Source organism: Macrotis lagotis, chromosome 1, assembly GCF_037893015.1.
Source record: "Macrotis lagotis isolate mMagLag1 chromosome 1, bilby.v1.9.chrom.fasta, whole genome shotgun sequence".
Classification (NCBI taxonomy): Eukaryota; Metazoa; Chordata; class Mammalia; order Peramelemorphia; family Peramelidae; genus Macrotis; species Macrotis lagotis.
Window position 1 is genome coordinate 177,687,968 of NC_133658.1, and position 288,358 is coordinate 177,976,325.

Genomic DNA, 288,358 nt, shown 5'->3' on the forward strand with positions numbered 1-288,358 from the left:
CCCAACTGCTAGCACTCTTCCTCCTAGGAAATTTTGTATATATTTGGTATTCAGTTTTCAATGAAATTGTTTTATCTTCCAATAAAATTAAGTTCTTGGTGGGTAAATACTGTCTCATTTTTGGTTTTGTGTTCTCAGGACTTGGAACATAGAAGTCTTAATGATTATTGAAATGAATGAACTGATTTTCTTAGAGGATATGGTATTATGTTTATATGGTATTTTTCTATTTACAAAGCATTTTCCTTACAATAACCTTGTTAGGTAATATTACAAATATTATTTGTTCCATTTTACAGATGAACCAGTTGAAGCTCAGTGGGTTTAAAGGACTTATACATGGCCATGTGGCTTCTTCATCTATATTCAGATGTTGTCATCTTTTTTCTAGAGGTGGATAGCATTTTTTATTATAAGGCCTTGAAATTGTCTTGGATCATGTATTGCTGAAAATAGCAGTCATTCGCAGCTCCTCAATATAGAATATTGCTGGTACTGTGCACAATGTTTTCCTCATTTTCCTCACTTTACATTAATTCATATAAATCTTTAGAGGTTTTCCTGAAATTATCCTGCTTGTCATTTCTTATAGCAAAATAATATTCTATTATAATCATATCCCATACCTTGTTTAGTCATTCTCCAATTGATGGGCATTCCTGAAATGTCCAATTCTTAGTCATCACAAAAAGAGCTGCTATAAATATTTTTCTACAAACAGTTCTTTTCCCTTTTTTGTAGATCTTTTGAGAATACAGATTTAAGTAGTGGGATTACTGGATCAAAGGGTATGCACAGTTTTATAAGTCTTTGGGGATAGCTACAAATTACTTTCTAGAATGGTTGATTCACTTTGTAATTCCTCCAACATTGCATTACAGTCTCCGAATTTTCCCAATTTTCCCAAGTTCCCTCCAATATTTATCATTTCCATTTCTGTCAGATTAACCAAACTGATAGGTGTGAGGTAGTACCTCAGTTTTAATGCGATTTTCTTTAATCAGTCTGAAAATTGACTATTCATAGCCTTATGTCTTTTATTGACTGGGGAATGACTCATATAATTATAAATTTAACTATATATTTGAGAAATAAGTCCTTTAAACTGAAATATAATAGATTCTGCTTCAGTGTCTCTGTGCTTCATATGTGTTTCTTGTAAATGACATAATATAGGATTTTTTTAAACCAAATAATTAATTGTATTTAATATTTATTCTCATTTTGTACAAATAATTTTTTTATACATTAATAAAATATACTTGTTTAAGAGTAAACGAAATACCCCCTCCTCCCCATAAATATAGACTTGCTTGAGTGATAAAGTAAAGGGGAGAGAAAAAAATTAAAAAAAAATAATAGTAATAATTGTAGGTATGGCCAGGTGGTGCAATGGACAGAGCACCAGCCCTGGAAACATGAGCACCTGAGCCCACATCCGGCCCCATACACCCAACAATCACCCAGCCATGTAATATGCAAGCCACCCAAACCCCACTGCCCTGAAAAAAACCAAAAATGAAAAAAAAGACCCAAACTAAAATAAAATAGTAATAATAGTAGGGGTGGCTGGGTGGCAGACAGAGCGTTGGCCCTTGAGCCAGGAGCACCTGGGTCCAAATCCAGCCCCAGACACCCAACGATCACCCTGCTATGTGGCCCCAGGCAGGCCACCCAGCCCCATTTGCCCTGCACCCCTCCCCCCAAACAATAATAATGAAAAATGTTCTTGAGTCTTTGTTCCAACACCAACAACTCTGTCGTGGGTGGATCACATTCTTTATGATAAGTCCATCACAAAAGTTACTTCCATATTTTTCTACCGTTGCCATTGCTGATCACAACTCCCTCGTTTCGTATTTCTCCACTACCATGTACTATATTTTCTCTGTCCTTTCACTCTGACTCTGCTGTAGGGTAGCTGAGTGGCGCAGCAGACAGATCCCCGGCTCTGGGGCCAAGAGGCCCTGAGCCCCCATACCACCCCTTAGGCCCAGCATCCAACTGGCCCTATAGTTGTGGACAGGCATTCTAATCCCAGCACCTTGCAAGAAGTAAAAAAGAAAATGTGTTATATCTGACTACTCTCCCCCCATGGTCCATCCTCTCCTCCATCACTCACATCACCGCCCTCCCCCTGTGTCCCCCTCCTTCTTACTCCAGATGCCTATACCCCATTGAGTATATATGCTGTTTCCTCTCCTAGCCACTTCTGATGAGAGCGAAGATTCCCTCATTCCCCCTCGCCTTCCCTCCTTCCATATCATTGCAATAGCTCATTGTAATAAAGAAAAATCTTATTATATGAAATATCCTGGCCTTTTCCCCCCTCTCCTTTTTCTTTCTCCCATTACATTTCCCTTTTTTCTATTGACTCCATTTTTACACCATATTTTATCTTCAAATTCAGCTTTCTCCTGTGCTTCAACTATAAAAGCTCCTTCTACCTGCTCTATTAACTGAGAAGGTTCATATGAGTATTATCAGTGTCATTTTTCTATGCAAGAATACATTCAATTCATCTTCATTAAGTCCCTCATATTTCCCTCCTCTCCTTCAATCTCCATGCTTCACCTGAGTCCTGTATCTGAAGATCAAACCTTCTGTTCAGTTCTGGCCATTCCAACAGGAACATTTGAAATTCCCATGGTTCATTGAAAGTCCATCTTTTTCCCTGGAAGAGGACATTCAGCCTTGCTGGGTAGTTGATTCTTGGCTGCATTCCAAGCTCTTCTGCCTTCCGGTATATTATATTCCAAGCCCTGTGAGCTTTTAATGTAGTTGCTCCTAAGTCCTGTGTGATCCTGGCTGCATCTCCATGATATTTGAACTGTGTCCTTCTGGCTGCTTGTAATATTTTCTCTTTGACTTGATAGTTCTGGAACTTGGCTATAATATTCCTGGGGGTTGGTTTTTTGGGATCTCTTTCTCGGGGGGATCGGTGGATTCTCTCCATTTCTATTTTGCCCTCTGCTTCTAGAATATCAGGCCAATTTTCCTGTAGTAATTCTTTGAAAATGATGTCAAGGCTCTTTTCCTGATCATGACTTTCAGGTATTCCAATTCCAATAATTTTTAAATTATCTTTCCTAAGTCTGTTTTCCACATCAGTTGTTTTTTCAATGAGATGTTTCACATTTTCTTCTAATTTTTATTTTTTTGGTTTTGAAATATTGAGTCCTGGTTTCTTGTAAATTCATCAGTCTCCCTGAGTTCTATTCTTTCAAGGATTTGTTCTCTTCAGAGAGTTTTCTTATCTTTTTTTCCATCTGGCCAATTTTGCTTTTTTAAAGCATTCTTCTCCTCAATAACTTTTTGAACTCTTTTGTCCATTTGACCTAAGCTGGTTTTTAGCATGGTATTTTCTTCAGCATTTTTTTTTTTTTGGATTTCCTTGACTAGGCTGCTGACTTCATTTTCATGTTTTTCCTGCAGCTCTCTCATTTCTTTTCTCAGTTTTTCCTTCTAACTCCCTCATTTGATTTTCAAAGTCTTTTTTGAGCTCTGTCATAGACTGAGCCCAATTTCTGTTTTTCTTGGAGTCTTTAGATGCAGAAGCTTTTGCTTCCTCATCTTCAGACTGAGTATTTTGATCCTTCTTGGGCTGATATGCAAAATATTTCTCAATGGTCTTCCTCTTATTTCTCTGTTTGCTCATTTTCCCAGCCTAAGCCTGTTTTGGGGGGGTGCTTCCTGTGCTTTTGGGACACTCCCACAAGGGTCTCAGTGTGTGAGGCTCTGTCCTTCATCCTGGTCTGTGAATGACCATAAGTTCCCCCCTCTGCCACGGGGTTGAGGTGGGGGGGTCCTGCTGCTCTATTGGGGGGGGCCTAGACTGCGATCAGGATCTGAATGTGTTCAGAACCCCAGAGTCCTGTTCCAGGGTCAGAGGACAGAGATGGGCAGTCTCTCTCTCTTCACTTCCTCCCTAGGTTCAATGGGCTCATGCCCTGGGGGCTCCTGCTTACTGGCTCTGCCTGCTTATGTTTCCTGGAACTGGGCTGTGCTGGCCATGCTGCTCTCTGTGTACCCTGAGGGCTGGTCTTCATGTGCTCACTCTGGCAGAGGTCCCCTGCTGTTCCCCCAATTTGTTCCTGGTGCTCCCCAGGGGGCTTAGCTCAGGAGACTCCCCTGCTGCTGTGAGCTGCTGGCTCCCAGTGCCCTGGGGCTGCCTCCAGGAGGCTCAAGTTCTTTTGCTCTGGTGGGCCACCCCTCTGGCTGGCCGCCCCTCCGACCCCGGGGAGCAGAGTCTTTCTGCTCTTTTCCAGGTTACCTTGAGTAGGAGAACTGCCTCACTGGGTCCCTCTGTGGATTCTGTCTCTCGAAAATTTAGTTAGAGTCCTTAGCTTTATGAGTTTTATGAGAGAGCGCCTAAGTCACGATCCATTCTTGTCGCTATCTTGGCTCTGCCCCCCCAGGATTTTGTTTTTAATCCTTTCTGCTGTCCACTTTTGTTTCATGGGTGAATTTATTTTTTATTTTTTATTTTTTTTTTGCAAGGCAAATGGGGTTAAGTGGCTTGCCCAAGGCCACCTAGCTAGGTAATTATTAAGTATCTGAGACTGGATTTGAACCCAAGTACTCCTGACTCCAGGGCCAGTGCTTTATCCACTGTGCCAACTAGCCACCCCTCCCATTCACCTTTACAGTTTTGATAACTAATGTATTTCCTCCATCCTATTTTTTCCTGGTTATTCTTGTCTCTCTCACTTTTCAACCTGTCCCTCCTCACAAATGAAATGTTTTACTTTTGATCATTGCTTCCTCCAAACCTCCCTCCATTCTATCACTCTCTCTGTTTCTGTTTTCTCTCTCTCTTTTTTTTTTTGCAAGGCAATGGGGTTAAGTGGCTTGCCCAATGCCACACAGCTAGGTACTTATTAAGTGTCTTAGTCAGAATTTGAACTCAGGCCCTCCTGACTCCAGGGCTGGTGCTCTATCCACTGTGCCACCTAGCCACCCTTCTGCTTTCTCTTATCCTCATTTTTTTCATGTTGTAGCTGTCTAATCTATACAACTGCAGACCCCTTGTTCATCATTCTTCCATGTGGCTGCTTCTAATAGACATAGGTAGTTCTGAGGCCTAAAGAGCTTCAGGTATACAATCAGTTTGCCAGGTATTTGCTCCTGTGGTGACACACCAATCGAGGAACTGAGTCTGTGGATCTCCTCTAGGGTTTTGGTACCTTGGCCTCTTCTCACTCCACTTCAGCCATGGCATAGTCAAAGTCTTCAGTGTCCAGGTCCAGAGTGAGGGTCTCTTCCTGGTTACTGGCTCCAGAGTGAGCCTGCTTCCAGACACTGAGCTCCATCACAGAATGGGCCACTTCCAGCAGCTTCAGTCACCCCAGCACCTCGGAGACACTGTTGGTGTCCAATCCTGACCCAGGTGGGCTGCTCTGGCAGCTTTGGCCATGAGCTCCACGGACTTGGTGTGGAGGCTGGCATTGCCACCCACTCCCATCTGCTGCCCTCCTGATGCCCGAGTCAGTGGTCTGTCTTCATCAGGGCAAGCTCTGGGGTGTCCCACAGTCTTTCTTTTTTATTTCCCAATAGAATGACAGATTTCTATATTCAACTGAGTGTGTATGTTATTACCTCTCTGAGCCAATTTTAATGAGTACAAGGGATGCCTGTCATCCCCCTCTCCTATTGTTGCCTCTACTATAATAGCTCTTTCACACCTCTTTTATGTGAGGTAATTTACCCCATTCTACTCCCTTCTCTCTTTTCTCAGTGCAATCTTCTTTCTCACCCCTTAATTTTTTTATATCATTACATCAAAGTCAACTCACACCTGTACTTTTTATATATACCTCCTCTAAATTTCCATAATAGTGATAAAGTTAAGAGTTACAAATATCATCTTCTCATGTAGAAATAAACTTATGGAATCTCTTATGTTTTCTCTTTCCTGTTTAAATTTTTATGCTTCTTTTTAATCTTGTATTTGAAATTATTTTGTTCAACTTTGGTCCTTAAATTAGAAAAGCTTGAAAATTCTCCATTTCTTTAAAAATTCATTTTTTTTACACTGAAGGATCATATTTATTTTTGCTGGGTAGGTGATTCTTGGTTGTAATCCAAGCTTCTTTTCCTTTCAGAATGTCATGTTCTGAGCCCTCTGAAATATTGAAACTGCTCAATCCTATGTAATCCTGTCTATGTGTTTCCAGAATATTTGAATGTTTTCTTTCTGGCTGCTTGTGGTATTTTCTCCTTAGGCTAGGGGGCTCTAGAATTTGACTATAAAATTCCTGGGAGTTTTCATTTTGGGACCTCCTTCAGGAGGTCCCAAATCAGTGGATTCTTTCAATTTCTGTTTTATCCTTTGGTTCTAGAATATCAGGGCATTTTTCCTTGATAATTTCTTGAGATAAGATGTCCAAGCATTCTTAAATTAGTTCTCAATCTATTTTTCAGTTCAGTTTTTGCTAATGAGAAATTTCACATTTTCTGCAATCTTAAAGATTTTTTATATTTATTTTTCCATTTTTGGGTTTCTTTTATGAAGTGGTTAACTTTTTTCATGATTTTCTTGCTTTATTTTCTTCTACTTCATTTATTTGGTTTTTAAAGTCTTTTTTTGAAATCTTCCAGGACTTCTTTTTGTTTTCTTTTTTCTTAACAATTTTTTTTGTTTTAATTTATGAACTAAAATTGCATTTCCAAAGTATAATATAATAAAAAGATGATTTTCCATGAAGCTGCATATCTATTATTGCTATTCCTTTTAAATCCTTAATAAAATTGTTATATTTTTCTTTTTTTCTTCCTTTCTCCCCTCCCCAACAGATGACTACCATTGAACACAAAAGGGTGACTGTGTTTTTATATATGTACAAAGATACAAATATATACATATATATATATATATATATATATATATATATATAATTCTTCTATACATTTATTAGTAGTTCTTTTTCTGGATGCAGATAGCATCTTTCTTCATATGTTTTTTATTGTTAGTTTGGATATTTATAATAGTCAAAATGATTTATTTACTCAAAGCTGTTCTTAAAATAGTATTGCTGTTATTGTGCACAATGTTCTGTTGTTTCTGATCATTATACTCTTCAATATTTTATGAACCCTTCCATGTTTTTCTAATATCATTGAGCTTAGCATTTCTTATAGCACAATACTATTCTATCACAATTATATATCTTAATTTGTTTAGCCACTCCCCAATTGATGGGCATTCCTGTAATTTCTAGTTCTTTGCCACCTAAAAGAAAGCTACAATAAGCATTTAAGAACATATAGGTTTTTTTTTTCCTCAATCACCTTTGAAAATAGACCAGTTGTGGTAGACCATTATAGACATAGGTAGATCAACATCTTATACCATTCACTAAGATGAAGTCAAAATGGACATATAACTTATATATAAAGATAAATATTACAAGAAAATTAGAAGGCCATGGAATATATTATTTATCAGATTTATAGATGAGTGAACAACTTGTGAATAGATAAGAGATAGAGATTAAAGTTGGGTATAAAGTGGATAATTTCAATTACATTGAATTAAAAAGTTTTGCACAAATAAACAAAGGTCAATAAGATCAGAAGGAAAACAGAAAAATTTATAGAGAGTTTCTCAGAAAAAGATTTCATATCTCAACTATAAAAAGCATTTTATCAAATCTATAAGAAAATTACTTATTCCCCAATTGACAAATGGTCAAAAGATATGAGTAGGGTATTTTTCAAAGAAGAAATCAAAACAATTTTTAGATATATCAAAAGCTGCTCTTAATCATTATTGATTAGAGCCATGCAAACTAAAACAATCTTGAGATATCATTTTACACCTACCCGATTAACTAAAATGATTGAAGGAGAAAGAGATAAATGTTGGTGGTGATGTAGAAAAATTGGAATGCGAATACATTGTTGGTAAAACTGTGAACTGATCCAACCATTTTGGAAAGCAAGCTGAAATTAAATATAAAGAGCTATTAAACTGCCTATACCCTTTGACCCAACAATAGAAACAAAGGAATATTAATAGTTCTCAGAAGAATTTTCAACTATTAACTAGCAGATTTAACATTGTTCCAAATTATTAATAATAATTAAAAATTGTTGTTGAATCATTTGCCAGTTATATCCAACTTTCATGATGTAAATTGGGGTCTTCTTTGCTAAGATTTTGGAATGATTTGCCATTTCCTCTGCCAGTTCATTTTACAGATGAGGAATGAAGGCAAACAGAAGTTAAGTGTCTTGACCAGGGTCACATAGCTAGTAAGTTTCTGAGGCATGATTTGGACTCAGGTCTTTTTTACTTCAGGCCCAGCACTGTATCCACCATGCCATAGAAATAAAGACCAAAAAATTCTAAAGTTTCAACTGGCACTTAGAATATTTGGCAAAGAAAATAAAAGATGGAAACAGCTGATCTTGGTCAGAGGTGTTTTGGACCACTAATGCATTGTTGGCACACTTTAAATTGGTTGGATCATTCTGCAAAACCATATGGAATGATGTAAAGAAAGCTCAAAGTATCTGAAAGTTGATATCCAAAGGTTAGGACGAGAATGGCTGAGAGCATCTGGTAGATACCAAAATATTTCTAGAGTTTCTTTCTGTCTTAGCAAAGAACTGCAAAGTGGATGAGTGACACATGAATGTGACAGAATATCTAATTAAGAATATCTATTAAGTGTGCTATATAGGAAATGGTAACTATTGGCAGTGTGATTAGAGTTAGGTGAACTTATCAGAAAGAAAGTCAGCAAAGGAGTCCAACAATCCCAGATCTCAAACTATACAGAAAAAGGCAGCAATCACTTGATACTGGACCTTGATGATTCTCAACTCCTGGGCCAACTGACTGTATCTCCAAAGGAGGGTTGGGTGTTTTTCTGGAAAGTCTTTTCCAAGGCACTGGCTTGTTTGATAGAAAAAAAAACTGATTCTGGTGTAGCTTTGGCCTAAGCCTGGATCTCCCCCAAGCTGTTGAAGTTTTGACTGCAACTGTTCTTTGCTCTAGGCTGCCCCCCCCCCAATGCCATCTGAAGCTCTGACTCCAGGATTGTCTCTGCCTTAATCTTTGGCTTGCATTCCAGATAGCCTCGGACTTCAGAGCCATTCCACCTCGTGATCTGAAGAGAACCTGGTATGTGTTGACTGCCCTTGGGTCTCCAACGCTGGAATCCCAACAGATGATGCCTTCTGTGGCAGTGATGGCACTAGCATTGACTGCTTCTTTGGAATCTAGGACCCAGTTTGTAGCACAATGGGGGCCCAAGGAATCAGTAAAGGACTATGGAACTCCTGGGTCTGGTAGACTGGGGAAAGCATGCAGGGTAGATACAGGTCAATAGAGCAGCTTGTACCTCTACTACGGGTTCTTATTCGGCTTGAGACCAATTCACATTTTTCTTTGAAGCTTCACATATATCTATTTTAACATTGTTGCCCTTTCTATGCTTGTGCATTGATTATTCCTCTCATTATAGTACCTTTTCTGTCATTTTTTTGCTTATTTTTCCTGCCTATTTTGTGCATTTTTATTTTATGTATAAGGACTCAACTCCTGGAGTATAAAGGACATAGTCCCAAACTTCTTGTGTTGGGGGCTTGGGGCCTTGCTGTTGGCTTGCATTGGTAGAAGGGTCTTGCTACTAGCTTGCACTGGGCCTTGGGGCTATGGTCCACTCTGGGGTGGGTAGGGTGGGTTCTTGCTATTTACTAATGTGAGGGGTGGTGCCCACTCCAAGGAGCAGGGTCACATTAGTGGTCTGCCCTGGGGGATGGGACCTCATTGACTGACAGGCCCTTGTTTGTGGCTTGAGCTGGGGCTTGGGCCTGCCTATCAGCTTATACCCTTGCTGCTGACCAGCACTACAGGTAGAGTCTTGTTCATGGCATATACTGGCTGCTGACTTGTCTTTGGGTTTGGGGCTTCTCTGAAGGTTTGTACTTGGGGCAGGGCCTTGCTGGTGGCTTACTCAGCAGCACTCACTGCTGGCCCCCTGGCCTATATCTGGTTTGCTCATTGAATCACACTCCCCGAATTCTAGTAAGAACATTTTTCTGGCTGACCCTCTAAGTCAGGGCTGACACCTTTTAGCTTTTCTAGGCCCATCACCCAACAAAAATTTTTCACAAATTGCACATAGGGCTAGAAAACTACTTTACTGGTTGAAAACTGAATCTGTTTTACTCTATGTTATTGAAAGTTGTTTGGAGTGGAATTTGGGAAAGCTCAAGTGAGCTCAGGTGAGTTCCTGCCTCACTCTCAACTTGGCACCAAAAGGGACACTGAAATAATTTTGAGGGTCCCAGCATGGGTGCACTTTAATTTTACCTTTACATAGTGCAATACTCATAATAATGACTCAGTAAATATTTGTTGAATTTAACCAAACCACAGGAAATTCCTTGACTGGTACAGTTCATGATATTGTGAGAATAACATGGTTTGGACATTTTTCTACTTGGAGTAATTCTATCTTCTTTTTGGATGATTCTATCTTCTTTTTTATTTTATACTGTGTAATGTTTATTATAATAGCATACTGTGACTCATGAAGCAGGGAATTAACTTCAGGAAATGATTTACTCTTCAAATCTTTTCTTAGATTCTTTTTATAAGTGCATTTTTGAGTCACAAGTGATTTCATGAAAGCAGAATGCAGAATGGGATGGAGAAAACTAAATATTAAGGTTAAAATGGTTGATGATAAAAAACAAGAAAAGGGTCAAGTACCACACCCTAACTATGGGAACAATAGCCAATTCTTAGATGTGGTGCCCCTTTGGAACAGGAAAGAGGAAAAGGATGAGGCTTAGGAGGGTGGACATAGGGGAGGGAGACAGGCAATGTGTATGATTAATAAGCATGTGATAGAGTCATTGTTGCTCATCTTACAACTTGTCTTGTAATACAAGATGCAATCCAACTCCTCTGCAGTGAAAGTCATTGGTATAGCCCCTGGGTATACCATTGATTTATTGAACTTCTCTGTTAATTTCTGTAGGTAGACACAAATCATTGGGTTGTCATTTCTGAAGTTTATTATGATAGATAATATGGCATGGTAAGAAACTCAAGAATTTGGTGAGTTTTAGTTCCTCCAGAAGCTCAGATAAAATTCCTGGTTAAGATAATATTAATTTTTGATAAAATTTATGATTTGTGTACCCATTTCCTCAAAATATCATCTTAAATCTCTCCTTTTCTTAGTCAAATTCTAGGAAAAGCGGTCTACATTGTCTCTACTGCTCCTCTTATTCATTCTTCAATCTTTTGCAGTATTAGTTTTTCACTTCTTAACCCAACTGACATTAATCTCTTGAAAGTAATCAATGATCTCTTATTTGTCAGATCTGATGCTCTTTTTAAAATCCTAATTGTTTTTGACCCCTTTGCTATATTGGTCTCATTGACTACTATTTACCACACTTTGGATATTCTCTTCTCTATGGGTTTACATGACTTTAACTCTCCTGGTTTTCTTCCTACACATTTTCCTATATCTTACACTCCCATATCATGCCCCTATATTGTGAATATTCTCTAAGATCCTGTTTGGGGCTTTCTTCTCTGTCTACCCTATCTCAGCAGCTCCCATGGGTTAAGCTATCATCCCTATGTGGATCTCCCTTTAACTTCATTCTTGTAACACAAGCTATTTCAAACAGGATGTACTAAAGATATATCAAACTCATCTGTCTAAAACAGAGCAAATTGATTTTTTTCTTCAAATACATTTTCCTTCTAAACAACTCCCCTCACTATTGAAAGAATATGTGTGCATTATCCTTGACTCTTCACTTTTACTCCACAAATCTATTCAATTATCTAATCTTTCCTTTTCTGCCTGAACAGCATTTCTTTTATCTAACCCCTGTCTCTACTCAAAAAGTAGACATAATCACCTTAAAACTAGATTATTGCAAAAAACTCTAAATTGGTTTACCTATATCATCTATCCATATTTCAACTCATTCTCATCATAGTTGCCAAAGAAACTCCCTTAAGCATTGATTTGATTGTTTCATGATCCTGCTTAGTCAAGTCCACTGTCTCTGCCTCTGAAATAATAAATAATAAACTCCTCAGTTTCTTTTAAAATCCTTGCTATCTGACTGCAACCTGGTTTTCCAAACTTATTATGTGTTATTCTCCTACCCTTATTCTGATCCAGTCAAACTGATCTACTCTATAATCTTCATTCACCACACTGTATCTCTTCTCTTAGGGACAATGCAGTGGTCATCCCCCATGCTTGGAATATACTCCCTTCTCACCTCTGTTTTGTAGAATCCCTTTCTTTCTTTAATATACAACTCAGCCATTTTCTCTTGCATGAAACTTGTCCTGATTTTCTTGACTCCTTGTTCCATCCCTCTTTAACTACCTTATATTTTATTATTTGTTTGATCATTATACACACACACACACATATACTGCTTGTTCCCTCATTAGAAAGTAAGCTCCCTGTGAGTGAGTAAATATTTTTTCAGTAATTGCATTTCCTCATCCTGTAATGCTATGCCTGGTATGTGGTTAGTATTTAATAAATGTGTTTTGATTATTTGATTGAGCTCAACCACACACAGAAAGGCCATTCATAAGTGTTCCATTTCCATGATCATGGAGGGTGATGTGACAAAGGAGAATGATGGAAAGCCACAAGATACTATATGATCTGAATGATATTTATTGTGCTTCTGGCAGAAGGTAGGTTCTGAGTTCAGAGTAATACCTGGTAAATTATAAATACTGGAGAGTTTGAAGAAATTTCTTCCTGTATGTCTTCCTGATTGTCTGCAGGGTATATCATAGGACTTTTTGGAACTGTGGCTTGGTTAACCTTACTGCTCCTCCAAGAAGTGACAGTATACATGATATCTTTCTAGTGAATTTAACTCCCTAATTTAAGCTCATCCTAATAACCTAGCATTATGTGGGTTGGCCAGTCATGTTAAGTGAGTGTCATCCAACTCTAACTGATTTGTGAATCCTTGCTTGGGTTAATATGGACCCAGTACTAGCTTGTGTGGAGTAATATCTTTCAAATTTTATTGTTTTATATTAAGGGCAGTTAGGTTGCATAGTGAATAAAGTATCAGGACTTGGTGTCAGGAAGAGTTAAAGTTTTATGATTCTGGGTAAGTCACTTAACCCTGTTTGCCTCAGTTTCCTCATATGAAGAAGAAAAATAGGAAACCATGCCCAGTATCTTAGCCAAGAAAACCCCAAATGTGGTCACAGAGGTGGACGTGACTGAGACTGAAATGACTGAACAACAACAAAAGTCAAACAGTTCATATGTGCTTTCTTTTAGTATATCAGTTTTTGCAGGCTGTAAGTGGCAGTGAGAATACAGTTATAAGCAGATGGCTACATGCATTTTTGAAGCAGTTCATGATACATTCTAGTTTCCTTTTTTTAAATACAAAGAGGAAAGGCAGGAGTGCAATTGCCGAGTTCTTTCTGTTCCTCTAGTGTTTGTCTTTCCCCCTCTTTTAATTGTCACTAAAGAGTAGCTTTGACCCGTTTGCAAAATGCTGAAAGACACATAGAAATGTATATTGGGGGGAGAGAGCATGAATAGGTCAATAAAATCTTAGTGTTTTCTCTGTTGTAACATTTCACTAAAGAACTGACCTCAGGTTGGTATGCTGTAGAAGTAAAAGGGAGAATAAAAAAGCAGTTCCCGATTGGTCCACTTATTCCATTTCCACTGAAACTCAGGAGGGTACTGAAAGGAGGTGTGACAATTTGAAAGGCAGAAAGGAGATCACAGAAGTGTGAAACTTGTCACCTTTCCTTTAATATCCCTCTGTGGCATATGGACAGGAAGCAAGTGCCAAGGGCTCTCAAGAGAGGGGGAGAGTTGCTACTGTGCTGTTAGCTCACACGTACCCAGGGGCTTGCCTGGTCTGATGGGTAACCCACTAGTACATATATATAAGCTGATTACTTGCAAGGGATTGACTTAACCAGGATTTGGACACCTAAAGCATTAAATGGCAAACAGTCCATCATCTTGTCAACTGATACATTTCATGAGTGTTGTAGGACTGAATTAGAAAGGATTTTAGAGATATCTAATCAAATCCAATCCCCTAATTTTACAACTGTGGAAATAGGCTTAAATATAGGCACATTCAGATAATTAAAGTTGATTAAAAGATGGTATATAATTTCTTAAATGTTGCTTATGGTATCCCAGAGAAAGTTCATAAAGAGTCATTCCATGCCAGAACTAATCTATTAATCCAGGCTCTTTGGTATCAAATTCAATACTATTTCCACTATGACATGTTTCAACCTTAAAATTATCTAGATTCAGCAAACATTCATTAAGCACCTTTGCTTAATGAATAAAAATGCTTGGAAATTTGAGGAATCACAAATCTATAGTCTGTTATTTATTCTTGGGTTTAGCTGGTAGGGAATGACGGAATAATCACCTGAACATAACTTTTGTTTTATACCTGTCAAAATGTGGGTGACATTTAAAATTTGAGGATGTAAATGAATAATAGAAAGTAACTTCTCTGAAGACTGGGTGAGTAAAAGATGAAGGCAGTTGTGTGAATTATCAGAAATTTTCTTATTGAAAGTTGATTATTACAATTTACTTGTCATTCCCATTAATATTAACACACCAATGTGAGAAGGTCATTTCTATGTTTTTGCTTTGTAACTCATTCTAGTGAGGTTTTAATGAAATTGGAATTGAGTAATATGGCTTGGACTGTGGTAGAAAAATCAAATTGTTGCTACAGAAGCCAAGTTAACTTTTAATAAGATAGCTAAGATGATCTAAAAACATGAACTCAATTTTAGCTTTTTAACAGCATCAGTAGTTAATATTTATAATGTACTTTAAGGTTTGCAAATTGCTTTCCATATTTATCTCATTTGATTCTCTCACAACAACCCTGTAAGGCTGGTGTTATTATCTCCATTTTGCAGATGAGAAAACTGAGATAGAGAAGTTAAGTGACTTGTCCAGGTTCATATAACTAAGTGTCTGAGGCAGTAATTGAACTTAGGTCTTCCTGTGTCTGAGTCCAGATCCCTTGTTTTCTATGCTATCTTTTTTTTTTATTAATATTAATAGGTTAATAAAATATGCTATCTTTTCTTACTAATATTGCTGTCCCTGACTAGTGACCTATTTTATCCCTTCCTTACTTAATCCTTTACAGGTTTTAGCTTCTTAACTTTGACATCCTTTATTTTGAATGAGAATGTGAAGATTTGAATTGATTGGAGTATATGGATAAGTCTCTGAGGACAATATCGAGATGCTAATTTTAGGTGATGACTGCTAATTTTAGGTGTTACTGAGGTAACAGAAGGGTGTGTGTTCATGAACTAGCATGGGCATAGAGATAGGGCAGAGGGTTTGCTCTATTTGTTTTTGATGGATTGATGTTACTTTGTTGTGACCATTAGACCATGAGCTTTCTTCCAGTGGGCATGTTTTTGCCTTTCTTTGTATTTCCAGCACTTATTACAGTGCCAGCTACTTGGTTAATGGGCTACTCTCTGGGTCTATATGTGAGGAATATTTTGGTCTCTCAAAATAGTTTACTTGAGTATACTTTTGATACCAACATATCATGATACTGGACGTTAAGGGAAGGCTAGTAAAATTTAAGCCTGGTGGCATTCTTTTGGATTTGAACATTTTAAAAATTTACCAAGGCCATAAAAAAAACAACACTTCCAAAAAAGTCATTTACTACACTAGTAGAAACTAATAATTTTTAGCAATAATACAGTGTGTTACACATCTATTCTATATTTAATGTCAGTATAGTGAAACTTTTAAACATAGCACATAAAATTTTCCCTGATTGTCAATTCACAGTTTTTCTTTTTAATAAGTTTTTGTTTTTGTTTAGTTCATGAATAAAAATTTATGAGAAGTCTATCCTGTTAAGATTTTTTACTAGTTGGTTATCTGAAAAGGACTTAAAAAGCTTTTTGTGTTCTTTGTTCCCCCCAAAATTATTTCATGAACAAAAGAAAGCAGCATTTATTGTAAAGATATCCAAAATTATAACTTGGATTTAATGTTACCCATAGGCAGTTGCAAAAATACCAGATTGAAAGGAGGCAACATATATCTTAATCATGTTTATAGCTCCCAAAATAGATATATTATTGGAAAACATGTATTTTAGGAGTCAAATGTATTTTCCTTACTTTTGAAAAGTATATCATTATTTGTATTAGGCCATTTAAAAATCCTCTTTTAAATGCTAATAAATTTACTTTTTTTTTCATCTAGGTTCTGGTATCATAGTCAAGATCTTTCTAACTTGTTCCCTGAATGAAATATATCCCTAAAGAATTGACTTATTTCAACTATTCCCCACAAATTTTGTTCAGTGTCTGTTTTATAGCTAAACAACAGTCCAGAGTTGAAAAGAAGGAATGAAGCAATGTGATTTGACTTGTTTTCCCTTGGTTCTTAGTGAATTTTGGGGAATGTTGAAGTAGGAATTTAGGACCATGACTTGAGTCAGGACTACTTCAGTCATAGGCAACTCAAAAGCTTCTAAGAGCTATTTCCTTCCATGTCAACTCTGCTCTTAGAAGTGAATTCAGTCAGTGCAGTTTATAGAAATTTAATTAAGAAAATTTCTGAACTACCCTGTGTGAGTGCAAATAATCATTATGCTTTTATGTTTGTTTGTTTGTTTTTGTTTGATTTTTTTGCAAGGCAGTGGGGTTAAGAGACTTGCCCAAGGTCATACAGCTAGGTAATTAATAAGCATCTGAGACCTCATTTGAACTCAGGTCCTCTTGACTCCAAATCCAGTGCTCTATCTACTGTACCATCCAGCTGCTGCATCAATATGCTTTTTAATCAGTATTTAAGAAGCAAAAATTAGTTTCTGTCCTAAAGGGAAGAAATACTATTTTCATGCTTTAGAGCAATAAAAATTCTCATTCACACCTAATTTGACTTGTTATTGGTCATTTTATTAATTAACTGGGGAATAATTTCTAGGAGAAGCTGACATGCAGATCAAAATTAAGCCTTTCATTTAGGTCAGTGGTTGTCTCCATTTAAGAAGAATTCCACTCAGCCTGGGCATGAGCCCTGCCAAATGGAATAATATAAAGACTGTACTATTCCTCTGTCATGACACATTTTTGTCTGACTCCATGGGGTACAAGATAAGAAATACAATTATGGAACCTAGTAGAAAGGAAGAAGAAAAAAAAAGATAAGATACTCAAAGTGGTTGCACAAAGCAAAAAAATAAAAATGGGGGGGCATCTAAGAGCCACAAAAAAAGGAAAAAGACAATGAGTACAATTTAGTACTGATTGTGTGTCTATATGGATAAATGGAATAATAGAAACAGCTAATATTTTGAAAGGTTTTAAAGATTATATAGCACTAAACTAACACACTCGTATTACTTTACTTTATCATCTCCATAAATCTGTAAAATAGGTGCTATTTTCCCCATTTTACGGGTGCTATTTTCCCCATTTAACTGAGAATGAAAGTGAACAGCTGAGGGTCTCAACTAATGTACCCTAGACCATTTCAGACTCCAGTCTTAACTTCTAAGTCTAATGTTATATAATGTTACAGTGTGCTTATCTATTATGTTACCTAGCATTCAAATGACAGTACAACAGTTCAGGCAAAATATCTTGAAAATTGAGGGAAAAAGGGCCTTCCTTGTATTGTAGTGGACTAATGTGCTTCATTTAACCCATATAAGTATCTTCAATTTTCATAGGTGAAATGATCCAATTGTCACAGGAAATTCCATCATTATAAAATGTCAATAAAGTCTCTCCTAAAATGTGAAATGAAATACATGAAAACTGAAATATTAACCAAACCTAGAGAACACTGGAAGATATTTAGAAACTGTGGCTATAAGCTACAAGATTATTTGTTAAAACAAATAGGAATTAATATTTAGTGGGGCATGATGGCAAACACTTGAATCCCAACCACTAGAACACTGAGGCTGACATCAATTGAACTTTTTGAAGTTTTAAGCTGTAGTAGGCTAAGACAGTTGGAAATTCACAGCAAATTTAGCATCAGAGGAAAGATGCAAGAATATAACAGGAAAGTCAAAAATATATAGCATTGTGGGAATATACTTGCCTTGTAGATTCAGCCAAACAAGCACCTTTTTATTTAGTTCTATTGTGAGGTCTCTACTAAATCCTTGAAAATTTTGTAATTAACAGCAAGGCCCTAGAAGCCAAATGCTGATTTTTTTTTATTCTTATCAAAACTAAAAATTCACTTTTATACTCAAATTATCTTTGTCATTATTTACTAAAGGCAGCTAGGTGGCACAGTGTTTAGAGAACTGGTCCCTAGAGTCAGGAGGACCAGAGTACAAATATAACCTCAGATACTTGATACCTATGAGCTAGCTGTGTGACCCCTGGACAAGTCACTTTTTGTGACTAACCCAACTGCCTTACCATCCTTCCCACCCCCCTAATATTATATTACTAATAATTTTTTTAAAAAAGTATGTTTTCTGTTACATTTCCTTTTTATGTGTTCAAAGAGCACTTCACTTGACTTATGTGTTTCCTCATTAAGCTTATGGAGAACAGAGAGCCTCCCAAAAAGAGGTGTCTTTTGTCTTTATACAGGAGTATGATAACTTGTGTCCCCAAACCCTTGGACTCTGATGAAGAGGTAGCACCCTCCCCCCACAGGAGGAAAAGTCATAATTTTCCAACACAAAGTATAGTTTTGGCTCATTAGTAAAAATTAGTGACTTCACTTGGGTGAGTATACAAGATGACTATGTCCAAAAGAATTCATCAGGAATTAAAAATAGATTGCACAGGTTTGGAGTACAGGCACAGATCTAGAATTAAAAGTACCTTATTTACCCCCCCCCCCCAATTTCCCTTATAGAATCGAAGACTCATCTATTTTGGACCCTTTACTAGGAATAATTCCATTGAAATTGATCTGTCTAAAAAATAAAAGAATTTTCATTTTATACAGTAAGTTTGCTTTCATGTATAAAAGCTACTGCTTCAGTACCTGAAGTAGTCTGAATTAGTTATGAATTATGTTATGAATTAGTATATTATGGAATTTTCAGCACTGACACCTTTCCCACAACAAAACAAAACCTTTAAATATCCTTAAATATTATATAGTAATCCACTTTAAAAAAATTTAATTAGGATTTACTTTCCCAATTAAAAAAACTTCCTTTAATTAGTAATGAACATTAATGAATGAATTGTCTTGCCTTTCAGCTCCCACATTTACTAGGTGTTTGAGTCTCTAATCCCTACCTTTTCAGGGACTCGAGTATCTATAGTCCTTCAACTCCCACTTTTTGTTAAATCTAGTATTGTAAACATGTAAAATTAAAAAAAACATGAAAATTTGGATACATCTTTACAGCAGAAAGTCAAGTATCTCCTGGTCTGATTTATTTATAATGTCATTTGAGAAAATGAAATGTTGTGTAGCTCATTCTTACAGTTAGGGAAGTTTTAGCTAAAAGATCACTCTATTTGTCCTGTCCAACTCTGCTTGAATATCAACTGGATGTTTATCTTATAGCTAAGATTTTCCCAGCAGATCTCTGCTTGTGAATCAGATATAATTAATATAGGTCATTGACTAGTCTTTTTTCATAATCATTGTGCCAAAAGTTCAAACGCTTCAGCTATAGTCAATTGTGTTCACATATTAAAAAAAGAGCTCACTGAGTAATAATCTCTACTTTTATCTCAGTTAAGAAGCTGTGACAAGACTTCTTGATAGACTTGGTTGTAGCTGTCAACAGGCTTGATAAAGTGCATTATAATTGTATTTTAAATATTTTGAATTGATGAGATTTTTAAAAGTGTAGTCCTGAGATAGCAGCAAAAGAACATGAATTGACTCAGCATTTTCTCCTAAGGTAAAAAAGAAAAATTAGAATGACTGTTCATTCACAAGATTTATAGTGTACATGCTAAACAGAAATTTTGAGTGGCACTACCAATATTTAGGTTATTATAAGTTTTAGAGTCAGCCATTCGAGGGAAAAAGAGTTTATTTGTAACCACACTCACATCCAGCCCTAAATTTGGCTTGTGCCCTCAAAAAGGAAAACTCAGAAAATTGGAATAAACCATGTAGGATCAGTATGAGGAAAAGAATATTTTTCTTCAAAGACTTTCCCTAGTACTTGCTGATCAGCTCTACTTCTTCCCTCAAAGCATTAATTTTTTCTCAGCACCTGTCCTTTGAGAAATTCAAAAATATGGGTGAATAGAAATTCATGTCTCTTTTCCTTTCTGAAACATTCCAAAATGATGATGGGTGCTTTTAGAGTTGGTATGAATAAAAACATCCCACAAGTCTGCAGATGAAATACGCTTTAACTAAAACACAATAAAACCTGCTAAATTAAAATTTTAAACCTCCTTTTCCCCATTGCCCTGAAAGGCACTGAACCAATGAGACTGCACAGTAGCAAATGAGACCCAGGCTCTTTGCCATCAAAAATACACTAAAAAGTGTGTTTTTCTTTGGGAAGTCTTAGGAGAGGAGAAACTTAAATCTGGACCATATTTCAGCCTCTATAGGCACAAGTTGGAGACAGTAAAACTTCAACAGCATTGCTTTCCTCAATTGAGTTGGCTATTCAAGAAACAAAAACTGTGCTAAGAAAGATGAGAAATACATTTATATTCCTTTTGAGGCAAAGAGGGAGGTCTTTTTGGCAAAGTCTCTATGTTCTCTTCAAGTTTGGAAACTTAATCTTCAAGTTCAAACCTTTTTTCATCTATTGGTTCAGGGTGAGCTGATTTTTTGTGCCGTGAGTATTTCAGTCTCAGAATATTACCTATTTCATCAACCTCTTTCAAGACCTGCAATGAGAATATTAGAAAACATTCTTTAAGTCATGATCACATTGATTTAGATTGGTCTCCCCTGAGAAGACCACAAAAATAGTAAAAACCACATTAGAATTTTCTTACAGTATTGTTTTATGGAAATCCAATTTTAATTTTTAAATTTAATTTTATATTTAATTTATTTATTTTTCCAACTACATGCAATGGTAATTTTCACCAATCATTTTTTTTTGCAAGTTTTTGAGTTTTACATTTTCTCCCTCCCCTCTCCTCCTATCAGAAAGCAATCTAATATAGGCCAAACATATACAACCCAACCATGCTAAACATAGATTATGGTAATCTGTTTTAAACAAAAAAGAGTAAGGTTTTGTAATTATTTTTCTGAACTTTAAGCCTTATTAGCTTTTAAGTTGTTGATTTGATCTCTTCACATCCTCAAAATTCTACTTATCCTTCATAACTTACCTTATATGTTCTTTTTCACAAATCCTTTCTTTGACCTCCTCACCCTTCCCTACACCTACCAACTAGAAATGATTAATTGATTTGTCCTTCTTCTGAATCTGAGTGATGTGGTGCAGTGGGGAGTAATGGAATTGAAGGCAAACTTTTTTTGCATTTTCCATTTTCTTCTTTAAAGCGATTGGATAATATTATCCTATTCTAATTATATAGTATCTATACCATTTTCTACAAAACAAGTATGACATCTTAACTTAATGATTAGTAGGTTTATGATCACATATATTAAGTGTTTTATTGGAAATGTTAAGGTTTTCCTCCATGATAGATAATTTTCAAGCTATTAACCTCTTAATTGGCTGTCAGTGGATCAAGCTATCAATATCTTGGCCTTATCTTTAAGACTGCAGTTTTTCAAAGAACTTCTGCAAAGAAGTGCCCATTTCTTCTCTAATAAATTATTATTAGTAGTAGAGACAAATTTATATGGCATTTATTTGGTGTTTTTTATCTGAAGAATCTGTTTTCGCTGAAACTTGGTTTTCTTATATATCAAATATATCAAATAGTACCTGTGTCTTAGCAACTTCAAATGACTACAATTACCATTTTAATGAGGCAAAAGTTGAGAAAGTGTTTTGAAAAGTCAAAAGTGTGATATAACTATAAAGGTGACATTAACAATTTCATTTGTTAGTGCTTTCCCTCCTCAAATTATCTTGTGTTTATTTTTTCTTTTCATGTTACATTTTTGCACTGATGGAAGGGACTATTTTTTGTTTGTTTGTTTGTTTTGAGGGGATATCTCCAGTGTTTAATACAGTTGCTTTGTAGGCAAACCTAGTATGCTTACTAAATGCTTGCTGAATTTAAATGAATCTGGAAAGTGGGTTAGAAATAGTGGCACTTGTACCCATCTGACGGTTTTTGTGAGTAAAGTGGGTAAGCAGAAATAGGTCTAATCTATTTCAGGAAGGATTTAGTTTAGGCTAAATATAGAATTGTGAATAATAAGAGTGATTAAATATTAGAATGGATCAGGGGAAACCTTGACTAGGTTTTGGTCATGGAATCTTTTTCTTGGAGACTTTTACAATTGACAGAGTTTTATATGTGATCTTAGCCTTAGGTAAAGGGATAGGCTAGATGCCTTAGGCACCTTTGCTTCTCTTTAAAGTAATCAAAGCTATCTATGTGATAATCACAAGATTTGATAGTCTCAATTAACAACCATTTTAAAAGAGTCTTCTATGTGTGCTAACAGTTCATCTTTAAGGAAATAAAGATTTTTAATCAGAACTGGCATTTCAATTAAGGGAGGTATATGTGTGTGTGTGTGTGTGTGTGTGTGTGTGTGTGTGTGTGTGTGAATTACATACATCTTAAATTACAATATTCAGTTTAACAAGAATTTATTAATTTGCTGCTATGTGCATGATACTATTTTAAGGCATTGGGAATATAAATACATAAATTAAAAAGGCCTACAATAGGGGAGGGAGTTTAAAATTAGTTTTACGAAGTGAAAAGAATTCAAAGGGGTGGAAGTGAGGTATGACCTGTGAAACTGAATTTTGTATAGGCCAGTTTGGCTTCAGCCAAATTGGATAGAGAAAATGAAGGATGATAATGTAAAAATCAGTCAGGAAAGATTGGTTAGTGCTAGATTACAAAGGTATTTAAATAGCATTATTCTTTTTGCATGGGAATTGAAAGTGGTCAGATTTGTGCTTCAGGAATATTAGTTTGATAATAGTATCGAAGATGGTTTGGAGAGGGGAAAACGAGAAGCAGACAAATTGAGAAGCTTTTTATTAGACCGGGTAAGAGGTGATGAGACCCTTATTGAAGGAGGTGGGGGTATCTATAAGTGAAAACAAGATATGTTGTAGTGGAAAATTCCATAAATATTGGTAATTGATTGGATATGGTCCCATAAAGGAGAATAAAATTGTTAAGCTGATTTTTAGATTGTGAAGATGGGTAACTGGAAAGGGGAAAATAATGAATTCGGTTATGAACATATTGAGGTTGAGATGCTTAGGCAATATCCAGATGGAAATAGGGCAGGCAATTTGTGATATGGCCCTGGAACTCAGGAGAGAAATAAGGGTTGGGTTTATAGATTTTGGAGTTGAATACATAGAGATGAGTAATTTAACCTGTAGAGAGCTGATGAGAGAGAGAGAGAGAGGAGAGAGAGAGAGAGAGGAGAGAGAGAGAGAGAGAGAGAGAGAGAGAGAGAGAGAGAGAGAGAGAAGAGAGCCCAGGATAGTTATAAGGTATAAATTTCAGTTTTATTTCTTCAATTTGGGTGAGGCATTATAGTCTTCTACTCTTACTCACATAGGAAAGACTGAAATAAAAGGGTCAGAAAAAGCAAGTCTAATTTGTGATTATTTTCACATCACTTAAGACAAGATTGCTTTGTTGAATCTGGACAAGTGGGTTCTTGGTCTATTGGGTCTAGTATATGTATTAAGATAAGTTGTTTGTAAGGCATACCTAGTTGTTATTTTTTAAAAAGAAAGAAAAAATCTTAAACCTCAGAATTTGAAGGTACTTTAAAATATCATCTTTAACAACTTGTGCCTGACCAAGAATCTGGTTTTCAAACTTCCAGTCTTCAGCTGAAGATGTCCTGGGGAGTTGGCGGTATAGGATAAGAATTCTTTGGTCATCTCATTACACTTTTTAGGTTTTCCTTACATTGAACATAAATCTACCCTTCTTTAGAACCAAGTAGAACAAGTCTAATCTGTTTTTGTGACAACTTAAAGATTATCATAATGGTCCTGCCCATTTCACACCTCTGGTTAAATAATTCCAATTCCTTCAATGAATCATTAATTCAAGAATATGAAAAATATTAATCATCTAGTTTTGTATTATGACAAAATACTGGTTTAAGCTAATTGACTGAGTTTTTCACTGAATTGGCTGTTCCTCTCATTCCCCCACCCCATCCTATTGAATTTATTAAATGGGTGGACATCTTGTTGTCATAGGCTTAGTTTTTGTTTACTATTTTAATTTATATGTTTTCAAGTCACCCAGAAGAGATCTAGAAAACCACAAATGTTAAACAAGTTAATATTTTTCAAAATTAAAGTAACAGAACTTTCTGGGCTATAGGACCCACAAAGAATCCAGTAAAACACTTCTTGATACTTACCATGTCTAGCATTTCACAAGTATGTGAAGATGACATACAAAACCGAGCTCGAGCTTCTACTAATGGAGTGGCTGGAAAACCCACTACTACTACACCAATTTTTCTTTGTAACAGCATTCTTGAAAATGCACTGTGAAGATAGGGGTGGGGTGAGGAGCAAAACAAAAAAGAGAAAATTAGAAATAATCTAACATTATCCACAAAAGAAAAAGAATGTAAGGAGTTAGAAATTATTTGTGTCAGTGCTTTAAAATTTCTTTAAAATATTTCTTGTGGCTTCATAGCTCTATTTCTTATTAGTGTAGGTTTTTCTTCAATGAATACATTTTTTTCTTTTGTTTTTGCAAGGTAATGGGGTTCAGTGACTTGCCCAAGGTCATACAGCTAGGTAATTATTGAGTGTCTGAGGTGGGATTTAAACTTAGGTCCTCCTGACTCCAGGGCCAGTGTTCTAATCCACTGGGTCACCTAGCTGCCCCCTCCATGAATACAAATTACAAACGTCTTTAAAATTAATAGATGTTCTTTGGGATTTTCTAGGAAAAAATTAATTGCTCTTTGGTAAGCATGAAGATTACTATCTTCAGATATAGTTATAGTGATATTTGGATATATTTAGTAGTCAGCAAATGCTACAATAATTTGAAACACATAGGTTATTCTGTATAAAATGTCACTCAATTCAATTTCCATTCTATGCCCAGGGATCTTATTTCCTTTACTAGAATGATTACTAGAATAGAATAGTCTTCAATAGCCCCAGGGTTACCTATATACCTTCAATGAGAGATTTTGCTATCTCAGTAGTGAAAGAAAGGTCTTATAGATTTGCAACAATTCCTTTTATGCTTATAATATCAGATCCTTGGCAGAAAATTTAATATAAATATTTTTCTTCCCTTTTGATAAATTCTCTTATTCTCTTTAACTTTGGTCATGCTTTCAAGTTTTATATAATTTAAGTTATCTGTTTTTGATTAAGAATTTTCCTACTAATGATAGTTGTGAAATGTGAAAGCAGCTTTCTTCTATTCTTTTCTATTAAAATAAATTAACTTTTTACATTTAGGTTACATATTTACTTGAAACTTGATTAAGATGGTTTGTCTCAATCCAATTTATACCAAACTAAGAGTTTCCCAACCATTCCTTTAGTCTAGACTATTCTTCCATTACTAGTTTGTATTATTTTGATTTAATGAATAATGTACTCATATTCATTTGCTTCTGAATGTTGCTTATTTAGTTTATTCCACTATTTTACATTTTCATCCATTAACCAAAAAATAGTTTTGAAGATTGATGTTTTATAATATAGACTGAAATATGGTAATGCACATTTAGTTATTTTTTTTCCATTATTTCTCTTGAGTTCCTAGACGATTTGTTTCTCTAAATAAATTTTGTATTTTTTTTTTTTTTGTCTAGTTCTATAGAGTAATTCCATGCTGGTTTGGTAGAGCACTAAATGTGTAAATTAATTTTTGTAGTTATCATTTTTGTTATATTTGCAGCAACCTAACCATTAACAATGAACTTCTTTATTTGAGTACTTTCAAGTTTTCTTTGTAATAAACTTCAAATCTGTTGCCCAGCTGTGGGTTAACTCAGAACTATTTTATGAATTTTGTAATTATTTCAAATGAACTCTTTTTTAGAACTTTCTGCTTTTTTCATTTTGGGGGGGTATTGTGTAGAAATGCTAATAGTTTTGTGGATTTATGATTTATTCTACTGCTTTGCTGAAGAGACTAATTTTTTTTAGTGCCAATTCTTTGGGATTTTCTGAGTCAATTAACATCCGATTTTGTCTTCTCTTTCTTAATTTTTAAACCTTTGATTTTGTTCTCTTACTTTGTTTCCATACATATATTTTTTAGAATTATATCAAAAAGTAGCACAAGCAGCATAAGTCTAGTATTTCATCATTTCAGATAATACTGACTTTCAGTTGAGTTTTATACTCTTCAGTATATTACAAAAGAAACCTTTCCATGCTTGTGATTTTTAGTGTTTTTTTTCCTTTAAATATAAGTGTTGGTACATTTCTCTTCTCATATATCACCTGGTTATCTTTTATAATATTTTGTGTAATAGCTTATTATAAAATATATTTATTTAGGATGTTTATACCTACTCTTTCTATTGCTTTTTGGATCACCTACAGTTTTGATTTTTATGTTATGAAATGTTATGTTAGAAAATGTTTGATCAGAAAAGGAAGTGTGGACTGTTTAAGTTAAACTTAATTCAGTTTAGTAAACATTTGTCAAGTACTTTCTCTTTCCAGGTACCATGTTTGGTGGACTATAAAGACAGAAATGAAATAACCTTGCCCTCAAACTTTTCTCTTGCAATTACAACATGTTAATACAAAATAATTAAGAACTGAGAAGATCTGAGGGAGACACCTGAGCTGCCAGTGCATTTTGGATGGGGGGGGGTATTTTGTAATGTAGCTTTGTTAGTCATTCAAAGACCATTGTATATCAGATACTGGGTATGGAGTACTGGGGAGAAAAAGGTTAAAGCAGTCCTTTAGCAATAGTGAAAACATAAGAGATGGAAAGCCTTGAATGTCCTGTGAAATCTCTGTGATGTTAGAATAGCTAAAGGAAGACCTTCAGGAAAGAGCATCTAAGGAAGACATGGACAAAAATATTAAACGATGTGAAGGGGTGGGTAGATTGTGAACTGCACAGAAGCAAGAAAGTCAACAGATCCATTGAATTATAAAAAATTATCAATAACTAGAAATAACTAATTCAAAGCACTTATAATAATGATGATGATGATAATGATAGCTGTCATTTATATAGTGACTACGGTGTGCCAGACATTATGCTGCATACTTTACCAGTCTTTCATTTGATCCTAACAACAATCCTGGGAGGTATGTACAATTATCATCCCCACTTTACAAAAGTAAAGACTGACAGAAGTCTAATAACTTGTCCAGGGTCACAGACCTCATCAGTGTGGTAGGCTAAATTTGAACCCAAGTCATACCAATTGCAAGTCCAGTGCTCTGTTAGTTCTACCACTCAGCTGTCCATATATTAAAACTACCTAACACATCTTTGTGTATTTGCTTCTCCATGATATCTTTAGTAGTCAGCAAATGCTACAATAGTTTGAAACACATAGATTATGCAGTTTAAAGTGTCACTCAATTCAATTTCCATTCTATGTTCAGGGATCTTATTTCCTTTACTAGAAACATAACCAACCAAGTATATATATATATATATATACACACATATATATATATATACATACATATATACACACATGCATACACATATATAAACACATGTATATACATATATGTATATACACACATGTATATGCCCATGCGCATCCATGTATATACATATGTGCACACATGTCTAAACTTATACATATGTTTATCATGGGTGGACTGTAATATAAGAGAGAGTTCTTGAAGCCCACTTAGATAATCCCTACTTGTTTTCATTCAAAGACATAATGTGTAGGGTTTTGTACTTTGTGATGATAAAAATCTTCTGATTAGCTACAAATCTGGAAAACCTCACAATTCAGGTTATTAGTCTAGAAATGAGTACACAGTTAAAGAGATGACTCCTTCATTGCTCTCTGATTTTTGGCTTTGAAAAATTGAGTTGCCTTCCAAGGAAGAGCAGTTGCTCAGTCTCCTGGCTGGCTACTTGGTTGCCTTGAAAATATGTTTTGCCTTTGCAAGTTTATATCTGGGATAAGGACATCTCCCTTTTATGTCTCCTTTCCTGAGCAGTAAATTGGAGACAGCTAGGACCAGGCAGTGATCTTGCGAATTTGGAGAGGGACTTTTATAGGTTTCACTGGTAACAGTTAACTGTAGTCTTCAATAGTAGAAACATCTGCAGATAGATGGAGAAAGACGTTTTGAGGGCAGTGACAGACTCAGAGATTGGGACCCTTCATGACTGAGGAATGTAGAAAGTTACTAATCTTCAAAGCCCAGCAAAGGGTTAGACATAAGAACTGCAGGAGGACTCCATGAAGGAAGAAAAGAACTTGCCATATACATTCTCTAAATACATACATCACTACTCTTGTATTTTAAGTGTGATTCCACTCTTCTCTCAAATGTTGTATATATTTAGGGAAGAAAATGCCTAAGGTATTCTTATTATACCAGTTTAATAAATATATTTTGTAAAAACTGAGTCATTAGCTAAAATTTATCAATGAGAAGTATGCTGATAGAAGTTTATGAATAACTATTTTTTTTTTTTTTAGTTTTTGCAAGGCTAAAAGATCCCACAGTTAGGTAATAAGTGTCTGAGTCTGGATTTGAACTCAGGTTCTCCTCTGTGACACCCAGCTGCCCTATGAATAATAGTATTATTAAAACCCCTAGCATTCTGTGAGGAGTAGTCAGTCTCCTTTTAAGGACTTTAAGAATGCCTAATTAGTGGGAAGTTTCCAAAAGTAATTAATACACTTAGAAGAGTAAATCAATAAAGATACTTCAGGGACAAGTTAACCAAATGAGATAAGGTGGAATTATTCACACATATGCACAAAATAACCAAAAAAAGTTTGTCTGTGGGGGGGAAGGTCAATTTGATAATGATCACAAAGGCTAGACAAATTCTTTTTATAGCAGCTCTCATTTAAATAGTATTTTTTTTAAATGTATAAAACACTAGTCTTTTGATATAGGAAGCACAAATGTTTCCATTTTTATAGATGAGGAAGCTGAGATTAGGTGAAATTACTAGTTTATAAGCAATACAAAACCAAAATCCCAAGTCATTTCATGTTTCTAAGACAAATCCCCTTTCTAATAGAACTTGTTATGGGTTTTTTTTTTTATATTTCCATGTGGGTCAGATTATCAGACTTTATCCTTTTTAGCAGCAACAGAGATTCTGGAATGAAAAGCCTTAAAATTTGGACAGATTCCTGCATATTTATATACAAATGACAGACATTAGACTATAGGATATAAACTTGAAAAGTGAATCTTTTCTTGTTAGGCCTAGTAAATCCCATTTGGCACCTTTAATACCTGAATGAATCCACCCAGATGAGAGAAAAATGCTTCAGACCTGTTCTTAGCATTAAAAAGTTGCTAAGTCTGTTTTTTTAGGCTTGGAGCCTGACAGCTCTACAGAAACCTTTGTCATAATTCAGAAAGAAGGCTTGAACCAGATGGAAGAGGAATGCCACAAATTCATTCTTTTTTTTCCCCAGAATTTTAGTGTTTTGTACTGCAAATTTCAAATAGGGATTTATCAAGCAAAGTAACAAAGAGCATTTTTAAGGTCAACAAAAATTTCACAGCCATGCTATTGAAGTAAGAACAGAGAATTAATCTTTATATTTGGAATGAAGCTGTAATAAAAAGTTATTGATACTTTTTCTGAATTGCATAGAAGGGTGACCCACAGAATTATACAGGATGAGAGCTCAATAATTATACATGAAATAAAATGATTTTAATTCTATAGTATAAATGACTTCGCTAATTATCTCAGGCCACCTATCTTTGATAATCAAAGGTCATTTACAATGTCTTCATGTCATTTATTTTCACCAAAGGAATGAAACTCTGTCCTGGTATTCAGCAAACATATGACTGTATTGATTCATTATGTAAGTAGGAACTTTTTTGAAGTTTTCTCAAAAAAATTTCAGGTGAGAAAAGGATCAATGCTGAGATAAGGGGCTGGTTGGATCAACTGAAGTTTTATTTTTAAGGGTGGGGAGGTAGCAGGGAAATAAATAGCCATTAGGTAGGAAGAGATAAAAGATTAGTGAGAGTAGGACTGATAGAGAGTATAGTACTTTGGACAAGAAGGGATGAAATGGGATTAAAGGTGCATGAGGCAGGTAATCATGTTACATGTAGGACTACATCTTCATGTGAGACTAAGTTGAAGGAGATGGTAAGGGAAGACATCTGAGTTATTTGGAAGATAGCCTCAATTTTTTGTTGAAATTTGAGAGCTTCATTTGAGAGGACAGGGGAGGGGAATACATAGTAGTCTTTTTTTTTTTTAGATTTTTGCAAGGCAATGGGTTTAAGTGGCTTGCCCAAGGTCACACAGCTAGGTAATTATTAAGTGTCTGAGGCCGGATTTGAACTCAGGTACTCCTGACTCCAGGGTTGGTGCTCTAGCCACTATGGAACCTAGCTGCCCCCATAGTAGTCTTGATGAAGGAGGAAATGGTTTGGAATAGTTACCTTGGTTAGTGGAATAGTGAATTGATTAGGGAGTTATAAAACATTGCCTTCCAATGAGAGCCTACTTGAGAGTTCACAAAACAATATAAGAGTAGTTGGGTTTTTTCCCCCCTAACTACATTCAGTAACTTGCGAATAGGAGTAAAGAAGGTGAATCGTGGGAGTAATACTTCAGCAAAAGGAAAAGGGAATAACAGACTCAAATTTAGTGAATACTGTAGAGATGTGAAATTCAAGGTTTCCAGGGCTATGATACTCCTTATTGTAGCCCCGACCAATTAAAATGTAATTGGCAAATATTTAATACACACACACACACACACACACACACAGGCACACACACACACACACTAGAACATAATGTTACTTTATTACTTCATGGTTTTCTGAGTGTTGCTCCTTGCACAGTTAGTGGTTTTTATTTCTCTTTGAGTTTGATGCTACTGATGGGAATATAACCAATTTATCAGAATGGAAAAGAATATAGCCCATGTATCAGTGGTATCCTCGGAAGAATGGAGAATTAGAAGTTTGGTGAAGCTAAAGAATAGGTCTAGGAATTGTAAAGCATAGGGAAGGGTGAAATGACATGATTATGATCAATATAACCTTAAGTGTATAAATTAATTTTGTTAGTTTTTTTGTTATTTTGTTGAAGTCTATGAACCATGACTCTCCAATTGGCTTCCTTTATTTCTTTATTGCTTTTATCAGTTTATATAAGTAAATAAGTCTTGGGTGCATTTTTTGTAGATTATCTCAGAGGTATTTCACGCATTTTGACTCCTTTTTATCCTCTAAATATTTATCCAATTAGCATTGGACAAATGGAAATGAATGACTCTGTGAGACACCAAGATTCCATGAAATAAAACCAAAAGGCTGAAAAAACAGAAGAAACTAAGAAATGCCTTTTAGGAAGAATGACTGACCTGGTAAATAGAGTCAGAAGAAATAATTTTCAAATTATTAGTCTACCTGAAATACAGAATCAAAAAAAGAGCCTGGACAATATCATGCAGAAAATTATCATGGAAAACTGCCCTAATGTCCCAGAGGAAGAAGGTAAAATAATCCTTGAAAGAATCCATTGATAAAGAGATTCCCAAGATGAAAGTATGGGGAAAGTCTCAGATTTGGTTTCTGGATTACTGCTGTGGAAAGAGTATTAGACTTCATCTTATTCAAAATGTGCTAAAGAAGGGTTAGAATAATTGATATTTGTGGGTACTGTGAGGTTGAGAGAATGATAGAATAGAAGGTTAATTGTTAGAAATTTTTTCCATCATTTTTTCTTCTTGCTGCAATATTAATAAGTATACATGTAATACAATGCTTATTGCTATGAGGGTAGTAGGTTCTGGAAAATATGGTGAGACAGGGTTAGCTGTGTAATCTTTTGTCATTTGACCTTCTTAGAACATTTATATGACTCTGATTCCTTTTTCTTATTCCATTTGTGTGTGTGTGCGCATGTGTGTGTGTGTGTGTGTGTGTGTGTGTGTGTGTATATGTATAACATATATACATATATATACACATCCTCCCCCTAATAATAGATTTTCAGCTATTTAAGGTTTGGGACTGTGCATAGTGCTTTGCCCATAGGAAATTTGTAATTTCTAGAACTGAATTGGAATTAATTCTCTTTTTTTTATTTTTAGGGTTTTTTTTTTTTTGCAAGACAATGGGGTTAAGTGGCTTGCCCAAGGCCACACAGCTAGGTAATTATTAAGTGTCTGAGACTGGATTTGAACCTAGGGACTCCTGACTCCAAGGCCAGTGCTTTATCAAGAATGAATTCTTCCTTTGTTTTGGAAACTGTGCTTCTAGTAATGCAGACTAAGATTACTTTTACTTCTTCCAGTAGTCATGTCATGCTTTTGGCTCTTAATGAGTCAACCTTTAGGTTAATGTATCTTTTTCATGTGAATTATTGTGAAATCAGGTTTCCTTCTTCCTATACATCATGCCAATGATTTATTAAGACCAAAGTTGTATTTTTTCCCTATGAAATTTTATCTTTTAAGTTAAGGTCCATTGTTCTAATCAGACAACATATTTTTGATATTTGATATTTAATCTACTCCTCCTTCCTGTTTTGTGCCATCTCCTAATTTGGTAAACATTTCTCTTTTTTAATCTTCATATTCCAAATCTTACTTATATCCCAAATACCTATAATAGTACATTGCACATGGTAAACACTTAGTAAATATTAGGTGAATTGAACTTATTAATTAAATATCTGTCTTAAGACAGAGAATTATAGTATAGAAACGATAGGCCTATCTCCAATTTGATCTGTTAATCAATACTCTTCAGATACAAACATTTAATCAGTTGTGAATTCATATAGTTGTGCTATCAATCAGGACCATGCTTCTTTGATATTTATGACAATTCTCAGCTAAAATATTCTTGATGAGAATTCTACTTTTGACTAACTCTAAATTTTTAGAAGTTGCTTTTTTTCACCTCCTTTTTTCCATTCTGAATGGTTTTTAAGGGGTGGCTAGGTGGTGCAGTGTATAAAGCACTGGCCCTGGAGTCAGGAGAACCTGGGTTCAAATCCGGTCTCATACACTTAATAATTACCTAGCTGTGTTGCCTTGAGCAAGCCACTTGACCCCATTTGCCTTGCAAAAACATTAAAAAAGAATGGTTTTTATATTTTTAAATTTTATTGTATTTAAAAAATATAAAAATCATTCATTCTTAGCTCCTGGGCTGGATAGTTTGCTGACCCTAATCCAGTGATAGGTGACTGAATTTAGATTCAAGGAGATCTGAATTCTAATTATGATTCAGTTACCTGGCCTTACTTTCAGGAAATCATAGGTTTTAGTTCTGTTTCTGATACATACTGTGCTGCTATGTCATTTATGTCTCTTTATACTCCTAAGAAATTCTTTTTTAATTATTTAATTTTTAAGTTTTTGCAAGGCAATGGGGTCAAGTGGCTTGCCCAAGGCCACACAGCTAGTTAATTATTAAGTGTCTGAAGTCAAATTTGAACTCGGGTACTCCTGACTCCAGGGCTTGTGCTCTATCCACTGCATCCCTAGATGCCCCATCCCCCTAGGTAATTCTTAAAAAAAAATCTGTTTCAGTATAAATATGTATCTATCATAGATACATCTGTATCTATGTATCTATCGATGGAGGGAATTTCTGTTTTATGAATACCCTATATCTTTTCAGATAAAGAAATTAAAGCTATCTATAAGCTATCTATAGTCATATGAAAATTGCTCTAAATGATTGATGATTAGAGAAATGCAAATTAAAATAAGTTTGAGGTACCTATAGATGGCTAAATGGCTAAAATGACAAAAAAGGAAAATGATCAGTTTTGGAGATGATGTGAGAAAACCAAGACACTAAAACACAATTGCTAGAGTTATGAACTGATCTAAACATACTGGAGAGCAATTTGGAACACTGCCTAAAGGAAAAAAAAAAGATTAATGCTTTGATTGAGCAACAACATTACTAGGTCTATATCTAAAAAGATCATTAAAAGGGTGAAAAGACTCATATGTATAAAAAATCTTTATTGTAGTTCTTTTTGTGGTAGCAGAGAGTTGGAAATTGATGCCCATCAATTGGGGAATGACTGAACAAATTATGATATAATTCAATCAGATAAAATCAACCTCTCACAATGTTCCCTGAGCCCCCTCCCCAGTTGAGAACTAAAAAAAAAACCAAATAAGTTTGAATAGTCTAGCAAAACAAATGTGCACATTAGCTATGTCCAAAAAATAATACTTGATTCTTTGCTGAATGCTTTACCTCTTTCATCATTAGTCCTTTGGCATTATGTTAATATTTTGCTAATAAGAGTTCTCATTTTTTCAAAGTTGTTTGCCTTTAGTATATTGCTTTCATTGCATAAATTATTCTTCTGACTCTATTCACTCTATGTCAGTTCACATGTTTATCCAGGTTTCTCTGAAACCATCCTCCCTTTATCATAGCCTGATTTTATCCTGGTGTCCATCTGGGCTGAATAAATGAGTCATTGTGACTTTTTTAAAATTTCTTTATCAGGATTCAGTTTATTGCACTTTCTGTGGGGGGGAGCTCAGTTATATCAGTTCCTGCTACTCTCCTATTTTAGCTGGACTCCCTATCACTAATCTTATTACTTCTCTCCCTACCCCACCCCCAATTCCTACTTCATCATCTGTTTTGCGTATTTTCATTTGTGCCTTTATCCAAGACTTTGAGAAAAGTGTAAAGTATAATAGGGTTATACATATATGTTTGTATGTATGCATTAATACATATAAATTAATTTATAAATGAAGACTGTTGGAGCATTCCTCTAGACACCTTCTTCACAACTAACATAAAAAAGCAAAAAAAAAATTCTTCTTTGGGTCCAACAATTCATATGGTTTTTAAACATAGTCACAATGTCATATATATATATATATATATATATATATATATATATATATATATATATATATATATTATACATATTTCCATCTATTGCACAAAAGTAGCAGATTGCACAAACAATAACAGATCAAACATTTGGGGCTAAAATTTTTTCTTAACTTATTTAAGGCAATGGGGTTAAGTGACTTGCCTAAGGTCACACAGCTAGGCAATTATTGTGTCTAAGGTCACATTTGAACTCAGGTCCTCCTGACTCCAGGGCCAGTACTCTATCCACTGTGCCACCTAGCTGCCCTTATTTGAGGTTAAAATTAAGAGACAAACAGAAAATTTCATAAAAATTCAAATATATCCAAAATATACAAAAAATGATTGTTGAAAATTTATGAGAATTAGATCCTTTCCTTCATGGATAAATGGTTAAATGATTATAGGCAATTACATAGAAAGAAATCCAAACTATGAACAATCACATAAAAAAAGTGGTTCAAATCACTGGTAGTTAAAAAAATGAAAATAGGTACACATACTATTGGTAGAGCTGTGAATTGATTCAGCCATTCTGGAAAGCAATTTGAAATAATTTTTAAAAGTAACTAAACTGTGACTTTTGACCCAATTTGACCACCAGTAGTCATAAATTCCAAATATTACAAGAGAAGAGGAAAAGGACCCATATCTATGAAAATATAGTAACAGTTTTTGTAGAAGTCAAACACTGAATACTAATGGGTTACCATTGATCTGGTAATGGGTAAATAAATTAGAGTATATGGATGTAATAGAATACTATTATGCCATAATAACTCATGACATGGAGGAAACTGAAAAGCCCTGTAGGAAATGTTACAGGAAGATGTGAGTAGTGTCAGGAGAATAATTTATAAATAGGCAAAAACTTTGTAACTTTAAAAGTCCAAAGAATTTTAAAAACTCTTTGTAACAGGTCTCGGTTTCAGCCTTATGAGTTTCTGAAGTTCTATCTTTCTTCTTCTTTTAGTCCAGGTAGTCTATAGTATGCTTCCATGCTAATATTATTCCTGTTTCTATCTGTAGATATTCATCTCAATGTTCTTAATCACACTTGTCTAATTGGCTTCATAGATTAGCTCACAATAATTCATTCTTAATATATGTTACGTCTTAAAATACTTAATCAAGGTTACATAGGTTTTAAAATTGTAGACAGATGGATATTAGAGCTTTTGGCAAAGACCTCCAGTGTAGTGTTACTTCTCTTTTTGGAATGACTGGTATTGAACAGATTATCAGGAATTAATCATTGACTTTTGGTTGTTTTTACATAGAGTAACATGAATTTATATGATTTCATTTAAGTACTATAGAGGCAAAGCATTATTTTATGATATTTCAGCATTTACATATTATCTTGAAAGAAACTCATACTTACGCTACTTTACTTGGTAAATAAAGGAGTAGGGGAATAACAGGTGAATCTTGATTGCCATAAAGAATGAAACCCATTTCATTCAGTTTATTTCTGAAGTATTTTGTGTTTTTTGCAAGTTGCTGGATTCTTTGTATTCCTAGAAATAGAAAGGTATGAAATCAGTTTATTGAATTAACATTGATAGGGTTTGTTGTCAGGAAAAGGAAACAAAAATCTCATTAGTTTGGAATATATCAGTATTTTGTGGGCTTAGCCTATCATTAGGAGTGAGGCAAAATTTGGTTTTACTATCCCTAGGGCTAGGGCATAATTTTGGCTAGCCTGTCATGGAGGCACTCTTGGAAGGAAAGTATACTTGCCACCACAGGGGCTTCTTCTGTTTCATCTGGATGAAGATGCAGTAAGAAAGAGATGCCTGCTCACCTCAGCATGTGAAGGAGAATCTATGGGTAAGGGCAGGGAACCTCTGGACAGCCTGTATTGGTGTGGTGTTGCCAAGGCCTGATTCAAAATTCAATAAATCTAGCAGCTTTTTAGGGGTGAATTAAATGTTTGACCAAATATAGCCCACAAATGATGTTACCTTGTCAGAAAAAAGTTTCCCCACTCCTGTTCTAGAACAAAATAATGCTATTAGCAAGTTCTACATTGTTCATTAGATTATGAAACCATAGCAAGAGGACTTATCGATGAATCTGGCTAATGTACCAAAAATCTCTAGATTAATTCTTTTTTTCATCCATTTCTGATTCTAACAGGACCCCAAAGAAGCTTCTTACTCATCAATATTCAAAAAATATAGGATATGACTAAGAGTGTGTTGGGTCATGTTGAAGGAAGGCTAGATTTGTGGGTGGTTTGAAGGGGGGAGCTTTGGTCTGTCTTAGCAAGAAGGGGTGATATCAGAGTTTAAAGAATGAAGAATGCAATTTATACCTTGGTAAGGACTCTGTGTGTGTGTGTGTGTGTGTGTGTGTGTGTGTGTGTGTGTGTGTGTGTTCTAAGGCATTAGTCTATTCTTTATTCTGAAAATATTAACTAGTGATAGCTCCATTGATTGCTCATGGGAGTAGAGAACAGAAATCAAAGAAAATTTTAAGTTATCTGTCAAGTCAGGATCTTTCCTTAGAGTAGATGAATTGTAGACTTTTATAACTGGAAGGTATTTTAGAGCTTATCTCAACTCATTTCACAGCAGAGGCCCAGAGAAGAATGAATGTTTGTTATTTTTAAAGCACATCAATTCAGAAGTAAAAATTTGGTATCTTCTTTGAGTGTCTTGTGACAATGCATTATTCTCTTAATCATGAAATTAACATTGTGAAATACTAAATTATTAAATTCAATGACACACATGCAATGCTCTATAGATTTTCCTCTACTTCTTTGTCTATAGTTGATGAGGGCAAATGATAACAATGTTTCTATTTACCTCAATGGTGAGGTCACTCCAAGAAAATGTTTAATAAAAGTACTTTGGATTGAATTTTACTTGTATAAGCTTCTGATAAGTGACAAAAGTGATTTGCATTATTATGGGGTTGAATTTATTTGAGTCTACTGGATTAGGGAGGAAAAAAAACTTGCTTGACTCTTTGGCTAGGGTGAATCATAATTTGAGTAATTAGAAGGCAAGTGAATGAAGAGGGAACTCATAAACACATTAGTGCTTTGTTGGTGGAGTTGTGCATTAGTACAACTATTCTGGAAAACTATTAGGAATTAAATAAGTGAATAAGATATCCATATTCTTTGATCCAGATATTCTGCTGTTAGGCATATACTGCAAAGAGGGCACTGACAAAAATAAAAGTTCCATATACTAAAAACTATTTATGGCAGCACTCCTTTTGGTAGAAAAGAACTGGAAAAAGAATAGTTATCTATCAATTGAGGAATGACTAAATAAATTGTGGTACAGAATTATAGTGCAATATTATATTGCTGTAGGATATGACAAACATGATGAATAAAAAAACAGAACTGCACCAATACAAAGTAAAGTAATCAGAGCAAAAAAACCACAAGTGACTATAACAATGTAAATGGATAGAACAAGAATTATGGGGGAAGCTAGGTGGCACAGTGGATAGAGCACTGGCCCTGGAGTCAGGAGGACCTGAGTTCAAATTTGACCCCAGACACTTAATAATTACCTAGCTGTGTGGCCTTGGGCAAGCCACTTAACCTCATTGCCTTGCAAAAACTAAAAAAATATGAAACAATTGAAAGTAAATTTTGTAAAATTATAAAGAATAAGTTTGGTACCAAAGAAGATACCTTCTTATTTCTAAACACTAATTCTATGTAAGGATAGGGTCCACAGCTTTTGAAATTTGTATATTGACAGATATTTTGTCAGTGTTCTGGCATATTATGCTGAATTTTCTTCTGCTTTCTTTTTTAAAGAAAATTTTAAAGAAATATCATTATAATTGTTAAATAAATGATGACTTTTGAGGTGAGAAGAAGAAAGCAAGGAACTCTAGGTAGTATACAAACAAAAGACAGAAATACATTTTTTTTAATAAAAGGGGAAACTTAACTATGTCCTTGAATATTTCCACCAGAGTAGAGGAATATAAACAGAATCACAGAGTGGACGTGTATCTAACTAAATATTAATTCTGAAAGAAGCTGATTATAAATATCATCGTTTTGGAAGAGATACAGGAACTTATCTTGATGATAGTGATTCTTCCCCCCTTTTCCTCCAATCTTATGCTTGTGAGAATTTATCTATAGTAGATTCTATTTAATGCTTCTTCTAGAGTCAACTGGGTGATAACAGTGAAAAGAATGTTAGGTCTGGAGTTGGGAAGATCTGAATTCAAATGTGGCTTCACTAGCTGTGTGCCCCTGGATAAATTACTTAACCTCTGTCTTCTTCGGTTTCCTTAAATGTACAATGGGAATAGAAGCTGCCTTCTAAGGATTAGTATTTGTTACCCTTAGCCAGCACCTGACACATAGCCATTTGATAAATGCTTGGTTGTTTCCTCTTATTTCTTTCTCCTGGGATGGAACATTGTTAACTCTCTATATCCTACTCTTAATTTTGTTTTTCCTTTTATTTAGCTGTTTTTTGTGTTTATCAGTGGGCATGAGATAAAAGTCTTCACAAGCTGCATCTTCAGGGTAATGAATGTTGGACTGATAACTGCTTAGGTGATTAAATGATCTGTGATTAAATACCCGCTGATCCACTTTCTGATTACCTAGATGCCACAGCATGCTCACATCTAGAATTCTCTTCCCAGACCCTAGCTCTTTAGATTTTCAGCCTTCTAATTTTTTCCTCATATTGGGGGACTTTACTCCTTCAAACATCCAAACTGCTAGTTTCTTACTCCACTCATTTTGCATACCCACCACACAGAGATGGTCTTGTTCTTGATCTTGCTATCCACCCTCAAATGCTCAACTTCTGTGTCTGAAATTCCTTTATCTGATCACATTTTGTTGACATTCCACCTTTCCCTCTGCCTTGTTCTTTATAATCAGTATGACCTCTACCCTTCAGATCTTTCCCAGGATATCACCCCTGTACTAGCTACATTTTCCTCTTTCTCATCTTAACCTAGTGGTGAATCAGATCAGCTCTTCACTGTCCTCTTTTTGAATCTCTTTCTCCCTTGTCCTATCAAAAATAAACTGTATTGTCAAGCTTCAACCCTAGGATTATTCCCACCATCTTTTGCTGCTTTTGCTCTTATTTCAATGCTAAAAAAGATAAAGAAAATTATAAAACCATGCTGACTGGACCCACAACAACTCTATGTTATACAATGTCACCTTCATCCTCATTGTGACAAGGCAGTCCTTTTATGCCTAATAGAATTGTTATCCCACCTACTATACCTGCTTTTCTATTTTTCTAAACTATTTTCATCCCTTCCATTTACATCAAATTCTATCATTCCTTAACTCTTTATGTTCTCAGTGATGATGCTTGCTTCATATTTCACTAAAAAAATTGAGGTCATTTGCTCAGAGCTTCCTCTTTTCCTCTCCTCTTCATTTCACATCATTAATATGCCTTATCCTATTATCTCTTTCACCCTTAGTTTGCAAGAAGAGGTACTAAGGAAGACTTTTCTACATGTACAAGTGATCCCATTTTGTCTCTTCCTTTCTGGAAGATTACCTTCATCACTCTCTTGCTTATTTTTATTCTTTCATTGTCTACTGACTGCTTTCCTTTTACCTGCCAACATGCCCATGTCTCTCTTATCCTCAAAAAAGTCCTCACTTGATTCATCTATCCCTATTAGCTGTCATCCCCTATCTTTTCTTTTTCTGGCTAAACTCAGCACTGTTGATCATCCTCTTTTGTTTGATACAGACTTCTCTTCTCTCTGGATTTTCATTTTATTGCTCTCTATTGGGTCTGTTCCTCAGCAGACTTTTGGATGATGCCACTTAATTGTGAGTTTTCCCCCCAATGCTTTGTGCTGGAATCTCTTTTCCCTCTTATATTTTTTCACATAGTGATCTAATCTAATCCTATGGAGCCTGGAATTTTTTCCCTTTTCATCTCCTCCTCCTCCTGGTTTCCTTCAAATCCCAGTCAAAATTCCACATCCTACAAGAAGTCTTTTCCACTGCCGCTTAATCATAGTGTTTCTCCTCTATTGATAAGGTCTAATGTATTCTGTTTATAGTTTGTTTGTACTCATGTTTGCATATTCTCTCCTGTATTATACCATGAGCTCCTTGAGAGCAGGGAGAGTCTTTTGTCTTTCTTTCTCCAGAATTTGTCACAGTATTAGGTGGATAGTATGTACTTAATAATTACTTACTGATTCTTTGCAGATGACTGATTTATTTTTCTAGTTTTAACTACTTTTCTGATCTCCAGTCTCTCACCTGCAACCTTGTAAATCTTTCACTGAATGTTTTGCAGATATCTTAAATAAACAAACAGAAACTGAACTCATGGTCTCCCTCCCCAAAAAAACCAAAACCTTCTCCTCTTCCTAATGTCCCTGTTACTGTGGAGGTTACTACCATCCTTCCAGCCTCCCAGGCTCACAACATAGGTAACAACCTCAAATTCTTAGTCTGTCACCACCTTCCCCCATATCTAAACATTTGCCAAGTCTTGTAATTTCTATTTTCATAACATCTCATATATATATATATACATACATATATATGTGTATATATATATATATATATATATATATACATACATACATACATATATCTTCTTTTCTCTGACACTGAAGATGCAGGTCCTCATCACCTCACACCTGGACTTGCAGTAGTCTTGTTGGTTTGTCTCCCTGTCTTGCATCTTTCCCCACTCTAGTCCATCCTCCACTCAATTGCCAAATTGATTATCTTAATCCCCAGGTTTTATTATGGTGCTGATCTGTTTAGTAAACTCCAATGACTCTTCTTAGTTTAGAACCAAATAGAACATACTCCAGTCTTTAAAGTCTTCCATCACCTGAATTCTTCCTCTTTCCAGGCTTATTATACCTTATACTCCCTGACTTACTCTATACTCTATACTCTTCAATGCAGAGACATCGACTTCCTTCCCATTTATTCCAAGCCTAATACTCCATCTCTGGACTTTGGTATTTTCAATGATTGTCTCACATGTCTGAAACTTTCTCACTTTCTCTCTTTACTTTGTATCTTTCTTTAGTTCCCAGCTAAAATCTCTTCTTTTTGCAGGGAGTCTTTCTGCTATCAAGGAGCCTATAGTTTAATGAGAGAAACAGTCTGAAAATAACTAGCTTGTACATAGTTGTTTTTGTGTTGTTTCTCACATTAGACTATAGGCTTTTTGAGAGAATCTTTTGTCTCTTTTTTCTTCAGCACTTAGCATTATGAACTAGGCACTTAAATGTTACTAGACTGACTTGGCCATGCACTAAAGGAAGCTCAATCAGTAGTGATTGCTCTGTAGTGGGATTTGAATAAAGATTTCAAGACTCTGTTTTGTCTTCAAGTGGATTATAGCTATACTGATTTTCTGGAGAGAGGCCCTGAATCTGTCTATAGTAGAAGTGGATCTGAAAAATATATGACAATCTAATACCAACAGAAATGAACAGTTACAAAAGTCAAAACTTGCTCTCTATGTCTTTTTTTTTTTTGGTAATGTGTGGACATATTTCTTCTCTTTTTTATGTCAAAAGAATTGGAATGATCATAAAAGAAGTAAACCATATCTTAGAATTGATACAATGTAGTTTGAATCATTTGAGAAAATTAGATCTCTACCCAAGTAAAATTCATGAAATTGCCATTTTAGACCAGATCAAATACAGAAGAATCAATTTAATTCATAGTTAAGTATTCAAATGGGCCTCTGACTTGATTATACATAGCACTGAAAACTTGGAATGAAATATTGCAAACTGATTTCTAATGTTTATCTAAGTATTCCCCCTTACTCTCTTTTTTTCCTATAATAAAATCTAAAACATGTGTTTTCTTAGGAAATATCCACCATCTGTCTATTAGTCCAAATAACCATAAGGATCACATCCACATAAACATCAAATCATTTAATATTTTTTTTGTTTGTTGTATTTCAAGGCAATGGGTTAAGTGACTTGTCCAAGGTCACACAGCTAGGTAATTATTGAGTATCTGAGGTCAAATTTGAACTCACGTCCTCCTGACTCCTGGGCCATTGTTTTATCTACTACGCCACCTAGCCGCCCCCAAATCATTTAATCTTACCTGATTCTTAATCAAGACCCCCCTGATTTCTTTCAAATCCAGGGATTATTTTCATAGATGAAACAGTTAAATGGATCCATACTTGATCCTGTATTGTATAATATTTTTGAGTGACTAGAATAAATGCACATAAGGTATTCATGCTTATTTGATCTGAAGGTAGTACAAAACTGGAAATGACATTTAACATATTGAATGACATCTAAAAAAGATCTTGAGAGACTAAGATATGGAGAAGAACACAGCAAAATATAATTTAGTGATTATAAATTTCAGATAATAATAATTTTCTACCCTTGGGTTTAGAAATCATTTTCATAAGTATAACATGGAAAGGTATGGCTAGATAGCAGTTTATTTGAAAAAAATTGGGTGTTTCAGTGAACTGAAAATTCTATATGAATCAGCAGTGTGGCCTGACAGTCGCAAAAGTTAATATGATCTTAAGTTGCTTTAAGAGAGACATACTGTCCTGAGAAAGATAATAGTTTTATTGTACCTGCCCTAGGCAAACAACACTTTAAATGTTGTGTCTAATTTTTGTTTCCACTCAACACATTCCACTCAAATACACATTTTTAAACCACCTATCAAATACCAGTACAGTTAGGATATAAATGCAAAGAATTAAGTAATCCTTATTCTTGAGGAACTTTTCTACTGGGGATACAATTCATATTTACATAATACAGAATAAACACAAAATAACTGAAGCATAGTTAAATATGTGGTAATTAGGATGGGAAGGAAGGAAAAACTTTATATAAAGGATGGTAATTGAGCAGCATATTAAAGGAAGAGGTTTGTTTAATCAGACAGAGGGGAAGAGGGTGAAATTTATGCTTTGAAAATCATTGCAAAGATATGGTGATTGAAAGCTGAAGTGCCATGTATGAGGAACAGAGAGAACATCAATTCAGTTGGCCTGAGAGTTTTGGAAAGGATTATTAAAGTTTATTAATATTCAAAAGGTAGGTTGGCCTAGGTAGTAAAAGAAGAATACTGTCAAGTTGAAGAACATTCATAGAAAAGTGACTAGGATGAGGGACCCCAAGACCATTGTTAATGGAAAATTGGTTGAAACAACTAGAGATATTTAACTTTGAGAAGGTAAGGCTATTTAAAGGGATTTCACTAGGCAGAACAAGGTATATTGAGAAGTTGGATAAGACAGACTTTGAAGTAATGAAAAATTTCTTTTCATTGGAGATAGAGTTCCTTTTCTTTCTTTTTTTTTAAGGTTTTTGCAAGGCAGTGGGGTTAAGTGGCTTGCCCAAGGCCACTCAGCTAGGTAATTATTTAGTGTCTGAGGATGGATTTGAACCCAGGTACTCCTGACTCCAGGGTCGGTGCTCTATCTACTGCACCACCTAGCCACCCCCTAGAGTTCCTTTTCAATGAAAGTCTTCAAATAAAAATTAGATGATCATTTGTTGGCTATGTGGATAATATTCATATATGAGTATAATTTGGCCTGTGATATCTTTTGTTTTTATGAGACTTTAATGACATTAGAGTGCTGAATTTGAGATTGAGGAAGACCTAAGTTTAAATTCTATCAGTTAGCCTCTCTAAATTGTACTGCTTATTGATAAAAGGAACAATAGTGTGTGTGTGTGTGTGTGTGTGTGTGTGTGTGTGTGTGTGTGGGCTCTGCAAATTTTGAAGTGCTATCTAATACCCTCTAGAACTGTTAAAAACAAAATTAATATCTTTTTCTAGTACTCTTTAAGTATTTGAAGATAGTTATCATGGTCCTTGTGAGACCTCTTTTCTTGATGTTAAACATACCAGTTTTCTTTATCTAGTTCTCATATGACTTAGCTTAAAAGTTTCCTTGCCATATTTGTTTTGCTTCTCTGGGTGTTCTAAAGTTGAGTGATATCTCTTGTAGAATAAAATGCTGAGAGTTTAGAACAATATTATTATATATGGATTATAGACCATACACAAGAGTGAGACTTTCCCTTGTTATGAATCTTATGTTCTGCTGGAACACTACTACTACATGGTCTCCTGATCCACTGAGCATAGTACTTTGCAAATAGTAGGTAATTACCATCTTATTATTTTTAAAGGAATGAAAAGTTTGTGGTCAGGTGTTTCAACTACCAGCATAATAATAATAATAATAATAATAATAATAATAATAATAATAATGATGATGATGATGATGATGATGATGATGATGATGATGATGATGATGATAACAGTTGTCCTTAGATTTTGAAGATGACCACACCAATCAAATTAATGGTGGTGTGACTTGCACAATTATGTTTATTTATAGTGAAGTACATACTGTGCAAGACAATTTTATCACTATAGCCTTTTCTAGAACCATTCCAACCCATGACCTGATTTTATAGGAAACAGGACTATTGATAATGGTGTTGATACTGCAAGAGTTTCTTGGTCTTTGAATTGGTTTCTCTTCTTCCCATATCAGCAATCCCATATCCCATATTGGCTCGCCATCAATGCTGGGCAAGCACCAGCAATGATTTCTGGTAATAGAATGTGATGACCCAGTATATCCAAACCTGTCTTTTAATGGACTAATTGTCAGTATAGCCTTTCCTCTCAGACCTTCTACCTTCAACCATGCTGCTTCTGGAATTCAAAGACTTGATTTTCTAGTGGGTCATGGGAATAAAGCTGCTGGATTACTAGTCAGCATCATTTATATATAGAACTATGATGGTATTTGATCATCTTCAAACCGCTAATTTCCATTCTTGATTAATGAAAACATTCTTGGCAAATGCTTTCCAGCATTGTTATCTAGATAACTGGATATGGTTTATTCTGGAATCTTAAAAATTCACACATACACATATAGGTTTAGTTACAGAGTGACAAAAACAAAGTGAAGCTAATTGGTACTGGTCAAAGAAATGGGAAAAATATATTTTTAGGAGTGACTATCTGCTAATCAATATTCTTATTTTTTTTCATTATCTAGCACCTATCCAGGTACATATAATTTGAATGGTTTCTGAAGTGTAAGATAGGAATTTGCTTTGAACCAGAAAGTAAAAATATTGTGATCCAGAACCACCTTATTGGCACAATTCTATACTCACAGAATTTTCCTTTTCTTAATGGGTTTGCATTTAGACAAGAATTAAAAAAAAAAGAGCGTTTTGGTCATTGTCAAAACCAATTTGCATTTGTCATAGGACTTACATTTTGCCCACCATGCAAGACTTTTCTTTGAAAGAAAGAGACTGATTCAGTTGTAGTTCCCCTTAAAATATACATTTCTTTTTCTATCCCATCCCACTTCCCCATGGGAAAAAATAGATTCAGACAAATTAAAAAAAACATTCCAGATGTGCAGGGTGGACAGAAGTAAAGAATCTGGAGAGTGCAGAAACATCTGGATGAATTTTGGTATGTGGATGTAACTTCAGTGGTTCTTGAAAAAGAACTCATTTGCAACATGTTGTGACTCTAGAAACTTGCACATGTTGTGAAGGGCAGTGCATTTGAAAAAGAGGAAGTCCAAAAGTGGCAATAATGTTCTTTTCTGCTTTTTGGTAAAATATTTGATGATAAAAATTCTATACACACAACATACACACATACACATATACATATTGGATAATGAAGGACTAAGGAGGTAAGGAGAGTGAAGACCATAAACAGGATAAGATTTGAATGAAGATGTGTGGGGAGATAAGTATTTTGTATATAATAATTGAAACTAATACACTGAGTTAATCACAGGATTAACAATGAGATATTTGCCATATGGGTCAGTTGCCTTCACTATTTATGCTTTTTGTTGATTACCCTTGCACAATGAGCAGATGATTCATCAAGCTTTTCCTAATGATTCCTCAATGTTTCCCCCTGAAAGGCTACAATGAATTCATGGGATGGAAGTATTAGGAATAATCTAAATTTTTTTCTCAGGGGTATCATTTTTGCACTTTCATCTTTCAATTATGTTGTTCTACTACTACTTAATAGCATCATTATGTCCATTCCATTCTTAAACTAAATATAACTGTGTCATTGACTAATTTCCCTTTTTTTTAAACTTCCTATCATTCAATAATGGCCAAACAGATCATAATACTAACCTCTAGTGTGATTTTCTTTTAAGGAATGTATGTTTTGTTATTGTCCTTTGTTTCTTAACCTTGAACCAGTCAGCCTAGTACAGCAGGCAGGGTTTTATAACACTTTGTGGTTATTATGTTTTCTTATGTAGGTTACTACAAATGACTCCTATGAAAGATTTTTCAGGAAGTTGGATAAGTTACAGTTCTTTTCAATCATTATATTGCTCACTCTTTAAAATTGAAAACATATTTCCAGACTTGGAGAGCTAGGGAAGACATCTAGTCCTATTAAAGTTTCCTCATCTAGATTGAATGGAGATCACCATACTTATATAGTACTTTGAGGTACATGATTAAATGGTGCTATGTATTATCAGCACTGATCATTCTTGATGCTTGGGTAAACATTTAGGTCAAAGAAAGTCTTTTTAGTGGCATGAGATCTTCCTGATGTTGCCATGTCCTATTCCCTATCACTTCTGAGAACTTCCATTTTAGTAGATTCTGTTTCCTTTTTTTCTCATGATATCACCATTAAGATCATATTTAATTGGAGATGTGGTTTTTATGGCTGAGTAAACTATAGGCAGAAGAAGGCAAGTGTGTACTTGGTCATAGGACTGGGCTCTTAGGGATGGTGGTTTAGGCTAGGGAGAAGTTGGGGATGAAAAGGCATCTATGGAGTACATTTATACCATAGACTTTCAGAAACTTATCATCATCATACTGCTACCACCATCTCCACCATCACTAAGCATATAATTAACATTTTAAAGAGCACTACATTTTGAGTTAAGAGGATGTGGGTTATATGATCTCAGCTCAGATATTTAGACTTGAGCTGATCACTAAGTAACTGAGAGGAACCTTAGTTTCCTTATCTGTAAAGTGAAGGTTTTTGGATTAGATGATCTCTAAGATTACTTTCAGTTCTAAAATCTATGATCTTAAGTGTTTAATTGCATTTTGTCTTCTGATAGATGCTGTAGCCTGAGAGTAAATATCTTGGGATCTGCCTGTTTCAAAAGGATCTGTTATTTGAATAAGTCTCACCTATCTCTGCCTTGTTACAGAAAGCAGGAGATATCCTTTGCTAACCAATCTGTGAAGACAGTCTGTATATTGCTATCATATCAGTTCAATTTCCAAACTTTTCCTTCTACTGGGTTAAAAAAAGGCCACAAACACTTTAACCATCTCTTCAGTGCTATTAAAACAAAACCAGCTGGGCTAGGAGAAGGAAAACAAAACACAAAGCATCCTACTACAAAGCTTTTTGGTTGCTAATAAAAACAATGGTTTGTGCTATTTCCAAAAGTGTTTGGTACAAGTCAATTTCTGAAGGTCTAGGAGGAAATATTAACAGTGGAAGCTCCAAGATCTGTCAAAAGTTAAAGAACATTTCCTCTCAATTTAACATTCAATGATAATGAAAAGCATTTTAATAAAAAAATTAAATGAAAAGGATGGCTTTTGGTAATCAATCTGGTGCCACATTCATTTTTCTGTAGCTTTAAAAATAATGGTTGTCTATTAGAGGAAACATGAATATACCCAGATTGCCTTGAGTTGACTTTTTTATTTGTTTTCTTGAAATATATGCAGAAGTCTACTATATTGCCTATTCTCTCCTTAAATTATTTATCATACTACTGGACACAGATTTGGTTATTTAAAATACATGATGAGATAGCTTTGCTTGGAAAATAAGAGTTCTTTCTCTGATACTTGAGGGGTATTTTTTACAAATTGTATTTACAATTTTAAAAATCCAGTATTCTAAAAAAGGAAACATTTAGTATAAAAATCAAATAGGAGATCAAAATGTCTGTGAAATACTATATAATCTTTCTTCCCCTTCTTTTTCTGCCTATCTCCTATTTCCATGGGGATTCCTTAGAAAAAAATTCCTCCCCAGATCATTATAAAGGTCTAAGGCAGGAGAAGGGGAGAGGATGTAGAGAAAAGTTTGAACATGGGGACAGAAATTTGATTTGTGTTATTTTAAACAGACATCAGACAGAACATATTTAACACTTTCAGGGGCAAATGAATCCTGTTAGAATATTAAGGATTATTTAATAAGTGAGAAATTTATTTAGCAGACTGGGAAAAAAACACAACAAAACAAAACTTAAAAATTTTAAGAGTGATTTTCTTGGAGACACAGTTCATTTTTGATGTTAAAGTTCTAGGGTTAAGAGATAGTCTGGTCAGTCTCTTACTTTCACAGACCTTGGTTAAAACTTAAGTAATTCAGGGACAGCCAGGTTGCACAGTGGATAGAGCACTGGCCCTGGAGTGAGGAGGACCTAAATTCAAATTTGACCTCCGATATTTAATAATCTCCTAGCTATGTGACCTTGGGAAAGTCATTTAATCCCATTGTCTTAAATAGATAAAATAAAAAAAAAAACTTCAAATAATTCTCCACAGTGCTCCATCACTGTGCAAGAATGGGGTTGCCTCACTGAATGAAAAAAAAAACCATTTATTAAGCACTTACTGTATGCAAAAGGATGTGCTCAACACTAGGAGTATAAATAGAGGAAAAAACAGAGAGTTCTTGCTCTCAAACTCATATTCCAGTGGGGCATTGAAAGCAAAACTGGTGAAAGAATAGTGCATTTCCCACACTTTTCATTCATGATCTTGCATTGTACCCATCCAGATCTCAGGAGTAATGGTTGAAGTGGCAGTGGTGATTTGACTTGCCTGTCATGAGCTACCTCTTGCCTTTCTCTTCACATACTGTTAGATATTGAGGAATGACCCTTAAGAACTTCTCTCCAACCTTTCTCTGCTTTTGAATTGTCTATTTCCAAATGCTTGAGAGAGAGAGAGAGAGAGAGAGAGAGAGAGAGAGAGAGAGAGAGAGAGTATTTTAGAGTGACAATAGAGAGATAAGAAGACTGTGTTGAAGTGGTGCTGCTTCTTCGATGTGGCATACTGGCTGTGGGACTAAGACACAGATCCTTTTAGTGTCCTAAAATCTATTATAAATTGGAGAGCAGTTGGTAAACTGAATTGGTAGAGGGAGTTTCCTTTTAGGAAATTATAGCTTCGAACAAGAAAATGAAAACCTCAACAAAAAATATTTTGGGGTCCCTGAAATTCTATTAGAAAGCAATTCCATTTTGATTGACATGTCTATTATTAAAATATTGGTAGAAGATCTAAACCTTTTTTGTTTATCTGTTGATCCCTCAAAAGGGGAGCAGTTCAATTCTCTTTCCAAATCTAACTGCCAGTCAAAAGTAAGGTTTTGTGGGCATGGCATATGGAGAAATTTGTCAGTGATGGGTTGGTGGTCCTGAGAGTTAGTTGAATTGTTAATGCTTTTCCTTCATTTCCAACAAAGATCATGACATCAGGGAAGTGATGCCATGAGAAACACATGAATTGGATTTGAGTGAAGGGTGCTGTGCTAAGTCACCAGCCTCACTTTCTCCTCCAGAACCATCTGGATCCAGGAGCCAGATATGAATCAGGATGATTGCAGAAGGCTCTGGATGCCAGGCAATCAGGGTTTCTCCTTATACAAGGTCACATAGCTAGTAAGTGTCAGCAGCTGGATTTGAACTCCCATCCTCTTGATATCCAGGTCAGTGTTCTATCCACATGCCATATAGTTGCCCCAGTGTCAAGTTGTTAAGTAATTGCAGGGTGACAGATTGTTAGCATAAAAAGAAAAGCAAAAAACCAATTCCTACCCTTGGAGCTTACAATTTAATGAGAGAGACAAAATGTAAGCGATTATGTACAAATAAGATAAATACAGGATAAATTTTGGGTAGTCTCAGAGGGAAGGCACCAAGATTAAGAGAACTAAGAAATCTTTCTTGTAGAAGATGAGACTTTAGCAAATTCTTGAAGGAAGCCAGGGAAATTATGAGGTATGGAGAAGGAGGGAAAGAATTATAAGTATGTGGGATCAACCCAGAGACAGGTAATAGAGTGGAGTGTGCAAGGAATAGCAAGGAGGACTATGTGGAGGGAAATAAATAAAGTATGAGAAGATTATAAAGGTAGGAAGGAACTGTATTAGGAATGGTTTTGAAAACCAGAGAGCTGTCTATATTTGACTGTGGAGGTAATAGGAAGCCAGTGAAAATTATTGAATGGAGAGGTCATATCTATATTTCAGGAAGATCAATTTATAACTGTTCAGATTGCAGTGGGGAGAGACTTAAGGCAGGGAAAACAACTAGGAGTTCTGTTGTAATAGTTTATAGAGAGGAAAAAAAGTTTACTTAAGACAAAGTTACAATTTCAGACAAAGCTAGCTTTGTAAAAGAGCCTTCAGGAGAGTTTGGTGACACTTCCAAATACCACATCAGAAAGGGAACAGCTGTGGTATAAAGGCAATGGAACAAGATTTGGATTCTAGTTTGAATTCCAGCTGTACCCCTAAACCACTTGCATGACCTTGGACAACTTACAGTTGTCCCTTCCACATCATGACTTTTGCCATCATGGTTTTGATATATCGAGAGCTGGCATAAAAAAATTAAATGGAAATTTGGGGGGGAATTTTGTGGAAGCCACAGATGACATGTGAAGGTCAGCAGATGACATAGAGTCTATGACCAAACACTTATCCCAAATTTTACAATAAGATACTGTAAATACCCCATAAAAGAAAAAAATTAAACTTTTCCTCTGCTACAAAGGGAGGGCCAAAAAATTTTACATGAATTTTTCCAGCTTGCAGGGGCATCACCAGCCCACAATGTGGAAGGAATAACTGTTATCTCTTTGAGTTCCAGTTTCTTCAGCTGTAAGTATTTGATACTTTATGTTTTCCACTGGAACATTCTGCTTGATTTTCTTCTTTAGGTATTTTGAAGGCCCAGTGCGCTAAGTAGAGGGAAGAGAAAAGGAAGGGCTACATCCTGATTTTACCTGTTTTGGCAAGGATTTAGTCTTTGAGCCCAGTTTCTTCATTCGGCAAATGGGTAGAATTTGAGTTTTATGGATAGGGAGAGATTTCATTTATATTGTGAAGTGGAGAAATGCTCTAGAATTATATCTAGTATTTAATATAACACTTTATAATATAATATAAAAATCTAGGGTCTAGAAATCTCTTTGCATCATAAATTCTTTTACTTTGCTAATAATATAGGGTTTCAGAAAGTTAGCCAGTAGCATTAGCTTTAAACTAGCCTGTTCCTGAGATTCTAGGGAATTGTTGTTAATACTCCACAGTTTTCTCTAAGCTGCAATCAGGGGACCAGTGGTGTTTTCCTCTTTGATGGGTACACCACTCAGATGTATTTACACTCTTGAGCTAGGCTCCATTGAATTCAGAGCACATGTTGAATTCTTTAATACACAAATCCACCTGCCTTAATATTCACCAGCTGCATCTTCTAAGGGCCTGCTGAGATAGCAAGTTACCTAACCAGACTTCTCCAAACCAGGGCCAGATTTTATTTTTGCTCAGCCAGGGTTTGGAGCACAACTGCACTTTTGCCCTTTACTGCTTTGCTAATGAACTAATGATGGAGAAAATATTCTTATTGTCTTCAAAAACTACTGTGGAATATTGACTTCCCTTTCATTCTATAGGAAGTTGTTGATGGAATAATTTTTATCTATTCTCTGAGCTTAACTAACGTGTAATTCCAAATACTTTATATCCCAGCTTATGATATGGGAGAAAGAATGCTTTATTTGAAGAGCTGAATTTTAATTATAGGACCAAGGTCTCTTGCCACCTCCTAACTCTGATTTTGGGCAAAGTAACTTAACCTTTCTGAGCCACAGTTTTCTAATCTGTAAGTGAAGATTAGATGGTCCCTTCTACTTCAAGATATGATTCTGTGAATTATTCCATTTTTGTAACCTATACACCTAGAGGAATTATGCTTGAAAAAGAAAAAAAAATCTATCACTTATGCTGTAAAATGGCATATTAGCTTTAGGAGAAAGGAGAGAGTGAAGGCTTTTTTTTTAACTCCATAAAGTCAATGATGTGCTAATATTTGAGTTCTTTGAGCTCTTAAAGACAAAATCAGGTGAATTTTTCTCTGAATTAATATAAAACTATGCCTTGAATTGATATGAAGCAACAGTGATTTTAAGTAGAGGGGCAAAAGAAGGAAGGTAGAAGTGACTGCTGTTGTTTTATGAATGTCAGGCAAAGCCAGTTATCTATACCCTTGTCACTACATTTTAGCTCATTAACTGTTTGTTTGCCAAATAATCTGAATCTGTGCTGCAGGGAAATGGGCATAAGGTAGTGAGGCCATACGTTCACTGCTGGCCTCCCAATCAAAACACAGCACCGTGGAGGACATATTTACTACACACAACAGGTTATTAATCACAGTGCATGTCAGTCTCTCAGGCCAGCAGTGCATATCTCACTCCATCTGTTACATATTAGGTATTGCTGAAATGCCAATGATCTGAAACCATTTAGGAAAGGGCAATATATGCCCTCCCTTCCTATCTTTCCCTCCTCCTCCCTTCCCCTCCTTCTTTTTCTTTTGCTTAGTTGTCTGTCTCTGTAGTTGGCAACTGATTGCTGACTGGATTTATGAAACATCAAGCTGGTTCTTCCCTATTTTGCTAGAAGGTTAGAATGCATGTTGAGCTATGCAGACAATGCATGAAGGAGATAATATATACTAATGGACTAAAGGACCCATTCACTAAAGGGTTTCAGACTAAAACTAATGTTTGCATAGTACTTTATAATTTACACAATACTTAAAATTTTTTTAAATTGTGGCAATCTTGGGATTTTATTGGGAATTTATTCTTCTGTAGAAACTTTATGCAGATCAGCTCTTGTGCCACAATTTATATAGTCAGAACAGGGGTTCTTAACTTTTTTGGGGGGAAGGTCATAGTCCCCTTTCACAGTCTATCGGCACCTATGGGCCTTTCCTTAGAATACTGTTTTTAAATGCATAAAATAAAAATATATAAAGTTATAAAGGAAGTCAGTTACACTGAAATATAGCTATCTGAATATTTTTTAAAAGTTCACAGATTTTCAGTGAAGAAGGATTAAATGCCTTGCCCAGGGACATATAGCACGGTGTATCATTTAGCAAATTTCATTTTAAAGCTGCTAAATGAGATTTATGGTTCTCTGAAATCCACATCTTAGAAATTGTCTCATTTGAGCCTCTTATGGCATGGCCAGTATTCTTGTTTAACAGATGACTGAAGATCAGAGAAATGAAGGGTTTGTATGATGCCCTGGAATGAAATGGCAGAGGTACAATTTTCTGTTCATAGGGTTTCTCCTTGGGGTTCTGGCTATTTTGGGGGCCCCACTTCCAATCTGTATGTAGGAAAAATGTAGTTGGGTAAATTTGTGTTTGTATCCTGACTGCAGTGGAAAGAGTTCATATTCTGCTCTTTCCTATTGGAAGAAATCACTTGACTTCTTTGGGCTTTAGTTTCTTCATCAATGCCATAAGAGGCTTGTATTTAATGACCTCTGAGGTCTCTTCCAACTCTAAATCTAAGATGGATATGTGTACCACCTAAAATGGATTTACATATTTCACTTATGAATATATGTGAGCATACAGAGTGATCTCCTTTAAAGCAAGGAAGTAGACATACAAGGTATAATTAGCACCTAAACTTCTTTTGTCTTGGTTTTTTCACTTTTCTTTCTATAAGTAGGGATAATTATATATGATATAACAGGTATATGCTAACTTTTAAAGAGATTAAATAATAATTAATGAATTATATAATGATTATAGTAATTATATTTTATATATTTGATTATATAATATAAATAATTGAATAATTAAAATATATTTGCCATTAATATGAATAAAATGTTTTCCAATTCTGAAATCCAAAGTTAATGCTGCATCAGAGGTAAGAAATATTTTGCTTGAGAAATTTGTGACTTTATTCCATGCAAAGAAGAAAAGAGAAGAAAAAATTATTTTTAAAAGCTAATTGTTGGGGCGGCTAGGTGGTGTAGTGGATAAAGCACCCGCCTTGGAGTCAGGAGTACCTGGGTTCAAATCCGGTCTCAGACACTTAATAATTACCTAGCTGTGTGGTCTTGGGCAAGCCACTTAACCCCATTTGCCTTGCAAAAACTAAAAAAAAAAAAAAGCTAATTGTTATCACCCAAATTACTGTTTTTTTTTTTTTTCTGGAACCCTAAATCTCCTTACTTAGTAGCTCCGGTTTTTAAACCCATCAAATCCAAGAATAAAAATGTTTTCCCTGTTCTAACTAATAGAGAAGAGGTTCAAGGTCACACCTGGAAAATGCTAGTGCCACTTTTTTTTAAATCAGTCTTGGACCAGAAGCCATTTCAATATCTCACCTGCTAATTTCTGGAGAAAAATTTTAAACTCACTCATTCAGCAAATATTTATTGCATGCCTAATATGCATTAGGTCCTCTAGTCAGAGCTGAGAAGTCTAACAATATTCCATGCCCTAAAGAGTTCCTATATCATTGAAGTTACAGATTCAGTCTCTATTTTTATTCCTATACACAAATGCACTCAAACACATAAATAACTCTAAAATGAAATGAAAGAAATATGAAGAAGACAGTTAATATATAATTTAAAGATCAGCAGATTATTCTGTCCCAATATATTTTACGTTTTATAATTTTCTTTATCTTTTTTTTTTAAGGTTTTTGCAAAGCAATGGGGTTAAGTAGCTTGCCCAAGGCTACACAGGTAATTCTTAAATGTGAGGCTGTATTTGAACTCAGGTACTCCTGACTCCAGGGAGGGTACTCTATCCACTGCACCAGTTTTCTTTATCTTAATCCATTTTGACAACTGGCAAAGAGAGAAAACATACTGGATCATTAAATAATTAATAGATTTAGTGAAGACCCTTTAGAGTTTTCTAAACTCCTCATAATAAGTGTTTTTTTTCTTTGAAGGGGAGAATATGAGGACCCATATTCTCATTACTGAATTTCTGGGAACTATGGCTGCCAATGCAGAAGTAATTCAGGAACTCTTGGTAAATTTTAATTTGAGAGAATTGCCTGGGGCAATGGGACATTAATATGACTCTTCTTGATACAGCTAATGTTTTTTAGAAGAAAAACTTGAATCCAGGGTTTCTGACTGATAGCTCTTTAGCCATTATGCCATGTTGGCAATTCAATAAAGAATTAAATTAAGTTAAAAATCCACAAGTCAATCTAAGGTGTAAGACTCCATTAAGACTTTTGGGAAACCGTATTTTGAAAACAAACAATATGTCTTATTTTGTTTTGTTTGGGTTTTGCAAGGCAATGAGGTTAAGTGATTTGCCCAAGATCACACAGCTAGGTCATTATTAATTGTCTGAGGTCAAATCTGAACTCAGGGCCTCCTGACTCCAGGACCAAGTACTCTAGCCACTGTGCCATCTAACTGCCCCTTCCAACAATATGTCTTAAAATGAATGATAGAGGGCAAGCCACTTAACCCCATTGCCTTGCAAAAAAACCCCTAAAAATGAATCAATCAAACAATTTAAAGAATTGAAAATTAGATTAGCTACCTGTAGAAATATTAAGTCAGAAACATATATAGTGATCCAGAAACATAGTTTCTAATTTTACTTCTGTAGTCTGGGATCCTGGGCTCAGAATTATTTAGTTTAAGAGAACAGTGCTGAGAGAAAATTCAGTTTTGATTTCTATGTGGGCCTGTTTAGATATTTGCTTATGGATTGCACTCTTAATTCTAACCAACTGCTTGGTAAATGATCATAAATAACTAAGAGATTATGGATGGCATAAGTCAAGAGTGCATAATATAAAAACCATGGATAGTGTAAACTCATTCCATTCTACTGGGAAAACAGTTCAAAATACATGTCCTACCAATGACTGGTGAAAGAAAATCATATTTTTACTCCAAAGACAATGTCTTCCTTCTATTTCTTCTAAGATTAAATTTGAATTTAAACATCTCCTCTTTGAAACAAGAATGGGAGAGACCATAAGGAAACTGGTGACTACTATTAAGACCAGGAGTAGTTATCCCAAAGAGACCTTAAAAAGAGGTGACAAATTTGCCTTAAGTCATAATGAATTTATCTTCTTTATCTTCTTATGTTCTCTTTCATCCTCTTCCAGGTTAACTATTTATCAAATTATAAGGGAACAGTTTAAAATAAAGTGCCCAAATTCTGACCCAAACAGGCTATTTTTGTTTGCTGGAGTTTATTGCTTGTTTCTGACAGAAAGTCTGCATCATTGACAGAGACTTGGTACCATAGGCAGTGAAAACAAGGAGTCAAGTCTATTGAATTTTAATTTCCTTCTACTTTTCATTCATTGTATTATATTAGGAAATCCCTTCTTTCCAAGGTTTCAACCTTTTGAAAACATTGTTTTTAGATTGTGTTTCTCAATGCAAAAGGACTATCTTTTGCTGTTATTTTTATCTCCAGCACTTAATAATGACTTTAATAAATATTTGACTGACTGTAATTGTTTGTTGCTAAGTAATATCTAGAATGCATGTGAAGTTTTTTGCTTTAGAATCATAAATGCAAAGTGTCATGAAATGGAAGAAAAATCTAAAATTCCATTTGAATAAACATTTCACTATTCTTTGGTTAGAAACAGCATAGTATGAGCTATTAAGATTAGCTGGTATCCATTAACATTTAGAAAACAGTTCAGATACACGGTATAGTGTCTAGTCCAGACAAATAAAGAACTGAAACAAATAAATTGACTGTTAATTCAAATAAATAATTTATTTTCCTTATCTAACTAGACTTTGTCAAGGGAAGATATCATCTTGCATTATCTGAATTGTTTTATTCCTTAATTGATTGGATAGGACTCTAGTTTGAAATGCAGTGTTCTTGTGATGTCAATGTCTAGTCAAAAAATAAAGTAATTATAAATGTTAGTGTAATTTTACACCATGAAGGTGTATTTTTGTTCCCAGATTGATTATGTAAGAAATTTATTTTTAATTCCTATTAATTCATTCATTTATGCATGTATGCAATTATTTATTAACCAAACACCTTACTAGATTCCATGTAACATTTTCAATCAGTACTTCTTAATAATATTAACCTATAATTGTCCTTGTTTTATCTTTCTAGAGTTTAGCTTTTAGGACTATATTTGTCTTATAAAAGGATTCTGGTAAGGTGCTTTATTTCTGAGTTTTTGAGAACAATTTGCTAGATATGGGTATTAATTGCTCTTCAAAAATTTGATAGAATTATGCTGTGAATATATTAGAATAGGAGCTTTTCTTTGGTATTTGCCTTTCAGTTGATTTATTTTATTTTCTGATTTGGATTATTTGAACTATCTTATATTCTTGAAGTATATTTTTGTGTTCTCAGTTTTGTTAGCATGTAAGTGCATAATATGTTCCTAATTAATTTCTTCTTGTTTTGTTGTGATTTTACCTTGCATATTTGCTATTTGATTGATTTGATTTTTCCCCTTTATATAAAATCAGGCTAATTAAAAGTTTTATCAATTTTATTAGTCTTTTTCAAAGAACCAACTTTTAGTTTTACTAATCATTTTTATTTTTGTTTTCAATTTATTTTGCTTTCAATATTTAATCATTTAGAGCTTATTTTAGGTTTATTTTTTGCCTTAATAATTTTCAAAAATACAAATTCTGTTCATTAATCCTTTCTTTTTCATCTTTTTGATATGTGTTTGAAGGGATGTAATTTTTTTTTACCTGAGGACTGCTTTAGGTGCATCCCAGAAATTTTAGTATGTTGTTTTATCATTATTGCTTGTTTCACAGAATTTCTGACCCATTCATTATTTATGATATCAATGTTAGTTATCCATTTGTATCTGAGCCTTTTGTTTGTGGTCCTAAAACAATTGTTGTCTTTCTTGTGGTATGACAAATTCAGATTTGTAGGATAAATCACTCTGGGATGCATCCTGAGCTTCAGTGATTTTCAGAACATATTATTTCATTTTTTGGTGCATTTAGATGTTCTTGAATTACTCCTATTTCCTTTCCTTTGAACCTGAACATCTTATTCATGTTACTTGGATATTTTTTTTCTCTAAATTGAATTTTTAAATTTAACCACTGTGTGTCTTGGAATTTGTTATCATGAGTTTTTTCCTGGAGATAAATTCTTTCAACTGATTTTTCATTTTCAGAGTTCAGAATTCTGGGTATATATCTTGTAATTATTTTTTGTATTATGTGTTTAGGTTTTTTTTTTTTACTTTTGTTTTTCTGGAAGAACTATAATCCTTAGATTGTCTCTGTCCTCTATGATTTTGATATCAATGCATTTTATGTGAAAAGAACTTATTTTATTTTGTTATTGTTTTACACTTCTCTTCTAGATTGGTCCTCATTTTTGTATTTGCATTTTGAATCTCTTTTGTTTCTTTGGTGAGACATTATCAGCACAGATTCCAGTTTCTTTATCCTATCAGTTATTTTGGTTCAGGTTGAAATTTTCAAAATTTCAAAATTTTTTTTCCTCAAATCCACTCAGGATTAGTGTGTAAAGGTTCCACATTCTCCTCAAAATCCACAGGGTCCTCTGTCTCATCAAATATTGAATGTACTTGTTTACTAGATTTGGAGAACCTATTTCCTTCTACTTTTAGGGGTTTTCCCCATTGATTAATCAGTTTATGCTCAAGGTTTTTGAGTTTTCTTTCTCCTGAGATCAGTTCCATTTGTTTCCCCTTATTTTCTATTTTTGCTCACTTTTCACTGACTCCCTCTCCCTGATAATAGTTTCCTTGGGAGTTAGATCTCATAGTGTCTCAGCCTTCTCCCACACTGGCAAATTCATTATTCATTAGCCTAGGTCTCTGTTCCTAGTGATTTTTTGCAGGGTGGGAGTATATAATTGGCCATAGCACCTACATACACGCTCTCCTTTTCTTTCTGTTCCTCAGTTCTCTGACCTGGGAGTTCAGAGTGCTGCCACTCTGGCTCTGTTAAATCCAGGAGTGATTTCTTTCATTTGGAGTTTGCATCTTCAAAGCTCTAGGTTGTTAGGATGTGGGGCTGAGCTATGGTTCAAATATATATATATATGTATGTATTTAGTTCAAATCCAGACATGTGTCCTACCCCCTTTCCTTTTGTTTCTCAGCTCTTTTGTGAAATTTTTTGCAGCACAGAATGCTGCACTGAATACTGCCATAGGCTGATCAAAACCTCAGAAAAATTCTGCAGCCCGGAGCCCAGATCTCTAAAGGAAAGAGGGATGGTAAGACTGAGGTTTGAGGTTATTGTAAGCCCACTTCTAATTGACTAGTGCAACCTTACTATCAGGTTGTGTGATGAGAGATGATGCTGAGTGAGCTTAAGTTAGGCAATCATTAAATTTTTTCAATCTTCTTTACCTCTAGGTGTTCTAGACTAGTGGTATTAAATCCATATAGAAACAGGAGTCACTAAACTATACATAAAGATCTTTGTAGGTCACATACTTAGAAGACATATCAACATCATCTATGTTGTATAAAAAATTTTTATTGTTAAATATTTCCCAATTACATTTTAATCTGGTTCTGGATAGGCTATGTGTTTGGTGCCTCTGGTCTTAGAGACAGCAGAAATAGCTTTATCTCTGATGTATGATTTCTATGTTTGAGAAGTTTGAGAAGTTATGGAGATAGGAGAAAATGTGTAGACCATCATATTGTCAATCATGGGATCTCTATTCAACAAGCATTTATTAATACCTATTTGTCAAACTCTATATTAGAGAAGATATATAGTTTAGACAAGATAGTACTGCTGTCCTTATGTATCTCATTTCTTAAGGAATAAGAGGAAAAAACACAGATAATTGTATTTCTGCAGATGTGATTTCATAAATTTAAATACCTTCTTTAAGAATGTTGTTCAGGGTTCATTTTTGCCTGTTTTTCCTTTGTGGTTCTTATTGATGTTTTCCCATAACTCCTCTTTGCATCATTTACCTACTATATGGAAGATATATCTTTAGATCTTTTTAAATTTCATGGTTACCAATACAGCACTCAATTTGTCTATCCACTTTTTATTTCTTGTACCTGCTATATGTTTAATAGAAATTACAGGAAGGCATTTAGTCTGCCTGGCAAAGAACTTCCTAATGAGCTCTGTCCAAAAGTAAAATGATTTGCCTTACAATATGTCCCATCACAGAAAGTCTTCAAGCAGAGTCTTAAAGACCAAGTGTACTATAGATGAGACTCATTTTTAGAGGTTTTACCATTAACATTCATTCCTATTCTGAAATTCTATGATTCTATGTTAGTTTTATGGCAAATTTAAACTGGATGGTGTTTTATCTGTTTTATGTTGTCTTTATATTTAAAAGATAATTTGGGAAATTATTTCCTAAGAGATGTGGATGTGTTTTTTCACTCAATTCTAGTTGAATACTGAAAAAAAATTAATTTTAGAAAATAAATTCTCTTTGAAAAGAAACAAGGAAAAAAGCTAATAGTCTCTAAGAATATGAGGAGAGTAAATCAAGGAAGGATTACATATTAATTTTATCCAAATATCATATTTTATATGATGCAGCTTTATCATTAATGATAGCTCTATAAATTAATCAAAGGTAGATGAAAAAATTAGTATAACCATACATCTTTATTGAGCTATGTGATGTTGCCAAGAGGATCAATAATCAAAAATGAAAATAGTGAAGTGGATTAAGAGCTTTCATTGTTAAATTTAATAGTACTTGGTCAAGTAGGGTCCTTCCTGTCAGTCTACTAAGATCATGTGGTTCATAAGCAGTATTGAAAGATAGAGCTTAACAAGCTCACCACAGATGAAACAGTTTGCATACTACTTAAGTCATTCAGTAAATAAAAACCAGAAAGGCTAAGTCTAAGGAGGACCTCTGTTGGTGAACATTTTTATTATATATTTCAGAGCACAAACTAGCATCATTTGATTCTATCTGAAGAAAAAAAGAAAGCCTGCTCCACAGTGTTCTTTTTTGTCTGAGGAATGATTAAACTGCCCCATCATTTTCCTATAAGTCATATTCTGGCTAACTTCTCCAAAACACTTTTTTACTTCCTCACATTTATAGGTTACTTGGCTAATCTGTATAAATAATTTAATTCAGTGTACAGAATCACAACAGCTATAGCTACTTAGTCTGATTGTATTCTCAATGAAAGGGGATCCAACATTTTAGAAGGAATCCCATTATCCTTATGAATAACTCTTATATTAGGAATTTTTTGCTTACAGTAAGCTTAAACTTACCATTTTTGAACTATTAGTCCTTGTTCTGTCATTCAACACCAAGCAGAATAAATCGAATCCCTCTTACATTTGACAGCCCTTCAAGTTCTTAGGGATTTTGATGTTCCTTTAAGTCTTTCTCCATTTTCTTCAACCATCCTCATATGGCATGAGTTTTGAATCCTTTCATCGTGCTAGTTCCCCTGTGAATACTTCCTAACCAATATGTTCTTAAAATGTGTACCCCCCAAACAGAATATAGTATTCCAGAGGTCCTGTTTACTATCTGGGTCAACCTAGACACAAGTGTCTTAGCTTCTCAGAACCTCAGTTTCTATATTTGTAAAGTGAGAGTGTAAATGATTTCTGCAGTTCCTTCTGGCTCTAATTTTAAGATCTTGTAGTCTATCTGGGGACAGAGGGACCATCATCACATATTAAGGGTACATTCTAGGTTCATATCATAATACATGAAATATTGAGAGAAAAAGAGAATACCAACAATTGAGGTGATCAAGGAAGATTTTATTAAGGAAGTGACACCTAATTTAATCTTCTAAGGAAAATAATAGTAAGAGAGATGGTGATAAGGTGGGAAAGTTTTTGAGGTATGGGATCAGCTTGTGGGAATGAATCAAGTTTGAAGTTGAAGTATCCAGTTCTAGAACTAGAAGGTAGTAGAGATTGGTTATAATATAGTTTCCATGAAGGAGAGAGAAAAAACAAGACTAGAAAAGAAGATAGGAGAGGAGCATGGAAAAGTTAGAAATTAGTTTGTTGTATAGAGAATGGGGAGCTGCTGCATAGTTTTGAACATGAAAGTGATGTAATAAGTGATGTGCTTTAAGAGAATTATTTTGGAAGTTGTATGGAAAATGGTTGGGGAAAGGAAAGATAGAAAGCAAGAAGACCAATTAAGAAGCTATATCAGAATAATTTCTTAAGAAAGAAGGGATACGAACTCAGGATAGAGGCTACTTGAAGACAAGCATTCAGTTGTGAAAGCTTTTGAATTAGCATTGAGAAAATTTGGCAACTGACCGGACATGAGAAGTGAAGGAGAAGAAAGATTAACGGTTTATTTTGAAGTGGATGGAAACTTCTGTTGACTGATAGGATAATGAGCTATTGAGAGGAACATGAGTTTGAACTGACAGTTTTAATGAGGGTGAGGGGGAAGGATATTAATTCTTTTCAGTGCTTAATGCCATGCTGGCCAATAGAAAGTGCTTCATAAATGATTTGAGTTGTTTGGAGCATGTTCAGTTTGAAATGTATATACTGCATTCTGGTGGAGATATTCATCAAGCTATTGATGATTATAATTACAACTTAGGAGAGAAATTGGGGTTGAATATTTGGATACATACATATATACATATATACATATATATATATATATATATATATATATATATATATATATATATATATATATATACATACATCTATTATACCACAAGTGATCATTAGATTCACTTTAGTGAAGTGGAGAGGGTCCAAGAAAGAGCTCTAGGCATCACCTTTGCTGTAGGATTAAGAGGTGGATAAAGAGGCAGCAAGGGAAACTGAAGAGTAGGCAGACAGGAGATAAAGTGTGTGTGTGTGTGTGTAAAGAGTATCTGGAAAGATGGGTGGTCAATAGTACCAAAATGTATAGAAAGATCAGTGGAGGAAATGGAGGATGCAACCCCAAATTTCATCAGATTTAGGAGTTAAGAGTTCATTGATAACTTTAGAGGAAAGGTTTCTTAAAAAGAAAGATGATAATAAAACTTGACTTTGGCAGGGACAAGAAATAAGGCAAAGAGGATAAGTGATAGTATAGACAAATTTAAATGGTAGAGTGGGTCAGAAAAGGTATGTTATGGCACAGGATGTATATTTTCTCAGTTATTTAGGAATTGAAGACATCTGATGACTGTGGGTAGTGGAAATTTGCAGAGACTGAAGAGAAAAGAAAAGGTTTTGAATACCCAATGATGAGAATGGGAGTGATGGTCAACTGGAAGATCTAGGGCAATTAAAGTTTTACTTGAATGTACACAATTGAGGCAAAATTATATATTTTTGCCTATGCCTTAATTCTCATGTTGTTTTAAGGATGGAGAAATAAAGCTTTCATATCCAGCTTCCTACTTTTAGTTTATTTATTCATTTGTTTATTTGCTTGCTTATTTATTTATTTATTTTCAGGGCAATGGGGTTAAGTGGCTTGCCCAAGGCCACACGGCTAGGTAATTATTAAGTGTCTGAGGTCACATTTGAACTCTCTAGGACTGGTGCTCTATCCACTATGCCACCTAGTCACCCCCAGTTTCCTACTTTTAGAGGTAGGTCACATTTTGAATAAATATTAACTTCATACCTCAGCCTTGGTGAAAAATGAAGTAGTTGATGACTGCTTAGGACTTATATGAATAGTTCAGTCTTTTCAGTTCTTCAGGACAAAGGAGGGACTATATTTACTCTGATCTATTACATGGACCTAGAGATGTTTCAGAAAACACAGTAGAATTAGGAGAAACGGGACAGAATGGGGATAGAGACTAGGTTATCTGATAGTAAGAATGAGAAGTTCAAATAATATATATTTATTAAGTGCCTGCTACATGCTAGTCATTGGCAATTAAAAAAATACAAAGAATGAAATAATCTCTTTAAAAAGAGCTTACCTTTTGATGGGGAAATGATACAGAGATGGGAGATAAGCATTAATAAAGTACCATTTGCGATGGACATTAGTACTAATTGTGAGCAAAAGGTCAGTTTGATTGAATAAGAGAGTCTAGGAATTAGAAAATAGCATACAATGAATCTGCAAAAACTGGTTGAGTTCAGGTTGTGAATTGCTTTAGGAAAAGTTTATATATTTTCCTAGAGGCAATAGGATAACATAGAGACAACATAGAGTTGAGGGGAGTAATAGTGACAGATCTATATTTAAGAAAAATCCTTTTGGGAATTGTGTGAAGGATAAGCTAGGGTTTGGAGATACTCGAGTCAGGGAGAACAATTAAGAAACCATAATAATAATCTAGAGATGACGGGGCCTAGTCTAAAGTGGTAATTATATGGAGAGGTCAAATGTGAGAGATCCTGATGAATTAGAAATAGCAAGATTTGCTAATTGACCAAATAGGAGGATGAGGAAGAATGAAGAGTTTATGAATAAAAAAGACTTGAAGAATGGTGGTACCTTAGACAGAAACAGGGAGGTTTGGAAGAAAGTTGGATTTTGGGAGATAGTTAATTTTATTTTGAATGTTTTGACTTTGATATATCTGGGAAATCCAGTTTGAGTTAGTGTGAAGGATTGACTAACTGAATCATGGTGACTATACAAGGTTTGATCTTTATTCTATTTATCTTTCATTCATTTAGACCAGCTGGTATGAAAAGTTACAATTTATGAGATTTCATTGGAGAAAAAAATAATTTTTGTTTATATGTAATGAATATATATTTATTAACTTCTCAACACATGCTTAACCTGAGATGGGGAAGTGAGAAGAACCCAAAATAGATATGAGACAAGGGTCCTATCCTCAAAGAATTATTTGCATGCTCTTAGAGGCCACCCAACATTTGTTAGGATGAAAAATCAAGTCTTCTCTCTGAGTTCATTTAACTCTGTAAAGTATTATACACAGGAGATGAAAAAGAGAGTACAGTGCATATGTTCTCCATTGTTTGTCTGCAGTCCCTCAGTCTATGCATTAACCTCCTCGCAGTCTAGCTTTGGAGTGAAGGGTGGCTGTTTTTGCATAAACACTGTCATTTTAGTGGCACTGCTATTTCATCTTTGAACCATGGCATCAAAGAAACATTGACCTTATTCTTGTTGCTTGCCTGTCTTTGAAGCGGATGGCTTTGCATTGCAGATTAAAGTAAAGACATTCATCAAGAAACAGATCTGGCAAATCACTCCCCAAACTCAGGATGAAACAAAGCTTTTCAGGCTTCGATTACAGTTGTACAACAGAGTGAGCCAAAGATGAAGGCTTTAATGCTAGTCTCCTCAGATCCCCTAAGATAGCAATAGCAGAGCAATAGTTGTGGACTTTTTAGGTTTGGGTAACTTTACCCTGTAAGGTAGTTAGTAAGTTAGCTTTCTAGACAGAAAAGAGAAAGTAATGGAGGGATTCCCAACCTGTTTTCTCATTCCTCACTTCAATTTAAATAAAACAGATATTTGGAAAAATGAGGTCATCATGATAAAGAACTATGGATGTTTGGTTACTTTGGGGAAAAAAAAGACTTAGTAGAGCAGTAGCTGCAATAGATTGAACAAATTGCAAACTTCATGGTAAATATGTCATTGTGCTTTTCTCTGGTGATAATGATCATTATTTTTAAAGGAAGTAGTAAATCTTCCTTTTACTATCTTCTTCCCTAGGGCTTAATAGAACAGGCAACATGGAGCTGCATCTTAAGAGATAAAAAGTAACCAACAAGTATACCATACCTTTAACAAAAGAAATATAAAAACTAGTATGAAAATAAAAATAAACACTGAACCCCTGAATTTGTATAGCAAATTCAAATGTAATTCTTTGCACTAGATTTATTCAGTTCATTTTAAACAATTCGATTTATAGAAACTCATTTTATGTAAGATATTTCCTAACAAAATACAAGTAAAAACAGATATATATTCTGCATGATTGAATTTTTTCTAGGCACAAAAATGTCAGAAACATCCTTGGGAGGAAGAGTAAATATTATTTATGTACATTTGTTGTTTTACCTTCTGTTGTTCCATCAAGTCCCATGATAGATTTCATAGACCTGATTATTTGCTCTGCTATAGGTACAGACATGGATGTAGCATAAACAGCACTTTGTGAATGAACTCTTAAATAATCCACCAGGTCCTGAAACAAAGTAAAAACAAAATACAAATCAAATAAATGTGTTTGTGTGTGTGTGTGTGTGTGTGTGTGTGTGTGTGTGTGTGTTGCCAGAAGTAGTAATCTTCCCCAAGAACAACTTTAGGTATGTTCAATGCCAAAAGAAGAGTATGCTGGTTTGACTGAAATGTAGACTGCCTGGGAGGAGTAATGTAAAACACACTGGAAAAATAGTAGGTAATATTGTTAGTTTTGCCTATATGAATTGTTCTTGTTTTTTCAATCAAACTGAAAACTCCTTGAAGTCAAGGGCTCATTTATTTTCCTTGGCAGCATTATATAATTGGTTATCAGTACATTACTGACATTGTATCCCCAGTAATATCTCCCCCCTTCCCCAAATAATTAGCATGGAATAGACACTATAGATTTAATGCAATGTCTAGGCCAATGTTTATTTGGTTGAGCCATTCAGTTGTGCCCTACTTTCATGACCCTATGGACCAAGATGTCCATGGAATTTTCTTGGCAAAGATATTGGAGTGGTTTACTATTTCATTCTCCAGTAAATTAAGGTAAACAGAAGTTAAACGTCTCATTGAGGATCTCACATCTACTAAGTTTCTAACTCACACTTGAACTCAGGTCTTCCTTATTCCTAGTGCTTGACTCTATCCATTGAGTCATCTAGCTGCCTCCTAAGTCAGTAAGAGGAGACAAGGTGAGAAAGATAAGTAAAGACTAGATTATAAAAGGGTTGTAATTCCAGGTTGATTTAGGCATTTGATTTTTATACAGAAGCAGTGGGAAATATTGAAAATTCTTAATCAATATTACTTTAGGGACCTGATTGATAATAAAATGGTGGTCTTCATTAGTAGGAAAAAATCATTACCTTTTTTCTTCCTCCTGATTCTAAAATAAGAAGTTAGGATAAAACTAATTAATTATGACTCCACTCAGAATTTTTAATAATTTAAATAAAGATTAATCTGAATCTTACTTTTAAAAAACTGCATTTATTCCTAGATGGTGCCATTTGAGTACTTTTTTCAAGAATCTTCTTGTAGAATACAATGATGAAAAAAATTATATTACCCATATTCAAGGAAGCTATTTCTATTGGGAAATGAAAAGAAAGACTCTCTCTCTCTCTCTCTCTCTCTCTCTCTCTCTCTCTCTCTCTCTCTCCATACATGTATATATAATTAGTAGAGATCTGGAGGAAATATTCCAGGAAAATTAGGAGGAGAAAATGGAGAACAGAACATTCTAGGGAGGATATGCCTGATGGTAGGAAAAGGAGTGAGTTTGTAGAACACCCAGCAGCCCAGTTTCTTTCTCTCTCTCTCTCTCTCTCTCTCTCTCTCTCTCTCTCTCTCTCTCTCTCTTTCTTTTTGGCAAGGCAATGGGGTTAAGTGACTTGCCCAATATCACACAGCTAAGTATTATTAAGTGTGTGAGGTTAGATTTGAACTTAGGTTCTCCCTGACTCCAAGGCTGGTGCTCTATCCATTCTGCCATTTAACTTCCCCCAGTAGCCCAGTTTCAGTGGAATACATAGCACACCCAAAACAAAAACAAAAATTCCTTATCCTATCATTTGAGATCAGTTTGATCCAACTCATCTTTCCAGTTTTGTTTCCCACTACCTCTGTATTGGAATGCTGTAGCCAAATTAAACAGGATATTCCCCAAACACCTCTTACACTTTGCTGTTCCAAATATTTGTTCAAACTATTCTCTTTTCTTGGCATGCCCTTCATCTATCTATCTATCTATCTATCTATCTATCTATCTATCTATCTATCTATCTGTCTATCTATCTATCTATCTATCTAAATTTAAACATTCATAAAGACCCAGCTCAAAGGGCACTTCTTACGTGAAGCCTTACTTGATATCTCTCCCTGATACTTCCATGATATTTTGGAAGCACTCTCCTTTCCCTGGATTCTCACTGCACATTTTATCAGTCATATGATATTTATTATATCTAGCTCTGTTTGATGTGCTTGGGATATTTGTAATTTAGTTATTTATATGAATTTCACTGCACTTGCATATCTTATACTTCTTTGTGTTCCCAACAATGTAACTTGCACTGGGACTTGCACAGAAGAGTTGGTCAGAAATATTTACTGAAGGAATGAAGTGTTGGTGTCTTTAGAAAGCCCTAGATGACTTAATAAAATAGTCCATAAATTTAGAAATTAGGATGATAAAAATGCAACAGACATGATATTACACACACACACACACACACACACACACACACACATATGTATAAAGGATCACCCCAATCCAATGTGATTAGGTTTGTTGCCTTATTGGAATGGGAGCAAGTCTAACAATGCATGAGATGTCTTGTAAAAGGGATTAAAGGTTTCATGACAGATTTCTATATAAGTAACAATATCTGCAATAACAAACAAATAAGTAAATTTTTGAGATTAAAAAGAGCACTTTGAAGTTTTCTTTCATATGTGGACAATGATGATCATTTTCTAATGTAGGTTCCTAGAGGTAATTTATAATACTCTGTGCCAGACAGGAGACCAGTGATGGCACCAGGACAAGAATGGGGAGTCAAAAGCTCAGGGCGGATTGAGAAATATTATTTTTTATTCTTTAGTTGGAATCCACTTTTCATGTCAGATCCACTTTTTTTTCTATCAAAGTTATTTTGGCATTTTCACCTCTGTTTCTGCTGCTTCTTTTTTTCCTGCTAACTATAGTAACTTGCCAGCTCAGTATCAGTGATAAAGTAAGTTCTTGAAAAATATTTGTTGATTGATTATGCTTTCAATTTTTTCTTTTACATAGTAATTAATTCATTTAAAGTTTATTGATACATCCATGGGTGTGGACTGACTTCCAAAGAATATATAAGAAGTATATGATACACATCCTACTTTCTAGAATTTTACAATTTAATTGAGAAGAAAAGATATATACTAATGAACATTATGATACAGATACATTATATTTATACCATATTAAAAAAATACAAAGTAGAATGCAGTTAAGAACCAGATTATAAATGGAATAGTTGTGCAAAGAATGGGGATCAGGGAAAACTTTATGAAGGTTCCAATACTTGAATTGAGTCATATGGGATAGATAACATTTGGGAAGGCAGAGAAGAGAGAGGTTATTTCAAGAGAAAAGGGTCAGGAAATAGTATAGAGATTAGGAGATTATTATATATATATATATATATATATATATGCATACATTATACATATGATATATAGGCATCTTGCAATGGAAGACCTTTGAATTGGGGAATAGTGAGAGATGAAATTGGACAGAGATATGGGCTGAGGTTGTGTAGTTTTTAATATTTGACTGAGAAGTTTGGACTTTATTTTGTAGGCAGTGCAGAACCATTGGAGATCTGTGATCAAGAGAGAGATATGATGAAATTGGAATTTTGGGGAAAGATTAGCTGCCAGTTTTAGCTATCAGTGAGGGAGAGGTTTAGAGGAAGGTAATATTTAGAAACCAGGGACCCATTTGATAAGAGGCTATTGCAGTAGATCTGGAGAGGATGATAGGATTGATAAGATAAAGGCAATGGAAATGGGAGGAAAGAATGAATTAAAAACAGACCAGATAACAGATGAAGGAGTAAAAATGACTCAAACTTCAAGCCTGAGTTATTGTAAAAACAGTGGTATCATTAAGAAAGGAAAACCGGGAAAGAAAATTGTTTAAAGAGCAAAATGATCAATCTGAATCTCAGATCTCATTCTCTTTTGTGATGCTTTCCCTGTTTACTAATCCACAATGATTTCTTTCTCTTTTGAATTCCTATAGCACTTAAATCTATAGTAGTCAATTTAACTTATAAGAGCCAGTGAAAATGTTTAGTGTAAAAAAATGACTGAATGATTTCAGAGTCAATCTATGATGAGATCATTTTTAGGGGTTGTATATATGGGAAAATGAGACAATCAGTGATTTGGCATTTGACAAGGTAAGCACATAGCTGAGAAACCCTGGACAGATGCACTTGAAGGGAGTAGTATGGTAAAATGTCATTCTGTTTTACCAGTCTCACTCCATGTATTAGACATGTTAGTTGAATAATCCATTCCTTAGGATCATATTGTACATGTGAGTCATGAGTTTCCGAACCCTTCCTAATTTTGTTTTGTGAAGAAATTTCTGGAAGGGTGAGGAAGGGATGGTGAAAGGGGTAGAATGAATGATCATGTATTGGGTTTGTATGATAGTTTGTATCTAGTGTGAGCACGTAAGTATTGCATCAGTGTTTTTTGATAGCTTGATTAACTATGGGTGGCAGAGAGTCCTTGTTTGTTCTGGGGAAGTAAACCAAATTTACTAGACCATGTGTACAGAAAGCTCTGGGATGGGAGTGGAAGTAAGGAAGAAAAGTTAAAGTCTTTAAGAGGTTGAAAAACCCTCTTTAAAATTATTCCAAACTTCTTCTTACTTATTAATTTCCTAGCTCTTTATATGTCTAGATCTTTTATGGAATCATTGTTTCTCTGATGGCAGTGAGAATACTTCAAAAAAAAAGAGTTATAATTTAAATGTAAGGTTAATTGGTCTTTTTTTCCTTTTTTTTCTTTTGTTCTGGTTTATTTTTTTCCAAGATTGTATTTGTGGATTCACACTGTTTAGGATGGGTAGTCAGAAAGTGGAACTATGGATTGAGCTCTGGGGAGCATCAAGGATGGATAGAATTCTTGCTTATTGATTTCTCTTTTCTTCTGTCCATTCAAGCATTATGAAAATCAATTAATAGTTGACTTTGCCTTTTGCAATTTGGGTCTGTGTTGTGTCTTGCTTCAGAGTAGGCTGTAGATCTAGTTATGCAGAGGTTATAGTGTACAAATGTAGGTTCAAAATTCTGATTATTTTCTCTACCCTCAGGTCCACAGTTCAAGGACAGGGGTAGCCTTACTAAAGGAATTCAGACAAGAGGATTGTTTGAATAAACATTTTAGTGCTCATTTCATGACCCCCATTTACTTCAAAGGGTTGTTAAACACAGCCATATCAAAGAACTTGGGCCAGAGCTGAGCTGAGTAAGGGAGTCAGATTTAACCAGCCTTGCTGTGGATGAATGCAAAATTTCACCAAGCTGAAAGAACCAAGCCAAACTTGCTTGACTGAACCTTCAGCAAAGTGATCTGTTTTAGTATATGACAGTCTCTCCTGTTTCATACTACTCTTTCCACCTTGCAGTTTTGAATCATGATGGCTAACATCATTAAAAGAAAATTTATACTCTATTGTTTTTCATTTACAGACTGAAATGACCAGGAGTTTGTTCAGTGCATACAAAAACACTCATGTTATGAAACAAAACCTTCTTATGCATCTAAGAAAATCTGGATCCTTCTAACTTCATCAAAGTTTACAGAATCTCCTCAGTGACTAGACAAATGGAAAGAAACAAACAATTCTCATCAGCTATTCTCTTTCTCTAAGCAAAACATTTTTAAGAAAAAAATTCATGATAGGTAGAGAGAAGGAATTCTCTGAATTGTTTTTCAAAAGTCCTGTAAAGCAAATTGGATCTGTTTAATAGAGGATGATCACATATAATCTCAAATTGGGCAAGAAGCAAAGTTTGACTTGAAAGAAAGAATTTTAGCAGATTGTAGGGAGTGGGGAGAGGAGAAGACAACTCAATTATTATTTTTTTGGTCTATATGTGATGGTAGACTATGAGAGGGAAAATAAGCATTTTATATTTTGTCAGGGAAAAATGAATGGCTTTGAGTATGTGTCTGTGGCAACATCATAATGCTTAAAACATCTCTTTTATATCTTTGATTCCAAATATTTGTTTTTTCTTCAGGTAGAGTTTTTTAGATAAAATATTTTTGGCGGCTGCTAATGAATGAGATTACTATCTTATCTTATTTATGGTGTTTGGTAGACAAAGAATAAAGAATGCTATGTGGCCACTTGCATAGGGGAAGGGTTGTTGAGAGGGGGAAACATTTGAAAATGCTCCATACTTTGTACTGTACAAAAGTCAGAGTAAACTATAATTTGGTCAGTTTATTTTTCTGGCCCTTCCTCAATGTTTGTCACTAAACCATTTGTAATTTGATTTTCCTGGTCATCTCAGATGATTTAATCATCTTCCTTACTATACATTGGCTTAGAATGTTATAGCAGGAAGCTTAACCTCCCAAGGATTTATCTAGTTGCTAATATAAAGCTTTGGCATCCATAGAGAAACTTTCTATAGAAATGCAAGATGAATTTACTATGCAGGATTATATTATAATTGCATTTAATATTTCAAGGATTTGTGATTTTATTGTTCCTCTCTTTGTTGATAGAGATCATAACTCTCTTATCTAAAGTAGCAATTATTGTGAGTTGCTGTGACTTAAATTTATCACTCCTGTAATGAGGATGCTTTTCAGAACTTGATTGGTTTGGCCTTTCAGGAACAATATTCTTGAAGGCTTTCATGCTTGATAGGATCTACCAAAGTTGGCATTAACCTTTGTGAATCCAGAGTTACTTCATTCCATAATAAGATGACAATCCCACAATACATTCTAATTTTAATACTATCACTTATAGTTAAAGTTAAGAGACATGAGGTTTTGATTTGTCAAATTTGAACCTGATTGATAGGTAAAAATTCTGAGGTTAAATGAACATTCATTTGAATTTTCTTAGACTTAAAAAATTAAATCTTTTGAATTGCTACATTAAAAATAATTTTAAAAATTCCATTAGTACCAATTTTGATTGGGGGGGGGTGAGAAGTTCCCCCAGTAATTTTAGAGAATTTCCTTTTGTTATACTTTTAACCTCTGAAAAATACAAAATATTCTGTTTTTTGAGGAGTATAGAGTAGAAAGGTAAGAAATTATTTCAAATCAAGAATTCTTTTGATTATACAATGTATTTTTTTAGTAAAATCAAGAGAATTAAACTCAAAAGAGAAACTCTATGCAAACACATTCAGAGGAAAATATGCAGTGGAAACCTGAAGAAAATAAAATGAAGCTTTAATGCTTCTTAAAATTTCAAAATATAACTTTCTTAATTGGAAATATACATTGGTTCATTTTCATTTAAAGACATTAGAAACTGAGGCTGTAGACCATGAAGAACAAACAGGATATCGAGTAACACATGAACTTTTAAATGTGCTTTACGTCCTTATAGGGACCAACCTAATTAGAATGGGTAGACTGGTTATATAGTCAAATCCTGGAATAATAACTGAAATAGTATTTTTAATGCTTTAAGGCTTATAAATTTATTTGTCTATATTATCTTATTTGATGTTCATAATAACTATTGAAGTAGCTATTACATGTAACTTGCCTATGGTCACATAATTAGTGTCTGACAAGGGGATTAGCCCCAGGTTTTTTCTGATTCAAAGTCCAGTACAATACCAAGCTGTGTACCTATTACTCCCTATTAAAAACTCTTGTTTTTTGAATTTTGCTTCCTAGAGCTACAAGGCATTTTTTTTAACTATACCAGATGATTTTTTGAGGTCTGTTTTCCCTCAGAAATTCTTATAACCGCTTTGGTGGCTTTTATTTCATTTTCTATTTCTTTCTACCATCTAGTGGTGGAATAAAAAAACTACAGTGAGACATATAAGAGGAGGAGCAACAGCAGTATAAATTCTTGATTTAGAACTGGAAGGGATCTTTGATGCAATCTAGGTCTGCCCTCTCTTGGTACATACAGAAAACTGAGGCCCAATACAGAAATCACAGTTATAGAAAAAATATGAATATCACTATAGGTATCTTGTTTTTTCTAAAAGTTGACTATTATAGTAAACTTCATTGTACTACAATACAATGTACAGTACAATGTTATTAGAATTGATGAGATAAAGAGCAGTGTTATTGGATTCTCTGCATTAAAAAGGGGAAAATAATTTGTTATAGCTTATACATAATATATGTACTTATCAAAGGCAATAGTATATGCATAAATACTTTGTAAATTGTAATACATATAAACACAAATTATTATTCATGAAATAAAAGGTATATTTATATGGTAATATTAATTTGTGGTATTCAATTAATCTAAAAAATAATAGGGCATCTATTGAATATCAAGCACTGGGGCTACGAAGACAAAAAAAATTCTTGACCTTGGGAAGCTTATATTGTGCTCATTTTTTCTATGATTGGAAACAGAATCAGTTTTGCGATAAGAGTATATCAGATCATACTTGACTAGAAAGAGGAAACAGATCGGAGGTTCTGCAAACATATTCTTAGCATGATGGGTAATTTTAGCTATCTACACATGCTTAGAGTGGTCTCTGTCAAAAATAGAGCAGCTAATAACTTGTTGACTTATCTTAATGATAATTTTAGCTTTCAAAAGGTAGAGGAACCTTAATCTGATTTACAGTGAGGCATTTGGTGATTGGGCTGTAGTAATATTGAGGGTTGCACCTTCCTTAGAGTTTATGATAGAGAAGAGAAAAAACAGTTATGGTCAAATTGTACCCTTGATTGGGAAAAAACTGATTTCCATGGGTTCAAAGACATTACAGGAGAGATGCCATGGACTGAAATTCTACAAGGGAAATTGTAATAGGAGGGTTTGGAAACCCTCAAGAATGAAATCTAAATCCAGAAAGGGAGACACTTCTGATGAGGAGAAAAACATGAAAATTGTTTTAAGAGCCAACACGTTGCACAGAGAATTCCCCAACAAACTGAATTTTGTTGTTGTTTTTTTTTGCCTTTGCAAGGCAATGGGGTCAAGTGACTTGCCCAAGGTCACACAGCTAGGTAGTTATTAAGTGTCTGAGGCAGGATTTGAATTCGGGTCCTCCTGATTCCAGGGCTGGTGCTCTATCCACTGTGCCAAGCTGTCCCCAAATTGAAATTTTTTTAAAAAAATTCAGTAGTTTTGTTGAAAGGTAACTTTCTTAGTAGCAGTACATAATGGTATTTTTGTTAGGTTACTTCAAGTAACTTAACTTTTCATTGACGAATTAGAAAGGAATTTCTTCAATAAATCAGATGTTTAGGAGTAATTAAAAAGATCATCTGTAAAATGCCTTACAAAGTGGATTATAAGAATATGAGACATAGAGTGGTTCTTTGATTTAACTTTAAAAGGAAGTTCCCCCCACCACAACATGATGCCAAAGGGAAACTACCCTTAAGTACTCTACTGAATAATTCATCAATTAAATTGCTGTTTACTTGAATCTGGATAGAAAATTCACTTTAGTCTCTTTAAGTAAAATTGTTTTTTAAATGATATACTAATGGATTAACTTCATACCAATAGTAATCCTTATTTAAAAGCTCTAGAGAGTTAGCATTAACATATAATACAGATTGACAGATTATGTGAGTTGTTCTATGATTTTTTCCCCCAAGGGGTTAGATATCAAGATAAAAAAAATCACTTTGTATAAAGTTTTGTATACTGTATCACTTGTTCCTTAAGATAATGTTGAAGATGACTTAAATTTAACATTAATAACTTTAATAGGATATTATAATCAAATTTAAATGAAACACAAGCTAAACAAAAATAAATGTTTAGAATTATTGAATTATCTAGTTGTATAAGGTTTCAACAAGATTGTTTATACTGCCTCAAAGACTAGTAACCCTAGTTAAAGTATATTATGACATTTTTAAAGTTGATATATTTTGATGTACACTTTCATCATAATGAAGTAACATCAATTAGTTAACTACCCCTTGCAATCAATACTACCTATAATCATTATACACATCCAAATGATACTAGACTGGATCAATATTAATATCAATTCCTTGAATAGTCTCCATTCTTATTCTACAATAGGGTTTCACATTTGAGTTTGAGTTTTTGCAGATATACTTCAAAGAGGATCATAATTAGTCTTGAACATACTTCCAAATAAAGCACACATAATCATTTTCCTCTTTCCTCTCAAATTTGAAAGCATCAATACTAACCTGATAGCTATATTTCAGATTTCATACTTTAAATACATTCTAATATTAGAACCCACAGTTTTAATGTGAAAAGGAACCTTCAAAATAGTTGAATTATTCACTATAAAAAATCCTATTAAGACCCAGTTTCAGGGATTGTTGGAGGATGAGTGTTTTTGTAATAACTCTGCCTTAACTGACGTGCAGTACACTCAGACACAATCCACTTCAACTTCTGAACAGTTGGCTTAGAACATTTGTTTGATGAATATTCAGTTAGGCACTTTACTACAAGTTCCTGCCAGAAGGTCAGATCTCTGCAATTTATTTTGGAATGTTTCTGAAGACATTCTACTCCTTTTGTCAGTTCTATAAATTTCTGTGCTTGAATATTCAGTGCAGTTATAGAGATTGCCAATACAGTAGTCTTTCTTCTAGAAAACATAATCCTACAGTGGCATTCCTTAACCTGATCTTCCAGTCTTTCAAAACTCAGGTTCTTTCTCCTGTAAAATGATAAGTTTTCATGAATGAATGAATAATAGAACTGTAGAAACTGAAAGGCAGTAGAAGTTTTGACTTTTCCTAATACTGTCTTTTCCATGCTTATCAGGTCAGAAGTTGTGAAATTGTATTGGCTTATTCGTATATCAGTGCCAAATGGGACATTTCTCTCTTCTGTTGATTTCATAGCCAGTTAGAAACAGCTTAATTCCAAACATATAAGATGTTTGAGCTGTACCTTCATTTTGAATGGAAATATGTCCAGTCAGTTCACAGCTAGAGAAAATTTTCTGTGTCAAAACCAAAGAACTGTATTAGGCTAAGAAAGTCTTTTACTTCAAAGTCCCTGAGTCTCACAATCATCCAAAGGCCATTATTACAGGCAGTTTCATTTATTCTCAAGCTACAGACTGACCTTTAGCTGACATCTGGATTCCTATTACAACAGAACATTCAGCTGGTAAAGAGGTTGTTACCAGTGACTCTCTCTTCTAGAGCTCCTGGAAGTGGCTCTTCTTTGGTAGCAAGGCTGCCACCTTCTTCCACAACTGTGGAGCCCATCCTTTCCTTACCCAGAAAAAAAAATGATCCAAACAAATTGAAAGGGTTTCTGGGACAGTGGCTCTAGTGAGCTGAAAATGATGCCAGTTCCAGGTTGCACAGTGTTGAGAACAAACTTAGATTTAAAATTGCACTTGGTGGAGTCAAGATGGCAGCGTGAAGGCAGGAATTCCTGGAAACCTGTTCCCCCCCAAACTCCAAAAGCCATCAAATTATGATTCTAGCCAAAATTTAGCGGGGGCAGAACCCACAGAAAGATGAATGATACAATTTCCCAGTCCAAGACAACTTAGAGGTTCCACAGAAAAGGTATGTTTCACTGAGACTGGGGGTTGGAAAAAGCTGCTGCGAATGCAGCCACAGCATAGCACAGCCAGTCCTGGTGCCTAGATCCCTGGTGGCACCTGGGTCCCTGGCAGAGGGGGTGATTTCCAGACCTCCTGGCTCAGGGAGCACCAGGAGCAGCTTGAAGGGGTGGTGAGAGAACTTTGCCACTTGTGTAGTGATCACTGGCCTCAGAGTAGCCTTGCAGTAAGAATTGGGGAAGGCAGCCTGCACCTCCAGATTGCAGCCCACAGATGGTAAGGGAGTTAGGGGAGACTGTAGAGCTCTCTCTGCTCTCCATGAGGCAGGAGTCAGCTGTTTGCCCACATTCAGATCCAGTTGCAGAATGGGCTCCCATACCACCATAGCCAAGCAGGGACTCTCCTCATAGCTTCAGGGCAGAGGGGAGGCTCTGTAGTCATCTACATCCCAGAGCACAGGCAAAAGAGCAGCTAAAGTCTCTCATAAGACCTTGGAGGAATTAAGGTCCCAGTGGGGTGTCCCCCAAACCCCCCAAGGCCTTGGAAGTGCAGTAAATCAGTCATAACCTGAGGAAAAGAGCAAACAAACAAAAAAGAAGAATCTGACAATAGAAAATTACTTTGATCCCATGGAAGATTCATAAGATGACAAAATCAAAGCTTTTGTATCCAAAACCTCCAAGAGAAATAGAAAATAGCCTCAGGCTATGGATGAGTTCAAAAGAGACTTTGAAAAGCAATTAAGGGAGGTAGAGAAAAAAATTGGGAGGAGAAATGAGAGCAATGCAGATAAATCATGAAAACCAAATCAGCAGCTTGGTGAAAGAAATGCAAAAAATACTGAAGAAAATAATATGTTAAAAAACCAGTTTATACCAAATGGAAAAAGCAATACAAAAGGCAAATGAAGAGTATATCTTAAAAAGAATAATTGCCCAGCTGGAAAAGGAGATATAAAAGCTCTCTGAATAAAACAACTCCTTCAAATACAGAATGGAACTAAAGGAAGCTGATGAATTTGTGAGAAATCAGGAAGAAATAAAACTTTCCAAAAAACCCCCAAATTAGAAGAAAATGTGAAGTATCTCATTGGAAAAACAACCAACCTCAAAAATAGATCCAGAGGGGATAATTTAAAAATTAATGGGCTACCTGAAAGTCATGAAAAGGAAAAGAGCCTAGACTTCATTTAATACAAGATTGCCCTGAGATCCTAAAAGCAGAGAGTAAAATAGAAATTGAGGGAATTCACTGGTCACCTCCTGAAAGAAAAACTTCCAGGAATATTATAGTCAAATTCCAAAACTCCCAAGTCAAAGAGAAAATACTAAAAACTGCCAGAAACAAACAGTTCAACTACCATGGCTTTATAGTCAGGATTACACAGAATCTGGCAGCATCTAATTAAGGGATTGTAAAACTTGGAATATGATATTCTGGAAGGGAAAAGATCTTGGTTTACAACTGAGAATCAACTAACCAGTAAAACTGAATATACTCTTTCAGGGGAACAAATAGACTTTCAATGAAACCTGGGACTTTCAAACTTTCCTATTGAAACAACCAGAGCTTAACAGAAAGTTTGATCTCAAGTAAAGGACTCAGATGAACCATAGAAAGGGCGGATGAGAAGAACTAATTATGATGAACTTAATGATGTTGAACTATTTGTATTCCTACATGGGAAGAAACTGATAACTCATATGAATTTTCTCCTTTATAAGAGCAGTTAGAAGGAGCATATATAGACAAGGCACAGGAAGGAGCTGAATATAATGGTATAATACAGCAAAAAGATGAGGACAATGGGTGATATAGGAAAGTACTGGGAGGAAGAGAAAGGAGAGGAAGAAGGGACTAAGATATTTCACATAAGAATGAAAAAGTTTTTGAAATGGGGTGGAAGGGGGGAAAGTGAGGGGGAATGAGTGAGCCTTCTTCATTCTCATCAGAAATGGCTCAGAGAGGAAATAACATACACACATAATATCTTACCCTAGAGAAAAATGAGAGGAAAGGGATCGGATAAGGGGGAATGGGGGGAGGGAAGGGGGGAGTAGGTGATAGAGGAGAGGAAAGATAGTGGGAGAGGGTACTCAGATACAACACACTTTTGAACAGGGACAGGGTGAAAGCAGAGAAAGAGAGAATAGAATAAATGAGAGTGGGAAGGTATATAATGGAGGAAAATACAGCTAGTGATAGCAACTGTGGGAAAAAATATTGAAGCAACTTCTTTGGTGGACTCATGATGAGGAAGGCAACTCATATCAGAGACAGAACTATTGGAATCTGAACATAGACTGAAGTACATTTTCTTTTCTCTCTCACTACTCTTGAGGTTTCTCATCTTTTTTGGGGGGGGGTTATGACTACTCTCACAAGATTATTATAATAATATAGAATAAATAAACCCCCCAACTAAAATTACACTTAACAGCTGATGGAAGTAAGGGCAAGTAACAGGATAATTATAAAGTTCTGTAAAAATAGTATCAGAAAGGCTAAAGCTTGAATGGATCGAATTTAATGTAGTATAAGTGAATATTAAGGAAACTATGAGGACTGAAGATGGAAAAGGTCTGATTTCTTCTTTAAGACAAACAGCTCTTCACTTTTTTTTGACTTTTGTTTTCTCTGTCAAGGAGAATGACCTTTATGATGGAAATGACAGAAAAATTGTCCAAAAGGAGACAGAACCCAAGATAAGTTAATAGATAATAAAAGAATATCTATCCCTCGAAGAATTTAGGACTAGGATAGATTAATTATATACTTGAGTCCTCAAGGAACTAGTGGATGTGATTTCTGAGTCACTGTCAGTGATATTTAGAAAATTAGAGAATTTCCCTGATATTGGGAAAAATTGAAGGCAAAACGAGGTGAGGATGACTGAGGATAAGATGAATAGATAATGTCATGGAAGCGATGAAGATGACCTTGGCATACTTTAGGAAGTAGTGGAGGATAAAAGGGTCTGGTGTGCTATATAGTCCATGGAGTCAAAAAGAGTTGGGTATCACTAAAAGTCTGAACAACAACAACAACAACAACATATTTGAATATGAATCTAAGCGGTAGGATGCTCCATAGTATATGTGGCAGGTTGATTTATATTATGTCTTATGCCTAGGAAATCTTGCCCTCTTAAATTTACCCTGACAGAATTAGGCTTAATGCAAGAGATTATTTTCAAGATGTACAAAGTTTTTTGTTTTACCTTTCTTCCAGCTATGTATCCTCCAGCAGCTGCAAAACTTTTGGTGAATGTTCCCATGAGCACATCAACATCAAAAGGATCCATTCCAAAGTAATCCACGACCCCTCGGCCTCTTGAGCCTACACATCCAATGCTATGAGCTTCATCCAAGTAGAGGTAAGCTTTGTACTTCTTCTTCAAGGCAATGATCTCAGGCAGGCGCACAATAGAACCTTCCATGCTAGATTATAGAAAGAAATGCTAATATTGTAATTTATCCTCTAAGAAACATTTCTTTCTTTTCCTTTTTTGAATAAAGATATTACAATAAGCCTCTACCCTCTCTCTAAAGATAGGTACTTGCCATTTCTTTCCCCTAAGATACATTTCAAAAACAAGAGGGTACTTGTGCTTATAAAAGTAATTTAGGGAAGAGTCTAAGTGTTTCGAAAATGAAGGCTGTGCCTCTATATCACATTTTCTTAAGAATTAAAATCAATTATTTGTTAATTTGGCATGTTAAGTGTGGAGTCAGGTTGAGCAAATAATTGCATTGTCATTTTTAATTTTAATTGATAATATTTTTAAAATAACATTCTTTTTAATAAATGGAATTGTTTCAATCATGTAATGCTTGAACTGACTGATAGGTCCATAAATACTCATTTGACCAATTAGACCCTATCAGTCCTCTCTTTTGAGTTACTGAAAAGTGAAGCTTACAGTGATATAACCATAAAATAATTTTATGTGAGATTAAGAAGAGTTAAATATAGCAATATAACCATGTATATAGAGTCATATTTATTATTTCATTGCAGTAAGTGGTTTATTTCATATGTATAATAGTTTTCTTATAGATGGAAACTTTTTTTTTAATTCCCTGTCTTATGTTTCTTTGCATTGTGAGTTATAAACACCTTCTCCTTTTGGAATTAGGGAGGATATAAATCTTATTTAAATAAAAATAATGTTGAATCTGTGTAATAAATGCAATTAAGTAAGAAATGGAATTTTAAGTTTTTAATAAGTTCTCAAAATACCTTAATTGCAATACATCTGTACAGTTATGATTGAATCAAATGATTATCACAATTAAAAAATAAATGAGTTAAGTCAATACTATTTTAATGTGTTCTTTCCCTCTACTGAATTTAACTATAAATAAAATTAAACTTAAAGCTTTTGTTTTTCCCCTTTAAACACTTCTTTCAGGTTAGTTTAGATAGCAAAATGGTAAAATTGGTTGGACATGTTTCCCTAACTTAATAGATGATAGGTAAAGAATCAAATTAAAAAAAAATCTTTTCACAGGATTGTTTGTGTGTATGTGTGTTTATATATACACACTATTTGTATTTAGGCCAGGATTTGAGTCAACTTAAGGCTAATTAAGTCTTATTCCTTTAACTGCAGCACTTTAATATTTGAAATTGAGCTACATTTAGAAATATACTAATGTTCTTTATATTCATTTTAGAATATTTTAGAACATTTTTTCCTTTGAAATGAAAGTCTTCTCTTATTTGTTTCAATGTTATTTAAAGAAATACTGTTTAAATGTATCTATGAATACAGAAAATTCTACCACCTAATTTAAAGCAGTATTCAAGGCTTTTAATTATACTAAAATTAATAATGTATAGTATATATATATGTATATTGTCTATTAGATAATATATTAACTAAGTGTTTAAAATTCTTTCTGAAATTTCCTTTCTCCATATATATATATATAAATCTGAGTTACTAAATGACAGCAGTGGAGACAAATGTTATTGTTTGCCAATTTACATTGTGGAAATATCTTCCTTGTGGACTCAAGTCATATTCTGAGATCAGAAAGGAAATAATAAAACTACCATTTTAAAATTAAGTAACTACTGTTCTTTTTCTTTTCTTGTTCTTTTTGGTTTTCACTTACTGCAACTGATTTAGAGCTTGACTTTTGAATTTCAGAAGATCTCAACTACTTTTTTGGGGAGGATAGGAAATCTCAGGCATTTTTCGAATAAATAATGTTTTGATAGAGAACTTGACTGTTTTTGGAAGTATTGAATTTTCTAAGGTTAGGTGGTTGATCATCAAATTATTTCTTAGGAACAGGAAAATCTTAGTTCATTTCAGGTTGATGGATGATTATTTACTTTATTATAAATTTCCTCTTTATGAAAAATTCATATTGCATCAATGTAACATTTATTGCATATTAAAGAACTCAAATGCCATCAGATATACCTTTTATTCAAGTGGATATAGAGTATTATGGTTTGTTTTCTTTAGCAGATAATTGAAATAATTTGAAAACTTTTCTATGGTCCTACCCCCTCTCCCTTTGAATCAGGAGGTTTCATCTGTAGTTTTGTGACTTTGATCAGTACTGGCTATAGACCTTGGACTTACTATACCAAGCAGGTATAATAAGACAAGATACTGAGAAAGAAAACAGCTTCTACTTTGGTATCAGGGTCTCTTTTTAGTATCATGTACTTATAGATGCTGCTTGTTTTGTCTACTATGATCTTGTAGGCTTTACCTTGCTTAGTTGAACCTAGTTAAAAGTAATTAAAATGATGTTGTAAAGCATTTAGCACAATGCCCATCAGATAGGTACTTAATAAAAGCTTATTCTTTTCCTTCTTTCCCCTATGTTATTTACTGCATTAGTCAATTCTCCTGGAATTCACTTCATGCTTAGTTGACCTGCCATGAACTTGACCTCTGTTTACCTGACTGTGATAATGTCCTGATCTTCTGGGCCCTTCTCTTCCTCTGGTTTTCAACTTATTTCTAGACTAAGTTTTAGTATTTTTCAGATTCTTTATAGCTAGCTGAGATCTGGTCCTGATTTTATATATTTTAGATCATCCTGTTGGGTTTATATACTTATCATGTATTATTGTACAGTATGGTTATCAATTATCTAATTATCTATGATATTCCCTGCTAGACTATAAGTTTCATGACAGCACAGATTTTATTTATGTGTACCTTGTATCTCTTCCATTGCTTTGTCCAGAGTAGGTGCTTAGTAAACATTTAGTTGAATTGAGTTATACTCTAGTGTGAAATACATTATTCATTTAGACATTCAATAATTTAGCAAATTAAAAAGATACATGCCAGACACTATGCTGTCTCATAAAAAAATTATAGAATTTGTTCCCTTAAGGAGTTTTTAATCTAATGCAACATATATATATATATATATATATATATATATATATATATATATGAGGTATCCTAAAGTAAGTATGACACACAAAATAGAATTTCATAAGGATAAAATAGGTCCAGACAAAATGCTGAGGAGATCACAGAGGACTTTATAGAAGAGGTATGCTGAGGTGGATCTTGAAGGAAGAGAATTTCTTTAAGTACAGTTCAGGAGGGAAGATACTATAGGAATAATTCATGATCTTTGCAAATGCATGGAAATGGGCAATTGCAGAATGAGTTGAAGAACATAGAATAAAAAGTTTTAATTGTCAGCTAACAAAGTTATTTTTTATTTAGGAATCAAAGTGTTTTTGAGTAGGAAGTAATATGGTCACACCTGTGTGGTAGGAAGATTATATTTCTCATTATATAAATAAAAGACCAGTGTTGGAGAAATATTGAAGGCAGAAGTTATTACAATTAATCATATAACTAGTGATGAAACACTGTATTAGGGTGATGGTAGTATAAGAATGGAGATGAAGAAACAAAAGCGAGAAGTCTTGTGGAGTTGTTGGCTGAGATTAACAACTATATTAGTGTGAAAGATAAGGAAAAAGAAAATCAAAGATGACTCTGTGGATTTGCATTTAGATAACTGGGAAAAAAAAAGAGAAAGCCCTTGGAGAAGTAAATACATTGAGAAACAAGATTAAGTTTGGTGATCATGAAGAAAGAAATTTGATGCATTCCATTGATTTATAAGATCATGAAGGCAGGAATAATTTGGAGCATTTTTGTTTTTGTATTCACATTGCACCATGTAAACCAAGTCAAGTCAAATATAATATAGCATATATGAATAGCATGATCATCTTGCATTGATTAGGCTATGACTGAATGGGGAGAAAACCAAACATGACATGATCTATGATTAGGCTAATATGAGACTGTCATCTCCATTGTCTTAAACACTGTTTTTCTATTAATGAATCTTTTTTTAATTTTTTTTTTTAGCTTTTTGCAAGGCAAATGGGGTTAAGTGGCTTGCCCAAGGTCTATTAATGAATCTTGAATTAACTTTTTTTTTAGCAGCACTGATAACTCATATTGAATATTCAGCTAACTAAAAAGCCTTTTTTTTTTAATATGAGCTACTATAAAGCTAGGTCTCTCTTATCCTGGGTATTGGAGGTTAATACTTTTTCATTTAAATGTAGAAATTGGAGATGATTCTGGGAAGATACTGGAGATCAGAAAACTTTCTGCTCTATAAATTTCCTCCATAGTAAAAGACAGAACATTGCCTCAGAGGGAATGCAGAATAATAAAATAAACAATACTCAGGGTAAAGCAGTTGTTTTAAGACAACCTAAAGAAGATCCTGGAAGTCAGGGGCAAGTTTTGGCTTTAGTAAAGTACTTCCTGGTCAACTCTTTAGAATCAATAAGCATCAAGCCCTGGGGCCTGCTGGGGTTGGAAAGGCAGCCTCAATCTTAGAAACTTTCATGTCCTGGACAGTGTTCAGATTTGAAGTCTGTATAGGAGAATAATAATAATAAGGGATGTTTGATGTCATGGACAACTGCGATGACCAGATATGTCTTAGGTAGTATAACATACATCTTATGAGTGGAGGAGCAGAGGCAGTGACTTTGCTGTCTGTGGGTACCTGCAGGAGAGCAGAGTCCCTGTTCCAGGGAAGAAAGAACAGCTGTAGTTTGCAGCCAACAGAGGGACTTCATTTTGGGGACAGCAACCAGAGGGATCTAACCATGGCTTAAGAGTGGAGATGAGACTCCAAGGTTGAGTCACAAGACAGATCTCAGAAAATAATAGTAAAAAGGACCTGAGACTTGGGACATTATTTCCTCAAGACTAGGACTTGATTACACTAATAGCTGCTAAAAACAAAATAAAACAAAAAAATAAATAAAAATTGAGCAATTAAAGGAGAAAAGGAGAAAGAATTCAACCATAGACATACTATGGGAATAAAGAAGATTGGGGTTCACAATCAAAGGAAAATAGGAGTTAAAAAAGGTCTATGCCTTTTTCAATGAGAAATATCACATGGTCCCAAGAACAAAAAGATAAAATCCTTTAAAAGAATTTTAAAAGTCAAGAAAGATTCTAGAAAAATTAGAAAAAAAAAGAACAATCCAAAAAAAAATAAATTATAAAATGACAGTCAATCAACCTGAAACAGATAATCAAAAAATTCAATGAAGAAAATACTTCCCTCGGGTGTCTAGGTGGCTTAGTGGATAAAGCACTGGCCTTGGAGTCAGGAGTACCTGGGTTCAAATCCGGTCTCAGACACTTAATAATTACCTAGCTGTGTAGCCTTGGGCAAGCCACTTAACCCCATTTGCCTTGCCAAAACATAAAAAACAAAGAAGAAGAAAATAATTCCTTGAAAACTAGAATTGGGAAAATTGTAGCTAATGACATTCTAAGACAAAAAATAACAAAAAAAATCAAAAGATTGAAAAAATAGAAGATAATGTGAAACATTTCATCAGAAAAACAATTGACCTGGAGAACAGATCAAGGAGAAATAATATAAGAATAGTCAGACTACTGGAAAATTATGATTAAACAAAATCTTGATAGGATATTACAAGCAATTACTGAGGAAGTTGCCCTGAAGTTTAAGAACAAGAAGGCAAAGTGGAAGTAAAATAAAATCCACCAATCACCCTGAGAGAGATCCAGGAGGAAAATTACAGGAATAGGTTAGCCAAGTAAAACTCCGAGATTAGGAAAAAAAAAATGGAAGTAACAAGAAAAAAACAATTTAAATATTATGAACCTACAATATGGATTGTACAAGACCTAGCAGTTCATAGAGCAAAAAAGAGCTGATGTTCTGACTAAGGATAACCTATCCATCAAAGTTAAATGTTATCCTGAACGGAAAAAAATAGACATTTAATGAGCTGAAAGGCTTTCAGGTATTTGTGGCAGAAATAGCAAAAGTTAAGGTAAATTTGACATATAACATCCAGAAGAAATATAAAGTAAATATTAATAAAGGATTTACTAAGGTCCAATCATTTAATTCTTATATACAGAAATAATATCATTTCTTTATGATTTTAATTTTGGGCGGTATTTTGAAAGAAAGATGGTCTGAGATGAGTATGATGGGATGATTTTAAAAAAATAAAACTATGTAGGGAGAGAAAAAGAAGCAATTATCTCATATATCTCATATAAATCAGCTTTAAAAAAGGAAAAATTGATACAGAAGAAACTAATAGGGGGAGAACAGGTAATGGAATCTAACTCTCAAAGCTACTGAGTTAATGAGGGAATAATGGATATCCAATGTATAAAAATCTTCTAAATTTAACAGGAAACAATAGGGCAAGGGATACAATGTGAGGAGGGAAGATAAGGGAGGGATTTTTGGAGGATTGGGTAGTTTAAGGAATAGGAGAGCAAGGTAATGATTAGAAGTAAAGGAAGCAGTGAAGGGGGATAGGAATAGATTGAGGACAATTGGGAATATAGGAAGGAGAAAAATATACAAATAATTGTAACATAGGATGTGAATGGAATGAAATGTGAATGAAATAAAATTGAAATTGATGGAAAATTAAAAATTTAAATTTAACAATATGATGCTTTCAGGAAATACTATAAAATGATAAATATACACAAAGAAAATAAAGGTCAGGAATAGAATTTATTATGTAAAAAGATAGGGGAAATATTCATGATCTTAAAGTTAGAACTAAAATAGTCAAAAGAGGAAAATAGAGAAACTATTCTGTGTCAACAGTTTAGTATTATTTTAGATGATTTAAAATAACTAGAAAGCATAAAATAACTGGCAATTTACCTGCCAAAACAGGCACAGGAATTAAATGAATATATTAAAAAGTATATATTTTATGCAAATAAAATTTTATTCAAATAATTGAATTCATATTTCTTTTTCTAGGTATGTAAATCCATTATAATTAAAGTGGTGTTTTTACCTAATGAATTTGTATTTTAGGAATGCTATCCCAATTCAGTCACTAAAAATTATCTTAGGTAAAAATAATAACAAACTTCATTTGGAAGCGGAAAAGGTCAGGAATTTCAAAGAAACCTGGGGGAAAATGTAAAAGAAGCAGATTGAATACTATTATATTATATTATATTATATTATATTATATTATATTATATGGTAAGAGCACTGTTGAAGTATAAAGTGATAATTCTGATTATTTTAAATAAAAATTTCTTGTAAAAAATAAAGCAAGAATAGAAGGAATACAGAAAATTGGGGAAACTTTCATAGACAATCTCTCAGAATGTGATTGAGTTAGAATGTTGCATTGCTATGGAATAGGAAATGATGAGATGCTTAATTTAGATAAACAGAGAAGACTTGGACTTTATTATAAAGGAAGATTCCACCTTCAGAGAAACAGGTGACTGGAAATAAACATAGTATGGTCTTACATATATGTATATTGGAGCATATGTATATATGTGTTTATGCTTATAGAGATCTATGTATGTATAAGCATATAGTTGGTTAGTTGGTTCTTGTCCTTCATTATTGAAGACTAAAATGACATCACTATGTAAGAGAACAGTTAAAGTGTGTCTGACTGTGGTTGATCAGACCAATACAAGCTTGGAATGCTTTATTACAAGTTGGGCACAAATATCCATGTGAAACTTGGGGCAAATTCTCTAAACTTGCACATCTAACATTTCTTTTGAGCTATACATAGTACCTTCCCTGATGAGGGCACACCATGCTAGATGTGCCAGTGTTTCCCATGTTGACCAATCAATTCCAAAGTTCTTAAGAGAGACCTTCAGAGTGTCCTTATATTGCTTCTTTTGACATCCCTGTGAGCACTTGCCCTCTGTGAGTTCTCTGTAAAATAGTCTTTTTGGAAAGTGTATGTTTAGCATTTGAACAACATGACTGGTCCATTGGAATTACACACTTTGTTGTAAACTTCGAATGCTTTCCAGTTTAGCTCAAGAAAGGACGTCAGTGTTTTATATCCTCTTCAAGTGATTTTCAGAACCTTACTAAGACAATTTAAATGGATGCGAGTGCATGTGTGCACACATATGAATATGTGTATAAATATATGTATATATATGTGAACATACATGCATGTGTGCATGCATATGTATATACACACATGTGTGTATATGTATATATGTTAGGGCTGAGTGAAGGAGAGGAAAAAAAAGTAAAAAGTGCAAGCAGAGAAAGAAGAAAACCTAAGGAAACAAAGTTGAACAGCCTTGAAAATACTGTATAGTATTTATTATACAGGTTTTCTTGAAATGGAAATTTATTGCTTTATATTATCTTTTTATGTTCTCTTGTAAACATGGCAATTTTTCCCTTTCCTTTAAGATTAAAACAAATTTTAAAACTTTAAAAATTAAAAATATAGAGTTTTATATTTATCCCTTTTAAATTTCAATGCAGTACAATAGAAAAGAAAGTACTGTCTTTGTAGTCATAGGTTCAGATGCTACCTCTACCATTTATTGTATGACCTCAGACAAATCACTTAACTTCTCAGTTTCCTCCTTTATTAATGAGAGGTTTGGACTAGATGATGTCTAGCATCTTTCCCAGCTCTCAATCTATGATTGAAGATATTACTCAGACCTGTGTAGACCTTTTTTGAATCTTGATTTTATCTTTTTTTTTTTTTTTTTTGCAAGGCACAGCTAGGTAAATATTAAGTATCTGAGGTCAGATTTAAACTCAGGTACTCCTGAATCCAGGACTGGTGCTCTAACCACGGTGCAATCTAGCTGCCCCCTTGATTTATCTTCTGGTGTAAAAATTTTACTTTAGAGTTTTGTGCCATTCACATAGTCAATGAATATACCTGTCACCCTGCATTTATGAGAGGTGGTCTCCCATTATATATAACCTTGAAAACCAGAAAGACATAGGTTGAAGTCCCAATTGTTACATACTGCTTCTGTGACCCTGAGCAAGTCACTTAATCTATCAAAGTTCCTGGCAACTCTCCAAGACTATAAATTCAAAGAAGGCTCTGATTATTAGAAGGTATTTTTTCATCTAAGCATTTGTGATAATAATGAAATCACAAGTATAGTCCCTATCCTTAACCTATAGAATAATATCAAATTGATTGATCAACAAATCTTATACAGAACATGTCTAAGAATTGAATCCTATTTCATACCTCTAGAAATTTTCTCATTTGATTTTATATATATATATAGATATAGATATAAATTAAGATTATTTATGGTCATCATACACCTAGGATTTCATTGAAATGTATCCAACTTAGATTTCTTTTATCTCTTGAAAAGGAGATTATGACTTTATCATATGTCTTGCAGAAAGTCATATATATGTAATCACACACATATATGAATATATATGTCTAGAATAGTTTATTGATTTACAAGTCTAAAATCCTTTCATAAATGGAAATGAGGTAGGCTATTATTATTCTTACTTTTTTGTGACTACTTCTTAGTGAATACTTCCTGTGACTCATAGGGACCACAGTTTCCCTTTTTAGGTGCTCACAAGCTTCTTTGTTTTGTATTATACAGTTCCTTATTTTCCTTGCATGCATATATTGTAATTTTTAAATGTTTGTTTCCACTAGAATTTAGCACATAGATAGAAGAAGAGAATCCTTTTGTGTGGACTACCAGAGTTCTTTTTCAAGTATATGTAGAATTCTGGGTAGAAGAATAATTAGACATTTTCCTGGATTCCTCTAGATCTCTGTATAATTTATTTCATTTACAAAGTTACAGTAGGATCTATTTTTTATTATTTCTTGATAACTGTCATAAATACAAGAAGATCACTTTTCTCTGCCAGTATTTTGAAAGCTTTAACTCTTCTGTTAGATTTTTCCTTTGAGTGTTATATCTGGTTATGTTGTATTAGTTTTACATCACAGCCTCATCATTTGGTGCATTTAGCAGATAAACATACTGTATACACTTTTCTTTTCTAAGTTAATGTCATTTTCTTTTTGTTTATGGATCATTGAGCCACCTTTTAAATACATAAACTACTTAGTGACTAAAATAGTGCTATAAAAATGTGGTTCAAGGCATATGAGTGACTTGACACTGGATTCTGATATTCCTTAACCTTGCCTTGACTTTTTCTGCTGAGTACTTTTGTACTTGATCAAAGATGTTGAAAGGAACAGGAAAGAGAAAAAAAAACAATCATGATATTGAAACTCTAAAGGCAGTGCAATGATACAATCTGTATGGATATCCACAAATTAAATACCAAAAAAATTTTTTGAATTGAAAATTCTGACATTATTCTTAAGAAAAATGGAGATTACATTCAATGTTAAATTATGGAAATGACAGAAGAAAGTCACATAAAATCATAGAATTATAGAATGATTGAGTTGGAAGTACAAATAATCTAGTCTGACCTTTTCATCTTAAAAATGAAGAAACCAAAATACAGGAAGATTATGACCTATTCATAAAAAAATAGTTTGAGTTGGAGACTTTTCACTGAAAGTTTCATATACTGATTTTTTGGGGAAAAAAGAAAAACATTGTGCTCCACTAAAAAGTCCCTGAAAGTCCTATTCCAGATCTCTTTGACAAGAGGACATAAGAAAAATGACCACATAAACCACAGATTAAGTTTAAAATATTAAAGATGTTTAAACTTGAAATCTGGTTTAGTTTTTCAATTTCTGCAAGTAATCCTTAACTTTTAAGTTAGTATTGCTGATACTGTGGCAGAAGAAAGATAGAATTTATGAAGTGAACAAAATCCAGCCTTTGCAGTGGTTTCTGTAGGCTGGGTCACTGACAAGAATATTTGACAGTAAAATGCTGGTGGTCCTTTTAATTTCAGCCATGATCAAAGTGTTTAAAACTTAACTTTCCTTTAGTTGTGCCAAGTTGCGTTTATTTGCAGTTTAGTTCTGTTTATTCTGTTTAAAAGGAGATGTCCAGCCTGCTCTGGCTCAGCTGATCAGCTTTTAAGCTGTTCCAATCCTGAATGACAGGTGTTTAGATAAGAGCTGGTTTGTTCTGTCACCCCAGTTTTATGGTTCACTGCAGCTGGCACAAATTACACAGAAGGAAGAACGAGGCTTGAAGTTATGACAGCATAAAGTCAATATGGCAATATTATTTTTTTAAAGTAGCAAGTTCAGGACCAATGAGTAGTCAATTATTCTAGTGTACTCTCACAGACTTTATGCATAGGACACACTCCTAGTTTTCACCATTTTATATTTTGATACATCATAAATAAAATCAGTTACTGACAATAAACTATAAATACCAACTTCATAGTTCTGTAGGAGCACGTGCAGCTACCAGCCCTCTTAGATGAGGTATGGAGAAGACCTATATGGGGACATTTGAAGGTTTAACCCTGATCAACAGCCAGAACAATAAATTCTGCAGGCAGTTGTTATTTTTTAAAGAAAAACAAATTTTAAAGTTTGAATTTGTGAAAATGTATTTTTTACAGGAAACATTTCTCTCCTTTTCTGCTTGTTACTGTTCTTTTAACTAAAATTGTTACTTTAAGGGAACTTTAGATTAAGAGAAAAAACATGTTGTCTCTACTTTTCCTACAGTTGCAGCAAAACTGTTATTTTTCAAATGTAGGAATTACTATTTCATTAATTTTTTTCACTTTTCTATAATTATCCCATAGGAACATCCTTTCTAATTATTTGAGATTAGGATTCATTAAAATTTCTCTTAGGAAATATTCTGCTGAGCTAACAGCTTCTCTGCATATAGAGTAATAGCAAAGGGAATCTTTGGGGAATCTTCCTCCTCCATTAGGAACAAAAATATAAAAATTTTGATTGAAGAGAATTGAATTTTTGACATAAAATCTTTCTAAGACAAACTATGAAGGGGTTAGTAGCCTCTCTGGCATTATAGTTTAAATGTGTTAGGAATATTCTATATGTTAGTGGACCCTTTAGCTATTGATAATCTTTTGTGGTTTTTAGTAAAAATGACAAATCAGATGATATGTCAGGTACCCCTCAATATATTCTATGATTAGATATGAAATGTCAGAAGAATTCAAGTCAAAGACCATTAAAGGGTAAAAAAAAATCCCTGTGACCAGAGATCTTCAGTATATGACAAGTAAAATTTATAAAGAGCCAATTCAAGTTAACTCTTTTTCCATATACATAAACATGCATTCATATATAAGCAAAGCAGGTTGAAAAAATTTCCATAATATCAAACCATATCAAGAGAGGTAGACATGAGTTATGGAAAAGATCCTTAATAGTTAGACCTATTCAATAATTGAATAGGTTGTCTCTAGTGGAAAAGGGCTCTCCCTTGCTAGAGTTTTTAAAGTGAAGACTGAATACTATGTTTTGAGAAGTATAGGAGGGATTCTTGTTCAGATAACGATTGTATTAGATGACTCTAATGTCAATAAATTCACTTTAAATATTAAGCACTTAATATGTTGAAGATTATTGTGCTCTGTCCATAAAAATATTATATGATATCTCTTTTAACTTTGAGGTTCTGTGTGATTATGTGTTTCCAGTTATTTGATAATAAAGATTACCCTGTAGATAACCAGATCAAAGCTTGATGGCTTACTTGTGTTTGACTCTCAGTAGGTCTTTTCTGATCTGTTAAATTTATTTTTTATTGTTGCTCAGTTGTTTCAATCATGTCTGATTCTGTGACTCAATTTGGGTATTTTTGGGCAAAGATAGTAGTGGGGTTTACCTTTTCCTTCTCCAGCTCTTTTTACATTTTAGGAACTGAGACCCCAGGGTTAAGTGACTTGCCCAGGGTCACACAGCTAGTAAATATCTGAGGCTGGATTTGAACTCAGAAAGATCACTCTTCCTGATTTCAGACCTATCACTCTATGCACTGTGCCACCTAGCTATCCCAAATATGTGAAATACATTTCTTCATCCCTCTGCCTTTTTATTGTTTATTTATTTATTTGTTTGTTTGTTTACTTATTTATTTTTAGGTTTTTGCAAGGCAGTGGGATTAAGTGGTTTGCTCAAGGACACACAGGTAATTATTAAGTGTCTGAGACCAGATTTGAAATCAGGTACTCCTGACTGCAGGGCCGCCCCACCTCTGACTTTTGAAAGACTGTTTTAGATAGTAACAGCTAGCATCCTCTAAAAATACCCTGATCATTCACATACCTATAGACGCCTTCTACTAGAATGAGGATTTTTTTCCATGCTCTTCGACTTCGAGGCTGGCCATAGATCACAGCTTCTCTGAGTAGGTTCTCTAGACTTTGCATGTCTTTAAATAACAAGCAAAAAAGAAAGTGACTTATGAGAGTGAGATGGATTTTTTTGGTTATTTTAGTTTTTAAGCATTCTTCATTATTTTAGGTTCAAGCTTCAAAATATCTTTCTGATACCAATGTTAAAGTCAGAATTAAAAAGACACATTTCCCCCATCCCCTTTTAAATAAAAATAAGCACAAGGAACTAACAACAGTTTTCTATCAAATTCTTCCTTCTAAAAATGGTGATATTTATGAAAAAAACCCCCTAGCATTATCGAATTGTTGAAGATTTCCAAATTATTATATATATGTGTATATATTATCTCATTTGGTTAAATTTGTATTTTAAGGGAACTAGGAAAGCTTCTCCTCAGCTAACATCTCCTTGTCCCATTGATTTGTGCTAGATAGCATATAATAAGGGATTTATTGCATTATCTTTCTAGCTTTCATCTCTCTCTCTTAAATACTAGTCCTACCTTATCAGGTACCCATTGGACATTCCCACCTGGATTTCCTAACTGAAACTCAAACTCAACATGTTCATTATCTTCCCCATCTAATCCCATATACTCTTCAAACAATTATGCCTTTTGAAACTACAGCCATCTTCCTATTCACTACTATCATACTTTAACTTTTAAGATTATCCTTGACTCTTTTCTCTCTTTCCCCCAGTGTAATCTGAACAACATTGCTCCCTTCCTAGTCACTACCACTTTATTAACCTTGGGATCATTCTTGACATTTTTTTCTCTTTTTCCCCTCTTCCACCCAACTCAGTCAGGTACCAAATGTTGTTATTTCTGTTCTACAGCATCTTCTATATCTTTTCCATTTTTCTTCACTTATAAGACCAGGACTTTATGAACCCTATCCCATTCATTTATATTATGTGCTCTTTAAATTGGTCTGCTAGATATACTTTTTTCCCACCTTTGTGTCTTTGCATAGGTTGGTGTCCAGACCTGGAATATATTTCCTCATCTGCTCTACCTTTTATATTTGTTTTTGATAATAATGTTTAGCTTCCTCTAAACTCTCCTCTGCTGTCTAATTTTTTTACCCTTGTGTTGTCTTGTTTACCACACCTTGTCAAGTACCAATTTTAGTTTCTCACTATCTACCTTCTTTGCAATTTTTGTGAGCTGTTGAATAGAACTGGGAAAAAAAATCACAAACATATGCAGATATGGCCCATTATAAATTTGTTAGGTAATAACAATTAAGTTCTTCCTTACAGCAACAAGGTAGTACTTTTCAACAATTTTGTCAATTCACTGTCTCTTTCATGTGAGTGACATTTCCAAGCATTCTCATTTATTTTCAATCTCTTCATAGAGCTTCTTCCTCTGAGTACCTTTTCTCTTTTGTCACCAAAAAAAATTGAGGTCATTTGCTAAAAAGTTCTGTTTTCTCCTCTATTCTACCTACCCACATCCCTCTGACATCTCCTCTATCTCCTTCCTCTCCATTGTCTCACAAGAAAAGGTGACCTTTTGCCTTACCAACAGAAACCCTTTTATTTTCCAATTAGATCTCATCCCCTCCCATTTTCTCAAACAGAATATCCATTCTCTTAATCTTATTCTCTTATCTTTGATCTCTCCTTATCTACTGACTCCTTTCCTGCTGCTTGTATAAAGCACTTCAACCTAAAAAAAAAACCCCAACAAAACCCTTCATTTCATCTGATCAACTCCTTTTTACTGAACTTCTTAAGGAAACTCTCTTCACTAAGTACCACTTCCATTTCTTTGTTTCCTTAAACCTTTGTACCTCTCTACTTTATGGATTTTCATGACTTCTCCTGGTCCCCCCACCTTTGTTTGATGCTCTTTTTTCACTTGTCTTTCCTGGATTTAAAAATGAGATGGAGAAGGAAATGGCAAGTAACTCTAGTATCTTTGCCAAAAAAAATCCCAAATCTAGTCAAGAAAGGACTGGACAACAATTCAAGCAACAAACTCAGGAACTATTAGCTGTATCCCCCCCCCCCCCCAGGGTAAAATGAATAGTGTCCTTCCACATGATCTCATGTCTGAACTATTGCTGTAGCCTTCTGGTTTGGTTCTACTTCCTCAACTTCTTTCCACTCTAAGAAGTGATTTTTCTAATATCAAGATCTTGCCATTTATCCATTTCAGTTATATATTGTACCTTAGTCTCATATAATCTACCACCCAGAGACATTGACCTGTTTGCTTTCCCTTATTTACGGCAGTTCAACTTCCAACTCTATGCCTTTTCACTGGCTTTCTCTTATGCCTAAAACTCTCATTCAAAATTGTCTTTTATCTTGGTGTCACAACAGATAGAGCACTAGACTTGGATTCAGGAAGACCTGAATTCAAATCTAAGCTCAGATACTTGCTAGTCAAGCAAGTCAACAAACCTCTGTCAACCTCAGTTTCCTCAACTTTAAAATGGGGATAAATAGCATATATATCCCAGAGCCATTGTGAAGATTAAATGGTACATTATTTGTAAAATAACACATTGCATGACACAATGCTTTCCACTTCTCCCTTCTGGTTTTCAACCCTCAGTCCAGGTCTCACCTTCTGCAAGAAATCTTTGCCTCTCTTATATCTTCATACTTTCTCTCACCTCATATTCCTCAATTAGTACTTTCCTTTTGAGATTACCTTCTGTTTTCACTTTATATTTGTAGTAGCTATATGTGCATGTTGTCTCTTCCAGAAGTATAAGTCCTTATGGGTGGGGATCTGTTTTGGTCTTTTTAATTTTTCTTTTAATCCCCAAGGTTTAGCAATTCCTAGGATAATAGTAAGTGTTTAATAGATTCCTCTGGACTGAGTTGTTATCTGTCAGTTTCTGAGTGTGAGGATTTCAGAGTTTTTATTTGCTGTTTTTTTTAATTGATCATTTTGTGTAATTGCTCACTGGAAACCACCAACTGAATTTCCTAACAGTAACTCAAATTCAACATGTCCATTATTGTCCACATCTAATCCCGTACGCTCTCCAAACAACTATTCCTTTTGAAACCATTGCCATTTTCCTATTCATCGTACTTTAAGTACTATAAACTTGAGAATATTTTTTGAAGATCTTCTCTCTTTCCCCTAATCTCATTTTAACACCATTGCCATCTTCCTGGTCATTACCACCTTTTTTAATCTTGGAATTATCCTTAACGCTTCTTTCTTTTTCCCTCCTAATCCAGTAGTTGTTACTAATTTGTAATTATTTTGAGAACTTTTTGTTCATATCTTTTGACTCCTCCATTTGAGAATAACTCTTGGTCTTTAATATATATTTATGCACTATATGTCTTGAATATCAGATCCTTATCAAAGATATCTGTTGCAAATAATTTTTGTCTCTCAATTAGCTGCTTCCCATCTTATCCTATCTTTTCATTATTTTGTTTTGTGGAAAAGTGTTCCAATTTTATGTATTCATAGTTAAACTTTATTCAGTTAATTCTAGGGCCTTCTTATCATCCTTCATATAAAATATAGACTTCTTTGTTTAGCTTTTAAGTTCTACATAACCTGGTTCCAAATGATCTTTCCAGCTTCATCATACATTATTCCCCCCTAATATTCAGTTACCTAGTTAGACTGATGTTCTCTCTCTTCCTCGAATACAACAATCCAATCGATCTTCTTTCTCAATGCCTGAACTGTACTCAGTCTTCAACTCTGCCTTACAGAATCTTTTTCTTCTTTCAAGATGCATCTCTAGCACCACCTTCTATAAAGAATCTTTTCTGATCTTCGCAAACTACCTGTATTTAACTACTTTCTATTTATTTGCATTTGTTATTTTTATATTTATTCTTTACATATTTATGAATACTTTATGCTCTAAAATAGAATACAAACTCCTTTTGAATAGCTATTTTTTTTCATTCTTTTTGTTTGAATCCCTAGCACTGAACCAGGCATATATTATTAGGTGCTTAACAGATACCTATTGATTGATTGTTAACATGGGAAAGCAAGGAGAGACAAAGGAAAATTCACCAAGGAATACTAGATTCCCATAGCTGTGCTGCTACGGCTACAAAAAGATTCCATTTAGCTCATTTTCTCTCCCCTTTTTTAGTCAGTCAGTTTTTCATGTCAGTCTCATGAACAAGGCTTAATCTACCAAATTTTATATTTCATTAGCAGTATGGGAGATTAATGCAGTCTTCAGGAACTGCTGACTTACTGCCTTCCACAGCTCAGCTTTCTTGACCATTTATGGTGAAAACCTTCCTACCCTAAAATTTTATGAGCCTGTATTAACAAGGAGTATAAAATGATGGCAAATTATCAATGATATAAGCTAAAGTCAAAAAAATTTTAAATGAAAAAAACAAATTAGTTGGTTTGTTTTTTAGTTCTGGTACTTTTTTGTAATTCTTAAGAAAAACTCTGGGAGATGTGGGATTCACTTGTCCTTTACCTCTACATTTTTTTTTTTGGCTGTAAGTATTAAATAAAGGATAAAAGCAACAAGGTCACTATATATTTTCATTTCCAAAGTGTCCTCTACTTGCAAAATTTAAAACTCCTGGCTCTTTTGTTTCAAGACCTTGATCATATTTTAAAAGGCAGAAATATTACTCCATTGGCAAAATGTTCAAGAGCTCTAACATCATTGTTTCAGTGATGAGGTGAGAGAGAGGTATTTAAAGTGCTAGAAGGAGGAAGCATCTGATCATAATCTGCCATAAGATTTTAGAGGTCACATTTTAAATGGCTGTAAAAGGAGACACCCAATAAGAGTAAAACAGAAACATTGAGGCTAATTTTCATTATGATCAAGGCAGACAATCACCTTCTGAGATTAATGTTTATTGTCTCATATCAGCTGAGGCAAGGAGTACATTTATTGCTTTTTATGATGAGACTAAATGATGTCTTTCTTTTTAGTGAACATTACCAGATTTGGTCTTTCTTTTTCCTTAATTACAGCTGGTCCCTGGAATAATGCCCAGTTTTTAAAAATGGTCCTGAAAAGCTGACTGATAGATGAGCCAGCTCCCTTAGGAAGGAACTAGGCAGAATTCTCCTTCCTTGTTCCCATCATCCTCGCACTTCCAACTTAAATGTTACGTTTTGCCTCTCTACTCATCTTTTCTCTCTTGTAGCTGTGACTTTTTAAAGATATTTTAGACATGGAGGTTTTAATATATAAAATATTCTCTCTGTTTCCTCTTTTTCACATGCTCACAGTTAGGTTTCTTAAATTGTCATATGCATTTCTGTAAATAATATTCAAATAAAGATATTCTCACTGAAAAATTTTATTGGCTAATACTAAATTCTCTTCAAGTGAGAGATTTTTTAGTCATTCTAGGATGACTTTTTAACTTGAGCAACTATCAAATCTATCATTCATAAGTTTCTTAGCTTTTCATTTCTTTCTTGTCATAAGATGTGTACTGTGAGTCTAGAAAAAGTAAATGCAACTTCAAGGGTCTTAATATTTTCTTATAATAGTCATTCATAAATCTTTTTTTTATAACAGTTCAAGTTGTTTAGCACTTTTGCAAACACCTTTGTGAGTTAGGTAGTTTAAATAGCAGCATCCCTATATTATGAAGGAAAAAATAAAGCATTGCTCTCAAAGGGAAAATGATTTATCCAAATTCATAGCACTAAGAGTTGTCAGAGACAGAATTGGAGCCCATATCTTCCTTCTAGTTTTTTTTTTTCACCATTCTATGCTTCTTCAGTATGGTGCAGAAAAAAAAAAATAATATAATGCTAAGAAACAATAATAGAGTAGATGGACTTTTATTTTAGCAAATTCAGAAACAGACTTTAAATCTAATTTGATCCTTCAGATACTCAAAACAGGCAATCTTTTCTCAAAGACCTGGGAGTACATGGGAAGTAAATATGAAGCAAGCTACCAGCTTTTATAAAATAAATTGATGTAAGTTAGTGTGGACGTCTTCTCTCAAATTCAACTTAATTTAAGATTATTTCACAACATGGCTATTTGAACATAAAACATTGTTTTTTATAGTAAAAATTCTGGGTAGATGCTTTGAGTTTATGCCTTTTCTCTGAAGATATTTTTTTCTGAGCCAAAACCTCATGCAAATGAATCTATCTTGGGGCAAAAGACCACCCAAGTAAAGGATTTCTGCTACCCATATTTTATGGTTACATCTTAATAGTGCACATGTCTATATATGGTGCACATGCTACTAAAGAAAAACAGCCTGAGAGAAGAGAATCTTTGCCCCAAACTTATTAGCCCTTTAGTATAAGGGATAATTTCTTTAATATGCTAGTAATAGAACTTGGCATGCTCCTGTAGATTTATTATTTAAAAGAGAAAGCTTTCTTTTAGGAGATGAATGATAGTGCATAATAACTGGCAGTTCCTTACTTAGAAGTGCCTATTCATGCTGACATAGTGACTCAAATAACTTCTTTTCCCTTCCTTCCCATAAATTGGGATATTATTCTTTTCCTTTCTATTCATCTTCTTTAGTCTATTGCTTGCTGGGACCAACTATTCCTCTTTGTACATCATTCCTGGGTGAATCTAGAATATGTCTGAGAAGGACATTCTGTAACTTCAATCACAATCTGATCATTTGATCTGCTGAAGAAGACAGCAGCAACAGCTGCTAGCAATTACTCTACGGGTAGCTATCTCTCTCCTACTCTGAGGCTGCCTGTAGTCTATAAAACAGAATAGCCTGGAATTGGGCTAGTGTATTTTAAACTAGCCCTCATATGGACTATATGATTGTGCTGTGAGGCTGTAGAGACAGAAAGTCAGATTAGATCTCTGTGTTTCAGAGCAATGATACCCTGGGAAGTCTGGTTATCTGTGTGACTTTCCTTGTATATACCTTATCCATGTCTACATTTTTCTACGCGGTGTTTCCCCAGGGAGAGACTTGTGTGGTGCCCCACAATGTGAACTTCTAAAGGACTTAAGGCATTGCAGAAGCTGAAAACTTTGGGCAATTGATGTTGTATCACAAAGATATTGATGATTGCAGTTGACATTTTCTTCTAAGCCCTTCCCTGTTGAGCCTGTACCAGGGGCTAGAGCTGGCAATTAACCTTCTCTTTCCTCTTCACTAGTAAGGGCTCTAGCACCGCAGTTTCTCTTTCCTCTTCAGATTTCCTTTTATTCCTTTGTACCCCAAGTCTTTCAATCAATTTTTTTTATTCTAAAACCTCTCCCTCTTTCCTAATTCCTGTGATGAAATGTCCAAACCAGATAGAATCTAATTTTCCTCTGAAATGTATATGAATCTTCAGTTTTTTATTCTATGATCTAGGTTAAAAAAAAAAGATGAGGAAAGCGAAAATATAAAAGGACTTTTAACTCCTAACCATGGAAAAGGAAGATCCATAGGTGTGGTAATGAGGTGCTTGGTTGAAGAGAAAATATCTCTGAGTTTGTTTGTTTTTTTTTTTTTTTTACCATAGGAAACCCTATTGTTATAGCTCTTATGAGAATAGCTTACATTTATGTCTTTAGAATGACAAAAATTTTTTACATCATTTGATCCTCAGAATAAATCTATGGTCATGGTAGCTCAAGACAAGGAAACTAAAGTTCAAGAGATTGCAACTTGTCCAGATATAAGCATAGGTCATTGCTACTTATCACAATGTCATCATTCCTTTTCATTATATGCTATCTGGAACACCACATTTTATGAAGAAATTAATAAGGTAGAGTGTACCAAAGGAGTGTACCAGGATAGCGAAGGGCCTTCAGATTGTGATAAAACGAGTGCTCCAAAACACTGAGTTTAGCCTGGATGAGATTTAGTGGGGAATATAACTTTCTTTAAGTACTTGGAGGTTGTCATATAGGAAATGGAATAGACTGGTTTTGCTTGGCCCTAAAGGGCAGAACTAGGGACAATGAATGGAAATTATGAAGAGATATACAGTTTTGATATAAGGAAAATCTTCCAATAATTTGAGCTTTTTAAAAGAGGAGGTTTGTTTCAGGAAGTAATGAATTTTCTATTATTGTATATCTTCAAGTAAAGTTTAAATACTACTTGAAAGGATCTTTTTGAGGTGTGACTTGGATTAGATGAATGAATGAGAAAGTATTTGTTAAACTCTTAATTAGGAAATAGTTTAAAATGCTAATTGCTGAGAATACAAATAGAAAAGTAAGAAAGTCCTTGATCTCAAATAGCTCATGTTTTCTTGGGGGAACAATGCAAATGGAAAACTACTATAAATTCACACAGAAAGATCCCATGATCCTTTGGGTACTGAGGGAAAACAGATGATAATGTCTCTTCAATAAGATCACTTCCATTGATATCAGTATTCCATATCAGTTTCTAATGTTGAACTATTTGACAGTGACAAGTACTTGGGTGATAGGGAGCTTTCTTTTCTGTGTCTTCAGGAGCTATAACACTAGGGTCTGCAAGAGTAGGAGCCAAACCATATTTTCCCAGGGATTGTTTCCTAAAATGATAGTTGAGGGCACTGTGCTATAAGCAATCTAAAGTTATTCTAAAGATTCTTTGGTTGAAGGTCATCAGGGTCTGAGAGAAGATAGTGTTGAAGGCAGAGATACGTGGTTCATATTGCCTCTTACTTCCCCCTTGGGGCACCCTGCTGCTCCCCAAGATTGGACTACCTGCCCTATAAGTGGAAGTTGTTTGGAAGTTAGTGAAAATGGCTGTGAAAGCTGAGTTGAATGGATAATGAGGTTTCTTCTAATCTTTGCATTCTGGCCCCTAATTTATTCTGAGGTTCTCAATATTCCAATCAAAGGTGTTCAACTCCAGGGTTGATGTCCTTTATGGTATATTTATTATTACCCCCTGAAAACTTCTCCCTTAATTCCTCAGATTTGAGCCTAATCCTTACTCCCAAAGTCTGCAATAGGGAAGGAGTATGAAGCAGGGAACGTATCTAGACAGGGGGCATGATGGAGAGAGAGTTCCAAACAAGTCCAAAAAGCAGTGTAGCTAAGGGGGAAATGAAGAATTATGCCATAGAATTATAGATTATAGATTTGAGTTAGAAGACACCTTAATAATGCATTCTTCCCCTTGCCCCATTTATATTCCAGATGAAGAAACTGAGCCCCAGAGATATCAAGATCACATAGTTTAGGGGCAGAGTCAGGATTTGACTCTTCTCTTTTGCATCACAAGGACAGTGTGTTTTCATAAAGTTTTTTTTTCTTTAACTCAATAGACTTTGGAGACAGTAACTAGATTTTTATCTAGATATAATTTTGCCTCAAGCAAATTAAGTAGATGATGCAAGTTACATTTACACAATGTATATTCTTCATTTTGTGAAAGAATTGACAATAGTGACATGGCAATTGTATGATGGAAAGATTATTGGTTTTGGAGTCAGAATACTTAACCTTTCTTGGTCTTTGTTTCTTCATCAATAAAATGAGGAGGTTAAAAAATCTGGTTTGAGAAGTCTAGTCCAACTCTTAAGTTTTTAATTCTTATTCTAATGTTCCCTTAAATATCAGTCTTTTTTCTAGGAAATTTAAAATATACCTAGATTTAAAAAACACATATAATAATTTTAGAAATATACATGCTATGTAAGATGAAATTCTCTAAGTTATTAATCACCTCCCCAGATCACAAGTAATTGGGGCAGTTCTGGGATACAGATCTAGTATCAGGTTTTCCTCTTTTTAGTTGTTTTGTATTCTACTGCATTTTGATCATAGTTTTTTGTCTCTCCTCCTAAAAGATTCCTTCTAAGCAGGGAATCATAATCATGATTGCTCCCTTCATTCACCACAGGATGTTACAACCACAGATGGGGTACTATGTTCACTTGTTGTAACCTTTAAGAAATATATTAACAAAATGATAAAGGTCTTTGAGCTCATGCTTCTTGATGGTCAGGGGGAAATATGATAGCTGTCTTTAAATGTTAAAGGCTATCATGTAAGAGTGGGATTAAACTTGTTTGCTTCACCCTCCCACTAGGAGAAATACTGGATGTTGCAAAAAAATAGATTTAGACTAGATGTAAGGCAAAAACTTTTTAACAATTAAAGTAAAAAATGTTCCTCACTGAAAGGAGGTCATGGTTTCTCTCTCACTGGAGGTTTTTTACACAGAAGCTAGATTACTGAACATTTGTCTGGATGTTGTAGAGGCAATTCTGGTTCGGATAAGAAAATGCTTTATGGTGTCTGTGAGCCCTTCCAATTCAGGTTCTGTGATTATGACCTAGGAAATTGTCTATTGATAACTACATTCCTTCTTTTTTTTTATTTTCTTTTTTAGGTTTTTGCAAGACAAATGGGGTTAAGTGGCTTGCCCAAGGCCACACAGCTAGGTAATTATTAAGTATCTGAGGTCGGATTTGAACTCAGTTATTCCTGACTCTAGGGCCAGTGCTCTATCCACTGTGCCACCTAGCCACCCAACATTCATTCTTAAACACATCTTACATTCTTCTTCTCCTCTTCTTTATCTACTACCACCATCCTAAACAGCCTTCATTATTCCTTACCTTATGGAAAATTATGTAAAGGTCAGACTAGCTTGAAGACAATATCAAATTGCCATGGGGTGTTTCAATCATGTCTATGGTTCCCAGCTTCTGCAAAATAATATTCCTATAATGACCAATTCAAAAACCTCAGCACAGGCTAGTTATACAAGAAATAGGAAAGTGTTTAAATTGAAATTTTTACCACTTGAAGCAGAATTCCTAACAGCTTAAGGGATTTTAAAAAGGATACCAGAAATGGGTAAAGCCCTTTTCTTCATTTGTACTACCTAGAAAGGGCTGATTCTATCCAGTAGATGTCAGCAACCCATATCAAAGAAAAAGTATAATGATTCTAAAGAGGGCAAACAAAAACAAGAAATACCTGCTTTTGAAAATGGGTGTACATGGATATTTAGAGAAATAATCAATGAATTTCATTAAGTTAAGAATGCCAACAATTTTCATATGTACTCAGGAAAGAGGCAAGTTAAAGTTAAGGAAATTTAACTCTTTATTCTCTTAAGTCCTTGTTGAAAGAAAGAAATCAAAGAAAATCATTGGTTTGTTTGTTTTTGATTGCCTTAGGAAAGGTTCAGAGCCTATTAAAGCTAAAGAGTAAACACAAACTTTCACCCATTTTTATAGAACTCTTGAATTGACATTAAAGAAACAGAATGTCTTGAGAGGTATAGCCTAGATGGCTGGGCAGTCAGATACCCAGTAAAGTTCTCCCAACATTCCCCTCCAAACAACTTCAAATAATACATCAATTTGAATTTTGGAGAAGTACAGTCAATGAAAGGCCAGTGTGAAACATTTTTCCAGCCCAAGATAATTTAAGATGTTGGAAGGAAAGTTCATGTATAGACAGTACCATTAGTGGGCCTTTGAGACAACAAGAATTCCTGAACAAACTAAAGAAGAAAATTAAGGAAAAGGTTTGAATGATCCAAGAAAAAAAGGGAAATTATAAAGGACTTAATGATGTTGGACTGATTATAATCTTACATGGTAAAATAATACTGGTAACTCCTGAGAACTTTTTTATGAGAGCAGTTAGGAGGATACCACAATTGACTGAAAGAGGGAATAACATGCATACTGAATTGAATATAAGAATCTATCTTACACTAAAGAAAAGTAGGAGGGCAAGGTGATAAGAGAAGGCAGGGGGGTGATAGGGGGAAGATTGGGGGAGCAGGTGATCAGAAGCAAAACATGTTTGAGGAGGGACTCCCAACATAGAAGGAAATACAGTTAGCAAAAGTAATTGTGAAAAAATTTTGAAGTCACTTCTCAAACACAGAAAACTGAGTCAAATTTATAAAAAATAAGAGTCATTCTCTAATTATTGATGACTGATCAAGGGATATGAATGGTTTTCAGAAAAGGTTTATCATTTCTATCTATAACCATGTAAAAATGTTCTAATTCACTATGCAAATTTAAACAATTCTGAGACACTATCTTAGATCTATTATGTTGGCTAACAGGGAAGAAAAGGAAAATGACAAATAGAAGAATGTAGGGAAAATGAGACATTAATGCAGTATTGGTAGAGTTGTGAGCATATTCAACCATTCTGTAGTGAAATTTGGAGCTATGTCATACATACCCTTTGACTTAGCAATATACTAGATCTGTATCCCAAAAGAGATGAAAAAAAAAGAAAAAGACCTATTTGTATAAGGATATTTATTGTAGTTCTTTATTATTCACAAGGCATTGGAAATTGAGATGATGCCCATCAGTTGGGAAATGGCTGAATACATTGTGGTATGTGGTTATGATAGAAGGCTATTCAGCCATAAGTAATGATGAATGAGATTCTCTCAGAAAAACTTGTAAAGATTTATATGAGCTGATCCAAAATGAAATGTACTTGTACAAAAGAATAGCAATTATTGTAGGATGATCTGCTGTGAATGACTTAGTTTTTCTTAGCAATACAATGAATGATCCAAGACAACTCTGAAGGACTTATGATGAAAAGTGCTATCCATACCCAGAGAAAGAACAGATGATATCTGAATACAGATTGAAACATACTTTCTTTTTACTTTATTTTTCTTGTAGTTTTTATTTTTATCTGTTTTCTTTCACAACATGACTATTATGGAGTGTTTTGCTTGACTACATATCTATATAACTATATAGATATGTATAAACTCTATCAAATTACTTTCTCAATGAGGGGCTCTGGGAAAGAATAAGGGAGAGAATTTAGAACCCAAAGTTTTAAAAACAAACATCAAAAATTGTTTTTACATGTAACTGGAGGAAGAAAAATAATAAATTAATTAATTAATTAAAAATAAGAATTGGGCAAGTAGAAGCTAATGTCTCTATGAAAATTTAAGAAACAAGGAAACCAAAACAAAAGATTGAAAAATAGAAGAAAATGTGAAATACCTCATTGGAAAAACAACTGATCTGGAAAATAGACCTAGAAGAGATAATTTAATAATTATTGGATTGCCTGAAAACAGTTTAAAAAAATGAACTTGCACATATATTTCAAGAAATTTTAATGGTAAACTGACCTGAAATCTTAGAACCAGAGAACAAAATAAAAATGGTAAGAATCCACCAATCATCTCCTGAAAGAGATCTAAAATGAAAACTCCTTGGGGTGGCTAGGTGGCACAGTGGATATAGCACCGGCCCTGGAGTCAGGAGTACCTTGGTTCAAATCCGGTCTCAGACACATATTCCCTAGCTGTGTGGCCTTGGGCAAGCCACTTAACCCCATGTGCCTTGCAAAAACTTAAAAAATAAAAATGAAAACTCCTAGCCAATTTCAGAACCCCCAGGTCACAGAAAAAATATTGCAAGTGGTCAGTAAAAAAACACTTCAGATATGCTGAAGCTGAAGTCAGGATCAAAAAAATTATAGTAGCTTCTATGTTAGATAAACAGAAGACTTTGGAATATGATGTCCCACAAGGTAAAGGCACTAAGAAGAAGCTACAGCCAAGAAGCAATCTAGCAAAATGGAGTATAATTCTTGTATGAGAAGATAAATACATATATACATACCCATCTTAAATTTATCATTGACAGAGAAGTTGGAAGGCATCTACATAGAGGTGTAAGTTTCTTATGTTGGAATGGTATATATAAAAAAAGGAAGAGGTGAGAAAGGGAGACAGAGAGAGAATGTAAAAGAGAAAATAGGGAAATGATCTCACTTATAAAAGAGATACATAAACAGGAACTTTTGACTGGAGGGAAAAATGGTTGGTGGTGGCAGGCAATGTGTGAACCTCATTCTAATCTGAATTGGTTTAAAAAAAGTAGATTATAGTCACTCAGAATATACATATTTTAGTGTTTGAGAGACTCCCAGGAAAAGTGTGGTAGGGAAGATTAGACTGACTATTAAACTGAAGGTCTACAAGAACCATTGTACTGACACGATTGCTATACACCTGTGAAATCTGGATGTTCTACCAGTGCCATGCCAGGAATCTGAATCACTTCCATTTAAATTATTTTAGGAAGATTCTGAAGATTACCTGGCAGGAGAAGATACCAGAGACAGGTCCTTTCTAAACTGTCAAGCATTTAAACTCTACTACAGAGATGAAACTTTGATGGATGGACTCCATAGTTTAAATTCTAAATATATATATATATATATATATATATATATATATATATATATATATATATATATTTGCCAAAAAGACTTTATTTAATGGAGAATTCATGCAGGGCAAGTTCTCACAGAGAGGTCATAAAAAGTGATACATGGATACTCTAAAGGTCTCTTAAGAATTTTGGAATTCACCGTACAACAAGGGAAATACTGGCATAGGAATGCCCAGCATGCTGTGTTCTCATCAGAGAGGGTGCTGTTATCTCCAAGCAAAGCTGAATGGAATTGAAAAAAGCTCAAAAGAAATGTGATATAGGGGCAGAGTCAAGATGGCAACAGAAGAGCCTCTCTCAGGTGCACTCTCCATAATATTTCAAAAATCATAAAATTATGATTCTAACTAAATTTTCCAGAGACAGAATCCACAGAGGCATCTAGTAAGGCAATTCTCCAGAACAAGGTAACCTGGAAAATAGTGGAAAGACTCTGCTTCATGGAGTTAGAGGGGCAGCCCACCAGAGTGAAGGAACTTCAGCCTCCCAGAGGCAGCCTCAGGCTGCCTGGGAACTGCGGCTCACAGCAGCGGGGCAGTTTCCTGCCCTACAACCTGGGGAGCACTGGGCACAACTTGGAAGATTGCAGCCCAGATCCAGGAAAGGGAAGCAGGTGGAGCCTGTAAGCAGGGGCCCCCAGGCAACTGAGCCTACCAAAGGTAGGGGAGTGGAGAGAGACTTCCGAGATATGTCCTCTGTCCCTGGAACAGGACTCTGGGGCTCTTACTGCATTCAGATCCTGATCACCGTCTAGGCCCCCATAAAACAGCAGCCCCCCCCACCTCAGCCCTGTGGCAGAGGGGTATGCTTGTGGTCATTCACAGACCAGGAGGGAAGACAGAGCTTCACACACTATTCCTTTCAAATATTTATTAAAGTTATCATGAAACTTTTTTCCCCCCCTGTTTCCTTCCTTCCACTTACCTTCTGCTCTAGAGATGGCTACCATTACACAAAAATGTGTATTCATGTATATGTGTATGTATATGTATATATGCAAATGTATGTGGAAAGTCATTCTACATGTAGTTATATTTAACAGTTCTCTCATTGTATAGCATCTTTCTTCATAGGTCTTTTGAAGTTAATTTGGGTATTTATCAAAGTCAAAAAGACAAAATTCTTAAAGCAATATTACTGTTACTATATACAAAGTTCTCTTGATTCTGCTCATTTTTCTCTTTATTATTATTTTTTCATGAAATTTTGTCCCATGTTTTTTGAAGATCATCAAGCTCATGATTTCTTAGAGCCCAATAGTATTTCATCACAATCATATGCCACAACTTTTTCAGCCATTTCCTAAATGATTGGCATCTCCATGATGTTCAGAAAGAGAGCTAATATATATATATATATATATATATATATATATACATATATATATATATACATATATACATACAAGCATATAGGTTATTTTCCTTTTTTTCCTAATAATCTTTGGAAAGAGACCTATTAGTAATTTAGCTAGGTCAAAAGGCAGTTTAATAACTCTTAAAATAATTCCAGACTGCTTTCCAAAATAACTACACAGTTCTACCAAGAGTGAATCAGTATCTCAATTTTTACACATTTCCTCTAAGTTTTGTCACTCCCCCCCTTCAACCATTTTAGCCAATCTGATAGGTGTAAAATAATATGTCAAGGTTGCTTTAATTTACAGTTCACTAATCAATGATGATTTAAAGCATTTTTATATGACTACAAAACACTTATGAACAAAACCCCAAAGTGAAATGGGAAATAGTCTGAAGTTCACAAGGAACTCATGGAAGAGCTCAAAAAGTAGCTTAAAAATCATAGGGGAGAGAAAAAAATATTGGGAAAACAAAGGAGAATGTTGGAAGAGAATTATGAAAAAGAGAGTCAACAGATTGTAAAAAGAAAACAACTACTTAAAAAATAAATGGAAAAGGAAGTACAAAAACAACAACTTAAAAGATAGAATTGTGCAAGTGGAAGCTGACTATGTGACATCAAGGATCAATCAAACAACTTCAAAGGAATGGAAATATAAAAGTCCTCACTGGAAAAACAACTGACCTTGAAAATAGATCCAGAGAGAGTGTTAGAATCATTGGAACACCTGAAAGTTATAATCAAGAGGTAGACCTGGACTACATCTTTCAACAAATTATCAAGGAAAACTAGCCTGATGAAATGGAACCAAAGGGCAAAATAGTTACAGAAAGAATTCACTGATCACCTCAGGAAAGAGATCACAAAATAAAAAATTCCAAGGAACATTATAGTCAAATTTCAGAACTATTATATAATGGGAAAAAAATACAGCTGGTCAGAAGAAACAATTTAAACTTCAGGGAGCTAGTGTAAGGATTACATAAAACTTAGCAACTGTAACATTAAAAGATCTGAGGTCTATGAACATGAAATTCTGGATGGTAAAAGAGCTAGGAAAGAATCAGTTATATAGTAAAATAAAGCATAATATATCAAGGGGAAAAAATGGTCATTCAGTGAAATAGAAGGATTTTAAGCTTTCATAAGGAGAAGACCAGAACTAAACCAAATTTGATCTCCAATATGAAGAACCAAGAGAAGCATAAACAAAAAGGGGACAGAAAATGTAAAAAGTTCAAAAGAGCTAAATTGTTTATATATCTACATGTGATTGTAGCACTAATAGAAGAAATATACAAATATAAGGTGAATTTGAGGGAATGGCACAAAAGTATTAAGGATGATAGATGGAGTGGAGATGGAAGGGAGAGGTAGAATGGAATAAATTACTTCACATGAAATACTTATTACAGTGGAGGGGAAGATCTTAGGATGGATAAAGGGCATTGCTTGAACCTTATTCTCATCAATATTGGCTCAAAGAGGGAATAATATACACAATCAGTTGAATATCAAAATCTAACTTACCTGACAAAGAAATAGGAGAGAAGGAGATTAAGTAAAGAGGGGTGGTGGGGTGGAGAATTAACAGAAAGGAAGGTAGATCAAGGCAAGTGGCTGAAAGAGTCAAAACACTGGTGAGGAAGGAAAGGAGAAAGGAGAGATGACAAACAGGAAAAAGAATAGGATGGAGGTATGTGAATATGAGTATGATTATAAAATGGAATGGATAGCAGAGTGGATAAAAAAAACCAAAATCACGTAATATGCTGATTACAAGAAACACACTTGAAATAGACACACACACACACACACACACACACACACACACACACACACAGAGTAAAGGTAAGGGTTGGAGCAGATTCTATTATACTACAAATGAAGTTAAAAAAAAAACCCAATAGGAGTAGCAGTCCTGATCTCAGATAAAGTAAAAGCAAAAATAATAGACAATAAATCAATATCAATAATGTGTCTTTGACAAAGGCTTCATTTCTCAAATATGTTGGGAACTGAGTAAAAAATTATAAGAATGCAAATCAATCCCCAACTGATAAATGATTAAAGAATATTAACAATTTTCAGATGAAGAAATTAAAGTTATCAAAGGGCACAGGAAGAAGTGCTTTAAATTGCTTTCAATTAGAGAAATGCAAATTAAAACAACTGAGTTACCATGCCACACCTTTCAGATGGGCTAAGATGACAAAAATGGAAAATGATAAATGTTGAAGAAGATATGGGAAAATTGGGAAACTAATGAACTGAAGTGCTGAAATGATTTGATCATTCTCAAAAACAGTTGGGAACTATGCTTAAATAGCAACTAAATCATGTACATCCTTTGATCCAGTAATATCACTGCTAGGGCTATATCCCAGAGATCATTAGAAGGAAAAGTACCCACAAAAATATTTATATATGTCCTTTTCATAGTGACAAAATATCCGAAATTGAGGGATGTCCATCAATTGGAGAATGACCAAGCTGTGGTATCTAAATGTAATGGAATACTATTGTGTTATAAGAAATAATGAATAAGCATATTTCAGAAAAATCTGGAAAGACAAGTATGAACTGATGCAAAGCAAAATGATCAGTATTAGGAAAATATTAAGCATAGGATTAGCAACATTATATGATCAACCATGAATGATTCAACTCTTTTCAATAACACAGCAAACTAAGAAATATGAAGGACTCAAGAAGGAAAATGCTATCAATGCCCTGAAAAAGAACTGATGAATTCTGAATGCAGTTTGAAGCATACTTTTTTCATTTTCTTTATTCTCTTTTGTGATTGTTTTCCTTTTGATCTTGTTTCCTCTTTTACAACTGTGACCAATATGGAAAAATAGTTTATGTGTTATCACAGGTGTAACCTATATAGTTGTTTTTCTTTATAGGAAAAGGGGAGGGAAGGGAGGAAGGAAGAAAAATTTGGAACTTAAAATCATATAAAACTGAATGCTAAAAATTGTTTTGACATGTAATTGGGTAAAAATAAAATATTATTAAAATAAAAAATGAAATTGTGAAGACATTACTAGTGAAGATTACTTTAGAGCAATTATTAGGAGCTATTTTATCTGAGTATATGCCAACAAAACTAATAAAGTAAAAAGGATGAATTTTTAAAATAATATAATCTGCTCAGATTTACAGAAGAAATAGAATATTTAAATAATCTTATATTAGAAAAGGCAACAAAAATGTACATACCCTTTGATCCATCTGTGTCTATACCCTGAAGAGATCATGAAAAAGGGTAAAATCATCACTTGTACAAAAATATTCATAGCAGCTCTGTTTGTGGTGGCAAAGAATTGGAAATTGAGGGGATGTCCATCAATTCGGAATGGCTTAATAAACTGTGGTGTGTATATATATATATATATATATATATATATATATATATATACATATATATATGATGGAACACTATTGTTCTATTAGAAGCCAGGAGGGATGGGAATTCAGGGAAGCCTGGAAGGATTTGCACGAACTGATGCTGAGAGAGATGAGCAGAACCAGAAGAACATTGTACACCCTAACAGCAACATGGGGGTGATGTTCAACCTTGATGGACTTGCTCATTCCATCAGTGCAAAAATGAAGCACAATTTTGGGGTATCAATACCATCTATATCTAGAGAAAGAATTGCAGAGTTTGAACAAAGATCAAAGACTATTACCTTTAATTTAAAAAAAAACCCAGCTATCTTACTATGTAATTTTGCCATCTCTTATACTTTATTCTTCTTCCTTAAGGATACGATTTCTCTCTCATCACATTTAACTTAGATCAATATATACCATGGAAACAATGTAAAGACTAACAGACTGTCCTCTGTGGGGGGTGGGGGGAGGGACACAAGCTTAGGGGGAAAATTGTAAAATTCAAAATAAATAAATAACTTTTTTAAAAAAAAAGAAAAGGAAATTCAACTATTTATTTAATAAACTCTCAAAGGTGGGGGGAACTTGAGGTCCAGATGGATTAAGAAGAAAAGTCTTCTAAACATTTAAGGAATAATTATTTCTAATCTTATATAAATTATTTGGAAAAAAGAGGTAGAAAAGGAGTCCTACATAAATATGGTTTTGATACCTAAACCAGAAAGTACAAAAAAAGGAAACTACAGACCAATTTCTCTTATGAATATTGAAGTAACCATTTGAACTAAAATACCATGAAAATGACTAAAGCAGTATATCACAAAGTAGGATTTAACCAAGTAGGATTTAAAAAAGGTAGGTAGACCTATTCAATATTAGAAAAACTATAAACATAATTGATCATATCAATAAAATGACAAAAATTATAGATTATATAATAGATTCAGGAAAAGATTTTGTCAGAATAAAATATCTATCCCTATCAAAAATACTAGAAAGCAGAAGAGTAAATGGAGTTAAAAAAAGTAGTATTTATCAAAAGCCATGAGCAACCATTATCTGTAATGGAATCAACTAGAAGCTTTCCCAGAAAGATCAGGGGTGAAACAAGGATATCCATTATCACTACTGCTATTTAATACTGTTCTAGAAATGCTAGCTATAGCAGTAAGAAAAGAAAAAGCAATTAAAAGAACAAGAATAGGCAAATTCCTTTTATAACACAATTATGGTACAAATATCTAAACCTGGAAGAACCAAAACAGAGAAAAAAAATCATAGACCAATTCCCCTAACTGATGCAAAATTTTTAAATAAAATATTAACAAAGAGATTACAGCAAGTTTTCCCTCAGAATATTATACTATGACCAGTTGGGATTTATACCAAGGATGCAGAACTGATTCAGCAATATAATACTTTCAGCATAATTGACAATGTCAATAACAAAACTAATAAATCATATGATTAGCTCAATAGATGCTGAGAAAACTTTTAACAAAATATAGCACCCATTCCTATTAAAAACATAAGAAAAACATAGAAATAAATTTTCCTCAACATGATCTCTCCAAAACTATCAGTAAATATTATATGTAATGGGGATAATCTAGAAGCATTCCCAATGAGTTACAGGTTGAAACAAGGTTGCCTGTTATCTCCACTATTATTCAATATTGAACAAGAAATGCTAACTATAGCAATACAAGAAAAAAGAAAGTGAATTAAAAAGAATAGCCAATGAGGAAATAAAACCATCACTCCTTGTAGATGATATAATTATAGGGAACCTTTGATAACTTTTAAAAATGTTGAAAAAAATAATTTTAGCAAAAATTGCAAGATTTAAAATAAAGACATAAAACTCATCAGCATTTTTATATATTACCAGCAAAATCCAGCAGAAATGGTAGAGAATTTCCATTTAAAATAACAGAAAATAATATCATATACTTGGAAGTATACCTGTCAAGACAAACTAAGGACATATATGAAGACAATTACAAAACACTTTTTACATAAATAAAGACATATTTAAATAACTGGGAATATTAATTTCTCATTGCTAGATCAAGAAAAATAATAATAAAAATGACAGTTATACCTAAATTAATTTACTTATTTAGTGCCCTACCAATGAACCTGCCAAAGAATTATACTTTAGAGCTAGAAAAAATAATAAAATTTATCTTGAAGAACAAAAAGTCAAGATTATCAAGTAATTAATGACAAAAATGTGAAGGAAAATGGCCTAGCCATATAAGTTTTCAAACTGTATTTCAAAGCAGTAATCATCAAAATTAGTATAGAAAGATATAGAGCTGTAGGTCATTAGAACAGATTAGCTACTATAGTCAGTAAATGACTATAGTAATCTTATACTTGATAGACACAAAGATTTAGGCCTTTGTGGTAAGAACTCTGTATTTGACAAAAAATGTTAGGAAAATATGAAATGAATTTGGTAGAAACTATGAATAGACTAATATCTCATAATGTATTCTAAGATAAGGAAAGCAGGCATATGATTTAGACATAAATACATAAAAAAGACATAGAAGGAAATTAGAGTAGTATGACAATTTTTCACCATTAAGATCCATAGATAAAGGAAGAGGTTATGACTAACCAAATGATAGAATGGATCACAAGAGGTAAAATGAATAATTTTGATTATATCTAATTACAACTAAACCTTATGCAGCAGCCAAACTTGGAAGGAAAATAGAAAAGTTGGAAAGTATTTTTAAAGCAAGTTTCTCTGATAATGGACTCATTTCCCAAATATGTATTGAATGGAGTCAAATTCAAACAAATAAGAGCTATTCTCCAGATGATAAGTGGTAAAGGCATATGAAGAGAAAGTTTTCAGAAGAAATCAAAGCTATCAATGATCATGTGAAAAATTCTCTAAATCGATAATAATTTGAGAAATAAAAATTAAAATGATTCTGAGGTATTACCTCAAACTTAACAGATTAGCTAACATGACAGAAAAAAGAAAAGATTGAATACTAGAGGGAATGTGGAAAAATTGGACCTTTATTATGCTGTTAGTAGAAGTGAGAACTGGTCCATTCATTTTGGATTATAATTTGGAACTATTCCCAAATAACTATTAACCTAGGACTTTGACTCACCATTACCATTACTAGATCTGAATCTAAGGAAAAGGACCTATGTGTACAAAATTTTTATAGCTGTTCTTTTTGTAATGGCAAAGAATTGGAAATTGTGGGTGTGTCCATCAGTTGGGACTGATTAAATTTTAATATTTGATTTCATGGAATAATGTTAGGGATTGTTGTCTGTGGGAGTACTGTAAACCTTCATCACCTGGTGTCCTTGAGCACAAGAATGTGTTTTACTAAGTGCAACAGGAGTGGGAGTGGATCAGGGACTAGGGAGGATATTTAAGCACTTGTATTCTGGCAAATAAATGGAGATCTAGGAGATCTTGGAGAACTTGGAGAAATTTCCATACTTGCCTCCTGCCCCTTCGACGTTTGCCTGGGTAAGGATAAGCAAGTCCAGAAAGGAACTCAACAGAATTCTATTGTATTATAAACAAATAATGAGGAGATAGTATGAGAGAAACCTGTGAAAACTTCTTTGAACTGATGCAAAGTGAAATGAGAAGAATCATGAGAACATTGTACCCAGTAACAGTAGTCTTGTAATAAAAATCAATTGTGAAATATTTAGCTACTCTAATGAAGACAGTGATCCAAGATGATTTTAAAGGCTCATGAAGAAACTATCAACCTCTAGGGAGGGAGAGAGAGAAATTGGGAACTGTTGAATTCTAAATGTAAAACAAGGTATACTTTTTTGGAAGGTAACATGGCTAATCTGGAACCATGGTTTGTTTAATTTCACATATATACTGATTATCTTATTGCTTGCATTCTTAATGGGTGAGTAAGTAGTTAGATGGAAGGAGATAATTTGAGCTCAAATTACAAAGGAAAAAGAATGGTAAAAATAAATAATTAAAATAAAAGAAATAGTTTCCTATGATGGGTAGTTCCTTCATGTGACTTAATAATTGATTCTTAGGCCTAAAAGTACTCAGAATGACTGACAAAGTGATAAAATTCACATTCAAAGGAAGGTTTCTATAAAAATATAGAACTAAAGAAACAAATGAAAGCTTTAAGAAGTTAAATGTATTCCATATAAAGAAAAGTTTTAATTTTTGCTTCTCTCAGTGTCTAAGATTTGTTATTTTGAAATGGATCATCACATGAGTAATATGCCTTTGAATCAATGTTGGAAGCTCTTGGGTTTGAGGTGTTACTTTTGTTATCCATAGCTTACTGATATTGAAAGTCTTATTACATGATGAATTTAGTTAGGAAAATCTGGTTATAATAGTGTCAATATTAAGTTTATTTTATGACCCAAACTGCTCATTTTAAATAAGGACTCTGGTTTTGTAAACTATAAGCTAAATCTCTGATAGGAAATGTTTTCCTTTCTTAACTCCAATAATAAATAAATATATATATATATATATATATATACATATAAATATTCTTACATGTATTTTGTGTATACATATATAGACATATAATTTCTCTGTCCCAGTATCTTGAGTTGACCTGAGCAGATAAAATATCTTTTCAATGAGATTTACACTTTTGTTCCATTCTGTCTCTCATCTTCTCCCTAGTTCCCCATACCATTAAATTGGTAGGAATTCATGACAATTCTTATGGGATGTATAGGCTTAAATAGATTTTAATATTCATCACTGGAAATCATATCTTCTTTGTTGAGATCAGATCCCTTGAAATATGAGATCAAGCAATTAGAAGAGATAGAAAAGAGGAAAGTGACTGCATTTATTTACAATATGAATTTTAGGGAATTATCTGTGACATGGTGAAATGAAGTTATTTAGATGAAAACACAAGTGATATGTGCCAGAGGCAGTTCTTTCTGTTTCAGAGGCCACCCCCTTTATCCATAAGACTTTATTGCTTCTATAACATTTTCAAGTTTTCAAAGTTCTTTCAACCCATTACTTCATTTTATTCTCACAACTCAGAGAGGCAGGTGCTAGAAATAATATCAGACTTTAGATTTTCCAGCTCATCAAACTCTAAACTCAGAGAAGGGTCAGAGATGGAATCTGCACCCATGGTTGTTTTCTTTCTTTTCTTTCTTTTTAACTTCAGTACTACATATAATTTATCATGTTTTTTTCTTACTTTATTTCCATAGAAGTTAGAGATAATAATTTGTTGCCTTGTTCCTTAAACTTTTCCATGGTGGTATAAACCTTAATAGACTGCTGGGTGGTCCAATGGATAGAAACCTTGGCCTGGAGTCAGAAAGTCCTGAGTTCAAACGCAGATTCAGATACTAACTAGCTGTGTGACTATGGGTGAGTCATATAACCTCCTTCATCTCAGGTTCCTTAACTATAAAATGATCTGCAGAAGGAAATGTCAAACTATCCCAGTATCTTTATTAAAACCCCAAATGGGATCACAATGAGTCCACATGACTGAAAGGACTCACCACCAACAACATAAACTTTCAATAAATAAATTATTGACAGAAACTTTGTGGTAACATCCTCTAAAATTATTATTTGAAATCCCCTTTAGGGTCAGCTAGGTGGTGCAGTGGATTAGAGCACTGGCCCTGAAATCAGGAGAACCCGAGTTCAAATCTGACCTCAGATACTTAACAATTATCTAGCTGTGTGAGCCTGAGCAAGTCACTTAACCCACTGCCTTGTAAAAACAAACAACAAAAAGTTCATTAATGTAACAATAATTATTCTAGCAAACTTCTGTCAATTAGTTCTCCTCACTACAGGGATGGTATTCTATTTATTGTACAAAATAGATGCCCCAAAATACTGGTGTAATGGAAAAAAATTTTGCATTAGTGCTGTCAATCTCCCACCTTGTTCTCATAACTCAAGATCATTAAAATGGTTGGTACCTCATCTTACTGCAACATATCCCATCTCTTAGTCAACTCACAGACCTTAGTTGGAGGTAATTTTAAGACATTTAGCAGGTATTCAGAAATTTTTCTTGATTTATTCAGTAGTGATATATTCCTTTCAAAATTTCCTTTATGGGGATGGGATGGCTAGGTGGCACAGTGGATAAAGTACCAGCACTGAAATCAGGACAACCTGAGTTCAACCTGAGTTCAAATCCAACCTCAGACACTTAATAATTACTTGGCTGTATGGCCTTGGGCAAGCCACTTAACCACATTTCGTTGCAAAAACCTAAAAAAAAATTCCTTTATGAGATTAATTTTATTTGTTAGGATGAAATTTGTTGAGGGCAAGTAGTAGTGTTCAGTTGCTTTAGACTACCCATGGCTATTCTTTTTGGAAGGTATTTGGTCTTGTGACCCCTTCACACCCTGGTAATTTTCTTATTGGAGATCCATGAGAATGTAATATAATCTGTCCCACATCTATTAATTAGTTTCTCTTAAGTTCAAAGTAATAATAATAGACTGTAATATTTGAAAAGTCTGTATTTCAGATCACAAGTGAACATAGGTTTTCCCTGGATAGGATAATTTGGTCTTTTCTTTAGAAGATGGATTTATTTAACTGGAAGAAGATATAGTGGGTTTTAGACATAGCAAATGCCTTTTCCCCCGCAAGGATACTCTTTGATGATTATTTGATCATCTTGCCTGGACCAGCCTGGTCTGGTAGGACTATATATTGGTTTAGTTTTAATCTAGCCATCAGTCTACAACTCTTTCTGGGGGTCAGACAAAAGGACTGAGGTGAGAACAAGTGAGGTTCTTTCACAAAGAGCCATCTGCCACAAAGCAATCCTGGGAATTTGCCAGTGAGAGATTCCTGGTAGCTTTTTTCCTTGTGACCAGCCAATTCTGTGCATATTAAAGGAATTTCTCTGGGCACCCAGTCTGCTGGACTTTCTCCATCTACTGCTGGAATAGCATGATGTGTTGAAGACAAGTATGTTTTAACTCTGAATTCACAATCCAGCTGCTTCTCTTTGGTTCATCAGTGGTTCTTTGAAGGGGACAGCAAGTGTTAGGAATGATTTTGCAACAATTTATATAATGTCTTATTTAAATGGAAAGGACCAGACATTAAAATCTTAGAAATTTTGGAATGAACAGTATGTTAGTGACTAAGAGAACTTAACAGGGATATAGAATATGTTTCAGCTGTGAGCTCTGAAAAGGAGACCAGATATTCTTATGTCCCCCACTCCTATGGTTTCTTTCTCAATTTAATGATTATCATAATTTAGATTTTGGAAAATTTCTTCATTTAATTCAATGAGAATTAATTCTTCTAGTTAAGTCTATTAATTTATTGGCTTCATCAATTGATAGCTGATAGGGAGCAGAGTTCAAGAACAATGGAAACAAAGAAGTGAAGGAAACTGTCTTAATAATGGTATTATTGATAGTAATACTTCTTAATGTAGCCAGGAAAAAATTGTTGAGTTCCTACTATGTACCCAGCAGAATGTGGAAAGAAATTAGAAAATGTGGTCCCCTCCACTCATTGAATCTGTAATCCTGGATTGGAAAACAAAGCACACATATATATGGAGGCAAAGATATCTCCTTAGGTTCCCCCCCGCCCACCCCGCCAACCCCGGCTCTTCTCTCTAAGAAAAGGACCATTCATTTTTTTTTCTTTTAGTCTTCATTTAATTTCAGTCTATGAATTTTATATCACCTTCTCTTCTAAATATATTCCTTCTCCCTCCTTTCCCCTGTCTTATTAAAATAAAGGATCAAAGGAGAAAAAGTAGTTCAGAAAAACTAACCAATAAATCATTAATAACTATATTGTTGGAATCCAGTGGAATCTACTTTTACACCTATTAAGTTCCTACATCTATAAGAATGGGAGAGGTGAATTTTCTCAACTTTAAAATGAAGTTTGGTTATCATTGCAACGTTCAATTTTCTCTTTGGTTCTGAGCATTTATATTATTGTAGTCAATTTTCCTTATTGTCCTACTTCATTTGATAGTAATTCATCAGTCTTCCTGTGCTTCTCTGTATTCTGATGGCATAGTAACATTCTATTGTTTTTACATACCATTTTATTTGCCAATTCCTAGTTAATTCACTAGAACTTTATTTCCTGTTCTCTACTATAAAAATTCACTATTTTAAATAATTTGGTGTATGTAGAATTACCTTGAGTTAAATGTCTGACTGAGATTTCTGAACAAAAAAGAGGAATTACGTTTTTATTTTTTTTAATATAACACAATCTTTCCACAGCCCCTTTTCTCATTGACTAGTTCCATCTTTTTTTTTTTATCCTGCTGGATATTACATACCAATCAAAACAGACCTGAAACAGCCATATTTTTTTCTTATTCATTTGCAGCAATCTTTCATGACCATTAATAGTTTGAAATTCTTTTGAGAATTGTTTGTTCATATCCTTGGAGCACATAATCATGAAACAAAGGTTCTTGATTTTGCATGGATGTAGGCATTTCTAAATGTCTTGATTATCAGAAGTTTATCAGACATATTTGATACAAATTAACAGTTGCTCTTCTTAAGTTAGCTATTTTGAATTTACTCCTTCAAAGAAATGAATCAGCTGGTTTTAGAGCAAGGCTTATTTTTTTCCCCCTAGTAGAATGTAAAATCCTTAAGGGCCGGGCTGTTTCATTTTTGTTTTTGTCTCTCACTATAGACAGTGTACTTTCAATAAATACCTGTTGAGTTAAATTTAAATGCCCTGGAAGAAGGTCTGCAATCATTCTGGGGAAGGAAGACTTTACCACATTAATTATAGATTTCAAGTTTAATTTTAAAATAAAATAAATAACAATATAATAATAATAATAATAATAATAATATTTTCCCCCAATCACATGTAAAATAATTTAAACTTTTTTAACATACTGAATTCCAAATTCTCTCACTTTCTCCCCTACTGTCCAAATGAGAAGGGAGGCAATTTGATATAGGTTACACATGTATAGTCATGCAAAACAGATTTCTATATGTCATTCTATGAAAGAAAACACATTAAAAAAAGAACCAAAGCAAAAGTTCTTTCTCTGGAGATGGACAGCACCTTTCATTATAAATCCTTCAGAATTGTCTTGAGGTAATTCATCCACAATTGATCACCATACAATATTGCTGTTACATTGTACAGCATTTAACTTTGTGCTCATTCATGTGTTAGTATTTTTAGATTTTTCTGAGAGCATCCTGTTCATTTCTTATAGCACAATCACATATAACACTTTGCCCAGTCATTTCCCACTTGATGGACATCCCTTCCATTTCCAATTCTTTGCCAATGCTAAAAGAACTGCTATAAATATTTAGATCCTTTTACTTTTTTTCCTTTTGGGGTACAGATCTAGTAGTGGTATTGCTTGGTCAAAAGATATGCATGGTTTTATAGCCCTTTGGGCACAGACCCAAATCAACATCCAGAGTGAATAAATAGAAGAAAACTTTACCAACAGTACTACAGTGTTTTAATTTTCCCACATCTCCTCTAGCATTTGTCATTTTCTGTAGTATTGTTCTATAAGAAATCATGAGTTGATGGACTTTAGAAAAGCCTGGAACAACTTGCATGAACTACTGCTGAGTGAAGTGAGCAGAACCAAGAGAATGTTGTATACATTAACAGCAACATTGTGAGATGATCAACTGCAATGGATGGACTCCTCTCAGCAGTTCACTGATCAAGGACAGTCCTGAGAGACCTGTTATGGAAAATGTCATCCAAGAGAAAAAACTATGGGGTCTGAATCCAGAGCAAAGCATACTGTTTTCACTTTTTAAAACTTATTTTGTTTTTTCTTTCTCATACTGATTTTTTTTTCCTTGGTTCTAATTCCTCTTTCACAATATGACTAATTTAGCCTTCTTCAATAACGAAGGACAAGAAACAACCAACCAATCATGTTAAACATGATTGTATATGTACAACCTATATCAGATTACTTGCTGCCATGGAATTCAAAAGCTTACAAAAAGATGAATGTTGAAAACTATCTTTATATGAAAAAGTAAAGTAAAATAAAATAACATTAAAAAAAAGAAAACTTGTAGTGTTCTCCAGCAATTCATAGTTCCAACGACACGGCTATCATTGAAACATCCCTATTCATCCTCCTCAATCTGCCTCTTCTCTAAGATTTGACTTTAAAGCAGTTCACCCTTTCCAATGTGCTCTATGCAATGTCTGTTCAATAACTGACATAACTTTATGTCCTCTTAAACCTTTCCTTTCTCAGTTCTTCAATCTTATTGTATTCCCTGAGACCTGATTTTCTCCTTGATGACAGTTCCCTTGGCCACCCTTTCCAACCCTCCCTTCACTTTTACTCACTTCTCTCCTCTTGTACCCCAAATTACTTGTTGTGGGGGCTGTAATATTGCCAACTTCTAGGCTCTCCCTTTCTTACCATCACACAGTACCCTCTCCTCCTTCAAAGTTCTTTCAATTTATATTTATCTTCCAGTCAAGATTATGGTATAGTTGTTTATTTACCAGCCTCCAGGATCATCTTCTTTCCTCATTGAGTTCAATGTTAGACTCATAATTTTTCTTTTCTCCTCAACTCCTGCCCTCATATACAAAGTGATGCTCCATTAACCACCATAATTGTCAAAATTTTCTCATTTCCTTGGATTTAATTTTCCTCCCCATCTTAGCTACACAGAGTTAGTTTTACCCCTTGACTTTGCTTCCATATGTTTCAATCTCATGTTCATGAACTCTGAAATCCCCTCATTTGATAACAATCGATTGTCAATCTATCTCTCTACTTCCGTGAAAACCTTAACCCTGTCCTTGATCCTCACCATGGTCTTCAGCCTCTTCACCTCTCCGTTCCTTCCCAGATCATCCTTTCTGCACCTATTCAGATCTACACTGTCATCCTGAATATCTTGGTCCTTTATGCTATGGAAGATCTTGCCCTGCCAAATTTCAATCTTGCATTATTCCTGCCATCTATTGTCTTTGTCTCTACTTATGTGTTACTGAATGATGAAATTATACTGTGTGAGTACACTACAATAATCTCAATGGGGCTCTCACTATATTGAGGTAATCCTTTTATACCCCACCCCCAACCATCTCATGATCCTCCCACTCACTAGAGCAACTTTCCCGTTCTTTTTTATTCCTCCTCAAGCCTCCTCCACTTTCAAAAACTTTCATGTTCTTGTGAGCACTAAAAATCAATATGTAGAACTGCAGCTTTTCCTTCAACAAGGTTGAGATTCTTGCCAACTAATCAAGAATTAGATAGCTAATAGATTCTGTCTGCTTTTTCTGTTTCTAATCTCTTCCAACAGTTCAGAAATATCTGATTTTTTAATTCACTACTATTTCCTTCATCTATATGACTTAATTTTTTCCACCCTAGACTCAACTCTCCTATCTCCTATATCAATGACTTAAATGAGTCTTATAGCACTCAGGATCTTATATTACAATAACAATTGCTTCTTCCCTCCCTATTGAATCTTAGTTCTGCTAACTATATGTGCCTACAAAGAAAAAAACAAATTTCTTCTAATAATGTACTTTCTATTCAAGAGTATAGCATTTTTATCTGAAATCAGTGATTATGAGATTGATCAATAACTCTATCCCTGAAATTCATGTCATTTAATTTCAAAGTACTCATTTGTATTGTATTTGTATTGCCTTGATTGCCATCTAATGAATAATAATGTCCTTTTATGAATTAAACTTGGAGTTTAAATGAGATTTTACTTCTCTTACACTGATCTTATAAAAATAAACACTGAACCTAGAGGGTGTACACTGGGTCCGAATTCATGTTCAAATATTTACTAGCTTTTTAAAAAAAAATTTCTATATCCAGTCAATTTTCAATATTTTTGCATTTAACTTTTACAAGTTCAAACATTTGTGTAATTTTATTAGTAACATCATTTTCACTTTCACATTGGCAACTGTTGAGCAGAGAAAAAAATGAGAGGCATGATGTGTGCCAGTTTGTGGAGTAGTTGGTAAAGAACCCCTCTCTCCATGATTTGTTGCATATTTTCATTGTTTAGTATACAGTACAATGCCTTCACATCACCATCTGACACAGCGGAAGGTAAGATTTATGTTAAAAAGTTTTCATTTTAATAATGTTATTTGTTGTACAGCATTTGTAGTGCTACAGATTTCATGTATTATAAAAAGTGAATATTGTCAGAAATAAATTTTTATTGATATATTTGCATAAAAGGTCTTGGCAACTCCTACTGTAAAGGAAAGATGGTATTGGAATTCTATATTTCAGAAAGCAAACAATAAAGGCTTACAGCCAAGGATAACTTAGCTTGTAAAATTGAATATAATCCTACATAAGGAAAAGACTTTAATAGATGACTTAATTCTAATAAAATAAATGGAGCTCAGGAGACACTTTGAAATACAACACATGGTTTGTTATTATTTTGATTAAAAATGATGTTAATAGATGACATTTAAACTCTGAGATTTCCAAAGTTCTTAACATTATCTCAACTGATCCTCAGAATAATTTTGTTGGGCACTGTTATTCTTTTTTTATACATGAAGAAATCTCTAGTGAGAATTTAAAGGATTGGCTAAGAATCACAAAACTAAATCACTGAAGCAGGATTTGAATTAGGACTTCCTAACTTCATGCTATCTCTCTGACTCATGTGAATGTTGCTTAATTTGACCTCCAAGAGACCTGATCAAGAGGTACATAGAATTTGTATAGCCTATATTACATTGCATTCTTTCAAGGAGAGGGAGGAGGGAACAGGAAAAAATGTCAAACTCAAAACCTTGCAAAAAAAAAAGATTGTTGAAAACTACTGTTGCACATAATTGGAAAAATAAATAAAAATATTTTTTCAAGAAGAGGTACATAGAAAGGGTATTATGTTTGAGTATTTGAAAGACAGTCCATTGATGAAATATTCATTTTTTAATATGAGAGAAGAAACAAGTTTTCCTTCAGAACCCTAATATTTCAAAGGGTCACGGAAGGAGTTAAATAAATAAAGACAAAGGGACTTAGGATGGCTTTTTGCTCTGTTCTGATGATTTTAAGAGAAGAAAGAAACGGAAGGGAAAAGGAAAACACTACAGAAGAATGAAAAGGAAGCTAAAATAATGTACTATTTCACATTATAGGGATAAAGAATATGTTTGCTTATTTTGTTTGTAATAAGAAGGAAGCAAGTGTATCAGATGCATATGGTTATACAAATTGGTATAATAATTGGTAAAACTATTGGTGTAACTGGGAGAATTAAAAGAAAAAGATATAGATCAGTGTCTAGTGAATATCATTATAGAACAATGCTAAATAAAATAATAGTAAGGAAGTCATATGGAAAAGATTATAATGTATTCTAGGAATGCAGATTTGCTCAGTTAAAGGAATATTTAGGGGCGGCTAGGTGGCGCAGTGGATAAAGCACTGGCCTTGGAGTCAGGAGTACCTGGGTTCAAGGTCTCAGACACTTAATAATTACCTAGCTGTGTGGCCTTGGGCAAGCCACTTAACCCCATTTGCCTTGCAAAAAAAAAAAACCTTAAAGGAATATTTAAATATGAGTGAATGGATGAATGACTATTTGTTAAATGCTTACTATTTGTAAAGTATTCTATGAAATACAAGGGATACAAAAGAATAATGTAATGAGAAGACAACATATATGAAATGCTTATGGTTCAAGTTTATTATCCTTTCTACTGATAAAATCATATAAGTTTTTTACATTGAACCATTTAACAGAGGCAAAAACTTTTATTTTCTTAGGCTACTATGAAATTTTTCAGGCAGCTTTTCTACAGTTTGTTTCCCAGTATGATGTCTGGGGACACTTGTTTTAAAAGCTTTGTATAGCAGACTTGGGTTTGTCCCCCATCAGGGTCTGAGCTGATGGACAAGGTAGATGGTATTTGACTTTTTTGGCTTATTTCTTTCTATCACTCGCTTTCACAAAGATATGCATATGTATGTATGTTTGTATATACATATGTATAGACATAGACATACATATACACAAATATTATATATGTGGGAATTGGTCACATACATACATCCACACATACACAGGTAGTTTTGTATATATATGTATAAAGTCATGTTCCATGCATGTATATATATGTACATATGTACATATGTACATATTTCAAGGGATATGAAAAGGAAGCTCTCAAAGGAAGAAATTCAAACTACTAGATGTCAGTTTAAAAAAATGCTCTGAATTAATAATATTTAGAAAAATACAGATTAAAATGCCATTTAGATTCTACTTCATATCTATCAGATTGGAAAAGTTGACAGTAAAAAAGAATATATTAATTATTGGATTGCATGAAGAAAAAGATATTCTAATAAACTGTTGTAAATTGGTCCAACCATTCTGGAAAGCAGTTTGAAAGTGTGCTTCAGAATGTCCTTGATCTATTTATTCATTTATCTAGATATACTACAACTAGTTTATACATCTCAAAGACTTATAATATGGGTAATCATACCATTATTTATGGCAATTCTATTTATAGGGAGAAAAAAACTAGAAACTAAAGTGAAACATCAAAACACCAATTGGGGAACATCTGAACAAATTATGTTATATGAATGTAATGTAATTTTATTATGCCATAATGAAGTATTTTAGAGAAGTCTATGTAAGAAGATTTGTATAAATTGAAGAAAAAAGAAGAAAAGAGGGTCATTGAAATATTTTTGAAATATGCATAGAAGTGAACAGAAGGAAGGATGGAAGGAAACAGTAAAACAGTGTTTTGATGTATGACAGTTATATAAAGGAGAGCAAAGGATTCATAATCTTTTTCTGTTTTAATTTGAACATGAAAATGGTTATTTTATTTTTAACTTTTTAAAATTCAGAATTAAAAAAGTAAAATAACCTGACATATTATAGGCTTTTTAAAATTTTTTTTGCTGAAGAAAATCTGTCCAAATAAAGAAGTTTTGGTATTGGTCAAAAAAATTACTAAATTTTAAAAAATGTACTAATCTTATACAAATACAAATCTTATAAAATAAGGTTTTGAATCACTCTTCTGTTCTTTATGTATATTTAAGAGGGGAGAGAGGAATTTCAACCCCTTAAATTGTAGGGGAAGTGACTGTATTTAACCTGGAATTCAAGTTTCAAGGTGAGAACCTTTTTAATTGAATATTACCCTTCCCTCCCCCCCCCAAAATCCCCATCCCAATCAAAAAAACTTTGTATTCACAGTGTTCCCAGGTAGAGGAAAAAAAAATGAATACATTTTCCCCTCTTAAGAGGATGAGTTCTTTAAATAATAGAAGTCAGAGATGGAGATTAGAATCTATAATGTCTTCACAGGGTTTGGATACTGCAACCAAAATCGGTCTCTGGGCAGTTTCATATCTGGTTCTTGGCACTCTTCAGTGTTTGAGTTAGAGATTCCTAGTAATTCAGTTTATATATTTGAGGCTTTATGTTCTCCTATAGTTTCGATAAACCACATGCTAACATCTGCAAGGGATTTTTAATAATAATCCTTATTAAAGCACTTATATTAATCCTCATGATACCTATGAGAAGGTTGATTATCTTAGAGTTTTTCTGGCCAACAAACACAAAGATTAAAAGCCAAAATGTTGATTTCTTGTTATTAATTAGAAGAAAAAGTAAAATGTGGAAAAGGAATAGTTCTAATACTACAGATTATGAATAGTGTTCTGTTGTACAGTGCTGTTTTATAAAGTTATGACATCATAAAGCTGGTCAGTTCTGTCAATAATTAAAAAAACCCTACAGTATCAGCAATACATTTATTCATTTCTCCAGGCATCATGGTAGATGCATGAATTTGCTTTTCATAGTATGATGGGCTAAAATACTTTTCTGTTTGTACTGTGATTTAGGAAGGATTTAGATTACATGAGGGTCATTTAGTCTATTTGGAAATGGTGAACTCCAACAGTAGTTAGATCACACATTTTACAAAATATAATTTTGTTCAAGCCATTCCTATTTATTTCATGAGTTTGGACCATCTGAATCATTGGCAACTAAATACACGGAATATTTCAAATATTGCTAATAACCTCAAATATCCACTGGTGCCAAGTACTCTTTAAGGTCCTGATTCACTAAGAGGCTCATTTTCAAATTTTCTCAAAATTCTTTATGACATCAGTGGAAATTCTTAGCCAATGGAAAGCCCTGAATTAGCTATTATGAAAAGAAAAAGACAAAGAAACATATATATTTATCATCATCATCATTATCATCATCATCATCATATAACTAGAATTGATATAGCACTTTAAGTTTTACAAAGCACTTTACAAATATTATATACTTTGATTCTTATAACATCCTACAAATTCAGTACTTTTTAAAAGGGGAAACTCAGATAGACAAAGGTTAGGTGATTTGCCCAGAGTCACATAACTAGTATCTATCTGAGGTTGAATTTGAACTTAGGTTTAGGTGTTCCTCATTCTAGATCCAGTACATTACTTACTATGCTAACTGCTTCAGGCAAAATGAGATAGAACAAAATAAAAAACAGCTTCCTCAAGATAAGAATCTGTCCTTAATCTTTCTACTAATCTATGGAGTATTATAATATTCTTTTATCCACATTGTAATATTTTCTACCTTCTTTCCACTTGTCATATTCTTTTAGATACTGAAAGAGGTGGAAAGGATCTTAAAGTCATATAATCTACCCCTTATTTTACAAAAGAAGAAACTGAGACCCAGAGTTATAAAGTAATCTACCTAAGTTCCCATGAGTCATAAACAGAAGAGCTAGGATTAAAAACTAAGTCCTTTGACTCTAACTTGAATCCTCCTTATCTATATCATCTGACTCAAATACTATAATCTCTTCTAATTATTTGTGATTATACCAGCTTTCAATGATCTTTTTTTCTCCTTTCTTCCTATACCTTCCCTCTGAGCTTGTAGCATTTATTGTTTATAAACCTCATTTATCATTCTTCTTGCTGTTTTATTTTTAGCCACTCTTTATGCATATATCCTGTCACTCAAGAGTTTGGACTATATCTTATTGTGGCATTTTGCCCTCATGTCAAAAGTTGTAGCCATACAATAAATAGAAATTGTTAATGATGCAGATTGATAATAATATAAACCAAAAGTTAAATAGGAAGATGCATTTGACAATTTTAAATTCATGAAGTTTGATAGAACATGAAGGAATCTAATATGGCTCTTTATCATAAATGTTTTCTTTTAAACATAGATATTATCCTGAAAATACTAGATTGACTATCAATTATAGAATGATATGATTACAGAAGAAACAAAATTTCAGATGACCCCTAAAAAATGGAAAAGATGTATACTTAACATAAGGAGGCTGCTAGCTGTTACCAGTGATGACTTTTGTTTGAGGAATGGTATAAAAGACCTTATCAGATAGGACTATAGAGCGACAATTTTACAAGTAGATGGCTTGAGTATAATGAGTATCCCTGAAATATTAAGAGACCTTAGAGGACAAGTTTTGAGTTCCTCTGTAGGGGAACTAGAAAATATGAACAGAAATCACCTAGAATAACAAGGTACAGGTGGATATCATTCAACATTGGTGAAGGGAGGACTCTGATAATAAGATCATGGATTTTTAAAATATTGATGATGTTAAAATTTTTTTTACTTATAAAATTTTGAAGAAATGTTCTTTTATTTCTTCTTGTGGAACAACAAAGCAATCAGTGCAGTTGATAAAATTAAACAATCAGTGAATTGAAACTCAATCTTTCATTTTGTTTTGTAGGTAGCAATTGAATTTCCTTATGGATCATATTTATGGGCAGTTTCCCCCTGTTAGACTGTTGTGAATACTGAGAGTTGATTGATATTAATATTTTACTGTCTTAAAATGTACAACATTTCTGAGCAAAGTGTAAATAGAGGTGAATTTAATGTTAATAACTATCATTTACATAGAACTTTAAGGTTCGAAAAAATACATTATAAATATCTCATTTTATTCTCTAAACTGTCTTAGGAGGTAGATGCTGTGATTATTCTCAGTTTATGGTTGATAAACCTGAAACGATATTCCAATTGTTACGTTTCCAAAGTCATACAACTAGTAAGAGAGGTCTTTTTGACCCATGGTCTATTCTTTATACACTGTGACTGCTTCTTGGTAGTTTGGCAGGTATGGAGCAACCTTTGCATTTACAAGAAATTAATTTGATTCATAAACCATACTGACTTTCTATTTAGACAACAATCTATCAGCTATTTCATGATCAAGGATTATGTTAATAGCAATATAATAATTATAATAATATATAACAATTATGATAATGATCAAGGACTTATTGACACTATCTCTAGTTGTGTGTAATTTGTCTTCTTTTCAAATGACTAAATGTTTTTAGGAAAAATTTTGGTCTTTTTTTTCCTTTGTGTTTTAATCTTTCAATTATCTACACACTTCTCTCAAGAATCTTGCTTTTCGAGGTAATAGATTTAGAAAGAGGTCAAGAAGATTAGAAGATGGAAAAGGATGAAGGAAACAGAAGAAGAGGAAATATCAGGAAGGGAAGTTCAGAAGTATGTATTGGTTGGGAGGATTATTGGAACTGGATACATGTGCAGAAAAATTAAAATTTCATAGAGCCTCATTTTGAAATAAACCTCAGAGCACATTTAGTGAGCTCTCCCTTTACATATAAGGAAGCAAAGACCCAGAGAGATGGAGCAATATCCTGGAGGCTGATCAGATAGGTTAAAGACAGAACCAGGACTAATAGGGCATTTAGCTCCTAGGATAATGCTATTTCTGCTTTACAACATTCTCTACTTACTATAGCTCAAAGAAGAAATGGGACTTTGTCTCATTATAAAGAGTGTACTCATAGCCTGAATATATTCATTTGAATATTTGTATTTTCAGACTCATGCAAACATACAAACATACATATATAATTATACACATATATACACATGAAGGAAGAAAAAACTTTTCCTTCATATGATATCATAAAAATTTCACAAATATCAAAATTTTCAAATGCAAAATAATAGTTCAGGAAGATTTATAGCACTATGGGCAATTAAAATGTCATTTTAAATGAAATTAGGCCTTCGCCATCCTGTCACAAGATAATGGTTGATAACCTTAATGCTTGTTTATGTAACATCTCACACCCTGGAAGTTTCAGGTACTTCCACTTTGAACCACAAGGAAATTGCAGTAGCTGAAGTTTCAGTTTCAAAATCAGATACTACTTAATATTCCCAGTCTATTCGAGGTAGAAACTGATAATAAAGAAATTTCTTGAGGTTCAACAAAATTCCCTATTCAAAGGACATGTCTGTTGGCAGTACTTTATTGTGTAGGATTTCCACTGTACTCACTATTGTGTTTGAAAGTCCATATTGTTGCTTTTGAAAGTCTGGCTCCAAGAATAATAGAGGCATGATTTAACTCATCACTTAAAATCAGACAACCCTGTGAAGAAAGGGAGAAGCAATCATATGATTGGTGTGATATTATTATAAGACAGTACCAAATTAACACATTTTATATTGGGAAGGGACTTCAGAGGCCCATGTAGTCTAATCCATGCTTGAACAAGAGTCCTCTGTCATTCACCTTTTGCTTGAACACATTCAGTGAGGGGATAACATTATTGACAAAGACAGCCAAATCCATTAACTAATAGACCTTTTGAAGTTGGGAGAATCCTTCTGGATCCTTTAGGTCAGTCTTATCATTTTGTTGATAAAGAAACCAAGGCACAGAGAGATGAAGTTATGTGCCTCAGAAGACACATCTATATGAATGGTAGAGTTGATACTAGAACCTAGGTATTCTATATTTAAGTCCAGTAAAAGCACAAACCATTATAAAGACCATTAGCTGATTTGAATGTCTTTGTGGGTAAGACTTGGAGTACAGATAATTTTAAAAAGAGCTGATTTACCCAGATAATATTTCAAGTATATGAATAATGATTGTGAAACTCTCTAGAATGCTTATGATTTATGTTGTGAAGGCAATAACCATGATCTCAGTAAGCAGCAGCTTTAAGCTAGAGCTTGAAGAATTAAATAGAGTTAGAAAGAGCTATTAAAAATTACATTGGATTATCTAAGAAGGTTGTGATGTCCTGTTCTTTAGAGATTTTTAATACTAGGTTAGTCTCTGGAATATATTAAGGGACAGACTGTCTTCAGATAAAGGAAATAGACCTTTCGAGAGAACTTTTAAGTCTTATGATGGTGTGGTTAATGGTAAAAAAACAACACTATATACCTTTAAGGAGAGTTATGTATCCTTTTTTTTATTGTTATTTTATATGCAAAATTGAAAATCAGAATTGAGTTCACTCTTATATTTACAAGAATATTTGGTATTTTGCCAAAGCATTTGGCAAGAGTATCTGGAGTTCTGTCTTTTCTGAAATTTCCATTATCTACTTATTTTGAGGATGTTAATTTACTAACAGGGTATTTAAGAACATTAATTTTTTTCTCATGAATTACTTGCAATGTGTTACTATGAATAATATACTAATAAAACTTGATTATCTGAAATATATTTTTGCAGTATTTCACAAAACCTTGAGCAAGATTAGGGTTCAGAGTGGGTAGTTGCTGAGGTTTACATATTTTTTTTTGATAGCAGAAAATTTTGTTTTTGGTATCTTGATATTTATTTTATGGTGCCTCCAGTAGACAATAACATAAGAAGTACAATTTAAAAGCTTTTTCTAGGGCTCACAAATGCCTTATTTTACTTCTTAACTGTTACAGAGTATTCTTGGTAGCTTATCAGTGTTAGCACACTTAACAAATAAACATTTTTTTAAGAAACCTATCACTTTCAGGTAAACCTTTAGAATGTAGCAAAGCTTTGTCCATCTATCCCCAGTTAGAGGATAGGTCAATTTTCTAGCTAGGGTTAATATTTTGTAGATGATTACTTTAAAAATTATTTTTTAAAGATTAAAATTTATTTTTCACATTTATTTTATCTCTCTTTTGCTTTCCCCATTGAGAAAGGGAAAAACCCCACAAAATCTTTGTGATATACAATATAAAGCAAAATAAATATCCGCAATGATCATGTCCAAAAATGTATATCTAATTTGACATATCTCTTTTTGGTGGTGTACAATAATATTTGTTATTGGTCCTTTGTAATTAAAGGTTTTTCAAAGCACTTATCATAGTTCTTTTAGCTTTCAGAGTTGGTGTTTTCTTTTAAACAATTTGTGTTTTGTTTTGTTTTGCAAGGCAATGGGGTTAAGTGGCTTGCCCAAGGCCACACAGCTAGGTAATTATTAAGTGTCTGAGGCTGGATTTGAACTCAGGTACTCTTGACTCCAGGGTCAGTGCTCTATCTGCTGTGCCACCTAGCCACCCAATGTTTTTGAATTTGCATAAAATGTTCTGATTTTCATTTCTTCACTTTGAATCAGTTCATATAAGTCTTCCTGATTCGTTAGAAATCATCCTTTTCATTATTTCTTGGGAGACAATAATATCTGTTATATTTTATACTATATCCTAATTTTGAATTTGTTTGCTTAATCAGTCAGTTTACACAATGTGTGTAGGTTTAAAGTCATGGAAAGATTGAGCAAGATCTTACTACAGACTTACCACCCAGAAAGAGGTCAACAGTTTTGTATTCTGGTAATCTGGAACCAAAGAAGTCACAATGAAGACCAGCTAAATTTATGAAAGAAGTATATGGGCCAAATATTTTCATAGAATGGAAATAGAATTAGTATAAGCTAAAAATGGTAAAAGCTATAATTATTCAAAATAACAATGCCTTACCTTTCCAACCAGTGCTGGAATATTCATTGAGTTGGTAGCAAAGCCCATTCCAAATACCATAGCCGCTTCTACTCCCAGAAATTGGGCTACCAGTTTCTCCAACTCTTCATGTTTATCAATGTTACCTGAAGGAAGAAGTATAAAATAATATTACATTTTTCCCATTTGAAAGAGCACATAATTTTAATGACTTATTCCTAGAAATATCAATCTAAATAACTTAAAGACCAATAGCAATTTTTATATCTGTCTGTCAGGCTTGTAGTGAGTACTTTGGATTCCAAGAAAACAGTATATTTGTTCCCTAAATCCTTTAATACAGTTGTTTTATGCTCTACTTATAGGCAACTGAAAATAGTTTATAATCATCTCCCATTATTTTGCTCTATTTTTGACTTGGAGACCAAATGGGTAAAATAATCAGATTTTAATAGGTAGGAAGATATAGAAGAAATAAAATGATTTTTATATCCATGCAGGTATGGATAAGCATTATTATATAAATATTATTTATAGGAATGAGTATCAAAGTCAGTCAAAACAATGCTGTTAGTAAATATTATCATGTTAGTATATTTTTGTCTTATGATAAACTACGTTCAACTTGATAGTATAGTTCTAGTGCAATGGATGATGGAATCTGTGCTTGATTATTTGCTATTTAATATATTTTATCAATAGTAGATATATATGTTTATCTAATATGCAGATGGCCCAAATCTAGGAGGGATTGATAACTGCTGACACACTAGATAACATCAGGTTTCAAAAAGATCTTGATAAGATTACTGGGGTAAATGAGGCATATAATCTGGGGGTCTTCTGTGGGTACTAAAACTGGATTTGAACTTTGAAGGAAATTAGGGATTTCATGGAGCAGAAGTGAGAACAGGATTCATTCCAGTCATGGCATTCCATGTTATGGCAAAAAATACTTGGATGCAAATTCTTTAAATTGAAACTAGAATAATTGATGAAATATGGGAGTTTAATGGAGAAATGAATTTAGTGGCCAATATATAACTGAAAAAGAATGCTTTCCACAGCATATTATTAAGGGGTTATCTAGCCTTTGTTTGAAGAGCAAAGAAAATGAAACCTACCACTTCTGGACAGCCCAAATTCACTAATTCTCAGGATGTTTTCCTAAATTCAAACCTAAATTCTTTCTTTACAAGTTCCACCTATTGAACAGACAACTCATCAGCTTCTTGAAGATGGCTATCAAGTTCCCAGTTGAAAGATCATTTTCCTCAGTTCCTTCATTCTGATCTCATGCATAATAGATTCAAACCATTTTCACTATTCTTGTTACTTATCCTCTGGGTATACTCTAACTTATCATCCTTAAAAAACGAAAAGAAATCCTTTTGTCACTATCAACAAGCTGTCATCAGAATTGAATACTGCCCTATAATACTTAGAAGCTGTTTTAAGATATGCAAAGAAGAGAAGGGAAGCAATTCTGATAGTTTGAGGGATAGGAACTTGTATAGGGAACTCCTGGGTAAACAAACTCTCTTTACCAATTCAGGTAGATACCTTTGCAATTTCTACTCATAGAGAATTGCCTAGAGCACCACAAGATTAAATAACTTGCTCAGAATCACACAACCAGTATGTGTCGGATGGATGATTTTGAGGCCAGCTGTCATTTGACTATGATATGTTGCCTCTTATTAATTATTTGCTTCAGTTGTTGGTTTCATTTTTTCATGAATTACATGGGTATTTGTTTCTGATGTACATTTTACTTTGCATGGATGAACAAAGTTATTAGAAATGACTCTTCCATACTTGGGCTCTATCTTTACAGCATCAAATACTCTGACATTTTGCTAGTCATTAAAATTGACCAAAGTATTCAGACATGTTGGTCAAAAATTAAAAATCCACATAGTCTAAAACCAGGTATCTGTATTGAGAGTTGAATGGATTAGGTTATAATTTTCTCTGATTCTATTAGAGTTATGAGGCAAAGACTTTTTGTAACCTCTTTACTTAAGTGTGATCACACCTAGAAGACCTAATCTTTGTTTCCTGGGTTCACATAGGCTGAGGTTATCTAAACATGGAATTGATATCTGATAGTTCACATACAAAAAAATAAGCACTGTCATACCATTCTGGGAATATCACTGATAACAAACTTCTAGAGCAACACCATAACCTTATGGTATTTTGTGTCTTCATAAGCTTCAATGTATTAATTACTTCATAATAATATAGTCTAGGGTCATGAACAAGTTGAGGCTATTTAATATTTAAAATTAGAGAGAAATAACAATGTGAATAGCCTATATTTTATGTGGTTATTTACAGTTTTACAGTTTTCAAAATACTGTCACATACTCAGATACTCAAATGGATCTATAATCTCATTGATTTAGGAATTCCCTACAGTGATAAGGTTAACAACATATCTTTCCCTATTCATTCTCTGAGTATATGTGTATATATATATATATATATATATATATATATATATATATATATATGTATACATTTGTTTTCAAGTTATCTCTCCCAATATATTATAAGCTTCTTGAGAACAGGGATTGTCTTTTGTCTCTTTTTTGTATTCCCAAACTTAGCATAGTGTCTGGTATATAGTAGGCACATACTAAATCTTTCTTGATTGATTATATGACTCTCATCCTTTGCCTGCCAAAAGATCAGAACATTGTTAAAATACTTCCTTATTTTCTTTTCACACTGTGACCTTGGAATCTGACTATACCATGTGACTAGCCTATCTTGTTTTTCTGTTATACAATTATTTGATGTCATACCTTACTCCTATTCTTTAAAGGTTTTGATTGGTTATATATCACTGCTGGCTCATATGTACCATGTTTCTTTCTTTTGTCCTCTGAATGAAACCTGTGTGTCTAGTTCTTTAAGGGAAGTAGTGTTCTAGGTCTCACTGCTATAAAGCATCTGCAATAAAATTGAAAATATGGACCTTTTCCTTTTATGGGAAATCATGTGTTAATAAAAGAGCTTTGCAGATTTCTCAAAAGCAATCCAAAACTCTCTTCAACTTTAGGTCTAGTTCACAGTACTTAATGTCTGTCCCTGATAAACCAAATTTTGTATGTGTTCAGTTATATATTGAAATCTGTAGCCATAGATAATTTTCATCCACTGTGTAGACAGAAATGTCAAACTTCTTTGAGCAATTATAGAAATTTCCAAGGGGCTCTGCTATATTTTGAGAATTGATAGAATGTCATCCACAATTAGGAGCACCTAGAAGAATTCACCATTAGCAGGTAATCTTTCCTTGATTTGGATTCTGTATTTTATCTCCTCTGTCACAGAACTGATATTTTTGTCATCCTATTATATCTCTCTGTTTTATATCTCAACTAATACTTATTATTAGAAAGTCATTGAACAGGATTACTCTCTTACTACATCTCTAAAAAATTATGAATGATAATGATATTTGGATGGGAAATATCTTGTAATAAAAGAGCTTTTAAGGTGTGTCTTGTTCTAAGTTGGATGCTTTTTTTTTAAATTATCAATAAGCAATGAGATTTGATATTCTCTACATTTTTCAGTTAGGTGTAAGATGGATAAAGATATGCAGACTTTTGGAATATTGTTTGTTAAAGTCTGTTTATTCTTTACTAATAATCTCATCAAGATTGTTTTCAATTACCCCTCATAAAGATTTTTTTAATATATAGAAAAGTAGGCATATATGTTAGTGGTTGGTTTTTCCTCTTAATCACTATTTTTGGTATCAATAAGGTCTGAGACTTTTTGTTCCTGTATTTTTGATATCTCCCATCTCTCTTAGATACATTGTATAAAGGTCTCTCAATATGCTAAGCATTGTAGTACCTTTAACAAAGATATCCTTAATGCATATTTGATCTAATATGATTGTTTTTTTTATCTTTGTTCATTTTTTCATTGACTTTCTCTCTAAATATCTTAGACTGTTGTATTGGGGGTAAAAATGTGATAGTTTCACTATCCTTGAAGGAGAAAATAGTTTTTTATATTTTTTTGGTAAATCTTTTCTATATTTTTGTTTTATAATCCTCTTTTTGTTGTCATCCTTATATACCATTCACATAAGTTTATTTAATTTGTATCTTGTCATGCTTTTTCTAGACTAAATTTGCTCTCCACTGATTTTTTCAACTTTGAAAAATGATATTGCTCATAATTGACAATCATCTGTCTACATATCTTCGTACAGATTGATGTTTTAACCCAGGATTGTGTTTGGCAGTCATTTATCGCAACTAAGTGGAATGTTTGTTGACTATGATCTTTTCTGGGTTAAATATTCTTGAATGAATACCACATCTTGCTCTCATGATTATTCTTCTTGTTTGTTAGGAATTGTGATCTTAAGCTGTGCATAGACAAATGACTGAGGAATAATTTCAATGCCCATTGTGAATCTTTTCCTGTCCATTAAAATGCAGTAATTTTCATTTCAATTCTCTGTGTTGTTACATGGTGCTTTACATTTCCATTACCTAGCAATTCTTTTCTTTTTTTTTTTTTTGGAAGAAAATTCTCATGATAAAGAAGAGGAACAAGGCTTCAGTATAATCTAAAGTCTTTGACCTCTCAATTTTTTTCCCCATTAGAAACTATACTTTTCTATATAATTCTTCACATCCTCATTTCTCCCCACCTTTGGGTTCAAAGTCATCAAATATTAGAAGACATTGTTTTAATTTGACAAGTCTTATAAGATTCTTCATAGAACTTATCTACCATTGTTGTCCTTGGCAACTGATGGTGTACAAACTGAAATTTTTCCATATGTTTTTTTTTTGCAAATGATTATTAATACTACAATATATGATGATGAAACATTCCATGAAATAATATTTCTTGAAGCTTTGGTGTATATGATAAAACCCATGTTACAAATTCCTTTGTTTGCCTCTTAGGAGCAGCTGGGTGGCTCAGTGGATAGAGCACTTGGTTTGTAATTAGGAGGACAAGATTTTGAATCCACCCTCAGACACTTGACACCTATTAGCTGTGTGACCTGGGGCACTTAATCCTAATTGCCTAACATCCAGGCCCTCTCCAGTTATCCTGATGCATTTCTGGTCACTGAACCTAGGTGATTCTGGAGGAGAAAGTGAGGCTGGTGACTTAGCACAGTATCCCCTCATTCAAATCCAATTTGTGTGTTTATCATGGTATCACCTCCGTGATGTCATGGTCTTTTTTGAGAATGAAGCGTATTAAAAAACAAACAAACAAAGAACATTTTTTTTTGCCTCTCTAAGAATACCTTAAGTCTACCCTTCAACTTCTTTCTTCTGGTTTTATTTATATCAAGAATGTTAAGATCGATATGATTCAGAGGATCTAAAATATATATCATCTTGTTAGTCTTTGGACAAGGGTATCATATTTACCAATAGTAAATGGATATTTATTGATGTTCTAAAAATCTCCTAATTCTTAATACCCTCTCTTCCTGTTCCTGCTACTCTGCCACCATTATGATAGAAGCAGAAGGGGTCTGCACAGAACTGAGAGCAATTAAATTTTTTCATTTTTTATAAGTTGGCCATGCCCCAAAAGTTGGCCAGTCTTTTGATAATGTGAGTCTACATTATTGGCTTCTCTTGGAAAAGAGATTCTGTTGCTGGAACCATACTTTTGAAGCCTTTCCAATATATTAAGATCCACCAGAATATGAGCTCTACTGACAAGAACTCAATCCAATTTATTCCAATAAATATTGATGAAGCTCCTATTATGTGCTTGGCACTGTGGTTAAGTGCTGGGGATGCAATGAATAAAAAGGGAAAAAAATCCCTTATAGTGAAGAGCTTATAATCTATTGTTTCAGAGTAAAAGTATAAGGATTTTGCATAGAAGGAGAGACCAGGAAGGTATCTGACACAGAAGCATCTTGTTCCCTGGAATTGCATCTAGAGAGAACAGCAGATGCAGAGCAGAGTGAGCCAAAAAGTTCAGTTTCTCCCCTCTAAATGAGGGCCTTGGAAAGAGTTTGGCATTCTATACTACTGCCCCACAATCAGAGGGAAGAAGAGATAAGGGAAGGGAGTATCAGTTAAGGCTGGAATTGGCAGCATGGTGATGATATTAGAGGTGATGAGTTTAATCTGGAAGGAGCATCTTGTTACAGGACTTGAAACCAGGCTGGGCAACAGATGCCATAGAGAGAGGCTTGCTACCCCAGCAGAATGAAGCATCAGAGTAGGATTTCCACATGAATAGGAAAAATAGATCTTTTACAGATGAGGAAATTTAGGTGTCATGAGATTAAGTGACCTGCTCAAGGTTGTATGATTTTTGAGTAGGGACTTGAATTCAGGGTTTTTTCCTTTACACTTTATTTATTTATTTTTTAGCTTCTTGATGTTTCTGGGACAACAATCAATGACTATTCTGTTTGAGATTCAGTCAGCGGAACTACATGATTTCAATGAGAGAGTATTGGTTGCCAGTTTACATTCACAGAGTTTTAAGTGTTATTAGCAATTTGACTAAACTTATATATGAGATACTTTATAATTAAGCAAATCCAAAACAAATATCAGCAATAGTCATGTGATACAGTCCATTTTATGATATATATATCTTGCTATTGTATTTTAATATTATAATTCTAATGATCTTAAACACATAACTTATTGCAATGAATTTTGTGGCTATTTGGAGAATTAACTGAATTAGTATAAGATACAATAGATTCTGTGAATGTTTTGGAAAATGACATAAAACCAGTGGAAAAATAAATAGAATGAACATGGTTTTGTTCTCCTTTTCACTCATTAGTATCCATTAAAATATACATTTTATTTGAATCATAACTATCTAATTTAGTTTCAGATAGCATATATTGTACTCCTTTGATTAATGTTGTTCAGGCATTTTTAATCATGCCCAATTCTTTGTGACTTCATTTTTGTGTTTTCTTGGCAAAGATACTGTATTGATTTGCCATTTTTTTCTCAGTCTCATTTTATAGATGAGGAAATGAAGCAAACAGGGTTGAGTGACGTGGCTAAGGTTATATAGCTTCTAAGTGTCTGCAGCAGCATTTGAATTCATGAAACTGAATTTTTCTGATTCCAATTCTAGTGCTCTATTCCTAAGTCACCTAGCTGTCTTTGATTAATACATCTATTGAAACCCTTGTGGTTAATGAACCTTAACTTCAAGGCTTATACAGTTTCATATTCATTAATCAGGTAAAACCTTATAGGCTGTACCTGAGTTCATGGGTAAACTTGAATTCTCTAGATTATTCAATACATACCAGTGGCATTGTGTTATGGGACAAGTGTTGAACTAGATAGAGAACTAAAGTCAGAAAATCTTAAATTTTAATACTAATTCTGTCATTCATTTATGAAGTATCTTGGGAAAATTAGTTAATAAATGAGTTAATAACTCATCTATATAATGGTGATAATAACACTCCTCCTGGCCATGTTAAGAGTATTGTTTTGAAGACTGAAAGATTAACTATAAAGAGACCAAATGAAGCAATATATAAATTGTTTTATAAATCCTAAATCAGTTATCAAAGATTTAATGTGTCTACCCACAAGGAACTTTCATCTAATGAAAATAATAAGTGCATATATAGGGATACATTTAATAAATGTAAATGCAAATAAATTCAAATTATTAAATGTTACATAGTTTGAGAGTTAAGGCACTGTTGACTGAAAGAATCAGGAAAGATTTCACCTAGCAGGTAGTTTGGGGCTCTCTCAAAGGAAGAAAAAAATCTATGATATGGCGATGAGGAGAAAGTGCATTCTGGCAAGGGAGAACCAGATCAAAGTCATAGAGATAGGGTATGATATTTCACATGTGAAAAACAGAGAAGGTCAATTTGACTAGATTGCAAAATCTATAGGAAGGGCTTAAAGAATGATATATCTATCAATAAAGATATTCATATGATAAATACAAAATTACATTGAAAAGTATAAAATGCTGTACAAATAAGATATTATTAACAACAATAATAATGTCCTTTCAAAAGAAGCTCTAAAATAGCCTTCCTATACTTTTTTAATCTTAATAAGGAAAGCTCAGTAATTTTAGTTAAAAATGAAAATGACAGGAAAATTTTGCTTTTTTTGTTTTTAATTAGTTCAAGCTATTAAAATATATAAACAATCATGTAACTTCTATCTTTGCAGAATTTTGTATTATGAGAGCATATTTCCATATGTTTTGATTCTCACACTAAGATAACTAGGAGGCAATAAAACATTGACTCATAAAGTGAGTGTCCATACCCATTTCCTGTCTGCTGCTACATACAGCCACTCCATATTTCTTTACTGTGTCTTTTATTGTTGTTAAACTTTCTTTTTTGTTTTCTGCAAAGCCGAGATAGTTGTAAGAACCCATATTAATGACATCCTTTATAATTCTTCCAGTAAACCTAAAGTGAATAAATGACAGAGGAGCAAAAAAAAGTAATCATTTATTATATTTCAAATAAACCTTAAATTCTGGCCCATTTCCAATTTGGAATTATAATTATGACCCACAATATTTTAAAAAATAGTACTTAATCTTTTTCTTTTACTGTAACTAAAGCTCTTTCCCCTCATTATTGCATTCCAGTAGTGGGTAAAGTAATTCCATAGTTAAAATTTAGTGCTTATGAGTTTTTCAAGCACAAAAAAGTATTCTTTATGCAAAAAAAGAATTAATGCATAGAACTTAATTTTTCCTGATCATGCCTGAATGTGCTTGTATAGCTGGCAAAATTATCTTTAAAGAAATTGAATTATGGCCATCATTGGAACCTTAGGTAAGAATTAGAGTTTAAGAGGATTAAGGAGAGAGTCCCCAGCTTGAACCCATCTGTATTGAGGGATTAATTTCCTAGTATTAGTCAATATAGGCATAAGCATAGGCATAATTTCAAATACAGTATAAATCAAGGTGCTGTAGAAAATTTCAGCATGGTTAATCATCTCTTTAGACAGAGAGAGAGAGAGAGAGAGAGAGAGAGAGAGAGAGAGAGAGAGAGAGAGAGAGAGAAAGCTAACTGACTTGAAAGCAGAACAGCTATTGCTATCATCCTATATTAAATGTTGTATAACTATAGCAATGAAAAGGATTTTCTCTCAACCAACCACTTTTCCAGTGTTTCCAGATTGACTCACCTAAATGTCCAGTTGTAATCATCTGTCACTCGTTCCATCACATCAAATGTAGGCCCTGGCACACTACAGATTGGTCGGTTCCAGTTATCTCGAATTCTCATGTAAAGATTCCTTGTAAAAAAATTCTCAAAGTCTTGGTAAAGGGGTACAAAGTCCTGTTGTAAGAGAAATATATTTGATATTGATATTGATATATATTTTCCTCTCTTTTTCTCATTTCTTTTACACTAAGTGCATATTGGAAACCTTGTTAGTCAACATATTTATGTTGTTCCTGTTATATAAGAACAATGGAGAATTTAAAGCAAGGTAAAAATAAATGAGGATAAAAGAAGTTATATTTTAGAGGGGACTTTGCTCAGATGCAGGCTGAACAAGATAGTTTCAAGAACCTTTTTAGCTCTAAGAGGTTCTGAAAGAGGGCTTTGACCTTACAGAACTTATAAGTAAGAAAAGAAATTAAGGCATAAGAAGACAACTAATAATATAAGACACTAAAGAGGTATATGCCAAATGAAGGGTACATATAGAAGAGGAGAGGAGAAAAAAAGAGATCACTTCTAGTTATATCAGTGAAGTCTTATTTTGTAGTTGTTGCTATTCATCAATTTATCTTCAAGTTAAAGTGTTCCATAGCTAGTGTACATTTATTCTGTTTGAGTTCAAGGAACACATCAGTGATTCCATGAGCCTAAAGCCTCTTGAGCCTGTATACTCCATATTGATTTTCTTTTTTCCTTTCCTTTTGCAAGGGTTAAGTGACTTGCCCAAGGTCTCACAGCTAGGTAATTATCAAGTTCTGAGGCTGGATTTGAACTCAGGTCCTCCTGACTCCAGGGCCAGTACTCTATCCACTGCACCACCTAGCTGCCCCTCCATATTGATTTTCCATACTGAAAGATACCAGCTTGATGAATCTCTTCAAAAATTTTGAAAGAATAAAACATTCAAAACAAATTTATATATTCCTTGCTGTTGGGTTCAGCTACTCCAAACTTACACATAATAGCATATCTTAAAGATAAAACAAATGTAACAAGATAAAATCACAGAATCTTATCTAAAGGTTCCCACAACTGTAGTAAGGAGAAGACATACTGACAATTTTTCCTGCCCAGGACGAATGTTTTTCTGTCTGTGATTGAAAAATGAAGGGAGATTGATCAGAAAAATATTCATGGAGTAGAAATTTTTGATTTAGAACTAGTAAAAATGACAGTAAAAACTCAGTATAGTGGACTTCCAGGACATAGCCAAGTGGTGTAAAGCTAGGAAGTTTCTGAAGCTTTTCCCTAAACAATTTGAAATGAAGCCTTTAAACAGATCCTAAAGCAACAGAACCCACCAAAAAAACAAAACAAAACAAAACAATGAAACACTTTTCAAGGAAATATCATGAAGTAACTTCAGGAAAAGTACTGTCTTAGGTGTAAAAAGGCAGAACAGCCCAGAATAAACCAGAGAGATAGAAAACCAACAAGAAACTTTTGGTCACAGCACTGCTCAGGTCCCTGCTTAGTAAACCTTAGTAATGAGGGTCCCAACACCAACTCAGAGAACAGAGTTTTGAACCTAGGAATACTGGTGCAGTATTGAGCTACCTAAAGCAGGGAGCAAACTGCAAAACAATGGAAATACTAGAGTGGAAAGCCATGGACCAGATCCATCACCCCCAGCAAAAATAGCTTGGAACTATACACCCTGCACTACAGGAAGAGAATTCAACTATCCAAATGAGCAAAATAAAATCCCACAAAAAGCAATAACTATTGATGACAACTGTTCTGAGAGGGTGATGTAATGCTATCTCAAAAGAATAAAGCAGTAACAAAATGACTAAATGTATGTGAAGCCTCAAAGGGGTTAATGAATTGATCTCTAATCTAAAAAGACCTCTTGGAAGAACTCAACAAAGATTTTAAAAATCAAAGAAGAGAAGAGGAAGAAAACTGGAGAAAAGAAATGAAAGTCATACAAAAGAATTATGAAAGTTCAACTGCAGGAAACAATAATTTTAATAGTGAAATTGCCTAGCTAGAAAGCAAAATTGACTAACTAAAAAATAAAAGCAACTCTTCTAAAACTAAAATTAATCAACTGGAAAAGGAAACAAAAAAGTTAACTGAAGAAAATAAACCCCTCCAAACCAGAATTGGACAAATATAAATGAATGACTCTATGAGACACCAAGATTCCATCAAAGAAAACCAAAAAGCTGAAAAAATAGAAGAAAATGTAAAGTATATCTTTGGAAATATGGAGAATAGATCCAGAAGACATAAATTATGAGTTATTGGTCTATTTGAAAGTCATGCTCAGAAAAAGAACTCGGACAATATCTTGCAGGAAATTATCATGTAAAACTGCCCTAATATCCTAGAACAAGAAGCTAAAATAATCCTTGAAAGAATCCATTAATCATACTCATAAAACTCTAAGGAATAATATAGTCAAACTTCAGAATTCTCAGCTATGGCTGAATTGCTGAATTGCAAGCAGCCAAAAAAGGAAGTAATTCAAATATCAAGGAGCCACAGTGAGGAATACTCAGGACCTGATTGCACTGACATTAAAGGTTCAGAGGACCTGGACTATGATATTGTCACAGAGCAAAGAGGCTTGGCTTACTATCAAGAATCAACTACCTTGAAAAATTTAGTACATTAAGGGGAAATGGGATTTTCAATGGAAAAGGACATTCAAACTTAACTAATAAAAAGACCTTAACTGAACAAAAAAATTGATCTTTAAATATAAGACTCAAGAGAAGCATAAAAAAGGTAAACAGAAGGGGGGAAATGTTAATCAATAAGACTAAGCTTTCTACATCCCTACTTGGGGAGACAATACTTATAACTGTTGAGAACTCTAAATCTCTTAGGACAGTAGAAAGGAGCATACTGAGACAGAGGGTGTGAGTATGAATTGACTGTGATTTGATCAAACTTTTATTTCTCGAAGGTTATATTTATGCTAAGCCAGTTGAAGGGACTGTTCTTGAAAAGAGGGTGTGAGTATAAACTGATTATGATAAAAGGATACTTATGACTCAAGATTGTACTTCTATTAGGACAGTTTAAAGGAATATACTTTGATATAGGGAGTGGGCAAAAGATAGTTATCAAACAATTAGAACATGGGAAAAGAAAAAGCATTATACTAGGAAAAGAAGGTAGAGGCATTAGAGGATGAATAACACCACATGAAGAGGCACAAGCCTAACACAGTAGAGGGAAAGAAGGGAGAGTGTGAGCACTGAGTAAATTTTACTCTCAACTTTGAGTCAAAGTTGGGAACAACTGAGTTTAGAAATTTATTCTAATCTACAGGGAAGCAAGGGGGAAATGGGGAAGGAAGGAAGAATAAAGGAAAAAAGCAAAAATAAAAGTTAAAAAAAAAGGAATAGGACGGGAAAGGGAAAAGAAAATGGAGTAGGCTGATAAAAGAAAATGCAAATTGAGGGAGGCAGCAAAATTGTGGTGAGGAGAAATAAGGTGAAAAAAGATAGAAAAGTATAAAGAGGGGTAAGATAGGATGGAGGAAAGTACAAAGGTATTAATCATAACTGTGAATGTGAATGGGATGAACTCCCCCATAAAATGGAAGTGGATAGTAGAAGGTATTAGAAAACAGAATCCTACATTATGTTGTTTAAAAAGAAACATATTTGAAACAGAAAGATAAAACACTAACGTAAAAGACTGCAACAGAATATATTACGCTTCAAGTGAAGTGAAAAGGGCAGGGGTAGGAATCTTTATCTCATACAAAGCAAAAATAAAAATAAATCAAATTAAAAGGTATAAGAAGGAAACAACAGCTTCCTAAAAGGTATCATAGGCAATGAAGTAAAATCAGTATTAAACATATATACAATGAATGCTAGAGCATCTAAATTCTTAGAGCAGAAGCTAAAGGAGTTAGAGGAAGACACAGACAGCAAAATTATATTAGTGGGAGACCTCAACCTGCCTCTTTCAGAACTAGATAAATGTAACCATAATCAAGAAAGAAGTTAAAGAGGTGAATAGAAATTTAGAAAAGTTAGATGTGAAAGATTTTTGGAGAAAATTTAATGGGAACAGAAAGGAATATATATACCTTCTTTGTGGTACATGACACTACATAAAAAAATTGATCATGTATAAGGGCATAAAAACCTCACAGTCAAAAGCAAAAAGGCATAAATATTAAATGTATCCTTTTCAGAGCATGATGCAATGAAAATTTTATGTAAAAAGGGTCTTGGAAAGATTAGCTAAAATTAATTGGAAACTAAATAATCTAATTTAAAAAAATAAGTGGATCACATAACAAAGTGTAGAAATAATCATCAATTTCATCCAAGACACTGACAACAATGAGGCATCATAACAAAATTTGTGTGATGCAGTCAAAGCAGTTATTAGGGGAAATTTTAATATCTTTAAACGCTTATATGAATATCTTAAAAAAGAGATCAATAAATTGGGCATGCAACTAAAAAAATCTAGAAAAGGAACAACTTAAAAGTTCTCAATTAAATACCAAATTAGAAATTCTGAAAATACAAAGGGAAATTAATAAAATAGAAAACTGAACTAATAGATAAAACTACAAGTTGGCTTTTTGAAAAAACCAAGAAAATAAATGAAAAACAATATGGTTTTTTCCCCCTGGTTAATCTGATTGGTTAATCTGATTTAAAAATGAAAGAATAAAACCAAATTACCAAGGGGGTAAAATCACCATCAATGAGGGGAAAATTATAGTGATAATTCAGGCAATAAATTTTAAAATTTTAGTGAATTAGTTAATATTTTCCAGATTTGCAGAAGAGGCAATAAAATAACTAAATAGTTCCTTTTCAGAAAAAAGAAAATTAAATAAGCCATCAATGAACTCCCTAAGGAAAAAATCTCCAGAGTCAGATGAATAGGTGAAGGAGTCCTGCCAAATTCTTTTTATGATACCAACATGGTGCTGGTGCTTAAACTAGGAAAAGCTAAAACAGATAAAATTATAGATGAAATTCCCAAATGAATATTGATATAAACATTTTAAATGTAATTTTAATAAAAAGATTATAGCAAGTTATCACTAGGATGATATAATATGACAAGACAGCATTTGTATTAGTTATGAGTTATGCAGGAAGAGTTCAATATTAGGAAAACAATCAATATAATTGATCAAATCAATAAGAAAATGGATAGAGAATATATGTTTATCTCAATAGATGTTGAAAATTCCTTTAACAAAATATAGCATCCATTCCTATTAAAACCACTAGAGAGTATAGGAATGAATGGAGTTTTCCTTAAACTGATGAACAAAATTAATCTAAAACCATCAGCAAGCATTATATGCAATGGGGACAAATGAAGCATTCCCAACAAGATCAAGGGTTAAATGAGGATGCCCATATATTACAACTACCATTCACCATACACCATATACCCCACACCCTATACCACTATTATTCAATACTGTATTAGAAATGTTAACTTTAGCAATAAGAAAAAGAAAGTGAAGGAATTAGTATAGGTAATAAAGAAACAAAACTCTTACTCTGCAGATAATATAATGGTATGCTTAGAGAAAGCCAGAAAATCAACTTAAAAAACTACTTGAAATAATAACTTTAGTAAAGTTACAGGATAGAAATTATCAGATTTTTTATATATTTCCAACAAAGCTCAGCAGCAAGAGATAGAAAGATAAATTCCATTTAAAGTATCTGTTGACAACATAAAAAATTTGGTACTCTACCTCCCAATACAAACCCGGAAACTATATAAACATAATTACAAAACACTTCTCACACAAATAAAGTCAGAATTCAACACCTGGAAAAATGTTAATTGGTCATGGTTAGGCCAAACTAATATAATAAAAATGATAATTCTATCCTTATTCATTGCCACACCAATAAAACTACCAAATAACTATTTTTCAGAGCTAGAGAAAATAGCAACAAAATTCATCTGGAGGAACAAAAGATCAAGAATATCAATGAAAACATGCAAAGAAAGATGTATAGATCTTTTTTTTAAAAAAAAGAAAATTAAATAAGCCATAAATGAACTCCCTAAGGAAAAAATCTCCAGAGTCAGATGAATAGGTGAAGAAGGAGTCCTGTCCTATCTTATAAAGTAAGTTATCAGAACTGTCTGGTACTAGCTAAGAAACAGAAGTGGATTCATGGAATAGATTAGGTACAAAACAAACAGTAAGACTATGTAATCTACTATTTGATAAACTTAAAGACTCTAGCTCCTGGAATAAAAAAATCACTATTTGATAAAAACTGCTGAGAAAACTGGAAAATAATATGACAAAAACTCAGCAGATCATCTCACACTCTAGAAATGGGTATAAGTCTCAGACATAAAGGGTGATGCCATAAGCCAATTAGGAGAACAAAGAATATTATATTTGTCAGATCTATGGAATGGGGAGAAGCATATGACCAAAGAGGTATAAAATATAATAAACTGAAAACTGGATAATTTTGACTATATTAAATTAAAAAGTTTTTATACAAATAAAACCAATGCAACCAAGATTAGGAATGTAGTAAGTAAGGAAAAATTTAATGACTAGTGTTTCTGATAAAGGACTCATTTCTAAAAATATATGAAGAAGTGAGTCAATATATAAAAATACAAGTCATTCTCCAGTTGATAAGTGGTCAAAGGATATGTACAGGTAGTTTTCAGATGAAGAAATTAAAATTATAGTCATAAGAAAAAATGCACCAAATAATTATTGATTCGATTAAAACAACTCTGAGGTACACCTCATGCCTATCAGATGCTTTGTTGCCATTTTAGTCAATGTTCAAGAGGATGTAGGAAAACTGGAGTACAAATTACCTAGCTGGGTGACCTTAGGCAAGTCACCTAACCCCATTGCCTTGAAAAACCAGAAAGAAAGAAAGAAAGAAAGAAAGAAAGAAAGAAAGAAAGAAAGAAAGAAAGAAAGAAAGAAAGGAAGGAAGGAAGGAAGGAAGGAAGGAAGGAAGGAAGGAAGGAAGGAAGGAAGGAAGGAAGGAAGGAAGAAAGAAAGAAAGAAAGAAAGAAAGAAAGAAAGAAAGAAAGAAAGAAAGAAAGAGAAAGAAAAACTGGGACACTAATGCACTGTTTGTGGAGTTGTGAACTCATGTAGACACTCTGGAGAGCAATTTGGAACTAAGCGCAAAGGGCAATAAAATTGCATAAGGTCTAATTCAGTAATACCACTACTAGGTCTATATCCTAAAGAGATCATAAAAAAGAGGAAAGAATCCCCATGTACAAAAATATTTATAGCAGCTCTTTTTGTAGTGGCAAAGAACTGAAAATCATCCCATCAATTGGGAAATGGCTGAACAACCTTTGGTATATGAATACTATGGTGTCTATTGTTCTGTAAGAAATCATGAGCTATTTTACTTCAAACAAGTATGGAAAGATTTGCATGAATTGAAGCTGAGTGAAGTGAGTGAACCAGGAGAATATTATATATACCAATAGCAATATTGAGTTGATCAACTATGACTGAAATAACTCCTTTCAGCAGTGCAGTGATCAAGAACAATACCGAGAGAACTGTTAAGAAAAATAGCCACTCACTACCAAAGAAGAAAGCCGAATGCAGAGTAAATCATACTATATTAACTTTTTAAAATTTCTGTGTTTTTTCTTTCTTTCTCATGCTTCCCCCACCTCCCCTATTTCTAGTTTTTCTTTCATAACTTGACTAATACAGAAATATGTTAAATACGATTTTACATGTACAAACTCTATCGGATTGTTTGCTGCCATGGGGAAAGAGGGGGTGGAGAGAGGGTAGTAGAAAAATGTAGAACTCAAAAAGATTGCAAAATGATGAATTTTGAAAACTATCTTTGCATGTAATTGGAAACTAAATAAGGAGAAAAATAGAAAAAGACATAGTTCAAATGTCCTGTAACAAGTCCTTAAACAAAAGTCAGAAGAGAACCAGATTGAATAGTGATTGGGAAATCTGAAGAGAAATTCAAGGAGATCCTTTTCGTAGGTCAGGTCATCACAGGAAGAAAGTCAGAGATCTCAGGACACAGGGGAGGGGTTCCAAATAAGGTCTGAGCAGGGATAGAGCTGGGGCATATATACAAGGGAGAGCTGAGACCTACATCCTGGACAGTGGACTCAAAACCTTCCAGTGCTATCCTGAACTAGTATTTGTCAGAATGTGAACCTGTTTCTCTTGTCCTGAGTAGGGTTTTGGAACCTGGGCAGGGGACCATAACTGGAGCTTAAAAACTGAGTAACCAGGTAAAGGAACTAGGACCTGACCTCACTAAAAGAGGTTATTTTTTTTGTTCCGTCCTAATTCCCGATATCATTCCCTACAAAAATGATTCCATTTTCCTCTAATGAAGAGGAATGAACAGGAAGGTTGTACCTTCCTTCTTCTCCCCTTCTCAGTTGAGGACATTCACTTTTACTTTATCAAAAAAAATGAGGTAATTCAATGTGAACTCTCTTTTCTTGACATAATCTTCTATACCTTCTTTCCTAGACTATGACAAAAAGTAGACCCTTCTTGCCAAGACCAAGCTCTCTATAGGTGAACTTAATCCTATCATCTCCCATCCTTTTCAATCACTCTACCTCTCTTGCATCTCCAACTTGCTTTTGTCAACTATTACTTCTCCTTAAAAAACTTTCACTAGCCTATCATCCCCTTAAGCTATCATCACATATCTCTCCTTCCTTTCTTAGACAGGCTTCTTGAAAAATCTACACTTGATTCCTCCATTTCCTCTAATCTCACTCTTAAACTTTTTGGAATTCTTGCTTCTAATTTCACCACTCATTAAAAATGAATCTTTTCAAAGTTATCAGTTATTTCTACTTGCCAAATCTGATGGTCTTTTTCAATTTTCATCCTTTTTTTGGACATTTCTGTTACATTTATTTTGCTAGATCATGGTTGCTCTATCCTCTTTTATTCTCCTATTTATCTGATTTCACCTCCATTTTGCTGAATTATCACCCATATAATTTTATTCTAGTAATTTCTTAATTGGTCTTCATTTCTCCACAAAACTGTCAAAGTAATTTTTTTTTCTTAAGCATAGATCTGACCATTTGATTCCTTTATTCAACTAACTCTAGGGTCTTCTTTTTGATTCTAGGATATATTTTAAAACTCTATTCTCAAATGAAACCCCTCTATTCTCCCTGGGCCCAGCCTACATTTCCAGTCTTTTTGAACAATATCTCTCCTCCTTGCATTTAGACAAATTAATCTCCTCCCCCCCTCAAATAAACAAATATCAATCTCCTGTCTTTGTGCCTTTGCACTAACCATCCCTAAGTGCTTGAAATAAAACTTCTTAGCTCTCTCTCATAAAGTTTCTCTCCTTTTTTAAGTTATTAACTAGGCACTAGCTTCTTTATACCGTCTTTCTTGATCCTTCACACTGTCCCATTTCAAATTGTATTATGTTGAACAACTTCACATATATTTGCATTTGTTAATTCTATATTTATGCAGAACATATTTTATATGTTCTTGTTATCCTTTCTATGAGAATTTAAATGGAGTAGAGATGATTTTATTCTTTGCATCTATATCCCCAGTACTTACCATATGCCATTTATTTAACAAAAATGCTTCTTGATTGAACTTGCAGTTCTATAGCTCAGAACCTATAGAGTCTCTGAGAGCTGGTAGGAGTTAGGGCCAGAAATTGCCTAGTAGAACACAAACCAGTTCCTGACCTGAAGGAGTCCAAAATGGATTCCGATCATGATCCGATCATGCCCTAGGTCAAACTACTCATGGTGCTGAAAGTGGCTGCACAGTTTGCTAGCCTGAGATGCTCCTGAGATCTAAGAGTAACAAAGAGCCCAGTGCCTAGAGATGTTTGAGAACAAAGATAATATAGATAAAAAGGATAATATAAATAAAGATTAAATAAGGTCCCAAAATCCTTCCAGAAAACCTCAGAGATTGGCTTTAATATAAAGTCCTAATGAATAAGCAAGCAAAAGACACACATATATTAAAAAAATATTGTAGAACTAGGGATTTACGAGATATGAACCCAGAAGAAAATCATTCTTTAACAAATCCTAAATAAAAACATAGTTTGGCATATGTTCAACTAGAATTCCTAGAAAAAAAATGAAACAAGAGTTAGAAATGTTATACACATAACAAAATCTCTAGAGTAGAGAATATGAAAACAAATTAGAGATCTAGATAAAATATTTGAAAGGAGAATTAATAGCTATATAAAATGGACAAAATTTCATGAAAACAAGGCTATCTGAAAATTAGAAAGCTTCAAACACAAGTAAATCATTTCATAATATAATAAAACATTAAAATAAAAAGACAGAAAAGCAGCATATCTTCTAAACAATTGACCTAGTAAATGGGGTCTGTTTGAAGGCCATGACCTGAATTTGGTTCCCTGATAGCATTTTTTGAGTAACAATGAAAGAGACTAGAAGAAGTGGTAGAATAGAAGGAAGTCACATGTTCCAACTCTCTGAAACAGATATTTAAGATTGAGGAATGGTATTCTCATAGAGTAGTGATCAAGAAATGGGAAAATAGTAGGTTGTTTCTAAGTTGATGATTCTGGAATTAGTCCAGTGTTATAACTAGAGTAGGGACCAACAGGTCTGGACCTTACAACTTTTTTTTTTAAATTATAAAGATTTTATTTATTTTGAGTTTTACAAATTTCCCCCTAATCTTACTTCCCTCCCCCCACCCCCCGCAGAAGGCAATTTGCTAGTCTTTACATTGTTTCCATGGTATACATTGATCCACATTGAATGTTATGAGAGAAAAATCATATCCTTAAGGAATAAACAAAGTATAAGAGATAGCAAGATCAGACAATAAGATATCAGTTTATTTTTTCTAAATTAAAGGTAATAGTCCTTGGTCTTCAGACTGTATTCCAGGGAGTTCTTTCTCTGCATACAGATGGTATTCTCCATTGCAGACAGCCCCAAATTGTTCCTGATTGTTGCACTGATGGAATGAGAGAGTCCATCAAGGTTGATCATCCCCCATGTTGCTGTTAGGGTGTACAAGATTTTTCTGGTTCTGCTCATCTCACTCAGCATCAATTCAAGAAAATCCGTCCAGACTTCCCTGAATTCCCAGCTCTCCTGGTTTCTAATAGAACAATGGTGTTCCATGACATACATATACCACAGTTTGCTAAGCCATTCCACAATTGAAGAACATTTACTTGATTTCTAATTCTCTGCCTCCACAAACAGGGGTGCTAGGAATATTTTTATATAAGTGATGTTTTTACCCCTTTTCATCATCTCTTCAGTGTATAATAGACCCAGTAGTGGTATTGCTGGATCAAAGGGTATGCACATTTTTGTTGCCCTTTTGTATGGATCTTACAACTTTATCACTTTGAATCTAGAGGAGGACTGTGGAATAAATTCATGGGCTAGTAGCTAGGGTTGGGACTGCTTTTCACGTATACATTCTGTACTACCTAAAATAGCATCTTCACCTATGGATTTTTAATGTTTTCCCAGATGAACAGCAAACCAATGATCTCTATTTAATTCTCTTATTACTCAGAACATGAGGAGGGGTTGCTTTCTTACTGCATATTTTTAGAAGTCATGGCTATAGTTTTCAATTACTTTATAAACATTCATATTATAATAAAATAAATCTTTTAAGACAAATAAAGAATTCAATACTATCTCTCTTAGTTGCTTATATTTAAAATTTTTGATAGACTTTCTGATTTAAATCTTGCCCTAGTCTTATAACCAATATTCTTTTCAAGAACATTTAAACTCAGTTGGAAACACAGTTGAGAAAGATAAAAGTGCTTTTATTGAAAAAATTTTTAAGTTGTAGAAATACAGATTAACAACCTGGAAATTAACCCAAACTGAGTCTGAGGTCTAGTTGACAAAAAAAAAAATAATTGGAAAACATTTTTTTTTTAATTTTAAGACATGACTCCATTTACCTGGTATAGAATAGAAAGAGATATGTTTTACTGTACAATATTGTCTTTTCTATTTCTCAAAGGTTTCTTATTCCCTCCTAATATTATGATTGGAAGTGGAAAAAACTCAAGGCAGACACTACCCTGGGGAAACTTAAAGGAGGACATGGAAAAGAATGTCAGAGGTTGGGCAGGCACAATTGGGATTTTGATCTGCATGGTTTAAAGCTGTCTCCAAATTGAAGAAATAACATCCCTTTGAATATTTTAGAAGTAGAATGAGAACTTGATAAGGTCTCAGGAGAGGCAATTTTCTCATTTATCTCTATATGTGACCTAGAACAAGTTCAAATAATGACTACTACTTAACAAATATGTAACCTAGGACAATTCAGTTAATCTCACTTAATTTTAGGTAACTTTTTAAAAAAATAAAGAAAATTAATTAGATAATCTTTAAAGTTCCTGTGGCTCTAAGATCTTCAATTTTCAGGAATAGACAGGAAACAATGCTGACAAACAATGTTATTGTTATTCAGTCATTTTTCAGTCATGTCTGACAATTCATAACCCCATTTTTGTTTTTTTTTTGCAAGTTCCTTCTCCAATTCCTTATACAGATAAGAAAACTGAGGCAAACAGGGTTAAGTGACTTGTCCAAGGCCACTCAGATTGTTGGTATCTGATACAGATTTGAACTCAGGAAGATGAGTCTTCTGATTTTACCCACTCTAACTACTTTGCCCTCAAACTACCAATATTACTGTCTTTATATTAACAAAGATATGACTAAATCTTTAAGTAGCAACACATATGTAGCATATGTAAAAAATATAAATATATATATGTATGTGTATGATATATGTCAATATGGTTTCTCTAAATGTATATAGAGATACATCATGAGTGATAGGAATTGATATTTCTAGGATGTGACCCTTTCCTTTCCAAGAGAGAAGTTTTACCTTGAGGGGAATAAGAAAAGAAATATAGACAGAAATTTTAATCCTTTCATCTCTCCTCTCTAAGGAGCATATTGGATTAAAATTTTGTTTGCTTTCTATGGTAAGTTCTGTTTTAACATGACATAATATCTAAGTCTTGTTAATTTCTATATCATATACCTAAATGTCACCTAAATCCAACTTAAAAACCATAGGTCTTATAGCAAAAATTGGGTTGGGGCCAAGCATTCAAAAACATCCTCAGTCACAATGTAGGAACCTTATCAAATTGGTACTTAAATAGTTTTGAAATACATAATTCCTAAAATAAATAGTGAAGGAATGAGGACTGCTGTTCAACTTTTGTCTCAGTTCCTATGGAGACTGTCAGTCTTTCACAAATTGGATAGATTGAAACTAGATCTTGGGGGATTGTGACAGAGAGTGGGTGTGTGCTCATGCCTTACCAGCATTTCAGCACTTTACCTTGAAGAAGAACTGGTTTGCTTGTGGAAATGGGTATACAAAGTATTGTAGCTTATGAATTATTGTTAAGTAGTGTTGCAGATTTCTACATTCTTACTGTTTTTTGTGGACAAAATTTATATAAACTAACAAAATTTGTATCATGTCATAAAAAATTTAATATTTTGGAATTGGAAAAAATTCGTGTTTTCAAATTGAACAGATTGTACATTTGACTTTAGGAGATAATATTTAGGGATTTTAAAGGAAATCTGCTTTCATTGTATCTCTTCAAGGCTCCAGAGAATAGACTCAGCAGGGATCTCCTTTTCCTCAAGTATTTTTCTTTTTTATATATTTTGTTTTACACTTATATATATCATTTTATAAGGTTTCAAATTTTATGATTTTTACATTGTTTCCATGCTATGTATTGATCAAAATTGAATGTGTTAGGAGAAAAAAGATATCCTTGAGGAAGAAGTAAAATATTAGAGAAAGCAAAATTATGTAAGTCATAAGACCACTTATTTTTAGGTTTTTGCAAGGCTGCACAGCTAGGTAATTATTAAGTGTCTGAGGCTGGATTTGAACTCAGGTACTCCTGACTCCAGGGCTGGTGCTCTATCTACTGCGCCAACTAGCTGCCCCACAATTTTTTTTAACTGAAGGTAATAATCTTTGGTTTTTGTTTAAACTCCACAGTTCTTTCTCTGGATATCAGTGGTATTCTCTGTCACAGATACCCTAAAATTACCCTTGATTATTGCACTGATGGAGTAAACAAGTCCATTAAGATCGATTATCACCTCACATGTTGTTAGGGTATATAATGTTCTTCTGGTTCTTCTCATCTTGCTCACCATCAGTTCCTGCAAGTCTTTCCAGGCTTCTTTGAAATGCCAATTCTCCTGATTTCTAATATAATAATAGTGTTCCATAAGATACATATACCACAATTTGTTTAGCCATTCCCAAATGCATGGACATCTCCCTTGCTTTCCAATTCTTTGCCACCACAAAACTGCTATGAATATTTTTATACAAGTGATGTTTTTACCCTTTTTTATGATCTCTTCAGGGTATAGATCCAGTAGTGGTATTACTGGATCAAAAGTCATGCACATTTTTTGGGTCCTTTGGGCATAATTCCAAATTGCTCTCCAGAAAGGCTGGATCAGTTCATAGCTCCACCAACAATGCAATAGTGTCCCAGATTTCCCACATCCTTTCCAACATCATTCATTGTCCTTTCTGGTCATATTAGCCAATCTGACAGATGTGAGATGGTATCTCAGAGATGCTTTAATTTGCATTTCTATAGTCAGTATAGATTTAGAGCAATTTTTCATATCACTACAGACAGCTTTGATTTGCTAATCTGCAAATTGCCTTTGAATATCCATTTGTCAATTGGGGAAGAACTTGATTTTTTAATAAATTTAACTCAGTTCTCTATATATTTTTAGAAATTAATCCTTTGTCAGAAATACTAGCTGTAAAAATTGTTTCCCAATTTACTACATTTCTTTGATCTTTGGTTACAGTGCTTTTTATCTGTGCAAAATCTTTTTAATTTAATGTAATCAAAATTATCTAGTTTGTTTTTAATGATATTCTCCATCTCCTCCTTGGTCATAAACTGCTTCCCTTTCCATAGATCTGACAGGTAAACAACTTCTTGATCTTCTAGTTCACTTATAATACTGCTTTTTGTCTAGATCCTGTATCCAAGTTGATCTTATCTTGGTATTAGGTGTGAGGTGTTGTTCTAATCTAAGTTTCTTCCATACTAAATTCCAATTTTCCCAACAGTTTTTATCAAAAAGAAAGCTTTTATCCCAATAGCTGAACTCCTTAGGTTTATCAAACAGCAGATTACTATAATCATTTACTGCTCTTGCACCTAGTCTATTCCATTAATCCACAACTCTGCTTCTTAGCCAATACCAGAGAGTTGTGATGACCAATCCTTTAAAATATAATTTTAGATTTGGCAAGGCTAAGCCTGGAAACTCTTGACTTTTTATTTCTCCATATGAATTTTCTTACAATTTTTTCTAACTCATTAAAGTAAGTTTTTTGGAATTTTGATTGGTAGGGTTCTAAAAATGTAGTTTAGTTTTGGTAGAATTGGCATTTGTATTATATTAGCTCAACCTATCCATGAGCAGTTGATATTTTCCCAGTTATTTAAATCTGATTTTCTTTGTGTGAAAAGTGTTTTATAGTTGTTTTCATAGAGTTTCTGAGTCTACTTTGGCAGATAGACTTCTAAGTATCTTAAATTGTCTGAAGTTATTTTAAATGGGATTTCTCTTTCTAGTTCTTGCTGCTGTATCTTGCTAGTAATATATAGAAATGCTGAGGATTTATATGAATTTATTTTATATCCTTTTATATATGATTTTGCTAAGGTTGCTAGTTGTTTCCAGTAGTTTTTAGATGATTTTTTAAGGGTTCTTTAGGTATAACATCATGTCATCTGCAAAGAGTGAGAGTTTTGTTTCTTCCTCCACAATTCTAATTCCTTTAATTTCTTTTTTCTTCTCTTATTGCAGAAGCTAACATTTCTAATACAATATTGAATAGGACACCCCTGATATTAATAGGAATGCCTCTAGCTTATCCCCATTGCATATAATTCTTGTTGATGGCATCAGATAGACACTGCTTATCATTCTATGGAACAATCCATTTTTTCCTACACTCTCTAGTATTTTTAGTAGGAATGGGTGCTAGATTTTCTGAATGGCTTTTTCAGCATCTAAAGAGATAATCATATTATTTCTGTTAGGTTTGTTATTGATATAGTCAATTAAATTGACAGTTCTCCTAATATTGAACCAAACCTGCATTCCTGGAATAAATCTCTCTTGGTCATACTGTATTATCCTAGTGATAATTTGCTGTAATCGCTTTGTTAAGATTCTATTTAAGATTTTTGCATCCATATTCATTGGTCTATACTTTTCTTTCTCTATTTTGAGTCGTCCTCGCTTAGGTGTCAATGCCATATTGGTGTCATAGAAGGAATTAGATAGATTCTTAATCTATTTTTCCATAGTTTACATAGAATTGGAACCAATTGTTCATTAAATGTTTGATAGAATTCACTTGGGAATCTATCTGGCCCTGGAGATTTTTTCTTAGGGAGTTCATTGATGACTTGTTGAATTCTTTTTCTGAGATAGGGTTATTTAAGTATTTAATTTCCTATTCATTTAACCTGGGCAACTTATATTTTGGTAAATATTCATCCATTTCAGTTAGATTGTCAAATTGATTGGCATTCAGTTGGGCAAAAATAGTTCCAAATTATTACTTTAATTTCCTCCTCATTAATGGTGAGTTCATCTTTTTCATTTTTGATACTAGTAATTTGGTTTCCTTCTTCCTTTTTTAAATCAAATTACCCAAAGGTCTATCTATTTCATTGTTTTTTTTTCATAAAACCAGCTCTTGGTTTCACTTATTAGTTCAATAGTTCTTGCTTTCAATTTAGAATTTCCAATTTGGGGTTTTTAATTTGATTTTTTTCTTTAAATTTTAGGTGCATGCTTAGTTCATTGATTTCCTCTTTCTCTATTTTATTCATGTAAGCATTTAGAACTATAATATCCCCTAATAACTGCTTTAGCTGTATCCCATAAGTTTTGGTATGTTGTCTTGTTATTGTCATTGTGTAGCAGGAAATTATTAATTTTATCTATAATTTTTTGTTTGATCCACTCATTCTTTAAAATGAGATTATTTAGTTTCCCATTAGTTTTAGGTCTATCTCTCCATGGTCCACTATTGCACATGATTTTTATTGCATTATGGTTTGAAAAGGAAATATTCCCTATTTCGGCCTTTCTGCATTTGATTATGAGGTTTTTATGCCCTAGTACATGGTCAATTTTTCTTTAGGTATCATGTACTGCAGAAAAAAAAACATGTATTTATTTCTATCCCTGTTCAATTTTCTCCAAAGGTCTATCATGTCTAAATTTTCTAACATTCTATTTACCTCCTTAACTTCCTTCTTGTTTATTTTATGGTTAGATTTATCTAATTCTGAGAGAGGGAAGTTGAGTTCTCCCACCAGTTGAGTTTTGCTTTCTATATCTTGCTGTAAACAATTCAGTTTCTACTCTATGAATTTGGATGCCATACCACTTGGTGCATACATATTTAGTATTGAAATTGCTTCATTGTTTATGGTACCTTTTAGGAGGATATAGTTTCCTTCCATGTCTCTTTTAATGAGATTAATTTTTGCAGCTGCTATGTGTGAAATAAGGATTGCTACCTGTGCTTTTTTCACTTCTGTGGAAGCATAAGCTCCAACCTTTCCCCATTACTCTGTATGTATCTCTCTGTTTCAAATGAGTTTCTTGTAAGTAGAATATTGTAGGATTCTATTTTTTACTCCACTCTGCTATCTGCTTACTTTTCATATGAGAGTTCATGCCATTCACATTCAAAGTTATAATTACTAGCTCTTTATTACCCTCCTTGCTATTTTCCCTCTTTTTGTATTTCCCCCCTTTTTCACCTTATCCCTTTTCTCAAGTATTTTGCTTCTGAATACTTACTTCAGTGTATTTGCCCCCTTATATCCAACCCCCCCCTTCTTTTGCCTTTCTTTTTGCCTCATCTTCCTTCCCTTCCTTCTATCAGTTCCCCTTTTCCCTCATAATATTTGAAAGGTAAGACAAGTTTCTTAATTTAATTGAATGACTGTGTGTGTGTGTGTGTGTGTGTGTGTGTGTGTGTGTGTGTGTGTATGTGTGTGATAATCTTTCTTTGTGTCAAATCTGATGAGAGTAAGATTCAGGTGGTTTTCACCTCCTCCCTTCTCCCCCTCGATTGCAATATGTCCTTTGCCCTACTTCATGTGATGTAATTTACCCCATTCAATCTCCTCCATCCTCCTGTCTCCCCTTTTAAGAAGATATTATTTTTAAATCAATCTATCAGAGTTATAGACAAATCATGAGTGTCTATTACTTCTGGCTAAGTATATTTTCTCCAATAGAGTTACAATTCTCAAGAGTTATGAGAACTTTTCTCCTGGGTTGGGGGTGGGGGGGTATAGCCAGTTTCATCTTATGGGATAAGTTTTTTTCTTTTCCCTTTTTTATATTTTCATGCATCTCTTGAGTCTCCTGTTTGAAGTCCAAATTTTCTGTTTAACTCTAGTCTTTCATTAGGAAAATTTGGAAGGCTCCTATTTAATTAAATGTCTAATTTTTCCCCTGGAAGAGAAGGCTCAATTTTGCCAGATAGTGAATTCTTTACTAGATTCCAGACTCCCTTACTCTGAAAAATATCATATTGCAGGCCCTTCGATCCCATAATGTTGATGCAGCCAGGTCTTCTGTAATCTTTACTGTGGTTCCTTGGTGTTTAAATTGTTTCCTTCTGGCTGCTTACAGGATTTTCTCTTTTATCTGATGGTTCTGGAGTTTAGCCACAATATTCCTTGGTGTTTTCATTTTAGCATCCCTTTCAGGAAGGGACTGATGTTGCTTTTCACTATTTTGCCCTCTAGTTCCGTGATAGCAGGGCAATTCTCCTTCACTATATCCAGACTTTTTTTTTTCCTCCTCAATGTTTTCCTGAAGTCTACTGATTCTTAAATTGTCTTTTCTGGATCTATTTTCCAGGCCAGTTGTTTTTGCCAATGAAGTATTTTACATTTTATTCTATTTTTTTTTGGTTTTGTTTAATAGAATTTTGTTGTCTCATGAAGTCATTCATTTCCACAGATTCCAATCTTTTTTTTAGAGAAGAATTTCCTTCATTTACCTTTTGCAACTCCTTTTCCAATTGGTTAATTCTATTTTTGAAGGCACTTTCCATTTACCCAATTGTGTTTTTGAGAGAAATATTTTCTTTTTGCAATTGCCCATTTTTATTTTTATTTTCTTATTGCAAGATTGTGGGAAGCAGGCTATTCTAATAGCCACGACACAAATCATTTCCAAGTAAACCACCACCTAGACAGTCTTAGGAGCTGGCTGAGAGATAAGGTATGCTGGAGTCCTTGGGAGCTGGACATTCTGCCCCACAGCCCAAGGGCACAAGACACAGCTGTGTTTTACCACCTCCCCCCTAATGTACCCCTTTATCCTATAGCAAGATGCTGCATGTACATGCAGCTTGTGCACCCCCATTCCCTCAATTTTATTTGTTCTACCCCAGAAGACCTAGCAGTATATATGTAGAAGCTAAGCAGTAGTAAAATTGAGCTGGAGGCATAAGGCAGTGGTGGTAGTGACTCCTTATTTTCAGCTCCCCTCTGGGAGGGAGGTCGTTGCTGTGGGACCCAAGGTGAAGCAAGCCACAACACAAAATGACAATTTTCTCTTGCAAAGTATTAATTTTCTCTTGTCCTTCTTTACCCAGTTTTTCCACATGATTTTTTAAACTCCTTCTTGATCTCTTCTTTAAAAAAGTCTTTCTGAACTGGAGACCAATTCATATTCTCCTCTGAAGTTCTAGTTCTCTCTGATTTAGGATCTTTGACTTTGAAGTAATATTCAATAGACCTCTGACTTCTTATGGCCTTTGTTAATTTTCCTAGGATCTTGTGTTGGGGGAGGGGTTGGTTCATAGACCTGTTCTGTGGAAATCCCTAGAGGCTTTGCTAATTGGGTTTAGTAAATCTATGTGGGCCAGCCATTTGGGGATGCTACATGCTTTCTCTGGAGTGCCTGTGACCTTGATTAGTGGTCCACTCCTTAGTCCTGGGGGGTGCAGCAGGATCCTGGTTATGCTTGAGCAATGTGGACTGTGCCCCTGGACTATACAGTTCATCTTCTTATTCCTCAATTAACATTGGGGGAGATCTATGTGTGGGCATGGGGTGTGGGGGGCTATTTCTGTGTTTCTTCTGGGAAGTCACTTTCTCCCACAGGAATGAGGGGAAGAGGGGAATCAACTGGAAACACAGGACTTTGCTGAAAACACAGGGACTCACATGGCCCTGGTCTTCCAGATCAGCTGAGCTCACCAGATTGATGTCTAGTCATGGTGCCGGAGCTCTCCCTGCTGCTGCACACACAGCAAATCTCTCTGCCACTATTCTCAAATTAGTCCCCGGGCATCACACTGTCACCCCTGTGTGGGTTCTCTGCTCTCTGTCCCTGGCTCACCCATATTCCCCTGGAAACTGGTAGTTGTTCTTTTCCTAGGTTCTTCTTTGAGTTTTTGGATCCAAATTCTGTTTAGAGTCTTGGTTCATGTTAGTTTCTGAGGGAAAGCCAGGAGAACTTAAGACAGTTCCTGGCTTCTTTCTGCCATCTTAGTCAAAAGTTTCCTCAAGTATTTTTTACACAAAATACAATTACAAATAGCAAATAATGAATAAATCTCTCCAAGCAAAATGGTAGAAATTGAAATTTTCTAGATTAGAATAAGTTTTTTTTATTGTTGGGAGTGAGCACGCTATCTCACTTAAGGAGAAATTTGTTGTTATCATGTTTGACTCTTCGTGACCCCATTTGGGGTTTTCTGGGCAAAGATACTACCATTTACTTCTCTACCTCATTCTACAAATGAGGAGCCTGAAGTAAAAAGGATTAAGTGACTTCCCTAAGGTCACAAAACTAGTGTCTAAAGTCATATTTGAACTCATAAAGATAAGTCTTTTTGAGTCCAAACCTAGTGCTATATTCACTATAACACCTACCTTCCCCAAGGAGAAATACTGTCTGGAATATCTCCTTGTGGGAAGGCAAACTAGAAATCAGAGGTATGTGGAATAATTCTGTTCCTCTGTATGTATGTTCTTTCCAACATCTTTCTATCTTCTATCCCTGGAGGGTCTTTCCCCCAAGAAACTCTGGTAGTAACTCAGGTCCTCACTCATGTATGTAGAATTATGTTCAACATGCTCTCTCCACCAGTCTGGAGTCACATATCCTTCTGGATATACAATTACATTCAAAAATCCCAAACTTTTTTGGAAGCTCAATAGCATATATTCCTATACACATTCATAATTTTGCAGACAATATTTCAGTTTTTGATCTTGAAAACATGATTTACTGACCTTTCTAATTAAGATAAAAGCTCCCTTGCTTATCCTATTTGCTTTGCAGGCTAATTTTTCTGTAGTTCAGATATAAATTTAAAATTCTTTGAAGGATAGAATTCTATGTTATTTTATCTGTGTAGCTCTAATACTTCCTCCATAGAATCAAACCTAATAGAAGTTGGATTCTTAAAAAGTTATGCCAATGGAGTGCAAACTTTGCTTGACTCTACCAAATTGAAATAGCTTTAAATATTTCTAGAGAATGTACTGACTGTTGGTCTCAGGGTCTAGTGTAAATAAGTACAGAAAGATATAATTATCTACATTGGTACCTAGGTAATGAATTTTCTGTTCATGGGAGAACCCCTGAAAAAGTAAAATGCTCACCCCAGTCTTTCTCAGTTCACCAAAATAGTGGCAGAAAAAGGAGCCTAGGGTCCTAAAAACTATAATTTTTATGTGTCTGCAAAAGGTTTAACTTTTGCTAATCAACATGTTAGAGATTTGTTTAACAACCAACAATTTGATATATTATGGAGAAATTAAATCCCATTCTTGCAGACTTTATTTCTGAAATGAGAAGACTTAGAAAATTACTCATAAAAGGTAGGATGAATCATAGGTTTTTCTTGGAGTAAATTTATATTTGCATTTATTGTGTTTTTAGGAGAAAATGAGGATGATTTTGTGATCAGTTCACTTCTGTAGTTCATGATGAGTATTGACAAGGGAGCTATCATGAAGAATATTTAACTGTTCCAAAGTCTCCTACTTCATGCTATGATGGAGATAGCTGAGAAAATTCTGCACATGATAATCATTTTTAAAAAATTTTATAAAAATGAATAAATGAAATCGATTACATTTTGAGAGACACAAAATACCAATGACTGATATGAGGGTTAATTTAAAGTCTCAGAATACAAGAGTGAAGGGAATATCAGTGATCATCTAAAACTAAAAAAATATTTGTCTCTACAACATACCAAATAAGTAAGCAGTTATCTAGCCTTTGAAGACATCTAGTGGTATTGAGGGGAACAGAAAAGAGAGGTGTTGCTACCATCCTCAGGTAATCAGTTTGTACTTTTTGATACCTCCAATCTTAAAGAAGTTTTTCCTTATAGAAAAGGTAAATTTAAATCTTTCCAACCAATATTCATTGATCCTAGTTCTTATTCTTCCTCTGAAATTAAACAGACTAAATCTAATCCTCCAAATAAAAACTCCAAATTCTTCAAATAATTCTTCTGTACTTAAGACCATTCTCTAGCTTGTTTGTCTTCCTCTAGACCCTCCCTAGCATATTAATTGGCTTCCTAAAATGTGGTACTTAAAACTGAGCATGGTACTCTAAATATAGTTTGACCACAGAGAATAGTAGGACTCCCACTTCCTTATTCCTGGAAACCTCACCTTAATGCAACCTAGGTTGACATTAGCTTTCTCTCCTGTCATATTATATATTCCTAGTTTCCAGGGTTTTTTTGCCACTGCAAAAAGAACTATTATAAAAAATTTTTATATACATAAAATCCTTTTTCCTTTTCTTTGATCTCTTTTGGTATAGACCTAGTAGTGATATAGCTAGGTCAGATTATTTATAAAAAGTAAAACAGCAAAGTATTAAACACAAATTCCTATTTTTATATATTCTACTCTTCTATATGTTTAGTGATACCCTACCTAGAAAAAGAAAGTAGGATCATTTGTTATGATTCTTTCCTGAATGAATCACATTGACTCTTTGTGATTGTTTATTTAATATCATTTTAATAAGATATTCTAGAATTTTATCAAGAATCAAAATCAAACTTACAAATCTTTAATTTTTAGACTTCCTTTATTGGAAATTGAGATGACAATTATCTTTCTCTAGTTACATTCTTTGTGACATTTCAGAGATCACTGATATTAAATACTCTGTATTTAAGCCTTCCAAGTAATTTACTACTACAGTACATAATTTCTTTAGGCTAGAATTTTAATCTATCAAGCATAGTAGATAATCTCTTTTTTTATTTTCTTACTTATAATTCCTCTTAGTGATATTCATTCTGTCCTTTCCCAATACAATGCGCTTTTCCTTGGCAGAAAAAAACAGCAAACACATTAGCAAAATAAGCTACACTCTGCAGTCATTCAATTAGCTAGTATGAACAAAGTACAAAATGAATCTGACATTACAATAAAGGAGAAAGGATAAATTACAGCAATGAGAAGGTAGCACAGTAAATTATATCTGAAATGCTAGCACATAAACTTTTTAAAAGTTTTAGTGAGCTTATTTTTATATCACTTTCATTTAAAATACATCCTTTTCTTCTCCCTTACTCAGCAAGCCATCCCTTTTATGAAGTTTTTTAAATAAGAGAAAAAGTAATTCACCAAGACTAATCAACACATCAGTAAAATCGGACACACACACATACATACACACACACACACACACACACACACACACACACACACATATGCAATTTTATAGAGAACACTCATAGATCTCCACCTCTGCACATATTGGGGGAGGTGCTTTGAGTGATCTTACTATTTGCTGCCACCAAAGTTCATCATTTTTATTATTATGAATAGTCTTTGATTTATGATATATAGTTTGAACCATGAAGAAATAAAATTGAAGAAGAATAAAATCTGCAAATAATTCATAAAAGAATTTATTCGTGGTATCCAAGACTAGAAATGGAGGGGAATTGGTCACAGATCTTCCATCAGCTTAATTGTTTAATTGGTATTTAGAAATAAAGAAAGTCTCTAAATTGTTGGGTAGAAAGTTCTCTAAAGAGTTTATGGAAGAATTTAGAAAAGAATTGCACAGCACAAAAAAAATGTATGAATGGATTTCAGTCTCTAGCAGTGGAGGAAGTAGAACTTTGAAGAAATCATTGGGAATGATCATAGTATCAATCAATCAACAACATTTATTAAACTCTGTCCTAAATGCTGGGGATACAAAAAAAAAGGCAAAAGATATTCCCTGCCTTCCAAAAGCTTACAATATAATGATGGGGGTCCAGGTCAAAATAACATGCAAACAAGTAAATGCAAAGAAATCTACAGGATAAATACAAAATAATTAATAAAGTGGAAAATTCTAGAATTTAGAGACATTAGGGAAGGTTTCCTTTTGAAGTTGGGATTTCAGTTAAAATTTAAAGGAGATCAGTAGTTGGAGAGGAGGAGAGAGAGTATCCCAGGCATGGGGACAGTCATAGGGAATGCTAAGGTGGAGTTCTTGTTTATGGGACAACTAAGAGGCTAATTTCACTAGATTGAGAATTGAGGGCTCAGAGAATTGGAAATTGCAGTGCAAGTTATGTAAAGGAAGGTGGAAAACCAATATATTATGATCAGATAAGAAGATTTCAGAATTCTGGAACATGGAAGAGGTACATTTTGTGGGTGATGACAAGATTCAGGGCATGATCATCTTTGTGTGTGACTGAGATGGGGTGGAGGTGTAGTTCATTAGGGATGAGTAGGATAAGAAATTAAGTAAGTCATGTTGTATGTATGTTGAAGTCCCCCTATGAAGACAGGAACTGAGAAGAAAAGAAAAATTGTGAATCATGCATCAAACTTATTGAGGAAGGAAGGGAATGATTTGGGGGCTCCATAGACAATAGCTACAAAGATTGTGATTGGGTAGAAAATATGAATAGCATGAATCTCAAAGGAAGAGAGAGAGGAGTGACACTGTGCCATTGGAGAGCAAATAGTATTTCAACTCCCCTGCTTGAGACAGTGAGCTCAGGGGAATATGTAAAGCTGTAGCCATACTGAAAAGAGTGGTCAGGGAAACTGTCCCTAAAAGCTTGCACATGGAAAGAGTGGAGAGGAAAAGATTAAAAATGGAGGAAGTTTATTGCTTATGAAACAGATCTTTCAGAAAATACCTAGTACAGTGCCTTGCAAATAATACTTTAATAGATTTTTGTAAATTTCATTTGGAATATAAAATTTAGAATAGCATTTCATATAGTTACTCTAAATTGGTAGTAATTACTATCTTGGAAATAGTATATTGCAGGCCTAAAGCAAGAGGGTATTTTTCTCTTTTTTCCCTATTCTTCCTACAGTAATTATAATGCAGAATGAAGTAAAATAAGAAAATAAGAGAGTTACAAAATACTACGTGAGAAGTAGGAAAGAGTATTTCTGTTTCGGGTGGGGAAGGATCAGTGAAGGTTTTGTGGAGGAGTTAGCATTTGGGCAAGACCATAAAGGATGGGCAAGATTTCAAAAGGTGGAGTTAGGGGTGGGGTAAGGAGTAGAACAACATTCCAGACATATGGGAACAATGTAAGCAAAGGCATTAAGGATTCATGAAGTGTGTGCAAAGCAAAGATAAGTCCAATTTGGCTGATACATGCTGCTTTCAGAAGGAAATTATAGAAAATTAAGTTAGTAAGATGAGGAGATACTAGGATGGTTTCTAGTTCTAGACAAAGGAGTTTAGACTTTACTAGGAAGGAGGGAGCTACTAAGGAGTTTTGAGAAGTGACATGTTCAGATCTGCATCTTAGTAAAATTAAATTAACAAAGGTTTGAAGTTTAGATTGGAGGAACTGTGTTGGAAGGCTATTGCTATAGTTTAGGTAATGAAGAATAGTGACAGTGGAAATGATCCTAATTGTGCATAATGCATGAATTGGTATGCTGGCATTTCCACTGGTCTTTTTCCCAGAGGAACAAAGGATTTTGGTAGGATAGAAGGTTTAAGAGAATGATTTTTGTTTTTGTGTTTGTTGTGCTGTGTATATTGCTTTTGAACTGTTTTAGCTTCTTTATGACACTGTTTGGGTTTTCCTGGGAAATTTACTGGAATGGTTTGCCTTTCCTTCTCCAGTTCGTGTTTCAGATGAAGAGACGAGGCAACAAAAATGACTTGCTCATTAGTCACATAATTAACAACTGTCTAAGGTTGGATTTGAACCCCTAAAGATGAGTCTTCCTGATTCCTGATCTAGCACTGAATCCACTGTGTCACTTTTTAAAGGACTGTTAAATATTCCTTTCGGGGGCAGGTGGGTGCAGCTTATAGAATGCTAGGCATGGAGTTAAGAAATTATCTTCCTGAGTTAAAATCTGTCCTCAGGCATTTAGTGTCTATGTGATTTTGTGCAAGCTACTGAACCCTGTTCTCCTCAATTTCCTCATCTTTAAAAACAAGCTAAAGAATTAAATGGCAAACCACTCTAGCATCTACAGCAAGAAACCTCATATGGTATTATAAAGAGTTGGACATGACTGAAAATGGATTGAATAACAGCAAAAATACTCCTAGCAATAATTCTTATGGGAACAAAGAACTGGGAGTTTAAGTAGACATTCTTTGTTTGGAAAATCATTAAATATTTTGGTATTTGAATATAATAGAAATAACAAATATGAAGAATTCTGAGAATAATTAAGATTATTAGAATAAGAATAATTTCCACAATTACCACATAATATAGTTTACATAATTATTTAGAAAATAATAATAATAATATTACCAATTCAGAAGTAAGACTTTTGAATTGATATAGTGTGAACTAAGGAGGACCCGGAAAATAATACAGTTCAATTTTTTAGTGAAAGGAATCAGATCAGTTTTGAACCTTTTGAACCTTACTTTAGCAGCATGCAGTGGTCCAGAGAGTGGGAGGGAAAAATCATAAAGAAAAAATTAATTTTAGTTTTTCATTACAAGACCAAAGAAGTAGGAACAAAATGATTGTAAGGGGCAGAAATTTTAGTGTTCCAATCTATAAATGGCCTTTTCTCCTTGTAGTTCATGGCCTATAGGTTTGGGTTAAAGGGAATGCAGAGGTCCTTGTACTTCAACATCACCATTCAGAATTTATGATGTAAGACCTACTATCTATAGCTATCAGATGGTTTACATAAGATATTGTGAGGTAACACTGTAAGAATGAAGGAATGCTGGATTTCTATTGAAGGGACTTGGGTTCCAATCTTGTCCCTGACCTTGGGGAGCTTAGTGAATTTGATCAAATCTCTTAACTCTGCCTTGATATCTTAATCTGTAAAATGAGGGGTTGTAGCCAGTTTAATGATCTCTTGCTACATTTGTAAAAACTTAAGAACTGAAAAAGGATAATTAATTTGGGAAAGTCTGCATAGCATTAAATGTCAACATGAAAAGACAAAGGAATTCTGACTTTTACCAGAAAGGCTTTTTTTCTCAACTGAAACTTCATAGAGCCTATAATATGCTTTATTTTCTTTATTTTTTCTCCCCATCTCAACTGAATGAAAAAAAATATAAACAAAATCCTTATAGTAATATAATCTAATAAAATAATTTCTATCATTGGTCATGTCTAGAAATATGTGTTTCATTTTGTATTTTGCATTCACTGCCTCTCTGACAGAAGGCAAGTATTGTGCTTCATCTTTTGGTCCTTTAGAATCCTCATTTGTAATAATACTGATTAGAATTCTTAAATCTTTCATAGTTGTTTAGAGAAAAATAATTATGTTGTTATCACATTCTATAGATTATTCTTCCATTTCTGGTTATTTTACTCTCTATCAATTCATAAACATCTTCTCAATCTCTAAAAATGTCTGTTTCAACCTTCTATTTAGAAAAATATATATTTCCCATTACATCCATAATTTGTCTAGTCATTCCTCAATAGATGGGTATGCTCTTAACTTCCAGAAGTTTTTTTTTAATTATGAAAAGAGCTTCTTATAAAAAATTAAATGTATGGATTCTTTCCTTTTTCTTTCATCTCATTACCGTTCTAGAAATAGGTATCTGGGTGATACACTGAATAGAACACTGGATAGATAGTCAGGAAGAACCAAATCCAGCCTTTCACACTTATTAGCTGTGAAACCTTACACAAATCACTTAATCTCTGCTTGCCTCATTTTCTTTATCTGTAAAATGGGGATAATAATGACCCTATCTCCCAGGTTGTTGTGGATCAAATAAGATCATAATTACAAAGCACTTAGCATAGTTCCTGCCACAGAGCAAGTGCTATAGAAATGTTACTATTAATATTAGTATTAGTGGGTCAAAGTATATACATATTTTAGTGACTTTTTAAGCATAGTTACAAATTGTTTTCCAGAATTTCTGAACCAACAATGCAAATAGTTTATTACTGAAGGCCCTCTAATAATTGTCATTTCCCTTTTTAGTCATTATTAATCTGGTAAGTATAAGTTGAAACCTCAAAGTTGATGCAATAATCTATATTCGTCCAATCATTAGTGATTTTGTTGAAAGAGAAATATCAGTCAAGTTTATAATATTAAGAAAATGTTATTTGTAACTGTATATATTTTCTGAGGGTTTCCATAAACATGAATCAGATGTAAATTCCCTCCTGTTGTTCAATGCAATTTCATTGTTAAATGTAAATTCACCAAGATGAGAGCAACTTCAGTTTATTTCTTTACCCTTCCTGCAGCTTCCTGTCTTTCAGTCTTTCAAAGTGGATACCTGATTCCAGTCACATAGAGGGGATGGGGGCCCACTTTTACCACCTTTCCCTAACTCTCCTATGCACAGGGAGTGGGCAAGACTATAAAAGTTTAGTCTACATTCCCCTTGAGGTAGGACTCACTCTTTCAAGTCTGAGCTCAGTCATTTCTTATGGCTTTTTCCCTTTTTCTCTTTCCCTCAGCATTCTTGACCAGACCTTTTATTTAAAACCTGCCCTCAAGTAACCTATTGTCTCTCCAGGAAAAAGTTTAATCTGTAAATCTACAGGCTTGTGATATAAAAATTCCTGAATTTTCATACTTTCAGGGCTAGTCATGAGTTTTTCACTTCTAAGAACTCTGATCTTTGTGTTGGTAACCCAATTCCCCATCATTAATTGGATCATTTTTTTAAAATTCTTTTTGATTGTATTTTCTGCTTTGAAAACTGACTCTTCATTTCCTTTAACAGTTTATATATTGTGGAATGTTCTTGTTCTTATAAATTTAAATCAGTTATATAATTTAGATATCAGTCCTTTATTAGATAATTTGTTGTAATGATTTCTACCCATTAACCTCTTTCCTTCAAATATTAGCCACATTGGTTTTGTTTGTGCAAACCCTTTTTAAGTTAAAGAATCAAAATTGTCTATTTCATTTCCTGTGATCCTCTGGATCTCTTATTTATTCATAGAATCTTTTCCCTCTTCTTAGCTCTAAAAGTTCACTTAGTTTTGACCTTTTATTTCTAAATTATGTATCCATTTAGAGTTTATTTTTGGTATATGGTATGAGATGTTGATCTTTACATAATTTCTTCTAGATTTTCCAGTTTTCTCAATATTTTTTTTCTTTAATGATGAGTCCTTACTCTAGCAATCAGTTCGTTGGTTTTATTGAGCACCATGCTATATTGGTTTGCTTTTGCATGCTATTTATCTAATTTGTTTTACTGATTAACTTTTCTATATTTGGCTAATATTAAATTGTTTTAATTATTATAGCTTCATAGTATATTTTGAGCTCTGGTGCATATAAGCCCTCTTCCCCCCCACTTTTTTTTCCATATTAGTTTCTTTGAAATACCCCAATAAATATTGATACAAAATGTTTACCCAAACTACTAGCAAGATTACAGCAATATATCACAAATATCATATAGAATGACCAAATAGGATTTATATCAAAAATGCAAGGATAGTTCAATATTAGGAAAACTATTGGCACAACTGACCATATCAATTACAAGTCAACAGAAACGATATTATTATCTTGATAGATGCAGACAAAGCTTTTGACAAAATACAACACTCATTTTTCTTGAAACATTAGAAAGCACAGGAATAAATAGTTTTCTTTAAAATGATAAGTAGTATCTATGTAACATCATCAGCAAACATTAATCTATAATGGGGACATGGTAAAAGTCTTCACAAGATGAAGCTTGAAGCAAGGATGCCCATTATCACCACTATTATTTAATGTTATTCTAGAAATGTTAGCTAAATCAGTAAGAGAAGAAAAAGAATTGGAAGAAATCAGGCAATGTAATGTGGAAACAAATCTATTACTCTTTATACATGATATGATGGTATACTTACAGAATCAACTAAAAAACTAATTAACATGATTAACTGAAAATTTAAATGAAATGGATGAAAATTCACAAGAATATAAATTGTTCAGATTAACAGAATAGGAAATAGAATAGTTCATTTTAGAAAAAAGAAATAGTACAAATCAAAAATATATCCCCAAAAGGAAAAAATTCTGTTCCCAAGTGAATTCTATCAAACATTTATAGAAATATTAATTCCAATACTAAATAAGCTGTTTGAAAAAGACAGGTAAAGAAAGAGTCCTGCCAAATTCCCCCTTTGATACCATTATAGTCTTGACATTTAGACAAAGGAGATTCATAAAAAGAGAAAACTGCAGACCATTTTTTTCTGGGGAATATTGATGCCAAATATTATATCATTATTGATAGTGATTATGGACAACCTTGCTTTACTCCATCAAATGGGAAAGATCTTTAGTTTTTCTTTATTACATAAAATGTTTGATACCTAAATACCAGGAATGATTTACTTCCTTACCTCTCCCCCCATCCCCAAATCTTTCAATATTCCTGTCTACTGAGTGGTTAGGGATAAAGTCATATAATCAGTATTTCACCCTGCATTTATGATATAGACTTCATCTAAGTCATTCCTCATTGTTGCCCTATTTGACCAAATGGATCCTTTGTGTGTGTGTGTGTGTGTGTGTGTGTGTGTGTGTGTGTGTGTGTTTCCATAAATGTTTTCTGTTTACTGTCTCTTTCTAGTGACACTATGTGTAGTTATAGGAAAGTATGCCTTTGGTTCATGGGATGGGATGGAAGTTTTGTTGCTATTATTCTTATAAAGCTATTTCAGGAAATATCTTTCCTCTGAGTTAAGTGGGTCTACTGCCTACATGATGATGAAAAGTTTTCTATTCATGGAGTTTGTGAGTTCTATTGCTTTACCAAATACCTTAAAACTATTAGTAACTATCTTGGAGATAAAATCTACAGGGTGATTTGGGGAAGGAGGAGAAGCCCACAAGTGTTACTACACAAAGAGGAGTAAACTGAGGTCCAAAGAAAGGTAGTCCAACAACAAACAAAGGGGTAGTAAGTGCCAGAAGTAGAAGTGGAATCTGGATCTCCTGACTAAAGTTTTATTGGAGTTAAAGAAAAAAAAAACTTAAAAAGGCATTACTTCATAATTGTTTTACATTTCTTCTTTTTTATTTATCTCCCTTTTTTGGACTAGTTTCATTTTAGGATAATTATATAGTTGCTATATAATAGCACTCCTCATTTCTTTCTGTCTCCTCTTCCTCATTCTCCAAAGAGGCTGAATTGAACATATTTCTATGGCTTTATTCATATAAAAGTCTTGGCAATTTGTGTCAGATCAGTGAAGAACTTCAATCATTAATCAAGCTGAGTCAATTAGGCCTAAACTGAATTTGAAATTAGTGTTTTAGGAACCTAAATTACCTAGATCAAGGACTCTTAAGCTGATATCTATGACCTTTTTTTTAAATACAGGTTTTTATAACTGTTTCAATACAATTGATTTTCTTTGTAATCCTATGAATTTTATTTTATGTATTTAAATATATTATTCAGAGAAGGGATCCATAAGTTTCACCAGACTGCTAAAGAGATTCATTTTACAAAAAAATGTAAGATATCATATGTGCTTTTGTGCACATATAATATATGTACATATATATGTATATAAACACACACTATTTTATATACAGGAAAAAACTATGAATAAGTATAAGGGTTAATGGAAGTTGGGTAAAATACTCATACATACTTTCTGCTCTTTTCTTTCTTGAGTAATGTTGCATTTCTCTATTCCGTGATTTCTCAGAAAATCTCGGAAGTAGCCAAATAAGGATCCAATTCCATAATTCAAGTAAGTTAAAATAGCAACACACATTGGTACTTCTTCAGAAATTTCAACAAATGGCTTATTGTAGAGATGTGGCTTTCCATTTTGCTAAAAATATAAAGAAAAGAATCAGGTTAGTACAATCTGAAGAGATGGTGAAATATTTTTACTTTTCAACAGTTTAGTTTGAAGTAGAAGACTTGTCCAGTAGCTAAATGGGTGGGTGAATAGATTACTTGACCTGGAGTCAGGAAAACCTGAATTCATGTTCAGCCTTGGGCAATCACTAATTGAATGACCTGGGCAAGTCACTTAATCTGTTAACTCTAAAATGAGAACAATAGTAGCCCCAATGCACAACCTTGTTATGAGGATTCACTGAGTTAATGTTTTTTATTAACAAACACCAAAAAAAAAAAGAATTTTTCCATATACATGGAAGAAAAAATAAAGATTCCATAGGAAACAGTAAATCATCACTTCATACTGTATAACTTCCTAATTCCAAGGTATTTGCCATGATTCCTTGTTGGGGGTGGGGTGGGGGAGAAGAATAATTCTTCTTCCAATTTCTGACAAGGTAGGGGAGTCTGTGGTTTGGATTCAGGTCCCTGACTACTGGAGTTGGATTCTTTTAAGATTCCTTTTTAAGTGTTTCCTTTGCTTTGTCTGTTTACAGGAGCTTATACTGGCTTTCTTTCCAAGGTTGAATTGATATTTGGGGTTTAGACTCCTTAACTCTGAAATGACAAAGGAATTGTAAGTAGAAATGCCCCAAAGACAATTGGAGATGAAGGAAATGAAGCTTAGAAGAGGTTAGAGCTTGATATCTAGAATTATAGAATCATAGGATTTCAGAGTTTGAAGAGATTTCAGTAGTTGGCTTGTTTAAACTATACCAGAAAATAAGAATTCCATTTCCAGCACACTTGACAACTGGTCATTCAACTTTTGCTTAAAACCTCCATGGATGAGGAATCCTATACCTTTTTAAAAAAAGCATTCCAATGTTTAATAGCAATATAATTAGAGTTACCTAACAATTAGAAAATGTTCCCTTAAATCGTAAATAAATTTGCCTCTTTTCATCAGTTTTTCATTTCTCATAGTTCTGAACTCATGAACTAAAGAGAAGTCTAACTCCAAATCCATTGATAGCTTTTCAGATTCTGAGGATAGCTCTCATATCATCTAAATTTATTTTTGTTATTGGATTCACAACAGGAGTTGTTTTTTATTTTATAATCAAGATTTTATTTTTATTTTATTAGTTCTTATGAGGTCATCAGTACATCAACACTATTACATTTAAAAATGCTAGTGCTGAAAAAAAAATCTAAAAATTTATACAATTGTAATCTTTTTTTTTTAAAACTTATTCCATTGACTTTCTTACTCTGTTTGGAGGCAAATCTCCCTAAAAAGAGGATATAAAATATCAGCATCCTAAATATGTATAATACCATAGATATTCTGCAAAGCAAATTTCTACCAATTCTGTATTTAATAAAACTATTCTTAGTGTACACATTTTCCGGTCTTTAAGAGCACATTTAAAAAGTTACTAGGAAAAAATTGTATCAACAATCAAAGAGGACAGTGGGATCAGTTTTATTTAGGAAAGAATTATACTAAAAGACAAAGTTTATATAGCTTAATTAAAATCAAATCTTTAAAATTCATGGTCACAACTCCAAATTAGTATTGAGACTTAATTTAATAAAATACAAAAACTGTCCATAGAATTTTAAGTGTATGTACAAGACAGTCAAACATTCTTAATCAACATTCTATGAATCAGCAGATATATTTTTAAAATAACAGCAACAACACAGTACATCATTTCGTCCATTTTATTAGGACTCTAAATAAAGTCACTTTAGATGGTTTACACTTAGGTAAATAAATTTTTTTAAAATAAACTGATGAGTGAGGGGGCAGAGCCAAGATAGCCAAGTGAAGGCAGGAATTCCTAGAAACTCATTCCCCAAAAAACTAAAAAAGCCATCAAATTATGACTCAAGCAGAACCCACAGAAAAACTGAATAATAAAATTTCCCAGTCCAAGACATCTTAGAACTTCCGTGGGAAAGTCTGTTTTACTGGTACTGTGGGTTTGAATAAAAATCGCAGTTGCAGAGCAGCTCAGCCCAGCCCAGGGATCACTGGGAACAGTTTGAAGGGGTGGTGGGAGAACTCTGCAGCATCAGAGTGAGTGGGGTGTGAGTGCTGGCCTCAGAGCAGCCCAGCCCTGTGGTGAGAACCTACAGTGGGAATTGGGGAAACCAGTCTGCACCTCCAGAGCACACCCCACAGATGGTAAGGGGGTCCAGGGAGACTGCAGAAATATCTGCTCTCCCTGGGGCAGGACTCTACTGTTTGCCCACACTCACATCCAGTTTGGGCTTCCATACTACAATAGCTGAGCAGGGACTCTCCTCACAGCTCCAGGGCAGAGGGGAGGGCCTGTGGTCATTCACATATCAAAGAACAGGCAAGAAAGCAGTCAGAGTCTCTAATAAGACCTTGGAGGAATTAAGGTCCCAGAGGGGTGTCCCAAAAACCCCTCAAAGCCTTGGAATTGTGGTAAATCAGTCAGAGGTTGAGGAAATGAGCAAACAAAAGAAAAACGAAGAATATGACCATAGAAAATTACTTTGATCCCATGAAAGATTCAGAAGATAGCAAAATCAAAGCTTCTGTATCCAAAGCCTCCAAGAGAAATAGAAAATGGGCTTAGGCTATGGATGAGCTCAAAAAAAGACTGTGAAAAGCAATTAAGGGAGGTAAAGGAAAAATTGGGAGGAGAAATGAGAGTAATGCAGATAAATCATGAAAACCAAATCAATAGCTTGGTAAAAGTAATACAAAAAAATACTGAAGAAAATAATATGTTAAAAACCAGTTTTACGTCAAATGGAAAAAGCAACTCAAAAGGTAAAAGAGGAGAAGAATGCCTTACATAACAGAATTGGTCAGCTGGAAAAGGAAATAAAAAAGTTCTCTAAGAAAATAGCTCCTTCAAATGCAGAATGGAACTAAAGGAAGCTGATGACTGCAAGAAATCAGGAAGAAATAAAACTATTCCATAAATAAATTGATACAGTAGGATAATATCCTTCTTAAATTGTGTATTTAAAAATTGAGCATTTACAAAATAGTTCATAAAAATATTCTTCTGAATTGTACAAGAAAGTAAGTAACAGAATCAGCTCTTAAAACATTTGGTAAAAGATGGTATTAAGATTTATTTTCTTGGGGCAACCAGGTGACTCATTGGATAGAGTACCAGTCCTAGAGTCAGGAGGACCTGAGTTCAAATGTGACTTCAGTCACTTATTAATTACCTATATGTTTGACCTTGGGCAAGTCACTTAACCCAACTGCCTTGCAAAAAGTCAAAACAACAACAACAACAACAACAACAACAACAACAACAACAAATTTGACTTCTCTCTCTCATCTGCTGAATCAGACTTCAAAATATTTTTATTTTAAACTTAAATATAAAATAAGAAGGAACAAAACCATGCCATGCATACAGCAAAACATAGGAAAGGATTCCATTTCAAGAATGTCTATATGGGGCGGCTAAGTGGTGCAGTGGATAGAGCACGGGCCCTGGAGTCAGGAGTACCTGAGTTCAAATCTGGCCTCAGACACATAATAATTACCTAGCTGTGTGGCCTTGGGCAAGCCACTTAACCCCATTGCCTTGCAAAAACTAAAAAAAAAAAAAAGAAGAATGTCTATATGGTGAATACTACCCATTGTATTCAAGGCTGTCCAGCTTTTCTCTGCTTCTCTACAGGGTTTTCTTTTGTTCTCTGCTGTGTGCTTTTTACTTTATCCCTCTTCTCACCCTGCCCCTTAAAAAAGGACTGCAATTGAGGACTGATAAATAGATAGAAAGATAGCTGGTTGGCTGAATGTACATACATACATCTATATGCATAGATACATAAACACATATACACATTTATGTAGTTTGTAACCATACACGTATGGTTAGGTAAAATTGATGTTTAAAAAATATTTTGACTTTACGCATGAACAATAAATACTATTTCAGTTATTTAGATCCTACTTTATTTGTATAAAAAGTGCTTTCTTTATTTATTAAGTTTGTATCATTTGTATCAACAATTGTTGATACAAGTGTCTGTTTTGGCAGATGTACTCTCAGGTATTTTATAATATCTACTTATTTTAACTGGCCTAAAAGAATACTGAATAGTATGAGTGACATATAGTATGGTTTGTCTATTTTTTTTCTTTTGACTAAACTTATTTTAGCTTTAACTTTGTCTGAGATCATAATTTTGCTTTTTTTATGTAATAAATTTGACTCCTGACCTTTATTTTATATTTGTGTGTGCATCTGGATGTTATATGACAAATTTTCCCTTAAGCTCTGCTTTTTTGTCACAAATGCCTAAAAATCTTTCGAGTTATTAAATGTCAATTTTTTTCTTTCATTAGCTTTGCTGGATAAACTGCTCTTGGTAATAATCCAAGTTCTTTTGCTTTGTAAAACAATAATAATATAATAATAATTTGCTCTATAATGGAAATATAACATTCTAAGACCTACAGTCATTCAACATAGTGGCTGCAATGTGTTGTGTAATACTTATTATAGCTCCAATATATGTATATATATTTATATATGTATATATATATATATATATATACATACATACATATATATGCATACACACAACTCACACATGCATACTCATTCATTCATTTGTTTATTTATTTGTGGTTTTGCAAGACAATGGGGTTTAGTGACTTGCCCAAGGTCACAGAGCTACATAAATATTAAATGTCTAAGGCTGGATGTGAATATAGGTCCTCCTGACTCCAGGACCAGTGTTCTATCCATTACCCAACTCTGATGCCTTGATCCATGATATTTAAATTGTTTATGTTGCTTCCAATATTTTCTCCCTTAACCTGTGAGTTTTGAAACTTGGCAAAAATATTCCTGCTAAGTTTTCCTTCTGGGATCTCTTTCAGGCTGTAGATTTGACTGGTAGGTTTTTTTTCCTATTTCTACTTTGCCTTCTTGTTCTAGAACTTCAGGGGAGTTTTCCTTAATAATTTCTTGTAATGTTATATCAAGATTCTTCTTTTAATAATAATTTTGAGGTTGTGTGGCTATTCTTACATTATTTTTCCTTAATCTGTTCTCTAGATCAGTTGTTTTACTGATGACACATTTCACATTCTCCTCAATTTTTTCATCCTTTTGATTTTGTTTTATTATTTATTTGTGCCAGTACAAAAACAAGTTTTCTTTTGCCTAAATCTAGTTTTCAAGGAATTGCTTTCTTCCTGAAGTTTTTAATTAGCTATTTCAAGTTGATAATTTTCTTGTTATAATTTTACTGATTTTCAAGTTGGTGATTTTTTGCTCTTATTTTTTCCTAGTTTTTCCTCTATCTCTCTTATTTGATTTATAAAGTCTTTTTAAGTTCTTCCAGAAAATCCTTTTGTTCATGGGACCCTTTGATATTTCTCAGTGAAAGAAGAATAGCTTTCTTGTCTCCATTATCTTCCTCTGAATATGAACCCAGAACCTCTCTATCCCCATAATAACTATCTATGGTTGTATTCTTTCTCCTTACATGCTCATTTTTATATTTTGTTTTATTAGTATTACTATTATCATTATTATTAGCAACTGTTAGCACAATCAAGTTCTTATTCTGAGGTTTGGTTAGTAATACCTCAAGCTTCAGTTTGTTTTTTTACTGTTATTTTCTGAGATCTATCCTCAAACTCAATCTTGGGCTTTCTTTTCCACTCCTAAACCATACCATGTGATCCCTCCATTGACTGTAAGTACAGCAATCCTCTTTTCCCTGAAACTGAAACCAAGGACCCTGCTCTCCGGCAAGGTCCTGGTCCTTCTGCTATTGCACTCACCAGGTGTATGCTAGGTCTTCCCTTACAGAGGCAGCCCAGCCTGGGACTCCATTGGTCAGCACAGCTATGCTTGGTGTCCCTTGACAGTGAAAGGTCCTTTGCTCTCCTCCTGCTCAGCCATTAGATCCCAACACAATCCATGGGATGAAAGTTTCTAAAACTGAGTCTTTCTCCCAATTCCAGCTGCCTCCAGGACTTGTTTGTTGATTCCACAGAACTGACCTGGAGGTATTTGTCCTTCACTGAGGCCTAACCTCTTCTTCTAGGGAGTCAAGTCTTTTCTGATGTCTTCTCTAGTTGTCTAAGAAGAACAACTACCTTATCCCTGCTTATTTCTGCTGCTCTTAGGCTATGATCTGTTTTTTTTTGTGAAGGAAATTTGGAAAGATAAACATTTTATGACCTAGAATTCTGTCTCTTCCCTTCATTTTTAATTTATTCATTTTCTACAGGCAAGTCACTTTCATTCTCTTCTTTCTAATTTATTTTTCCTTCTTTTTTCTTTTGCTCATTTTTTCCCTTTTGTTTGAACTTTTGAAACTTCCCTGCAGTCATATGGAATTTAGGTTAAACCTTTAAAGGACCAGTTTAGCTAACAAGCTTGCACCTCTTTTTTTTCCTAAAGCAGGACTCCTGGGCTGTGATATTCTCCTCCTTTAGTCTGTACTGCTACATGAAACCAGATACCACAACCGGAAGTGTTGGAGAGAAAATACATAAGTAAGAAAGATGAGTTTGAAGCTTGAACTCTGAGTTATACCTATATTGGGATGGAGAAGATGAGTTATACCTATATTGGGATGGCTGGAGAAGAAGAGTCAAGAAAGAAGACAGAGTAAATATGTAAAAATAGGGGAAAAAAGTAAGTTGAATGGAAAACATTGTAGAAATATCCTCTCCTATTTGTGTGTAACCTCCAAAGAGTTTCATTCCATGGCTATATTGTGATATGGAAGATACTGTGATTTCTTGAAGGTTATCCCTGTGCAATTGATATATGTTCTAACTAGTTCTGCTAAGCTAGAAAAATTTCTTGTATAATGGCAATTCAACAAGTATTTTCTGAGGATGACTGGGGGGACAGTTCTTGATTTCAGAACTATTTTCATAATAATATTTAAATGCTATTTACCTATTAAAACATTTCTGTCTTTTCCAACTTCATATTTATGTGTGGCTGTATTTTTTTCATATATACTTCATAACAGACTGAATGCTGAGCAGGTAAGGAAATCTAGCTGTTTTCTATTAAGAAAGATGTTAAAGAGATTTGCAAGAGACAGTGTCATTCTTTACAATTTTTTTGTGCCTGAGTAAAAACTCTAAAGGTTATGAATTAATTACCAGTGTTGGGTCAAAGAAGAAAGGAACAGAAGGAGCAGGATACAATGTGTATTTAAGGTGCAACAATCTATCCAGCCTGAGGGAAAGACCACAGCATCTAGTTCCATTCAGTTCTTATCCACCTAAAAGTCAGTTAGGGCAAAAAACTAAGCTGATGAACTGTGAATTGCCCTCCATGGGTGAAGGGTAGGCAATTTGAGATCTGGTTCTCAAGGAAACCACAGTCAAAGGGGAAAGAGTCAAAAAGTGAATGATAAGGGAAATTAAGAGAAAAAAAGAATTTAAGTTACCAAATATTTCAGAAAGTAGAAAACTTCAGGACTTTGAACACATAAACAAGTTCAGGAATTTATGAATTAGTATTTCAAAACAAAGAAAAATGATCAATACTTGATGAGACAGAGGGCTTGTGGAATTTAAGAACATGGAATCACAAAATGTTGTCCCTGAGAAGTTTAAAAGAGTAATGAATACTATGAGAGAAGAGTTTATGGCCTGCACAATAAAAATTATGGGAAGAACAGAAAAACTGGAATTTGAAATTACAAACCTTAGAAAAAAAAACAAAAGAGAGAACAATAGTTTGAGAATGAAGGGTGATCCAGAAGAAGAGAAGCAAAAAACAACATTAAAAGAAAACATGCTCATTATACAAGCAAAATATAATTTTCTCAAAGATGCATAGAGACAACCTAAGGATCACAGCTCTCCAAAAAATAACATCATGATGCAAAGAATCTTAATACTCTAATAAAGGACACAATTCTCAAATTTCTGAACATTGAACATGAAATACCAATTTAAGAATTCACAGGAAAATAAAAATAATCCTCCCGGAAAATAAAAATACCCAAGGCCTAGCAGACTCCAAGACACATAGTGATTAAATTTAGCAGTTCAACTCAGAAAGGCAAGTTTTGTAAGCGATTGGGAGGAAAAGATCAAATGCAAAGAAAGTCATTTGAATAATACAAAACTATTCTGCACTCACTAGAAAATGGAGGGCCATAAATAATGTGGTATGATGAGAACAGTGCTTGGGATGTGGCCCAGGATGATTTACCACTTAAATTTGAACTTACCCATACAAGACATAAGTTGAAAATTTAGTAATTTTTTAAAAAATTGAAACATTTTTAGAAAAAAACCCAAACTGAAGGATATATTTCTTTAATACCCCTTCCTTACTGGAAAGAAGTACAAAGTCATGATTTGTTTTTTAAAAAAAGAATGAACAGGACTAGTTCAAAGGAATGATAGGAAGGGGGAGTATACTTGACTGAGATGCAAAAAAAGGGGGCGAGGGAATTATATAACAAACAGAAATAGGAGAGAAAAAGTAATTAATAAAAGTATCTAGGGAAAGGCATAACAAATAAGTTGAGGGAATTGGGGTAAGAAGAGAACCAGTGAGAACAGATCAACCTTGAAAAAGATTATGGTAAAGTAACTGGAGAAATACTACTTTGTTTACAGAAAAGGGGAAATAATCATAACTAGGAAAAAAGTAGTATTAGAGAAAGCTGGATCTCTCCCTTAATACTAAAATACTAATTTCTCATACCAAAAATGATTAATCTGTAAACATGTTTATCAAATATATATCTATATCTATCTATCTATCTATCTATCTATCTATCTATCTATATATATATGTAGGCAGCTCAGTGACATAGTGGATAGAGCACTGGCCCTGGAATCAGGAAGACCTGAGCTCAGATCCAGCCTCAGACACTGAATGAAAACCTAGTTCTGAGATCTTGGGTTAACCACTTTGCCTTAAATTTTAAAAAAAATATGCATGTGTATATATGTACATGTACAAAAACCTAAAAAAAGTATTTCATTTGTTTATTTTTTCATTCATATGGATATATATATATATATTAGGTTTTTTGCAAGGCAAATGGGGTTAAGTGGCTTGCCCAAGGCCACCCAGCTAGGTAATTATTAAGTGTCTGAGGCTGGATTTGAACTCAGGTACTCCTGACTCCAGTGCCCATGCTCTATCCACTATACCACCTAGCCACCCCTGAAATACCCCTGAAATACATTTTATAAAAAAGGAAATATCATCTGAACTACAAGACAAAGTGAGTTACTTTTAGAGATTCTAACAGAAAGATAAAAGGGAAATGTAGAAATGAAAGATTTTCTGGAAATACTAAAGTTAAAAAACTCATTTGCGAAACACCAGAGGAATAAGCAAATTCCATGGGAATTCCATGGGAATAAGCAAAGATGCAAATTGAGACAATAGGTTTAGCTAAATGACAGACTAGAAAATAAATCCTCAAAAATCAGCAGCATTTTAAAATAATAATAATCCAAGAAACAATAATAGAAATGGTAATCTTACTTCAAATAACTAAGTATATAAAATATCTGGAAACTGATCTCCTAAAGTCCACAAAAGACTTGTACAGATTCAATTACAAAGGGTTCTTTAATGAAATAAATAATATCTAAGGTACTGGAAATAAATATATATATATATATATATATATATATATATATATCCACCTATATTCAGCTGAAATGATCCATATGATAAAAAAATTATCAGTTATGTTTCACTCTTAATGCTAAACCAATCAAACTAATAAAGGGATACTTTAAAGAACTTGAAAAGAATAAAAATTCATTTGGAAAAACAAAAGATCTAAAATATGAAGGAAATTAATGAAAGATGGGTAAACATTTCCATGCTTCAAATAATACTGTAAAGTATCAAAACCAATTGGTGATGAAATAAATTAGTACAGGTTACTCAATAGAGGAATAGATTGATGGAACAGATTAGATAAGGGAGATTCAGAAACAATTGAACTCACTCTAGTGTGTAATAAAGTGGAAGATATAAATTACTTTAGGAAAAAAACTCTATTTCCTAAAAAAAAAATTGGGGAAAAACTTTAAAATAATCAGGCAAGAAATTAGGCTTAGACCAAAACCTTATACCATATTCCCTAATAACTTCTAAATGTATTTAATATTAAAAAGCATAATATTAATAAAATAGATGACTAAATAGACTATATACACCTCCTAGTTTTGGCAGATGTATTCTTAACTGAAAAAAGAGACAAAGGGAAATTATAAAAGATAAAATAGATAACTTTGTTTACTTGAAACTGAAAAGTTTTGGTACAGATAAAATTATCATATGTGGGATAAGGAAAGTAGTTGGAAAAATCTTTGTATCAAATTTTTTTGATAAAGGTTTGCTATCCAAGATATATAAAAATTTATACATATACATGATTTAATAGCCATTCCCTAATAGATAAATATATAAAATATATCATCAAATTCTCAGATAACTGCAAAGTATTCCCAACCATGTCATAAAAAGTTTAAATTAATACTAATAAAAGAAGTTAAAAAAAACACCTTGTTTTACTTTCTTCAAATTGGCAAAAATGACAAAAAAAATGCTCTTTTGGAGGAATTGTGGAAGGACAGGCACACTTGGTTGGTTGGTTGTTGTCCTTTGTTCTTGAAGATACCAAAATGAAATCACTGTATTAGAATCCACAGTAATAATCAAAATTATATGCTCTACCATAAGTTATTCACAAATTGGTCATATAAACATTTGGGTGGGTTTTCTAAATTCATCCATCTCATATTTTTTTGAGCTACATCAGTCCTACTTTGCATAGAGCACAGGATCTATCTTGTGAGGTCATGCCATACTGAGTCCTGTGTTAATATATCCCGTGTGTCACAATACTTTCTAGAATTCTTAAAAGAGATCTTGAGTGTGTACTTATAGTTCTTTGTCTGTCCAACATGTGAGCATTTACTCTGAGTGAGTTCTCCATAAGAGTCTTCATGAATTTACATGTCATCTTTGCACAGGGGCCATGCTAAGCCTCTCTGTATTGTTCCAATTTTAAAATATGTACTGCCAAAGCAAGCACCATAAAATAGTCTTTTTGGTGAGAGGACATTTGGCATTCAATATATGCCCATCAGAGTTGCATTCTATTTGGCAATTTTGCTCAAGAAAGGACCTCATTGCTTGTATCCTACCAAGTGGTCTTCAGAATCTTCCTAAGACAATTCAAATGGAAGTGATTGATTCTTGGTATAAATCTGATATAATTTCCAGGTTTCACAGGCTTATAATATTGAAGTCAGTACAAGGCTCTATAGACCTTCAGTTTGGTAGGAAGTCCAATATTTCTCTCTCATACTTTACTACTGAACCCCCAAATACTAAACTAACTCTAGCAATATGTGCATCAACTTCACTGTCTATGTGAACATCCCTGGAACGTATGCTGTTGAGGTAAGTGAAGTTTTCAACAGCATTAAAAATTTATCCATTTACTATAACAGATAGTTCCACATATGGGTTGTATAGTACTGGCCGGTAGAGAGAGCCTTTGTTCTTGGTCTTAATTATTAAACCAAAATTAGCACAAGATCAGGGAACTGACCCATACTTTGATGCATTGCAGCCTCAGAAGCTCATCAATTGGGGAATGAATAAATAAGCTATGGTTCATGGATGATATGAAAAATTATACTGCAAGAAATTATGTGTGTCAGTATAGAGGAACATGGAAAGATATATATGAAATCATGCATAGGGAAGTAAGCAGAGCTAAGAAAATAATTTGCACATAACTATAAAAATGTAAATTGGAAAAACACCAAAAAAAGATACACAAAAACATCAGAAGAAAATTATTGAAATTATAAAACTCAAGCTGAACTCAATTGAAGAGATATGAGAACACATCCCCAACCTCCCCTTTGTGGAGAAAGGAAGTGTACATATGTAACACATTGCACATAATATCAAGCCTTTTAAGTGCATCAAATAAGTTGTTCTCTATGTGGTTTTTTCCCCTTCTCTAAAAATTTTTTTTGTCATATGGAATGGTTCTCTAAGAGGTGAAAGGGGAAAGTTACCTGGGATAACTATGTTGATATAGGAAATAAAAAATATAAATAAAAATATGTTAAATATAAATATTCTATATATAAACATATATTAAGCTTTATTTTTATTTTAAAATTAAATGAATATTTTAAAATAATGTTTTAATTTCCAACATAATACATATATATATGTATATATATATATATATACATATATATATGTATGTATATACATGAACAAAAGGTATTCGGATCTTTTAAAAGGTATTTTGGATCTTTAAAATTTTTTTCCTCAATTTTTAAAAGTACAAAGGGACTAATATCAAAACATTTGAGAAATGCTATTTTTGAGAGTGTGACTGAAAATGTATTTGCCATTCCAATTTTTATGGAATTACCTGATGCATGGGAGGTATTTTTCTGTTTTCTTATTTTCATTACATTTATGTGTTATTTTTAGATATTTTATATATATAGCAAATTGTTGGATCTAATTTTTTATCCAGTCTGCCATTTTCTTTTGTTTAATTCATTCACATTTAAGAATTCCCTTTTAAGTTCTGTTCTTCCAATTATGAATTGTTTTTCTTAAAATGATATAAAATCATATTTCTTTTAGAATATTTTAATTGTATTTAAAAAGTTTTGCCATAGCATTTGCCATAGGTTCTCCCTTCTAGACATGTAAGTCTTTTTGTTTTGTTAGTTAACATTCTGTTGGCTTATATTAGTTAATGAGCTATTTAGCTATCTAGTTTTTGTTGTTTTGTTTTTTAGTTGTGTCTAAATCATAGTGACTCTTCATGCCTCATTTGGGGTTTTCTTGGCAAAGATAACTGAGTGGTTTGCTATTTTCTTCTCTGGCTTATTTTACAGATGAGGAAACTAAGACTGAGTTAAGTGACTTGCTCAGGGTCACACACCTGAAACCCCATTTGAATTCAGGTAAATCTTCCTGAATCCAAGTCTGGCACTCTATCTATTGTGCCACCTAGTTAGCTTACTGTCTTAAAAGGGAAACAATATTCTACAATAAACTCATTTTTCATCAACAAAGTCACAAATTTCAACTATTTTGCTCAGAAGGTACCTGGAATATAAAGGATTGTGACCTATTCAAATTTATTCACCTTCTATAATTTGAATCACACTTGTTTTCTGAATCCAATAGAGGACTTATAGCTTTGTTTGGAGGTATCCAGTGTGCATTCATTGCCTTTCCCAGTAATGCAGCAGGTAAACAATTTATTTCTTTAAACAAAAGAAACTCAATGACCAGAATTCAAAGTATTGCCCACAAGTTATCCTGGTATCCTTTCAGGCACCATATTAGAGGAAGCATATTTACAACCTGAATGTGTCCAAAGAAGGATGATCAGTATGTTAAACAGTTAATCACTTGAGATTTGTTGAAAATAAAAAGAAAAATGAAACTGTTAAAATTTATATGATAGCTATCACATGACTAGGGATTAGATTTATTTTGCTTTGATTTTGGACCAGAATTAGGAATATTGACTAGAAGTTCTGATGTCATGGTCCTCTTTGAGAACAAAGGAAACATATTCTATCATATGTGTTCAAATTCCTAGTTTCCACTTCCTTTACTTGGTACTTTAGTGTCAGCATCTAAGAAAAAAATCAGTTTTTCCAATTTTGTTGATACGGTTTATTTCTGACATTTTGTTTTATTGTACCCCTTGGGATCTTCAAGTTGTTAACTCACCTTCATCTTAGATATGTACAACTCATAGCCTTTCTATCTTTTGGAGATCCAATCATTTGCAATATTTTATCATTTTTATCTTTGGGAAATATTTTGCATTAATTCCTGCCTCTACCTTCATACAGTCACCACTCTGGTTCACATCCTTTTAACTTCCTGCCTGGATTATTGTAATAAATAGCTTCATCTCCCTACTTCTCCACATCTTCCACATAGCTGTCAAAATAATTTTTTTTAAAGCATAGGTTTAATCATGTCATTCCTCTATTGCAATGTAGGCTTCTTGAGAACAGGGGTTTTTTTTTTGTAAAGTCTACTTGCTATTCCTGAAACTTGGCATCCAGTTATTCGCTACAAGAAAAATGTACTTCTATGATTACTTTGGATCCTTTCTTGTTATGTTTGAATATTTTGAGACATATACCTAGCAATGAAATTACCTGATCAAAAGAGAGATAAATTTTCCATCAATTGTTCTATTTGGTTTCCAGGTACACTAAGTTACCCCCAGGATAAGTTGATTTCTTGAAATCTCATTACCATGCAGTTAGACTCCTTTTGTGATATTCAAACACCCTCAGTTACCTTACTCCTCTGATTAGAGGGTAGAGCAATAACTTCTTCCTAAAGTCTTTCTTTTTAGAGAGTTCAGAAATTAGAGGGTTCTGTGCTTGGTTTTTCTTATGTGTATCCTTAGCTATTAGTGAAACAGGTCATGGGGAATTGATGTAATCTTTTGTCACCTTTGACTTGAAGGTGCCCCTTTGGGGCAGGAAAGACATAGGACATACAACACCATCCAAATGCAATGAGTACTGTCTTAGCCACTACTTGGGAATGGCCTGGTTAAACTACTACTCAACTACCACCCTTGTCCCAACAACCAAAGAAATGCATTTAAACAAAGATCCCCTAAGATGGAAGTCTCTTCTCTGGACTTCTGCCACTCTTTTTCTCTCTCAACTCCGTGACTAGATCTATGTTGATTTAAGCTACTCTTCTTTTCTCTTGTCCTCTCCTGGGCTCCCTGCCCTTTCATCTCCCTTCTTTCCTCTTAAGTTTCTTCTCTGGACCTATGTTGATCTAAATTTTTCTCTCTCTCCTTTTAACTTGACAACTTCTTTCCAGGCAACATAACTAACAATACGGGCTCCACTCCAGGCTGGATCCATGCTGGTCTAAGCCCAGACATTTCTTATATCTGTTTTCCTATTCCTTTTTTTTTCCTTCAGACATCCTTACCTCAACCTTTGTTATTCAGTTTGTCCTTAAGTAACTTACAGTATCCAGATGAGTTTTATGTGTAAACTATCTACTTTGAATTAAAGTCTGGGCTTTTCATAGCTTCAGAGTTACTTCCTGAATGCTTCACTTAAGAAAGGAGCCTGATCTTTAAGTTCTTTCTTTGATTGCACTACCCCAGTTTCTCATTATCATAATCAGTGTCTGGCACATCCTTGATACTTCATAAATGTTCATGGAATTGAAAGGAATTTGGAAGAGTTGGAACAATTCATATTTCCATCAATATCTTTCTATGGCCCCTCCCATAATGTAAAATTGTCATTTTGTGAAAATTTCTGTATTTAAATAGATATCTTTGTATTGTGTTATTTGGAGTTCTTTAGTGATTTTGGAGTAGTTTTTCATCAGGTTTATTAATAGATTCCTATACACTTGAAAACATTTATGTATATATATATATATATATATATATATATATATATATTTGATGTATTTAATTTTCCACAAACTTGAATATCAGAATTTTATTAAAATATTTTATGCAAAGAGTTTTATAAAAATTTATTAGGGGGACTTCTGGAGTAGAGTCAAGAGGGTGGCATGAAGCTAACATGTTCCCAGAGCTTTTCCCTAAGCAACAATAAATGAAGACTCTACAAAGACATTAAAGATACAGGTCACACCAAAAAAAAAATTGAAACAAGTTTTAGATTGTTGACATCATGGAGGATCTTCAGTGGAAAAGGGGAAGTGAAATCTAACTAGGTGGGAAAGCAGCAAAGCCAATGGGAAACTTTTAGTCACAGTAGACTCAGGTCCCAGCAGCTAGATAGCAAATCAACAGGAAAGGTTCCAAACTCAGACAAAGTTGGAACCCTGGGAACACTGGGGCAAAAGACAGGGCAAAGTTGGGAGCCAAAGACTGTATTGGCAGAGCCTGGACATAAAGGAAGAAACATGCACAGGCAAAGCATGGGATGCATAGTAGCCAGTGATAAGTTAGGGATTAGACCCCATCTGCTGCACAAAAAGTTCAGGACTATATTCCTATACCCCAGAAGCAGAGCTCAACAATAAAAATGGACAAAAAAAACAAAAAGAGGGCTAATAATAGAAAGCTACTATGCAGGTAGAGATGATAAAAATGACTTTTCAGAAGAAGAAAGTAGTGACAAATTACCTACATGGGAAGTCTCAGAGGTGTCTATGAATTGCACTCAAATATGAAATGTCTTAGAAGACCTTACAAAAAGAATTTAAAAACCAAAGAAGAGGGGAAGAAGAAAAATGGAATAAAATAAATGAGAACCATATAGGAAAATTATGAAAAATTGACTAAAGAAAAATAAATTGACCAACTGGAAAAGGAATGCAACTCAGCAAAAAAGCAAAATTAACCAACTGGAAAAGAAAGCACAAAAGGTAAGTGAAGAAAATAAAACTCTAAAAATTGTAATTAGATAAATAGAAACCCATGAATCTATGAAACAATCAAGATTCCATCCTACAAAACTGAAAGGTTGAAAATAATAAGAAAATGTAAAGTACCTGTTAGGATAAACAAATGATCTGGAAAATAGATCCAGGAAAGATAATTATAAACTATTGTTTTACCAGAAAAACCAAATAAAAAAATAGCCTGGAATATATCTTTCAGGAAATTATCAGGAAAACTGTCCCAATATACTAGATCATGAAGACAAACAGTCCTTGAAAGAATACAGAGAACACCTCCAGAAAGAGATCCCAGGTAAAAACTCCAAGGACCATCATAGTGAAATTTCAGAATTCACAAATAAAGGATAAAATACTGCAAGCATCCAGAAAGAAGCAATTTAAAAAACAAAGGAAGCCCAATCAGATTTACATAGGACTTCTCAGTTTTATAATTAAAGGCCTAGAATATTATATTTAAGAGGGCAATGGACCTTGTATTACAACCTTGTAAAATTCAGCATATTCTGTCAGGGGGAAAAGAAGGTCAATGAAATAGAGGAATTCCAAAATTTCTTGACAAATCAAACCAGAATTGAACAGAGAATTCAAACTTTGAATACAAAAATATGCATAAAAAGTTTGCTAGAAAGGGGAAAAAGGCTAGCCAAGAATATTAAATTGTATAAAACCCTATTGGGAAAATAACATTTGTAATTCTTGAGAACTGTCTTACTCCTAGGATAGTTAAAAGGTTGAATATAATTCATGAGATTGTATTTAGAGGATTTGGGCATGTCCTTCATTATTGAAGAAGATTCAAAATGACCTCACTATATTTGAGACAAATTACAGTACATCTGACTATGGCTACTCAGATCAATATGAGCTCAGAATTCTTTATCACAAGTTAGGTACAAATAGTCTGGGTGAAAACCAGGGGTGTGTAGTCTAAACTTATATATCTCACATTTCTTTTGAGCTACTTTAATGCCGCCTTTCTGATAGAGCTCAACACTTTCTCTGCTGAGCAGTCCTGTGCCAGTGTTGCCCATGTCTTACAATCAATTCTAAAATTCTGAAGAGAGTCCTTCAGGGTGTCCCAGTACTTTGAGTACTTAGAGGCTCTAACATAATAAAATCAGAAGTGATTTGACTTTTACTGGATACTTAAAAAGTTTCCAGTACAATGTGGTCAAAGGGTGGGAATGTGTTTAGAAGGGTTGACATAAATGAGATTAGGAAGCAATCTTTTCTTAATTCATCTTTTAGTTATTAGTTGGTTAGTAATCTTAACTGAAAATGTGAATGGTATGAATTCTCCCATAAAACAGAAGAGGATAGAAGAATGGATTAAAAACCAGAATCCTACAAGAAACATATTTGAAGGAGAGAGATGCACCAGGGTAAAAGTAAAAAGACTGGAGCAAAATATATTATGTTTTAGTCAAAGTAGAAAAATCAGGGGTAGCATTCCTGATCTCAGACAAAGCAAAAGCAAAAATTGTTCTCATTGAAAGTGATAAGGAAGGAGATTACATTTTCTTATAATGCACCATAGTCAATGAAGTTTTATCATTATTAAACATATATGCACTAGTGGTAAAGCATTCAAATTCATTGAGGAGAAGTTGGATGAATTACAAGGAGACATAGAAAGCAAAACTATAAGAGCAGAGAATCTCAACCTCCCTCCCTCCAAACCAGATAAATCTAACTATAAAAATAGACAAGGATGTTAAGAGATGAATAAAATCTTAGAAAACTCAGATATGATAGACCTCTGGAGAAAAATGAACAGGGATAGAAAAGAATATACCTTTTTCTTTGTAGTACATGGTACCTATATCAAAATTGACCATGTATTAGAACATAAAAACCTTACAATCAAGTTCCAAAAGGCTAAAGTAATAAATACATACATTTCAGATCATGATACAATTAAAATTACATGTAATAATGGAGCATGGAAAGATACATCAAATTAATTGGAAACTAAATAACTAAGTTTTAAAGAACGAGTGGATCAAAGAACAATGTACAGAAATAATTAATCATTTCATCCAAGAAAATGACAATAATGAAACCTCATACCATAATTTATGGGATACAGCAAAGCAGTTTTTAGGGGAAATTTTATATCTCTACATGCTTATATGAATAAAAGAGTGAAAGAGGAAATCAATGAATTGACTATTCAGCTAAAATGCTAGGAAAAAATAAAAGATCCCTAATTAAATATCAAATTAGAGATTTTGAAAATCAAAGAAGAGAGTAATAAAATTGAAAGCAAGAAAATTATTGATATAAATAGAACTGAGTTGATTTTGTAAAAAAAACACTAAAATTGATAAACTTTGCATAATCTGATTAAAAAAAAGAATAACAAATTGCCAGGACGAAAAATGAAAATGGTGAACTTGCCACCAAAGAGGATGAAATTAAAAACATAATTCAGAACTATGTATGCCCAATGTATGCAAATAAATTTGATAATCTGAGTAAAATGAATGAATATTTACAAAAAATACAAACTAACAAGAATTACAGGAAGGAAATAAAATACTTAAATAACCCCATTTCAGAAAAAGAATTGAAGAAACCATAAACAAACGCCTAAGAAAAAGTCTCCAGATCCAGATGGATTTACAAGTGGATTCTACCAAACACTTAAGGAATAATTATATCTAATTCTTCAAAACCTATTTAAAAGTAGGAGAAACAGGCGTTCTGCTAAACTCCTTTTATGACACAAGACGGTACTGATACCTAAACCAGGAAGAACTAAAATAAAGAAAATTGTAGACCAATGTCCCTAAGTGAACATTGATGCAAAACTCTTAAATAAAATTTTAGCAATTGTAGCAAGTTGTTACTAGGATAATACACCATGATTGGGTAGGGTTTGTTCCAGGTAGGAAGGGATGGTTCAATATTGGGAAAATACTCAATTGAACATATCAATAGCAAAACCAGTAGAAATCAAATGATTATCTCAATAAATGATGAAAAAGTCTTTGACAAAAGATAGCATCCAATCCTATTAAAAGCATTGGAGAGTATAGGAATAAATGGAGTTTTCCTTAAAAATGATTAGTATCCATTTAAAAACCATCAATAAATATTATACGTAATGGGGATAAACTAGGAGGATTTCCAATACGATCAGGGGTGAAACAAGGATGTCCATATCATCATTACTTTCAATATAGCATTAGAAATTTTAACTTTAACAATAAGAGAAGACAAAGAAATTGAAGGAACTATAATTGGCAATGAGAAAGCAACTTTCACTCTTTGCAGATGATATGATGGTATACTAAAAATAACCCCCCAAAATTATCTAAAAAATTACTTGAAACAATTAACACATCCAGAAAAGCAGCAGGGTGTAAAATAAATCATTATAAATTATCAGCATTTCCATATTTGAACAACAAAACCCAAGAATAAGAGATGGAAAGAGAAATTCTCTTTAAAGTAATTGCAAGGGGCAGCTGGGTGGTACAGTAGATAGAGCACTGGCCCTGGAGTCAGGAGGATCTGGATTCAAATTCAGCCTCAGACACTTAATAATTGCCCACCTGTATAACCTTGGGCAAATCACTTAACCCCATTGCCTTAAATAAATAATTTTTTTAAAAATAAAGTAATTGCAAATAACATAAAATATTTGGGAATCTATCTCCTAAGACAAACTCAGAAACTGTATGAACACAATTACAAAACACTTTTCACACAAATAAAATCAGATCTAAACAATTGGAAAAATGTCAATTGCTCATGGTTAGGTTGAGATAATATAATAAATGTAACAATTTTCCAATTTAAATTACTTATTTAGCGTCACACCAAATCAAAATACCAAATAACTATTTTATTGAGCTAGGAAAAAAATAGTAATAAAATTCATCTGGGTCAAGAATATTAAGGGAACTGATAAAAAAAAATGTAAAGGAATGTGGCCTTGCTCTACCAGATCTAAAGCTATACTATAAGGCAGCAGTCATCAATAACTGCCTGGTACTAGTTAAGATATTGAGATTAATGGAGCAGTAGATTAGGATAGGTACCAAAGAAATAGTAGTAAATGACTATAGTAATCTTTTGTTTGACAAACCCATAGACATTAGCTTCTGGGATAAGAATGCAATATTTGACAAAAATTGTTGGGAAAACTGGAAAATAGTGTAGAAAAAAATGAGGCATAGACCCACATCTGGACAAAAATAAGGTCAAAATGGGTGCATGATTTAGATATAAATGGTAATACCATAGAGCAATTAACAGATCAAGAAATACTTTCTCATATCTATGGAAAGGGGAAAAATTTATGACCAAACAAGAAATAGGCTATACTATAAGTTGCAAAATGGGCCAAAATGGATATATTAAATTAAAAGGCTTTTGCATTAATAAAACAATGCTGCCAAGATTAGAAGAAAAACAGAAAGCAGACAAACAATTTTCATAGCTAGGGGGTTATGATAAAAGACTCATTTCTAAAATATATATAGGTGATTTAATCAGATTTATAAGGTTAGAAGTCACACCCCAATTGTTAAATGGTCAAAGAATATGAACAGGTAATTTTCAGATGAAGAAATTAAAGTTATAGATAATCATATGGAAAAATGCTGCAAATCCTTACTGATTAGAGAAATGCAAATGAAAACAACTTTGAGGTATCCTCTCACACCTATCAGATTGGTTAAAATGATGGGAAAACGAGCAAAGTTGGAGAGGTTATGGGAGGTTTAGGACATTAATGCCCTGTTGGTGGAGTTGCGAACTAATCCAATCACACTAAAGAGTAATATAGAACTATGTCCAAAACTGATCATACCCTTTGACCCAGCAATACTTATACTAGGCCTATATTCAGAAGAAATTATAACAAAAATTGGGAAAAGTCCCACATGTTCCAAAATGTTCATAGCAGCCCTTTTTGTAGTGGCAAAGAATTGGAAAATGAGGGGATGCCCATCAATTGGGTAATGACTGAACAGTTATGGTATACAATATTATGGAGTACTATTGTTCTATGAGAAACCATGGAAAGAACTGCAGGAATTGATGCTGAGCAAAGAGAGATACTGTATACATTAAGAACAATATCATAAGTTGCTTAACCTTGATGGCTGCTTCTCTTCTCTGTGGTTCAGAGAACTAGGAAGACCTGTTGTAGACGGTGCTATGCACATTCAGAAGATAAAAAAAAACAAACAGCAAAACAAAACAAGAGGAAAAAACTCAAACTACAAGAATCTGAATGGATACTATGTTCACTTTTTTAAAATGTTTGCTTATGTTTTTCCTTCTTATCCTATGGTTTTCTTTCTTTTCCCTTAATCCTATTTCCTCATATAGAAAATGATTAATACCTAAACGTTAAATGGAAATGAACATGCAAAATGTTCACTAGATTCTTTGCTGTTGAGGACAGGAGGGATGGAAGTGTGGAAGAAAATTGTATGTAGATAAATGTTGAAAAACTTTTATAACATGAAATTGGAAAAAATAAAATAAAATATCAAAATAAAATATCAAAAATTATTTGACAGTTTCCTTCATTATCCTAGTTGCTTTGGCTGCTTCAGTCAACAACATTTATTCATTGCTTATTGTGTGCCAGACACTAGGTTAATGTTGAAGATTCAAAGACAGGCAAAGAAAAGACTACCCTGAAGAGTTCTGCAGCTGATAGGGGGAAGAGGTAGGCCCTACCATAGAAGGTAGCACTTGGGCTCAATCCTGAAGGAGGCCTTAGTTTCTAAGGAGTGGAGGTGCATTTTAATTTAATGAATATAGAATTATTTGTCTGAACTTTTATGAACTTTATTTTGTTTGGTTGAGAAATCTCCATCTAGCCATAGTTGAGAAAGATACCCAGAACTTGTTCTTGTCAATTATTTTTTAATGTTGTGATACTTTTTTAGGTCATTTAGCTATTTTAAATTTATATTGTATAAATTGTAGATCTCAACCTGTTTACTACCAAACTGATTTTGTTTTATCAGTAGTTCTTATCAAATAGTAACTTCTTTCCTAAGAAGTTTATATTCACTGGTTTATTGAACACTGTATTGCTGATTTTACTTGTTTCTGGTGTTTGCTTATCTAATCTATTCTAATGCTTTACTTAAAATAACTGGTACTATATACTTTTGGTTATTACAGTTTTATAATATATTTTGATGTATTGAAGTGCTACTTATCCTTCATTTGTACTTTTTGAGATCCTGGAATTTTTGTCATACCAAATGAATTGTTATTATAAGTTATATTTACATAAAGTATCCTCTTGGCAATTTAATTGGCATAACACTAAATGTGTACATTCACTTACATAGTAAAGTCATTCTTATTACGTCAGCATGATCCAACCAACTTATTTTTAAATCATTCTGAATTTCTTTAAAAAGTATTTTGTAATTATATTTCTATTAAATATCTAAATTTATTCCCATGTGTTATATAGCTATTGAAGTGAATTTTCCTTTTTTTGTTATCTTCTGAAATTTTCTATTGCATAACATATATTCTTTTTGAGACTTTATTATATATTCTGCTATTTTATTGAAACTATAAATGGGTTCAAAGAAATGGATTATCTGGATTTCTCAAAGTCACCCCACTGTATTGTCTGCAATTAGAGATAATTTATCTCTGAAAGTATTTTTCTTTGTTCTCATTTGTTGTGTTTTTAACTACTAGGATTTCCATAATAATTCAGATGATAGATAGGGAATGATTGAAGAAACTTTATTATTTAAATTAACAGAATATTAATGTATTTAAAAGAAATTATCAATGTGATAGTCTAAGACAAACCTGGGAATTGTTGTATGGACTAATTTGAATTGAAATAAGCAAGACCAAAAGAACAATTTAGTCTCTTGTTACAGTGATATAAAAGAAAACAAGATGGAAAAAATTCAGAGTTCTGATCAAAGCAGTAAACAATCAGAACTTATAACTGATTGAGCATTATTCACACCTCATGACAAAGATACAATAGACTAGATGTTCATAAAGAGATATACATTTACTGATATTACTAAAGTGCCTAATTTACTTTACTATTCCTACTGATTATAATGTGAAAGGAAAAGTTGATAAGCAATGAGAATGATACAAATTAAGAAAAGAGAAAAGAGCATCAGTGAAACATTTAAAAATATGCAATGTTGTTAAATATAGTTCAGATAGGGAACTAGACAAACAAGATGATTTTGTCAATACAATGTTAAATTTAATATATTGTTAAATTGTATATTACTGGATATGATAGCTTCATCTACAAATTGTTTCTATTATTTGTTCACTAATATGTTTATGTTTATTGATGTGTTGTTAGTGATAAAAAGAAAATTAAAAAAATAATAGTAGGTTTGAAAGTTCATCATTGCTTTACTTCTGCATTACATTTAATGGGAAGACTCAGTATTTTCCCATTAAAAATAGTGCTTGGTTTTGATAGTCATTAAGTATTTATTAACTACCTACTATGTGCTATATTCTAGGGACTCAAAAAGAGGCAAAAAGATTTTCCTTGTCCTTCAAGAACTCATAACCTTATGGGGTAGAAAACAAGCAAGCAATATGTACAAACAAACCATATACAGGATAAATTGGAAATAATTAACAAAAGGAAGACACTAGAATTAAGAGGGATTGGGAAAGATTTCCTATAGAAGATGAAATTTTAGTTGGACAAGAAGGAAACCTAGGAAAACCAGAAATAGAAATGAAAAGGGAGAACATTGCAGACATGACAGATAGACAGGAAAAATGCCTGGAAATGAGAGATGGAGTAACTCAGTGGAATAGTAAGGAAGTCTGTGTCCCTGGATTAAAAAGTACATGACAAGAAGTAAAGTTTAAGAAGATTGGAAAGTTTAGTGGAAGATGAAATGAAGGACTTTGAATGCTCCAGTATTTGATCCAGTAGAATTTTTTTGGGTCCTGGGATGACATGGTCAGACTTGTACCTTTGGAACATGACTTTGGTTGCTGAATATAAAATAGATAGGAGTGGGAAGAGACTTGAGGCAGACGAATCTCTCAACTAGCAGGCTAATAGCCAACAGTCCAAGTATTTAGTGATAAAGATGTCTACAAGAGTAATGACTTTTCAGAGAAGAGGGCACATTTCAAGATATTGTAAAGGTGAAATCAACAGGCCTTGAAAACAGATTGGACATGAAAGGAAGGTGTAAGATATAAAGGGTCTAGAATGATTACAGGTAGGGGGATTTGTGTGAGATAGAAAAGATGGAGGAGGTAGTGAGAAAAGGTACACAAATAATATGAGATTAGGAAGAAGATCATGATTATAGTCTGTTTTTTCCCCTGTAAAATATGAGCAAGGTTTTCAGCTGAGAAGGTGGGGGAAGGGAGGACTATAGAAGGTTTTGAAGAGGAATGAAAAAATTTGGAAGAGTAGCTGTAGAAAATGGGATAGTGACTTGATGAGGGAGATACAGTAGGATTGCCTAGCTACAGTGAGAGCCCAGTTGGGATTGTGCAAAATAAATTTGTAATAGACCCAGGGGAAAATAGTTGTGATTTTCTCTACCTTAATTCAGCAGAACATGTATAGGAGTGAAGGTAGCAAATGATGGAAATAATTTACCCTGAAGCTGGGTCAAGGCTCAGTCAGTGATATAATAAGGAATTTAAGAGAAGAGGATAGTCTAAAGTTGAACTTGTCCACCAAGACTGGAAAAAGAGAGTGAATATTACAGAGGTAATGGTCTGGGAGAGAACTAAGGAGTTAAGGGATTGAAGGTCAGGATATGGATGAAAAGTAGTAGTAGTTAGGATTTTGGAATTCTAGAGCATAGAGATGTTTCTTGGCAGATTTATAGCAAGGTCAACAGGTCTGATCATCATTGGGTATGGCTGAAATGGGAGTTGAGAACTAGGCAGTAGGAAGTGAGTAGTAGGTTGGGGAACTGAGTGAAACTAAAAATTGAGTGATGGTATTTAAAGAGAGAGTCTATATATTATATTTCCCTGAAAAATAAGACCAGTTCTTATATTAATTTTTGCTCAAAAAGATACATTAGGGCCTATTTTAAGGGAATGTCTGGAGAGGCAGTCACTTCTTTAGGAACCATTATTTGATCCTGCAAGAAGTCCTTGATGTCTTTAAGCATAGTGAATGCTGGCAAAACAAATGGTGGTGTTAAATTGGCCCATTTCTTTATAACTGCTTGTTACACCAGGCTTTTAGGTTTCAAGAACATATATGCCTGAGACACTTATCTTTCTTGCCCTTAGTTGATTATTAGATTAGATGATGAGAGGTCAGACTTTCTTTCCATATCCCTACTTTCTTAAGTGTGCAAGTTATTAGTGTGTTACATTAGTACTCCAGTTGGTCATTTGGCAATATTTGAAGTTCCTCTGTTTACATAGGTCTTTACTGTTTGTCCAAAAGCACCCACTTGGGTAATACAAATATTTAATAATAATTTATATTATCATTTCTTTCAGATATTAATGTCAATAATATTCATTTATATTTAATTTTATATCAATATTAGTATTTTATAATTCAATACATCTGTACTATGTCCATCTGGTTGACAGTCTTAACTGGGGTTTTTTGGGGGTAGGATTTATGTTACAAGCATCATTAAAAATTATGCTAGGTCTTATTTCAGGAAAACACAATTTGTTTTAGGCCTCAATATGAAGGCAGGCATTGGAGGAGTAAAGAAAAATTGTGAATCAGATACTGGATTCATTGAGAATTAAAGGTGAGTAATCTGGACTTTTATAGACCTCCTCCCACGATTGAAGTGTCAATGGAGAGCAATGGAAAGTTCAATATCCTAGCTTTGACCAGTAAAATCAATGGGAATAACTAAATAAAGGTGCAGCCAATACCAGAAAGGTTGATGGAGTCTGTGTCCTTAGAGGAAAGCCAGGTTTGGGTAATATTTAGAAGATGGGAAGAGTGGGAGAAGGAAAAAAATAATTAGAAGGAAGCAGGGATGGAGAAATCTTTATATAGTTTAAAGAACTAAGCACTTTAAGAGTATCTTAAGTACCTTATCTTATGTAATTTCTCGCAATAACTTTGCAAAGCAAGGGTGCTAATACTTCTAATATATATATATATATATATATATATACACACACACACACACACACATATATGTATATATATATATATATATATATATATATATATATATATATATATATATTACACTTCCATTATCCAGAATCATCCAAAAAGTATATATCTGGGTCACATTGGAACACAGGTCTTCCCAACTCTAGGTCCAACACTCTTCTATGAACCCCTTGCTGCCTATACATCACTAGCTACCTAGGTACCCTAACTGTCTATAAAAGGAAGTTTATGGCCTTGAGGGTACAATGGAAGGGATGTGTAGTGCTTGGTTGGGACTTAGGGGTGAAATTGATGGAGACTGAAATAATTAATTGGATTATGAGCAATCGAGAATGGAGTTTGGATGATGACTATAGAAGTTCAGGATCATTGAGATGTGTAGCCTAAGACCAATTGTGAATATGTTCTTCATTAAGTGTAGCTTCATTTTTCTTCCAGAAGAATCAGGCAGGAGGCAGGTGGAGTACAAGATTGAAAGCACAAAATCATATGAGAGGACCTATTTCATTTCTCTTCTTCCCTTTGTCTGGAAAGTAAGTTGAAGATGAATGTTCCTCTCCATACTAACTTTTCTTTTTCTCCTCTCTCAGAATGATGATGATGATGATGATATTTGTCCCTTGCTCTCAAAAAAGATCATGAAATCAAGGAGGTATTGCCATAGAATGCACATGAACTGAATCCCCCAGAAGGGGGGCTGGACTAAGTCACCAGCCTCACTTCCTCCTCCACAGCCATCTGGGTCCAGTGGCCAGATATGGATCAGGATGATTGGAGAGGTCCTTGAAGGTAAGGCAATCAGAATTAAGTGCCTCACCCAAAGTCACAAAGCTAATGAGTGAGGATGGATATGAACTGAGGTCCTCCTGACTTCAGGACCAGTGCTCTACCCACTGTGCCACCTAAAGCAGGTCTGACGCAGAAGGAAGGTTATTTTTCTTTCTGATTTTTATATTTACTCTTCTACTCTTATTGCTCATGCTTTTTTAAAGATTTTTTTGATAAATTAAAATTTGTCAGAAGATTTTTTTCTCATTAATTTATATATTTGTGAATTTTGGAGTGTTTTCTTTTCAATATGATTATTTTGCTACTATTGAACAATTGTTGCAGTTTTATTAAAATCTAACTTGGTTAAAGTGGATTAGATGGATGCAGCATATTTTCTGGAATTTTCTTTCTTTTTTTTTTTGCTATGATATTGTTCTGTTCTTTGCTTTATCTTTCCCTGATTTATGTATTATATTATATTTACCATATAAAAGAACTTTAGAAACTTTTTTTCATAAATTTTTGAGAACTTAGCATAAATATTAATTACTCAAAATAATTGGTAAAATTCACTTAAAAATCCATGAATATTGATTCTATTTAGTTTCTTAATAGCTTATTCACCTTAATTTTTTGAGATTGCATTAAGATCTCTATTTCAGGTTGTATAAATCCTGATATTTACATTTTTGTGTATATTCAATTGCTTTTAAATTCTTCATTTTGCAGGTTTATAATTGAATATAGGAAGATATAAGTCTAGGTAATTTTTTCTGTCTTTTATTTAATCTTGTTTATTTTTATTTTGATAGTTTTACTTTTCTCTTTAAAAACAGGTTAAAGGCTTATTATTTTAGTCTTTTCAAATATTATCTGTTGTTTTCAGTTATGACTTATTCTTCATGGCCCTATTTCGGGTTTTCTTGGAAGAGATACCAGGATAGTTTGCCATTTCCCTTTCCACCTTATTTTATAAAAGAAGAAACAGAAGTAATCAGGATTAAGTGATTTGCTGAGGGTCATACAGCTTGTAAGTGTCTGAGGTGAGATTTGAACTCAGGTAGATGAGTCTCCCTGACTCCAGGCCCAATGCCCTATCTACCAGGTCACTGAGCTGCTTTTCCAATTAGCAGTTTTCAATTGTTTTGTTTATAACCTTTTTTGTCCAGTCTTAATTCTCCAATATGGGCCAGCAACCTGGTGTTTCCCCTGTTCCCAGGGGGTCACCATATTGATGCTGAACTTAGTATGGACACACAATCGGCATAGCACACAGCACCCCAGGTCTCCTGGGTTCAAGCGATCCTCCAGCCTCAGCCTTCTGAGTAGCTAGGACTACAGCTGCACATCGCTATGCTTGATGCAGTCTTAATTTTCCATTGATCTATTTTTCCTTGAATTTCAAGATTTCTTTTGATTTTGGTATTATTTGTTGATCTTGTAATTAAAAAAATTCTTAGTCCATGTTTTCTATTTTGTTATTTTATTTTTGGAGATATTTTCCCCCCTCCAAATATTACTTTCTGTTGTTATCTTTCTCTTTCTAATAGTTAATTGTTTCTTTGAGATTCTTTGATACATAAATAGGCAAGAGTGTGCAACACACTTGTAATTAAGTTCTAAGGATACAGATACAATCAGAATAACCAAATGGCATAATGGAGAGATGTTTGGGAAGTGACTGGAGACTAGATTTTGACAAGATGAGGCAAAAGCTCACTTTTCAGAGTCTGAATTCCTAGGAATTGGATTCTAAGTTTCTATTGAAAAAAAGATAAGAATAATGGCTGGAGTACTTGCAACATTAGCTGAAAGATGAGTCATCTCTGTTGTCTCCATTTAAATGTGTGTCTTTTGCTTATTTTCTGCATTTCAATTGCTATTTTTTATTATTTAATGGTTTTTAACTTTGTTTTGCAATTTTGACCATATTTTACAGTCCACTTTAATAATTCTGTTACAGTTTTTTAGTTCCAGAAGCTTGTGAAAAACAATCTTATCCCCATACCAGTTGCATAATTTGTAAATATCTTTCCTTTTGTACATGGAGATGTAGGAACAGAAGATAAATGTCCAATAATATAAAGTGAATAAAACATATAACTCTATCATATGGTGCTATGGTGAGATATAGGCCAAAACATTACATCATCATAGGAGTGAGGCAGTGACTCAGTGATGGGTTAGACTTATAGGTACCAACAAGTTTAGTGAAATGTGTGTGGCTCAGAGAAGAATCCTCTGGCCAAGAATCACCAATGTAAGGAAAAATTTGGAGTCCCAATTTAATCCCTCTTCACATTAAATTGTTCTAAGTTCTTTCCTGATCTTCATCTTTACCTGGAGACACATAAAACTGAGTTCAACTTGAGCATAATAGAAATGTAAGAGTTATTTACCTAGGTTGAAGGAGACAAAAACTGTCTTTCTATTGGGAAAGAGAAACTTGTAAGATCCAGCTAATGATTCCTTTCCTTGTGCAATGATTTAAGAGTTGATCAGCAGGTTGGCAGGTACATATGTCCACACTCACAAGGCACCTCCTCCCTTCCACCCAGTAAATCTTATGACTTTTTTTTAATGACACAAACTGCCCAGGAATGTGCTTCCTGGTTTATTATTAAAGCTCTCTCACTCTTGTCAGACTTGAGTTTTCGTTCTAATTTATTTCTGATTCTCAAGGGACACAAAAAATCCCTGTGTAGGGAGTTAATTTGTAGCAGAATATATATGCATAAACTTACACTAAAATCTATTGATAAATTACTTATTAAGATTAACAATAAAAATGTCTTTCTATGCTAGAAGAATAGGTCTATTTAGTGAGTTAGAATAGTCTCTTAAAAACAAGAACAACATGGAGACTTGGACTGTGATTTCCTTGGCATAGAGAACTTCCAGAAGAGAAAATTCTTTCTGTTAATGTATATTGGTATCTTTTCTGTAAATAATCATCTTAAAAAAGTTGTCTGGGACACAAGTAAGTTGCCCAGGGTCACAGTCAGTATGTGTCATAGGCATATATTGTTTTTAATTACTTCACCAAAAGTTTCGTAGCCAGATCGCAGTTTCATCTTTATGACATCCTGGGTGAGTATACCTGAACTAGATCTCAGTGAAGAAAATGTTTTTAAAGAAAGATTTTATTTATTTTGAATTTTACAATTTTCCCCCTAATCTTGCTTCCCTCTCCCCACCCCCTGCCGAAGGCAGTCTAGTAGTAAGACCTTTTTTAAAAAATAAATTTCATATTGATTTTTAATGATATATACATTTCAGTGTATCTCTTTCCCTAGGGCTATTTCTATGTATTACTCTTGAATAAATTGTCTTTAATAAATTTACTTATTTTTTGAAGCTCACTATAGCAGAGGATTTAGTCAAGAGCAGATCTTTGCATGGTTGAACTAACTGAGTGATTAGGATTGACCTAGAAGATTTGACTGATTCTTTGGAGTAAGCTGATCTATTGGTTAGATTGTAAGCAACCAATCCAGTTAAATTACTTAACCCGAAGTACATGCTCCCTTTGTTTCATATCATTGAATTTATCACTGCAATCTATAGGACCATGACCATATCTACTGTTAAGATTTATTTTGTTACAACCTGACTAGTTCCAATGTACCTAGTTATTTTCCATGTGTGACTCCTTCAGTAAGATTCAAAAGTTTATTAAAAAATGGTACTAAAAGAACTAAACTTGACCAACATATGGTCTGCTAAGAACAATTTCGAAAGATATTTCAAAGATATATTGTTCCTATCTAGAAATAGGTAAGAATAGAATAAAAAAGTAATATCAAGTTGAAGCCATCTTTTATCTTATTCCAAGTCTCATGAAGTCTAGTAATTTGTTCAAGGTCACATAGTACCAGATCACATAAGTATTAGACCTAGAATCCCTGCTCTCTGAGACAGACCATTGTACTTATGGATGCCTTTCTTTCTTAGAAACTTGAATTTTCCCCATTTTGACTTCTACTCATTGCTCCCAGCTTGACCTCTAGGCAAAGCTTGTTGAATCAAATCAACAATCATTCATTAAGCATCCAGGCACCATGTTGGAGATTAGGAATAGAAAGATAAAACTGGAACAATTTCTCCCTCTTTATTCTCCTTCTTCCCCCCCCCCCCCAAAAGAGTTTATTTTATCAGAAGAAACAATATGTAAATTTATACACAAAAACTATATTCATGAACATAATAAAGATAAATTAATTAAAATTAAAGGTAAACATGTTGAGAGAAAAGCAATTAGAAGCTAATAGTATAAGAAAAGGCTTCATCTAGAAGGTTGAACTTGAACAGAGTTTTGAAGGAAATAGGGCATCATAAGAGACAGAAATGAGGTGGGAGTGCATTTGAAGGCTTGGGATCAGTCACTTAAAAGTCATATACATGAGAGTTGTAGAGTCACATGCAAAGAGCAACAAAAACATCAGCTTGGTTAGAACACAGCCTATTGGAAGAGAAGACATGAGAAAGTAAATGTGGGATGGAACCAAATTATGAAGGACTTTAAGAACCAAAGAGTGGCTTATAATTGATCCTAGAGGCAGTAGGAAACTATTGGAGCATATCAAATAGGATAAATATGGTGCGATCTGTATTCCATGAAAATCACTTTTGTGTTTGTAAGGATGAATTTAAGAGGTGTGAGATGAGATAAATTAGGAGACTACTGCAGAAGTCTAAATGAGAGCCTTCTGACCAAGATGATTTCCTGAATGGGAGGAATACTGCCTAGTTTCTACATACCAACTCTAAGAAATTAACCTATAGTTTGTACCCCATTGAATAATGATCAAGAAATTCAATGAGAAAACAAATTAAGTGATTTCTTCCATCACAGAACTACACATAACATGGCAGAAGTTCAAGGACCAATATTGCTAGCCAAGTTAGCACCAGTGCCAGGTCGTCTTTCAGCGCAATCATGGAGCATAGCCATGTAACCTGCTAGATGTTTTTCTTCATGTATCAAGAGAACAGTTCGAACCCCAAGAAAGCCCCAGGTTGGTCATAAATTACTAATATGGGGATCTTGGAAGCTTTGGGGAACAACAGCAAGTAGTTAGATTGGTGCCACAGTGCTCAAACTTGGCTCTGTCTTGAGATTTCATCAAGGGCCCATAGGACAGCATTCTGAACCTCATAGATCCAAGGAGGTTTACTCTGGAAAAAAGGAGGTTAGCACAGGATCCAAGGAGACTATGAGTAGGTTCAAGCATGACTAACCACTCCACCCAAAAACTAGTAGGAGTTGAACCTTGACTCTGGCACAAAGTTCCAATTCAGGAAGTAAAGCTAAAGAGGTGAGTAAATCATTGAAAAAAGTAGATTTTAAGATATTTGATATTAAAAAAAACTGACTTGGAAAACAGATCAAAGAGAGGTAATTCCAGGTCATTGAACTCATTGAAACCCATAATTAAAATAAATGCAGACTTTATAATTCAAGAAATCATAAATATAAAGCTATCAGATTTATTTGAACCAGAAGGCAAAGCAAAAAAAATCCACCAATTCTCTCCTGAAAAGAAGCCCCAAAGTAAAAGTCTTACTCAAAATCCCAATCCAACATCAAAAGAGAAAATACTAAAAGAGTTCAGGAAGGAGTTCAAATAGCAAGCCACTCCAGTTATGATCATAAAAATAATTGGCAATTTCTAATATAAACAAAAGAAAATCTTGGAGTAAAATATTTCAAAAGCAAAAAAGAAATCTACTAGTCAAGAATAATACTCTGGAATATTGTGCCATAAAAATTGATGAAAGAGAATCCTGGATAGTATGAGCAATTTATATAAGGAAAGCAAAATTATCAAAGAAAATAAACAACTCTGAGACATTTAGACATGCATTTTTGTTTTGCTTTGCTTGATTAGTTGGTTCTTGTCCTTTGTTATTGAAGAAGACCAAAATGATATCACTATCATAGAGATGAGTTACAATGTGTCTGACTGTGGCTGACCAGAGCAATACAAACTTGGAATGTTGAACCATAGATTGGGCATAAATTGTCCATGTAAATAGCTGGGGTGATTATTTTAACTAGCTCATGTCACTTTTTCTTTGAGCTGCTTCAATTCTGCCCTACTCACAGATCACATTACCCTCTTTGATCAGGACATGCCATGCTGGACAGTACTAGGCCAGTGTTTCCCATTCTGCACAATCAATTTTAGAGTTCTTAAGAGAGACCTTCAGGGTGCCCCTGTATCATTTATTCTGAGCCCCCTGTCAGCACTTGCTCTGTGTCAGTTTTCCATAAAATAGTCTTTTTGGCAAGCATGTGCCTAACCCTAACATTCAAACAACACGATTAGCCTATGATAATTGATCTCTCTGTAGTAATGTTTGAATGCTAAACAGTTTTAGCTCAAGAAAGGACCTCAGTGTCTGGTATTTTCTGTTAGGTGATCTTCAGAATCTTCCTAAGAAAAATGAAGGTGATTCAGTTTCATAGCTTGGTGCTGGTAGACTGTCCATGTTTCACAGTCATAAAGCAATGAGGTCAGCACAATGGCTTTGTAGAGCTTAAGTTTGGTACCTAATGCCTCTTCTCTCCTGCACTTTTGTTTGAAGCCTCCCAAATACTGAACTAGTTCTGGCAACTTCATTATCAAAGTGTACCTTTTGGAAAGGTAAGTGAACCTATCCACAGTATTCAAAATTTCTTCATATGGATGGTGTGGTGCTGGTAACTGTTAGGCCAAAGTTAACAAAAACAGTAGAGAACTGATCAATACTTTGTTGCATCTCAACTTCAGAAGCCACATCGAGTGCATAATCACCTACAAACAGAATATCATGCAACGCTACTCCTTCCACTTTGATCTTGCCTTGTGGCATTTTCAAGTTGAAGAATTTCCATCAGTGCTGGAGCTGACCTTGATGCTGTGTTTATCCTCAGTGAAGGTATCTGATAACACGACTGGAAAATATAAAGCTAAAAAGAATAGGAACAAGGATACAGCCTTGTTTCACTCCATTGGTTATGGGGAAATGACAAGAGCATCTTCCGCTTTCCAGAACCCAGGTATGCACACCATCATGAATTTGATGTATAATACTGATGAACTACTCCAAGCAAGCAAATTTGGACATAATTTTCCATAAGCCCTCTGACTGACAATATCAAAGACTTTGGTAAGATCTGTAAACATTGCGTACTGACCTCTGTTTTGCTCTTGGCATTTTTAAGGTCAAAAAACACTAAATCAACTGATTCTCGACCCTTTTTGAAGCCATATTGGCTCTCAGGGAGGTGGCTGTCTTCCATGAGAAGGAGCAACCATTTGTGGAGGATTCTGGCAAGAATATTATCATGTGATTGTCACAGGACAATCTATTCCCTTTACCTTTATAGAGATGGACAATAGGAGGCATCCTTGAATTTCTGGGGAATAATCTCTCCATGTCATATAACCTGGAAAATTTCAGTCAGCTTTTATAAGAGCATTAGACTCATTTTGTAACTTTAAGCTGGAACAGAATCAGCACCAGGTGTTTTACCACTTGAAGGGAGTCCAATGGCATTCTAAACCTCATCTTTAGTTGGAGCTTCAGCTAGGGTCAGATTGTCTTCAACTTGAGGTAAAATAGTCAATAATTTCTTCATTGATTGATGATGGTCTGCAAGAATATTCTGGAAGTTTTCAACCCATGGCTCTAGGATCTTGACCCTACCACTAATTAATGTGGCTCCATCAATACTGAATGTCTGAGATGCCCCATGAGTCTTTTGTCCATAAATAGCCTTCAGGGAATCATAAAAGCACTTTGGATTGTTGCTATCTACATAAAACTAAATTTCATCTGCCTTCTTACTGAGCCAAGAATCCTGAATCTCTCTAAGTTTCAATTGTATTTTACTTGTGATATCTTTTTTATTTATTTAAGGCAATGGGGTTAAGTGACTTGCTCACACACCTAGGCAATTATTAAGTGTCTGAGGCCAAATTTGAACTCAGGTCCTCCTGACTCCAGGGTCGGTAGGTACTCTATCCACTGTGCCACCTAGCTGCCCCTGTACTTTACTTTTTATGGAATTAAAGGCTGCCTTCTTAGAAATGAATGAACTATCCTGCTAGTAATCTCTGTGGAGCTCTCATTTTTTCATTTAGCAGCTTCTTTATTTCCCATCACTTTCATCAAATCAATCCTTATGTTTACAAATGTTCTGACTCAGATGAGCAAATGCAGTGCTATACACTAAATTTCTGAAAGTTGCCCACTTCTTTTCTACTCTATGATTACTATCATGTGTTGACTTATCTTTTTCTCCAAGTCAGCCACAAATTGTTCCAGTTTAGAGAGGCACTCTAATTTCTTGACATTAATATTTCTATTAGTCACTTTGCTTTGGGGCTGCTGTTTTATTTAATTGTGAATAGTTAGCTTGAAGAGAATGAGTCCATGATCAGTCATGCACTTTGCATCACACAGTCCCTTTGTCACTCTCACATCCTGTTGTCTCTTTTCCTTACAATCATATTATCTTTTAGATGCCAATTTTTGCTGTGAGGGTATATCCAGGAAGTTTTATTGCATTTAGGTAAACAGAAGACAGTGTTGATGATGAGGTCATAAGATGCATAAGTCTTCAGTGGTAGGTGACCATTGCTCTTGCTGTTTCCAACTCTATTCTTTTCAAGATCTCCCTGCCATGTCTGGTAGTCTGAACCTCCTCTAACATTAAAGTTACCTAGAATTATAAATTTGCCCTCTTTTGGTATATCGATGACCTGGGTCTCCAGATCTTCATAAAATTTTTCTTTGACTTCATCAGGGTTCATCATGGTGGGAGGATAGGCACTGATGATAGTAGCATGGAATTTTCCTCCAAATGAGAATCTCATTGTCATGAATCTGTCACTCACTCCTTTTGTTAACTAAATTAATGGATCCAGCTTGGACTTCAGTAAACTAGCCTTCATTTGCTATCACCTTGTTTCATTCAGAGGTGCTAGTTGGATATGATAGCTGCTGAGTTCTAATCATCTTTCAGTTCTATCAGATCATGTGTTTTCTGTGAGTGTTTGCATATTCTATTGTACCAATGTTGAGTAGAATCTTCTTTGAAGATGTTTTTGTACTTTTTGTGTGTTTTGACCAAAGGGTAGGATCCTCATCTGTTGTGATAATCAGGCCAGGATTGGGGAAGCAAACAAATTTTTAGGATATTTTCTTGTTCCTTCCTCACACCAGGAAAGGTGAGCAGTTGTGATCCTTAAATATACTGCTGAGATACCCAGAGGGCTGCCAAATCCCACTACTGCTTCTAGTGAGGAAACAACTCTATGACTTGGATCCCCTGTGCAGGGTGGTGACTATATTCCAGTGTATCTGAAGCTGCTTCTTCGTCATTTGTCTGTTACCACAGGACTTTGAGATAATTATGGTAAAGCAGTAATGGTGATTCATGAGAAAATTGGATTTAAATGAGAGAGAGCTGCACAAAGTCTTTGACCTCACTCTCTTCCAAGTTCATCATTGTCCAGGGGCAAACATATAACCTGGATCCCCTATGCAAGGGATCTTTTGACTCCAGGAATTTTCTCTTCTTGTCTCCCAATGCCTCAAATGCTCTCTCTTCTCTCAACTCTGCCTATTGACTATCCTGGCTTCCTTTAAGTCTCAAATAAAATCATTTTTAATTATTTCCTACTGATCCTATATGTACTTTATATATATTTGTTTTCATGTCTCCCTCATGAGATTGTAAACTCCTTAAGGGAAGGGGTCATTTATTGCATTTTCTTAATAAAAAGAAAGGAAAGAGACCTATCTTTGTAACCAATAATGACCAAAATCAATAAAAATTTATTGACTACCTAATATATACTAAGCTCTGGAGATCTAAGAAGAGGAAAAAGATAGTCCCTACCCACAAGGAGTTTGGTAATGTTTCAGAGAGCAATTTCAGTTGAGTGATGAGGTCAAAAACCAATTTCAAAGTATGAAGAAGTAACTGAAAGAGGAAATGGAGGCAATGAGTATAGAAAACTTTTTCTAGTTTGATTATCTCAAGGAAAAGATATATTTAAAGATAATTTGAGAGGATGTAGGGTCTATTCCCTTTCTCCTATGACAGTAGTTCTTCAAATACTTGAGGATAGCTATAACGTCTTCCCTCTTTCATCTCTTAACCAGCCTAAACACTTCCAGTTTCTTCTATAGTTTCCTTATGGCATGATAGTCTTTTATCATACTGATTGTCACCTTCAGAGTGTTCTCTAGTTATGTATTCTTCTTAAACTGTGGTACCCAAAAGTGAACAAAATAGTCAAAATGGGGCCTGATTAGATCAGAATATAGCAGAACTATAACCTTCTCATTACTAGATTCGATGCTTCTTGTAATATAGGCTTAAATCATTAGCTTTCTCAGTTTGTATTTCAAATTGTTGAAAATTTAATTTAGGAGACTCTCTTAGGTTCCAGAGGGCAAAGCTATGAAGAAAGTAGAACTGAAAAGCAGTATAGGTTTGATTTATGAGGAAAAATTCTTGCTTTTGAATCTGTTGCAATATGAAATGTGCTTCCTCTGAAAATAGTAAATTTTCCTTCATAGGCAGCCATCAAGCCCAGGCTAGATGACCACTTATCAAATAAGAAGAAAATATTTTGTTCCCTAACAGGCCTCTAAGATCCCCCCAAAATTCTATAATTGAAACTGAGTGACTTTTTTCATTCTTGTTAGAGCTTTAGATTACAAATAGTTAGTTCATCCTCATTTGATATGATATTACAGATTAACCATTTCCTTTTTAACCTTAGGGTGAAATCTGATTTTTCCCCCAGTCTTTCCAAGTCAAAATTATTTTTCATTATTTTATATTAAATAAAAAATTGCTTCAGTGAGACCCTTACCTCCCACCTTACCCTCTCTCCTCCTATGTCCCCCCATCCCTCAAAACACTTAATTTTCTTAGTTATTCAGGACCTTTAATATAGGAACCACCATGTGGGTTGTTAAAACATTCAGATTCTTATTATCATCAGTTGATTGTTCAGGAAGCCTGAAAATATGTGCTATTCAACGTTCCTATCCAAGTCCAGGTATTTGTTTGAACTCATATTAGAGACAGAAGGGAAACAAATTAGGTAGGACCCCTTTCAATTTTCAGTTTCAATGCTTTTAACTCATGGCTCCAAGAATGAAGAAGGAAATAGAACAAGTCTGGGGTAAACTGTGCTAGTTGCTGGTGATATAAGTAAAAAGTAATGGTGATGGTGATATAAGTAAAAAGTTAAAAGAATGAAGCTATATTGGACCTTACATTCTGATGCAGGAGACAACTGACAATTAAATTGCATAAAGAGAAAGTGAATACAAATTTAGACAAAGTAGTTCAATGAAACAAAGTTTGGGAGGCAGGGCACTAGCAATTGTGAGAATTCAGAAAGGTTTGATGCAAAGAGTTGTACTTGAGCTCAGTCTTTTTAAAGGAACAGAGAGACTCCATGGGGGTCCCCCAAAGCATGGGGGATGACCAGTGAAAAGGCATAGAGGTAGGATGTGAGAAAGAAGGGGAGGGGAAGGAAGCAGTTTGACTGGGGAACAATATCTTATGAATCTGCATGGGTAGCTGGGGCCAAGTTGTTTAATGTTTTAAAAGAGAAACAGAAGAACTTAAAATTGATCCAAGAAGCCATTACAAAATCACTGGCATTGACTGAGAAGGGCAGTTATATGGTCATCTCTGCACTTAAGAAAAATTATTGTGGCCACAGCGGAGGATGGACTGAAGTGGGGAACTACTTGAAACTGGAAGATTCATTAGAAAACAACTGCAATAGTCTTGATGAGTTGAAGACAGGCACTAATTTGGTGGTTTCTTGAATGGAGAAAAGGGAGCAGATGCAAACCATGCTGTGAAGGTAAAAATGGCAAGAGTTTGCAATCCACTGGATATATGAGAGGAAGGAGAATGAGGAGTTCAGAAAAAGGGTAAGTTTCTAAGGATATTGGAAGGATACAGGGAAGTTTAGAAGATGGGAGTTTGGAGAAGAAAATAACTAGTTCATCAATTAGAACATGTTGAATTTGGGACATCTAGCAGACATTCAATTTGATGTTTCTAGTAGGCAGCTGGTGTTAGAGAACTGAAGGCTCAGGGGAGAGGCAGGAACTGAAAATATTTCTGTGACTTAACTCCATAAGAATAACAATTAAAACTTGTGGGAGGTGATGACATTGCTGAAAGACAGTATAGAGGAAGTGAAGAGAGTCTACTGTTGAAACTTGGGAAACTCCCATAGTAAGGAGATGTGATATGGATGATAGATATGGAGACTGTGAATAAGCAGTCAGGCATGAAGGAGGGAAACAAGGAAAGAGGGGAACTATAAACCCCCAGATAAGAGAGTATCTAAGAGAATAAAGTAGATGGTCAATAATGTCAAATGCAGCAGAGAGGTCAAGAAGGATGAAGACTAGGAAAAGATAATCCATTTTGGCAATTAAGAGAGTATCAGTAACTTTGGAGAAAAGAGTTTCAGTTGAGGATATGGGAAGGGTTGAGAAGTAAATGAGAGGAGAGCAAGTAGAAGTAGCAAATTTAGAAAGCCCCCCCCCCCCAAGGAGTGTGGCTGATAAAGGGAGGTGAGATACAGGATGATAACTAGAAGAGATGGTGAACCTAGTTTAATGAGATACTTGTTTTAAATATAGAGGATATTTGGGAATGTATGACAGCAAGAGGGAAGAAACAAATAGGCAGAGGTTAAAGCTTCAAGGAAGCATGACTAAGTTCAAATCTATTCAAGAAGATAGGAGGAGATGGTATCAAGTATAGATGTAGAAAAATTAGCTTTGACTGGAACCCAGGCTATCTGTTAAAGCCTGGAAGAGAGAGAGAGAGAGTGAAATTATATCAAAGGGTTTTGATATGAATTTATCTTTTCATAATTTGTATGTTATTCTTGAAATATAACCAAGTGGATACCATGTCCAACTTTCTATGACATACCAATCTGCTTATTTATCCTAGCTCTGGTACATTTGAATAGATTAAGTTGACTGTCTACAGAGAACAGTTTTAAGCTATGACTGTGTTTATTTGAATTAGCTTTCCCTACCTAGATTTCATGTTGGATAACTAGGTTGGTGCAGTGGACAGTGCACTGGGTCTGGGGTTGGGAAGATCTGAATTCAAATCTGACCTCAGACACTCACTTAGCTGTGTGACCCTGCATAAGTCACTTAATCTGTCAGCCTCAGTTTCCTTAGATACAAAATGAGTATAACAATAGCATCTACTTCTCAGAATGGTTGTGAGGATCAAATGAAGTAATAATTATAAAGCACTTAGCACATCACCAGATACATACTAAGTTCTAGGTCAGTGTTAGGAATTATTATAGTTATTAATGAAGAATTTACATATTCTATTTATGTATATAAAGTAGCTTTTCAAACTGTGTGTAAAATTTATTATGCATAGCTGACATGTTCCTGAGATCTACAACTACAGAATATTTGGTAAAATCTCACTATTTTAGTCCAAATGAGATAAAGGCTAATTTATATTCATAATAGTCTTTAATTTTGACATTTTAAAAGAAAGGAATGCTTAACTTTAGGAACATATAGCAACAAAACCAACTAGTAGCAAAATAACTTCTAAGAAAGTCTTTTATGTTATTCTTTAATAAATAGGTAGAACTTTTTTTATAATTAGTTACATGGATTTAAGGGGAAAAAACCCAATGTGCTTATAGTGATCCAAACTAAAACACTCCTTTCTCTAACACTTAAACTAACTTTATCTAAAACGTATCATTGTTTATATTATTAATTTGCTTTAGAAAACTTTTTTGGGGTAGATTAAATCAGAAGTAAATAGCTTCAATTTCTTTATTAGCATGGATTTAGTGTAAGAAGACCTGGGTCATCTGCAAAAATCTTTTTCTTTTCTCAGGTTCTCTATTGACCCACTGTCTTTCAGATTTTCCTAATCAGGTGTCCAATAGACACCTTAAACTCAGTATGTCCTAATTGGAACTTATATCTTTCTCCCTGAATCCTCCTCTCCCACCTTCTCTTTTTCTGTTGAGGGTAACATCCTTCTACTTGTCTCTTATGTTGGCAATAGAGGAGTCCACCTGGATCCCTCATGATCTCTCATTACCCATATTCACACTCTTCCCAAGTCCTGTTGATTTCTCCTTTTACAGCATCTATCAAATATTCCTCCTTTTCTCCTCTGACACTCACACCACACTGGTACAGATTCTCATTACCTCATTCCTTGATTATTGCAATAGTTGTCTGAAAGGTCTGTTGATCTAAAGTCTCTCCAAACCATTCTTCCTTCAGTGACTGAAGTGATTTTTCTAAAGCATTTGTCTGACTGTCACCCTCCCTACTAAATTAAACTTCAATAGCTTCCTAGTACCACCAGGAGAAAATACAAAATTTTCTTTTTGGCATTCAGAGACCTTATAACCCCTATTCTATCTCACCTGTCTTTTTTACTCCTTACTGCCCAACATATACTCTTTTTTTAAGGTGTTTTTTTTTTTTTGGCAAGGTAGTGGGGTTAAGTGGCTTGCCCAGTGCAACACAGCTAGGTGTTTGAGGTTGAATTTGAACTCAGGTACTCCTGACTCCAGGGCCGATGATCTATCCACTTCAGCACCTAGCCGCCCCCCCCCACCACAATATGTACTCTTAAAACTAGTGACACTGGCCTTTAGCCTGTTCTACAAATAAGGCTCTTCAACAGTCAGCTCTGGCCATCCATGCTGACCTTCCTGTTTTCCTTTAAGTCCAAACTGAAATTCCATCTTCTATAGGAAGTCATCCTTAACCCTTCTAATTTCCAGGGCTTTCTTCCTTTTAATTATTTCCTTTTTATCCTATATATAACTTGCTTTGTATTTATTTGTTGGAATGTAGTTTCCCCACATTAGATTTTAAGGTCCTTGAGGGCAGGAATTATTTTTTGCCTCATTTTTCATGTTGTTTTGAGTTGTTTCAGTCACATCTCTCTGACTTCATTTGGGGTTTTCTTTGCAGAGTTACTGGAGTGGTTTTCCATTTCTTTCTCCAGCTCATTTTACAGAATAAGAAATTGGGGCAAACAGTTAATATATAGCTAATAAGTGAACAAGGTTAGATTTGAACCTAGATCTTTCTGTCTCAAGGACTAGTGTTCTACCCAAAGCACTAGCTACATCTTCTACCAGTGTATAGTAGATTCTTTTTTTACCCCTCCTTTATCATTTTATTTTTTTTTTTGCTATTTACAATTTATACTATAGGGAAAACATTCTTTATTTTTTAAGAATGATTTTATTTATTTTGAGTTTTACAATTTTTCCCTATTCTTGCTTCCCTCCCCCGCCCCCAGCACCCACAGAAGGCAGTCTGTTAGTCTTTTCATTGTTTCCATGGTATACATTGATCTCAATTGAATGTGATGAGGGAAAAATTATATCCTTAAGGAAGAAAAATAAAGTATACAAGATAGCAAAATTACATAATAAGATGTTTTTTCCCTAAATTGAAAGTAATAGTCTTTGGTCTTTGTTCAAACTTCACAATTCTTTCTCTGGATATAAATGGTGTTCTCCATCGCAGATAGCCCAAAATTGTTCCTGATCATTGTACTGATGGAATGAGCAAGTCCCTCATAGTTAATCATCACCTCCATGTTACTGTTAGGGTGTACAATGTTCTTCTGGTTCTGCTCATCTCAGTGAGCATCAGTTCATGAAAATCCTTCCAGGCTTCCCTGAATTCCCATCCCTCCTGGTTTCTAATAAAACAATAGTGCTTGATGACATACATATACCACAGTTTGTTAAGCCATTCCCCACTTGAAGGACATTTACTTAATTTCCAATTCTTTGCCACCACAAACAGGACTGTTATGAATATTTTTGTACAATTGATGTTTTTACCCCTTTTTCATAATCTCATCAGGGTATAAACCCAGTAATGGTATTGCTGGATCAAAGGGTATGCACATTTTGGTTGCCCTTTGGGCATAATTACAAATTGCTCTCCAGAAATGTTGGATGAGTCCACAGCTCCACCAACAATGTATTAGTGTCCCAGGTTTCCCACATCCCTTCCTAATTGATCATTGTCCTTTCTGTTCATCTTGGTCAGTCTGAGAGGTGTGAGGTGGTATCTCAGAGATGCTTTTTGCATTTCACTAATAAGTAATGATTTAGAGCAATTTTTCATGACTATGGGTCCCTTTGATTTCCTCATCTGTAAATTGCCTTTGCATATCATTTGATCATTTGTCAATTAGGGAATCACTTGATCTTTTAAATATTTGACTCACTTCTCTGCATATTTTAGAAATGAGTCCTTTGTCAGAAATACTAGTTGTAAAAATTGTTTCCCAATTTGCTACATTTCTTTTGATCTTGGTTACAGTGGTTTTGTCTGTGTAAAAGCTTTTTAATTTAATGCAATCAAAATCATCTAGTTTGTTTTTAATGATCTCCATCTTTTCCTTGGTCATAAACTGCTCCCCTTTCCATAGATCTGACAGGTAAATTACTCCTTGATCTCGTTTGCTTATAACATTGTTTTTTTATGTCTAAATCCTGTATGGTAGTAGACTCTTAATACATGTTTACTGAATGAATTGAGTGAATGATCTTAAATTGGTGATCCCATAAGCAACTGAAGTAATGAGATTTAACTTGAGAGAAATGGAATTAATTTGATTTTAATCACTCATTTTTAAAAAAGGATTTTTATCTCTGTAACACAATTAGTCAGTACAAATTAATTTATTGTTTATTATGTGCAAGCATTTTGCTAAGCACTAGAAACACAAAGAAAATTTTTTAAAAATCCCTGTGTATAAGGATATCACATTTTAATAAGGGAATGAAAAGATGTATACATGAGAGATAAATGGTAAAAGGTCCCAGAAAGAAGGTACTATCAGGGATAGGAAATCGGTGAGTGGTAACTGAGAAAGGCCTCAATAAAGGTTAGGGTTAAGAAAAGCCAGACTTTTAAAGAATATAAAGTGAAAAGGGCATGCATTCTTTCTATGAAAAAAAAAAGCAAAGATTTAAGTGGGAATTGAAGGATTATTAAACTATCACTAATTTAGCATTTATTAATCATCTCCAATGCTCCTAGCACTGTGCTAGGATGGAGAGACAAAGACACAAAGCGCTCTACCTGGGCAGAAATAATTTGTTCCTAGAAATATACGTAAAGGAAATAAAAGGTAATGAGCATCATTTTGTACTAATAGAGCTAATTCTTTGTGCTTCATTGTCCTCTCATCCCATACAACAAGACAGTAGGAAGAAACATAAGCGAGAGGGAGAATGATAGTCAATTGATGACCAGTCTAATTTCAAGGCATAAATATATATGCATATTTGCACATGTGTACAAATGCAAAGAATGTACAAAATATGTTTGATAAGTTGGTTGATTCACTGGTTCTTGTCCTTTGTTATAAAGAAGACCAAAATACCATGCATATACTATGCAAATGTGTGTGTATATTCATGTGTATATATGCATACACACATGTGTATATATTGCAATATGGGAATTCAGTAAGTAGCACCTCATTTGGAAAAATCTTATGTCTTTGGCTCAGACTGGTTTCTGTAATTTTCAAATACTATGCTTATAGCTTAGGACTTGTTCATCAACTCTTTATTTACAATAGTGCTATAGAGGTTAGGGTAAGGCTATTTTTTCTGTCAGTATATAGTGTGATTTTATTGATTAGTATTAGAAACTCGACAGCTCATTCATTCATTTAACAAACATTTTAACAAGTTCAGTAAGATTAATAAAACAGGGTCTTTACCATTAAGGAGTTTGTAACTGAGTAGAGATAACTCATGTGGACTTCAGCTATAGAGCAAGTAATAAGCATTTCTTAAATGCTCACTATTTGCCAGGTATTGAGATCCTTCCAACAATACTAGATAGGTTCTTTTATTATTCCCATTTGACAGTTGAGAAAACTGAGGCAGAGAAGTTAAATGACTTCCCCAAGGTCACATAGTTAAGAAGAGTTTGAAATCAGATTTGATCTCAGGTCTTTCTAACTCCAAGTTCAGTGCTGTCTTTCTTTAGCAGAGGTAAACAGTCACTAGTCTTGTATACTAGAGGACCTAGGACTTCTATAAAATGATGAGAATAGACTTAATTGTCTTTAAGTTCTGCATGTAGGTAAATGCAATAAATAAAGTATGGGTGGGACCTAAGAAGAATACAAAGTACTATGGTATCAAAAGAGGAAAAATTACTTCCAGAAGGGAGAAAGATAATTTCTAGCTGCTGCTGGCTAATTCAGTTGCAAATCTGAAGAGCTTAAGTCTAAATATTAAAAACAACTTCAGATCTCATCTTTGATATGCTATATTTGTATATACACAAAATAACTGAAACTTTCTAGAATTAAGGAGTAGGAATCTAATTGTTAATTGGCATTGGAAAAGCTAATTAAAGTAAATGTTTAAGACTTCTTTTATATAAGTCCATATCTACATTTATATCTATAACTATTTTCTATATATCTAGATAGAGAGGTGCAGGTATATATTTGCATGTATATATATATAAACATAATATATATATATATATATATATATAAAATCCATCTTATTAGATATGTAAGTTTTGCTAATTATTTTGTTGACTTTTTAGAACATATAAAAACAGATCCTAGAGGAATTATATCAGAATAAGTATTAAGACTAAATCTAAAATTCATTTTGTATCATATAGAAGCAAACCTAAACAAATTATTTCCTCACTTCACAGAAATTCAAATTGGAAATGTTCATTTCTAAAAAAACCTGAAACCTAATATTAAGAAAATATATACTGGATAACCAGAGTCTGAGGTAATGTATATTCCCCATGAGAAAAGTAATAGAGTATGCTGAGGGTGAAAGTTTATGTCATATATTCTCATCTTTCATTCAGAACTGTCATTCTCAACACAGCGAGATTTATGCTTACAAACTGGTGTCAGAAATATTTATCATTGCATATTCTAAGATATGATTAAATTTGCCTAAAGTAGGTTAAATTAAGATTAAACTAACTGTGTTTTAACCGTCCTTAAATAATAGGTTAAAGAAGGACTTAAACGTCTGGGTATATAATTTCACAAGTGAATAAACTCACCATGCCTCCACATAAGCAAAAGTATAATTTTTATAATAATAATTATCACTCAACTTTCTGTAACTTTTTGAGGTTTGCAATGAATCTTTTCCTCTACCATCTTTAGGACAGACTAATACCTCACTTACCTTCCTGCACTAGGGGAAGTCTGCATTTACCTTTGCACAAAAAAATGAAAGTTGAGGTAAATACTTTAAGTATTATTATCACCCCTCCCATTTTACAGATGAAGAAACTGAGCCTCTGTACAGTAAAAAGATTTTCCCATGACCATCTCTTTGCAGAGGACTTCTAGCTTTATCTCTCAAACCCCAGTCTTTCTGTTGTGCTCCATTTCTAGATAACCTGCAACAAATTAGACATTCTAATCTAGATTTCTTGTGTGTATCTCAAAAATAAAAATCATTGTATATACTTTCATTTGCTTATCTCCCGCAAACTATCCTACTTTTGAACTTTTCCATTACTATTAAGGGCACCACTAGCCTTTTAATTATTTAGTCATGCAATTGCCAAATCTCATTGTTTATGCTTCCATAAGATAACTCAGATATACCTCTTTCTCTTACATTTTGATCTCTAAGTTCCAGTTTTCATCATCTTTTATATAGGTAATTACAATAGTCCCTCATTTGGTCTCTTTTCTTCCAATTTCTCTTTCCCCCCCTACAATTCTTCATCCATACTGCCACCAAAGCAAATTTTCCTTAATTAAATTTCTGAACATGTTATACTGGTCATTAAATCTCTTTTTTTTCCCTTTCTTTCTTTTTAGGTTTTTGCCAGGCAAATAGGGTTAAGTGGCTTGCCCGAGGCCACACAGCTAGGTAATTATCAAGTGTCTGAGACCAGATTTGAACCCAGGTACTCTTTGAACCCAGGTACTCCTGACTCCAGGGCCAGTTCTTTATCCACTGCGCCACCTAGCTGCCCCTAGTCATTAAATCTCTAGTGACTGTTACCCTAGGATCAATATAAACTACTCTGTTTGGCATTTAAAGAAGAGCCTGTGAAGAATCACCAACTAGGTGAAGCCAAGATAGTGAAGTATACAGGCAACAACCCAACTAAACTCTTCCAGCATTCCCCTTTGAACAACTTTAAAATAATTTCTCAAATCAAATATTTGAGTGGCAGAGCCAACACAAGGTCAGTGAACCAGCCTTCTAGTTCAAGACAATTTAAGAAGTTGGCAGGAGAAGACTATAATGCCAAGGTTGGGGCCTGTCTGGAGAGCAGGAGCTGCAGTATCACCAGAAATGGGTCTTGGAGTTGACTGCAGCTTCAGGAACTCTCAGTCCAGAGATTGTTAGGTCAGATAACTAAAGAGAAAGAATTTCAGGGGACTTTTTGCTGCAACTGCATGCAGCTATCTTATTGGCAACTCTTATTGTCTATATGTAGTTTTGGGTTGCAATTCCAGGGCAGAGAGGAACACCTATGCTTAGCTGCAAAGGGGAAGGGACCCTGGTTGTAGTTCTGGGGTGAAGAGGAGAGTTAGAGCTTGGGTTGCAGGGGAACAGGAGCCCTTCTTGGATTAAAGACCCGAGAACAGAACAAAAGATCAGTGGCAAAACCTTTCCCTAGGTCACAGTTTGGAAGCATGACAAACTTTCAGACTCCCTGAATTAGCTCTGAAAAGAGCAGCATGGAAAAAACCCTGAAGTTTAAGACAGTGTTTCCTCATCTTTAGGTGAGCAGAGCCCAACTTTAACATAAAATTCAAAGTCAAAAAATAATCTGGAAAAATAGACAAATTATTACCACAACAGCAAAGAACTTGACCATAAAAATATATTATGATAGCAGAGACCAATATATAAACTCAGAAGAAGACAATAACGTGAAAAGAGCTATAAGCAAAGCTCCAAAGCTAATTGGACCCAAGTCTGTAAGAAATCCTGGAAGAGTTAAAGAAAAAATAAGTGACACAGGAAAAATTGGGGGGGGAATGAGGGTAATGCAAGAAAATTATTAAATGAGAATTAATGACTTGGTAAGAGAGGCACAAAAATACAGAAGAAGATGATAATGTTAAAAAACAGAAATGGCCTAATGGCAAAAGAGGTACAAAAACTTAATGAGGAAAATAATTCCTCAAAATTTAGATTTGGAAAAGTGGAAATTAATGAATCCATGAGACATCAAGAAATAATAGAATAAAGTAAAAGGATGAAAAAATAGAAATATCTCAGTGGGAAAACAACTAATCAGGAACAAAGAAGATGGAGGAGAGATAATTTAAGAATTATTATAGTAACTGAAAGCCATGATCAAAAAAAAGTCTAGACATCATCTTTCAAGGAATTATAAAGGAAAACTGCCCAGAGATCTTAGCTCCAGAGGGTAAAACAAAAATTGAAAAAAAATTCCCTGATCATCCCCTGAGTTTCCAAAAAGGAATATTATACTCAAAATCCAGAGTTCCCAGGTTGAGGAGAAAATATGTCAAGCAGCCAAAAAGAAACAATTCAAATATAATGAATTATAGGATAAACCAATATTTATCAGCTTCCATATTAAAAGAGTAGATGGTTTAGAATATAATTTTCTAGAAGGCAAAGAAAATAGGATTACAACCAAGAATCACCCATCTAGGGAAACTGAGTATAATCCTTCAAGTTAAAAAAAAAGATACTTAATGAAAAAGAGGAATTTCAAGTATTTCTGATGACTAAACCAGAGCCAAATGGAAAATCTGACATCAAGCACAAGACTCAAGGAAAGCATAAAATGGTAAACATGAAGGAGGAAATCATAAGGGACTCAATAAAGATAAATTGCTTACTTTCTTGTAAGGGAATATTATATATGTAATTGCTAAAAGCTTTATCATTATTAGCTAAGTTGGAAGGAGTCTAGAATGGAGAAAAGTTTCTCATATAAAAACATGCAAGGAAGAGTTTTTATAGTGGAGAGGAAAATGAGGGGAGACAGTGCTTGAAACTCATTCTCATTGGAATTATTTCAAAGAAGAAAGCATATATGTAAATACACACACTGAAACTCAATTTGACATAGAAATATATCTTACCCAATAAGGAAGGAAAGTGGTAAAATATATGGGAAGGGGGGTTACATGATAAAAAGGAGGCAGTGGTAATAAACAAAATATACTTTTGAGAGGGGAAAGGATAAAAAGAAAAAGATAACCAGAAGAAAATTGGATGTAGAGAAATACACTTTTATTAAACAACTGTGAATGTGAATGGGATGAACTTTCCCATTAAACAGAGCTATGCAGTAGAGTGGGTTAGAAACTAGAGTCCAACAATTTATTGTTTACAATAAATTATATTTGAAATGGAAAGATGCACCCAGAGTTAAAATAATGAGTTAGCATAGAATCTATTATGCTTCAGCTGATGTAAAAGAGGCAGACAAAGCAAAAGCAAAAATAGCCTTAATTAAAAGAGATAATCAGAGAAACCATATTTTACTGAATGCTACCATAGTCAAATAATATAAAATAATTTTAATGGTAAGATTCTCAAAGACCTTATTTCTCAAATATTTAGAAACTGAGTCAGATATGTAAAAATAAATATCCATTACTCAATTGATAAATGGTCAAGGCATAGGAATAAGCACTTTTCAAAAGAAATCAAAACTTTCTTTAGTCATATAAAAATGCTCTGAATCACTATTAACCAGAGAAAAGCAAATTAAAATAACTCTGCCATATCACCTCACACATTAGATAGGACAAATGCTAGAGGGGATGAGGGAAAAGAGCTATAGTAATAGATTGTTGGTAGAGTTGGAGAACAACTTGGAACTATGCCCAAAGAACTAGCAAACCTTTGACCTGACAATACTTCTACAAGGTCTGTACCCCAAAGAGATCAAAGAAAAAAATAAGGACTTATATGTATCAAAGGATTGATAGCTGCTCTTTTGTAATGGCAATGAATTGGAAATTGAAGGGATGTTCTTCATTTGGGGAATGGCTGACTAGATTGAGTTTATGATTTTGATGCAGTACTAGTCTACTATAAGAAATGGCACAGAGGCTGTTTTCAAAAATTACCATACGAACTAATGCCAAATGAAGTGAGAAGAAATGGGAAATCATTATGCACAATACCAACAATGTTGTAATAATGATAGACTGTGAAAGACTCAGCTATTCTGATTAATACAATGATCCAAGACAATTAACAAGTGACTTATGATAAAAAAATGTTGCCTGTCTCTAGAGAGAGAACTGATGAACTCTTAGTGAAAATTGAAAGATAATTTTTTTTCCTTCTTTTTTGTCTTTTCTCTTTTCTTCTTCCTTCCTTCTTTCCTTCCTCCTATTTTTTTTTCAATATGGCTAATAGGTTTTTTTATGATTTCACCTGATATCATATGACAATTTATATCGTTTTGCTTGCTTCTCAGTGGGTAGAGGTTGGAGGAAGGGAAAGAAATTTGAACTCAATTTAAAAAAGAAAAGAATGTTAAAAAAAAGTTTTTTACAAACTAACTTCATCCAGTGTTGACTATCTTCTTATGTACTACTTTCCTGTAAGCACTCTATGGTCTAATCATACTGACCTACTCATTGTTGCTTTTTCATGCCATTCTATTGTCATCTCTTTGCTTCTGAACTGGTTTTCCCCTATACCTGTAATGCTCCTTCTCTTTACCTATACTCTCTTTTCTGTTTTGTTTTTAAAACTTATTCAAGTATCTCCTTTAATAGAAAATCTTTTCTAATCTATCCAGATGCTATTTCCCTGTAACAGCAAACTATTTTCTATTCATTTTGTATGTTCATGGAATGGAATTTAATCTTAAAAGTTAATATTTGCTTTGGAATCCTGTCTTCAAGAGTTATTGAGTTGTCAACTTTACTATGTAAGATCCTTGATGATAAGGATTATTTTTTTCTTTTCTTCTGAGTTGCTAGTGCTTAGCAAACAAATTATCAAAGTAAACAGTAAATATTTGTTGATTGAAATCTAACTATCTCACCTTGGGCAGGTGTCCTTAACCTCTCTGATCCTTAGTTTTCTCATCTGTGAAATGACAACCTTTATACTATTACTTCACAGGATTTTTGATTCAATATGATATAATTATTTAAGGTGTTCTATAATTACCATCAATTAATAAAAATTCATAACAAATAAAAATTCAAATAAGTTTTGATACTTTCTATGGAAAATTTTGTTATTCTAAGATTTAAATGTTATACAAGGTAGCACATGTATAACCTATATCTGATTGCTTACTGCTTCAGAGAGGGGAGAGAAGACAGGAAGGTTTAGAATTTGGAACACAAAAGTTAAAAAAAACCCAATTGTTCTAATACATACACATATACAAATATATTTTGTGACTTTGTATAGGACACTTTACCTTTTGAGCTTAGTGACTTCATTTTTAAAATAAAGAAAGCTTTTACTACATGATTCCTAAGGTTCCTTTCAGTTCTATGGATACACATTGTCCCTCAATATTAGTTCCCTCCATCTGTCTCTACTTGCCTTCTGAAGCTTATGTATTTTCTTTCTTTGTTGTTCTTTTTTTTTTGTATTTTCTAGACTGTAAGTTTAATGATAACATTAATACAAAAATCAAGATTGCCCATAGGTCCTAGAGATACTGAGGGTCTTGAATATCATAGATCTGGAATGATTTTGTCCATTTAGATACATCAGAGAAATAATTCAAGAAAATAACAATGCTTTTTGTCTTGAATAATATGATTAAGAAGTCAATTTTCAAAGGTTCTATGATAGTTCGTCATTTTTAACTCATTACCGAGAAATTTTTACGCTAGGAGAGAAGAGTGAAATGAAGATAGTAACTGAAATACCTCTTATTATTATCCTTAAATTTGGCAGTGACCTTAGAGGTCATCTAGTTCAAACTACACCTGAGCAGAAATTTTGACTTAAAAAAACCTGTAGTGATCATCTTGCCTTCATTTGAAATCTTGGAAGACAGCCCATTCCACTTTAGTATACACTATTAGGGAGTTTTCCCTTATATAAAACCCTGCTTCTCTGTACTGACTACCCTGACTGGTAGGTCTTTCTTCTCTAGGGCAAAGTAAAACAAATCTAAATCCAAATGACATCCTTTGTATATTTTTAGAAATATAACATGTCCCTCAAGTCTTCATTTCTCCTGGTTAAATATCTCTAGTTTCTAGCACAGTCTTTCCATGATATGGTTTCAAGTCTCCTTACCATCTTGGTTTCCCCTTCTCCATAACTTCAGCTTTTCTCATCCTTTTCCAAACTTGGAAATGATTATGCTGCTTTTGTTATCTGATACATAACCTCACTATCTGTGAGGATTAGTTCCATAAGGCATAATATTACTGTTTTGTTATTCCTTTACCATAGAACTTTGTCCCAGTCTCAAATTGTTTAGCCCACAATGTCTAATATTTATAAACTTTCCTTAAGATAAAAAGATTTTTGCAAAACAAAATGAAATATACAATTTTCAGGTTTGAAAACTTTCAGTGCTGTTTTTACCATCCATTGTTCTTTTTCATTATTCCAAACCATCAAGTAATAGCTTCTTGACATTTGGCTGATCTCTTTTTTAGTAAGGACTAGAAGAACCCTTGATGAATAGCTTATTCCCAGGAACAAGTGAGTAGCCCTTAAAAGTGTGCACTTATGAGGGTAGAATAACATGGTAGTTAGCTTGTAAAAAGTCAATATAGTCACCAATACTGCACTGAACATATTGGGTTTATAAAGGCCATATACATGAACAGTAGTTCTCTGCTAGGCACAGTTCCTGAAATTTCAACAAATTTCAGAGAAGAAACCTTATGATTCCTCTATTCCTCATTATAATTTTCCTGGTAATAATTTTGTCTTCTGATGGAGGGTCAATTTAGGCTGTGCTTAAAGACCTGCAGTACAGGGGAACTTATCTCTTGAGGCAGTATATTCCAATTTTTGACAGTTTTAATTTTTAGGAAATTTTTCTTATGCAGTCTAATAGAAAAAAAATAACTTCTTCAGAACACTAAAGACAATAGGCATTATTCGTTTAGAGGATGTGAAAGTACCTAGAGCACAAACTACCTAAAGTACCTATAGTACTTTGGTGGTCACCTAGTACAAATCCTTAGGGATTTATGAAACTTGAACACAGACTGAGAAAGGTAAAGAGACTATTTCAAAATCATATAGATTTTTTTAAGGGAGCAAAATACACACAGAGGTATAAGACTTAGTTTTAGCATTCATTTATATCATAGAAGCTAGGTCGACAAATTGCCTAAATTTGTGGACCTATAGTCAGGAAGATCAACTGTTCATCTCAGATAATAATAATTATGTTTGTTCTTCATTCTTGAAGAAGACATGACATCAGGGAGATGATGCCATGACGTACGTGCTAAGTCATCAACCTCACTTTTTCCTCCAGAGCCATCTGGGTCCAGTGGCAAGATATGAATCAGGACAATTGGAGATGGCCCTGGATGTGAGGCAATCAGGGTTAAGTGACTGACTCAAGGTCACACAGCTAGTTAGTGCCAAGTCTGAGTCTAGATTCAAACTCCCATCCTCCTGACTCAAGACCAGGAATCTATCTATCCACCTAGCTGTCCTATAGATAACCACTAGTTATATGACCCAGTGCAAGTCCCTTAATCTGTCAGTTAAGTCAATTTCCCCATTTGTAAAGTGGAGTTAGCAATAGATCCTCTTGGATAAGGATAAAATGAGATATTTTTAATTGTTTTATGAACCTTAAGACAATACTTAAATGCTACTTACCATTCCTTTTATCTGATAGCCTGATTGGCAGCCTTAACCTCAGAAGGTTCAATTTCTAGAAGAGGCTTTGCTACTAACTGGCTTGTGGTCTAGGGGAAGTTCTTTTCTTTCTTTCTTCTTCTTCACTACTCATTTTCCATTCTTCTTACCACCTCACCCCAATATTCAATTATTTGTCATTTTGTCAATTTTACCACCTCATATGTAGCAGTTGTTGGTGGGTTGTTGTCCTTCATTCTGAAAGATGACAAAAATGTGTCTGACTGGCTGATCAGACAACATTGAGCTCAAAAGGCACTACTGATGATGAGGACAAATAGTCCATATCTATTTTTTATCTGTACTATTACAACAAACTAGTAATTGGAATCTCAACTTTTAGTCTTTCCAATTTTCAATCCATTATCCACACAGTTGATAACTTGTGTTGTTTAAAACATCTCATGTCAATTCCCTGATTAAAAAAACAATTTCCCCTATGATAAAATACAAACTCTTCAACTACCATTTATAATCCTATATAGTCTGGCTACATCCTGCTTTTCCAGATGTATTTTCCCACTCAGATTAGCCTATTTAGGACCATAGAATCATAACTTAAATACCAAAAGGAACATAGAACTATCCACTTCAACCCATTCATTTTACAGATGAGAAAATGGAGGTTATGTGGTTATGTGACTCACCTATGTACAATTAATAAATGAAAGATCCAGGATTTGGAACAAGGCCCTCTTTTCTAACTCTTACTCCTACAACAACAAGCTACATTCTTCACTACTTTTCCTCAAAATCAGAATTTTATTTTCGATCACTATGTCTTTGGACTGGCTGTCCTCAATATCTGAAACATACTTTGCCCTGATCTCTGCCTCTATTCATTAAGTTCCAGTAGCTTAAATATAAGTTCCTCTATATGGCTTTCAAAACTTTTCATAACTTGGCTTCAACTTGTCTCTCCAATCTTATAATACACTGCTCTTCCTCCTGCACTTGACTATCCTGTCAAACTGTCCTTGTTCCTCAAACAACTTGCTCCCTGTCTCCTGTCAAAGTTTCTATGCTGACTGTTCCTCATATCTTGGAATATTCTTCTTCCTAACCTCCCCCTCTCAGAATTCCTTGTTTCTTTAGAAACAAGAAAATTCATGAGCTACCTTTGGATAATTTTCTAATTTTGCAGTCACTCTAGGTACTAAATGCTATCTCTCTCCTAAAATTCATATATGTGTGTGTATATGTATATATATATATATATATATATATATATATATATATATATATATATATACACATATGTATCTAGGTACATACTTGCACATACCTATATATGTACACACACTGTATATATTATATATATAATATCTATATATGCATATACATCATAACACTACACATTTTACAATTATTTTTGTATATATCTCTCCTGATAGAATGTAAGCTTTTTCAGGGCAGAGACAGCTTAAATTTTGCTTTGTATCTATCTCTAGCACCTTCCCAGCACAAGTACATTGGTCATTGATTGATCAGAAAGTTCCCTCCTCTCTCCCTTCCTTCACCTCTCTCTCTCTCTCTCTCTCTCTCTCTCTCTCTCTCTCTCTCTCTCCCTCCCTCCCTCCCTCCCTCCTCAGATAATCATCATGTATATATGTTTATTTATTTAATCCTCCCTCCACACTCCAAATAGTATTTAAGCTCTTTAACTGCAAGGACTATTTTTTGTTTATCTTATTTTTGTATCTTAAGCACCTAGCACTGTGCCCCCTATATAAAAGCTGTTTAATGAATGTTTGTTGAATTGAGCAATCTGAAGGGAAGCTGCAATAGAAGAAACAATTTTTTTCTCATCTCTTGACTTAATACCAATTCCCTGTGAGATAAAAGAGCTTATATCAAATAAGAAATATTTCTTAGTGAACACAGTTTATAGAAACATACAAATTTCACCTTTTAATTTAATATAGATGAATTATGTCTTCTATGTTTAATTTGAGAGTCAGTTGTGGCATAATTGATAGAGAAATGACTTTGGAGTGAGGAAAACCTGGTTTCAGGTTTAACCTCAGATACATAGCAGGTGAGCCTAGTTAACCTTTCAGGGCCCAAGTCACTAAGATTGCAAATCACACAGTGAATTACCTTGACAGAAAAATTCATCATAGCAATCATCCTATACCCTGAGATCAGAAATACTGTAATTAGTCCTAAAAAACCATGCAAAGTGCTTTGTTAGAAACTAGGAGAAACTGGGTCACTGACCTACCAAATGGGTTAGGGCTAGAAAAGAAAGTAGTATCATCCAGTTTAGTCAGCCAGAGAAAAAGATGATTGTGTTTGTGATAATTCACAATTAGTTTCTATATATAATATGTATTAAGCTTGTGGATCGCAACACTAGGCACATCTGTTTCACCTATTGCAGGAGTCAGAGGTAGAATACAAGTTCTAAAAATGATGACTCACATCTACATAAAGTTCTTTATACATAAGCTCTACAGAACCTTAAAAGTGTAATTTGGTCCCTTTTATTGAGAGAGCTTATATCATTCAAGTGATCAGTAATGAAAACCAAAATCCTGTTTATCTTTGGGTGGAGTAGAAAAGTATTGCTACAGTACCTAGGCAACTAGGTGACAGCAAAATGGACATGGGGCCATTAAAGACAGGGACATTTACAAACATATGATTATAAAATCTTTTACCATTTGTGAAAGTGGATGTTGTATTTTCTGGAGGGCAGGGATGGATTCATTTTTGTCCTTTTATCTCTAGTGAATAGCACAAAGTAGGCACTTGATTGGATTAGATTGAATCTAAACAACTGACATTGTGATAATGATTCCCCTGCCTGTCTTGACAAGCTTGACTCTACCCAGAAAACATTTTCTAGCTGGGGCCTTGGATTATTCTGATGGAGGCTTAGTTTCATGCTTGTTAGAACAACTCCAATGAGGTGCAATTGTGACAAAAGATGCTGAGAAATTGGACATTGCAGTTCTAAAAATGTATGCTTCTGTTTTAGAAGTCCCAGCTCCAAAAAAAGGGATCCTTCTATCCTTTTTGCAGTTCTTTAATTTTTCTAGAAGCCTAATCTCAGAGCCTTCATCAAATGCTTTACATTTATGTGTCATGGCCCAAAGCATTGCAGAACCAACTCTCCTTGACAGGTGCATCCCAAATCAGCTCTATCAAGGCCAAACTACACCAGAGGGCAAGCGGATCAGTCCTCTGGGAACAGTTAATCATTGCATTCTAGATACCCATTGACTAACCTGAAAATTGTTCTCAGTGGTCTGAATGAATGCTTAGGGATTTATCCTGCCTGGCTCAAGCAGGGACTCCAAAACAAACCATAGTATGCCTCTCTCCCTTTGTCACATGCTAAACACGCGGGAAGTTGTCCTCACAGCTTCCAGATTCCCACTTGAACTCAGATGAAGGCAATAAGCCTTAAGCAACAGTGTCAATCTTACTACACTTTTTGCTAGGTGTTTCAAAGGATTCAATTTCTCCCTACACAATAGTGAGTTATTCCTCCACCCTTTACTGATTTGCCTGCTTGAATAGGAGCCAGAAAGCTAAGCCACCTGTTCGTAGGCCCTAGAGCAAAATAACTTTTCTCTGGATTTCCCAGGTTAGTTTTTGTTCTTACTGGTTCTTACCAACTTAGTGTTTCATGGAACTCCATGTAGGTGTGCCTACAGATCCTATAGGTAGGAAGATGTCTTGTGTGATGTAGCTGAAGGAAAATCTTTCTTCTGAAGGAGGATTAGTGTGGAGGAGAATTGGGTTCACATCCTATCACTGTTACTTACTTGTTAAACCGTAACCCTTTATATGAAAAAATAGGCAGGTTGGACTAAATAATCTAAGGTTCCTTTGGGTCTTATGTTTCATAACACACTTCTTCTTCTTAAGTAAAAGTACATGCTGTTGGATATACATCTGTCCCCAAACAAGTAGGTGGGATCATTATGACTCTCAGATATTAGAATATCAAGAATGCATTTCTCCTGGAAGTGGACTCTTGAAGGAAATAATTTCAAGTGTTTTATGTAAATACTTGACATAGTTACAATGTTGCCTTCAATAAGCTAATTCTACTTTCAAGTGCCCTCTAACTGGGGCCTCAAAGCCCTTTTCTCAGCAGATATGAAAAACTTACAAGAAGACACATAAAAGAATAGATTTTTAAAAGTACTTTTAGGATGCCTGCTGGTCCAAAGTCCAGAAATTCTATTTCCCAGAACTCCTTAGCAAGGAATGTTTCAGGTTGTAAGTACCTCAATGGAAACTCAACTTGATTTAAAGCCTTAAACCCTAACAATGCTGTGACTAATCAACCTAAATCATTCATTCTTCTACCAACAATGCACTCCTAGTCTATCTGAGCAAAATGCCATTCACATCACATAATCCCAGCAAAAAGGATTTAACTCTTTCCATTTTTTTTCTGTTTCCTTGTCCAAATGTACATGCCTAAGAACTGAAGATGATTTGGGTCTGCCTTACTCCTCTCCCAAATTTCATGAGAGAAAATAAAAGTTCCCGTGACTTCCTGTTCCTTGTCTGAAAAATATATCAGAGGAAGAAAAATTATCTTCTTCCTAGATAAAATTCTTCTACTCAAATTCATTTGAGAAAATATCAAAGCAAGTGGTAGCTAGAGCCAAAAGAATAAAAGCAATATATGAATATAAATTTAAGGCATTGTAGAGAAAAGACAATCTTAAATTGCTAAATGGATCACTTTGAATAGATTCAAATGGATTTAGCAGAGTTCATTCAAATAAAGCAAAAAAGGAGAAAGTTGGTTCTTACCTGTGTTTCTCTAATGATTCCGTTTTTTTTATGGTTTCCAATTTGAGAGCCATTACTCTGTTTCTGGTGATTGTGAAGTTTTCCATTACAGACAGTACCACCTCCTGGATTAGCCATTTGCCTAAATGAACAATCCTTTCAAGTTTTCTTCCTCCAGAGTTTCTCCGGGATCTTGACTTTTGAAGTTAGTGAATGATGGGATAAAGAGTTTGGGGTTGAGCCTTAAAAGGAATCCTACTGGTCTGTCAAGCTTTTCCAGAAGAGGAGCGACTGCCTATCTTTTTGCCAGATCTTTGAAACTAAAAACAAACTGTTACCTTTACACAACTCGAACCTCAATAAGTCAGAATGCAGACTCCATAGCAACTAACCTATTTCTAAACTACTGCTCATGCTGGTTTCTGGCATGGAAGGAGGCAGCCTACTCAGTCCTCTGTAGCTTATAGGTTAAATAAAAGTAGGCGGGCAAAGAGGTGGAGAGTCATTTAAAGACATAAGGCCTCTGAATTAGTCTGTTCAAAATTTTTTGCTCCCTCTTCTGACCTTCCTCCTGCCCACCTTTGTTTCCACTCACAGTTTGGAGTGAAAAGATGCTTTAAAGGTCATCTAATACAAACCTAACATTTTAAAACTGAGGAAACTGAGACTCAGACACTTGACTAAAGTTATAAAACTAATAAGGGGGGGGAATTAAGATTTGAACTGAGATCCCTCAGTATTCTCTACTTTATCTCTAGTATTAGAGTACTGTGGTCACTAGCTTAAACAAAATATTCACATTAACATTTCTAGAATGGTCAGTTAAAGTAACGAAGAAGACACCTTTTCCTTTTCTAATGTTGTTTCTTTAGTGATTAAAGCTTGTCACAATTATAGCAATAAAAATTATATAGCAAAAAAACATTTGTCTTTTATAACAAGACTTTATAGTTCATCTGAGTCCACCCTTCTCATTTTACAGCTAGGTTAGTGGGGTAGAGGAACTTATCTAATATCACATTGGATATTAGTCAAATTGGATTAGGTTTATGAATTACATTTTGCTTATGATATGAACAATTTGAGCCCATCAAACATAAAATCCTCAAGATAAGGAATTAAGAATAAGGAAATTATTTGAGTTAATGGTCTTACATACTTTGAGAAGTAAGTAATATAATTTTAGAAATGGTTGTTGGGTCATATTTAACATGAGATTGCACGTAAGTCATTTAGTCATCTTTACCTATTTGTCTGTAAAATAAGAAAATCGATTCTTAGTAAATTTTCCTGGATGTCACCCAACTTTATTTTCTCAGTGTAGTCTTAGTGAAGCAGTTTTAATAGATATCCTTGGAAGACTGAACTAGATTAGCACAAGGGATCAGTTGGAATTAAGAGGCTGATGCATAGAGAAGTAAGATGAATGATCAGACCTGTGCCATATTGAGAAATCAATTCATCTTTGATTGAATATTTGAATTTGTAATAAAGGTGAAAGATATCAGAGTAACAGCATATGAGGACCAACATATGAAAACATTTGAATTTTGTGAAGAATGTGATCTGGCAAAATAAAGGCAAATGATTCTTGTTGAATGAATGTATTCAGCATTAGAAGTAATAATGGCAACAGGAAGAAAGATAAAAACAGGAAATATTTTTTTCAAAATAATGAGGGAAATCTGACTTCAGACTTGTAGCAAAACCTAAGTAAGGAATTTTCTGTGTTAGTTTCTGATGACCTCACAAAAAGTGGAAATGATCTGACCATAACCAATACCTATATGGTAATCTCTAATAGGGAATCTGAGCATTATTGTGGATCAAACACCTCATTGATTTTTTTCCTATGATAATGAAGCATAAGTTTTGGCAGGCGCCCAGTAGAAAAGCTCCAAGGGCAGTCCATGTGATTGACTTAGAGAAGTACTCTTCTCCAAGGACTGATCTCATCAGGGACTAAGGCTCATCAGTCACCGACAATTGACTACAAGATAAAGATTTTTTTGGGGGGGAGCCATATTGTCATGCTTGCATTTTATATGATAGAGATTAATAGGCAATAGTGAAAATATTCTTGAGTAATTGCAGTGAATTCTCAAGAAAATGATTATAGGGAGTGAAATGTCAAAGTCAACATGTGAAGCTATAAACATACTTCTATTACTAAACTCCAAAGCCTATTGAGTATTTATTACTTTTTTTATTCTATTGCTACTACCTACTTGGTTAAAACTTCCTACTTCTTGGTTAAAACTCTCTTTCCCTTAGTACAACTTCAAACTTGGGCTTTAAAAAATGTATTAATGACCTAGAAAAGGATTAAAGTATAAAGGGCATAGGAAGTAAAATTGACAGGCCTTGACAACAGATTTGATATGATGAAAGAGAGTAATGCAAATCTCTTTTCGAAGAGATGAGTTTAAGATGCTATGAGTTGGGGCAGCTAGGTGGCGTAGTGGATAAAGAACAGGCCTTGGAGTCAGGAGTACCTGGGTTCAAATCCAGTCTCAGACACTTAATAATTACCTAGCTGTGTGGCCCTGGGCAAGCCACTTAACCCCATTTGCCTTGCAAAAAAAAAAAGCCTAAAAAAAAGATGCTATGAGTGCATGAAGATGACAAGTAGGCAGCTGGAGATTTAAAAGTAAAGTTCCTATCCAACCATTCTGGAGAGCAATATGGAACTATGCTCAAAGAGCAATAAAACTGTTCATACCCTTTGACCCAGCAATTCTAATCCTAGGCCTATATCCAGAAGAAATCATAAAAAATGGGAAAAGTCCTACATGTTCCAAAATATTCATAGTAGCTCTTTTTACAGCAGCATAAATCCCCATTAATTGGGGAATAGCTGAACAAGTTATGGTATATGAATGTTAAGGAATACTATTATTGTTTAAGAAACCATAAAATAGTCAGACTCTAGAGAAGCATGGAATGAATCACAGGATCTAATGCTGAAGGAAAGGAGCAGAACCAAGAGAACAATGTACTCATTAGCAACAACATTGTGAGTTGATTAACCTTGATGGATGCAGCTACTCTCAGTAGTTCAAAGAGCTAGGACAACCCTAGGACACCAGCTATAGATAGTGCTATCCCCATCCAGGAAGAAACAAAAAACCCTACAGAATCTGAATGAACACTATATTTAAAAATTTTCTCTTATGCATTTCTTTCATATCTCATGATTTTCTTTCTTTTCTCTTAATCCTAATTCCTCATAGCAAAAATGACTACTTTGTAATGTACATATAGAATATTCACCTATTTGCTGCTGAGGAGGTAAGAAGGGAGGGTGGAAGGAAAGTATGTATTTTAAAAATATGCATATGCATGTGAAATGTGAATGAATGTTGAAAAACTTTCATAATGTGTAATTGGAAAAATAAAATGGAATATCAAAAAATAAATAAAAATAAAAGACAAGTCAAAAAAAGTGAAGTTCAGGAGAGAAACTAGAGAATGTGTAAATTTAGATGTCATATTTATAGAGATAATAATTGAATCCATGAAAGCTTATAAGATTAGTAAGGGAGAAAACAAAGCAAAAAAGGAAAAAGAGAGGGAATGGGGGGGAGTTGAGGCTTTGGGATAATTGGGGGCATGGGGGGTGGTGGGAACTTTTAAGGATATCTATTCTTAAGGGATAAGAAACGAATGATATAATAGCAAAGGAGCTTGGGGAGAAGACAGAAAGAAAAAGAATTAAAGAGAAAGTTGTTTTATAGAACAAAAGAGAGGAAAGAGTATTCAAATGAAGGGGGTATTTGACATCTTAAAAGGTGCTAAAAAATTCCAGGAGAGTAAGGTCTGAGAAAAGACTAATAGGCTTAGCAAATGTAAGGAATAGGGAATCCTTCTTCCAAATTAATTGATAGAATCCCTGAAGACTCAGATTGGTATTGACAAGGGGTTAAGGAGACATCTGATGGTTCAGTGGATAGAGTGTTGGGCTCAGGAATTCAGTAAGACCTGAGTTCTAGTCTCAGTCACTTATTAGCTGTATGACTCTTGAGCAAAGTCATTCAACGAGTGTGCTTCAGTTTCATCAAAAGTAAAGTTTAGATTATAAAGCACAGAATAGTTGTTGTGAGGGTCAAATGAATTAATATTTGTAAAGATGAAGCAGGAGATTTCTTTCCTTCTTGCTTGTCTTTCTAGCAGACATAGTGGCCTACAACTTAAATATATGACAGAAGTGCCTAAAATGGAACTTTCCAGGGACAGGTAGGTGGCGCAGTGGATAGAGCACTGGCCTTGGAGTCAGGAGGATCTGAGTTCAAATCCAGTTTCAGACACTTAATAATTACCTAGCAGTGTGACCTTAGGCAAGTTACTTAACCCCACTGCATTGCAAAAATCCAAAAAAAAAAAATGTCACTTTCTAGTCAGTCAAAAAAGTATTAATTAAATTCCTACTATAGTCCTAACAGATATCTTGTTTCATCTTGTTTCACCCAGTTCATCTACTACTGGATTGAGCACCTACAATTAAAAGAAAAATGAAATCTCATAAATCCCAATTTGTCCATTTAGGAATTTATCTCTTAATATCTAAAGAATGTAGATGGGCCAGTCATTGACTGTTGCTATTGTCTCTTTTTCCAAAGGGCCACTACTATCTCTATCCTCTCCTCTTTGAGAATTACATCATCCTTTCCATGAAACCCTCTGTTTTCTTATCTGAAGGATGATCTTAAATTAGTTTCTTCCATTTCTAACTTGGCAAGAGTTTCAAATATCAGAGTTTTTTTGTTTTGTTTTGTCTTGTCTTGTTTTGTTTGTGTCCAGTTAACAATTCTGGAGTTACACCATATATATATATATATATGTATATATATATATATATATATGTATATATATGTATATATATATATATATATGGTATATATATGGTGTATATATGGTGTGTATATATATATAGTGCATATATATATATATATATATATATATATATATATACATACATACATATATTTATAAGGCAATGGAATTAAGTGACTTACCTAAGGTCACACAGCTAGGTAACTATTGTCTGAAGCTGGATTTGAGCTCAGATACTCCTCACTCCAGGGCTATACTACCCAACTGCCTCAAATCTTTATATCTTGTATATTTGTAGTGTTCATGTTGTCTCTCCCATTAATTCCTTTAGACTAGAGTAAGGGCTATGTCTTTGCCTTTCTTTGTATTCCTGGGGCTTAACACATTGGGCTGGAATTTCAGAAATGCTTTTTAGCTAACTTAATAGTGGGACTAATGCTAATATTACTCATTTCAAAATAGACCATCAAGAAGACATTTTCACTGTATATATCTACATCTCTTGCTAGGATGAGTAGACCTAGGGGCAGCTAGGTGGCACAGTGGATAGAGCACTGACCCTGGTGTCAGGAAGACCTGAGTTCAAATTTGACCTCAGACACTTAATAATTACCTAGCTGTGTGACCTTGGGCAAATCACTTAACCCCATAGCCTTACCAAAAAACAAAAAAAGGATGAGTAGTTATAGAAATTCGATGAAGATCTCAATATAATCTTCCAAATTAAATCAGTATATACTTTAATATTTCATTAATTCAGAGCAAAGTACTACTGAAGAAAGGATGGTGAAAAAATATATTAGAAATAAAAAGACCAGAGATAGAAGCTTCATCTGTATATGGCATAATTTCAGAAGAGAGGTATTAGCACAGTGTTAGGCATAGTAAAATCCAAACCATAATGAAACTACCACAAAAAATGAAGTTGCCTGCATTTTAATGATCTTGAAAATGACTGGTTACTGGAGTGAAAATCATTTCCAAATAATTTTATTGTCTAGAGTCAGGTTTTTATTTGTTAGTACAAGGATCAAAATCAATACTAAATTAGAAGAAAGAATAAAAATGGCAAAATATGGCATGTAATTGAAAGAACTTCAACTTTACCTTTTTAAAATCAGTGAAAGTCTAAAAATATAAGAGGCAAAAGAGACAAAAATTCAAAATAGAAAGAAGCCAAATATAGGAAATGGCTATTTACCAGGTACCATTACTATATTCTATGGAAGAAGTAAACAAGTCACCACTTTGAAGAGATCAAAGGAACCTAGTAATTCTCAGTGAGTATTTCTTGATCTCTCTGCCAAGTAGAAAAACATAACTACCACAAGACATACCAGTTTTGAATATAACCATTCTGGTAAAATCTTATGGAACAGAATAGTGGAAGATAAGTATCCCCTCATAAAAATTTCTGGTTTTAGCTTAAGATTTTACTAATTCTTTACACTGCTTTTTTATCTGCTTGCAAACTAAGTTTTTAAATACATCTTTCTCTACTAAATTTCTGTTCTATAGCCTTCTTTTGTTCTCAGTCATTTACCCCTGAATTCCCTATTCAATTTTTGTTTCTTCTCCCTTTCCCTGCCACAGTTATCTCCAAGGCTAGGTTGTTGAGTATATTCAGTGTGGGGACTCTGCCCATAATAAACTTTAGGGGAAAGTGGACTTGCTCATTCCCTTTTCCTCACATACATGTTTATTCCCTTCTAGCCTCTGACTGTGAGTGCAGGTTTTATTTCACATTTATTTCTGCATCCCTTCCAATCACTTTTCCTTTCCTCCATGACTAGGAAAACTCATTTTCTGCTACCTCTTATAAAGATCAGAGTGATTCAGATTGAATCACTTCTATCAGATATTCTGAGTCTGGACCCTCAGTCACAAATATTGTATCTTGACTGGAATTCATTGAATCCAACACATAGAGCAGATTCGGTGTGGGGAGACTGAATGGGAATCTTAGTATTCAAGTTCTCAGATGCTATCATATCAAATTTTTATCTTGTGTAAGGTTCTGTACTTTTAGCCATAATTTCTCTAAATTTATTGTATAATTTCTTGAGATTTTTATTTCGTATTACTGTTAGTGGGGAAAATATCTAATTTACCATATTACTTGATTACATGATTCTATTGGTTTGCTAATGGAGTATGATCTGGATATCACTTATTTTTCACTTTTGTTATGACAGTAGTCACTTCACTAAACGTTTGTTAAGCACCTACTATGTGTCATTTACTCAGTTAAGTGCTAGAGATATAAAGAAAGAGAAGACAGTCCCTGTTGTTAAAGAGCTCATACTAATGAAGAAAAATAATACATTATGTACCAGCAATATATGCATAAGAAATTGGAAATAGTCATCAGAGGGAAATCATTACTAATGAAGAAGACTGGTAAAGACATCCTGTAGAAGTTAGGCTTGTAGTTACAACCTGAAGGAAGCCAAAAGACACATGTAACTTGTTTTCTGGTCCTGCTTCTCTCTAGTGGTACTCTTCTTTTACTTTTTTTTTACTTTTACTGTTCTTCAATAATATACTTATAATTTGTGTAAGCCTAATAAAATTATAATATGCTTCTCAATTGCCTTTTAAGTGATCCTCAATTTTAAATCTTTGGAGACCGTGAACTGTGAACTTCAAATATAGAATTCGTGAATGCTGGAAGTTGTGTGGTCCAATGGATAAAATATTGGACCTGAATTCAATTCTGGTCTCAGATACTTAACTAGTTGTAGGACTTGTGTGGGCAAGTCACTTAATCTCCATTTGTTTCAGTTTCTGCTTCTGTAAAAAATGGAAAAAATGCCAATACCTCCCTTCCAGGGTTCTCTTGAGACTCAAATAACATAAAATTTATAAAAAGTACTTAGCATAGTACTGCTGGTATATAAATATAGCTAATACTATTAATTATAGTTTTATATATCATTTGCATTTACTTATTTGTATATATGTTATATCTTCCTAGTAGATTCTAAACTCCTAGAAGAGGAATTTTATTTGTCTAAGCTATGTAGCTTGTCAGGCAACTAGCATGGTGCTTTGCTGGCTTAAATAGTGTTTAGTTTCTGTAGGTGCCTTATTGGAATGATCGGTTTTTGTCTTGTTTGCTTTTGTCTTTGACATATTGTAAAGGTAGAACATTATGGAATGATTTTAACAAAAAAAATGAGTTCTAATCATGTAATTATGATCCTAAACATGTTTAGACATCTGTTGTAAATACTGTTCAAGATACCCTGTGGGGCTAAATCTAGAGTGTGGCAATAATTTAGCAAGAGCTTCCACTGAAAAACACATTTCTTATATGATATATTTTATGTGATAAAATATGTATATATGTCTACAAGAAACTATGAGATCAATCCAAAGAAATGTATTTTCACACATTCCTAAAAATGTGCCAAGAATACACAGTAAGACTGATCTTACAGCGAAACAAACACATCAATCTGTTTCTCAGTTGTGAATTCATTCTTTTAGGTTTTTGTAGATCACATAGTAGTGACTTAAGGAATTATTTGAATATACTCATAAATAGATTAAAAGCTAAATAGTTGTAAGATTTCAGATTTAGTCAGATTTTACAATTGAAGAACCTGAAGTTTACTGAGGGCAATGGATCAATAATTTGGACCAAGAACTAAGACTAGAGTCCAGCTAGTCATCTTTATATATTGTTTATATATCTTTATATATGGTTTTTTATTTCATTTGCCTCCATAATCACTTTTCTATTTACTTACTAATACGTCCAGATTTGAGATTTCTTAAATAAATTTAAATTATCTTTGTACAACTATCAAAGAAGTATTAATGTGACTATTTCTTCCAGAGGTCAAATCTCAAGCCTTCCATGTCTTTTTTATCATGTGTAGTCCTTGTCCTGATTCTCCCATAAATCTTCCATAGAGATTTTCCCCATATGCTGTAGGCTTTCTGCTCAGACATTACATTTCATTGGCACTGATGCAAATTTTGGGCTATCCCACCTGGTGTCCTTTCTTCTGAACTGTTCTCCTTTCTTTTCTGACATACAAATTTTTGATTATATCTTTTATGTCTTTTTTATGCAAGTCAACATGGATAATATGGTGTAGTTTATTAATGTCCATCAAGTATTTCTCTATCACCCTTTAAGTCTACTGAAATATAATTCTTTTTCAGAGACTGTGTTATCCTTTGAGTTGCAGCCTTAAAGCAAGACTAGAAATGTGCTTTAATGTTTCTGATCTAATTATTTTGGACTTCCCTTTCTAACAATATATTTTACAACTCACTGATACTTCTTCATCCAATGATTCTAGTCTAAGTTGTCCCATAAATTCATAGGAGAAGTTATATTATTGCCTTTCATATGAACAAGTACTTCTCCATTGTCCATTCATTTTCAGTTCTTCAGATACTGAAAGCTTCCATGTCATTCAGTTGTACAACCACCCATGAATTATTATGCTGATTCATTTTATTAAACTGAAATTTTTTCTGATTTTAATCATTCTTAGAGGTGCATTGGACAGGGCATGGTGTTATGCTGAGGAATAGAAATAGATATATTATAATAGATATAATTGGGTACTTGGTGGTACAGTGGATAGAATACTGGACCTGTAGTCAGGAAGTCTCATCTTCCTGAATTCATCTGTCCTCAGACACTTAGCAGTTCTTTAACCTCATGCAAGTCCTTTATCCTGTTTGCTTCAGTTCCTCTTGTGCAAAATGGTCTAGAGAAGGAAAAAGTAAACTTCTCCAGTATCTGTACCAAGAAACCCTCCCCTGGAATCATTAAGAACCAGAGAGGATGAAACAATTGAACAGTAATAATGGATAAAATTAGAAATGATGTGCAAAGAAAAAATAGCAATAATTAAACACCAAAAATTATTTGTGCAGTTTCCCAAATGTAATTGTAATAATATACTTTAAAATTAAAATATATTCAAACTTAAAAATCTATTTAAAAATTTAATGAAAATTTTAAAAACTTCAAGATTACCTGGCAGTAGTATTCAGGATACCCATTTCTGCATTTACTACTATAGAAACAACCTTACAACTATTTATTGAAAGTCAGGCACCCCTTTTAAAATGTGATGGAAAAATAAGAAACTAACTCTTAAAGTACTTTGAGCTTCTTTAAGAATATGGAAGTATAAAAAGTAGGGTAATTATACTAAGCTCACTGAGCTGTAGTGAATAAAGCTCTTTGTAAACTTCAAGACATTATATATGTGCAGTGATTATTATGTTACTATTAAAATCTTATACTGATACCTTTTCATGATCAACAGATAGCCTTGATTTCTTCAAGACCGTATCAGAGGAGTACAAATCCTGATAGATCTTGTGAAGTTGGAAATTCAGTATGAACCAATTCAGTATCTATGTATTAAGGTTCTACTATATGTAAAACAATGAAAAAGCTTAGTTTATGGACTTTTGGATAGTATGTCTATGGGGTATAGAGTGTGTTCAAGGAAGAAGAATACCACTGGTGAGAACATTAATCCCTTTTCACCTTTGATGCCCACTTGAGCCACCCAATTGTCAACTGAGGCTCTAAGAAGCTTTAGTATTGCTGTCAGGCCTGCTAAACCAGGTTGAGGGTAAATGGTGAAGTCTCAAAGTCATCAGTAAGCTAGAGGGTGGGGGAGGGAAGGAAGGATTGGTAGGGTCTACCCAAGCATTGAAGACTTCCAGTGATGGAATGAGTGGATAAGAACAATTCATTCCAATAGCCATGAAGGCAGCTGAAACAGGTGCTGGGGAACTCTTAAGAGTTTGGTTAGACATAGAAGTCACCAAGGTCTCCCACTGCATCTAAAGCCATCACCAGTTTTCTTGATTGTTTTGCCACTGGACAGTGATGACTTTGGAAGAGACAGTGAGGTCAAAGACTGTGCAACTCTAACTCATTTAAATCCAGTTTACTCATGAATTAAAAGAAATCACCCATTCCACTTTATCATTCCTGTCTCAAAGTCCTGTGGCAACAGGCAAGTGACAAAGCAGCAGGTGCAGATATGCTGGAAGCTGCAATCACAACCCTGCACACAGGCAGTCTAGGTCATAGGGTCATTTCCTCACTGGAGGCAGCAGCGGTATTTGGCAACCCTCTGGGTTGCCAACCTTTTAAGGATTGCTCATCTACTGGTATAAGGAAGGGGCTAGAAAAGATGACCTAAAAATTGTCTGCTTATCCAAACCTGATCTCATTAATACAGTATGTAGGGATCCCACTCTGCAACCAAAATACAAAAATAATACAAAAATTTCTTCAAAGAAGAATCCACTCACTATTGGACCATGGAATGTTTGCACTAAAAGATCCAAAAGACCTGAAAGACAAACAGCTTCTATTGCAAGATAACTCATCAGATATCATATTCACATAATAGCCCCAAGTGACACAAGGCTAGCAAATGAAGAAGGAACTGTATACATGATTTTCCAGAGAGTTGCAGTAAAGGGGAATGTATGAAGCTGGGGTAGGTTTTGTATTCAAAACTAACCTAGTCAACAAGCTTGAATGCCTACCAAAAGAAGGGAATGACAGACTCATGACAATGAGATTGCCACTTGAAGGAAAACACATTACCCCCATCGTCACCGTGAATACTTCCACCATGATAGGATCCTGATGAAGTTAAAGAAAAATTTTATGAGGACCTAGAGACCATTATCATGATTGTACCAAAAGGGGACAAGCTTATATTTCTGGGATACTTTAATGTTGGAGTAGATACAGATTACCAAACATGGCATTAAGTCCTTGGGAGAAATAGTTGGAAACAGCAAGAGCAATGGTCAACTACTACTGAAGACTTGCACATCTCATGACCTCAACACAAGCACTGTCTTCCATTTACCTAAATTCAATAAAACTTCCTGGATACATCCTTGCAGCAAACATTGGCATCTAATAGACTATGTGGTTGTAAGGAAAAGAGACAGACTGATGTGAGAGTGTTGAAGGCAATGTGTAGTGCAAAGTGCTGGATTAATCATAGACTCATACTTTTCAAGCCAAAATATTCACAATCAAAGCAGCAGCTCCAAGGCAATTTGGTGTACCAGAAGAATTTATGTCAAGAGATTAGAATGCCTCTCTAAACTGGAACAGATTTTTTTATTGCTATCTTGGAGGAAAAGTTAAATCAACATACAATTGATAACAATGAAACAGAAAGGAGTGAACAGCTTTGGGAGGTTTGATGTAAAGCATTGCATTTGCTCATCTGGATCAGAACACCCACAAACATCAAGACTAGTTTGATGAGAATGATGGGATAATGCAGAAACTACTAAATGAAAAAATAAGAACTCCACAGGGTTTACCAGTCATTCTATCAAAAGTAAAGAACAAGTGATATTTAGATTCAGGATCCTTGGCTTAATAAGAAGGCTGATGAAATTCATTTTAATGCAGATAGTAACAGCCCAAAAATGCTTTTTTGGTGCCCTGAAGGCTGTTTATGAGCCAAAGAGCCATGAGACATCTTAACTACTCAGTGTTGATGGAGTGATAGGGACAAGATCCTAGAGAGCTGAGTTGAATATTTCCATAATATTCTTAATAGATCATCATCAATCAATGCAGAAGTAATTGACCATTTACCTCAATTTGAAGCCAATCAACTTGAAGTCATTTATCTAGTTGAAGCTACATATGAAGAAGAGGTATTAAATGCCATTAGGCTCCTTTTATGTGGCAAAGTATTTGGTGCTGATTCTATTCCAGCTGAGATTTACAAAAGACTCCTCCAATGCTCATACAAAAACTGACTATAATTTTCTAGGTTATATGGCATGAAATGATAATCCCCTAGGAAGTCAAGGATGACTCCATTATCCAATTCAATAAAGGTAAAGGGAATAGATTGTCCTGTGACCATCACAGGGTTTTTCTCTTTTAGTCATTTGCTGGTGAGATACTTGCCAGAATCATCCTCAAAAAAGCTGATCCTTCACCTGGTAAATGATCATCTTCCCTGAGAGTCAATGAGACTTCAGAAAGGGTCAAGGAACAGTCTATATGGCATTTGTTGTCTAATAACTCCAAGGAAAATATCTAGAGCAGAGGTCTATGCAGCATTTGTAGATCTGGTCAAGGACTTTGATGCCATCAATAAATTATGTGAAAATAGGGTTGCTCAGAGAAGTTAATTGATATTGTATATAAATTTCATGACTGCATGCTTGCCTGGTTCTGGATAGCCAGCAATGCTCTTGAGATTTCCCAGTCACCAATGGGGTGAGACAAAGTTGTGTCCTTGCTTCTCTGCTTTGTTTTAGCATGCTGTTTTTAGCCATGTTGTCAAATACCTTCTCTGAAGAAGAACAAGACATCAAGGTCAGCTATTGCAGTGATGGTAATTTCTTCAAATTTGAAAAGATTACAAGCCAAGACCAAAGTGGAGTGAGTGCTGATGCATAATCTTCTGTTTGCAGATGATTGTGCACTCAATGCAGCCTCTGACGCTGAGATGCAACAAAGTTGGGATCACTTCTCTGCTACTGTGCTATCTTTGGCCTAACAACACCAAGAAAACACTCCATCAGCCAGCACCACATCATCTGTGGAACAATTAATTATAGCAAATGGAGGTATTCTGAATACTGTGGATAAGTTCACTTACCTTAGCATTGTCCTTTCCAAGGAGGCACACATTGGTAATGAGGTAAACACACATATTGCCAGAGCTTGCTCAGTATTGGGGAAAGCCTACCGACGCCATGCCAAGAAACTGAATTGCTTCTATTTAAATTGTCTTAGGAAAATTCTGAGGATCACCTGGTGGGATAAGATACTTGACCCTGGGGTTGTTTCTTGAGATAAACTACTAAGTATTCAAACATTACTAGAGAGAATGCAACTATGATGGGCTGGTCATCTTGTTTCAGTGTCAGGTATATGCTTGTCAAAAAGATTATTTTATGAGGGGTGGCTAGGTGGCGCAGTAGATAAAGCACCGGCTGTGGAGTCAGGAATACCTGGGTTCAAATCCGGTCTCAGACACTTAATAATTACCTAGCTGTGTGGCCTTGGGCAAGCCACTTAACCCCATTGCCTTGCAAAAAAACCCCTAAAAAAAGATTATTTTAGGGAGAGCTCACACAGGACAAGCCCTTACAGAGGATTAGAAGAAATGATACCCCAAGGTCTCCCTTAAGGACTTTGGAATTGATTGTGCAATAGGGGAGACAATAGCACACAACTGCCTAGCATGGCATGCCCTCATCAGAGAGGGTGCTGTGCTCTTAAAGCAGGGCATAATTGAAGCAACTCAAAGGAAATGCAAGATATATAAATTTAGAGTAACCATCCCAGGTGTTCACATGGAAAATTTGTGCCTGACCTATGGTAGAGCATTATGAATTTGTATTGGTCTGATCAGCCACAGTTGGACACACTGTAATTTATCTCTAACATAGTGATCTCAGTTTGGTCTTCTTCAATAACAGAGGACTAGAATAAACCATGTCTTTCACCCAAGGTTCAGTACTATATTGGCTACAATGTAATGATATTTTTTTGGCCATAGCAACTCTAGAAGACTGTTGACTAAGTCATAATGGTATTAGAGTTTGCATAAGTTCACTGAGTAACCCTCTGGATTTACTAACTTCATTAAGCAAGGATTCTAAAGCATCCCCTCCCCAAACACAAGACCCTAGGGAAAGTTAAAATCACAAAATGAAAAAGGCCAGCACAAATCAAGTTCTATTGATACTAACTCAGAAAAGGAGGACAGAAGGGAACTATAGGTGAAGCTTCAGCAGAGAATGTTAATTGGTCTTTAATTCAGAAAGACTTCATAAAAGAGATCAGAAAGGAGTTTAAAAATTGAATAAAAAATTGGGAAAAGAAATGCAAGAGAAAATTAATATTTTATAGCAAAAAATAATAGAAGAAAACAAATCCTTTAAAAAAACAACTGGACAAATGCAAACAGAAAATAATCCTCTCAAAACCACAATTGGGCAAATAGACTAAATGGAAAAGAAGATTCAATTCTTCTCTGAAAAATAAATAAATAGGAATCTGTGAAAGCTATATTAAATAAAATCAGAAAAATGATATCCTGGAACCAAAGGACAAAATAATCATTAAAAGAATCTATCATTCCCCTTATGAAAGGGATCCCAAAATAAAAACACCAAGAATATTGTGACCAGATTTCAGAATTATCAGGTCATGGAGAAAATCCTGCAAGTGACTAGAAAGAAGCAATTCAAATAACAAACAGTTAGGATTAAACAGGACCTGGCTGATTCAACATTAAGGGATTGAAGGGCCTGGAACTTGATATTGTGGAGAGCAAGGGAGCTTGGATTACAACAAAGAATCAACTATCTTATAAAAACTGAGCCTTTTCTTTTAGGGGAAAAGATGAATATTTAATGAAATTTTCATGATGAAAAGACTAGATCTAAAAAGAAAACTTGACCTGCAAACTGGAGACTCAAGAAATACATGAAATGGTGAAAAGGGGAAAAGGAAAAACTGTTATCCATTAAAATTAAACTTGTTCGAACCTATCTGGGAGGAAGATTCTCCTAATTCTTGAGAAATGTAACTTTATTTCGTAATTTATTTTTATTAAAGATATTATTTGAGTTTTACAATTTTCCCCCCAATCTTGCTTCCCTCCCCCCACCCCCCCACCTCCACGGAAAGCACTTTGTCAGTCTTTACTTTGTTTCCATGTTGTACCTTGATCCAAATTGGGTGTGATAAAAGAGAAATCATATCCTTGAAGAAGAGAAGTCTAAGAGGTAACAAGATCAGACAATAAGATATCTGGTTTTTTTTCTAAATTAAAGAGAATAGTCCTTGCATTTTGTTCAAACTCCACAGCTCCTTATCTGGATACAGATGGCACTCTCCTTTGCAGACAGCCCCAAATTGTCCCTGATTGTTGCACTGATGGAATGAGTCAGTCCTTCAAGTTTGAACATCACTCCCATGTTGCTGTTAGGGTGTACAGTGTTTTTCCCTTTCTGCTTATCTTACTCAGCATCAGTTCATGCAAATCCCTCCAGGCTTCCCTGAAATCCCATCCCTCCTGGTTTCTAATAGAACAATAGTGTTCCATGACATACATATACCATAGTTTGCTAAGCCATTCCCCAATTGAAGGACATTAACTGGATTTCCAATTCTTTGCCACCACAAATAGGGCTGCTATAAATATTTTTGTACAAGTAATGTTTTTACCCTTTTTCCTCATCTCTTCAGGGTATAGACCCAATAGCGGTATTGCTGGGTCGAAGGGTATGCACATTTTTTTTGCCCTTTGGGCATAGTTCCAAATAGCTCTCCAGAAGGGTTGGATGAGTTCACAGCTCCACAGTGTAATAGTGTCCCAGATTTCACACATCCATTCCAACAATGATCATTATCCTTCCTGGTCATACTGGCCAATCTGAGAGGTGTGAGGTGGTACCTCAGCGAAGCTTTAATTTGCATTTCTCTAATAATTAATGATTTAGAGCATTTTTTCATATGGCTATGGATTGCTTTGATCTCCTCATCTGTAAATTGCCTTTGCATATCTTTTGACCATTTGTCAATTGGGGAAATGGCTTTTTGTTTTAAAAACATGACTCAGTTCCCTGTATATTTTAGAAATGAGTCCTTTGTCAGAATCATTAGTTGTAAAGACTGTTTCCCAATTTACCACATTTCTTTTGATCTTGGTTATATTGGTTTTATCTGTGCAAAAACTTTTTAATTTAATGTAAACGAAATCATCTAATTGGTTTTTGGTGATGTTCTCCAACTCTTCCTTAGTCATAAACTCTTTTAATAACTACTTTGCCCTCCGAATCATTGATATCAGGGCAGTTTTCCATCACTAGATCCTGTAATATTAAGTCCAGGCTTTTTTTCTCTTCAATGTTTTCAGGAAGTCCTATAATTTTCAGGTTGCCCCTCCTCGATCTATTCTCGAGGTCAGTGGTTTTGGTGATGAGGTATTTTACATTTGCTTCTATTTTTTTCTATTTTTTGGTTTTGTTTAACTGACTCTTGCTGTCTCATGGAGTCATTAGTTTCTGTCAACTCCATTCTTTTTTGGAGGGAGGAGTTTTCTTCATTAACCTTTTGCAACTCCTTTTCCAGTTGGTCAATTCTACTTTTGAAAGAGCTTTCCATTTGACCAATTGAGGTTTTGAGAGAATTAATTTCTTTTGGCATTTGCTCATTTGAGGATCTGAGAGAATTATTCTCATTTTGTATTTGTCCAATTGTACTTTCTAAGGTTTTGTTTTCTTGTTGCAAGGTATTAATTGTCTCTCCCAAATTTTTAAGCTCCTTCCTTATTTCTTCAAGGAAGTCTTTCTGTGCTGGAGACCAGATTGTATTCTCCTCAGAGGTTCCAGATCTCTCTGAGTTAGGGTCTTTCCCTTCCAGGAATTTTTCTATGGATCCACCTTTCCACTGACCCTTCTTCATTTTGCTAAGACCTTGAAATGTGGGGGTGGGGTGCTGGTTCACCTGAGCATGGGATTGCTCAAGGCTTTACTCACTGAGTGCAGTTTCTCTGGCTGGCCAGTAGGAGGTGTTGGCTGCTTTCTCTGGAGTGTTTGTGACCTGACTGAGGCCTTCTCCCTTTGCTTGAAGTGAGGGGTTGGAGCTATTGAATTATTTTGCCTTCAATCAATGGTGGGCTTTACCCTGGCCTGAGGTCATTCCTCAGCTGGGCTGGTTCTTCTGCTTACACACCTGGGCCTGAGGCAGAAGTAGTTTGCATTTGTTTGTTTGGGAGGAGGTCTGAGTTGTAATGGGACCAGAGGAGCCCAGGATGGTGTCCACAGCTCTCTTGCACCAGAACTCTCCCCCCAGCCCCATCCCTAAGCTCCAGGGGGACAGCACCAATACAAGCACCTCTGCTCCCCTGCTGACCCAAGCCCCTGTCGTGCAGCTCCACCGCTGATCCAGCAGGTCTGACTCTCAGGCACTCAGACTCCTGGTTCCAATTCAGCTGTTAATCTGGTTGATCCAGGGCTGATCCTCACTCTGAGCCCAGACTCACCCACCCAAATTTGGCCAAAGCTGCTGCTGGAGACAAATCCTGAGGTAGATGTTCTTTCTCCTGGCTTTTCTTTCTGGGTTTTGTGGGTCAGATTTCTTTTAAGAGGTTTGTTTCATGTGATAGATGGGGAAGAGATCAGGAGACTTTAGAACTGTGCCTGTCTTCTCTCTGCCATCTTGGTTGGAAGTCCGAAATGTAACTTTATGAAAGGGAATATACTTAGGCTATAGGTATGAACATCAAGATATGTCTATGACTTTGATGGAATGATTAAAAAATATTTCACTAAAAAAAGAGGGAATTGCAAAGACATTGGAAGAAAGGGGAGGCTGAATGGGGTAAATTCATCACATGAAGAAGTGCATAGGACCTATTGCAATAGAGTGAAAAAGGGAGGAGTTGAGAACCCCCTGAATTTTACTCTCATCAGATTTGGCTAAAGAAGGATTAACACTTGACTCAGTTGGGTTTAAAAATTTATTTGACCTTTTAAGTGTTAGGAGGGGAAAGGGGGAGGAGAGGAGGGACTGATAGAAGGGAGGTAAGGAAGAAGGGAAAAAGGGAAAGGGGAAAGAAAAGGGAAAGTGATCAATACAAGGGGGAAACATTGAGGAAAGTGATGTTCAGAAGCAAAGCACTAAGGAGGCAGGATAAGGTGAAAGAAGGGGAAAAATACAGATGAAGGAGAGATAACATGGAAGGCAATAAAGAGTTAGTAATTATAACTGTGAATATGTATGGGATGACATCTTCCATAAAATGGAAGCAGATCACAGAGTGAACTAAAAACCATAATCCATAATCCATAATCCATAAACCATAATACAAGAATCACATTTGAAGCAGAGTAAAAATAAAAGGCTGGAATAGAATATATTATACTTTTGCTGAAGTGAAATAAGCAAAGGTAGCAATCCTTTTCTCAGACAAAGCATCTGCAATAATAGATCTCATAAAAAGAGATAAGGAAGGAAACTATATCCTTCTAACCGTAGACAATGAAGTAATTTCAATACTAAATGTGCATGCACCAAGCAGTAAAGCATCCAGATTCTTAGAGGAAAAGCTAAATGATTTAAAGGAAGACATAGCCAGCAAAATTCTACCAGTGGGGGACTTCAACCTCCTTCTCTCAGAATTAGATAAATCTAACTATAAAATAAACAAGATGGAAGTTTAAAGAGATGAATAGAATATTAGACAATGTAGATATGACAGACCTCTAGAAAAAATTGAATGGGGATAGAAAAGAATATATATTTTTTTCTGCAGTACACAAAAATTGACTATGTATTAGGGGAAAAAATTGTCATAATCAAATGCAGAAAGGTAGAAATATTAAACACATCCTTTTCACACCAAGCTGCAATAAAAATCATATGTAATAAAAGGCCATGGAGAGATAGTTCTAAAACTAATCAGAAACTAAATAATCTAATTTTAAAGAATGAGTGAATCAAACAACAAATCATAGAAAGAATTAATCATTTCACAAAATATAATGACAATAACAAGACAACATACAAAAACTTATGGAATACACAGTAATTATTAGGGGATAGATTATATCTCTAAATTCTTACATGAATAAAATAGAGAAAGAGGAGATAAATGAACTATATATGCAACTAAAAAAGAGAAAGAACAAACTAAAAATCCCCATTTAAATACCAAATTAGAAATTCTGAAATTTAGAGGTAAAATTGAAAAAATAAATAGCAAGAAAACTATTAAACAAATAAATAAAACCAAGAATTGGTTTAATGGAAAAATAAAGTATATAAATCTTTGATTAATTTGATTAAAAAAGAAAGAATTAATCTGAATTACTTTTATCAAAAATGAGGATGAAATTTATAATTTGGAATTATTTTGCCAAACTGAATGCCAATAAATTTGATTATCTCAGTCAGGGCTGTCCAAAATGAGACCCATAGGCTGCCATACAGACTGCAGTGAGATATAATGTGGTCCCTTGTGGGTTTACTAATTGCTTTAGTTAACAAAGCTGAGCTATCATAGAGCTCTCACTAAAATGGTAAATCAAAATATATTGTGTATTGTTTCAATGAAAACTCTTAAAAGTAAAGTTGGATCACCGTGATCTAAATGAAATGGATGAATATTTACATTAAATACTTTAATAATCCTATCTCAGAAAAAAGAAATTCAAAAAATCGCCAATGAAATCCCTAAAAATAAATCACTAGGGTCAGATGTATTCACTAGTGATTTCTACCAAATATTCCAGGAACATTTGTTCCAATTTTACACAAACTATTTGAAAAAAATAGGTGAAGGAGGAAGTTAGCCAATTCCTTCTATGACACCACTATAGTACTGATACCTAAACCAGGAAGAGTCAAAACAGAGAAAGAAAAGTATACACCAATGCCCCTAATGAATATGAATGCAAAAATTTTAAATAAAAGTGATTACAATATTTTATTGCTAGAATAATACACTATGATCAGCAGAATTTATACCAGGAATGTGGGGTTAGTTCAATATTAGGAGAACTATCAGTTTAATTGACCATATCAGTTACAAACCTAACAGAAATCCTGATTATCTCAATAGTTGCTAAAAAAAACTTTTGACAAAATACAGCACCCATTCCCACTAAAAGCACCAGAAAGTATAAGAATAAATGTAATGTTTCTTAAAATGATAATCTAAAAGCAAGAATTATATGTAATGGGGAAAAGCTAGAAGCAATTCCCAATAAGTTCAGGGGTGAAACAAGGATGCCCATTGTCACTACTATTATTCAATATTGTTATAAAATGTTAGTTTTAGCATAAGAGAAGAAAATGAAATTGAAGGAATTAGAATGGGTAATGAAGAAACAAAACTCTCAATCTCTGAAGATGATATGATGGTATACCTAGAAAATCATCTAAAAATTATGGAAATGGTTAGCAAGTTTAGCAGGATATAAAATAAAAGCACACATAAATTCTCATCAATTCTATATATTACTATAAAGATACAGCAGCAAGAGACAGAAGAAGAAATCCCATTTAATATAACTTCAGACAATATAAAATACTTGGGGGTCTACTGCCAAGGCAGACTCAGCAACTTTATGAAAAGAACTTTAAACACTTTTCACACAAATAAAATCAGATTTAAATAACTGAGCAAATATCAATTGGGGAGACAAAGCTAATATAATAAAAATTACAGTTCCATCTAAATTAAATTACTTATTTAGTGCCATACCAATCAAAATTCCAAAAAATTGCTTTAGTGAACTAGAAAAAATAGTAAATAAATTCATATGGAAGAACAAAAGGTCAAGAATATCAAGGAAATTACTGGAAAAATGCAAAGGAAAGTAGACTAACCTTACCAGATCTAAATTTATATTATAAAACATAAGTCATCATGTTACTGGGTAACAGAGTGGGGATCAGTAGAATTAAGTGCAAAAGAGACAGTAATAAATGACAACAGTAAACTATTATTGATAAACCCCAAAATTCCATCCTCTAGGATAAAACAACTCTTCAATAAAACTGCTGAGAAAACTGGAAGATAATGTGACAGAAACTAGGGATAGACTAACATCTCACAGCTTGTACCAAGAAAAAGTTGAAATGACTATAGGATTTAGAGATAAAAGAAAATGTTATAAGCCAAGGAATAGTTTACCTGTCAGATTTATTAAAAGGGGAGCACTTTATGACCTAAGAAGAGATAGAGAACACTATAAAAAACAAAATGGATAATTTTGATTACATTAAATTTAAAAGGTTTTGCATTAAACAAAACCAATGCAATTAAGATTAAAAGGAATATAGTAATCTGGGAACAATTTTTACAACTAATGTTTCTGACAAAGGACTCATTTCTAAAATATGTAGAGAATTTAGTTAAACTTACAAACAAGACCAAATCATTCCCCAATTAATAAATGGTCAAAGGATATGGAAAGACAATTCACAGACAAACAAACCAAATCTGTGGTCATATGAAAAATTGCTCTAAATCATTATTGATTAGAGAAATCCAAATTAAAAAATTTATTTTCTGCTACCTCACACATCTTAGACTGTCCAATATAACTAGAATAGAAGGTGATCAAAGTTGTGAGGATGTGAGAGGACTGGGACAGTAAGGCATTGTTAGTGGAGTTGTGAACTGATCTAACCTTTCTGGAGAGTAATTTGGAATTATGCCCCCAAATCAATGGAAATATGCATATTCTTTGATCCAATTAATACCACTACTGAATCTGTATCCTGAAGAGATCTTGAAAGGGGGTAAAAATTCCACATATACAAAAGTTTTTATGGCAGGTCTTTATGTAGTAGCAAAGAATTGGAAATTGAAGGGATGTCCATCAATTTGGGAATGCCTAAACAAATTGTGGTAAACATGTGAGTGATAGAAAACTATTGTTCTATAAGAAATCATGAGGGATGAGATTTGAGAAAAGCCTGGAAGGACTGGCATGAATTGATGTTTAATGAAATGAACATAACCAGAAGAATATTGTACACATTAATAACAATATCGGGTGATGATCAGCTATGATGTGATGGACTTACTCTCTTTTTTCTCTTCTTTTTTTTTTCTTTTTAGTTTTTGCAAGGCAAATGGAGTTAAGTGGTTTGCCTAAGGCCACACAGCTAGGTAATTATTAAGTGTAAGAGACTGGATTTGAACTCAGGTACTCCTGACTCCAGGGTTGGTGCTCAATCCACTGTGCAACCTAGTCAACTGACTTACTCTTTTCAACAGTAAAATAATAAAATAAAATTTTAAAGGACTTGTGATGGACGATGCCATCCATAAGCAGAGAAGAAATTGTGGAGTTTGAATGAAGGCCAAAACTTATTGTCTTCAATTTTTAAAAGTTGTCATATATTATGTCATTTTTTTGCTCTAATTTTCTTTCTTCCATTTGGATCTGAATCTGAATTTGAATCTTCTCTCACAATCTTTGTTTGGCATGGTTATAAATATAGAGCTTATATCTTGCTTTCTTTCAGGCAGATAGAGTAGGGAATGGAGAGAGGGAGAAAAATTGTAAATCTCAAAACCTTGAGAAAAAAATTATTGGTAAAAAAATAAAGAAAAATGTTTTGACATGTAATTAAGAAAAAAATATTTTTAAAAAACGCCTAAAAAAAGAAAGGTGCTTAAAGTACCACAATAATTAGTATCACAGTTGGAATTGGGATGCAATTTCAGGTTCCAAATTTCACGTTCTTTTTATGAGTACTGCACTATCCAAATATGTAGATATGTTTCCACAATCCTAAAATATATTGGAATTGATAATTTCAAGTTTTAACCAGTTCAAAAACTTACCTTGCAAAGAAAGCAGTTCAGATCAATTAATTCAACAAATATCAATTTAGTTTTTACCTTATGGAAAGCATTATGTTTATGTGTAAGGTAAAAAAAGAAAGAAAGAAGAATTCTTATATTGAAGGACTTTGTCCTATAGTGAAATATACAATATAGAAGTAAATTCAAAATAATTCTTTTTGGTTTTTGCAAGGCAATGGAGTTAGGTGACTTGCCCAAGGTCACACAGCTAGGTAATTGTCAAGTACTGTGGCCAGATTTGAACTCAGGTACTCCTGACTCCAGGGCCAGGGCTGTATCCACTGTACTACCTAGCTGCCCCTTGATAATTTGAATAAGGACAGTAAACTACCAGGAAGATAAGAGAAGCTTTTAATTAAGTTGAATTTTGAGGGAAGCTAATATAATCCAGGTAAAGTTGAGAAAGGAGAGTATCTGATGCATGAAGGAAAACTTGCACAAAGACACTGGGGTGAAAGATAGAATATCAAGTTTTGAAACACTGGATATTTGAAGGCTAGCAATGTGAAATAAATCTGGAGAGGTAGATTGGAATTAGTCTACAAAGGGCTTCAAACACCATTTAAGAAAAAGATTGTTTTAATTAGCTAATGAAATGATAAGAAGGGGAAAAAACCTATCCAGTCAATAATGTAACTTTTAGAAATATTATAAACAAACTTCCTCAAATACTGAAGAAAATACAAATGCTATACATAAAATTGTGCTGATTTGTAATCTATTCGCATAAATTCAAATAAATTTTCACATCACAAAAATTACAAAAAGGTATGAGCATTACAAAAACTTTTAAAACCACAAATTAAATGATCTCCTCTGAAAATTCTGTCCAGGTCTTATCTAACCAAGAGGACAACACATTTTTTGAAATTACAATTCTGCATAATTGCCAGTTAACAGTCAGCAAGTATTTATTAAGTGCTTACAATATACTGGGAAATGCATCAGTAATGCCTTCCATGAGCTTACATTCAGACAAGAAAGACAATATATAAAAGGCTACTGAAAAGGGAGGTGGCACGAGGAGAGAGGGTACTAGATGAGGGGGCATGATGCAGAAGTGGAGGGGTTAGCTTAGTGTTAATTGGGAGAGATGACTATCCAGAGTGCCCTGCTTAGATGGAGGTCAGAGGAAACAAAAGTTCAAATAGAAGATACTATTAATCTCATGATGAAAATAACTCCTTTGTGTAACACAAATTTACTATTGTGAAAAGAGGACCACTTTTATTCTCTTGACACATTTTCCCCTTAAAAACCAAACATGGCATAGTGTGCCTGGCGGTGTACTGTTTTCAATTATTATTTCACTCAAACCTAGAAACTGAGGTAAACAGTAGGTAAATTACTTGCCCAGAGTCACACAACTAGTAAGTGTCTAAAACTGGATTTGAACTTGGTTCTTTCTGATTTCAAGCCCACAACTCTATCTACTGTTCTAGTTTCCAAATGTATAGCAGCTCTTTATTTGGTGGCAAAGAATTGGAAATTGAGGGGATGTCCATTGATTGGGGAATGACTGAACAAGTTGTGGTATATGCATAAAATGGAATATTATTGTTCTATAAGAGATGATGAATGGTCAGATTTCAGGAAAACTTGAAGGACTTAAATGAACTGATGCTGAATGAAATGAACAGAACCAGGACAACATGTACACATTAATAGCAACATTGTGTGATCATCAACTATGATAGACACGTAGCTCTTCCCAACAATACAGTGATCACAGGCAACTCTAAAAGAATTGCAGGGGGTAGCTAGGTGGTGTAGTGGACTGAGCATTGACTCTGTAGTCAGGAGGATCTGAGTTTAAATTCGATCTTAGACACTTAATACTTAACTGTGTGACCTTGAGCAAGTCACTTATGCCTTTCAAAAATACAAAAAAAAAAAGAATTGTGATGGAAAATGCAACCACATCTATAAAAATGAATTATGGAGGGGCAGCTAGGTGGTGAAGTGGATAGAGCTCCGGCCCTGATGTCAGGAGTACTCCAACCTCAGACACTCAATAGTTACCTAGCTGTGTGGCCTTGGGCAAGCCACTTAACCCCATTGCCTTGCAAAAAAAATGAATTATGGAGTCTGAATGCAGATCAAAGCATTTAAATTTATTTCCTTTTATTTTTTGTTATTTTCCCTTTTGATCTGATTATTCTTTCACAATATGACCGATATGGAAATTTGGTTTAACATGATTATACATATATAACCTAAAAACAAAACAAATTCAAACGAGTTCAATTTGTAACTTACTTTCTTTTAAAATAATTTTATTATTCATTCCTTGCTATTTCATGGAGTGTAAGTACCAAATTGAATTTCTATTTCATCCTAGAAGTAACAGAGAGTAACTGAAAATTACTTGAGTAGGAGAGTGACATGACTGAATCAAACTTTTGTATTTTTTTTTTAGATGTGTAGAAGATGGAATGGTAAGGGAGGAGGTAGAAGCTAGGAGACTGATTAAGAGACCATTGATTTTTGTCAGAAGGGAGCGAGGGAGAAAAATCTTAAACTCAAAACCTTACCATAAATTGATTGTTGAAAATTATCTTTGCATGTAATTGGAAAAATAAATAAATAAAATAGTTTTTTAAAAGACTGTTGAAATAGTCTACTAGTCAAAAGGTGGTGAGGAGACTGAACTATAGTAATGACCAGGTGAATGGTGGCATTATTTTGAGTGATTTCTTGAAAGTAATATTGAGAATACTTTGTAACATGTTGAATTTGGAGTGTCAGGGGCAAAGGAAATGTCAAGGCTAACTTTGAAGTTGTAAATTTGCTTTAATGTAGGATGCTGGTACCTTCAAAAGAAATATAGAAGTTTGGAGAAAGGGTCGAGATAAATATGGACTTTTAGATGTTGATGGAGATGAAAAGCAGGCAGTTGGAGAAGAAACACTGGAGCACATATAAAACTTAAGCTCTGGTGCTTAAGAATCAATGAGAATTTATTAAGTACTATACTAAGTACTATGGTACAAAGAAAAAAAGTGAAATAGTCTCTGCCCTGAAGAATCATATTCTATTGGAGAAAATAACATGCAGATATATTTGCACACATTAATGTGTTTCGATGTAGAAATGTGTCAGTGAGTGTGTGTGTGTGTGTGTGTGTGTGTGTGTGTTTGTGTGTGTGTTTGTGTGTGTGTATGTGATCAATGGTTTTAGTTTGGATTCCCAACTACAGTAACACACATTTCAGAAGGGGGGTAAAAGAAGTGGTTTGTCATCATCATCATCATCATTATTATTATTATTATAACAAAGGTAAAGTCAAAGGAAGCTTGCAACAATAACTAAGGAAGATAATGAAACAGATAGGAAACATTATCAAAGATAATCAACAGAAAGAGAAAGTGTTACAAATCAGACAAACAAGGCCACACGGGAAGCTCGAACTGTGAAACACTAGGCTGGGGAACTCTGATTTTCAAACAACAACTTTCACAGTCCAGATCAGAAGGGTCACAGGCAGAGCCTCCTTTCCATGGGTGAGATTCCAAAGGGGTCTAAGTGAGGCTTATGTAATTATAGGATTCTAAACAAAGAAGGCGTGGGGCCAAGTATCTACATGACTATGGATTTCAAGAGGGTTGTTTCTTTTCCAGATAATTGAGGAAAGGGGGTGCATTTCCAGGACTGGCCAAGTTCCCAATAAACACTCCCCTCCTTATTGGGGACTGGATAGGTTTCCAGTTATACATATTTTACTACAAAGTCATCATGCCCCTGACTTGTTTTATTATTTTTGTTCAGTTTATACTAGGGACATGGAAGAGTTTTATTGATTAAACATTTGGTATATAGCAAGAACTATCCCTCACATGTAACTTGGGGGTACTATTGTGTGGGTCAAAGGTGGTAGAATAGACATATTTAATCTCTTTTCACTCCAACTTTCAGGGGACTGGAGTAGAAAGTTGGGACAGAAATTTGGCCTCTCTGCTTTCTTCAAATATCTATCTGTTTTCCTTGAATATTATTCATCTTGGGGATGTGATTTTCAAATTCAAGATAACTTTTGATTGCTATTTCATTATTATAGGAAGGAAGACCCCAAGCTTTATAGTAAAAGTCTGACTCCTTTCCTAGCAAATATCTATTCTACAATGAACACACATAGTAAATAGCAATAGTAAAAAGAAATTCATTTATCCAAATCATATCAATATAGAAATTTGAGAAGGCATACACAGGAAAAAATAAATTCCCTTACTGGGAATGACATGCCTCAATTTAATCTAGAGAATCCTAGACGAAGAAGACTCTAGTGTAGCAAATTGAGACATGAAAAGGACTGCTAGCTCCTCTCATGATCTTCTTCTCTGTCTTTTCCTTTAGCAACCAACGTTGGGTTGGCACTATCATATTTCTTGAAGTTGGAAGCTAAAAGTGCTAAAATCAACTACAGAGCCAAAATTCAAAGAGAACTTGAACTCCTCCTCTCTTGCCCATCTCCGACCTTCTCCTCTGCACAGGTATCCTCCATACATTTCATCAATGAAGAGAAAATTCCATTTTAGAGGGATTTTGGTCTTGTTACATATTACACCTACACATACACACACACACACACACACACACACACACACACACACATATATATTCATACATATATATGCATGTACACATACATATACATATTGTATTTGGTTTATATTTATAAATAGATAAAAGAAGCATACAGTGCATGTATTCCATATATAATCTTAGCATGGAAGGCATTAGTGGGGAACCAGAAAAGATTTTATGTAGGCAGTAATACTTAAGCTGAGTTTTGGAAGAAACCAGTGATTTTTGAAGGCAGAATTTTAGCAGATGAGTGTTCCAGGCACTAGAGGAAAGCAGTTTAGGAAAGGGATCAGATTTTGATAAGTATTAAAAATGAAACTAAAGAATATATTTGATTGTAGAAATTATAGCAAATAACTGTAGTTTTTGAAATTTGGTTCTATTCCCAAACTTAAAAATTACCAAAAAAATGAGCATTTTCATAAATTTGCAGAACAGAAAAAAATGTTATACATGTAATTGCAATTGTCTATTATATACAGCATGCTTTTATTTTTAACTATATAATAAATTCATTCTGTAGCTTGAAAAACTGTCCTTAAAAAACTGATAATCAGTGCTTCTTATTGGTCTTTTATTTTCTTCCTTCATTTAAAATATGTGTATGCATGGGAATATACCTACATACATATATACATACGTATATAAATATATGTAATATACATATTGGTAAACTTAACACCATCTGTTCTAAGGTATTAATTCTCTTTACCATTCTTTCTTACCTTCATAATCCATTTTATATCTCTTGATCAATTTCTCCTAATTACTCATGTCAGTCTTGTGGACAGAATATTCTTTTTTCTGAGGCTCTTTACTTGGACTTACTGCATTTTTAGAGATTTATGCATTTTTAGAGGTTTAATGGTATATTTAATGGTATATTTATTTTGGAGGGGATTGTGGCTCCCCTACATTCTATGATGCCATGTTCCCCTTTCTTGCCACCAAAATTATTGAATGGGGAGTTGAAATAACCAAACTAACCTTTAGAAACATAATTTCAGTAACCTTGGAAAGGATGATTTGGAATCAAGTAGAGACATGCAGCATGGAGAGCAATTAAGAGGCTATTGTAATTACAGAACAATGGGAGATGATGAGGGCCTGAAGGAAAGGGGCAAGAGATTCTTTGGAGGCAGAAACAATATGATTTGGCAATGACTGAATAAATGGGGTGAGACTGAAAAATCAGGATGACACCTAGACTGTAAACCTAGATTATTGGAAGGATAATGGTACTCTTGAAGGGAATAGAAGTATTTAGAAGAAGGGTGAGTTTGGGAAGAAATATAATAGATTCTTTCCCTTCCCACTCTTTCCTTTCCTGTTCTCTCCTTTCTTCTCTCCCTCCTTTCCTAATTTAAACAACCACTGGTGTTAATTAATAGCAAATCCCACTTTATTCACTGTAGTGCCAAATATATGACTCAAAATATATAATTCAACTATAAAAGTTTTATTTGCTAAGCCCTTAATTCCCCTCTAAAATCATATTTAGGTAATATAAAATAGGGTGGAGCAGAAACCTTGGTTGACATCCTAATGTTGTCTCTGCCATTCCTGATACTCAACATCTCAATTGCCAGTACAGATATGCTTTATCAGTAGGGCGAGGGCTTCAGCAGCATATTCTCAATCACATACTACAAGGTGTGGGGGTGTAACGTTGGCACCAAACACTCAGGAAGGTACATCTTGGGAGCCTAAAAAGTAATAGAAAGAACACACCTAGGTTAAAATTCTTGCCTCTGTCAACAAATCTCAGTCCTAGGTATCCTTCCATCATTGAAGGATTTCTCAATATTGTTTGATTAATCAAAATGCAACACTTTAGGATATTGAAGAATCTTAGATAAGACAAAGATGTGTCATTGCCAACATGTAGAAACTTGGATGAATTTTTTTTAGAAATTTCAAGTTTCATTTTTATTGCTTAGTTACACTTTGATTTATGAGTGGATCTATTCATCAAAAAGGTTAGCATCTGTTATTAAGGACAACAGATTGATTTCAGTTAATCAGTAAGCATTTATTAATCACTTACAATTTGTCAGACATGTTATTAAGCACTATGAAAAATAAATCTCTGCCCCTAATCAACCAATCAAAAATATTTAATTAGTTACAATAATACTGTAATTTCAACTAATTGTGTTAGTGGGTGGTAACACAAGTAAAAAGAGTGAAATAATACCTGCTCCAAATGAATTTATATTCTGATGGACACAGGTATATATAAAATATATATAGTAGGGCAGCTAGGTGGTGCAGTGGATAGAGCACCATCCCTGGAGTCAGGAGGAGCTGAGTTCAAATGTGGCCTCAGACACTTAATAATAACCTAGCTGTGTCACCTTAGGCAAGTCACTTAACCCCAGTGCCTTGCAAAATAAAACAGAAAAGATACTAAAATATATAGCATAAAGATAACATTAACAAATATGTATTTATACATATATGCATGTGTATAGATATACCCATGTTAATATTTGTTTCTGTATAAATGTATACACAGTGACAGCTCAGTGGTACAGTGTATAGAGTGCTAGGTGTGGAATCAAGAAGACTTCTTAAATTTAAATATGAACTTAGACATTTATGAGCTGTGTGACCCTGGGCAAGTCACTTAATCATATTTGACTCAGTTTCCTTATTTGTAAAATGAGTTAGAGAAGGAAATGGCAAACCACTCTAGTACCTTTGCCAGGACAACTCCAAAATGGCATCACAAATAATTGGGCTTGACTGAAAACAAATGAATAACAAACAATTAACTAAATTAACAAAGCATGTTTGAATAATGGATATTGGCAGTTGGGAGAATCAGGAAGGGTTTTGAATAGAAGGTAGTACCTGTATTCTATTGGAGGAAATATCATATATGCTAATATATGTTATGGAAAAATATGGCAAAAGTACCATGCATTTCAGAGAAGTAGCTATAGAATTTAAATGTAGACCCAAACTTCAATTTTTAAAAGTTGTCAGAGGTATTATATTTTTTCTCTTAAATTTTTTCCTATTTTAATTTGATTTTTCTTTCACAATATAATTAACATGTATCTGTGTTTAGCATGATTGTAATGTATGACCTATGTTACATTGCTTTCTGTTTGGTGAAGCGGTATAGGGAAGGAAGAGAGGGAGAATAATGTAAAACTCAAAATCAAGCAAAAAAATGATTGCTGAAAACTATCATGGCATGTAGTTGACTAAATAAAAAATAAATAACTGAAAGACAAAAGTAGAATTGTCCAAATGGCAAAAGATGTACAAAAATTAATTGAAGAATAGAACTCCTTAAAAAGTAGGATAGGCCAAATGGAAAAAGAGGTACAGAGAGTCACTGAAGGAAATAATTTGAAAACTGGAATCGGTAGACTTTCATGGAAGAGACAAGATGGTGGTATTAAGCTAGTAAGCCCCCAGAGCTTTTCCCTACAGAATGTTAAATGAAGTGACTACAAGATATTAAAGCTACAATCCCACCAAAAAAGGTAAGATTGAAACAAGTTTTCCATTTTAGAAATTGTAGAGGATCTTCAGTGAAAGTCTTAATATTTGGGGGGGGAAAGGGGAAGTAAAAACCCAGGAGAGCAGAAAAGCCAGTGGGAGGCTTTAAGCCACAGTGCAGTCAAGTCCCAGCAGGTAGAAAACAGCAAAGGTTCCAGCAGCTAGATAGCAAGCCAGCAGGGCAGGTTCCAACCCCAAACAAAGTCTGAACTGTAGGAACATTGGTGCAAAAGACAGGACTGAATTTAAAATAAACCACTGCATAGGCAAAACCTTGACATGAAGCAGGGAACAAACATCTGCGTAGGCAATACCTGGGTTGCATAGGCAACATCTTGGTTAGTAATAAGATGGGGTTCAGATACCAGTTCCAGCACAAAAGCTTGGGTCTATGAGCAGAGTTCAAACAATAAAAATGAGCAAAAAATAACTAAAAGAGTGCTAATCATAGAAAGCTACTATGCAGATAGAAATGATGAAAATGCCACCTCAGAAGAAGAAAGTAGTGAAAAAATACCTTCATGGGAAATCTCAAAGGAGTCTATGAATTGGATTCAAATCCAGAAGACCTTAAAAAAAGATTTAAAAACCAAGGAAGAGAGGAAGAAGAAAAATGGAAAAAAAAGAAATGAGAGCCATGCAGGAAAACTAAGATAAATTGACTGTAGAAATCAATTTTTTAAAGTAAAGTAGAGACTCTCTACTTAATTAAATCAGAAGTGACCTCAATTTGATAGATACTGAGATGTTTGTAGTACATTAGGAGCAGAGGGTTGGACATAAAGAGATTAGGAAGTGATTTTATATTAACTCATGCTTTATTTTAGGACAGTTTAAGTATCATGAAGAGGAGTAGGGGAGACAGTATGCTGGGGGGAGTGTATGAATGGTTCATAAAATAATTTGGCTTTGCATGAAACTTTGGATCATGAGTATTGTATGTCCAGGGAGGGTACTTGAAAAGTGAGTACAGTATAAAGCGATTATAATTTGATGTGATTCATTACTCTGGAGAAGTGTATTTCTTTTTTTTTTAGGTTTTTTTTTTTTTTTTTTTTTTGCAACTCAAATGGGGTTAAGCGGCTTGCCCAAGGTCACACAACTAGGTAATTATTAAGTGTCTGAGTCCGGATTTGAACTCAGGTACTCCTGACTCCAGGGCAAGTGCTCTAGCCATTGCGCCACCTAGCCATCCCCAAGAAGTATATTTCTAATGAGAAAAAAGAGGGAAGAGTACTTAGTGACTATGAGGCATTGCTGCTTATCAATCAATCAATCAATCAAGTAATTAATCAGGAAAATGAATTCATTACATTTAGATTGTCTTAGAAGATTCTGAAGATCACCTGGCAGGAAAGATATCAGACACTGAGATACTTTCTCAAGCTAAACTGCCTACTACACAGTATTACTACAGAGAATGCAACTATAATAGGCTGGGCCAGAAGTATACTTGCTAAAAAGACTATTTTATGGAGAACCTTCGGAGGGCAAGTATTCAACAAGAGGGTCAGGCGAAGTGACATCAGTACACCCTGAGCTTCCTCTCCTCTCTCTCTCTCTCTCTCTCTCTCTCTCTCTCTCTCTCTCTCTCTCTCTCTGTCTCTCTCAAAAAGATTTTATTTATTTTGAATTTTATAATTTTCCCCAATCCTGCTTCCCTCCCCCACCCCCCACAGAAGGTAGTCTGTTAGTCTTTACATTGCTTCCATGGTATACATTGATCTAAGTTGAATGTGATGAGAGAGAAATCATTTCCTTAAAGTAGAAAAATAAAAGTATAAGAGATAGCAAAATTACGTAATAGATAACCAATTTTTAAAAATTAAAGGTAATAGTCTTTGGTCTTTGTTAAAACTCCACAATTCTTTCTCTGGATACAGATGGTATTCTCCATCACAGATAGTCTAAACTTGTGCCTGATTATTGCACTGATAGAATGAGCAAGTCCATTAAGGTTGATCATCTCCCCCCATCCATGTTTCTGTTAAGGAGTACAGTGTTCCTCTGGTTATGCTCAGCTTGCACAGCATCAGTTCATGCAGATTCTTCCAGGTTTCTCTGAATTCCCATCCCTCCTGGTTTCTAATAGAACAATAGTGTTCCACGACATACATGTGCCACAGTTTGTTAAGCCATTCCCCAACTGAAGGACATTCATTTAATATCCAATTCTTTGCCACCACAAACAGGGCTGTTATGAATATTTTTATACAGGTGATGTTTTTACCCTTTTTCATAATCTCTTCAGAGTATAGACCCAGTAGTTGTATTGCTGGATCAAATGCCATGTACATTTTTATTGCTCTTTAGGCATAATTCCAAATTGCTCTCCAGAAAGGTTGGATGAGTTCACTTCAGCAACAAGGCACAACTCTTCCAACATTGATCATTGTCCTTTCTCGTCATATTGGCCAGTCCGAGAGTTGTGAGGTGGTACCTCAGAGATGCTTTAATTTGCATTTCTTTAATAAGTAATGTTTTAGAGCAATTTTTCATATGACTGCATGGCTTTGATTTCCTCATCTGTAAATTGCCTTTGCATATCCTTTGACCATTTGTCAGTTGGGGGAATGGCTTGTTTATTGAAAATTTGACTCGATTCCCTGTATATTTTAGAAAGGAGTCCTTAGTCATAAATACTAGTTGTAAAAATTCTTTCCCAATTTATTACATTTCTTTTAATCTTGGTTACAGTGGTTTTTGTCTGTGCAAAAGCTTTTAAATTTAATGTAATCAAAATTGTCTAGTTTGTTTTTAATGCTTTTCTCCACCTATTCCTTGGTTGTAAACTGCTTCCTTTTCCCTAGATCTGACAGGTAAAATAATTCTTGATCTTCTAGTTCACTTATAATATTATTTTTTTAACATCTAAATCCTATATCCATTTTGATCTTATCTTGGTATAGGGTGTGAGGTGTTGGTCTAATCCAAGTTTCTGCCATACTAAATTTCAATTTTCCCAAAAGTTTTTAAGAGAGAGCTTTTATTCCAATAGTTGAACTCTTTGGGTTTTTCAAACAGTTGATTACTATAATCATTTCCTGCTATTGCACCTAGCCTATTCCACTGATCAACCACTCTATTTCTTAGTCACTAACAGACAGTTTTGATGATTGATGCTTTAGAATATAATTTTAGGTCTGCTAGAGCCAAGCCACCTTCTTTTGCACTTTTTTTCATTGAATCCCTGGAAATTCTTGGCTTTTTATTTCTCCATATGAATTTACTGACGATTATTTTCTAACTCAAAGCAATTTTTTGAAATTTTGATTGGTTAGGGCACTAAACAAGTAGTTCAATTTTGGTATACTTGTCATTTTTATTATATTAGCTTGGCCTATCCATGAGCAGTTGATATTTTCCCAGTTGTTTAATTCTGATTTTATTTGTGTTGAGAAGTGGTTTGTAAATTGTTCAGAAAGTTTTTGAGTCTGCCTTGGCAATTAGACTCCAGGTATTTTATATTATCTGAAGTTACTTTGAATGAGATTTTTCTTTCTAGCTCTTTCCACTGCATCTTTCTAATCATATATAGAAATGTTGAGGATTTATGAAGGTTTATTTTATATCCTCAGACTTTGCTAAAGTTGCTAATTATTTCTAGTAGTTGTTTAGATGATTTTTGGGACTCTATAGGTATGCCATCATGTCAACTGAAAAGAGTGAGAGTTTTGTCCCTTCCCAATTTTAATTCTTTCAATTTCTTTTTCTTCTCTTATTGTGGAAACTAACATTTCTAATATAATATTGAGTAGTGGTAGTGATAATGGACATCCTTGTTTCACTGCTGATCTTATTGGGGATGCCTCTAGTATATCCCCATTGCATGTAATGCTTGTGGATAGATTCAGATAGATACTGCTAATTATTCTAAGGAACAGTCCATTTATTCCTACACTCTCTAGTGTTTTTAGTAGGAATAGGTACTATATTTTGTCAAAAGCTTTTACAGCATCTATGGATATAATCATATGATTTCTGATAGGGTTGTTATTGATATAATTAATTATACTAAGAGTTTTCCCAATATTGAACCAACCCTGCATTCCTGGGATAAATTCTACTTGGTCATAATTTAATATCCTAGTGGTAACTTGTAATCCTTTTGCTAATATTTTATTTAAGATTTTTGCATCTATATTTATCAGGGAGATATGTCTTTAATTTTCTTTCTCTTTTTTAACTCTTCCAGGTTTAGGTATCAGCACTATATTGGTGTCATGGAAAGAGTTAGGCAGAGTTCCACATTAACCTATTTTTCCAAACAGTTTATATAGAATTGGAATAAATTATTCGTTAAATGTTTGGTAGAATTCACTTGTGAATCCATCTGGCCCTGGAGATTTTTTCTTAGGGAGTTTAATGAGGACTTGTTGTATTTCTTTTTCTGAGATAGGGTTGTTTAGGTATTTAATTTCATCTTCATTTAACCTGGGTCACTTATATTTTTGTAAATATCCATCCATTTCATTTAGATTGGCAAATTTATTGGCATAGAGTTGGGCAAAAAATTCCAGATTATTACTTTAGTTTACTCCTTATTGGTGACTAGTTCACCCTTTTTATTTATGATACTAGCAATTTGGTTTTCTTCTTTCTTTTTTTAATCAAATTGACCAGAGATTTATCAATTTTATGGTTTTTTTCATAAAACCAACTCATGATTTTATTTATTATTTCAATAGTTTTCTTGCTTTCAATTTTTTAATTTCTCTAATTTTTAGAATTTCTAATTTGGTATTTAATTGGGGGTTTTTAATTTGTTTTTTTCTCTAATTTTAGTTGCATATTTAGTTCATCAATTTCCACTTTCTCTAATTTATTCATGTAAGCATTTAAAGATATAATATATCCCCTGACAGCCACTTTGAATGAAAACTCCTTCAAAATTAGAATTGACCAATTAGAGAAGGAGTTACAAAAAAGTAAATGAAGAAAATTCTTCTCTAAAATAAGAATGGAATCTGTTGACTTCACGAGACAAGAAGATTCTGTTAAACAAGCCCAAATGACAAAAGCAAAAGATAAATAAAATAAAAGAAAATGTAAAATACCTCATCAGCAAAACCACTGACCTCCGGAATAGGTTGAGAGAGACAACCTAAGAATTATTGGTCTTCCTGAAAACATTGAAGAGAATAAAGCCAGAACTTAATATTACAGGATTTAGTGATGGAAAATTGCCCTGACATCATGGAAACAGGGGGCAAAATAATTATTGAAAAAATACATCAATCCCAACTAGAAAGGGATCCTAAAAAGAAAATACCAAGGAATATTGTGGTCAAATCCCAGAACTATCAGATAAAAGAGAAAATCCCATGAGTAGCCAGAAAAAAGATTTTACATACCAAGGAGCCATAGTAAGGACTATGTAGGACCTGGCTGCATCAAAATTAAGGGATCAAAGGGCCTGGAATGAGATATTCCCAAGAGCAAGGAGGTTTAGAATAAAACCAAAAATCTACTATCCAGCAAAACTGAACCTTCTCTTCCAGGGGAACCAATGGACATTTAATGAAGTGGGAGACTTCCAACATTTCCTGATGAAAACGTAAGAGATAAATAGAAAATTTGGACATCAAACAGGAGACTCAAGAGATACATGAAAAGGTAAAAAAGAAAAAGGGGGGTAGTAAAGGAAAAATCTCCTATCCAGTAAGATGAAACTGGCTATATTCCCATCTGAGAGAAAGATTCTTTTACCTTGAGAGAATATACTTAGCCAGAAGTGATGGACATTCATGACTTCTTTGTGACTCAGAGAAAATGATTTAAAAATAATACCTCCTTGAAAGGGGGAATAGTAAGGAGACAGGAGGATGGAGGAGACTGAATGGAGTAAATCTCATGACATTAAGAGGGGAAGAAAGGAGGAAGTGAGAAGCATCTGAATCTTACTCTCATCTGATTTGGCTTAAAGTTAACATACCTTCCTTCAGTTAAGTTAAGAAACTTATCTTACCTTTCAAGTATTAAAAGGGGAAAAGGGGAGAGGGAAGGAAGAGGGGAACTAACAGAAGGAAGGGAAGGAAGAAGAGGCAAAGGGAAAGGGGAAAGAAAGGGGAGGGAAGTTGGATATAGGAGAATAAACACACTGAAGGTGGTGGGATTCAGAACCAAAATATTGGGAAATATGGATAAAGTGAAAAAAGGGGAAAAATACAAACAGAAGGAAGATTGCATAGAGGGCAATAAAGAGTTAGTAAAAATAAATTTTAATGTGAATGGGATGAACTCTCCCTTACAAAGTAAGTGAATAGCAGAATGGATTAAAAACCAGAATCTTACAATATGCTGCTCACAAGAAACTCATTTGAAGCAGAGAGATACATATAGAGTAAAGGTAAGTGAAAACATCAGAGGTAGCAATCCTTATCTCAGACAATGCAGCTGGAAAAATGGATCTCCTCAAGAGAGATAAGGAAGGAAATGAAGATAGTAATCTTAACTGTAAATGTGAATGGGGGCATCTAGGTGGTGCAGTGGATAGAGCATTGGCCTTGGAGTCAGGACTACCTGAGTTCAAATCTGTCCTCAGCCACTTAATAATTACCTAGCCATGTGGCCTTGGGCAAGCCACTTAACCCCATTGCCTTGCAAAAAACTTAAAAAAATGTGAATGGTATGAATTCTCCCCTAAAATGGAATAGTCATGGCTTTTTTGCATTTTTTATTAAAGATTTTATTTATTTTGAGTTTTACAAATTTTCCCCTAATCTTACTTCTCCCCCCCCACCTCCCCACAGAAAGCAATTTGTCAGTAAACATTGTTTCCATGTTATACATTGATCCAAATTTAGTGTAATGAGAGACAAATCATATCCTTAATGAAGGAATAAAAAGTACAAGAGATAACAAGATCAGACAATAAGATATCAGTTTTTATTCTAAATTAAAAGAAATAGTCCTTGGACTTTGTTCACACTCCACCATTCTTTCTCTGGATACAGATGGTATGCTCCATTGCAGACAGCTCAAAATTGTCCCAGATTGTTGCACTGATGGAATGAGCGAGTCCATCAAGTTTGATCATCACCCTCATGTTTCTGTTAGAGTGTACAGTGTTTTTTCTGGTTCTGCTCATCTCACTCAGCATCAGTTCATGAAAATCCCTCCAGGTTTCCTTGAATTCCCATCCATCCTGGTTTCTAATAGAACAATAGTGTTCCATGACATATATATATATATATATATATATATATATATATATATATATACTACAATTTGTTATGCCATTCCCCAATTGAAGGACATTTACTTGATTTCCAATTCTTTGCCAGCACAAACAGGACTGCTATGAATATTTTTGTACAAGTAATGTTTTTACCCTTTTTAATCATCTCTTCAGGGTATAGACCCAGTAGTGGTATTGCTAGATGAGTTCACAGCTCCACCAATAATGTAATAGTGTCCCAGATTTCCCAAAACCCTTCCAACAATGACCATTATCCTTTCTGGTCATATTGGCCAGTCTGAGTGGCATGAGGTGGTATCTCAGAGAAGCTTTAATTTGCATTCCTATATTCCTATAGATTTAGAGCAGTTTTTCATATGATTATGGATTGCTTTGAGCTCCTCATCTGTAAATTACCTTTGCATATCCTTTGACCATTTGTCAATTGGGGAATGACTTTTTTAAAAAAAATATGATTCAGTTCTCTATATAATTTATAAATGAGTCCTTTGTTAGAAACCTTAGTTTTAAAGATTCTATCCCAGTTTACTACATTTCTTTTGATCTTGGATACCTTGGTTTTGTCTGGAAAAGCTTTTTAATTTAATGTAATCAAAATCATCTAGTTTATTTTTAGTGATATTCTCGATCTCTTCCTTAGTCATAAACTGTTTCCCTTTCCATAGATCTGACAGATAAACTAGTCCTTGATCTTCTAATTTGCTTATAGTATTATTTTTATGTCTAAATCCTGTATCCATTTGGATCTTATATTGGTAAAGGGTATGAGGTAATGGTCTAATCTAAGTTTCTTCTATACTAACTTCCAATTTTCCCAGCAGTTTTTATCAAACAGAGAGTTTTTATCCCAATAGCTGGACTCTTTGGGTTTATGAAACAGCAGATTACTATAATCGTTTCCTGCTATTGCACCTAGTCTATTCCACTGGTCCACCATTCTATTTCTTAGCCAATAACAGAAATTTTTGATGACTGATACTTTATAATATAATTTTAGATTAGGTAGGGTTAAGCCCCCTTCTTTTGCACTTTATTTTTCATTAAATCTCTGGAAATTCTTGACTTTTTATTTCTCCATATGAATTTACTTACAACTTTTTCTAACTCATTATTAAAGTAATTTTTTTGAATTTTGATTGGTAGGGCACTAAACAGGTAGTTGAGTTTTGGTAGAATTGTCATTTTTATTATATTACCTCTACTAATCCACGAGCAGTTGCTGTTTGCTCAGTTATTTAAATGTGATTTAATGTGTGTGAGAGTATTTTATAATTGTTTTCAACAAGTTTCTGAGTCTGCCTTGGCAAATTGACTCCCAGGTATTCTATATTGTCTGAGGTTGCTTTGTTTTTGTTTGTTTGTTTGTTTATTTGTTTTTAGGTTTTTTTTGCAAGGCAAATGGGGTTAAGTGGCTTGCCAAAGGCCACATAGCTAGGTAATTATTAAGTGTCTGAGATCGGATTTGAACCCATTTACTCCTGACTCCAAGGCCAGTGCTTTATCCACTATGCCACCAAACATCCCATGTCTGAGTTACTTTAAATGGTATTTCTCTTTCTAACTCCTCCTTCTGTATTGCGCTAGTTATATAGAAAAGTTGAGGATTTATGAGGGTTCATTTTATATCCTGCAACTTTGATAAAATTGCCCATTGTTTCTACTAGTTTTTTGAGTTTTTTGGATGATTTCTTGGGATTCTCTTGGTAGACCATCATGTCATCTGCAAAGTGTGAGAGTTTTGTCTCTTCCTTCCCAATTCTCATTCCTTCAATTTATTTTTCTTCTCTAATTGCTGAAGCTCATATTTCTAATACGATATTGAATAGTAGTGGTGATAATGGGCATCCTTGTTTCACCCCTAATCTTATTGGGAATGCTTTTAGCCTCTCCCCATTGAATATAATGCTTGTTGATAGTTTCATATAGATACTGCTAATTATTCTAGGGAACAGTCCATTTATTCATACACTCTCTAATGTTTTTAGTAGGAATAGGTGATGTATTTTGTTGCATCTATTGATATGATCATAAAATTTCTGATAGGTTTGTTGTTGAAATAATTGATTATATTAACAGTTTTCCTAATATGGAACCAAACCTGCATTCCTGCGATGTATCCTACTTGGTCAAAATGCATTGTGCCAGTGGTAACTTGTAATTTTTTTGCTAAGATTTTATTTAAGATTTTTGCATCTATATTCATCAGGGAGATAGGTCTATAATTTTATTTCTCTGTTTTAAACCTTCCTAGTTCATGTATCAGCACCATATTGGTTTCATGGAAAGAGTTAGGCAGAGTTCCATCTTCCCCTATTTTTCCAAGGATTTTACATAGAATTGGAACCAATTATTCCTTAAATATTTGGTAGAATTCACTTGTGAATCCATCAGGCCCTGGAGATTTTTTCTTAGGGAGTTCAATGATGGCTTGTTTAATTTCTTTTTCTGAGTTAGGGTTGTTTAGGTACTTAATATCCTCTTTTTATTTAATATTTATTTATTCTCATTTTGTACAAATAATATTTTTTATACATTAATAAAATATTATTCTTTAAGAATAAACAAAATACTCCTCCCCCAAAATATAGATTTGCTTGAGTGATAAAGTAAAGGGGAGAGAAAAAATTAAAATTAAAATTATAGAAAGTAATAGTAAGAATTGTAGTTATGGCCAGGTGGTGCATTGGACGTACCAGCCCTGGAGCCAGGAGCACCTGAGCCCATATCCGGCCCCGTACAACCAACAATCATCCAGCTGTGTGACATGCAAGCCATCCCAACACCACTGCCCTGCAAAAAAGCAAAAAAAAAAAAAGCAAAAAAAAGACCCAAAATAAAATAAAATAGTAATAATAGTAATGGTGGCTGGGTGGAAGACAGAGCATTTGTCCTTGAGCCAGGAGCACCTGGGTCCAAATCTGGCCTCAGACACCCAACGATCACCCTGCTTTGTGACCCCATGCAGGCCACCCAGCCCCATTTGCTCTACAACCCCCCAAAATAATAATAATAATAAGAAATGTGTATCATTCTGTGTTCCAACACCACCAACTCTGTCGTGGGTGGATCACATTCTTTATGATAAGTCTATCACAAAAGTTACTTCCATATTTTTCCACTCTTGCCATTGCTGATTGCAACTAGCTCCTTTCATATTTCTCTACTACCATGTACTATATTTTCTCTCTCCTTTCACTCTGACTCTGCTGTAGGATACCTGAGTGGCACAGCAGACTGATCCCTGGCCCTAGGGCCAAGAGGCCCTGAGCCCCCATACCACCCCTTAGGCCCAGCATCCACCTGATCCTATAGTCCTGGACAGGCCATCCAATCCCAGCCCCTTGCAAGGAGTAAAAAAAAGAAAATGTGTTATATCTGACCACTCTCCCCTTATGGTCCATCCTCTCCTCCTTGATTCACATCCCCACCACTTCCCCCTATCACCCCCCACTTCTTACTCCAGATGTCTATACCCCACTGAGTACATATGCTGTTTCCTCTCCTAGCCACCTTTGATGAGAGCGAAGATTTCTTTATTCTCCCTTGCTTTCCCCCCTTCCATATCATTGCAATAGCTCATTGTAGTAAAGAAAAATCTTATTACATGAAATATCTTGGCCTATTCCCCCTCTCCTTTTTCTTTCTCCCATTACATTTCTCTTTTTTCTATTGACTCCAATTTTACAGCATATTTTATCTTCAAATTCAGTTTCTCCTGTGGTTCATCTATGAAAGCTCCTTCTACATGCTCTGTTAATTGAGAAGGTTCATATGAATATTATCAGTGTCATTTTTCTATACAGGAATACATGCAGTTCATCATCATTAAGTCCCTCATATTTTCCCCTCCTCCTCCAATCTCCATTCTTCACCTGAATCCTGTATTTGTAGATCAAACCTTCTGTTCAGCTCTGGTCATTCCAACAGGAACATTTGAAATTACCCTGGTTCATTGAAAGTCCATCTTTTTCCCTGGAAGAAGACATTCAGATTTGCTGGGTAGTTGATTCTCGGTTGCATTCTAAGCTCTTTTGCCTTCTGGTATATTATATTCCAAGCAGTACAAGCTTTTTAATGTAGTTGCTGCTAAGTCCTGTGAGATCCTGATTGCAGCTCCACAGTATTTGAATTGTGTTCTTCTGGCTGCTTGTAATATTTTCTCTTTGACTTGGGAGTTCTGGAACTTGGGTATAATATTCCTGGGGGGGGGGGGGTTGGTTCTCTTTCTTGGGTAGATTGGTGGATTCTCTCAATTTCTATTTTGCCCTCTGCTTCTAGGATATCAGGGCAATTTTCCTGTAGTAATTCTTTGAAAATGATGTCAAGGCTCTTTTCCTGATCATGACTTTCAGGTATTCCAATAATTTTAAAATTATCTTTCCTAATCTCTTTTTCTATATCAGTTTTTTTTCAATGAGATGTTTCACATTTTCTTCTAATTTTTCATTCTTTTGGTTTTGAAGTATTGAGTCTTGATTTCTCGCAAATTCAGCAATCTCCCTGAGTTCTATTCTTTGTCTGAAGGATTTGTTTTCTTCAGGTATCTTTCTTATCTCTTTTTCTATCTGGCCCATTATGCTTTTTAAAGCATTTTTCTCCTCAATAACTTTTTGAACTGTTTTATCCATTTGACCTAAGCTGGTTTTTAGCATGCTATTTTCCTCAGCATTTTCTTGGATTTCCTTGACTAAGCTGCTGACTTCATTTTCATGTTTTTTCTGCATCTCTCTCATTTTGTTTCCCAGTTATTCTTCTAACTCCCTCATTTTATTTTCAAAGTCTTTTTTGAGCTCTGTCATAGCCTGAGCCCATTTTCTGTTTTTATAGGAGTCTTTGGATTAAGGAGCTTGTGCTTCCTCATCTTCAGACTGAGTATTTTGATCCTTCTTGGACTCACAGGCAAACTATTTCTCAATGATGTTCCTCTTTTTTCTCTGCTTGCTCATTTTCCCAGCCTGAGCTTGGTTTTGGGGTGCTTCCTGAGCTTTTTGTGACACTCCCACAAGGATCTCAGTGTGTGAGGCTCTGCCCTCCCTCCTGGTCTGTGAATTACCATAAGTGCCTCTCTTTGCCACAGGGCTGAGGTGGGGTGGCTGCTGTTCTATGGGGGGGGCTAGACTGTGATCAGGATCTGAATGTGTTCAGAGCCCCAGCTTCCTGTTCTAGGGACAGAGGACAGAGCTCTGCAGTCTCTCTTTCTTCTCCCTCCCTAGGCTCAGTGTGCTCATGCCCTGGGGGCTCCTGCTTACTGGCTTCTGCTTCCTGCTCCTGGATCTGGGCTGCCCCAACCCCATTGCTTTCTGTGTACCCTGAGGGCTGGGCTTCACATGCTCGCTCTGGCAGAGGTCCCCCCTGCTGTCCCTTCAAATTGTGCCTGATGCTCCCCGGGGGCATAGATCAGGAAACTCCTCTGCTGCTATGAGCCAAAGCTCCCAGTGCCCTGGGGCTGCTTCTGGGAGGCTGAAGTTCTTTTGCTCTTGTGGGCCACCCCTCTGGCGACTGCACCTCCGACCCTGGGGAGCAGAGCCTCTCTACTCTTTTCCAGGTTACCTTGAGTAGGAGAACTGCCTCACTGGGTCTCTCTGTGGGTTTTGTCTCTTGAAAATTTAGTTAGAGTCCTTAGTTTATAAGTTTTATGAGAGAGCGCCTAAGAGACAATCCTCTCTTTTCACCATCTTGGCTCTGCCCCCCCTTAATATCCTCTTCATTTAACCTGGGCAACTTATTTTTTTGTAAATATTCAACTATTTCACTTAGATTGTCAAATTTTTTGGCATAGAGATAGGCAAAATGATTTCAAATTATTACTTTGATTTCCTCCTCATTTATGGTGAGTTCCCCTTTTTCATTTATGACACTAGCAATTTGATTTTCTTCTTTCTTTCATTTTTTTTTAAATCAAATTGGCCAGAGGTTCATCAATTTTATTGGTTTTTTCATAAAACCAACTTTTGGTTTTATTTATTAATTCAATAGTTTTTTTTTTGCTTTTGCTTTTATTAATTTCTCTAAATTTTAGAATTTCTAATTAGGTATTGAATTGTGGATTTTTAAATTTGTTCTTTTGCTAATTTTTTTAGTTGCATATTTAGTTCATTGATTTCCTCTTTCTCTAAAAACTAAAAACTAAAACTAAGAATTTGTTTTATGGAAAAACCAATAAAATAAAAAGAAAGAAGTCAAATAAATTACTAGCATCAAAAGTGAAAAGGATGAACTCACCACTAATGAGGGGGGAGATTAAAGAGATAATTCAAATTATTTTCCCCAACAATATACCAATAAATTTGAGTGAAATTGATGAATTCTTACAAAATTCTTACAAAAATACAAACTGTTTAGTTTAACAGAAGAGGAAATAAATTACTTAAATAACCCCATTTCAGAAGAAGAAATTGAAGAAATCATCAGTTAACTAAGAAAAAGTCTCCAGGTCTACATGGATTTACAAGTGAATTCTACCAAATATTTAAGGGACAATTAAGTCCACTTATACATAAATTATTCTAAAAAAATAGGAGGAGTTCTACCAAATTTGTTTAATGACATCAAAATAGTTCTGACACCTAAACCAGGAATAACCAAAACAAAGGAAATTATATACCAATTTCCCTAATATGCAATGATGCAAAAATCTTTAATAACATTTTAGCAAGGAGATTAAAGCCAGTAATTACTAGGATAACACAACATGATCAGGTCAAGTTTACACTAGATAGGTAGGGATGGTTTAACATTAGGAAAATACAACATAATTGAACATATCAATGACCAAACCAACAGAAGTCATATTATTATCTCAATAAATGCTGAAAAAAGCTCTGGACAAAATACAATATCCATTCCTATTAAAAACATTAGAGAGTAAATAAATAAATGAAATGTTCCTTAAAAATAATAAGCAGTATCTATCTAAAATTATCAACAAATATTATATGTACTGGGAATAAACTAGGAACATTTTCAATAAGATCAGGGGTGAAACAAGTATGCTTATTATCACCATTACTTCCAATATAGTATTAGAAATGTTAGCTTTAGCAATAAGAGAAGAAAAGTAAATTGAAGGAAGTAGAATTGACAATGAGGAGCAAAACTTTCATTCTTTGCAAATGATATGATGGTATACTAAGAACCTCAGAAAATTATCCAAAAAACTTCTTGAAACTATTAACAAATCCAGTAAAGTAGCAGCATATAAAATATAAATATAAATTTATTTATATATAAATATAAATCATCAGCATTTCTATAAAAGATAATAAAGAACAAGAGCAAGAGATAGAAAGAGAAATTCCATTTACTGTAATTGCACAGAACATTAATTATTTGGGAATCTACCTCCCAAGACAAACCCAGAAACTATAGCAACACAATTACAAATCACTTTTCACTCAAATAAAGGCAGATCTAAACAACTGGAAAAATGTCAATTGCTCATGGTTGAGTTGAGCTAATATAATAAGTTTGACAATTCTACCCAAATTAAATTATTTATTCAGTGCCATATCAATCAAACTACCAAATAACTCTTTTATCCAGCTAGAAAATATAATAACAAAAACATCTGGAGCAACAAATGATCAAGAATATCAAGGAAACTGATGGAAAAAGTATAAAGGAAGGTGGCCCTGTTCTACCAGTTCTAAAACTATAAACTATCTGTCAGCTCTATGGAAAGGGGAGAATTTATTATAAAATAAGAAAGAGAGGACATTATAGATTGCAAAATGGATGATTTTGATTATATTAAATTAAGAAAAATTGCACTAATAAAACCAATGCTGCCAAGATTAAAAGGAAAACAGAATGTTGGGAAACATTTCTCAACTAGGGATTCTGATAAAAGTTTAATTTCTAAAATATATAGAGAATTGAATCAAATTTATAAGGTTACAAGTTATTCTCTTGATAAATGGTCAAAGGATATGAAGAAATTAAAGCTATATATATTATCATATGAAAAAATGCTACATATCACATACCATCTCACACCTATCAGATTGATTTAGATGACAAAAAGGTAAAATGAACAATGTTGGAGAGGTTGTGGGAGGATTGGGACATTAAGGGATTGTTTGTGGAGCTGTTACCTAATTCAAACATTCTGGAGAGCAATATGGAATATGCCCAAAGAGCAATAAAAAGGATCATATCCTTTGACCCAGCAAAACCAATTCTAGGCCTATATCTAGAAGAAATCACAAATATTGGGAAAAGTCCCACATGTTTCAAAATATTCAAAGCAACTCTTTTGACAAAAGAATTGGATGTTGAGGGGATGCCCATCAATTGGGGAGTGGCTGAACAAGTTATGATATATGAATGGGAGTACTTTTGTTCTGTAAGAAGCCATGAATGGTTGGACGCTAGAGAAGAGTGGAACAAATTACAGGAACTGATGCTAAATGAAGGAAGCAGAACCAAGACAACATTTTACACATTACCAACAACTTTGTGAGTTGATTAACTTTGGTGGATGCTGCTCCTCTCAGCAGTTCAGAGAGCTCTGACAACCCTGGGCAATCCATCCACATCCAGAGAAAGATAAACAAAACCTACAGAAACTGAATGATACTACAATTACTTTTAAAAAATTCTCTTAAATTTCTTTTTCTACCTCATAATTTTCTTTCTTTTGCCTTAGTCCTAATTCCTCATACAGACAATGACATGTTATACACAAATATATATATATATATATATATATTTATATATATATGTATGTATATGTATATATATATGTACAATGTTCATCAGACTGTCATTGAAGAGTGGGGGGTGGGAAGGGAAGATGGAAGGAAATTTTGTAACTTTTAAATATTCATATGCATGTGAATGAATGTTGAAAAGTTTCATTACGTGTAATTAGAAAAATAAAATATCAAATGGGAAAATGAAACACTATCATCCACAAATAGGAACATCTGGAGAGAGTGACTGATAATAATCAGAGCTGAAAACAGAAAGAAAATTATAATTGGATATGACTCATGGAGTCATCAAGAAACAAAACAATCAAAAGAATGAAAAAATAGAAGAAAATGTGAAGTTTCTCTTCAAACTAATAAACTGACTTGGAAAATAGATTAAGGAGAGATAATTTAAGAATTACTGGACTGCCTTAAAGTCATTATTTAAAAAAGAGCTTAGATATAACCATATGTCCAAAAGTTATCAAGGAAAACTGCCTGATATCCTAGTACTGAAGGATTATTTGGTTGGTTCTTGTCTCTTATTATCAAAGAAGACCAAAATGACATCACTGTGTTTGAGACAAACTGCAGTATATCTGATTGTGGCTGATCAGACCAAAATAAGCTTGAAATATTCTTCCACAGAACCAGCACAAATAGTCCATGTGAACACTTGAGATGCTTACTCTTAACATATATATATATATATATATATATATATATATATATATATATATCACATTCCCTTTGAGCTGCTTCAAATGCCTTCCTCATAGAGTTTAGCACCCATATGCCATGCTATGCTGTCCTGTGCTAGTACAATCATTTGTACAGTTCTTAAGAGAGACTTTCAGAGTGTACCAGCATTGTTTCTTCTGACCTCCTTCTGAGTGCTTGCCCTTTGTGAGTTCTTTATAAAATAGTGTTTTTGGTAAGTGCACTTTTGGTATTTTAACAATCCATCGTAATTTTAACAGTCCATCGTAATTTCATTCTCTGTAGTAATGTTGGTATGCCTGGTAATTTAGTTGGAGAAAGAACCCCAGTGTGTGGTATCTTATCCAATCAGGTGATTTTCAGAATCTTCCTCATACAATTTAAATGGGAATAATTCAGTTTCCTGACATGGCAATGATAGATTGTTCAGGCATATAGCAATGAGGTCAACCAATGGCTCTGTAGACCTTCAGTCTGGAAGTTAGTCTTCTCTCCCACACTTTCTTCAGAGCCTCCCAAATACTGAGCTAACTCTGGAAATGTGTGTTTCAACCTCATTGTCAATGGGTACCTGCCTGGAAAGGACACAGCCAAGGTGAGTGAACTTGTCCACAGTATTCAAAACTTCTCCATTTGCTGTAATCAATGTTTGACAGAGGGATGGTGTGGTGATGGATGATGGAGCACCTGTATTTTCTTGGTGTTAATTGTTAGGTCAAAATTAGCATAAGCAGCAGAGATGCTGTTGCATCTCAGCATTTGCATCGTGTGCACAATCATCAACAAATAGAAGATTATGCATCAAGAGTCCCTCCACTTTGATCTTGGCTTTTAGCCTTTTCATCCTCTGTGGAGGGGCTTGATAACATGACTGAAAACATCATGCTAAAAAGCATAGAAGTAAGAACACAGTCTTGTTTCACTTAATTGGTGACTGGGAAATCTTGAGAGCTTTGCCTACTATCTAGAACCTAGGCAATGCAAATTTATTTAAAACTTGATGAAGTTCTCCAGGTAACCAAATTTTGAGATAATTTTCTCTAAGTCATCACAATTGACAGTATCAAAGGCTTTGGTCAGATCTACAAATGTGGTATACAGACCTCTGTCTGCTTTTGGCATTTTTCATGGAGTTATTGGGAAGCAGATACTATATCAACTGTTCCTCAACCTTTCTGCAGGCATACTGCCTCTCAGGAAGGTGACCATCTTCTAGATGAAGTATTGAGTCTATTGACAACTCTGGCAAGAATCTTACCAGCACTGACTAAAAGAGAAATACTCCTGTGTTTGTCACAGGACAATTTATTCCCTTTACCTTTATAGATGAAAGATGGATGCATCCTTGAATTCTTGAGTTGATAGCCTCTTTGTTCCATATAATTTTGAAAATTTCAGTCAACTTTTGGATGAGTAATGAACCCCCCACCTGGTAGATCTCAGCTGTAATAGAATAGAATCAGCCGCATTGCCACTTGAAAGGAGACAAATATTATTCAGAATCTCTTCTTCAATTGGAACTTCAGCTAGGGACTGATTGCCTTCAACTTGAGGTAAATGGTCAAGGGCTTCTGAATTGATTGAAGATGGTCTGTTAGTAACACTATTGAAGTGTTCAGCCCATCTCTCTAGGATTATGTCCTCATGATTAATCTATGCGGCTCCATTGGCACTGAGTAATTGAGATGCACCATAGGTCTTTGGCCTATAAATAGTCTTCAGGGCATCATAAAAGAACTTTGGTTAGTTACTATTAGCATAAAATTGAATTTCATCTGCCTTCTTACTGAGGCAAGAGTCCTGTATCTCTAAGCTTCACTGTACTTTTCTTTTGATGGAATTAAATGCTGCCTTCTTAAAAATGAATGAACTATCCTGTTAGTTAATCCTGTGGAGTTCTTATTTTTCATTTAGCAACTTCTGTACATCATTTTCATCAAACCAATCTTGATGTTTGCAAGGGTTCTGACCCAGATGAGCAAATGCAGTGCTGTATACCAGATCTCTGAAAGCTGCTCACTCTTTTACTGCTCTACTGTTGCCAACTGTGTGTTGACTCAGTTATTCCTCTAAGTTAACAACAAATTGTTCCCACTCAGAGACATGCTAATATCTTGATATTAATTCTTGAAATCATTTTTCTGTGGGGCTGCAGCTTCAATTAAATATGAATATTTAACTTGGAGAGGATGAGTCTGTGATTAGTCTAGCACTCTGCACCATAAATTGACTTTGTCACTCTCACAACCTGTTTGTTTCTTTTTCTTACAATTACAAGTCCATATTTGCTATGTGGGTACATCCATGAAGATTCACTGCATAGGTAAATGGAAGGCAGTGTTTGTGATGAGAAGGAAGGTCATGAGATATACAAGTATTAATAGTAGGGGCCCATTGCAAATACTATTATCAATCTCTCCCAAAAACTCCCTGCCATGTCTCATAATCTGTGTCTACTCTAAAATTAGAGTCACTCATAACTATAAGCTTGTTTTCTTTTGGTACATTGATGATGAGGGTTTCTGGGTCCTCATAAAATTTTTCTTTTACTTCATCAGAGTTTGTCATGATAGGAGGATATACATTGAAAATGGTGGCATTTCCTAAAAATGGAAATCTCATTGTCAAGGGCCTGTCATTCACTCTCTCTTTTTGATAGGCAAGTGTTGACTGGATTAGTTTTGATTGCAAAACCTGCCCCAGCTTCACCAATTCCCCTTCACTGAAGCCACTCCAGAAAGATGTGTATATAACATCTACTTCAGTAAGCTGACCTTCATTTACCAGCCTTGTTTCATCCAGTGCTGCTATTTGGATATGATACCTAATGAGTTCTCTTGCAACAAGAACTGTTTGTCTTTCAGGTCTATTGGATCTTTTGCTGTCTATGAATGTGAGCACATTCCATGCTCTGATGGTGAGTAAAGTCTTAAGTTTTGTAGATTTTTTTGGCTCCACCACACAGTGGGATTCCTGCCTGCTTTGGGGTAATCAGGTCAGGGTTGGGAAAGCAGACAATTTTTAGGGCACATTTTCTAGCACCTTCCTCATATCAGGAGTTGAGCAGTGCAATCCTTAAAAGGATTGCTCAAGTCCCTCAAGGGGTTGCTGAATCCAACTGCTGTTTTTAGTGGGAAAAGAATCCTATGGCCTGGGCCACCTGTGTGACTACAGCTCCTGGTGTATCTGCAGTTGCTGGTTCATCACTTGCCTGTTGTCACTTGCCTGTCACCTTAGGACTTTGAAGAATGGTAAAGTAATATGGGTGGTGTCTTTTGATGCATATGTAAATTGGATTTCATCGAGGCAGGGCAGCAGGAAGTCATCAACCTCACTCTCTCTTCCAAAATCAACATGATTGAGTGGCAAGATAGAGTCAAGACAATTTAGGATGACTGTAGTGTCAATGGAAGACTTGGCATCTTCGATGACTAACCAAACTCTAAGGGCTCCACAGTGCCTGCTTCAGTTGCTTTAATGGCCATTGGAATGAAGTGTTCTCATCTACCCATTCTAACAGAGGAAAACTTAACAACCCACTGATGAGGTTGAGACTCCTTAGCAATTCTCAACCTGATTTAGTCCATCTGGAGAAACAGTGTAATGGGGTGTGGCTACTGTGTAAACTATAGTTTCTTGGAAACTATAGTTAAGATTGTCATCAATCTGGTTCAGATGGTCATCAAAGGTAGAAAGTAATCCTGAAAAGGCTTGGCAGCTCTTACCTCTGAGGTGCTC

General features: G+C 34.2%; 1 protein-coding gene and 3 pseudogenes across 1 annotated transcript; all 4 read right to left on the reverse strand.

Moving 5' to 3' along the window:
- Positions 1 to 5,004: 5,004 nt before the first annotated feature.
- Positions 5,005 to 10,046, reverse strand: LOC141518890 (thiamine-triphosphatase-like; annotated as a pseudogene).
- Positions 10,047 to 18,896: 8,850 nt separating this feature from the next.
- On the reverse strand, positions 18,897 to 237,106 carry LOC141504439 (serine palmitoyltransferase 3-like). The gene is made up of 12 exons (XM_074209437.1): positions 236,703 to 237,106; positions 177,407 to 177,592; positions 145,178 to 145,332; positions 144,296 to 144,444; positions 136,014 to 136,138; positions 133,581 to 133,674; positions 95,210 to 95,315; positions 81,885 to 82,104; positions 67,257 to 67,383; positions 36,542 to 36,677; positions 24,501 to 24,630; positions 18,897 to 20,872 (listed from the first exon to the last, which is right to left on the reverse strand). The coding sequence occupies exons 1-12, from the start codon at positions 236,817 to 236,819 to the stop codon at positions 20,759 to 20,761; spliced, it is 1,659 nt and encodes a 552-aa protein (XP_074065538.1). The 5' UTR covers positions 236,820 to 237,106; the 3' UTR covers positions 18,897 to 20,758.
- LOC141514806 (cyclin-G1 pseudogene) lies at positions 76,975 to 79,483 on the reverse strand (annotated as a pseudogene).
- LOC141510504 (U6 spliceosomal RNA) lies at positions 188,588 to 188,688 on the reverse strand (annotated as a pseudogene).
- Positions 237,107 to 288,358: the final 51,252 nt, after the last annotated feature.

What these genes read in the sequence shown, in the direction of transcription:
- LOC141504439 (XM_074209437.1), bottom strand. Translation starts at nt 236,819, where the DNA reads ATGGCTAATCCAGGAGGTGGTACTGTCTGTAATGGAAAACTTCACAAT. An exon ending in TAGCAGCAGACAGGAAATGG is followed by an intron (nt 136,139 to 144,295) that starts GTATGGACACTC and finishes TTCTTCCTTCAG; the next exon opens with GTAACATTGATAAACATGAA. An exon ending in TATTTACCAAGTAAAGTAGC is followed by an intron (nt 24,631 to 36,541) that starts GTAAGTATGAGT and finishes CTATCTTCACAG; the next exon opens with TGCATTTTCAAGAATGCTGT.